The 288,358-nt window shown below is 40.8% G+C and overlaps 1 protein-coding gene across 1 annotated transcript; it reads left to right on the top strand.

Annotated features, from left to right (window-relative positions):
* The first annotated feature begins 85,633 nt into the window (after positions 1 to 85,633).
* On the top strand, positions 85,634 to 249,706 carry TACR1 (tachykinin receptor 1). Its single transcript, XM_068978051.1, has 5 exons — positions 85,634 to 86,022; positions 183,981 to 184,175; positions 236,626 to 236,776; positions 247,453 to 247,649; positions 249,415 to 249,706. The coding sequence occupies exons 1-5, from the start codon at positions 85,634 to 85,636 to the stop codon at positions 249,704 to 249,706; spliced, it is 1,224 nt and encodes a 407-aa protein (XP_068834152.1).
* Positions 249,707 to 288,358: the final 38,652 nt, after the last annotated feature.

Raw genomic sequence — 288,358 nt, 5'->3', positions numbered from 1 at the left:
CTGCATTGACAGGCCATTTCTTTACCACCGTGCTACCTAGGAAGCCCCTTTTGGGTCAGAACAAAGGCCCACCCCACTCAAACCCTGCCCTGACTGAATCCCACACCCCTACCTGAGCTCCACTCCCACCCGCCACAGACAGGGACTTTTCAGGCTGTGTATTTGTTCATTTGCTGTTGTGGTTCTGTTTTACCTTTCAGTGGTTGTTTCATTTATATTTTTAATTTTCTAATGTCTATGTTAGTTTTCCAAATTTATGTTTTTAAATTCTTTGTTATTGTTCTGCTCCTTTTTTTTTTTTTTAACAGCACCACGTGATTTGTGGGATCTTGGTTCATGGCCTAGATGTTGGGCATGAACTTCCATGGTGGGAGTGCTCAGTCCAAACCACTGCACAGAGAACCTCAGACCACAGGGAATATTAATCAGAGTGAGGTCTCCCACAGGTCCTCATTTCAGCACCAAGCCTTGGCTCCACCCAACAGCCTGTAAACTCCAGTGCTGGAAACCCACGAAAACAACCAGTAAGACAGGAACACAGTCCCACTTATCAAAAAAAAAAAAAAAAAAAAAAGAGAGAGAGACAAGGAAAAATTATGCTACAGACAAAAGAGAAAGGTAAAAATCCACAAGACCAAATAAATGAAGAGGAAATAGGCAACCTGTTTCCTGAAAAAGAATTTAGAGTAATGATAGTAAAGATGATTCAAAATCTCAGGGTTGGGAGGGGAGAAGCAATAGTTGAAGACGCTTAAGAGGTACAAACTACTAGGATAAAATAAATAAGTTACTAAGTTATAATGTACAGAACAGGAAATATAGTCAATATTTTATAATAACTGTATGAAGAATATTATTGATTCACTATGTTTATATGTGAAACTTGTACAATATTGTAAGCCAATTACATTTTAATTTAAAGAAAAAAGAAAAGAAAGAAAGATCAGGGAATAGAACCTAAATCTTACGATTCTGCTTAAAGAGAAACATTTTCTGAGCGACAAAGACGGTATCAATCCAAGTTTACTAGAAGGCTTTCTTAAGAGGCCTATGATGTTAAATCATACATAACTTGCCCTTTGAAACTCTAAGAAGAAAAGCAAAATTATGGCCAATTAAGTATTTCAAGTTTTTCTAACTCATAAATTGATTTTAGATGAAATTCATTCCACCTGTAGCTATTTGCTTATGCAGTGGAAACTCAGTACACAGTACACACATTCTCACAGCTGCATGAGAATTTGAATGGGGATGTGGGCTCATTTAACCATCTGTAATAATAAAGAAGGGTTTGGTTGTTTTGGGTACTTCGTATGTTTTGTCAACTATTGGCCATATTACAGTTTCATTTGATTTTTGGTCTTGAACTTCTTAATTACAATATTATCCCCAAAAATGATGATTTACAGCTTTGCATAAGACCTTGATTCTGTTTTGTTTAAGTAAATATTTTCAGAATACTTCTCTATCATGCATTAGAAAAGTAGGTCTGTTCCTTTTGAGATAAAGAGTGTTGTGCCAGACTGATAGGGAAGGAAACAAGAAACAGCTGGAAGCCATCTAAATTGTTAGAAAAGAGGTTAATTTTATGTAAATGTAAGTAATTAATCAGCAATCACCTCAAAAATAAATACCCTGATGTGAAGAGCTTTCTTCTGAGAGGGGAAAATTGCTCTCCTCTATTTAAAGTAGACTGTTGGACAGCATTTCATCCTCCTCCTACCCTGTTCTGATACAAAAAGAGAAGAGAAGCTGCAGGATTGGAGTTGAAGTTTGGCTAAAGCCCCAGCTAAAGAGAAAGTGAAGAGCTGTTCAGAGAGCTTAGAGCTGCGGACTAACATAGGGAAACATGTCACAACGAGTTATAGAACATCCAAAACTATTAAAAGAAGGATTCAGTATATCTGTCTTTCCCTTTGCCTGTTCAGTTCAGTCGCTCGGTCGTGTCCGACTCTTTGCAACCCCATGAATCGCAGCACGCCAGGCCTCCCTGTCCAGTGCCATCTCCTGGAGTCCACTCAGACTCACGTCCATCAAGTCAGTGATGCCATCCAGCCATCTCATCCTCGGTCGTCCCCTTGTCCTCCTGCCCCCAATCCCTCCCAGCATCAGAGTCTTTTCCAATAGGTCAGCTCTTCGCATGAGGTGCCCAAAGTACTGGAGCTTCAGCTTTAGCATCATTCCTTCCAAAGAAATCCCGGGGCTGATCTCCTTCAGAATGGACTGGTTGGATCTCCTTGCAGTCCAAGGGATTCTCAAGAGTCTTCTCCAACACCACAGTTCAAAAGCATCAATTCTTTGGCGCTCAGCCTTCTTCACAGTCCAACTCTCACATCCATACATGACCACTGGAAAAACCATAGCCTTGACTAGACGGACCTTAGTCGGCAAAGTAATGTCTCTGCTTTTGAATATGCTATCTAGGTTGGTCATAACTTTTCTTCCAAGGAGTAAATGTCTTTTAATTTCATGCCTTCAGTCACCAACTGCAGTGATTTTGGAGCCCCCAAAAATAAAGTCTGACACTGTTTCCACTGTTTCCCCATCTATTTCCCATGGAGTGATGGGACCGGATGCCATGATCTTCATTTTCTGAATGTTGAGCTTTAAGCCAACTTTTTCACTCTCCTCTCAGTTTCATCAAGAGGCTTTTTAGCCCCTCTTCACTTTCTGCCATAAGGGTGGTGTCATCTGCATATCTGAGGTTATTGATATTTCTCCCGGCAATCTTGATTCCAGCTTGTGCTTCTTCCAGCCCAGCGTTTCTCGTGATGTACTCTGCATATAAGTTAAATAAGCAGGGTGACAATATACAGCCTTGACGTACTCCTTTTCCTATTTGGAACCAGTCTGTTGTTCCATGTCCAGTTCTAACTGTTGCTTCCTGACCTGCATATAGATTTCTCAAGAGGCAGGTTAGGTGGTCTGGCATTCCCATCTCTTTCAGAATTTTCCACAGCTTATTGTGATCCACACAGTCAAAGGCTTTGGCATAGTCAATAAAGCAGAAATAGATGTTTTTCTGTAACTCTCTTGCTTTTTCCATGATCCAGTGGATGTTGGCAATTTGATCTCTGGTTCCTCTGCTTTTTCTAAAACCAGCTTGAACATCAGGAAGTTCACGGTTCACATAGTGCTGAAGCCTGGCTTGGAGAATTTTGAGCATTACTTTACTAGCATGTGAGATGAGTGCAATTGTGTGGTAGTTTGAGCATTCTTTGGCATTGCCTTTCTTTGGGATTGGAATGAAAACTGACCTTTTCCAGTCCTGTGGCCACTGCTGAGTTTTCCAAATTTGCTGGCATACTGAGTGCAGCACTTTCACAGCATCTTCTTTTAGGATTTGAAAGAGCTCAACTGGAATTCCATCACCTCCACTAGCTTTATTCATAGTGATGCTTTCTAGGGCCCACTTGACTTCACATTTCAGGTAGTCTGGCTCTAGATTAGTGATCACATCATCATGATTATGCCTGACCCAGTATTTATTTCCTTTTCATCCAAGACAGACTCTCCAACCTGTTGAGCATGAACTCTGCTGATGGTGGAGGGCAGCTGCTCCATATTTATTCTGCTAATGGGATGTGAATATGTCCTGGGAGTGGAATCTGCATACATCTCATCTTCCCATCCTCAGGAATTAAGTCACAAATGGGTTGATTTGAGCCCTCCCTGGTGGCTTTACTCTGAGAGATAAGCCTTTATTTACTGGGATTGCTGGCTGGTAGGCCACCTACACTTAGAGCTGCCATAGGTGTATTTCCTAGCATGGAAAGAGGTCCTTACAAAGAACAAAGCCAATGTATAAGAAAGAAGATTTAAAAGATGAAATGAACATGATAGGATCCTGATAACAATTTTTGTGACCCTGACATATTGCAGATGAGCTGTCCAATGTACAGACCCCACCCCTAACCTCCTTCTATTTTCTCAAACCAATCTTAGTTTCTATTACTTGTAACAACAACTGTTACAGAGTTGACTTGTCTATTGGTTGCTTTTTTTGTGCTTAATTAAAATTTTATGTAAATTTATGTGCCCATTGGGGAAGGCAATGGCAACCCACTCCAGTACTCTTGCCTGGAAAATCCCACGGACAGAGGAGCCTGGTGGGCTACAGTCCATGGGGTCGCTAAGAGTCGGACACGACTGAGTGACTTCACTTTCACTTTTCACTTTCATGCATTGGAGAAGGAAATGGCAGCCCACTCCAGTGTTCTTGCCTGGAGAATCCCAGGGACGGCGGAGCCTGGTGGGCTGCCGTCTATGCGGTCGTACAGAGTTGGACATGACTGAAGCGACTTAGCAGCAGCAGCAGGATGTGCCCATACCTATGAGAGTCTTAGAGGATAAAAAAGATATAAAGGTTAATTTTTTGTCCACAGATTTTCTCAACTCTCTTAGGTCTCTGGCTGGGTCTGAAAATTGAACTGTCAGAAACAGAGTAACAGGAAAAAAGAATGCAAATTTGTTTAATATGTTTCACATGACATAGGAGCCTTCATAAGGAAATGAAAACCTGAAGAAACAGTTAAACCTGAGAATTAATACCAGTTTGGTGAAGCTGAAACTCCAATACCTTGGCCACCTGATGCGAAGAGTTGACTCATTTGAAAAGACCCTGATGCTGGAAAGATTGAGGGCCAGAGAAGGGGATGACAGAGGATGAGATGGTTGGATGACATCACTGCCTCAATGGACATGAGTTTGGGTGCACTCCGGGAGTTGGTGATGGACAGGGAGGCCTGGCGTGCTGCAGTTCTTGGGGTCACAAAGAGTCAGACATGACTGAGCAACTGAACTGAACTGAACAGAACAGTCTATGAAAGGCCAAAGAGTAAGTAATTGTAGTAAACAGAAAGAAACTTAGCAAAGCCTATTTGTTCAGATTCCTGTAGGTATCTATTTGTCTTCAGATATGAGGATGCTCCTTTCTTCCCCATATAGGGAGAACGCCTCTCACATGAGAATTTTATGACCCATTTCAGGAATGTGTGTGTAGGGAAGGGCAGAGTAATCTTCCTGCTTCTCTTGTTTTCTCAGACTCATTTAGCTTAAAATATTCAGTATGCCAAAGTACCACATTTTGGAGTAGCATGTCATTAACATGCTACACAATTGGACAAAATAAATCAGCGTAATCAGAACAGCAAAAAGAAAAAGCATTTAAAAAAGAGTTTAAGAGACCTCAGGGACAATACCAAGCAGGCAAAAATTCTCAACATAGGGGTCCCAGAAAAAGAAGAGGGAAAAAGCAACAGAGAATCTATTAGAAAAAAAGTAGCTAAAAACTTCAATAACCTGGGGAATGAAGCAAACATACTGGTCCAGGAAGCATCAGTTCAGTTCAGTCACTCAGTCATGTCTGATTCTTTGCGACCCCACGAATCATAGCACGCAAGGCTTCCTTGTCCATCACCAAGTTCTGGAGTTCACTCAAACTCAATCCATCGAGTTGGTGATGCCATCCAGCCATCTCATCCTCTGTCATCCCCTTTTCCTCCTGCCCCCAATCCCTCCCAGCATCAGAGTCTTTTCCAATGAGTCAACTCTTCGCATGAGGTGGCCAAAGTACTGGAGTTTCAGCTTTAGCATCATTCCTTCCAAAGAAATCCCGGGGCTGATCTCCTTTAGGATGGACTGGTTGGATCTCCTTGCAGTCCAAGGGACTCTCAAGAGTCTTCTCCAACACTACAGTTCAAAAGCATCAATACTTTGGCACTCAGCTTTCTTTACAGTCCAACTCTCACATCCATACATGACCACAGGAAAAACCATAGCCTTGACTAGATGGACCTTTGGTGGCAAAGTAATGTCTCTGCTTTTGAATATGCTATCTAGATTGGTCATAACTTCCCTTCTAAGGAGTAAGCGTCTTTTAATTTCATGGCTGCAATCACCATCTGCAGTGGTTTTGGAGCCCCAAAAAATAAAGTCTGACACTGTTTCCACTGTTTCCTCATCTATTTCCCATGAAGTGATGGGACCAGATGCCATGAACTTAGTTTTCTGAATGTTGAGCTTTAAGCCAACATTTTTACTCTCCTCTTTCACTTTCATCCAGAGGCTTTTTAGTTCCTCTTCACTTTCTGCCATAAGGGTGGTGTCATCTGCATATCTGAGGTTGTTGATATTTCTCCTGGCTATCTTGATTCCAGCTTGTGCTTCTTCCAGCCCAGCGTTTGTCATGATGTACTCTGCATATAAGTTAAATAAGCAGGGTGACAATATACAGCCTTGACGTACTCCTTTTCCTATGTGGAACTAGTCTGTTGTTCCATGTCCAGTTCTAACTGTTACTTCCTGACCTGCATATAGGTTTCTCAAGAGGCAGGTCAGGTGGTCTGGCATTCCCATCTCTGAGAATCTTCCACCGTTTATTGTGACCCACACAGTCAAAGGCTTTGGCATAGTCAATAAAGCAGAAATAGATGTTTTTCTGGAACTCTCTTGCTTTTTCCATGATCCAGTGGATGTTGGCAATTTGATTTCTGGTTCCTCTGCCTTTTCTGAAACCAGCTTGAACATCAGGAAGTTCACGGTTCACATAGTGCTGAAGCCTGACTTGGAGAATTTTGAGCATTACTTTACTAGCATGTGAGATGAGTGCAATTGTGTGATAGTTTGAACATTCTTTGGCCTTGCCTTTCTTTGGGATTGGAATGAAAACTGACCTTTTCCAGTCCTGTGGCCACTGCTGAGTTTTCCAAATTTGCTGGCATATTGAATGCAGCACTTTCACAGCATCATCTTTCAGGATTTGAAAGAGCTCAACTGGAATTCCATCACCTCCACTAGCTTTGTTCATAGTGATGCTTTCTAAGGCCCACTTGACTTCACATTCCAGGATGTCTGGCTCCAGGTGAGTGATCACACCATAGTGATTATCTTGATCATGAAGATCTTTTTTAATACAGTTCTTCTGTGTATTCTTGCCACCTCTTCTTAATATCTTCTGCTTCTGTTAGGTCCATCCCATTCCTGTCCTTTATTGAGCCCATTTTTGCATGAAATGTTCCCTTGGTATCTCTAATTTTCTTGAAGAGATCTCTAGTCTTTCCCATTCTGTTCTTTTCCTCCATTTCTTTGCATTGATTGCTGAGGAAGGCTTTCTTATCTCTCCTTGCTGATATAAGCAGATGCTTATGTCTTTCCTTTGCTCCTTTGCTCTTCGCTTCTCTTCTTTTCACAGCTATTTGTAAGGCCTCCCCAGACAGCCATCTTGCTTTTTTGCATTTCATTTCCATGGGTATGGTCTTGATCCCCGTCTCCTTTACAATGTCACGAACCTCCATCCATAGTTCATCAGGCACTCTATCTATCAGATCTAGGCCCTTAAATCTATTTCTCACTTCTACTGTATAATCATAAGGGATTTGATTTAGGTCATACCTGAATGGTCTAGTGGTTTTCCCTACTTTCTTCAATTTAAGTCTGAATTTGGCAATAAGAAGTTCATGATCTGAGCCACAGTCAGCTCCCGGTCTTGTTTTTGCTGACTGTGTAGAGCTTCTCCATCTTTAGCTGCAAAGACTATAATCAATCTGATTTCAGTGTTGACCATCTGGTGATGTTCACGTGTAGAGTCTTCTCTTGTGTTGTTGGAAGAGGGTGTTTGCTATGACCAGTGCATTCTCTTGGCAAAACTCTATTAACCTTTGCCCTGCTTCATTCCGTATTCCAAGGCCAAATTTGCCTGTTACACCAGGTGTTTCTTGACTTCCTACTTTTGCATTGCAGTCCCCTATAATGAAAAAGACATCTTTTTTGGGTGTTAATTCTAAAAGGTCTTGTAGGTCTTCATAGAACCGTTCAACTTCAGCTTCTTCAGCGTTACTGGTTGGGGCATAGGCTTGGATTACCATGATATTGAATGGTTTGCCTTGGAAACAAACAGAGATCATTCTGTCATTTTTGAGATTACATCCAAGTAGTGCATAATATTAATAGGAGACTTTAAAATCCCATTTACATCAATGGACAGTACATCCAGAGAAAATCAATAAGAAAACACTGACCTTAAATGACATCTTAGATCAGATGAAATAAATAGAAAATGGGTTGGCCAAAAAGTTTGTTCAGATTTTCCCATAACATTTTATAGAAAAACCCAGAAGAATTTTTTGGCCACCCAATATAAGCAGGACATTTTATCCAAAAGCAGAAGAATGCACTATGCTTTTCAAGTGCAAATAGGACATTTTCTAGTAGGAACCACATGCTCAGCTACAAAATGACTCTATTAAATTAATATTTATAAATATATATTTATTTCTAAAAAAATAAATAAAGCATCTGCCTGGAATGCGGGAGACCCAGGTTCAATCCCTGGGTTGGGAAGATCCCCTGGAGAAGGAAATGGCAACCCACTCCAGTACTCTTGCCTGGAGAATCCCATGGAGGGAGGAGCCTGGTAGGCTACTAGTCCATGGGATCACAAAGAGTCGGACACGACTGAGTGACTTCACTCACTATATTTATTTCTAAAATATATAGTTGTGTTTCAGAAGATTTAAATCATATCGAGTATCTTTTCTGACCGCAGAAGTATAGGACTAGAGATAAGAAATAAACTGCAAAAAGCACAAACACACAGAGGCTAACCTATGTATAAGCAAGCAATGAGCCACTGATGAAACTGAGGTGGAAATCAAAAACTACCTGGAAAGGTAATACACCAAACAGGGAATATAACAATATTTTGTAATAACTTTAAATTTAGTATAATCTGTAATAATATTAAACCTCTATTTGTACATCTGAAACTAATATAACATTGTAAATCAACTATACTTCAGTGAAAAAAAAACCTGAGACAAATGAAGATGAAAACACAATAATCAAAAGTTTATGTCTGTGCACATGCATGCTCAGTTGTGTCTGACTCTTTGCGACCCCACGGACTGTAGCCCACCAGGCTCTTCTGTCCATGAAATTTTCCAGGCAACAATACTTGAGTGGGTTACCATTTTCTTCTCCAGTGACTCTTCCTGACCCAGGGATTGACCCTGCATCTCTAGCCTACATTGGCAGGTGAATTCGTTACAACTGTGCCACCTTGAGAAGCCCAGGGTTGTAACAAAAGCAGTTCCTAGAGGGAAATTATACTGATAATAGCCTACCTCAGGAAACAAGGAAAATATAAAGTAAGCTACATAAACTTATATCTAAAGGAAGTAGAAAAAGAACAAACAAGATGTAGAATTAGTACAAGGGAAAAAATAATAAAGATTGGAGCAGAAATAAATGAAGACTAAAAAAAAAGTAGAAAAGTTCAATGAAATTAAGAGCTGATTCTTTAGAAAGATAAACAAAATGGAAAACCCTTTAGCCAAACTCATCAGGAAAAAAAGAATGGGTAAATTAAATAAAATCATAAATGAAAAGAAAATTGGAACTGATAGAAGAGAAATAAAAGGATCATAAGCAATTATGGACAATATACACCAATAAAATGGACATCGTAGAAAAAATAGATCAACTCATAAAAACGTACAAACTCCCAAAAGGAAATCAAAAAGTAATACAAAATACGAACCAAACAATGACCAATAATGAAATTGAATCAATAATAAGAATCCCAACAAACACAAGTGAAGGAACAGAAAGCTTCGCAGGTGAATTCTACCAAATATTTAAAGAAGAGTTAATATTTAGCTTAATCAAACTACTCAGAAAATTGAAGAGTAAGGAACATTTCTGAGCTCATTTTGCGAGATTAACATCACCCTGATACCAAAAACAAAGTCATCACACTAAAAAGTAAATAGGCCAATGTCACTGATAAACATAGATACAAAAATTATCAATAAAATATTAGTAACTGAATTTAACAATACATTTAGAGGATTATAAATCATAATCAAGTAAGATCTATCCAAGGGATACAAGAATGGTTCAATATTCACAAATTCATGTTCATGTGCTATACCACATAAACAAATAAAGAATAAAAATCATATAATAATCTCAATGGGCTTCCTGGGTGGCTCAGTGATAAAGAATCTGCCTGCCAGTACAGGAGACATGGCTTTGGTCCCTGGGTCAGGACAATCCCCTGGAGAAGGAAATGGTAACCCATTCCAGTATTCCTGCCTGGGAAATCCCATGGACAGAGGAGCCTGCTGGGCTGAAGACCATGGGGACAAAAATGAGTCTGACATGATTTTGCAACTAAACAACAACAATATCATTTCAATAGATGCAGAAAAAGCTTTTGACAAAATTCAACATCCATTTATGATAAAAACTCTCAAGAAAGTGGGTCTAGAGAGAACAGACTTCAACATAATAAAGACTATATAAGACAATCCCATAGCTAACTTCTCAGTCAATGGTGAAAAGCTGAAGTGTTTCCCCTGAGATTAGGAATAAGACAGAGAATAACACTCTCACTTCTATTTAACATAGTATTGGAAGTCTTTGGGGGCTTCCCTGGAGGCTCAGACAGCAAAGAATCTGCCTGCAATGTAGGAGACACGGCTTTGATTCCTAGGTTGGGAAGATCCCCTGGAGAAGGAAATGGCAACTCACTCTAGTATTCTTCTCTGGGAAATCCCATGGACGGAGGAGCTTGGTGGGCTTCAGTCCATGGGGTCACAAATAGTTGGACATGCCTGGTGACTAATGCTTTCAGTTTTAATTTTTTTGGAAGTCTTTGCCACAACAATCAGACAAGAAAAAGAAATAAAAGTATCCAAATTGGAAGGGGAAAAACAAAACTGTTACTGTCTACAAACAACATAATAGTATATACAGAAACCTCACAAATTTCACAAAAATACTATTCAAACTAGTAACTGATGTTAGTGAAGTTGAAGGATGAAAGATTAATATGTAGAAATCTGTTGCATTTCTATACACTTTCTATACACTAACAATGAGCTATTATAAAGAGAATTTAATAAAACAATCCCATTTACAATCAAATCAAAAATAGTAAAATACCCAAGAATAAAACTAATTAACTAAGAGTAAAACTAAGGAAATAGCTGTACTCAGAATTCTGTAAGATGCTGATAAAAAAAATTGAAGAAGACAGAACAAATGGAAAGATACATATGCTCACGGATTGAAATAAATAATATTAAAATGACTACACTACCCAAGGCAATCTATAGCTTTAAGGCAATCCCTATCAAAATACCAGTGGACTTCGTCAAAGAACAAAGATAAATAATTATAAAATTTGCATGAAAAACAAGACCCTGAAGAGCAAAACAGTCTTGGAAAAGAAGAAAAAGCTGAAGATATCATGAACTCTGACTTCAAACTACTCTACAAAATAGTAATCAAAAGAGTGTGGTATTGGCACAAAAACAAGTGTACAGACTGATAGAACAGAATAGAGAGCTCAAATATAACTCACAGTTACATGATGAGGCAAGTATACAGCAAGGGGAAAATCTTCAGTAAATAATTGTACGGAAATCATTTGCTGAAACTGGACAGGAACATGCAAATCAAACTGGGCTGCTTTCTTACACCATAAACCAAAGTGAAATCAAAATGCTTTAAAGAACCAAGGTAAAATCCAAAATCATAAAACTCTTAGAAGGATGCCTAGGCGGTATGCTGTTTGAAACAAGTGTTAGCAATAATTTGTTGGCTATGTCTCGGCAGGCAAGGGAAGCAAAAGTAATAATCGACAATAGTGACTACATCAAACTAAAATGCTCTTGCACAGCACAGGAAACTGCCAATAAAATGAAAAGGAAGCCTACTGAATGAGAGAAAATATTTTCAAATGATACGTCTGATAAGGGATTAAGCTCCAAAATATATAGAGAAATCATACAACACAACATCATAAAAAACTGAACAACCGAATTAAAAAATGGGCAGAGGATCAAAATAGACATTTTTCTAAAGAAGACATACAGATGGCCACCAGTCACATGATAAGATGCTCAACCTCACTGATTATCAGGGAGATACAAACCAGAACCACAGTAAGATATCACCTTGCACATGTCTGAACGGCTATTATCAAAAACACAACAAATAACAAATGTTGGAGAAGATGTGGAGAAAAGGCAACCCTTGTGCATTGTTGGTGGGATTGTAAATTGGCGTAGCCACTCCGGAAAAGAGTATGAAGTTTTCCAAAAAATTAAAAATAGAACTTATATATGATTCAAATACTCCTTGTTATTGTTTAGTTGCTAAGTCATGTCCAACTCTTTTGTGACCCCATAGACAGTAGCCCACCAGACTCCTATGTCCATGGGATTTCCCAGGCAAGAATACTAGATTGGGTTGCCATTTCCTTCTCCAGGGGATCTTCCCAACCCAGGGATCAAACCTGTGTCTCCTGCATGAGCAGGCAGATTCTTGACCATTGAATCACCAGGGAAGCCAAACAATTCCACTTCAGGGCATTTTTCCAAAGAAACAAAAACACTAATACCAAAGGATGTATGCACCTCTATGTCATTGCATTCACAATAACCAAGATATGGCAGGAACCTAACTGCCTATCAACAGATGAATGGATAAAGAATATGTGAGATTATACATGGATAGATATATAAACAAGAATACTACTCATCCATAAAAAATGAATGAAATCTTGTCATTTGGAACATGGATGGACCTATAGGGTATTAGGCTAAGTGAAATAAGTCAGACAGAGAAAGACAAACACCATATGATTTCACTTATATGTGGAATGTAGAAAATAATTCAAATGAGCAAACACGGAAAAAACAGAGTTATAGACACAGATAACAGTTGTTGTTAGAGTGATGGGCAGTAGGGGGATGAATGAATTAGGTGAGCTGGATTAACAGGTGTAGACTCCCACTTCCAAAACAAGTGAGTCGTGAAGATAAAATACACAGCATTTGGAATACAGCCAACAATATTTTTGTATGGTGACATCATTTTAACTTAACCGGTTAAACTTTACAGGTTTAGACTTAACATGGTGATCATTTAGTAATGTATAGGAATATCAAATCAGTATGCTGTATACCAGAAACTAACACAGTGTTATAGGTCAATTACACTTCAAGAAACAAACTCACAGAAATGGAGATCAGACTACAGGTGGGTTGTACCGGGGTGAAGGTCGTCAAAAGGTACAAACTACCAGTTACAAGGAAAATAAGTACTGGGAATGTAATAGATAATAAAAGTAATATAGTTAGCATAGTCTTATGTTACATTAAAAGCCAAGAGAGTAAATTATGAGTTATCACATGGAAAAAATATTAAAAGTTTTTCTTTCATTTTGTGCTGATAAAGATGATAGTTCACTAAACTGATTGTGATAATCATTTCATGATAAGTCAAATCATATTCTATACATCGTAAATTTACACAGTGCTTTATGTCATTTGTATCTCTAAAATTGGTATAATATTAAAAAAAAGACAAAAAGACTTGGAGTTAAAAATATAGCAAAAACATGTAATTTTTTAAAGTTAACACTTTCCCCCCAAATTTATTTATTCCTATATTTTTAAGTTGAAATTCTAAAGCGAGAATTTAGAAATTTCACATACTTAGATTTTTCTGAAGGAAGAAAAAGCCAAGACTATCTAATAACATTTTGAAAAGGAAACTAATAAAATAATTTGTCTTACAAAATAATAAAAGTTCTTTTGAAAATAATTATTATTATGGATTTAAAAACATTTTTAATCTACAAGTAATCTATTCATACTATAGGAAAGATCATTTTTATATGAAGAAAAGGAAATTTTATAGTTTTATATTTATACTAATATAATCGCTTTAAGCGACAAGTGTTTTAGCAATTTTTAAAAAGGCCTTTACATTTTTCACATCTTATATTTGATAACAACAACATAAGCATTGTTATAAGATTTTCACACTCAGAAGCGCTTTGAAGGGCTTAGATTAAAACATGCTTATTTTTACATATATGTTTACATATATATTTTTCAAGAATCAAAGTACAAACAGAAACCACAGAATGATTTTGTTCTTTTTTTCCTGCTGAATAAAGTAATCAGTTTCCTCCAGCAATTTAAAGAAATATTGGCAATTCTTTCATGGCTAGTAAGAACTTGAAGGAGATAGATTTATGAGATGGATGCAAATTGTCACTCTTTCAATATGTCCTTAAAGTTCATTTTGCCTGCTGATAATGGTTGCACTTTCCAGAGAGTCCACTTAGAAAACTTTAAAAACTGTTTCTGCAAAAGGATGCTGTCCTATTGATGCCCCTTTGGAGATAATGCAACAAATCACTTCTTTTTACAGGGAATGATTTACCAAACAAGGCAATGAAGTATATTCAGAAGGAACTGAACTCAGCATGCCCAGTCATCACTGCTTGGCTCTGCAATTTCAAGTCTATAATTAGATATACTGTTAGGTTTTTCCAGGCTTTAATAACTTCCATTCTGTTTATGACAAAGGCGAGAGAGCCACCTCCTAGGGGAATTGCTGGCGAGCAGGGCAGGGTTGGGGGGTGGTGAGGAGAAAGGCGAGCTGATGGGGGATTGTTTTACTGGAGATGCAGTTTCCTCATTTTCAGGTTGTTCAGTATTCCAGTAGGTCAGAAAAAGCATAGGTGCATTGTCTGTGGATGTGTGTGGTGGATAGCGTAGGTGGAGAATGTGGGACAGCTTAGGGAATCACTAAGCTGAAGCACTAAACAAAGCAAACAATGGGGTGGAAGTTTTATCTAGATGCTTCTCCTTGGGGCTATGCACTTCACTGTTGTACTTTGATTCTCATGAGGTGGTTAATGAATAGCTGGGCACAAATATGTTTAGTTATGGCTATTAATAACTTGACGAACGTTTATTGAGTACCTAGTACATGTGGCGGAGAAGGCAATGGCACCTCACTCCAGTACTCTTGCCTGGAAAATCCCGTGGACGGAGGAGCCTGGTAGGCTGCAGTCCATGGGGTCGCAGAGTCAGACACGACTGAGCGACTTCACTTTCACTTTTCACTTTCATGTATTGGAGAAGGAAATGGCAACCCACTCCAGTGTTCTTGCCTGGAGAATCCCAGGGGAAGCCGGGTGGGCTGCCGTGTATGGGGTCGCACAGAGTTGGACACAACTAAGCGACTTAGCAGCAGCAGCAGCAGTACATGGGAAGTTTTGTGCCAGAAGTTTGAGGGACAAAACAACTCTTCATAATCTACTTGGAAAAAAAAAACACTGTTGAAAACAAAATCAATAGTGGTGAAGCAGGCAATGAAATCTCCTCAGGGGAGCTGACCTCTCTAGCCTCAACCAAATCTTTGTCCAAGTGTTATTTTGATGCTTTGTACACTAAAAATGTACAAAGAAATGACTTTCTTTTTTGTACAGTTGCTTTATTCACTAGACAGTGAATAGTGTCTTACATGATCCTGACACGAAGTGTGTACTCAGAAAATGGGAGTGATTGTGTCAGGTAATGAACACTGAGTAGAGCCTCCTCTATATTGGAGAAATGGTACCAATGGCTATTGGTAGAGAAGGTCAGAGAAGGGAGTCTGTGAGGGTGGCTAAGGATGCACAAGGGAGTCTTTGTATCCACTCTAGGTGAAAGGGCACTGACTAAAGGAGTGATATACGTGCAACATGCTTTCAATTGTGTGGGGTTGTTATGTTAAGCCACTTCAGTAATCTGCCAGGCTCCTCTGTCCATGGGGTTTTCCAGGCAAGAATACTGAAGTGGGTTGCCATGCCCTCCTTCAGGAGATCTTCCCAACCCAGGGAATGAACCCATGTCTCTTAACTCTCCTGCTTTGGCAGATGGATTCTTTCAGTGCCACATGGGAAGATCCCAAAAGAAGTGAAAGTGTTGGGTTCACTGAAATCTTTCCTTTCATACGTATCTCAGCTATCTGGGGGCCAATATGCTGCGTTTTTTACATCATGAGTTCCTCAGTCCTCTCCATAAGGAGTGGTTGCAGTTTGCAGGTATTGTTCTCCTTCCTGGGAGCCCTTAGGGCTCAGAAATTCACATTTGGAAGTCCAGAATCACTGATTACTGTGACATCTTTGTTTACTGATATGGCAGGAAAAACTCCATTTCTCAATACACGAGAGCCCTGTCATTTGGGAGGTTTGTACTTAACTCTTGCCTAAACCTAGAGATACGGGAAGCTATATCAGATAAAGCTTTCTGGCATTTCTTTTACATCTCCATCCCATCTTTACAATAACTAATAAAAGTTAGAAAGGAAAAAAGAGCTTAATTAAATAAGGGAAACATCAGTTTGAGTAAGAAACCAGTAATAAATACTTAAATCCTAGTCTCACCACTGCCCAAATCTCTCGTATCCTACATCTCCTCCGAGACAAAAAAAGAGATTTGGGTTCAAGGCTTTTTCTTTCTCCTCTTGCTTCTCCCTTGATTCACCTGCAGCAGAACATGCTTCAGGAAGCAGGAAATAGACCATTACGTTAACGAGTACAAGTACTTACTTAGAGATGGGAGGAACTCAGGCAAAACCTTGACACACAAATGAGAAGGCATATAGAGAATGGGGTCTAAGCTTTGGAATCTGGAATAGGGATAAAAGAAGATGAATAAAAGAATTGAGGGATTGAGAGAGAACTCCAGACCACAGTGAGAAAATTCATGGAGTTCCTGAGGTGGGCTAATAATTTGACACCCTTTCAAATGAATGTACCAGCTTTAGCTCACCCTGATGTAACCCAGTCTATCTGAACTTAACAGCTCTTGTAACATATCAGCAAATTACACTTGTTTATATTTTCAATTTCATTATATACTCAAATAACTTCCTTTTTTTTTCCTCAGTTACAATTTCAAGGAAGCCAGTGACAGCTCTTGAAACCCCCACAGAATGGTTTCAGCAAATTCCTTCAAAATTCTGCCTTTGCACCTTGATGATCATTGAAAACACTAAGCAGATAAGGTGTTTTTTGAATAAGGCGAACATTTTTGAATCACATCTTGAAATGCAAAGTCCATGTGATAGGAGGACACTCTCCAATCCCCTCAGTGCTTGTTCTTCCAGCCCTTTCTGTTTGCTCTTCTTTGCTGATTACAGCCAGTTGATTACTTATATCTCTCTTTTTGGAAGGGAAAGGGAAAGTCTCTCAGTTGGTATCTGACTCTTTGAGACCCCAGGGACTATACAGTCCATGAAACTCTCCAGGCCAGAATTCTGGAGTGGGTAGCCTTTCCCTTCTCCAGGGGATCTTCCCAACCCAGGGATCTAACCCAGGTCTCCTACACTGCAAGCAGATTCTTTACCAGCTGAACCACCAGGGAAGCCCAAGAATACTGGAGTGGGTAGGCTATCCTCTCTCCAGAGGATCTTCCTGACCCAGGAATCAAACTGGGGTCTCCTGCATTGCAGGCGGATTCTTTACCAGCTGAGCCATCAGGGAAGCCTCTCTTTTTAATCAACCCATCATGTTTGGTGATTCTTTTCAGTTTTGGTTGTTCTTTAGTTTCCAGTTCATCCTATTTTACAGAGTCTTACTTTATCACCATATTCTGTTTTTCACTGGCTCACCATTTTCAGTGCTTGGTAGTGAACAGGCACAAGTGTCTGAGTAATCATGAGTTTTTCATGAGTAATCATGAAAAACTTTAGGCATGAGAAATCATGCCTAAACTTTCAGGAAGCATACCAAACCACTTGGTATGTACAGATAGTTATTCAGTTTTTAAAACTGAAGGTGAGATAAATTTACCACTAATATTTTGTGCCCCATTTTTAATCTAAAAATAAGAAATATATTGTAAGCCATTTGCATATTAGGCCTATTATGATTTTAGTTACTACAACTTATCACTTTAACATTGGTATGAATCACTTGGTTTCAGACTTGCAGTTCACCTGAATGCTGGCTTTGCTGGTCTCTAAGTTAGTGGTGCAGCCTTAGGTTGCCCCATGCTACTCAAATGTCTGTTTTGTAGAAATAGATAAGGATAACACGAAAAAGTGCTGAAAAGAAACACTTCTCTGAAACTTTCCGTGAAGGCTTGTGGAAAGAGATTCCAATCTAGGTTTCCCTACTTGGGAATTTGAATTAATTGACATCATTATTCAGATTTGCATCAGCAATTTTTAAAAAAGATATTACCTGTCAAAGTACTCCTTAAGTTGACCAACTGTTTTATAAAAAATGTCAGTTTTAATTAAATACTTCACCAGAAAATTAGTTTCATTAAACCACCTTTGGTTGACTCCAATGGATTTTGTATAGAAATATTCACCCCTTTCAACATTTCTTATAGAAAGACTTCATGAAAATGTTTGAAAAATTTTCCTCCCTTTCAAAATCAACATCTTCTAATCTTGACCCAAATGTGACTACATTGATTCCAAATAAAGCTTAAATCTCTTGGAAATGTAAACATTTATTCTTTAACACAGTGAGGAATTATCAGCTGCTGATTCTGCACCTTTAAACTAAATTTAAGACATAAACTTTAAAGGGACCATTCACCTTTTACGCCCATACTGTCCCTATTTAGGCTGCCTAACCAATGGATTTTATAAAGAAAGAGGAGAAAGGAAAAAGAAAAGAGATTCAGCTCATCATTGAAAAGGTTTATGAGTAATGCTGGTCGACATCCTTACTTTCTGATCATGTGTTGAGCACGACTGAGCTGCACCATTGAAAATGGTAAACTATGAATGGAGATGGGGTAGGGTGGGGTTGGTGTGATTACCCTCTTGGTGTGTGCTTGTTTGGGGAACCTTTTGGTTCTTTCAGCAAAAATCCTGTTGCTGAGAAGGTGTTTACCAATGACACTGTAATGTGAATGAAGGTTGCAAAACTGGTGTTTTGGGGTCTTTGTCCAGCCCACCAGACTTGCTTGTTTGACCTTCACAGTCTTAAAAACCTGACTGCAGACTTACAGATCAGCTGATTTTATATACAAAATCTCATTTCTTGAAAAATCAAAATAAGATAAAATTTGATAAGATAGCAGTGGTCTGTATTTCCCCGAAATCTGAATTGCATAAAACTGAATAGCAGCTGTATACCCCCGTTTGTCCTAATCTCATCATTCATGGCTCTATCCTTGACACTGAGTTTCATTTTCTTTTTTTTAAATATAAATTTATTTATTTTAATTGGAGGCTAATTACTTTACAATATTGTACTGATTTTGCCATACATCAACATGAATCCACCACGGGAGTACACGTGTTCCCCATCCTGAACCCCCCTCCTACATCCCTCCCTGTACCATCCCTCTGGGTCATCCCAGTGCACCAGCCCTGAGCATCCTGTATCCTGCATTGAACCTGGACTGGTCATTTGTTTCATATGTGATATTATACATGTTTCAATGCCATTCTCCCAAATCATTCCACCCTCCCCCTCTCCCACAGAGTCCAAAAGACTGTTCTATACATCTGTGTCTCTTTTGCTGTCTCATTTTCTATTTAGCATCATGCTTACACTGCTGTTTTCCTTAGTGATAGTGAAATAAAGCTTGAAGTGGGAAGATGAATAGCAGGCTAAGAATTTTTTTTTCCACCAAGACAAACAACAAGCCATGTTTATTTGTGCAAGTGAAAAAAATATCCATATGTTTAATAAGCTAACAAGAGTCTACATCATAAGAAGACAACTCAAGTTGCCAAGCCATCATATTAATTTATATTGCCTTCATGCCCTGTATAGGCATTGCAGTTGGAACCCTGAGTTTATTACATTCTTTACATCAGTGATTTTCAACAAAGGGTGTAGAGGAATATTGGAATCACAGAATGACTTTTTCAAGTACATATCCTTCCGCATGGGCATTTCTGGGGTGTCAGTCCCTTCTGGAGGACTTATCTCATTGCAAAAGCTGTCTAGGAAATTCTGATATGATTATCTGGTGGAGAACTCCACATCTGGTGTATTGAAAGGCATCATGATGCTTTTATCATAATTTCTCTTCCCTGTCCATCCAAAAATAAAATTCTCGACAGCCCTAGTGTTCAAGCCTCAGGTCCAATGTCCTTAACAGAGCTAAAATTATGTGTATACAAGTTGAGAAACTGCCAAGAAGATGCTTCTGACTGTGAAGTTCTTGCTTAAATGGTATTTGGGGGTTAAGATTGGTGTAAAAAGTACCTGACACCTTTGAAAATGCATTAGGACAGTTAGCTCAAAGTCAGGATATCTCTAGACGGGTGGTTCACAAATTTTCAAAACTGAGGAGCTAATTAAAATACCAATGTTCAGGCCTTATGTCATTGCTTCTGCTTGGTAATTTTGTGTGGTTGTTGAGAGACAACTGACAATATCAATATCAGCCCCAATATATATAAAGAGAGCTCTGACCCACAACCACTGTAGCAACCAGTCCAGCCAAGCCAAACCATGACTTTTTTTTATGTCTGCTTCCAACTTAACAGTAACCTGAGAATGCCAAATATGCTCTCCTAAATAACCTCATAGGATGGCCCCAGTTCTAGTTAGTTGACCTCCAACTTCCCTGTGCCAACAACTTTCAAACAGCTTATAACAGAATCTTTCCCTTTTTCACTATAACCTTTTACATTGCCCTGCCTGCATTTGTGTTTCTGCCAAATGCAAGTGATGCTGTCTAACTTCTTTACTACTGTAAACTCTGAACACATAACCTTTGTTTGTTCTGAGAAATGGAATATTTCCTGCCATGTTAATAAACAATGCCAGAGTCATCAGCAATTGCAGCCACCATGGATGGTGAGCTGGTGAGCCCTGTGGAAACTTAGGAAGAAGAAAATATCTGCCATCTAGCAGCTATCAGACTGCAGTAATTCCCCATGGTGAGCCCTGAAGAAACTCAGGATGTAAAAACACAGAATACTGGCCCCAGGTAGGTGAGGTGCATATTAAGGAATTATTTCAGCGAGACCAAACTCTTGCATCTTTCCGTACATAGAAAAGCACTTGATTCCTTAACTTGAGATATCTGGTTTTCCTTTATTCACAATGATCTTTTGATGTCCAGATTACTGGTCTTTGTTGCAAAACTTCTATATAACCTTGTTCCCCAACTCATGTCCTTGGAGCAATTCTCCCAGGGTTACTTGAGATGCTGTCTCCCAGGCTCCAAGTTCTAAAAATTCCCACTGAATAAAACATAACTGTGATGCTTTTGAACTGTGGTGTTGGAAAAGACTCTTGAGAGTCCCTTGGACTGCAAGGAGATCCAACCAGTCCATCCTAAAGGAGATCAGTCCTGAGTGTTCATTGGAAGGACTGATGTTGAAGCTGAAACTCCAGTACTCTGGCCACCTGACACAAAGAGCTGACTCATTTGAATAGACCCTGATCCTGGGAAAGATTGAAGATTGAAGGCAGGAGGAGAAGGGAATGACAGAAGATGAGATGGTTGGATGGTATCATTGACTCAATGGAAATGAGTTTGAATAGACTGCGGGAGTTGGGGATGGACAGGGAGGCCTGGCATGCTCTGGTCCATGGGGTCGCAGAGTCGAACATGATTGAGCGACTGAACTGAATTGGACTGTCAACTATTAGACTGTGAATACTTTTTAAGCCCACAGTTCTCTTTATTGTCACAGGTTCCAGATAAATAACATTTCAGAATCTCTTGTATGTATGTGTGTATGGAAAGGGGGCACTGATTCTCATGTACCCCAAACCCCACTCATAGTCTCAGTTGAAACAGAATCTCTAGGAAGAGGACGGGGAAGTAAAAAAATAAAAGTAAAAACTTTTTTCATCATAAAAATCAAGGAAATTAGGGACACTGTAGACTATGCTGCTGTCCACAGGTCTGTGCCAAGTTGGTGGCATATAAAGCACCTAGAAAACTTATTCCAAACAGAAATTTCCAGGTTCCATTCTTGGAGATTCTAATGTTACAAGTCTAGGCTCCCTTAGTGATTCTGATGAATAGTGTGTTCTGGGAAGCAACACTCTACCTGTGTGATTCTCAAACCAGCAACATGCATACAAATCTCCTTGAGATTTTGCAGAAAGACAGATTCTGATTCCATAGGTCGGAAGTAGGGCTGAGATTCTGCGGATCTAACGAGCTCCCATGTGATGCTTCTGTTGCTGGCCTGCTAACTCTACACAGAGCAGTCAACGTTGGCTACACAACAGAGCCAAACAGCCTTGGGAGTGAGACTCGGGCCCCAGGCAATCCCAATGTGCAACCGAGAGTAACACTGGTTCATCTGCACATTCCTCAGCCGCATGACTGGAGCAGTGTTTTCACAGGAGTGTCAGCACAAGCAATCTGATTAGAGTTCTGTTGAAATCATCACTGACATATCACTCACATTTCAGGATGGTTTTGCAGTCCTTGCAATTGCCTGTAGGCATGAAGGTGCCTGGAAGTCCACCAAACGCACTGAGGAAAGTTTATTTCATGGAATACCTGTTGAACTACCTTGCTTTGATTTTTGAGAGACTTCCTGCTAAGGGGGAGGTATAACAGTGATTTGAAATATCCCATGTGGGATTTTGAGAGATTTCCATAAGTTAAATTTGTTTTCATCTCAGAGTTGGGTGTGATTGGGTGCTACCAACTTAGACACACACACACACACACACACAACACTGGTGATCGGATTTTTCATTTTCCTTTTCTACGGTTTCTATGCTTATAAGGATGAGGAAGATGATAGTGTGATAGTGTTGTCGATGAGAAGAACATTTGCATGGGTTATAATTATAATTTATCGTTCACCAGATGGCTTCATCCTGTTGCCAGGCATTTGATGAGCTATTTCATGAACACTGTTGCTGGGATGTATTAATGCCTGAGAGATTGCTCATTTAGTAGACAAATGTGAAGGTGCTTAACAAATCTTTGGATGCTTAGCTCGTTTTTGCTTAGAGAATCAATGAGCTCATGCATAATTAAATCTGAGAGCTACTCCAGAAGAAAAAGTACCTCATACCTAAGGATTGTGTGGGTTTCAAGCAAGCATGGATGACAAGAGAATTGAGCAAATTTGTGATAACAGTCTTGGAACCACTTTATCATGAGTTAAATGGACACAAGATTTTAAAAATCATCTATTCAAAATGCACCAGTCTCATGGCTGATAAATATTCTCACCTGTCTGTGCACTGTAATTATTCAGAGTTAAACAACCTCTGTATAATGAATGTCTGTTATTTTCAATCATATCTTGGTATATGGACAGAAGATATCTCGAAGAAATATTCAGGCATCTGAAAACTGGGTCTCATTAGAATCAACCAAGATGAGCAAAAGGCTGTGTTTAATTACTGTGATTTAGTACCCAATTCTCAGCCAGAGGCCGAGAATTTAGCAGGAACTTAGCAGGCAGAAAAATACCCAAGTGAAAAAAATCTTTATCATTGACAAATCAGTGCAGGTCTCCCTTCAAAGGATCAAGTTAGCTCTAAAATAATGATATCCAGATATCCAGTGGTGTGCCTAGTGGCCGTGAGTTGTTGTCCAAGAGTCATGGATAGTTTTATATGTATATATACACACACACACATGCATACGTATATATATAGTCAATATCTTAACAACATACCTTATTTTAACAAAATATCTTCATATATATATGATATACCATGTACCTTTATGTTAACAACAAATTTGATGTGAATTCAAAACTTTTCTGAGCAGAGAACTTTAAAAGATAAAAGGGGTAACACATAGGCTGACTTTCATATCAATGTTTAGCCAATTGTGATGTAGCAACTCCAAATCAAACAAAGGAAACAAATTTGAAATTAGTATCTTACCTTATAATGCAGTAATAGGCTAATACTCTTTCTTTCATCATTGTGTTTTAATCCCCAAGGAGAAAACTAGCAAAGGCACTAAATCTGAAGATAAATCTATATGACACAATCTGGAGAATTTCTAATGACTACCTTATCAATGGGGTTAGCTTGAGAAACACAATATTGAACTGCATATACCCAACTTTACTTTATCCCCGCCTTTATTTTATCCCCACCATCCACCCCAATGACAAACAGGGATCTCACCACTGACCACACACTAGGCATTTCTTCTAAGGGCCCAGGGTTCAGTCCCCTCCATTGCACCAGCTACAGAGCAGAATGTCTATTTCCATTCAGACCCAACTTTGAGAAAAGGTCATGGGTAAAAGAACTGACTATTCCACTTGTTTCTGGAATATGTAGTCATCTCAGAAAAGCCTGGGAACTGTGAATATTGGCATACTACATGTATAAAGATAAGAGCTACAGATTAGAGCTGACTCTCTTTCATCTCTAGAGAACTGTTATGAACCAAACTTGGGTCCACTTATCCATACGCAGTAAAGCCAATCTACTGATACTGGGTTGTGGTAAAGGAAAGTGCAGGGTTATTGTAAGGCATGATACAAGTTCAGAACAGCTAGTACTCAAAACCTAGAACTCTCTGAGGGTTTCAGCAAAGCATTTTTTAATTAATTAATTTTTAAAAATTCAAGTATAGTTCTTTTACAATGATTTGTTAGTTTCTGGTGTATAGCAAAGTGTTGCAGTTAGAGACACACACACACACACAGACTTTTTTCTTTTTCATAGTCATTACCATTATAGGATATTAGAAGATATTGAAAAAAATTCCATATGCTATATAGTAACTCCTTGTTGTTTATTAAATAGATAGTAGTATGTATCTGTCAGAGAAGGCGATGATGGCACCCCACTCCAGTCCTCTTGCCTGGAAAATCCATGGACAGAGGAGCCTGGTTGGCTGCAGTCCATGGGGTTGCTAAGAGTCGGGCACAACTGAGCAGCTGCGCTTTCACTTTTCACTTTCATGCATTGGAGAAGGAAATGGCAACCCACTCCCGTGTTCTTGCCTGGAGAATCCCAGGAACGAGCGAGCCTGGTGGTCTGCCATCTATGGGGTCGCACAGAGTGGAACACGACTGAAGCGACTTAGCAGCAGCAGCAGCAGCAAGCTCCAGTAGGCCTCGGTCACGGTCAGCAAGTGCTCATGGTCAGCTCATGGTCAGCAAGTAAGCAGTCTTTCAATACTTGGGGGTTTTAGCATCTGTAAAACAACTCAGGAAATGAGCTTCAGATACTGTTGTCTAGATACTTCAGAGAGGAGCTAAAACAGAGGATATGGGAAAGGGGTCTGTCCTAGGAAGGCTGCATAGGGTCCTTCTCAGTTACAACTTGAGAGAAGAAGGTTAATCTCAATCCAGTAGAACTCTTCAGGGACATTTCTGGCCAATCCCAAGAATTTGGGCCAGGAACTCCCTAAAACAATACCCTCTAAAATTCTGTGGGTAGTTGCTTCTTAAAGCATTAGCTAACTAATATATAATAGTAATATGATAAATTTACCAAATGGAGGCCCTAAGGAATATTCAGGTAAACAGAAGTATTTGAACCTATGGAAAGAGTAAATATTTGCAATTAGTTGTTATAGGAAGCAGAATTAAAACTTAAAAGACATTTGTTTGAGTGTTAATTGACAAACCAGTAGCTTCCAGGGCTCAGAGGTTAAACACTGTGCTCAGTCTCTTAACACTGATATCAAACAGGGCCATGTTATTTACCAAAGACATTTCAACCAATCAATGTAAGTCCTGACACACACACAAACAACAAACATGGCCTCACCAGCAAAATACCAGACAAGATGTAGTCCAGAGATTTAATTTCCACTCCCAGACTGAGGATTCAAAGTGGCTCCCAATAGCAGGCAGAATTTTCCCATCCTGCACAAACCTGAGAAGCTCACTCCAAAACAATACACAGAAAAACATATACCACAGATAAAGATGTGGCTGCACAGATAGAACAATCTGAGAAAATGTAGTTTAAAAATCCTATTTCCATTTCCAGACAAAGGTTTTCAAACAGACTGGCTCAGGGACAACTTGCAACTCTCATGTGGTACATTTTTTTAAATCAACAGGATGACCTCAGAGTTGGCTCCGAGGGAGCCTAGACTGGCTCAGTTCCTGCAAGAGAGTGAGCCCTGAGTGGCTAGCCCAGATGGAGTGGAGTCTTTCTATTCCTGTAACAAGATAGTTCTAACTCAAGGTAATAATTTAGGCTACCATACAAAGGATATCTTTCCTCACATTTAAGGATATACATTGGCCAAAGAGAATTACAATACAATCATGGGTTCATAATGAATAGGTTGGCCAGTCTGCCATAATTTTCCACAGGGTGCTGTCAGATGGAACTAAAGAAGCACTGCCCATATTCAATTGAAAAGCACTCATGTGAAGGCTGAAAACAAACCAGAACCCTTGCCAGCAGATGCCTCCTTGCCAGATGGAAGGCTTACACCAGGAAAAACAATACCAACAAAGAGCAAAAGTTAAGAACACAGGGGAGAGACAAGATGTTGGGGTGTAAGTGGACATGAATGACATCTTTCTCCAAGGATGCAACAGGAATATATCTTCAAACACAGAAGATTTCACAGAGCACCAGCTGAGAGCTGGCAGGAGTCCTTGGCCACCAGAAAGAAATATACGGATACACACAAAACTTGGTAGAATGAAGGAAGGGAAAAAGAGGAGAGTGGGTGAACTGAGCCTGCACCCAAGGGAGCTGCAGCAAGGGAGAGATCCCCAGTGGGCAATCAGCTGGGACAGAGAGAACGCATCTGAGGCTTTCAGAGGGTAAAGCAGCTGATCTGGGACAGTCTGAGTGGAGTGAGAGCCACACAGCCAACCCACGCCAAGGCCCTGCATCCCATGGACAGGGACACAAGTCCACCAGAATGTGTAGCTGGGAGCTGGAGCGTAGCGATTGGAGAGAAATCCCAGGGTGAGGACTGTTGCTGACTGCAGGGAGACAGCCCAAGGGACAAGAGGAGGGAGATAGCAGTGGGGAATGTCTTTGGAGGAAAGCCAGGCAGCCATGGAGGCAGGGTGCCACTGCTGAGTCACACGCAGAGGGTGGAGCCAGCACGATAGCCTCTCTCTCCACATGCTTGCTGCTAGCAGCTGGCTTATCGGGAAAGACCCCAGAGAGGATGGCCCACTGATTGCCTGCTGTACCGAGCAACAGAGAAGGATCAGCCAGGGAGGCCCTTTGAATGTCAGCTGCCAGAAAGATTCTACCAGCACCATATCTTCTGTACCCATGGCCGCTGGCTTCCCTGTGTACTTGGCACCACCAGGGTCCCTGTGATCCAAGCAGCTGCACCACATCCACACTCAGTCCTCACTGGGGCAGACACAAGTCCTCCAGGGCAGCCTCAAGAGCAAACTCCTATAGACGACCCACAGTGGAGGTGGGAATAAAACCACAATTGAGCTCCAGGGCTGGAGTGGCTATGGAAGAGAATCAAAAAGCTTTCCACCAGCTGTGCAAGCTAGAGATTAAATCCACATGATCAACTAGGTAGACTACCTACAAAAAGACAATGACTGTTCTCACAAAAGAAAATGCCCTAGCTCTGGCAGCTGTGGACACCGGTGGCAAGAACATGTGGAGGTCAGGCCAGGTTAGAGATTGAGCTGTCCCCACAGCAGGTCCAGAGACCAGTCCCCCCAGTATTGGAGGGCCTCCTAGTGAGGTGGAGGTGGGTTATGAACCACAAAGGGGGAAAGATGCTGACATCTGAGACCTGAGAAAAATATTATTCTTCTTATATTTTGATTTGTTCTGTAGTTTATTCTGGACTTCCTTGCTCTTTCTTGCCCTCTGTTGCTGTGGTTGTTGGTTTTATTATTATATCTATTTAAGCTTTTGAGATTTTTTTCTTATTAATCATATTTATTTCCTTTATATGCTTCTACCCCTGCATTGAGTTTTTGTAATTCTGTGGGGTTTTGGTGTTTTGGTTGTTTTCACATGTTTTGTTTTCTTATTGTTCATTGGTGGTGTAGTTATTCTTTAATATATAAAAATACTTTTTATATACCTCTATTTAAATTTGCTTTTCTATTTTTTTCTTTTTTCACCATGTTTGTTTTGTTTTCTTCCTTTGTTTCTGATTTGGCTTGCTGCTTTGCTCTTGTTTTCTGTCTTGTATTTTAGTCAGTTTTATTTTTAATTGGCTGGTATCATTTTTGCTTTCCTTTGCTCACTGAATCACTCTCCTGTACTTTGCTTTCTTTGGACTGTTTTGATTTTGTTTGTGTGTATGTATTCCTTTGTTTTTCTATTTGTCTGATTTTGCATTAACCGTTTGTCTAGGGTACATTTTTTTCTAACTTTTTTTTGCTGGTGTATGTGTTTATTTTAATCCCCTTAATTGCCATAACATCACCAGATGGTCACTACTGAAATCAGACTGATTATATTTTTTGCAGCTGAAGATGGAGAAGCTCTATACAGTCAGCAAAAACATGACCAGCAGATGACTGTGGCTCACATCATGAGATCCTTAATGCAAAATTCAGACTTTAGTTGAAGAAAATAGGGAAAACCACTAGACCATTCAAGTATGACCTAAATCAAATTCCTTACAATTATACAGTGGAAGTGACAAATAGGTTCAAAGGATTAGATCTGATATACAGAGTGTCTGAAGAACTATGGATGGAGATTCATAACATTGTACAGGAAAATTTATACAACAAACTGGAAAATTCTTAAAGAAATGAGAATATCAGACTACCTTACTTGCCTCCTGAGAAACCTGTATGCAGGTCAAAAAGCAACAGTAAGAACTGGACATAAACAATGGACTGGTTCCAAGTTGGGAAAGGAGTACATCAAGGCTATATATTGTCATCCTGCTTATTTAACTTATATGCATAGTACATCATGAGGAATGCCTGGCTGGATGAAGCACAAGCTGGAATCAAGATTGCTGGGAGAAATATCAATAACCTGAGATATGCAGATGATACCACCTTTCGGCAGAAAGTGAAGAGGAACTAAAGGACCTCTTGATGAAGGTGAAAGAGGAGAGTGAAGAAGCTGGCTTAAAACTTCATAAGGCTAAGGTCATGGCATGCGATCTCATCTTCTCAAGTGCACATAGAACATTCTCCAGGATAGATCACATCTTGCCTCAAAAATGAAGCCTTGATAAATTTAAGAAAATTGAAATCGTGTCAAGCATCTGTTTCTGACCACAACACTATGAGACTAAATATCAAGTACAGAAAAAGGCTGTAAGAACCACCAAAACCTGGACATTAAAAAATACATTTCTAAATAGCCAACAGGTTACTGAAAAAATAAGAGGGGAAATTTTTTAAAAACCTGGAAACAAATGACAACAAATACATGATGAGTCAAAACCTATTGGATGTGGCAAAACAGTTCTAAGAAGATTATAGCAATCCAAGCCCATGTCGAGAAACAAGGAAATCATTGCATAGGCAGCATAACCTTACACCTAAAGCAACTGAAAAAAGAATAAAACCCCCAAAGTTAGCAGAAGGAAAGAAATCAAAGATGAGAGTAGAAATGAAAAAGAAATAAAGGAGATTATAGCAAAGTTCAATAAAACTAAAAGCTGGTTCTTTGAGAAGATAAACAAAATCAACAAATCATTAGCCAGACTCATCAAGGAAAAAAGGGAGAAGCCTCAAACCAACAAAATTAGAAAGAAAAAGGAGAGATTACAACAGACATCTCAGAACTATGAAGGATCATGAAACTATTATGAGCAACTATATGTCAATAAAATGGACAACCTGGAGGAAAAGGACAGATTCTTAAAAAAATTCAACCTCCCAAGACTGAACCAGAGAGAAATAGAAATTATGAACAAGCCAATCACAGCACTGAAATTGAAACTGTGGTCAAAAATCTCTCAAAAAACAAAAACTCAGAGCAGATGGCTTCACAGGTGAATTCTATCAAACACATAGGGAAGAGCTAATGCCTATTCTCATCCTCTTTCAAAAAATTACAGAGGAAAGAACACTTCAACACTCATTCTATGAGGCCACCATCACCCTGATACCAAAACCAGACAAAGACATCATGAAAAAGAAAATTACAGGTCAATATCACTGATATTGGTATATTCATGCATATTTATGAAAACTAGAAAAATGGTACTGATGAACCTATTTTCAGGGCAGGAATAGAGACAGACATAGAGAAGAGATTTATGGTCATAGGGCATGGAGGGTGAGGGAGGAGAGGTTGGGACAAACTGAGAGAGCAGTGTTGAAATATATACATCATCATTTGTAAAATAGATAGCTAATGAGAAGTTGTTGCATAATGCAAGGTGCTCAACCTAGTATCCTGTGACCACCTAGACAGATGGGATGGGGTGGGAAAGGAGTTTCAAGAGGAAGGGGATATATGTATGCCTATGGCTGACCCATGTTGATGTATGCAGAAACCAACACTTAATAAATTAAAAAAAAAAAACAAAATAGGCAGCAAAAATTTCAGAGTAGCTGCTTCCAAGTTCCATTAAACCACTGAACTTCATCTAAGTGGTGCTTTACAGATCCAAGTTCCAAAATGAAGAAGCCCGAAGTGGGAAACAAACCTTCCTCGGATGGAACCAAAAGTTCTTCAGATGGACAAGATTGAAGGAGCCTGGGAGTGTACTCCAGGGGACTTATCCAGAGTCTGGCAGAGGTGTCATGACTTCAGATGCTATTTTTATTCTTCCCCCAAATAACTCCTTGGAGTAGAAAGTTCAGAATGGCTGGGGAAGGAGGAATAAGGAAGTGTCTTCAAGGCAAAAGTGGCCTTGGCAGCTGTCAGTATGGTCCTTTTTCGCTGCCTACTCCCACCTTGGAGTTCCGACTACCAGGACCAGGTATGCCCAGGGCTTGGCCTTTCCAGGCAAGGGTTCTAAGCAATCTGGCCTCTAACGAAATTCTTCTATGCTCTACTCTCAGGAGATACTGGCTTGGAGAAAACCTTGGAGTGTCTGATCTAGCCAGAGGAAACTCCTGGGGCCATCCCCAAGTCGGCCCCACATTGGGTGCCAATTCGAAGCCAACTCCAGCCTCTGTACTCTAACACTGAATTAAACCTTGGAGACAGAGTGTTGGCTGAAGTAGAAAAAAAAAATAGCTTTATTTTTTTGCTAGGCAAAGAGGGCCACAGCAGGCTAATGCTCTCAAAACTGTGTGTCCCAACTTGGAGAGTGTAGTGAGAAGTTTTATAGTAATGGCTCAAAGAGGGTGTGACCAGCTTGTAGGCATTCTCCTGATAGGTTGGTGGTGAGGAAAGTAGAAATCAGCATCATCAGCATCCACCTGGTGTGGGGTCTGTATGCTTATGGACACCATGGCATCATCAATCATTAACTTCTCACACATGGAGGAGGTTTCTGTACCTGCAAAACAACTCTGAGATATTGTGGTGTGTGTCCATTGATGAGGAACCAGGACCTTGGCCCAAGACTGCATTACTGTTTCTCTTGACTGTTTGTTTCTCCTGTGTCTGCATCCCCTCCCTTCCCTAATTAACAGCTGCTTGAATCTGCCCTTTGGAACTCAGTGAAGGTCAAGCAGCCCGAATGAAAGCTATGGCTTATAATCAAGAAATGGATGACACAGGAAGGCTTTGTGCACAGGAACCCCACAGGACCTTGTTCATTATCAACATCTGTGATTTAACACACTCTGCAAGGAGATCAAACCAGTTAATCCTAAAAGAAATTGACCCTGAATATTCACGGGAAGGACTGTTGCCAAAGCTCCAATTCTTTAGCCACCTGATGTGAAGAGATGACTTATTGGCAAAGACCCTGATACTGGGAGAGACTGAAGGCAAAAGGAGAAGGGGGCGGTAGAGGTTGAGATGGTTAGACAGTCATTGAGATGGTTAGGTAGTCACTGACTCAATAGACATGAATTTGAGCAAACTCTGGGAGATAGTGGAGGACAGAGGAGCTGGTGTGCTACAGTCCATGGAGTCACAGAGTCAGATACAACTTCAGTTCAGTCGCTCAATCGTGTCCAACTCTTTGTGACCCCATGAATCGCAGCACGCCAAGCCTCCCTGTCCGTCACCAACCCCCGGAGTTCACTCAGACTCACGTCCATCGAGTCAGTGATGCCATCCAGCCATCTCATCCTCAGTCATCCCCTTCTCCTCCTGCCCCCAATCCCTCCCACCATCAGAGTCTTTTCCAATGAGTCAACTCTTTGCATCAGGTGGCCAAAGTACTGGAGTTTCAGCTTTAGCATCATTCCTGCCAAAGAAATCCCAGGGTTGATCTCCTTCAGAATGGACTGGTTGGATCTCCTTGCAGTCCAAGGGACTCTCAAGAGTCTTCTCCAACACCACAGTTCAAAAGCATCAATTCTTCGGCACTCAGCTTTCTTCACAGTCCAACTCTCACATCCATACATGACCACAGGAAAAACCATAGCCTTGACTAGACAGACCTTAGTTGGCAAAGTAATGTCTCTGCTTTTGAATATGCTATCTAGGTTGGTCATAACCTTTCTTCCAAGGAGTAAGTGTCTTTTAATTTCATGGCTGCAGTCGCCATCTGCAGTGATTTTGGAGCCCCCCAAAATAAAGTCTGACACTGTTTCCACTGTTTCTCCATCTATTTCCCATGGACTGATGGACTGGATGCCATCATCTTCGTTTTCTGAATGTTGAGCTTTAGATACAACTTAGAGACCAAACAACAGCAAGGAACCAATGAAGCCTCTGCCTAGTGCCTGTGAGTCAACTGTCTAACCCAGGGGCTGACAGAGAGAAGACAACAGCCATCACAGAAGTCAGATGCAGCTGTGGAAAACCAGGGAGAAATCAGGATTTGAATTCAGGCTTACTTTACTCACAAGCCATTTCTGCCACACACTCTCAAAACAACACAGTACCACTTATCTGTCTTCTGGTTAAATTGATCTCCTAGGCAGAATTACAGTTCTTAGTTACTTCCCTTAATGGCTCCCTTTTCTAATTCTCGTGGGTCAGTTTGCTATGCCTATTTGAGCCTATACTCTGAAAGCCACTTTTTCCTTGGCACACATTCACTAATTAGGGCCAGTCACAATTGGCTGGTGATTGTCAGACAATTAGTAACCAATTATCATCAACTGCAGAAGCGCAGCCGGTGCAGAAGCCCGCCCAAGAGGAGCTACCCCATGTCGAACATCAGGGGCAGCGGTCGAGAGCAGCTACCCCACATCTAAGGTCAGGGGCAGTAGCTGAGAGGTGCTACCCTATGTCCAAGGTAAGGAGCAGTGGCTGTGCTTTGCTGGAGCAGCTGTGAAGAGATATGCCACGTCCAAGGTAAGAGAAACCCAAGTAAGATGCTAGGAGCTGAGAGAGGGCATCAGAGGACAGACAGACGGAAACCACAATCACAGACAACTAGCCAATCTGATCACATGGACCACAGCCTTGCCTAACTCAATGAAACTAAGCCATGCTGTGTGGGGCCACCCAAGATGGACGGGTCATGGTGGAGAGGTCTGACAGAAGGGAATGGCAAACCACTTCAGTATTCTTGCCTTGAGAACCCCATGAACAGTATGAAAAGGCGAAAAGATAGGAAACTGAAAGAGGAACTCCCCAGGTTGGTGTGTGCCCAATATGCTACAGGAGATCAGTGGAGAAATAACTCCGGAAAGAATGAATGGATGGAGCCAAAGCAAAAACAACACCCAGTTGTGGATGGGACTGGTAATAGAAGCAAGGTTTGATGTTGTAAAAAGCAATATTGCATAGGAACCTGGAATGTTATGTCCATGAATCAAGGCAAATTGGAAGTAGTCAAACAGCAGATGGCAAGAGTGAACGTCGACATTCTAGGAATCAGTGAACTAACATGGACTGGAATAGGTGGATTTAGCTCAGATGACCATTATATCTACTACTGCGGGCAGGAATCCCTCAGAAGAAATGGAGTAGCCATCATGGTCAACAAGAGTCCAAATGCAGTACTTGGATTCAATCTCAAAAACGACAGAATGATCTCTGGTCGTCTCCAAGGCAAACCATTCAATATCACGGTAATCCAAGTCTATGCCCTGACCAGTAACGCTGAAGAAGCTGAAGTCGAACAGTTCTATGAAGACCTACAAGACCTTCTAAAACTAACACCCAAAAAAGATGTCCTTTTCATTACAGGGGACTGGATTGCAAAGGTAGTAAGTCAAGAAACACCTGGAGTAATGGGCAAATTTGGCCTTGGAGTACAGAATGAAGCAGGGCAAAGGCTAATAGAGTTCAGCCAAGAGAATGCACTGCTCATAGCAAATACCCTCTTCCAACAACACAAGAGAAGACTCTACACATGGACATCACCAGATGGTCAACACTGAAATCAGATTGATTATATTCTTTACAGCCAAAGACAGAGGAACTCTATACAGTCAACAAAAACAAGACCAGGAGCTGACTGTGGCTCAGATCATGAACTCCTTATTGCCAAATTCAGATTTAAATGTAAGAAAATGACCTAAATCAAATCCCTTATGACTATACAGTGGAAGTGAGAAATAGATTTAAGGGACTAGATCTGACAGACAGTGTGCCTGATGAACTATGGATGGAGGTTTGTGACATTGTACAGGAGACAGGAATCAAGACCATCCCCAAGAAAAAGAAATTCAAAAAAGCAAAATGGCTGTCTGAGGAGGCCTTACAAATAGCTGTGAAAACAAGGGAAGCAAAAAGCAAAGGAGAAAAGGAAAGATATACCCATTTGAATGCAGAGTTCCAAAGAATAGCAAGGAGAGATAAGAAAGCCTTCCTCAGTGATCAATGCAAAGAAATAGAGGAAAAGAACAGAATGGGAAAGATGAGAGATCTCTTCAAGAAAATTAGAGATACCAAGGGAACATTTCATGCAAAGATGGGCTCAATAAAGGACAGAAACAGTATGGACCTAACAGAGCAGAAGATATTAAGAAGAGGTGGCAAGAATACACAGAAGAACTGTACAAAAAAGATCTTCATGATCCAGATAATCACAAAGGTGTGATCACTCACCTAGAGCCAGACATCCTGGAATGTGAAGTCAAGTGGGCCTTAGAAAGCATCACTATGAACAAAGCTAGTGGAGGTGATGGAATTCCAGTTGAGCTGTTTCAAATCCTGAAAGATGATGCTGTGAAAGTGCTGCACTCAATATGCCAACAAATTTGGAAAACTCAGCAGTGGCCACAGGACTGGAAAATGTCAGTTCTCATTCCAATCCCAAAGAAAGGCAATGCCAAAGAATGCACAGACTACCACACAATTGCACTCATCTCACACGCTAGTAAAGTAATGCTCAAAATTCTCCAAGCCAGGCTTCAGCAATACATGAACCGTGAACTTCCAGATGTTCAAGCTGTTTTTAGAAAACACAGAGGAACCAGAGATCAAATTGTCAACATCCTCTCGATAATCAAAAAAGCAAGAGAGTTCCAGAAAAACAACTATTTCTGCTTTGTTTACTATGCCAAAGCCTTTGATTGTGTGGATCACAATAAACTGTTGAAAATTCTGAAAGAGATGGGATTACCAGACCACCTAACCTGCCTCTTGAGAAACCTGTATGCAGGTCAGGAAGCAGCAGTTAGAACTGGACGTGGAACAACAGACTGGTTCCAAATAGGAAAAGGAGTACATCAAGGCTGTATATTGTCACCCTGCTTATTTAACTTCTATGCAGAGTACATCATGAAAAACACTGGGCTGCAGGAAGCACAAGCTGGAAACAAGATTGCTGGGAGAAATATCAATAACCTCAGATTTGCAGATGAGACCACCTTTATGGCAGAAAGTGAAGAAGAACTAAAGAGCCTCTTGATGAGAGTGAAAGAGGAGAGTGAAAAAGTTGGCTTAAAGCTCAACATTCAGAAAACGAAGATCATGGCATCTGGTCCCATCACTTCATTGGAAATAGATGGGTAAACAGTGGGAACAGTGGCTAACTTTATTTTTCTGGGCTCCAAAATCATGCAGGTGGTGATTGTAGCCATGAAATTAAAAGATACTTACTCCTTGAAAGGAAAGTTATGACCAACCTAGTCAGCATATTAGAAAGCCAAGACATTAGTTTGTTAACAAAGGTCCATCTAGTCAAGGCTATGGTTTTCCCAGTGGTCATGTATGGATGTAAGAGTTGGACTATAAAGTAAGCTGAGTGCCAAAGAATTGATGCTTTTGAACTGTGATGTTGAAGAAGACTCTTGAGAGTCCCTTGGACTGCAAGGAGATCCAACTAGTCCATCCTAAAGGAGATCAGTCCTGGGTGTTCATTCGAAAGACTGATGCTGAAGCTGAAACTCCAAGACTTTGGCCACCCGATGCGAAGTGCAGACTCATTTGAAAAGACCCTGATGCTGGCAAAGATTGAAGGCAGGAGGAGAAGGGGGGGAGGAAGATTGAAGGAGCAGAGGATGAGATGGTTGGATGGCATCACCGACTCATAGGACATGGGTTTGGTTGGACTCCGGGAGTTGGTGATGGACAGGGAGGCCTGGCATGCTGCAGTTCATGGGGCCTCAATGAGTCGAGCACGACTGAGCGACTGAACGGAACTGAACTGATCATCAACCTAATAGCAATTCATCAGATGAAGAATATTAAGGTAATATCAAGGAGAAAAAAAATGTGCCTTTGCTTTCCAGTCTTTATCACAGAAGAAACTTCAAGGAAATTTCTTTTGTGACTTTGACAAGTCACCTCAAATAGATATGATTTCAAATGATTTTCTAAGGAAACCAAATCCACTTTCAAAGGGCAAAAGATTGGCATAACTCACATAGTCCAAGGAATGAAATGCAGATTCTGAAAGTAAATCAAAGTTAGCTTAAAAATAAACTCTGAGCAATGATGATATGGTAGGAATAAATACAAAGTCTTTCAAAGTAACCATGTTAAAATGCAATGCTCTTTGGAATACAAATTTTCTGGCATGTTGTTAAAAATGTCCTTATTTTCTTATTCTTTCAGCACTTAAAAACTCTCCTTACCATTCCAATAAATATTCCTTTAAGCCTAAACTGAACAGAGTTGCCTTATGTTACTTAAAATTAAAAACCCTAATTGATACGCAGTTTTGAAACTGAAGAGTTCAAGCGACAGACCTTTAAGTGTGGCCTTAAGTGTAAAACTTGATTACTCAAAGCATGCAGTGTGACCCATTATGTTCTGTCTCAGATTCACCTAATGCGCTACAGAGAGAAAATGGTTAAACTCTTATATGTTTACTGGAATTCAGCAGTGCTTTTGTGATTCAGATCATATACCTCACATAGAGTTTCAGGGGACTTGGCAGAAAATGTTGCATTGTTAAGGGATATTGGCTACTTCTTGTGACTTCCAAAAAGGGTGCTATTCACAATTGGGTTAACAACAGGTATATCCCTGGGCTCATCAATCAGAATAGATGCTGGGTGTGGCGCTGAGTCCTTGCAGAGCTGCACATCAGCCTTTAGCTGCTGATCATGATGTCCTCTAAGAGCTCCTGGGGAGGGGCCACGGAAGGATGGAGGGTAGTGAAAGTACTAGAAAGAGGATTAAAGCTATAACTCTTAGAATGCTTTACCAATAGTTTTGGTAAACTAATTGAATTTCACTTCTGGCCTTCAAGAAGATCCTGCAAGAAAAAACTCTTGTCTAAGTTGACATGTTTGATAGGAGCAGAAAGAGATTAGAATGCAACTGAACTTTCTCTATGACCAGTAGTCCAGGATCTCTGAAGACGAGAGTTAAAACTGACAAAAAAAATCCAGCTTAGGCAAAAAGCCTATGACACTCAATTCCTAAAACATTTCCCAGGCTCCAAAATCATCAGGAAGGCGATTGTTGAAGAAGTTCCCTGAAGAGGAATCTTTCCTCCGTGTGTTTTAGTCACAGTCCTCAAAGTCAAACATACACAGGAAACTTCACCAGGATAAGAATCAGCGACCAGGCACAGGAAGAGGGGATATATTATGAACCAATATGGCACAGATCATGCCTTTTCAGTTTCCCCCTCCATAGATGGGGGCTCCTGTTAGGGTTATCCTGCTTTTCCTCCACTGTTGGTTATTCAAGTTAGAGGTGATTAAATTTATCAGTTAGCCATACAGTGGCAGACAGAAGCCATAACCAGACTATACCCATCCCCTAGAGGTCTTGGTTTTAGAGCAAAAGGAGGGTCTGTATGTGATTTGGGGTGATCTCCCTTTCAGAGGAGAGCGGTGAATGTCTATGTGATTTCACGTGAGACAGTTGTTACACTGTATTGTGAATTCTGTATTGTGAGTGTGGGAATAAAGTCCTGGGCAGCCATGAGGTAGAATGTAACAGCCTACAGTAGCTGCCTTTATCTGCCTAACAAACTGTCCTTCTGTTAAGAGCTACTGCTTCCACGGTCACCAAAGCATCCAGTGAGACAATGCCTGGCTAACCAAAGGCCTCATGGTCCAGTGAAATGATCCCTTCTGGTGAGGTCACTTAACCCAAGTAGACAAGGGGAGAAATTGGAAATAAAAACAACAACAAACAAATGGGACCTAATTAAACTTAAAAGTTTTTGCACAAAGAAGGAAACTATAAACAAGCTGAAAAGACAGCCCTCAGAATGGGAGAAAATAATAGCGAATGAAACAACTGACAAAGAATTAACCTCCAAAATATACAAGCAGCTCATGCAGCTCAATATCAGAAAAACAAACAACCCCAAAGTGGGCAAAAGACTTGAACAAATGTTTCTCCAAGGAAGACATCCAGATGGCTAACAAACACATGAAAAGATGCTCAACATCACATATTATTAGAGAATACAAATCAAAACCACACTGAGGTATCATCTCATACTGGTCAGAATGGCCATCATCAAAAAGTCTATAAACAATAAATGCTGGAGAGGGTGTGGAGAAAAGGGAGCCCTCTTACACTGTTGGTGGGGATGCAAACTGATACAACCACTATGGAGAACAGTGTGGAGATTCCTGACACAAACTAGGAAGAAAATTGCCATACAACCAGCAATCCCACTGCTGGGCATACACCCCGAGGAAACCAGAGCTGAAAGAGACGCATGTACCTCAATGTTCACTGCAGCGCTATCTACAATAGCTAGAACATGGAAGCAACCTAGATGTCCATTGGCAGATGAATGAATAAGGAAGTTGTGGTACATATACATGATGGAATACCACTCAGCTATAACAAGGAACATGTTTGAGTCAGTTCTAGTGAGGTAGATGAACCTAGAGCCTATTATACAAGTTAAGTAAGTCAGAAAGTGAAAGACAAATAGTGTATATTAACCCATATATATGGAATCTAGAAAGATGGTACCAGTGATCCTACGTACAGGGCAGAAAGGAGACCCAGACATAAAGAACAGACTTCTGGGCCCAGTGGGAGAAGGAGAGGGTAGAATGATTTGACAGAATAGTATTGAAACATGTACATTACCATGTGTAAAACAGATAACCAGTGGGAGTTTGATGAACGGATGATAACCTAGAGGGATAGGGTGGGGAGGGAGGTGTGAGGGGGATTCAGGATGGAGGGGACAGGGGTATACCTATGGCCGATTCATATTGATGTATGGCAAAAACCATTACAATATTGTAAAGTAATTATCCTCTAATTAAAATGATAAATTTTAAAAGTAAAAAGCTTATTAGAACAGAATTAATATACAATGTGTCTTGCCTTTTTGGTCTTCTGGTTAATGGTCTTTTGCCCTCAGAGCTGGGCACTCATCTCCAATAAATATCCATTTGGTCCAACTTGGTGTGTGTAATCTTCTGAATTAGGACATTGTCTTCAAGGATAGCTGCTGTCTTGAAATCCACTTGCTGTAAACTTGGAGGCAAGTTACTTCCGCTCCACAGCATCAAGAAAACACTTTGATTTTATTGAAAGTTAATTCTCTATGATTTATTATTTGCTCATAGCTTCTCATATTGGTTTCTTGACACTGCTTAACTTGAATGTTCACATGTGAAGTGGACCCCACTAGATAGCGTATAAGTTCTGAGAACCATTGGGGAGAATGTACCCACTGATGGATGCAAATTCTAACCTGGTTGCCTCTGCTCGTCCCCTCTTCCTGCTTTATAAAAGTGTCCTCTCCCTCATGGGAGATGAGAATTGCCAACTAAAAGTTGGCCTTTGCTATTTGCCTCTACAAAGATTAGGTCACCAGTCACAACAGTTGCTGATTTCAGCATACCCTGAAAGTTTAGGGTGGAGAACAGGAATGAGGCACTCTGTGCTCTGCGAAAAACTGGCAGAACAGACCTTCAGACAGTTACATATTTTCATGAGAATATCTTATAAACCCAAATTCTTGCATTTTCTCATGTATAGAAAAGTACTAAAATCATTAAAGGAGACTTCTGCTCCTTAAGACTAGCAGTAACCTTTACGAGAGGGCAGAGACTTTCTGTGAAACTCTGCTTGATTGCATGTATCACTCTTCACTAAAATCATATATCGGGTTTGCCAAAAAGTTCCTTTGGTCTGTTAAGTAACAATAAAATACACATTTTTCATCAAGAACTTTATAGGACAATGTATTTATTGCTTGGGCTTCCCTGGTAACTCAGCAGTAAAGAATCCGCCTGCAGTGCAGGAGCTACAGGAGACATGAAGTTGATCATTGGGTCAGGAAGATCCCCTGAAGGAGGGGTTGGCAACCCACTCCAGTATTCTTGCCTGGAGAATTCCATGGATAGAGGAGACTGGTGGGCTACAGTCCATGGGGTCGCAAAGAGTCAGACATGACTGAAGCGACTTGGCATGCATGCAGGCATTCATAGTTTTGTTTCACTACCTTTGCCATATTTCAGGCAATTTAAAAGTTCCATCTTCCCAAAACTTTTAATCTTTTTGAGCAAAGAACTGTTTCAGGTACCTTTTACAGTCTTCCAAAGAATTGAAATTTCTTGCATTAAGAGAATTTTGTAAAGACCAAAATAAGCAGATATCTGAAGGTGCAGTGTCTGGTGATTTCAGTGGATAAATCAGAGCTTCCCACCCAAGCTGTAACAGCTTTTGCCTGGTCATCAAAGAAACATGCAGTCTTGTGTTGTCCTGATAGGAGATTATGCATTTTCTGTTGACTAATTCCAAATGCTTTTCATGGAGTGCTGCCTTCAGTTGGTTGAACTGGGAGCAGTGCGTGTTTGAGTTAATTGTTTAGTTTTGCAGAAGGAGCTATTCATAATAGAGGATTCCCTTCTAATCCCACCATATACACAACAACACCTTCTTTGGCTAAAGACACGACTTTGGTGTGATTGGTGGCAGTTTATTTTGCTTGCGCCATGCTCTCTTCCATTCTACATTATTGTACAATATCCCGGCAACCTTGATTCCAGCTTGTGCTTCTTCCAGCCCAGCGTTTCTCATGATGTACTCTGCATAGAAGTTAAATAAGCAGGGTGACAATATACATCCTTGACGTACTCCTTTTCCTATTTGGAACCAGTCTGTTGTTCCATGTCCAGTTTTAACTGTTGCTTCCTGACCTGCATACAGATTTCTCAAGAGGCAGGTCAAGTGGTCTGGTATTCCCGTCTCTTTAAGAATTTTCCAGAGTTTGTTGTGGTCCACACAGTCTAAGGCGTTGGCATTGTCAATAAAGCAGAAGTAGATATTTTTCTGGAACTCTCTTGCTTTTTTGATGATCCAGAGGATGTTGGCAATTTGATCTCTGGTTCCTCTGCCTTTTCTAAAACCAGCTTGAACATCTGGAAGTTCACGGTTCGTGTGCTGTTGAAGCCTGGCTTGGAGAATTTTGAGCATTACTTTACTAGCGTGTGAGATGAGTGCAATTGTTCGGTAGTTTCAGCATTCTTCGGCATTGCCTTTCTTTGGTATTGGAATGAAAACTGACTTTTTCCAGTCCTGTGGCCACTACTGAGTTTTACAAATTTGCTGGCATATTGAGTGCAGCACTTTCACAGTATCAACTTTTAGGATGTGAAATAGCTCAGTTGGAAACAAAGCTACCTCCACTAGCTTTGTTCATAGTGATGCTTCCTAAGGCCCACTTGACTTCACATTCCAGCATGTCTGGCTCTAGGTGAGTGATCACACCATCTTGATTATCTGGGTCATGAAGATCTTTTTTGTACAGTTCTTCTGTGTATTCTTGCCACCTCTTCTTAATATCTTCTGCTTCTGTTAAGTACATACCATTTCTGGGCTGGATGAAGCACAAGCTGGAATCAAGATTGCTGGGAGAAATATCATAATCTCAGATATGGAGATGGCACCACCCTTACAAGTCTCTGTGTGGACGTAGTTTTAATTTCTCTTGGGTAATAACCCAGGCTGGGATCTCTCGGCCATATGGTCAGTGGTCGAGAAACAACAGTTAGAACAGAACATGGAACAACAGACTGGTTCCAAATTGGGAAAGGAGCACATCAAGGCTGTATATTGTCACCTGGCTTATTTAACTTATATGCAGAGTTCATCATGAGAAACACTGGGCTGAATGAAGCACAAGCTGAAATCAAGATTGCTGGGAGAAACATCAATAACCTCAGATATGCAGATGACACCACCCTATAGCAAAAAACGAAAAAGAACTAAAGAGCCTCTTGATGAAAGTGAAAGAGGAGAGTGAAAAAGTCAGCTTAAATCTCAACATTCAGAAAACTAAGATCATGGCATCCAATCCCATCACTTCATGGCAAATAGATGGGGAAACGATGGAAACAGTGACAGACTTTATTTTTGGGACTCCAAAATCATTGCAGATAGTGAGTGCAGCCATGATATTAAAAGATGCTTGCTCCTTGGAGAAAAAGCTATGAGCAACCTAGATAGCATATTAAAAAGCAGAGACATTACTTTGCCAATAAAGGTCCATCTATTCAAAGTTATGGGTTTTACAGTAGTCAAGTATGGATGTGAGAGTTGGACTATAAAGAAAGCTGAGTGCTGAAGAATTGATGCTTTTGAGCCATGGTCTTGGAGAAGACTCTTGAGAGTCCCTTGGACTGCAAGGAGATACAACCAGTCCATCCTAAAGGAAATCAGTCCTAAACATTCATTGGAAGGACTGATGCTGAAGCTGAAGCTCCAATACTCTGGCCACCTGATTCGAAGAACTGACTCATTTGAAAAGACCCTGATGCTGGGAAAGATTGAAGGGAGGAGGAGAAGGAGATGACAGAGGGTGAGATGGTTGGATGGCATCACCAACTCAATGGACATGAGCTTGAGTGAACAACGGGAGTTGGTGATGGACAGGGAGGCCTGGTGTATTGCAGTCCATGGGGTTGCAAAGAGTTGAACACAACTGAGAGACTGAACTGAACTGAACTGTACAGTATCCACTTTTCACTGCCCATCACAATTTGTTTTAAAACAGGACATCCTTGTTACTCAGGATGTTTTTCTTACCTTTAAGTAGAGAATTGCAAGCAGGAATACACTCAAGAGGTTTTTTTTTTTTTCCTGCTTATGTGGAACCCAAACATCAAAGTGATTAAGGAAATCAAGCTGGTACAAGTAATTTTCAACCTTTGATTTGAATATTTTGAGTATGTAGGCTATTTCCCTCATTGTATAACATTGATTGTTCTCAATTAATGTCTTGACTTGATCACTATCAACTTCAAGTGGTCTACCTACCCATGGAGTATCATCCAGTGAGAAATCCCCAGCACAAAACTTTACAAACCACTTTTGACACATTCAATCAGTCACAGCACCATCTCCATGCACTGACAAATCTTTTTTTCTTGTTCATTTCAATTGTGATTTTAACTTTTTGCAAATAATAAAGTGTAATTTGCCTAAAATTTTGCTTTTTTCCTTCCAATTTCAATATTAAAATGGCTATAAAAATTCATCAATTTTGATGTTTTTTATTGCATGTTGATAAGGCAGCTGTCACAATACAATCTAACAAAATTAATTCAAATGAAGCTAAAGACAAATAAGTGCTTGTTCAGTCATTCAGTCTTGTCTAACTCTTTGGGACCCCAGGGACTGTAGCACGCCAGGCTTCCCTGTCCTTCACAGTCTCCCAGAGCTTGGTCAAACTCTTGCGCATTGAATTGGTGATACCATCCAACAATCTTGTCCTCTGTTGACCCCTGCTCCTCCTGCCTTCAATCTTTCCCAGCCTTAGGGTCTTTTCCAATGAGTCAGCTCTTCGCAGCAGGTGGGCAAAGTATTTGAGCTTCATCTTCAGCATCTATCCCTTCAATGAATATTCAGGATTGATTTCCTTTAGGATGGACTGGTTTGATTTTCTTGAAGTCCAAGGGACTCTCAAGAGTCTTCCAACACCACAGTTCAAAAGCATCAGTTCTTTGGTGCTCAGCCTTCTTTATGGTCCAACACTCACATCCGTATATGACTACTAGAAAAAATCATAGCTTTGACTATACAGAGCTTTGTAGGCAAGGTAATGTCTTTGCTTTTTAATTTGACAAATCTAGGTTTGTCATAGCTTTTCTTCCAAGGAGCAAGTGTCTTCAATTTCATGGCTGCAATCACTATCTGCAGTGATTGTGGAGCCCAAGAAAATAAAATCTGCAACTGTTTCCATTGAAGTGAAGTGAAACTCACTCAGTCATGTCCAACTCTTTATGACCCCACGGACTGTAGCCTGCCAGGCTCCTCTGTCCATGGAATTCTCTAGTCAAGAATACTGGAGTGGGTTGTCATTCCCTTCCCCAACTGTTTCCGTTGTTTTCCCCCTATTTTCTAGGAAGTGATGGGACTGGATGCCATGATCTTAGTTTTCTGAATGTTGAGTTTTAAGCCAGCTTTTTCACTCTCCTCTTTCACCTTCATCAAGAGGTTCTTTAGCTCCTCCTCTTTGCTTTCTGCCATAAGGGTGGTGTCACTTGCATATCTGAGGTTATTGATATTTTCCCCAGCAATCGTGATTCCAGCTAGTGTTTCATCCAGACTGGCATTTCACATGACACACTCTGTATATAAATTAAATAAGCAGGGTGACAATATACAGCCTTGACATACTACTTGACCAATTTTGAACCAGTTGGCTGTTTCATGTCTGGTTCTAACTGTTGCTTCTTGTCCTGCATACAGGTTTCTAAGGAGGCAGGTAAGGTGGTCTGATATTCATATCTCTTTAAGAATTTTCCACAGCTTGTTGTGATCCACACAGTCAAATGCTTTAACATAGTCAATGAAGCAGAAGTAGACGTTTTTCTGGAATTCTCTTGCTTTTTCTATGATCCAGTGGATGCTGGCAATTTGTTCCTCTGCCTTTTCTAAATTCAGCTTGTACATCTGGAAGTTCCCAGTTCATATACTGTTGAGGCCTAGCTTGAAGGATTTTGAGCATGACTTGGCTAGCATGTGAAATGAGTGCAACTGTATGGTAGTTTGAACATTCTTTGCAATTGCCCTTCTCTGGGATTGGAATGAAAGCTGACTTTTTCCAGATCTGTGGTCACTGCTGAGTTTTCCAAATTTGCTGGCATACTGAGTGCAGCACTTTAACAGCAATATCTTCTAGGTTTTGAAATAACTCAGCTGGAATTCCATCACCTCCACTAACTCTGTAGTGATGCTTCCTAAGGCCCACTTGACTTCGCACTCCAAGATGTCTGGCTGTAGATGACTGATCACACCATTTTGATTATCCAGATCATTAAGGTCTTTTTTATCTATAGGAATGGGTGAATTTAATTCAGATGACCATTATATCTACTACTGAGGGCAAGAATCCCTTAGAAGAAGCCCTTGTAGTCAACAAAAGAGTCCAAAATGCAGTTCTTGGGTGCAATCTCAAAAATAGACAGAATGATCTTGGTCATTTCCAAGGCAAACCATTCCATATCAACATAATCCAATTCTATACCCCAATCACTAATGCTGAAGAAGCTAAAGTTGAATGGTTCTGTGGAGACCTACAAGACCTTCCAGAACTAATACCAAAAAAAGATGTCCTGTTCCTTATAGGGGACTAGAATGCAAAAGTCAGAAATCAAGAGATACCTGGAGTAACAGGCAAGTTTGGCTTTGGAGTACAAAATGAAGCAGGAAAAAAGCTAACAGTGTTTTGCCAAGAAAATGCACGGGTCATAGCAAACATCCCCTTCCAACAATGCAAGAGACAACTCTACACATGGACTTCACCAGATGGTTCATACTGAAATCAGATTGGTTATATTCTTTGTTGCTGAAGATGGAGATCTCGCTCTATACAGTCAGCAAAAATAGGGCCAGGAGCTGACTGTGGCTCTCATCATGAACTCCTCATTGCAAAATTCAGCCTTTAGTTGAAGAACGTAGAGGAAACCACTAGGCCATTCAGGTATGACTTAAATCAAATCCCTTATGATTATTCATTGGACGTGACATATAGATTCGAGGGATTAGATCTGATAGACAGAGTGCCTGAGGGACTATGAATGGAGGTTTATAACAGTGTATAGGATTTTAAGGATTGCTTAGGATTAAAAAAAATGAAGTTGTCATTAACTCCTTCTTCCACACATATATCCAAGCTATTGGTAAATTCAGTTGGTGCTTTATTCAAAATATATCCAGCATAAGACCATTTCTCCTTACCTCTATGTAGTGGCTCAAGCCACTGTCATTTGTTAGATTATGCAGTAATAATCTGCATAATCTGCATAATAATCTGCATAATGGTCTCCTTGCTCTCACTCCTCTGCACTGGTCTCCTTGCTTTCACCCTTGCCTTCCTCTCAGCCTTTCACATAACTTCTTGAGGAATTAATCTAGAAACAAAGTCTAAGTTGCTCCTCTGCTCCAAACCTTCCAGTGTCTTCTCATTTCACAGAGTAAAATCCAAGGTCCTTGCCAGGCCCCCAAAGACCAGTTTCCGGTCATGTCTGCAAGTTCATTCCCATTCCCTCCCACCTTCACTAGTTTCCTTCCCATTCCTCAGACAGTTGGCCAGGCTTTTATCTTAGGCTTTTGCACTTGCTTTTCCACCTGTTGGGAAGTTCTTCCAGCAGGTCTCAAATGGCTGACTTTTTCATTGCTTTATATAAGGACATTTTTCATCTTCTCAGGAAGAACTTTCCTAACTCCCCTGTGTGAAATAACATCCTCTCCCTGTCATCTTACTGTCTCTTTCATCTCTGCCTTATTTTTCTGCATGGCATGCTTCACTGCCTAAAATGTGAGGTTTTTGTTTACTTGGTTATTGTCTCTCTTTCCTATGCTGGAGTGAAAGCTTCACTAGAGCAGAAACTTGGTCATGTCACTGCTATATTTTCAGCCCCTGGCTCATAGGAGGTGCCCAGCAAATGTTTGCTCAATGAATGAGTAACCCTGCATTAAAGAGGACAGGTTCCTGGCCTACTGAAATACCTGGCACAGCTCTTGGTGATATCTTACTGAAAGGGACAATAGTGTGCAATCTTTATCCCTGTAGCTTGCCTTGATGGTTGTGAAATGAAGCCAAAGTATTTTCAGAGTCTAACAAATTATTCAAGTCATTGAGTCCAGAATTCAAATGCATATTTTGTTTTCCTATAACTGAACTTAATTTAGCTGTTAAGACTACATTTCCACTAATGGTTGAAAACTTAATCTTATCAATTCCAGGTAGCTCAGATAGTCTGGCTTTATGGCAATTCAAGATTTTATACCTCCTTTCATTTTTGTCCTTCTCTTTAGGACAAGATGGGGTTGGGAAGGCCAAGCTATCTTCCTGTCTTTACAAAGGGAACTTCTGCTCTGTGAGCCATCCTCTCTCCTTGTTGGCCCCGGTAAGCTTCTCTTGTCATATCCATACTCCTGCCTTGACCTCGGGCCAAAAACACCACATATGTTTCTCCTTCCTCATTCCAAGCACAGACCTCTTTGGGACACTGCCTCTCAGAACTTCCTGCAATACTTTTGCATGGCTCAGGAAGTCTAGGCTGAAAGTTATGGATGTATTCTGATTTTGTGTAGCCTATAGGTAGCTCAGATGGTAAAGCGTCTGCCTACAATGAGGGACACCCAGGTTCGATCCCTGGGTTGGGAAGATCCCCTGGAGAAGGAAATGGCAACCGACTCCAGGACTCTTGCCTGGAAAATCCCATGGATGGAGGAGCCTGGTAGGCTGCAGTCCATGGGGTCGCAAAGAGTCGGACACGGCTGAGTGATTTCACCTCACTTCATACTTTATATAATTTGGGGCTGGGGGCTTTTTAAAGAAAAAAAGCATATGAAATTTTAAAAAATGTGAATTTTTACTTAGAATGAGAAAAGAAATCACAACTTTCACATTTTGAAAAATTGAGATGCCACAAACATCTAGAAAACCTAGAAAAATACTTTTACTTAATTTACTCTTTCAGCTTAGTAGTACTTTTGTCCCATTTTTTGGCATGTTCTTCCATTACTTAAGTGAAAACAATTTTAGATTATTTTTTAATAAGTAGAATAGAAAGATAATTCAGTGTTTCCTTTAGAATGGTTGATAAAACATGTGGCTTCACATGCAAGCATGTTTTCTTGAAAGTATTAACACAAGCTGTGCCTTACTAAGAAATTCTGGTAAATTCTATTTTCTGTCTTTCTCACTTTAAAAAAGAAAGTTGAGTATGTTTCCAAGAGGAGGATATATCTATGTTAATAAGACGGCAATGAGAATCAAACTCTTGGTTTACAGTCTTACACACTGCTGTTTAGAAGAATTTCCCACAGATTAGCTTCTGGTGCCATACATTTCAGATATGGTTTCTTCTCCACTACTCGCATTTCCCGGTAGTTCTGGGCACTCTAAGGTATATTCATATTATAAAATGTTCTTTGACTCTTTGTCTTTCCTTCATGATGGCAGAGTGGATGGCAGAGTTTAAGATAATGAGTCTTCCTGGAAGCTATTTATATACTAGGATGACCATATCCAAACCCTTCCCTGAATACTGCCACTCCACCATTCAAGAGCAAGGCAGGATGAGGTTTGAGTCTCCCAGGCTATGCTCTAACAAACAAATCCCAAGGATATATCTTCTGCTCTCATATTGGCCCTAAAATAAATCTTAAGTTCCCATCACATATACAGCACCTGAAATTTGAGGTGAAGGCCTGAGTCTATTCTTGGATATCCCAGCAGCCTCAAAATTCTCATTAACTTGCCTCTAATTTTCCCTTATTGATGACTGGAACTCCTACCTTATTCAAAGAAGAAAAAAACATAGCACTACATCTTTTCTTTTTCTGACTCTGTATGTTGTATAAGTGCCACATCTTTTCCAAGTTCAGTTCTTGTTCCTTCTATACTAGACCACTTTTTTAAGAATTCAAAATAAAACCTGTTCTCTCTCAAAAACCTAGTTCTTATAATCAATAGTACTTTGACTTTCAAGACTATTCTCTTAACCAAAGATTTGAAAGTCTGTTTGAGAACCTAAAAGTTAAGAAAATGACTTTTCATTGTCATGTGTTTGCTTCCTCAGAATGCTCTTCAGAGGAAAAAAAAAGAAAGAAAGAAAACAAAAAAGCTACTTCTGAAGCCTAAAGTTATAGGACAGGAAAAAGCAATCTATCAATATCTCAACATATGTTTCTGTTCTAGAAAGTACTGATTTAGAACTCTAGGTACCAGAAAGACTAACTAGAATAATTGTGATAAATTATTATCAATGGGGGAGCTATCAGTAAGTAAACTATCAGATATCATCAGTAAGGATCTCGTTAGACCCAAATAGAAAGGGATTTAAGTGCATACGAGTTTTTGGAATGGTTTAAAAAATTAGAGATACCAAGGGAACATTTCATGCAAAGACGGGCTTGATAAATGACAGAAATGGTATGGACCTAACTGAAGCAGAAGATATTAAGAAGAGGTGGCAAGAATACACAGAAGAACTGTACAAAAAAGATCTTCACGACCCAGATAATCATGATGGTGTGATCACTTACCTAGAGCCAGACATCCTGGCATGTGAAGTCAAGTCAGCCTTAGAAAGCATCACTACAAACAAAGCTAGTGGAGGTGATGGAATTCCAGTGGAGCTATTTCAAATCCTGAAAGATGATGCTGTGAAAGTGCTGCACTCAATATGCCAATAAATTTGGAAAACTCAGCAGTGGCCACAGGACTGGAAAAGGTTAGTTTTCATTCCAGTCCCAAAGAAAGGCAATGCCGAAGAATGCTCAAACTACCACACAATTGCACTCATCTCACACACTAGTAAAGTAATGCTCAAAATTCTCCAAGCCAGGCTTCAGCAATACGTGAACCGTGAACTTCCTGATGTTCAAGCTGTTTTTTGAAAAGGCAGAGGAACCAGAGATCAAATTGCCAACATCCGCTGGATCATCGAAAAAGCAAGAGAGTTCCAGAAAAACATCTATTTCTGCTTTATTGACTATGCCAAAGCCTTTGACTGTGTGGATCACAATAAACTGTAGAAAATTCTTCAAGAGATGGGAATACCAGACCACCTGACCTGCCTCTTGAGAAATCTGTATGCAGGTCAGGAAGCAACAGTTAGAACTGGACATGGAACAACAGACTGGATCCAAATAGGAAAAGGAGTACGTCAAGGCTGTATATTGTCACCCTGCTTATTTAACTTATATGCAGAGTACATCATGAGAAATGCTGAACTGGAAGAAACACAAGCTGGAATCAAGATTGCTGGGAGAAATATCAATAACCTCAGATATGCAGATGACACCACCCTTATGGCAGAAAGTGAAGAGGAACTCAAAAGCCTCTTGATGAAAGTGAAAGAGGAGAGTGAAAAAGTTGGCTTAAAGCTCAACATTCAGAAAATGAAGATCATGGCATCTGGTCCCATCACTTCATGGGAAATAGATGAGGAAACAGTGGAAATAGTGTCAGACTTTATTTTTTTGGGCTCCAAAATCACTGCAGATGGTGATTGCAGCCATGAAATTAAAAGATGCTTACTCCTTGGAAGGAAAGTTATGACCAACCTAGATAGCATATTCAAAAGCAGAGACATTACTTTGCCAACAAAGGTCTGTCTAGTCAAGGCTATGGTTTTCCCAGTAGTCATGTATGGATGTGAGAGTTGGACTGTGAAGAAAGCTGAGTGCCGAAGAATTGATGCTTTTGAACTGTGGTGTTGGAGAAGACTCTTGAGAGTCCCTTGGACTGCAAGGAGATCCAACCAGTCCATTCTGAAGGAGATCAGCCCCGGGATTTCTTTGGAAGGAATGATGCTAAAGCTGAAACTCCAGTACTTTGGCTACCTCATGCAAAGAGTTGACTCATTGGAAAAGACTCTGATGCTAGGAGGGATTGGAGGCAGGAGGAAAAGGGGATGACCGAGGATGAGATGGCTGGATGGCATCACTGACTCTATGGATGTGAGTCTGAGTGAACTTCGGGAGATGATGATGAACAGGAAGGCCTGGCGTGCTGCGATTCATGGGGTCGCAAAGAGTTGGAGACATCTAAGCGACTGAACTGAACTGAACTGAGAAAAGCAAGTTCTAGGATAGGTCTATAGCAATGACTTTTGGAAGAAGACTGACTAAAAGATCTATACTTGTGCCATAATTAGAAATTTGGTAAGTCAGGAAGCCATCGTACCCTTTGCTGGCTCCAGAATCACACACCATTCCATCTCTAACTGAGGATCAAACAACTGCCACCAGAGGAATTGGTTCCTGGGCACTTAACATTCCAATGAGACCAACATTAGTAACATGGATGTCTCACGTGCTGCTGTCCTATTTTTCCCTCAGAACTTGATTCTAAACTCAGGTCCCACATGAATGTATAATGTCATTTTAGTGCAGAGAAATCTGGAACATGTGATTTTCAGCTTCTCAGCTTCTGTAGCAGAAAAGAGGAAAGCACATTAGGAGGAGGCTGGAAGAGATGTCAGTGTCCCAACCTGTCATCTATCTGTCAGAGCTGTGTATATTATCCCACCTGTGGGAGCTACATCTTTGCCTCATCCCTTCCATTTGGCATATAACCCTTTCTACCTTGGCCCTTCACTCAGGTAAGCCTATGTCTTTTTTCAGCTGATGGAATTTCTATAGATAGCCCTATGATTGTTCATCCTCATGAGATAGCCTTGAATGTAGATGTGTTCTTCCACTTCCAGCCAATTTGTCTTAGTTTTGGGAGTGTAACTTAGTTACAATCACATTTTTATGCTGGAAATAATCTAGCTTTACTTTCCAAATAACAAGCTTCTAAAAAACTTCATTTTGCTACCAAACATGCTGTCACAGATGGGTCCTAACATCCATGATTGAAATTCTGATTTCTTGAGGACAAAATAGGAGAGGTTCATCCTATTGGTTATTTACACTGTGAGAATCTTTCTTCAATAAACATGCATCTTGGCTATGAAATATTATGTGGGGTCATGATCATATTAAATTCTGTAAATTAAATTTCAATTGTTTATTGTAATAAATGGTGTCAGATCAAGATTAAATGAGTTTGTAGAAACAATCATCATTCAATCATAGAGGAACTGAAAGCATTTTATTTGTGACTGAGCATAAATAACATGTCTAGATTTCATTATTTAATAAAAATTGCTATAAATTAGCTTTTCTCCTAATTTAGTCTCGTTCAGGCATACTATTTAACTCCTGTTAGCTGGGAGGGATTGGGGGCAGGAGGAGAAGGGGATGACAAAGGATGAGATGGCTGGATGGCATCACGGACTCGATGGACATGAGTCTGAGTGAACTCCGGGAGTTGGTGATGGACAGGGAGACCTGGCGTGCTGCGATTCATGGGGTCGCAAAGAGTCAGACACGACTGAGCGACTGAACTGAACTGAACGGAACTGAATTCATTCCTAGAGTCAGAACAAAAAAGTAAGAAATATGTTAATCTTAATCTCATACTAATTTTAGCAAAAGTCCCTTATTCGCGTCTAGGTAGTATTTTACTTCCTTCCACTATGACAGTAAATTAAACTCAGAATGTTGGTAGGATATGCGGGAGGAGAAATGCACACAGGTTACAGCAATGCGTGTGACTACCTGGGATCTGCCAGCAACGTCCTTCGGCGCCCTCTGGGACGTGACCGTGTTTCCATCACCCTCTACCAGCTGGCACTCAATACGAGGGCCATACCCACATGAAGGACTTTCACATCCTCCTCCTGACTACAGCACACAGGGAGCCTTTGTGACTGTGCCTGGAAGCTGCACACTGCTGCCTCCTGCACTTCTCCGTTGTCCAGATCAATCTGCCGTTCTGCCCGGGGCCTTCTGACTCTAGAGAATGTGCTAGGGTGGTGTGCTTCTCAAGAGCTGCGTCAGTGTCCCTTGGAAGGAGGGAATCCCACATCCGTGTGGCTCAGGACTCTGGCCCACTTTTTTCCTTCTGGCTGGAGCGTGGCTGCTGCTGTATTTCCTACGGTGTTGCTCTCCCTGCCTGTGAACACGGACATGGAGCCGAGATGTTATTGGGTAAGGAAAGGCTGAAAGGATTTGTCTCTGTACCAGTGAGGTCGAAAATAGACAGACTCCAGGTTGGACCTTTACAATCAGGCAGCCTCCACTTCGCATGTTCTGAGGTAAGGCATAGGTGGGCTCCAGCTGAGGAATTTACAACCAGTCTGCTCTCAGAAATGGAAGTGACAACAGAAACAGGATAAATAGCCAGTCTTTGTCTCTTGTAAACACCTCAAGGGTATAACCGTGGCAAGGACACAGAGAGGCAAAAGCCCTGTCTGAGTTAAGGCAAGGGAGACTCGACACATGCGCAGAGAGGCTCCTCGGAGTCAAAAGTCAAGGGATAACTCCAGGCCATATGGAGTCTTGCTCCTCTCAGAAGCCTTTACTTCAAGATCCATCTTGGCTGGGGGCTGCATGCCTACCCCCGGCAAGAGTGCCAGGGGGGGTCAGGTGTGGAAAAAGAAACCAGACAGTTGGCCTGAAGGAAGACCGACATCTGGAACAGACTGACCTATGTAAATGACTCACCGGCCTCTTTTCTGTGCTCCTCCTCACTAGAGGGGGCGCCCACACCCTTTCTCTCTGGCTGCGCATCTCTGCCTTGCCGCTCCCTCAGCTAAACAAACTGTCTCTCTCTGTGTTGCTGTGCTATGTCTCTAATAATAAACTTAGTACCTGCACTTACAGTCTCGGGCTCTGTGATAAATGCATTTTTCACTGGGGGCAAAGGTCCAGGGAAAACAGCTTCTAGCCTCTAGCCCTTGCTGGTCTGGAGGCTAGGATTCTGGTTTTCATCCAGGCTACCCAGGTTCAATTCCTGGGCAGGGAATTAAGATCTTGCTTTATGCCACCACTCCCTGCTGCCTCGCCAAGGTCAGAGCCAGGCCATATACAAATTTGCAGCAAGGGGCAGGTAATCTGAATATTAAAAGAGTACTGTTAGTTAGGGAAACATCTCATCCTCTGTTATACCCTTTTCCTCTCACCCTCAGTCTTTCCCAGCATCAGGATCTTTTCCAGTGAGTCATTTCTTTGCATCAGGTGATCAAAGGATTGAAGCTTCAGCTTCAGCATTAGTTCTTCCAAAGAATATTCAGGGTTGATTTCCTTGAGGATTGACTGGTCTGATCTGCTGACAGGCCAGGGGATGCTCAAGAGTCTTCTCTAACAGCACAATTGGATTTCTTGCATTAAGAGATTTAGCGTTCTTCTATGTATGGGAAGATGCAAATGTCTGGGCTTACTGAAATCATTTCTTTCATAGGCATCTTGGCTATCTGAAGCCAAATCCTGCGTTTTGATTCTTCCCTTCCTAATTCCTTTTTTACTGTAAGGGGTGGCAGGTATGGCAGATGACTTCCTCTTGTGCGTCTCACATCTCCCCAGCTCCTCAGTGCTTACCACAGAGGAAGTGGTTGCTGGCTGGTGTTTGTTTTTTTTTTACCTGGGCTCATAAATTTACATTTGAAAGGCTAGAATCCCAGATGGCAGTGACATGGCTTGTTTACTAGGATAGGAGAAAGTATTTCATTTCACAGAAATATTTCATATCACACCACCTACTCCAGAATACACACGCATATACACACTCACACAGCTCCATAAGCTATGAGAATAGATAATTTTGAAATCTCGTATACCAGAGCAGAGTTACTGGGTGACAGTGGGAGCTGCTACCTCTGCACAGACAAACCTGCTATTTTTTTAAATTGAGGTATAATATTATATAAGTTACAAGTATACAATATAGTGATTCACAATTTTTAAAGGTTATACTCCATTTATAGTTATTATAAAATATTGGCTCTATCTCCTGTGTTATAAAGATATATTTATTCTTATAGCTTGTTTCATACATAATAGTTTGTACCTCATAATCTACTGCTACATTGCTCCTCCTCCATCGCCTCTTCCCCTTGGTAACCCAGCTGCTTGTTCTCTATATCTGTATGACTGTGTGTCTGTGGTTTTTTTTCCCTTAATTTTTAGTGTGTTGAATATTTTAGATTCCACACGAGTGGTATCACATAATATTCGAAACGTTGTTTTTCAAAAGTCCATTTGCTGCTTTTAGTCAACATATGCTAATATTTGCGTATGACCTCACCATTACTCTCTTACTAACTTACTTTTGCTTGGCTTTAATTTAAAGCACTGTTTTCATTTTACATGGAAAATAAACAAAAAACAAAAAACACAAAAAGGAAATAGCTCTAAATTCTTACATCTATCCCTTGAGCCCAAGATGTCACAGTTCTTTCACAGATTATTGCTTCTCCCTAAAAGAACTTTGCTGTTCACTCACTAAGACTTGTCCAACTCTTTGAGACGCCATGGACTGCAGCATTTCAGGTTTCCCTGTCCTTCACTATCTCTTGGAGTTTGCTTAAACTCATGTCTATTGAGTCAGTGATGCCATCTCATCATCTCATCCTCTGTTATACCCTTCTCCTCTTGCCGTCAATCTTTCCCAGGATCAGGGTCTTTTCCAGTGAGTCACCTCTTTGCATCAGGTGGCCAAAGGACTGAAGCTTCAGGTTCAGGATCAGTTCTTCCAAAGAATATTCAAAGTTGATTTCCATGAGGATTGACTGGTTTGATCTGCTCAGGCCAATGTTCTCTCAAGAGTCTGCTCCAGCACCACAATTTGAAAGCATCCATTTTTCAGCACTCAGCCTTCTTTATGGTTCAATTCTTACATCCATACATGACTAATGAGAAAACCATAGATTTGACAATCCAGACCTTTGTCAACAAAGTGATGTCTCTGCTTTTTAATATGCTGTCTAGGTTTGTCATAGCTTTCCTTACAAGGAGAAAGTGTCTTTTCATTTTGCTGCTGCAGTCACAATCCACAGTGATTCTGGAGCCCAAGAGAGTCAAATCTGCCACTGGTTCCACATCTTCCCCATCTATTTGCCATGAAGTGATGGAACCAGATGCCACAATCTTTGCTTTTTGAATGTTGAGCTTTAAGCCAGCTTTTCACTGTCCTCTTGCACCTTCATAAAGAGGCTCTTTATTTCCTCTTCACTTTCTGCCATTAGAGTGGTATCATCTGTATATAGGAGATTATTGATATTTCTCCCAGCAATCTTGATTCCAGGTTGTGATTCATCCAGCCTGGCATTTCACATGATGTACTCTGCATATGTATTAAATAAACATGGTGACAATATGCAGCCTCGATGTACTCCTTTCCCACTTTGGAACCAGTCCATTGCTCCATGTTTAGTTCTAACTCTCTCTCAACGTGCATACATGTTTCTCAGGAGGCAGGTAGGGTAGTCTGGTATTCCCATCTCTCTAAGAATTTTCCACAGTTTTTTGTGATCCACAGAGTTAAAGGCTTTAACCTAGTCAATGAAGTAGAAATAGATGTTTTTCTGGAATTCTCTTGCTTTTTTCTGTGATTCAGTGGATGTTGGCAATTTGATTTCTGGTTGCTCTGCCTTTTCTAAGTCCAGCTTGTACATCTGGAAGTTCTTGGTTCACATACTGCTGAAGCCTAACTTGAAGGATTTTGAGCATTACCTTGCTAGCATGTGAAATGAGTGCAACTGTGTGGTAGTTTGAACATTCTTTGGAATTGCCTTTCTTTGCTTTGGAATGAAAACTGACTTTTTTGAGTCCTGTGGCTATTGTTGAGTTCCAAATTTGCTGGCATATTGAGTGCAGTACTTTATCAGCATCATCTTTTAGGATTTGAAATACCTCAGCTGGAATTCCATCACCCCCACTAACTTTGTTTGTAGTAATGCTTCCTAAGGCCCGCTTGACTTAACAATCCAGGATGTGTAGCTGTAGGTGAATGATCACATCATGATGGTTATCCGGGTCATTAGTACCTTTTTTGTACAAATCTTCTGTGTATTTTTGCCACCACTTCTTAATCTCTTCTGCTTCTGTTAGGTCCTTGTTGTTTCTGTCTTTTATTGAGCCCATCTTTGCATGAAATGTTCCCTTGGTATCTCCAATTTTCTTGAAGAGATCTCTAGTCTTTCCCATTCGCTCGTTTTCCTCCATTTCTTTGCACTGTTCATTGAAGAAGGCCTTCTTATCTCTCCTTTTTATTCACTGGAACTCTGCATGCAGATGCGTATATCTTTCCTTTTCTCCTTTGCCTTTCATTTCTTTTCTCAGCTATTTGTAAGGCCTCTTCAGAAAACCACTTTGCCTTCTTGCATTTCTTTTTCTTTGGGGTGGTTTTGGTCACTGCCTCCTGTACAATGCTATGAACCTCTGTCCCTAGTCCTTCAGGCACTCTGTCTATCAGATGTAATGCCTGGAATCTATTTGTTACCTCCACTGCGTAATCATAAGGGATTTCATTTAGGTCATACCTGAATGGTCTAGTGGTTTTCCTTTCTTTCTTCAGTGTAAGCCTCAATTTTGCAATAAACAGCTGATGATCTGAGTCACAATCAGCTTCAGGTTTTCTTTTTGCTGACTGTATAGAGCTTCTCCATCTTTGACTGCAAAGAATGCAATCAATCTGAATTCAGTATTGACCATCTGGTGATGTCCATGTGTAGAGATATCTCTTGTGCTGTTGGAAAAGGGTGTTTGCTATGACCAGTGCGTTCTGTAGGCAAAACTCTGTTAGCCTTTGCCCTGCTTCGTATTGTATTCCAAGCCCAAACTTGCCTGTTATTCCAGGTATCCTTTGACTTCCTACTTTTGCATCACAATCCCCTATGATGAAAAGGGCATCTTTTGATTGTGTTAGTTCTTAAAGGTCTTCATAGAATTGTTCAACTTTAGCTTACATCATTACTGTGATGCTCAATGGTTCCTTTAGAAACAAACTGAGATTATTCTGTCATTTTTGAGATTGCACCCAAGTACAGCATTTTGGACTTTTTTATTGACTATGAGGGCTACTCCATTTCTTCTAAGGGATTCTTGCCCATACTGGTAGATATAATAGTCATCTGTATTAAATTCTCCCATTGCCATCCGTTTTAGTTCACTGATACCTGAAACAATGTAGAGGCTGTGTGAAAGCAGAAATAATGCTCATTGTGGATGTGTCTATTGGTGAAAGTAAAGTCAGATAAGCAGAGTAATATGTCTTTTCAAAAATTATGAAATAGTCCAGTGTGAAATGAAACATTTCTTACCATATTGGTAAACAAGGACATTATAGTCATCAGAGATTCTAGCCTTTCAAGTGTACGTTTCTGAGGCCGGGAAGTGATACCAGCTATCAGGTAGCCATCACCTGCCTTCCCAGTAAGCGCGAGGAGCGGGGGGTGGGGGGAGGGATGCAGGAAAGCACAGGAGGCAGCCATCTGCCACAACTGCCATGCTTACGGTGAATAAGGAATTAAGGATATGAACAATCAAAAAGCAGGAGTTGGCCCCAAATAGACGGCATGCCTATGAAAGAAATGATTCCAGTAAGCCCAGACACTTGTATCCTCCCATATATAGAAGTGTGTTAAATCCCTTAAGGCAAGATATCTAGTTTTCCTTAATTAACAATAATCTTTTAATATTCATATTCAGTCCAGTTTAGTCACTCAGTCGTGTCTGACTCTTTGCGACCCCATGAATTGCAGCACGCCAGGCCTCCCTGTCCATCACCATCTCCCGGAGTTACTCAGACTCACGTCCATCAAGTCAGTGATGCCATCCAGCCATCTCATTCTCTGTTGTCCCCTTCTCCTCCTGCCCCCAGTCCCTCCCAGCATCAGAGTCTTTTCCAGTGAGTCAACTCTTCGATGAGGTGGCCAAAGTACTGGAGTTTCCACTTTAGCATCATTCTTTCCAAAGAAATCCCAGGGCTGATCTCCTTCAGAATGGACTGGTTGGATCTCCTTGCAGTCCAAGGGACTCTCAAGAGTCTTCTCCAACACCACAGTTCAAAAGCATCAATTCTTTGGCGCTCAGCCTTCTTCACAGTCCAACTCTCATATCCATACATGACCACTGGGAAAACCATAGCCTTGACTAGATGGACCTTAGTCGGCAAAGTAACATCTCTGCTTTTGAATATGCTATCTAGGTTGGTCATAACTTTTCTTCCAAGGAGTAAGTGTCTTTTAATTTCATGGCTGCAGTCACCATCTGCAGTGATTTTGGAGCCCCCCAAAATAAAGTCTGACACTGTTTCCACCTGCCCCTTACTGCAAAAGTTCTGTATAGCCTGACTCCTCCCCCAGCCATTTTGGAAACAGTTCTTTCGAGGCCCTCTGAGATACTGTCTCCTAGGCTTGAAGTCCTCATGATTTCTGCTGAATAAGTCTAACCCTCAACTTTTAGGCTGTATGTATTTTTTTTAAGTTACCCTGACACACAGAGCGGTATAACAAATGGCCAAGTACCTACCATCTATCTGCCTTAAGATGTAAAATATTATCAACACATTTGAAGACTCCTGTATACTTCCTGATGAAATTTTCCTCTCCCCCACAGCTATTCTGATTTTAGTGACGCATATTTCTTAACTTTTCCTATGCATTTTGGTCTATTTATTTCTAATAATTCAGTTAAACTGAATATTCCTTGGCGCTCCTTTGCCCCAGTATCTGGTTTCAGCATGGACCTGCATAACATCAGGAAAAAGGGGGAGATATGGTCTTGATTTACAACTGAAATCCTGATGTCTAGGGTATCTCACCAGATCCTCACACCTGTCCACTTTCTAACAGGAGAACGTTGATACCTATATATCCTACCAAACCCTTGACAGTTGTCACTGTGCCCTCTGCTGGCCATGAACTTCTCTAGGACTCAGGGCTCCCTTTCAAACCTCTCTGAAAATCAAAATCTCTTTTGAGGATGCTCCAGATGCTCCGGGAGGCATCCTCTCTGATTCAACCAAAGTTTCACAAACTGTGATTTGCATTTCCATCTGAAAAACATTGGCTTTGATTTAAAAAAAAATATGCCAAAGAAACTGAGCTATTTAACTTCCATTTTTGCATGTGCATATACTTCTGTACGTACAGATTAGTCCACAGTATAAATTCCCAGATATAAAATACCAGGATTAAAGAAGATACATATTTCAAAAAATTTTGTACATATTACCAAATTACCTTCTGTAAAAATTGTGCCTATGCACACATCAATGTTTAAGGGCATCCACAGATTGATTATTTGTTTTAGGTTATTCCCTTTGCTACATATCAATTATGGAATCAAGATCACCAGGAGAAATGTCAGGATCACCAGGAGAAATATGCAGATGACACCACCCTTATGGCAGAAAGTGAAGAAGAACTAAAGAGCCTCTTGATGAAAGTGAAAGAGGAGAGTGAAAAAGTTGGCTTAAAGCTCAACATTCAGAAAACTAAGATCATAGCATCCAGTTCCATCACTTCATGGGAAATAGATAGGAAACAGTGGAAACAGTGGCTGACTTTATTTTTTGGGCTCCAAAATCACTGCAGATGGTGACTGCAGCCATGAAATTAAAAGATGCTTACTCCTTGGAAGAAAAGCTGTGATGAACCTAGACAGCTTATTAAAAAGCAGAGACATTACTTTGCCAACAAAAGTCCATCTAGTCAAAGCTATGGTTTTTCCAGTGGTCATGTATGGATGTGAGAGTTGGACTATAAAGAGAGCTGAGTGCCAAAGAACTGATGCTTTTGAACTGTGTTGTTGGAGAAGACTCTTGAGAGTTCCTTGGACTGCAAAGAGATCCAACCAGTCAATCCTAAAGAAAATCAGTCCTGAATATTCACTGGAAGGACTGATGCTGAAGCTGGAACTCCAATACTTTGGCCACCTGATATGAAGTACTGACTCATTTGAAAAGACCCTGATGCTGGGAAAGATTGAAGGCGGGAGGAGAAGGGGATGACAGAGGATGAGATGGTTGGATGGCATCACCAACTCAATGGACATGAATTTGAGTAAGCTCCAGGAGTTGATGATGGACAGGGAAGCCTGGCGTGCTGCAGTCCATGGGGTTCCAAACAGTTGGACACAACTGAGTGACTGAACTGAACTGAACAGACATCTCAATTAACTTAAATTTATTTGTTGCATTATTAAAATTATCTAACATTGGTTTACCAGATTGATTTGGTGGCATGTCAAACTATCTGGCTACTTTCTTTCATCTTATGTTTATCTTACTAATAATGTACACTATTTGCACAGAATTTTTTTCATAACTTCATGTGACCTATTGTTGTTTAGTCACTGAATTGTGTCCGAATCTTCGTGACCCCATAGACTGCAGCATTCCAGGCCTCCTGTCCCTCACCATTGCCCCAAGTTTGCCCAGGTTCATGTCCATGGTTTCAGTGATGCCATCCAGTCATCTCATCCTCTGACACCTCTTCTCCTCCTTCTGCCCTCAATCTTTTCCAGCATCAGGGACTTTTCAAATGAGCTAACTGCATCAGATGACCAAAATGCTGGAGTTTCAGCTTCAGCATCAGTCCTTCCAACAAGTATTCAGGGTTGATTTCCTTTAAGATTGACTGGCTTGATCTTACTGTCCAAGGGACTTTCAGGAGTCTTCTCCAGCACCACCATTTGAAGGCATCAATTATTCAGTGCTCTGCCTTCTTTACAGTCCAGCTCTCACAACCATACATGACCACTGGGAAGACCATAGCCTTGACTATACAGACCTTTGTCAGCAGAGTAATGTCTCTGCTTTCCAACACACTGTCTAGGCTTGTCACAGCTTTCCTGCCAAGAAGCAAACATCTTCTGATTTCATGGCTGCAGTCACCAACCATAGTGATTTTAGAGCCCAAGAAGAGGAAATCTGTCACTACTTCCACCTATTTCCTTTCTACTTGCCACGAAGTAATGAGGCCAGATGTCATGATCTTAGTTTTTTCTTTTTTAATATTCAGTTTTAAGCTGGCTCTTTCACTGTCCTCCTTCACCCTCATCAAGAGGCTCTTTAGTTCCTCTTTACTTTCTGCCAAGCGGTATCATCTGCATATCTGAGGTTTTGATATTTCTCCCACCTATCTTGATTCCAGCTTGTAACTCATCCAGCCTGGCATGTCTCATGATGTGCTCAGCATATAGGTTAAGCAAACAGGGTGAGAGCAGACAGCCCTGTCATTCTCCTTTCTCAATCTTGAACAAATCAGTTGTTCCATACAGGGTTCTAACGGTTGCTTCTTGATCGGCATTCAGGTTTCTCAGGAGACAGGTAAGATGGCCTAATATTCCCATCTCTTTAGGAGCTTTCTGCAGTTTATGATGATCCACACAATCAAAGGCTTTGGTGTAGTAGATGAAATAGAAGTAGATATTTTTCTGCAATTCCCTTGCTTTCTCTATTATCCAACAAATATTGGCAATTTGACCTCTGGTTCCTCTCACTTTTTCTAAACCCAACTTGGACATCTGGAAGTTCTTGGTTTGCATATTGCTGAAAACTAGCATGCAAGATTTTAAGCATTTCCTTACTAGCATGAGAGGTGAGTGCAGTTGTCCGGTGGCTAGCACGTGCTTTAGTACTACCCATCTTGGTAATTGGATGAGGATTGCCTTTAGCAGTCCTGTGGCTGCCGCTGGGTCTTCCAGATTTGCTGACATATTGAATGCAACACCCTGATGCCCTATACATATCATCAATTATTAAACGATCTTATGTATTCCATTTCATGTGTCTGAGCTTGAATGTGTGTGTGTGTGTGTGTGTGTGTGTGTGTGTGTATTGTAAACGTTGTTGAAGAAATGAATGACAGTGCCTAGCCAAGTTCTGAGGGTGAAGTACATTAGAAACAAACCCTACCTATAAACTTTCCAGGTAGCTCAGTGATAAAGAATCCAGCAGTCAATGAAGAAGATTTGATCCCTGAAGCAGGTTTGATCCCTGAGTCAGGAAGATCCCCTGGAGAAAGAAATGGTAGCCCACTCATGTTCTTGTCTGGGAAATCCCAGGGACAGAAGGAGATTGGTGGGCTATACAAAGAGTCTAGTGGGCTACTACAAAATCACAAAGAGTCAGACATAACTTAATGGCTAAACAAAAACATTTCAGGAGTGCTTTCTGTTATGAGAGTGGGCTGTCTCCCTTCATAATAGACTGTTTGAAAAGCCCCCTCATTTTGAATGTGATTTCCTAATCTTCATATTTTGGAGCCCTATACCAAGGTCAAACCTTGTACTGAGGTCACAGGTGTGGAATCTTGAACTGAGGTCACAGGTGTGGAACCCTGTACCTACATCACAGGACAAAAATCTCTGGAACTGACTGAGCCCAATAGCAACTGTTGGCATGAGCCTCCAGATTTAAACTGGCCAGTTAGTTCCCTAGCCCCGTCTTAGGTAAAATACCCACCCTCTAGCGTTCTAATCAGTTTCCTAATGCCACCCTTCCAGTAGGAATTTTCTCTCTTGAGCTAATAAAAATTGGTTACTAGTCCACAAATCCTGTATGTCGGTAAACAAGCAACAGTTAGAAAAGGACATGGACTAACAAACTGATCCCAAGAGTCTGCCTGCGGTGTGGGAGACCAGGGTTCGATCCCTTGGTCAGGAAGGTCCCCTGGAGAAGGAAATGGCAACCCACTCCACTATTCTTGCCCGGAAAATCCCATGGGTGGAGGAGCCTGGTAGGCTGCAGTCCATAGGGTTGCAAAGAGTCAGACACGACTGAGCGACTTCACTTTTTTTTTCCAATTGGGAAAGGAATACATCAAGGCAAGGCTGTGTATTGTCATCCTGCTAATTTAACTTAGTACATCATGCAGAGTACATCATGAGAAATGCTGGGCTGGATGAAGCACAATCTGGAATCAAGATTGCCAGGAGAAATATCAATAACCTCAGATATGCAGATGAGAGCACCTTTATGGCAGAAAGTGAAGAACTAAAGAGGCTCTTGATGAAAGTGAAAGAGGAGAGTGAAAAAGCTGGCTTAAAACTCAACATTCAAAAAAACATCATAAAGGTGATGGCATCTGGTCTCATCACTTCATGGCAAATAGATGGGGAAACAGTGACAGACTATTTTCTTGGGCTCCAGAATCACTGTAGATGGTGCTACAGCCATGAAATTAAAAGACGCTTGCTCCTTGGAAGAAAAGCTGTGACAAACCTAAACAGCATGTTAAAAAGTACAGACATTACTTTGCCAACAAAGTTCCATCGAGTCAAAGCTATGGTTTTTCCAGTAGTCATGTATGGATGTGAGAGTTGGACTATAAAGAAAGCTGAGTGCTGAAGAATGGATGCTTTTGAACTGTGGTGTTGGAGAAGACTCTTGAGAGTCCCTTGAACTTCAAGGAGACCAAACCAGGCAATCCTAAAGGAAATCAATCCTGAATATTCATTGGAAGGACTGTTGCTGAAGCTGAAGCTCCAGTACTTTGGCCACCTTATGTAAATAGCTGACTCATTGGAAAAGACCCTGATGCTGGGAAAGATTGAAGGCAGGAGGAGAAAGGGGTGACAAACGATGAGATGGTTGGATGGTATCACCGACTCAATGGACATAGGTTTGAGCAAGCTCCAGGAGACGCTGAAGGACAGGGAAGCCTGGCGTGTCACAGTCCATGGAGTCTCAAGGAGTCAGACATGACTGAGTGAATGAGCAACAACAGCTCACAAAAGATGTCAGCTCTCCCTTGAGCCAGCCCGCTGTTCTAGCAGCATCTCCCACTCCAACAAGCTTTATTCTCCTCTCATTCTGCCTCACGTCTGGAAATTATTTTCTATCCCCTGTACAGAACATGACATATATGAGTGGTTCCTCCTGCCTTGTATTCTTTCATATTCTTTAGGCTCTTTTATCTAATCAAAAGGTGAGATAAGGCTAACCACCTTCCCACTCTGCCAGCCTGAAGTTTGAGACTTTGGTGGCTGCTTAGAAAGCAGGAATGAAGACCCTGTGGGCATGGGTGTTATAACTTTCTGTGTAAAAATCACCCAGAAAGCTTGTTCAAGTTCAGACCTGTGGGCCTCCCCACTAAGGAAGCTAATTTTTTATGCTGAGAGTTGGATCCTGAAATCTGTATTTTAGAGCACAGTCAGGAGTTTTTCATATAAGTGATCTTCAGATGACACTTTGAGCAGCCCTCTCTGTAGGATCCAATTTCTCCTACTATTTGGGGATTTCAGGAGTGCCAAAGCTTGGTAGTTCAGTGTGGGTTGATTTTTCCCTTCACTAGTATCTCAGATGACTTACATTTGTTAGTTTACAAGGGTAATCTTAATCTGCAAAAGAAAATTAATCTCTGAAAGCTAATTAAGGGTGTTATATTAGATAGCATATTGAAAAGCAGAGACATTATTTTGCCAACAAAGGTCCATCTAGTCAAGGCTATGGTTTTTCCAGTAGTCATGTATGGATGCAAGAGTTGGACTGTGAAGGAGGCTGAGTGCCGAAGAATTGATGCTTTTGAACTGTGGTATTGGAGAAGACTCCTGAGAGTCCCTTGGACTGCAAGGAGATCCAACCATTCTAAAGGAGATCCTCATTCTAAAGGAGATCAGCCTTGGGTGTTCTTTGGAAGGACTGATGCTAAAGCTGAAACTCTAGTACTTTGGCCACCTCATGTGAAGAGTTTGACTCATTGGAAAAGACTCTGATGCTGGGAGGGATTGGGGGCAGGAGGAGAAGGGGACGACAGAGGCTGAGATGGCTGGATGGCATCATCGACTCGATGGACGTGTGTTTGACTGAACTCTGGGAGATGGTGTTGGACAGGGAGGCCTGGTGTGCTGCAATTCATGGGGTTACAAAGAGTCGGATACGACTGAGCAACTGAACTGAACTGAACTGAACTGAACTGAATCCTGCCTCCAGACACCAACAGCTGTAGGAATCTACTCTTCTAATTAGTGAGCTCAGGCCAGATTGCCTTTCCAGAGTGTCTGCATGGGTATTGGTTTTAAAAGCCAAAGAGGAACCTAGGGAATTTGACGTTGCAGAAGAAATTTCTAAAATACAAGATACTGATAACTAAGTCATAAGTTTGGGCTTTAATAATTGCTGTAAAGCCATGTGCCACCTTACAGAAGAACGACCATTTCAACATTCAAAGCTTGTTGGGAGAATGGGGAGGTAACAGACGGCAAAGGAACAAACCAGGGAGAGCTGCCCCAGTGCCTGTGTCTGGCACCTGGGTGGAGGATGGGGTCACCTGTGAATCTGGAGAAAGAAAAAGGGGGAGCAATCCAGAACTACAAAGCTGCTGAGGTCAAATGGTGAATCCTATAAAAGTTCTCTGATTCCTCCCAAACATCTTTTGTACCACATGGTGAATGCTTGATTAGAGTCACAAAGACAAGTGTTCTTACTTTTGCAGAGAACATGCATCGTACACAGACAGGAGTTTTGAAAGACAACACTGTTTCCATGTTTCTGGAATTAACTGATCACACTGAAACACTGTGATTTCACATAAAAATCCGGGTTTCTGGTTTTCCCTGGAAAATGGGAATGTCTGACCACATTGAACCCTGACTCTGTCTGGTAACCACAGTTGGAGCTAAGGAACCAGCTGTCTCTGACAGAAGCTTCTCCATCTGCCACATCTTCATTCCTCAGGTACTGCTTTACCTACCAGCCCCTTGGTGCTTTTGGATTTACACATAATATTTAAAAGCTGCCTTTCACATATGCTGACTTCTTCACAACTCATCCAGGGGGATATGATCTCACAGTCTTACAGTGAAGTTCCTGTCTTCTAGTCACTGTCTCTGTGGAAAAGGCCAAGGGGACCAAAGATGTTCCCAAGTCAGCCCTTGCCTGCCTAGCAGAGATGCCATCAATCCCCTCCTCTTCTGCTCTAATAATGACCTCCAGCAAGTGTGACTTCCAGCAAGAGTGACCAACATATCCTGGTTTGTTGGAGCCATTCCTCATCTGAGCACTGAAAATCCCACTTTCTGGAACTGGTTAGTGCGGGCTCATTTTAATGTGGTTAGCAGAGTGTGTGTGCATGCATATGTGTGTGAGAGAGAGAAAGAGAGAGAGAAAAGGAGTTCATAACGCCTCATGAGGTTTAAGTTCAGAACTGTGTCTGCCTCCCTGTAGGAAACAAAGGCTTTGCAGACCACAGAGTCTGTTCCTGCTGTGGCTGAGCAGACCACATTGCCCACTCCCACCACCTTCAGTTCAATGCAGAGGCATCTCATAGCTCAGAACACCATGAGGATGAAGGGTCTGTGTGGGAAACAGTTGCACTGAGAAAAATGCTTCTCATGCCTGGAGAAGTAGGAGAGGGATAACATCCACAAACAGGTATAATCATAGTACTAGTGTTGTTATGTAAGAGGCGCTGACACAAGATCAAATAAAGTGACTCTATGTGCAGCACATAGCACATTGCCTGGAATATAGTAATTACTGGTTAAATGCCAGGGAGCCTCCTCTTCTTCTCCCTGCCTCCTGTTATTGTCTATTGTTATTTTGCGGTGAGAAGATTTATAGTTTAATGATTTCTGATCTGTTGTTGCCTCCCTGCATTTCTGAATTTAACCATTTTTGTATAATTCAATCCAATTAAATATATATAAAGTGAAGGACAGGGAAGCCTGGCATGCTGCAGTCCATGGGTCACAAAGAGTCAGGCTTGACTTAGTGGCTGAACAACAGCAACAGATCATCCACGGTGGGCAGAACACTGTATGGAAGGGAGTACTAACAAGTACATAGGTAAACAATATTTTTCTTGCCTCCCGAGAGCTAACAATTTAATTTGAAAGAAGTATAATGCACACCAGTTTGTCTTGTGAAAGGATGGATGAAGAAGGGAGCCAATGACTAACCGTAAATAATCAACACTTGAAGCAGGGGAGGAGGCGCTTGCATCCTGGTGGTTTCAGGGCATCAGTATTTATGGGGGCCTGAAGGCAAGTGCCCTCCCTTTCTCAGCTGATTCCAGTGTCTTCTCTCATTATCTAAGTGGCTTCAGGCCTCAGGGGCAGCTGTTGTTCAGTCACTCAGTCGTGTCTGACTCTGTGCGACCCCATGGACTGCAGCACGCCAGGCTTCCCTGTCCTTCACCATCTCCCAGAGCTAGTTCAAACTCATATCCATTGACTTGGCAATGCCATCCAACCATCTCATCCTCTGTCATCCCCTTCTCCTCCTGCCTTCAATTTTTCACAGCATCAGGGTCTTTTCTAATGAGTTGGCTCTTGACATCAGGTGGTCAAAGTATTGGAGCATCAACTTCAGCATTAGTCCTTCCAGTGAATATTTACAGCTGATTTCCCTTAGGATTGACTGGTTGGATCTTCTAGCAGTCCAAGGGACTCTCAAGAGTCTTCTCTAACATCACAGTTCAAAAGCATCAACTCTTCAGTGCTCAGCCTTCCTCACAGTCCAACTCTTAAACCCATACATGACTACTGGAAAAACCATAGCTTTGACTAGACAGGCCTTTGCCGGCAAAGTAATGTCTCTGCTTTTTAATATGCTGTCTAGGCTGGTCATAGCTTTTCTTCCAAGGAGCAAGTGTCTTTGATCATGATTGCAGTCACCATCTGCAGTGATTTTGGAGCCCCCCCTCAAAAAGTATCTCACTGCTTCCATTTTTTCCCCATCCATTTGCCATGAAGTGAAGGAGAAAAAGAAAGATATAAGCATTTGAATGCAGAGTTCCAAAGAATAGCAAGGAGAGATAAAAAAGCCTTCTTCAGCGATCAATGCAAAGAAATAGAGAAAACAACAGAAGGGGAAAGACTAGAGATCTCTTCAAGAAAATTAGAGATACCAAGGGAACATTTCATGCAAAGATGGACTCGATAAAGGACAGAAATGGTATGGACCTAACAGAAGCAGAAGATATTAAGGAGAGGTGACAAGAATACACAGAAGAACTGTACTAAAAATATCTTCATGACCAAGATAATCACGATGGTGATTAGACATCCTGAAATGTGAAGTCAAGTGGGCCTTAGAAAGCATCACTATGAATAAAGCTAGTGGAGGTGATGGAATTCCAGTTGAGCTATTTCAAATCTTAAAAGATGATGCTGTGAAAGTGCTGCACACAACATGCCAGCAAATTTGGAAAACTCAGCAGTGGCCACAGGACTGGAAAACGTCAGTTTTCATTCCAATCCCAAAGAAAGGCAATGCCAAAGAATGCTCAAACTTCTGCACAATTGCACTCATCTCATACGCTAGTAAAATAATGCTCAAAATTCTCCAAGCCAGGCTTCAGCAATACGTGAACTGTAAACTTCCAGATGTTTAAGTTGGTTTTAGAAAAGGCAGAGGAGCCAGAGATCAAATTGCCAATATTCTCTGGATCATCAAAAAAGCAAGAGAGTTCCAGAAAAACATCTATTTCTGCTTTATTGACTATGCCAAAGCCTTGACTGTGTGGATTACAAGAAACTGTGGAAAATTCTGAAAGAGATGAGAATACCAGACCACCTAACCTGCCTCTTGAGAAACCTATATGGAGGTCAGGAAGCAACAGTTAGAACTGGACATGGAACAACAGACTGGTTCCAAATAGGAAAAGGAGTACGTCAAGGCTGCATATTGTCACCCTGCTTATTTATCTTATATCCAGAGTACATCATGAGAAACGCTGGGCTGGAAGAAGCACAAGCTGGAATCAAGATTGCCGGGAGAAATATCAATAACCTCAAATATGCAGATGACACCACCCTTATGGCAGAAAGTGAAGAGGAACTAAAAAGACTCTTGATGAAAGTAAAAGAGGAGAGAGAAAAAGTTGGGTTAAAGCTCAACATTCAGAAAATGAAGATCATGGCATCTGGTCCCATCACTTCATGGGAAATAGATGAGGAAACAGTGGAGACAGTGTCAGACTGTATTTTGGTGGGCTCCAAAATCACTGCAGATGGTGACTGCAACCATGAAATTAAAAGATGCTTACTCCTTGGAAGAAAAGTTATGACCAATCTAGATAGCATATTGAAAAACAGAGACGCTACTTTGCCAACAAAGGTCCATCTAGTCAAGGCTCTGGTTTTTCCAGTGGTCATGTATGGATGTGAGAGTTGGACTGTGGAGAAAGCTGAGCACTGAAGAATTGATGCTTTTGAAATGTGGTGTTGGGGAAGACTCTTGAGAGTCCCTTGGACTGCAAGGAGATCCAACCAGTCCATTCTGAAGGAGATCAGTCCTGGGTGTTCTTTGGAAGGAACGACGCTAAAGCTGAATCTCCTATACTTTGGCCACCTCATGCAAAGAGTTGACTCATTGGAAAAGACTCTGATGCTGGGAGGGATTGGGGGCAGGAGGAGAAGGGGACGACCGAGGATGAGATGGCTGGATGGCATCACCGACTCGATGGACCTGAGTTTGGGTAAACTCCAGGAGTTGGTGATGGACAGGGAGGGCTGGCGTGCTGCAATTCATGGGGTCGCAAAGAGTCGGACACGACTTAGCGACTGAACTGAACTGAACTGAACTGATGAGACCACATGTCATGATCTCAGTTTTTTGAATGTTAAATTTTAAGCCAGCTTTTTCACTCTCCTTTTTACCTTCATCAAGAGGTTCTTTAGTTCCTCTTCACTTTCTGCCATAGGGGTGTTGTCATTTGCATATCTGAGGTTACTGATATTTCTCCCAACAAGCTTGATTCCAACTTGTGCTTTATCCAGTCCAGCATTTCGCATGATGCAGTCTGCATATGCATTAAATAAGCAAGGTGACAGTATACAGCCTTGATGTACTCCTTTCCCAATTCGGAATCAGTCCATTGTTTGATGTCCAGTTCTAACTGTTGCTTCTTGACCTGCATACATGTTTTGCAGGAGGCATGTAAGGTGGTCTGGTATTCCCATCTCTTGGAGAATTTCCCACAGTTTGTGTGATCCACACAGTCAAAGGCTTTAGTGTAGTCAATGAAGCAGAAGTAGATGTTTTTCTGGAACTCTCTTGCTTTTGTGATGATCCAGAAAATGTTGGCAATTAGATCTCTGGCTCCTCTGCCTTTTCTAAATCCAGCTTGAACATCTGGTAGTTCTCAGTTCACATACTGTTGAAGCCTAACTTGGAGAATTTTGAGCATTATTTTGCTAGCTTGTGAAATGAGTGCAATTGTGCAGTAGTTTGAGCATTCTTTGGTATTGCCTTTCTTTGGGATTGGAATGAAAACTGACGTTTTCCAGTCCTGTGGCCACTGCTGAGTTTTCCAAATTTGCTGGCATACTAAGTGCAGTGCTTTCACAGCATCATCTTTTAGGGTCTGAGATAGCTCAACTGGAATTCCATCACTTCCACCAGATTTGTTCTTCATGATGCTTCCTAAGACCCATTTGACTTCTCACTCCAAGATGTTTGTCTCTACGTGGGTGATCACACTTTTGTGGTTATCTGGGTCATTATGATCTTTTTAATATAGTTCTGTGTATTCTTGCCACCTCTTCTTAACCTCTTCTGCTTCTGTTAGGTCCTTACTGTTTCTCTCCTTTATTGTGCTCATCTTTGCATGAAATAATCTCTTGATAACTCTAATTTTCTTGAGGAGATCTCTAGTCTTTCCCATTCCTTTGTTTTCCTCCATTTATTTGCATTGTTTACTTAGGACAGCTTTCTTATCTCCCCTTGCTATTCTTTAGAATAAAGTAAATCCTGGGACTCTGTTGGGGGTGTAACTAAGATAACAGTAGAACTGGGCAGAGCTTCCTCTGGCAGACTAGACTTTGTTGGGAGATCAGCATGAAAACTCGGAGGAAGAACTGAAACAGGAATCTGAGTACTCAGATCTGAAAATAGGGGCAGTATCTGCCCTAGGTTGGTGTGCCAGGGAGTCTCCCTGATGCTCAAAAGGTCTAGAGGAAATAGAAAGAATAAAGTAGATCTTCCTGCCCTGAAGCAGGAAATGGAAGCCATGGGCTGGGAGAATGGAAGACAGGGAGGCTCCCTGGTGGTATCACAGCAGAATTTTGATAGCTCAGTTGTGAGGGGAGGGAGGGGCTAACCCTAACCATCATCCCACAGCTTCTTTGATGACCTGGGTACCCAGTAAATGTCCAGTGTTTAAATGTTTCAACCTGAGCTCTAGTAACACAAGAAACAAAACAGCAATCTATGCAAGGGAATCTAGCAGCCAAAAAAAAAACAAAGCTAGACAATCAGAAAACAGGCTCAGGTAAGACAGCTGCTGAAGAAGTTACATAAACACTTGAATAAAACACTATAATAACAGTAAGTATCCATCAAGAGATTCAAGAAATTAAGCAAAAACATTTTGGCTAAGATATTCTGCATCTGTATTAAAAGACACAAGGGAAAGAAAATCAAGTACAAGAAATACATCTAAACACAGAGCAGATAAATAAAAAAGATGGAAACCGTGAGAAAAATTTAAAGAAACTTTCAGAATTCCTTTCAAACTTATAAAAAAACAAACCAAAACAAAACCAAATCTGCAATCCACACAGGGCTGTAATGGAAATAAAAATTCACAAAACAATCCTTACCCTTCCTTATCCTATGTGTTTTGCATTCTGACATTTTCTATATTGTTATTTTATTTTTTTAAATACTAGTTACCACCAAGAGGTGAGGCATTGTTTTTAAAACATTTGTGGAATGAATACAGGAGACATAGCACCTCAAAAATAAGAGTCCCAAAGGAGAAAAAAGAACTAACGGAGAAGAAGTAATAGTCTCCAAAAACATTAGAAGAAAACGTTCTTACTATGAAAAAAGGACTCGTTTAGTTTCCTACTGGATTTTAAATAACAGACTCATTTAGTCCCAAAACTTGCTTAAATAGAAGACTGACACAAAATACTCGGTAAAAATACAGATCACTGAGCCCAAAGCCAGACCTACCAATTAGATTTTTCAGGGGGAAAATTATAATATGTACATTTAACAAGCAATTCAAGATATTCTTATCATCTGAGAAATTTGGATAACACTTAGGCCTATTTTAAGTTTTCCAAACTCTAATGTACATATGAATTGACTACAGTCTTATTAAAATGTCTACCTAGATTTTTAGTTCTGTATTGGTACAAGAAGTTACATTTTCAGGCAACTTCTGGGTGCTGTCAGTGCTTCTGTTTTCAGGTATGATGACTAATATTTCTGGCCACAGTTAAAGATAAACTGCTCCATGTTTCATTTTTTGCTGTATAACACTGATACCAAACTGATATCATGATAAAAAAAAAAAAAAAGAAAAGAGGGGGAAAGCTATACATCAGTCTCACTTAGCAAATAGATGTAAAAATGTTAAATAAAACACCAGCAAGTTGATCGCAGCAGTATATCAAAGTGTCACGCGAGTGTATGCTCCTCGGTGTTTGTCTTGTCACAACAAAGATTTGGAGTGACGGACATTAAAGCCCTTAGCATGTCACAGCTCTCGGGTCATGGACAGACCGTGTTATAGCTCTCAGGTCTCGAACAGACAGTGTTATAGCTCTTAGACAAATCAGCATTACAGCTCAATGTTACAGCTCTATTTTATTTAGAAGATAGCAGAAAAATCCGTCTTCAAGGTGTGAGGGCAAGTCGATCCAAAGCCACGAAGAGAAGAACGCCCCAGTGCCCGGGAGACAGAGATAGAGAGCTGGCTTTGGCTCCTCTTTCTGTGTTTTTTTTTTCTCCCCCGGGCCTGTCCCATGTAAATTGGGCCAGCCAGGAGTGTTGTTTGTTTTACCTGAGGTCCTCACTCTGGTTCTCCTTTTCCCTATTCTGACTACCTAACAAAAGGAATGATATAGCTCTGGCAAAGCAAAATTTCCAAGCTGAGTTTGGAAAACTCAGCAGTGGCCACAGGACTGGAAAAGGTCAGTTTTCATTCCAATCCCAAAGAAGGGCAATGCCAAAGAATGTTCAAACTACCACACAATTATAGTCATCTCACACGCTAGTAAAGTAATGCTCAAATTTCTCCAAGCCAGGCTTCAACAGTACTGAACCGTGAACTTCCAGGTGTTCAAGCCGGATTTAGAAAAGGCAAAGGAGCCAGAGATCAAATTGCCAACATCCACTGAATCATAGGAAAAGCAAGAGAATTCCAGAAAAACATCTATTTATGCTTTATTGACCACACCAAAGCCTTTGACTGTGTAATACCAGACCACCTTATCAGCCTCCTGAGCAAACTGTATGCAAGTCAAGAAGCAACTGTTAGAACTGGACATGGAACAACAGACAGGTTCCAAACAGGAAAAGGAATACATAAAGGCTGTATATTGTCACCCTGCTTATTTAACTTAAATGCAGAGTACATCATGTGAAATGATGGGTTGGATGAAGCACATGCTGGAATCAAGATTGCTGGGAGAAATATCAATAACCTCAGATATGCAGATGACACCACCCTTATGGCAGGAAGTGAAGAGGAACTAAAGAACCTCTTGATGAAAGTGAAAGAGGAGAGTGAAAAAGCTGGCTTAAAATTCAGCATTCAAAAACTAAGGTGATGGCATCTGGTCCCATCACTCAATGGCAAATAGATGGAGATACAATGGAAGCAGTAAGATACTTTACTTTTGGGGCTCCAAAAGCACTGTAGATGGTGACTGCAGCCATGAAATTAAAAGACGCTTGCTCCTTGGAAGGAAATACCTAAACAACATATTAAAAGAAAGAGACATTACTTTAATGACAAAGGTCCGTCTAGTAAAAGCTGTGGTTTTTCCAGTAGTCATGTATGGATGTGAGAGCTGGACCATACAGAAAGCTGAGCACTGAAGAATTGATGCTTTTGAACTGTGGTGTTGGGGAAGACTCTTGAGAATCCCTTGGACTGCAAGACCAAACCAGCCAATCCTAAAGGAAATCAACCCTGAATATTCATTGGAAAGACTAATGCTGAAGCTGAAGCTCCAATACTTTGGCCACCTGATGTGAAGAAATAATTCACTGGAAAAGACCCTGATGCTGGGGAAGATTGAAGGGAGGATAAGGGGACAACAGAGGATGAGATGGTTGGATGGCATCACCGACTCAATGGACATGAGTTTGAGCAAGCTCTGGGAGTTGGTGATAGACAGGGAAGCCTGGTGTGCTGCAGTCCATGGGGTCGCAAAGAGTCAGACATGACTGAGCGACTGATCTGAACTGAACTGAAGCAGAATTCATGTCAGAAAGGTTAGGGTAGGTCAGTGTTTGGAAATCTATCCAGTTAATCCACTGCACCAAGTTAGTGGAAAAAAAAAAATTACACATTCGTTTCAACAAATCCTGAAAAGAGCATTAAAAAAAAGAAATTACAAGACATTCCAATGCAAATTTCAAGGCAAAGTAAAGTAGAATGAAGCTATTTAAACATAAAAGACTATTTGGCCAATTTAACAATAAATATCTTAAATGTTAAAATATCAAAGACATCCTAATTATCTTCAGAAACTGTATGAAAATACCTGTTATCACTGTTTTGCATTCAACTTTGTCTTGGAAGCAAAGGAAATTCAATAAGACAAGAAAAAGTTAATGATGTGATTGATTGAAAATTAAAGAAATTTAAGTGAAAAACACTGGAATGAATGAGAAATTTAGAAAGATGCCTAAGGTATATACACAGACACATACAAACAAGTACATATATGCAGAAATCAATAGCTTTTCTTTAATCTAGGGTAAAAAAGGAAAATACTTTATTTACATGGGAAAAAAGCACATGGAAATACACTTAATCAAAAGACTGGATCTATTTTAACCAAAATTATAAAACCTTTTTAAAAGGAATCAAGCAAGACTAGAAGAAATAGAAAGGCATCTCATGTTCTTCAAAGGAAAATTTTAGAATAAAAAATGTCAATGTTGTCAAAATTAAGTAAATTCAAGGCAGTTCCAGTTAGACTACCAATGCAGTTTATTTTGTTTGGAATCTTTTAAATTGGATTAAAAATACTAACATTTAAATATGATGCCCCCAGATAGATAAGAAAAGCATGAAGTGAGCACTTATGTGAACTTGCATTATTTTATTTCTGTATTAGTCAGGTTAAGCTACTATATCAGGATGAGTAACAAATTAATCCCAAACCCTGGTGGGGTTTACTGGTAACTTTTTTTTTATTGGAGTATAATTGCTTTACAATGTTGTGTTAGTTGTGCTGGTACATATATACAGTGGAATATTAGCCATAAAAGGGAACAAAGTTGGGCCATTTGTAGTGATATGGATGAACCTAGAGTCTGTCATACACAGTGAAGTAAGTCAGAAAAAGAAAAACAAATATTGTGTATTAATGCACATATATATGGAATCTAGAAAAATGGTACTGATGAACCTAGTTTCAGGGCAGGAATAGAGACACAGATGTAGAGAATGGACTTGCAAACCCTGATGGATTCTCAGGTGGCACAGAGTTAAAGAATCCACCTGCCAGTGCAGGAGACGCAGGAGACGCGGGCTCGATCCTTGGGTCAGGAAAATCCGCTGGAGACGGGAATGGTTACCAACTCCAATATTCTAGCCTAGAGAATTCCATGGACAGGGGAGCCTGGCAGGCTACAGTCCATGGGGTTCAATAGAATCAGACGCAACTGGGCACGAATACACGGTGTATTAACACAAGAATTCACTTCTTGTTTATGCTACATGTCCAGGATGATTTGGGAGGGGCCTGTGCTACACAGCAGCCCTGGAGCTCCAGGTGATCAGGACTTGCGCTCGTGTAGTTGCATCGTTTGGGACTTAGCAGGTGACATCCTATGAAGAAGCCTCTCTCTCTTACTCTCTTTTTCTTTTACTGTCCCTTAGCCCTCACACACTTCTGTTTCAGCCTGAAAGTGACACGTATCATTTCCACTAACAAGCTATTGGCTGAATTAGTCATAAAATAAAGTGATAAAGTGAAAGTTGCTCAGTTATGTCCGACTCTTTGTGACCCCATGGACTATACAGTCCATGGAATTCTGCAGGCCAGAATACTGGAGTGGGTTGCCATTCACTTCTCCAGGGGATCTTCCCCACCCAGGGATAGACCCCAGGTCACACATTGCAGGTGGAGTCCTTACCCACTGAGCCACCAGGGAAGCCTGAGTTAGTCATAAGGCTCGGCCTAATTGCAAGGGGGCTAGGAAAAGTAAATTATATGTATATGAGATATATGTATAATGTTGCTCTAGGAAAACATAAATAGATCAGTGGGAAAGACTGGAGAATATGAATATTAAATCACATAGATTCAAAAATGTATTCTGTGACAAGGATAATTATTTAATTCACCAGGAAAACGGAGCTGTGGAAATGAGCATGCAATATGAAAAAAAGTACTTTACATAACATAAAATAAGAAACTCCAGGTGAATTATAGACCTAAATGTCACCAGAAAAAATATTTGAAATATTCATGACATAAAAAGTGTTCATACATATAACATACAAAGAGCACTGAGAAAAAAAAATGACCAGAAAAAGCAATCCAACACAGAAAGGAGCAAAGGAATATGAATAGACAGTTTAGAGAAGGGAAAATCCACACAGCCAAAAAATATTAAAGAAGTCCAAATTCTCTAGTAGTCAGAAAAGTCAGTTCAGTTCAGTTCAGCCGCTCAGTCGTGTCCGACTCTTTGCGACCCCATGAATCGCAGCACGCCAGACCTCCCTGTCCATCACCATCTCCCGGAGTTCACTCAAGAGTCGTGTCCATCGAGTCAGTGATGCCATCCAGCCATCTCATCCTCAGTAGTCCCCTTCTCCTCCTGCCCCCAATCCCTCCCAGCATCAGAGTCTTTTCCAATGAGTCAACTCTTTGCATGAGGTGGCCAAAGTACTGGAGTTTCAGCTTTAGCATCATTCCTTCCAAAGAAAGTAGACACCATGTATTAACAAAGTTATCATACCCTGCATATTTTAGACTGACAAAACCCTTAATATATATTACTGTAGTTGATGTGGGAAAACAGTGATTTAGTCATTAGTGATATTAATAGTATTATACCCTTTTAGAATGCAATCTGGCAACATAAAATAGAAACACACAACACATATGCATATGTGCATATAAATATAAATACAATCCATTACCCAACAATTCTACTTGGAATTTATTCCATTGCAATAACGTATTGAACTGCAAAGACATAAAAATGTTTATTGTAGCCTTGTCTTCAGTAGCAAAAACTGGAAGCAAAGTAAATTTTCATATAATTATAACTCTGAAGCAGCTAAACAATGTTTTGAGTGAGAAAAATAAGATTCAGATAATAGTGAAAATCCTATATTTGTATATTATGGGTATTGTGGTTTGCAGGTCTGTCTATATAGTATTCAGAGAAGGCAATGGCACCCCACTCCAGTACTCTTGCCTGGAAAATCCCATGGACAGAGGAGCCTGGCAGGCTGCAGTCCATGGGGTCGCTAAGAGTCGGACACAACTGAGCGACTTCACTTTCACTTTTCACTTTCATCCATTGGAGAAGGAAATGGCAACCCACTCCAGTGTTTTCGCCTGGAGAATCCCAGGGACGGCAGAGCCTGGTGAGGTGCCATCTATGAGGTCGCACAGAGTCGGACACGACTGAAGCGACTTAGCAGCAGCAGCAGTTATATAGTATTAAAGGGCCTGGACTAATAAGAAAGAATGTATACTAGGATGTAAACAGAATTTTCTTTGAACCTGATGGGTCTGTATTGTATATCAATGAGAAAGTTGAATAGAAAAGAAAAAAACATCAACTCTTGGAGAATAAAAACATATATAGGATCTTATTGATACACTTTTGCAAAGTTACTCCCTGAATAATGGTAAACACTGAAATGCGAGAATTCAACAAAATCAGAGTTAATTAGCAGATTCCCCCAAATCATCTGATTTTAGCCTAGTATGGATCCATATAATATATGTCTGAGCATTAATGCCCTTTCTGGAGATATTTTGCTTGCTGAAGGAAAGATATACCTGAAAGGAAATATCTGAAATAGGAATTTTTCAGGAATTCTGAAGTAATCTGCAAAGGAATCTGAAAGGAAACATCAGAAAAAAAAATTCAGATATATCTGAAAGGAAAGATATACCCATTTGAATGCAGAGTTCCTCCAAAGAATAGCAAGGAGAGATAAGGAAGCCTTCCTCAGTGATCAATGCAAAGAAATAGAGGAAAACAATAGAATGGGAAAGACTAGAGATCTCCTCAAGAAAATTAGAGATACCAAAGGAATATTTCATGCAAAGATGGGCTCGATAAAGGACAGAAAATGGTATGGACCTAACAGAAGCAGAAGATATTAAGAAGAGGTGGCAAGAATACAGAGAAGAACTGGACAAAAAAGATCTTCACGACCCAGATAGTCACGATGGTGTGATCACTCACCTAGAGCCAGACATCCTGGAATGTGAAGTCAAGTGGGCCTTAGGAAGCATTGCTATGAACAAAGCTGGTGGAGGTGATGGAATTCCAGTTGAGGTATTTCAAATCCTAAAAGATGATGCTGTGAAAGTGCTGCACTCAATATGTCAGCAAATTTGGAAAACTCAGCAGTGGCCACAGGACTGGAAAATGTCAGTTTTCATTTCAATCCCCCCAAAGAGCAATGCCAAAGAATGCTAAAACTACCACACAATTACACTCATCTCACACACTAGCAAAGTAAAGCTCAAAATTGTCCAAGCTAGGTTTCAGTAGTAGGTAAACCGTGAACTCCCAGATGTTCAGGCTGGATTTAGAAAAGGCAGAGGAACCAGAGATCAAATTGCCAACATCTGCTGGATCATCGAAAAAGCAAGAGTTCCAGAAAAACATCTGCTTCTGCTTTATTGACTATGCCAAAGCCTTCAACTGTGTGGATCACAAGAAACTGTGGAAAATTCTGAAAGAGATGGGAGTACCAGATCACCTTACCTGCCTCCTGAAAAACCTGTATGCAGGTCAAGAAGTCACAATTAGAACCAGACATGGAGCAACAGACTGGTTCCAAGTAGGGAAAGGAGTACATCAAGGCTGTATATTGTCACCCTGCTTATTCAGCTTAAATGCAGAGTACATTATACGAAACGCCAGGCTGGATGAAGCACAAGCTGGAATCAAGATTTTTGGGAGAAATATCAATAACCTCAGATATGCAGATGACACGACCCTTATGGCAGAAAGCGAAGAGGAGCTGAAGAGCCTCTTGATGAAGGTGAAAGAGGAGAGTGAGAAAGTTGGCTTAAAAGTCAACATTAAAAAAACTAAGATCATGGCATCGAGTCCCATCACTTCGTGGCAGATAGTTGGGGGAAAAAATGGAAGCAGTGAGACACTTTATTTCTTGGGCTCCAAAATCACTGCAGGTGGTGACTGCAGCCATCAAATTAGAAGATCATTGCTCCTTAGAAGTGAAGCTATGACCAAGGTAGACGGAATATTCAAAAGCAAAGGCATTACTTTGCCAACAAAGGTCCATCTAGTCAAAGCTATGGGTTTTCCAGTAGTCATGTATGGATGTAAAAGTTGGACTATAAAGAAAGCTGAGCGGCAAAGAATTGATGCTTTTGAACTGTGGTGTCGGAGAAGAATTTTGAGAGTCCCTTGGACTGCAAGGAGACCAAACCAGTCCATCCTAAATAAAATCAACCCTGAATATTCATTGGAAGGACTGATGCTGAAGCTGTAACTCCAATACTTTGGCCACCAGATGAAAAGAACTGACTCATTTGAAAAGACCCTGATCCTGGGAAAGATAGAAGGCAGGAGGAGAAGGGGACGACAGGCGATGAGATGGTTGGACTGCATCACCAACTCAGTGAATGTGAGTTTGAGCAAATTGAGAGAGATAGTGAAGGACAGGGAAGCCTGACCATGGGGTCACAAAGAGTATCCTACTGAACTAAACAGGAAGGAGAGATGCAACCAGGCAGGACTAGTGCATAAAGGCTGGTCCCAGGAGAGTGCTGCCTTACTCACAGCAGAGCTTCCGCAACCATCCCAGACCACATCCTGCAGTTCCAAGTCCCTGCAGTGAAGGTGGGAGGTTGGGCAGAGAGGTAGATGGACCCTAAAAAGGCTTGCAAGGTTCAAGTGCCTGCAGAATCTCACCTCCCAAGTAGGCTGACTGAAATACTCTCGGAACTTCAGTCCATCTCAGTTTCTGCGAAATGAGTGGCACCTACTGGGGAGCCTTTTCATACTGTTTTCGTTTTTTTTTTTTTGCCTTTTCATAATGAACTCCCCAGATCGGTAGTTGCCCGATATGCTACTGGAGATCAGTACAGAAATAACTCCAGAAAGAATGAAAGGATGGATCCAAAGCAAAAACAACACCCAGTTGTGAATGTGACTGGTGACAGAAGCAAGGTCCGATGCTGTAAAGAGCAATATTGAATAGGAACCTGGAGTGTTAGGTCCATGAATCAAGGCAAACTGGAAGTGGTCAAACAGCGGAGGGCAAGAGTGAATGTCAACATTTTAGGAATCAGCGAACTAAGATAGACTGGAATGGGTGAATTTAACTCAGATGAGCATTATATCTACTACTGTGGGCAGGAATCCCTTGGAAGAAATGGAGTAGCCATCATGGTCAACAAAAGAGTCCAAAATGCAGTACTTGGATGCAATCTCAAAAACAACAGAATGATCTCTGTTCATTTCCAAGGCAAACCATTCAACATTACAGTAATCCAAGTCTATGCCCCAACCAATAATGCTGAAGAAGGTGAAGTTGAACAGTTCTATAAAGACCTACAAGACCTTTTAGAACTAACACCAAAAAAAAATGTCCTTTTCATTATAGGGGACTGGAATGCAAAAGTAGGAAGTCAAGAAATACTTGGAGTAACAGGCAAATTTGGCCTTGGAATGCGGAATGAAGCAGTGTAAAGACTAATAGAGTTTTGCCAAGAAAACGCACTGGTCATAGCAAACACCCTCTTCCAACAACACAAGAGAAGACTCTACACATGGACATCACCAGATGGTCGACACCAAAATCAGATTGATTATATTCTTTACAGCCAAAGATGGAGAAGCTCTATACAGTCAGCAAAAATAAGACCGGGAGCTGACTGTGGCTCAGATCATGAACTCCTTGTTGCCAAATTTAGATTTAAAAGGAAGAAAGTGGGGGAAACCACTAGACCATTCAGGTATGACCTAAATCAAATCCCTTATGACTATACAATGGAAGTGAGAAATGGATTTAAGGGACTAGATCTGACAGACAGAGTGCCTGATGAACTATGGATGAAGGTTTGTGACATTGTACAGGAGACAGGGATCAGGATCACCCCCATGGAAAAGAAATGCAAAAAAAAGCAAAATGGCTATCTGGGGAGGTCTTACAAATAGCTGTGAAAAGAAGAGAAGTGAAAAGCAAAGGAGAAAAGGAAAGATATAAACATCTGAATGCAGAGTTCCAAAGAATAGCAAGGAGAGATAAGAAAGCCTTCCTCAGCAATCAATGCAAAGAAATAGAGGAAAAAAATAGTATAGGAAAGACTAAAGATCTCTTCAAGAAAATTAGAGATACCAAGGGAACATTTCATGCAAAGATGGGCTCAATAAAGGACAGAAATGGTATGGACCTAACAGAAGCAGAAGATATTAAGAAGAGGTGGCAAGAATACACAGAAGAACTGTACTAAAAAGATCTTCATGATCCAGATAATCACAAAGGTGTGATCACTCACCTAGAGCCAGACATCTTGGAATGTGAAGTCAAGTGGGCCTTAGGAAGTATCACTATGAAAAAGGCTAGTGGAGGTGATGGAATTCCAGTTGAGCTATTTCAAATCCTAAAAGATGATGCTGTGAAAGTGCTGCACTCAACATGCCAGCAAATTTGGAAAACTCAGCAGTGGCCACAGGACTGGAAAAGGTCAATTTTCATTCCAATTCCAAAGAAAGGCAATGCAAAAGAATGCTCAAACTACCACACAATTGCACTCATCTCACATGCTAGTAAAGTAATGCTCAAAATTCTCCAAGCCAGGCTTCAGCAATATGTGAACTGTGAACTTCCTGATGTTCAAGCTGGTTTTAGAAAAGGCAGAGGAACCAGAGATCAAATTGCCAATATTCTCTGGATCATCAAAAAAGCAAGAGAGTTCCAGAAAAACATCTATTTCTGCTTTATTGACTATGCCAAACTCTTTGACTGTGTGGATCACAATAAACTGTGGAAAATTCTGAAAGAGATGGGAATACCAGACCACCTGACCTGCCTCTTGAGAAATCTGTATGTAGGTCAGGAAGCAACAGTTAAAACTGGACATGGAACAACAGACTGGTTCCAAATCGGAAAAGGAGTACGTCAAGGCTGCATATTGTCACCCTGCTTATTTAACTTATATACAGAGTACATCATGAGAAACGCTGGGCTGGATGAAGCACAAGCTGGAAACAAGATTGCTGGGAGAAATATCAATCACCTCAGATATGCAGATGACACCACCCTTGTGGCAGAAAGTGAAGAAGAACTAAGGAGCCTCTTGATGAAAGTGAAAGAAGAGAGTGAAAAAGTTGGCCTAAAGCTCAACATTCAGAAAACTAAGATCATGGCACCTGGTCCCATCACTTCCTGGCAAATAGATGGGAAAACTGGCTGACTTAATTTTTCTGGGCTCCAAAATCACTGCAGATGGTGATTGCAGTCATGAAATTAAAAGACGCTTACTCCTTGGAAGTACAGTTATGACCAACATAGACAGCATATTGAAAAGTAGAGACATTACTTTGCCAACAAAGGTCTGTCTAGTCAAGGCTATGATTTTTCCAGGAGTCATGTATGGATATGAGAGTTGGACTATAAAGAAAGCTGAGTGCCAATGAATTGATGCTTTTGAACTGTGGTTTCAGAGAAGACTCTTGAGAGTTGTCCGGACTGCAAGGAGATCCAACCAGTCCATCCTAAAGGAAATCAGTCCTGGGTGTTCACTGGAAGGGCTGATGTTGAAGCTGAAACCCCAATGTTTTGGCCACCTGATGCGAAGTGCTGACTCATTTGAAAAGACCCTGATCCTGGGAAAGATTGACAGCAGGAGGAGAAGGGGACAACAGAGGATGAGATGGTTGGATGGCATCACCGCCTCAATGGGCACGAGTTTGGGTGAACTCCAGGAGTTGATGATGGACAGGGAGACCTGGCGTGCTGCAAATTATGGGGTCGCAAAGAGACGGACACGACTGAGCGAGTGAACGGAACTGAACTACTGGGGAGCCCTTCCTACTGCCTCTCTGGACCCTGTTCCAGCTTGGCCATTTGGCATGGCCTTGGAGTGGGAGACAAGGTCTTAAAGCCCGCCAGGGCTGGGTATGGAGTGGGGAGCTAAGACTGGCAGACCTCTCCTCCAGTGCTTATGCAAACTTGGCAGCGGGTTGGGGAGAGGAAGACGAATCCGCGACGCTACCGGGGGATGGGCTCTGGCCCAGAGTCCCGGGAGGCTCAGAAGCAGAGGCTGCAGGTTGCCGGACCGCGAACGCGAGACAGGGGTTCCTGGCAGAGAGCCCAGAGCTGCGCGTCTGGGAGACACACTGGTTAGCAGAGAGCTCAGCCCAGTCCCCACTGCCTGCGAAGGAGCCTCATCTGGAGAGCTTAGCTGGGGCTTTTCACGGAGCAAGGGGCCAAGCTCCCAGGGGAGCTGAGGAAGATGTTCTCCAAAGCTTAGAACCCATCACTGCTTCTCAGGGATTCGGTCTACTAGTGAAAGGAACTAAGTATTTGGGGAGTGTTTCGGGCTGGAGCGAGGTGGGGAGCGCAGCGTCGGCACGTTGCCCCCACACATCGCCAACTCCAACCGCCAGAGGCAGGGGCCTCTTGCAGAGTTACGGCAGCATTCCCGCCCTCTTTGGATGTTGGGTGTCCATCCCTGCAGCTCCTTCCCAAATCCTTCTTTTCCCCTTTGGTTCATCTGTGCTTGCAGCTGCGGACCCCATCTGGCGCAGTTACTCCAAGGCGACCTAGCTAGCGCCCCCTCCAGGATTGTGTTGGGAGCACGCACGGTTTGCAGACTCCCACAGCAGGTAGCAGCAAAAGGCTTGGTGGCTGTGATGGTGCAGTGAGCCGGCTGTCAACAGATAGTGCAGCTGCGGCCCTGTGAAAGAGGGCTGGCGAGTACGCAGCCCAGGTACTGCCCCTTCTCGGTGACGTCGCTACAGCCTGTTATAAAGACCTCGGGCGCAGCCTGCCAAGGTTCTGCTAACTCCCAAGCTGAGCAGGACTTGAGCCAAGAGGCGCCTGCAAAGCTGCAGGCGGCGGCGGCGGCAGCGGCGGCGGCGGTAATGAAAGCAGAGGAAAAAATCTCCAGCTGGACCCAGGGCCCCAGAATCCCGGCCATAGACTCTGACTTTTACAGGTCGTGCTGTGACTAATACCTCGCCCCCAAGTCCTCACGCAGCATAGGGCTTTGCCTTTCTCGCTGCAGGCAGGAAGAACAGCACTTGCAAGGAGCAGCAGGTGCAGTAAGGTGGGGGGGTGTCTCCTGCTTTCTGGAACCGTGACCCGTGGAATTTCTTTCTCTGTTCCAGCTCAACGCAGGAGAAACGCTGTTTGCAGATTACAGAACTCAAGTGCTTCCTGAAGCTTAAAAGTGGAGGAATTCAAAGCCAAGGATATACAGCGCATCTAGAAGGTTTTATTTGAGCGTCAAGTCTTCTTGTAAAGAAGGGGTTCTGCCCAGAAAGAGCCTACGAGCCCTCCCGTCTGTGTTAAACAGGGCTTTTTGACCTCAGGTGCTGGCTCAGGACCCTGCTGCAAAAGGGTCTGTGTGTGTATAGAGAGGAGGGCTTAATCACTTAGCAGAAGAATGGATAACGTCCTCCCAGTGGACTCAGACCTCTTCCCAAACATCTCCACCAATATCTCGGAGCCTAACCAATTTGTGCAGCCGGCCTGGCAAATTGTCCTTTGGGCAGCTGCCTACACAGTCATCGTGGTGACCTCCGTGGTGGGCAACGTGGTGGTTATGTGGATCATCTTGGCCCACAAGAGAATGAGGACAGTTACTAATTACTTCCTGGTGAACCTGGCCTTCGCAGAGGCCTCCATGGCTGCATTCAATACAGTGGTGAACTTCACCTACGCGGTCCACAATGAGTGGTACTATGGCCTCTTCTACTGCAAATTCCACAACTTCTTCCCCATTGCTGCTGTCTTTGCCAGTATTTACTCCATGACGGCTGTGGCCTTCGATAGGTGAGCTTGACCTTTGTGGAAAAAGGGAAAAGTATCTTTAAAGGAAGATAGCATTGCTATGGAGCTTCAGGGTGGAATAGTGCATGGTTCAAGGTGGAGACTGACCACTTGTACCCCTGGATTTGTACTGACAGCTAGCCGAGTCGGTTATTGATGGGGGATTTTAATCTTATCTGATGCTTTTCTTTTCTATCTCTCTTTCCTTTTCTACTCCTTTCCATTTTTCTTTCTCCTTTCCATTACATGTACATATGTGTGTACAATCACTCAGTCGTGTCCAACTCTTTGCAACCCCATGGACTGTAGCCTGCCAGGCCCCTCTGTCCATGGGATTTTCCAGGCAAGAATACCGAAGTGGGTTGCCATTCTCTTCTCCAGGGGATCTTTCCCACATAGGGAGTGAACTTGCGTCTCCTGCATTGGCAGGTGGATTCTTTACCACTGAGCCGCCTAGAAACATCCCCCCCTTTTTTTTCTTCATTTAACTCTTTTTTTCCCCTTCTCCACTCATCTCCCTGACATTTTTCCTTTCAACTCCTGCTTTGCTTCTTTCCATGTATTCCTTCTCTCCTCTGCCTTTACAGCCTAAAGGGGATACCTAGGGTGTAGCCAAGGGTTTGGTGCCTGACTAGGGTACTGTGAATCCCTGCAGCGCTGCTCTTCTGCTGTTCAGCCTTTGGATGCTTTCCAGTTTTGAGTACATGTAGGCAAAATTCCTCATTTTCACTTTTTCCTGAAGATTCAGGGGCTTTCTGCTTCCATCTCACCCCTCTAATATTATTTGGATGTTAAGAGCATTTCATTAGAATCATAAAATGCAGAATCCTAATTAAGCTCTGTCTATCCTGCTAGGAGTTCTCATTCAGGAATGAGAGGCAGCTATGTTGTTCTTAAGGAACTCCACATATAGGGATCCAGGAGTTTTTCAAAATTTCTCTTGCCATGTAAGGTCAATGTTTTTAGTCTGTCTGTATCCATAGAGAAACATGCTTGGCAAAGGCAATCTAAGGCAATTGAGAGCTCTTTCCTGAATCCAACAGGCTGGGGTTCCTGAAGCTGATTAATAGTGAAAATGTTGGCATTTTCAAGTGGGTCCCAAGGTGGCATGATGGAAACTAATTATTAGAGCATAGCTCTGGTTGTATTGACTTTTTGTGAGTGCCCTAGGTCTCTAATGTGTATTTCTATAGGTTTACAAGTGTTAAATGTTTACCTAGGATGTGGAGGTATGTTTGAAACACCTGCCACTGTGATTTTGAAATGGGTGCTTCTGATGGCCTTGCTGAGATAAATAAATATGAGAAACCCAAAGAAGAAGCTAAGAGAAAAGATTCAAAATTTTTTCCCCAAAATTATTGAACTCTTTTGCATAAAATTTGTAATTGATTTGAGCAGATTCTATAGCCAAATCTCTTTTTAAATCAGAGAAAACTATGTTTCTTTTGCAGTGATATCCAAATGCTGATTTTTAAGTTCCCTTTATGCAACTCTTTTGTGCTTATAACATGTAATGTGTAAAATAAGTTTGGTGAGTCAATTTATATGTTAAATATAGAAGAGAAACCAATTACTCAAAGTGGTACTGAAATGAATTTTTTTTGAGAATTTCTCTCTTATGCTACTCTGGTTTTTAGGTATTTGTTTTGCTGGATATCAGGTACACCTGTAAGTCTTTCTGCAGTGACTTGCTCCTTTAACTTCTCAGTCCTCTTAAACTTAGAAAACTCACAGCATGATGTATAACTGATTTTATGTGCAGTGAAGCCTGATGCCATTTCAGCTTTACACATGCTATCTTGATTATCCCTAACTTAGAGGGAACGTTGATATTTTTACTTCACTGGGTACTTGTGAGCTCAAGGGAGACCCGGCAGTCAGTGTGAGCCCAAGCATTCAGTAGCTGATGGAGCCCCAGCAAACAGCTCTCCTGCTTGGCTTATACAGGAATGACATGTTCCATAGCACTTCTCTTTCTCTTTGCGCTTAGAAGGTGAGCGGTAGGACTCAGGGTCAAAGTCTTCACAGTGGGTTGTGAAAGGAGCCAGGTTTTGGCTGCCTCGACTCTGACATCTCAGGCTCCACTGTTTGTCTCTAGGCAAACCACACACAGGACCCTGACTCTCTGTGACACCCTCAGTAAGATCAGAAGATCTCTGGTGTCAGAGCTGAGGGAAATGACAACAAGAAATGCCACTTGTGCCTGGTATGCGGGTTATCGACGGCTGGCTCAGGGTTAGGGTTCAAGTAGAGTTAGGGATGCTGCCTCAAGGCTGTGTCTCTAGGTTCTCCAACACTCCTGCTGTTTTTCCTTGCTCAGCCTCTTGAGCACAGTGAATTAATCCCCTTAGGCCCTCCAATGAATCTAGCTCCCCTACAGGCATGGTCATCCATTCTTTCCCTAGAATGTTTTAGAAAGGAAGAGGCCTCCATATGAATGATCTCTTCTTTAACTACGCCATGGCAATGCAGACTTGGAGGAAATGTTAAATTACCTTTTTGTATGCTCCTTGAATTTTTAACAGATAATCTTTGAGTTATCTTAAAAAATGAAAACAACATGGTTTTCCTGATTGTAAAATTAAACCTCGTTCTTGAAGAACATGGACACAAAAAGACAAATCACCCACGACTCCACCATGCAAAAGTAACACCTGTTAACATTTGAATTTCTCTTTTTATGACTATTTCACTACATTATTGAAGTAAGATTCTAGGTAATTTGGTAAGTTATTTTTTTCCATTGATATTAATGGAAAACATTAATAATATTTTCTCATGTTATTAACACTCTTCAGTAACATAATGGTAGTGGCTTCCTCTTAATATTATTCCATTATATGAATATGCTATTATTACTTTAACCATCTCCCTACTGTTGAGAATCTACTAATTCTGTATGATAATTTTATTTTGTTTCCTTGATTGTTTCCGTAGGGTAGATTCCCAGAAATAAAATTACTGGGCCAAATGAAATGAAATTTTAAAGAATGCTTTTTCCTAATTTTAAAGGATTCTAAACCCTGGGCAGAGCAAGGAGCATGTCTTTTCTGTTTTGTTTACTTTATCTCCTCAGAACGAAGAAGAGTGCTTGGTACTTAACAGTCACTATATGCTTATTGATTAAATGAATGAACAAATAAAATAATACATGCTCCTATAAAAACATTTGGAAGAACATTATCAATGGCATGCTCAGGGTTTATAACTATGTTCGAGGTAGAGTTAGGAATAAGGCCTCAAGGCTGTATTTCCAAGACCTGCATTTTAAAAAGTGTAAAAAATCTACCATTCCAATACAGAAAACTAGATAAAGGTCTGGAACGCTAGCTTATACTTACTTTTTCTGTGTTACTTATGCCACATAGAGTCACTCATATTCAATATACATTTTGGATCATAATAAAAACAGTTTCAACGGTTGTTTTTTTAATGTGTGTTTTGTTTTGTTTCATTTTCCAAATCATGAAATTGTTTCCAAAATAAGATTTTTGAAGGATGCATTATATTGCATAGCTATAATCACTTATTTAATCATTCCTCTATTTTTAGATGTATATTGTTTCCATTTTTAATGATTACAGGTAACTGTGAAATTAATATCCTTGACAGAAATCTGAGAGCATCCCTTGTTCTTTTCATAGAATAAACTCCTTAAAATGGAAGAGCTGGGTCAAACTGTCTTGGTAAACTTTGCCAAATTTCCTTCTAGAAACAAAGTGTAGGCAGAGAAAAAGACTTCAGCTGCAGATTGTGGAACTGATTTGAATCTTTCCTGTAAACTTTCCATAGAGTGAAGGGAGAGAGACAGAGAAAGATAATGAGAGTCCCTTCAGAAGGAATACCCATTTACTGAAGGCAATGGCTACCTAGAATTTTTTAAGGTTGCAGAGACAAATATACGAAATAATATTAGGTTTACTAATTAAACTCCAAAAAATACCAAGGATTTTTCTTTTTAAAACTCTGTAATTTCTCCCACTCAAAACAAAATTTTAAAATTCCTTCGTATTTTAAAAACTAAAAGGTATGTGTGTGATGTTTCATGAAATCGGAAGCTGGAAGACACCGAGAGGGGCACCTTCACTCTTCAGGAGCCAGTAACGACTGGTTCCAGTTTTGTGGAGCAGCATCCAAGAAGGGGGGGGGATCCAATCCCTAAGCCCCACAAGAGGGGCAAGAGAAGTGAGTAGGAACCTGACTTGGAACCTAGCTCACAGCAGCCAGAGGCTCAGAAAAGTGCTGGTCTGATAACACTGTTTCTTTACCTGGCAGGGGCTGTTATAATTTCAGAGAATGAAAGGTAAATGTTGCTTACTTCTCAGACTGGGTCTAAATAGATATATTGTATTTGAGTGAAAGAAAACATCCAAAAGATGATGGTCTCTGGACAATATGAAATTTGTTCAGGACCAAAATATAGTTCCTCATATAGGGGTAATGACTGAAGGTAAAAGAGGGAATGAACTCTGAGAGATTACAAGAAGAACCAACACATGCATAAACAACAAAACTCTGGTTACTGATTCCCTGGTATCCATCCCACTCTGTCCCAGTCACACTCAGCTACAAGTCTAAAGAGCGTGCTTCCCAAGTCTCTGCTAGACCTGCAGTCTGTCCTTGAACCTCACCTTGTTGACAGACTTGGATCCCATTGTATATCTCAGGCCAGTCCTTCTCCATCACACCCAGAGGCAAGTCTTAGATCCCAAGACCCTTTCCTCAAATTTAGACAAATCTTGCAGTCCATGACTAAGCACCCAGGTGTCGCTGAGAATGTTCATTCACTAGAAGTTCATCCATGGTAACTGACCCTTTCTTTTCAAATCATGAATCTTGAATAAGGGTTGATACAGGCCTTCTTGAGTTTTTTACATCTTGGATGAATCATTTTGGCTGCAGGACCTTTCCTGGAGAGGTCTACTGCCCACCTACTCTGGAGTTGCCCCAACTGCCCTTGCCACATCCTCTCCCAACTCATAGGAGCCCCCAGGGTCCTGAATGGTCAAAGCCCTTGTTTTGGTGGGGGTGGGGGGGTTGAAACATATATGAGTTCAACTGGGGGAAAATAAAGAGCAATTTTCAATGTAAAAGCACATCATAGGACCACAAGACTTGACTACTATTACTGCTGTTCAATTAGAAAATAGTAGAATAAAGATTGTAAGGGAGAAACACTCACTGTTAAACTGGGCAAAGATCTCCAGTCCATCAAGGGATGGTGCCACCAGGTACATGGTTCCTGAATCAGGGCCTCATGCTTTCCTTCAAAGGGCTTATGATACATAATGATTGAAAGGTAACTATAACATAAGGTGTTATATGATAGGTTTCATAAGTATTGTACAAATTCTATAGGAGTGAAGAGGCAAGAGGTAAACTAGCAGTGATGATCAAGGACGGCTTCAAAAGGTGATAACTGATTTGGGCCTTAAAGATTGGATAAGATTTTTAAAGAAGATGTTAAAGAAAGGTGATATTCTAGGTAAAACAAACTATACAACAGCAATATGGAAGTAAAAAGTTGCAAAGTATTTGGGGAGAATGACAGGCTGACTCAATTTGAGTGAATTCACAAGAGAATCAAGAAATGGATGGAAGAGTTGGTCAGAAGAAAATGAGTATAGTTTTTGTTGGATTTTATGTGAAAATATAATGATTAGTTTGAAATGCCCAACAAGCAATTTGAGAGGTGGGGCTAGAGAATAAGAACCTGGGGAAACAAAATCTATATTTAGGAATTTTCTAAACAGATGGCTTACTGGAAAGTTGAAAGTAGAGAATATCTCTTTTACCTATATATATGTTTCCAGAAAAGAAGACAAAAATTCATGGAAATATTCTACCAGGTATTAGAAGGGAAAAAATAAGAAACAGAGAGTTAGTGGAATAATCAGAATATGTGGAATGATAAAAATTAAGAGAGATGAGTTATGATGGGTTATATTAATTATAGTGTCACTAGAATCCAAGGATGATGACATTAGTTTTGGCAATTAGAGAACATGGGTGAGCTGCTAGAGACAGTGTCAGCACAGTATGAAGAGTGTGTGTGTGGGGGGGGAGGTGGTGGATAAACTTAGATGCAGTGAGGGAAATGCCTCTTATTCATCCATTTGTCCATTCAGCAAATTTTATTGAGCACTTACTATGTACCAGATGCTAATGCACTAAAATATTGCCTTTGCCCATCTGCTCTCAATCTTCAACTATCAACAAAGTTAGAACACCATTATAATCCAGTGCAATTAGTACCACGCAGAGGGAGTTCGGAGACAAAGGAATGGTCTACCCTTGGGAATGTGGGAAAGGCTTAGAGTAAAATAAAGAAAAGGAAGAGGAGGGGAAGAGGAAACAAACAGCAAAGTACAGAGAAAACAGTGTGAAGTTTGGGTTTTTTTAAATAAACTTCAAGAGCATTGGATTAGGGGTTATCATAATGATTTATTCATGTTTGTCACCTGGGAACTAGAAAGAGGATTTTATATTAATACAATTTATAATGATACCTTATGGTGCATGTTCTCCAATATACTGTCTCATCTAAGCCTCGATACCAATGGGGATTTTGTTTCCACTTTGGATAGATTATTAAAAACAATTTCTTTTATCATCATCCTCATACTCGCCACTCCCTATCAACTTGGAGACCCATGCAATTTGCATTCATGTGCCTTAGACATCTGCCTGTATGCTCCTGCTCAAGGTGGCTTTTGAATTCTGTATAGTCTAAGGAAAGTGATATAAGGGTCCTACTGTTTCAGAGAGGATGTTAGAGCCCTTTTAACAAATTTTCACTCAAATAATAATTCAACCCCACAAACTTCTAGACAACATCATTGTAAGAAGATCAAATTCTGCTTAAATATTTTACTCAAGTTGTCTCATTTGTTAAATTCATTCCATTTTGAAGCATTATAAAATCATTCCTTTTGTTGAAGGAATAATCAGCCTGATTTGGGGCTGCCCTTACTAATGTAATGCCTCTTCCCTGTGGCCGTCTCTCTGACAGATCCATCCTGAAGCTTCTCTATTTTGGTTAACTGTCCCTAGTTCCTTCATCTTTCCATCCTCAGTCTCTACTTGCTATTCCCATTTGCTCAAGTCAAAGTCGCTCAGTCGTGTCCGACTCTTTGTGACCCCATGGACTATACAGTGCGTGGAATTCTCCAGGCCAGAATACTGGAGTGGGTAGCCTTTCCCTTCTCCAGGGGATCTTCCCAACCCAAGGATGAAACCCAGGTCTCCCGCATTGCAGGCAGATTCTTTACCGGTTGAAGCACCAGGGAAGCCCAGTGGTCCTTTTAACTGAGAGTTTAAATAATGCCCAGAACTGAGCATCACCCTATTACCATTACCTTGTCCAGATCCACCTGCTATAGGGCTGGCGTGCTTCCTCTTGACTTTGTCTTCTTAGACTTAGTTCAGGTGCTTCCTCCACTAAGAAGCTGACCTTACTCTGCAGGCCTAGTGAGGTGTCCCTCCTGTGTATTACTGTCATTCATGCAGGATATTCATATATCATTTCTGCAACTCTCTGTAACTGGTTGATCTTTCCCACACCCTCCCACCCACTAAACTGCAAGCACCATGAAAACAGAAATGCTTTATCTGGTTTTCTGCTACCTGGCACAGAATAGGAAGTTATTAAAGTGTGTATATAGTAGTTGATATGACTGTACTTCTCTTCTGCACACACCAACCAAAATCTGAAAACCAGACATCAGACAGACTTCAAAGCACACCTTGAAGCAAAAGAAAAATCAGACCAAATTTCTGTCTACCGTGATGTTTTGCTACAAAATAGAAAACTTTTGGTTTCAAACCCCTGTTCAAGAATAACTACGCGTTCTAATTCACCTGTCTCTTCCAGACTTCACTTGACTGGTCCCCACTGGATTCCCAACCCACACCCTGTCCCCAACAGGTGTTACACCCCCAGAAGAATACCTTTGGTTGAGAGAGGTGTTTATCCTTTCTCCTCTAGCGCCAATCTATCAAGGCATACTGAAAACTCTGAGTATTTCATGGACCCTTTTGTGGTCCAACTACTGCCATCCCACTGGCTTTTTCTTCAACACCCTTGCTAGCAAGAGGGTGGTTTACTTGTTTCTGCTTTACTTGTCTTTCCTGAGGCAGGACCAGCAAAATCTGTCCTCCATCCAGCCCTCCAAGCTCTATATCTACAGTATTTGTTGAACACCTAGACTGTACCATATTAAAATGCCATCAGAGACACAGGAACATTTCAGCAGAGTGGCCTGAGAAAGTCATAGACCTTGAGGACAGACTGGGAAACTGACTTACGTTAGAAACTGATTTTCCACCTTTAGAAGCTGGCTTTCCAACTTTCGGAAGGAGAACTACGAAGCTCTGTGGATAAGGAAACCCAGGGATGAAAAGATGCTTTAATAACAGCCATGTGACATAAACCTCAGTGTGAGTGTTAATGTGTGAACTGCCCGTTTAATATTTGGGACTCTCCGTGGAGTGCATTTCATGTCTTTCGCATATGAATGTCTTTCCGTAACCTTACATCTGACTTTTGATAATGGAGTTCAGTGTAGGAAAGGTTCCAACAGTGTTCTACACTTACTAGCTATGTGAATATGGGCAAGATACTTCACCTCTCTGGGCCTCAATTTTCCCACCTCATGAAAAGGACATTAATAAAAGTATTAAAGTGGAGTATTGTTGCAAGGAGAGAGGGAAAAGGAAAGGAATGGAACTGCATGAAAAGTTCCTAAGCTGCAATCTCTAATAACCCACGACACACCATTATTCTGTCACAGCATCCTCTTGGATGCTTTCTACATCAGGTATAACAGCAGCAAGATGAAACATTTATATCCTTCCCCTCTCCCCCCATAAATATAAACTATAAATTACTTCTAATTGAGTCAGCAAACCTGTTTCCAAATGCCATCCAGCATCCTTCCCATCTGTGGAGATGCACATACTCTTTACTAGAAGCCAAGTATTTGGATATTATATACAGCTGACTCTTGGACAACAGGAGTTTGAATTGCATGAGTACATTTATACCCAAATTTTTTCAATAGTAAATAATATAGTTCTACACCATCAGGGGTTGGTTGAATCCACAAATATGGAGGAATAGAGGGCAGGCTATAAATAATACTGTGGATTTTCAAGGGTTGGTGCCTCTAATCCCTGCGTTGTTCAAGAGTCAACTGTGTTACAGCCCAGAAAAAACAAATCATTTTCTTTTATACCATCTCCAAAATTACACGTCACATCCCACATCCTACATGTCCCAAAGACACCACCTTCACATTAAGCTTCATTTGTGTGTTATATGTTTGAGGGAGAACCTGGTCATAGCAAAAAACGTTAACTTGCTGCCTGTGTTTCACTGATATTCAATTTGTTAAAGTTGTGTTTCTTTTGCCTTTGAATACTTCTCAGTCTTGGAAGTTTTCTTATAAATCTAGTTTGCATGTGTTAAATATCAGCTTTCTCTTGTCCTGTGACCAATGCTCCATTTGGTGGTGTTTTTCTGTTGCTAAGTCATGTTTGACTCTCTGCGACTGCATGAACTGCAGCAAGTCAGGCTTCCCAGTCTTTCTCCTGGAGTTTGCTCAAACCCATGTCCATTGAATCAGTGACACCATCCAACCATCTCATTCTCTGTCATCCCTTCTCCTTTTGTCCCCAGTCTTTCCCAGCATTAGGGTCTTTTCCAATGAGTCAGTTCTTCATATCAGGTGGCCAAAGTATTGGAGCTTCAGCTCCAATGAATATTCTTCCAATGAATATTCAGGGCTAATTTCCTTTAGGATAGACTGGTTTAATCTCCTTGCTGTACAAGGGAGTCTCGTCTTCTCTAGTATCACAGGTGGAAAGCATCAGTTCTTCAGCACTCAGCCTTCCTTCTGGTCCACCTTTCATATCTGTACATGACAACTGGTAAAACCATAGCTTTGACTATATGGAACGTTTTTTGACAAAGTAATATCTCTGCTTTTTAATATGCTGTCTAAGTTTGCCATAGTTTTTCTTCCAAGGAGCCAGCGTCTTTTAATTTTGTGGCTGCAGTCACCATCCGCATTGATTTTGGAGGCCAAGAATGTGAAATCTGACACTGTTTCTGCTTTTTCCCAATCTATTTGCTATGAAGTGGTAGGACCAGATGCCATGGTCTTCATTTTTAACTAAATTTTAAGCCAGCTTTTCACTCTTTTCTTTCACCTTCATCAAGAGGCTCCTTAGTTCCTCTTCACTTTCTGCCATTAAAGTGGTAGTGAGGTTGTTGATATTTCTACAGGCAATCTTAATTCCAGCTGGTGAGTTTTGAGTTTTGAAAGACTTTGTCCTCCTTTTATTTCCTTCAGTTTCAGGTTTTACCTGATTGAGCTGGTCTGGCTCAGTCTCAGGTTATTTGCTGTATTTGCATTTCTGATTTACAGAGATTTGCAAGACAAAGACGAAGACAGTTGTTTTACTTCCCCCTCAGAACTGGTCTGCCACCTAAATGATATTAAAAGAATGATTTGCCCAACAATATTAAAAAAAAATTCTTTTTTATATTCATGAGAAAATTTTCAACTAAACTGCAAATCGAGGGTTCTATTTGCTACAAAGTTAGGGTTCGATTTATCATGCCTTCAAAAGTTAGCACAAGACATTCAACAAAGACCTTCTTAAGCCCAGAGCTAAAATCACTAATATTATCTTTATTAGCCCCCGAGTACGAGCTTTCAATTTTAATTTCATATTATGAGGGTTCAGGTAACACTGTTGGTTTCTTTTGGTATGTTTAATTATTGTTGTTAAGGGGCAGATTTATACGCCCTGTCTTATAATATCAGGCACGGGAAGCATTCCCCAATGAGATTCATAATATTTATCCTACATTATAATTAGGCACAAGAGATGTAACCATCTTATATAAATCCATTTAAATATACCAGTTTATATAAATTTTCATTTTATTTGTGCCAATTATTATACCTTCAACTTTTGTTTCCATTAGAATCCCATCAGCAAGTTTTTTTCCAGTCTTAAAAGATGTATGTGTTTATATATATACATATACATGTGGCATATTTTGTTGTTTACTTGCTAAGTCATGTCTGACTCTTTTGCCATCCCGTGGCCTGTAGCCTGCCAGGTTCCTCTGTTAATGGAATTCTCCAGGCAAGAATACTGAAGTGAGTAGCCATTCCCTTCTCCAGGGGATCTTCTCTACCCAGGGACTGAACGTGCATCTCCTGCATCGGCAGGCAGATTCTGCACCACTGAGCCACCAGGGAAGCCCATGGAACATGCATATCTACGTGTATATATCATGTTGGGGACTAATGGGAGGTTTCCTTGGGGTTCATTCAACTGTAGTGTTGTTGCCACCAAAACCTTGGCTTTCTCTGCCTCTAAAGTTGAATAAAAAATAGAGAGACAGAATTTGGAAGAAATAGAAAGATGACTTAAATCTTCAACCAGTAGGGGAGAGATCACAGAAGGCTAGTGCCTCAGGAACTGTGCCCTGCCTCCTCTGAGAGCTGAGAGATGGGTTATAGCCTGGGCCTCATGGTCTTAGAGTAAATGATAGGCTCAACGTAATGAAAGTCTTGCATTCTTCTTGTTTTGTTTCAGAAGTCATAGCTGGCCTCAGGGAACCCAGTAATTGAGTTTGTCTTCCTCTGGTATACTGTACTATGGCTTTCTTTCTGAAATGAAAAAAAAAGAAAGAAAACTACAAGGGAAAGCTGCCGTAAAGGTAAGCACCAGGTACAGGATGTAATTAGCATAGAGTTAAAGGGTAATAGGTGCAGGATATAACTCATGCAGAGTTAGGGAGGTGATAGGTGCTGGTAGTAGTTTATATAGTAGCAGGTTGGTTTTGAGAAAAGCAAACTTAGTTGCAGACTACAGATTGCTGCTGCTGCTGCTAAGTCGCTTCAGTCGTGTCCGACTCTGTGCGACCCCATGGACGGCAGCCCACCAGGCTCTGCTGTCCCTGGGATTCTCCAGGCAAGAACACTGGAGTGGGTTGCCATTTCTTTCTCCAATGCATGAAAGTGAAAAGTGAAAAGTGAAAGTGAAGTCACTCAGTCGTGTCTGACTCTTCACGACCCCATGGACTGCAGGCCACCAGGCTCCTCCGTCCATGGGATTTTCCAGGCAAGAGTTCTGGAGTGGGGTGCCATAGTTAAAGTAAAAACAAGAAGTGACCAGGCCTGCTTACTGTTCTCTATATCTTCTTTGTTCTCAGGAAAGGGAAAGAAACAAAAGAAAAACTCATTCCTCTTTTTTTCTATTTCACTGCAGCAAATTCCCTCTGTTAGTTTCCCTCTGTTATTTCCCCTCCATATCAATGCAGGAGGGGAAATAGGTATCATTCTTGCTTGGCTGAGGACAGAACCTGAATTTTGCTCATTTGATGATCACCAGCTCTCGGGCCCAGGGACTCATCTATCTCATACTTCAAATTTCCCTATTTGAATCCCAAGAAATCTTTATTGGGAGGACGAGGGACAATAGTCTATCTTCTGTAGCTTCTTCAGGCTGGCACATGATTCATAGACCCTACCCAGGTGGGGTCATGGAATTCTTGCCCTGTTCATTAAGGGGCTGCAGGGTGGGTTTTAGCTATTCCTACAGGATCTGTTCTGAGGAGTGGCTGTAGTGTCTGCATCATTGTTACCTTGAATTGAATCTGTTGTAGTCTGAAGGAGACAAAACTTAACAAGTGGTTTAAAAAAAGACAGAGGCCAATGATCAGTAAAAGAATTATTGCAACTAGTTAGGGGCCAGAGAAAGAGTAATAACCAAGTTACATTTGATAACAATTTTGATTATTGTCACAATAGAGTCAGTATTTGGGTTATCCTGTACAAACAAGTGGAGACATTTGGGATCAGTAGTTGGAGGAGGGACAACCAGATATTAATAGACAAAATAGATCTTATTTCTTTTTAGGAAAATAGGCCTGATTCCTAATCTAGACTTAACACTTTGAGGAGATGTAGCCAGTTGTCTAGGTTTATCTAAGTAGGTTTTAACCTTTAATGTGGCTATTGGTCACTACATATGTGTTTTTTCCTTTTTGCTAACATATGATCTAAAGCAACTTCATCATCTAAACATAAAAGATTTACATGGGAAAACCTTTCAAAGGTAAGATTGTAGTCACCAGCTGCTAGCAGACATTGCTTTGAGAATGCCTGATGGCATTCCAAGTCTGACACAGCTCGGAAAACTCAGGTTCTTAACAATACAAGGTCTTGTCTGAAATCACACCATAGTGTCACCTATTTATTTCCTTAGATGTCTGAACAACACTCTATTTTGACTTTTAATAGTAATTTTCCCCTTACTAGCCAAAGCAGCCATCACTGTTGTTGATGTTAGTATTTCTATAGGTATGAGAAGATGTAAGAACCAGAGCCCATAAAATCTTCTCTTAAAAGTATCTTTCTGAAGGCCTGTTCTACCAGTTTTTCCAGAGCATAGACGGCCTCATTCCTGATCTCCACCCGGAAATCCTTTCAAGGGGTATTCATGGTTGGTAGATGTAGTGACCATCATTTAATCTTTGTAGAGGTAGATGGTGAATGCCAGTTTCCAGTTGGAAGAGCCTCTTCTGGGTCATATATTTGACCATAGTTTGGGGAGCATTTCATGACAATTTTGTCCCATGGTACTAGGAATGCTCATTCCCAAATCTGGTGATTTCATTGACAGGACACTCAATGCTCTGTTACTGGTTTAGTCCATAAAGCAGTATTCAAAATTCTCTGGGCTGCTTGTCCTTATTAGTTTCAGGAAAATATTCATTTTTGTTGCTTCTTCCCATATCTAGAGTTACATTGTTACAATCATTGATCTCGTACAGAACTACATATCTAATCAACTGCTTCAAGTCACCTAGTTATCATTATTATCCTGCTTACACACTGGGTACTGTAAGAGACAATAATTTCATAAAATAGGCAGGATATAAGTAATGTAGCTAGTAACATTGGCAAAGTCATAGTGTAGCAGGGAAACAAAAGCATAAACAACTTGAAAATAAAGAACAAGTTAGAACAATGACTAGAATGACTAACTAATCCAGTTGCAGTAAACCATCGAGGCCATAGGAGAGCCAATTGGAGAAGCCAAATTCTGGCAGGAACAGGTAGAGAGAAAAAGATAAGTTTTTCATCTTTGTTTACAAAGGCATACTTTATCAATTTGTTGTAAGTCATAGCATAAGAGAAAAGGTTTTTATGAAAAATGAAGATTCAAGCTAGTATATTTTCCAAAGTCACAAAGTTATAAATCATATTCATCAGTTCATTCAGTTGCATGTTGATCCTGTTGATCTAGATGAAGTAATCAAGTTTTCTATTAGAATTTTGTCAGTGGTATTTGTCAGTTCAGTGGTATTTTCTAGAGACTATCAGAAACTTATATTTGCTTAGAAAGTTCTTTTTATGAGTCTTCTTGAAAATCTTCATTTTTGTAACAGCATCAGTATAAAATAATTGTCTATAAAGGACAAAACTTAAAATAGCATGGCTAGAGATTTGATGAGCAGGAAATTTGGATATTTCCATAACATGTAGCAAAGAGTGAAAAAACTGGCTTAAAACTCAATATAAACAAACAAACAAACAAAAAAACAACTAAGATCATGGCATCCAGTCCCATCACTTCATGGCAAATAGAAAGGGAAAAAAGTGGTAATAGTGACAGATTTATTTTCTTGGGTTTAAATCACTGCAGATGGTGACTGCAACCATGAAATTAAAAGAGTTTGCTGCTTGGGAGGAAAGCTACGACAAATCTAGACAGTGCATTAAAAAGCAAAGACTTCACTTTGCTGACAAATGTCTGTATAGTCAAGGCTATGGTTTTTCCAGTAGTCATGTATGGATGTGAGAGTTGGACCATAAAGAAGGCTGAGCACTGAGGAATTGGTGCTTTCAAATTGTGGTGCTGGAGAAAACTCCTGAGAGTCCCTTAAGCTTCAAGGAGATCAAACCAGTCACTGTTAAAGGAAATCAACCCTGAATATTCATTGGAAGCACTGATGTTGAAGCTAAAGCTTCAGTACTTTGGCCACCTGATGGGAAGAGCCAACTCACTGGAAAAGATCCTGATGTTGGGAAAGACTGAAGGCAAAAGGAGAAGGGAGTGGCAGAGGATGAGATGAATAGATAGCATCACTGACTCGATGGACATGAATTCGAGCAAACTCTGGGAGATAGCGGGGGACAAAGGAGTCCAGTGTGCTTCAGTTCAGAGGGTGGCAAAGAGTTGTACATGACTTAGCAACTGAATAACAGCAACAAACAACATTTTATGTTAACAACTAGAATTAGGACTGATAACATATATTATATATAAATTCTGAAATATCTATATTAATGACATTTTATCCATACACTATAGCCTAAAGTTCACCTCCAATCATTTGGCAATGTTTATGAATTTAAAATACCAAATAAACTTAAACATTCCTCTCTGAGATGTCTCAGAGATGTTTCCTTGAAGCATCCCAGAGTTAGCTGGAGGTTAAAATAGCTTTAGTTAGATTTTGATACTGCTGCTGCTGCTGGTGCTAAGTCGCTTCAGTCGTGTCCGACTCTGTGCGACCCCATAGACAGCAGCCCACCAGGCTTCCCTGTCCCTGGGATTCTCCAGACAAGAACAGTGGAGTGGGTTGCCATTTCCTTCTCCAATGCGTGAAAGTGAAAAGTGAAAGTGAAGTCGCTCAGTCGTGTCCGACTCTTCGTGACCCCATGGACTGCAGCCCACCAGGCTCCTCCGTCCATGGGATTTTTCAGGCAAGAGTACTGGAGTGAGGGTGCCATCGCCTTCTCCGGATTTTGATACTTGGGACTATCAAAAAGGTTTTAAAACAAAACAGGGTCATAGGTCACTGAAACAATACTTTTTTAACCAAAGCCACAAAATGTTTAAAAGAAAACAAATGTGAATCATTCGAGGGCACAGAAATTCACACAATATCTTATCAAAGGGGAGCACTTCTAACACATAGAAATCAAATTCCAGTCTTACATTAGCTTACTTAACAAAATCCATTAACTTAGTTAACTCTAATCTAAATTTAGTAATCCTGACCATGTATGAAACTTTTTCCTCCTCCTCATTTTCTGTATCCAGCCTGTCTCTCATTTTCCATCCAAATAAAATCAACCAGATCATTCTTTTTTCTCACTAAAATATCCATTCATTCCTCATGCCTTCTTTACTGAAAATATACACTTTCAGTAAACATTTTCAGTCTCTTACTGTACACTGCAATGTCTGTTATTCCACTAGCTTTTATTATATGTTTAAATTAGAATCTTCAACTCTTAAGACCCTAATTTTTAATCAAAGCTAAGAAGTAAGCAATTATGAACTCTTTTTTACATTTGCATTCTATAGATTGGTAAGCATAGATATCAGTGATAATTTCTTAAAACACTTGCTTTCTGATAGAGAAGAACAACTCAGGCTAACACCAAATATTTTCATTTATATTCCTAAATAGCTTAATTTCTCTGTTTAGTAATTGATATTTCAGTATCTTCTAGCCAGTTAATAAACTTCCATCGCTTAAATTAACATAACTCTAGAACCTAAGGTTACAAAGTACCTGGAAAGATCATCTTAAGCAGACATTTCTAAAATACAGTTATTTAATGGTTTACCCCAAATCTCTTATCTCATTTACATTTGAAGTTTTATCAAAGCAAGTTATTTTTCTTGCAACAGATATAATAAGGTCTTATTTATTAAATCTAGGTACAGTAAAGTAGTATACCTAATTTTGATTACTTTAAAGATGACTATATCAATTAGATTCACCAACTTAAACATTAATACCAGGTATCAAGTTAATTTTGAGAATTTCTGAGTTTACGTGAACCTGAAATTTCTTTAGGCAGGTTTCTTTACATTTAATTTGTGAGCATTTACTTTTTAATTGAAAAGAGCCTTTTATAAAATTCAGTTTTGATAATACTTTTCAAGGTAGGGTTATTGCATATGTATAATGTGTACACAGACACAAACAGGCAAAACTAGAGATCTCATGACTTCACTTAAAAAAAAAGAGTTATGAATTAGGTATTGTAAACTTGAAGAGATTCCTAGTCTTCCCCATTCTATCGTTTTCCTCTATTTCTTGCATTGTTCACTTAGGAAGTCTTTCTTATCTTTCCTTGCTATTCTTTGGAACTCTGCATTCAGATGGGTGTATCTTTCCCTTTTGCTTCTCTTCTTTTCTTAGCTCGGTGGGTAAAGAATCTGCCTGCAATTGCAGAAGACCCCGGTTCAATTTCTGGGTCAGGAAGATCCCCCGGAGAAGGGTCAGCCTATCCACTCCAATATTCTTGGGTTTCCCTTGTGACTCAGCTGGTAAAGAATCCAGCTACAATGTAGGAGACCTGGGTTCGATCCCTGTGTTGGGAAGATCCCCTGGAGAAGGGAAAGGCTCTACCCACTCTAGTATTCTGGCCTGGAGAATTCCATGGACTGTATAGTCCACGCGGTCACAAAGAGTCAGACACGACTAAGCGACTGTCACTTTTTCTTTTCTCTTCTTTTCTCAGCTATTTGTAAGGCCTCCTCAGACAACCATTTTGCCTTTTTGCATTTCTTTTTCTTGGGGATGGTTTTAATCGCCATCTCCTGTACAATATTATGAACATCTGTCCACAGTTCTTCAGGTACTTTATCAGATCTAATCCCTTGAATCTGTCATGTCTACTGTATAATTGTAAGGGATTTTACAATTATACAGTAGAAGTTTACAGACAGTTGGAATACATGAAAGTCGCTTGCTCAGATGACTAAGGCTTACTATCTGTAAGGATTGGCTCAGGGAGCATCCCAGAAGTTTGAATTTTAAACTGGTACTTTCTGTCTTTGCTTTTAGGTCTTATCTGTTTGAGCTAATTAGGCTTAATCTCAGGTCCTTGTGGCCTGTTATCACTCTGGTTTGTAGAGATTCGCAAGAGAAAGCCAGTTGCTTTTAGTTCCCCAAAGAACAGCTCTGTCACCCAAAAGATACTAAAAGATTTTATCAGTGACAAGATTTCTAATTAAACTGAAATTAATTTTGTAAGTTCTATGTTCTACAATTTTAGAGTTTACTTTGTCATGCCTTCAAAGGTTTGTATAAGGCATTCAGCAAAGACCTTCTTTGTTTACAAATTAAGCCTAGAGCACAATCACTATTTTATTTTTATTAGTCTTTGCATGTTAGGTCCTAGTTTTTACTTACTTCGTATGGTTCAGGTAACTATTGATTTCCTTTAGCATGTTTGGTTAATATTTTCTGAGACACAGATTTATATGCCTTGTTTTATTCATATGATACTATTGCAGGACCTCCTGTCATAAAACAACTCATGTAAATGGTTACCATGGCACCTGGCCAGGGTGGGCAGTCAGTGTGCTTCCCCTAACAACTCCTCCCAAGAGACTTCATACTCAAGATACTTCTTGGGAATTGGGGCAGTGGTCTCTTTCTTCTGTAACTTCTTCCTGCTGTGCATGGGCGTAGTCCTGCCTAACAGAGTAGAAGTCTCTCTTTACTTGATCTAAGTTGAGGTATTCTGTATCTGAAACCAGCCTCCACCCTTGTAGTAACAGCAATTTAGCCTGAAACTGTTGGGCCCTAACAGGGGTCAAACAGGAGACCTAACAGGATGGTCATCACTGGTTCCCAGAAAACGAAGGCAAAATTTGGGGTGAGGGCTGCAAGGTGTGTGAGTTTCTTATGATTGGTTGGTGGTGAGGCAACAGGGTGCTGCTCCAAGGATCTTGGGCTTGGCCTGAAGTTACCATCCTCCACCTGGGTGGGGGTCCTAGTCCCGCTGCTGCTTCTGCTATGTCGCTTCAGTCGTATCCAACTCTGTGCGACCCATAGATGGCAGCTCACCAGGCTCCCCCATCCCTGGGATTCTCCAGGCAAGAACACTGGAGTGGGTTGCCATTTCCTTCTCCAATGAATGAAAGTGAAAAGTGAAAGTGAAGTCACTCGGTCGTGTCCGACTCTTAGCGACCCCATGGACTGCAGCCTACCAGGCTCCTCCGTCCATGGGGTTTTCCAGACAAGAGTACTGGAGTGGGTTGCTATAGTCCTGCAGGAGAACTCAAAGATTTTGTTATATGTATTTCTTGAGAAGAAACCAAGACCCAGCCCCAAGGCTGAACCATCACGTGACTCTTCTTTTGTATGTTTCTGTATTCCTTCCCTTTCCGGATTAGCAAGTGTTTGAATTTTCCCTTTGGAACTCAGGGAAGGTCAAGGAGGCTGAATGAAGCTTATATTCTACAGACAAGAAACAGAAAGGATCTGTACTTCAAAGCCCCACAGAGTCCTGCTTAGTTTTAATTCAGGGAACCAGGCAACTATGGCTCCAGTAACTTTCTTTCAAAATGGGACATAGTGCTGCCTCAATATGGAGAACAGACACTGAATCGAAAGTATTTCTGACTCGCATACAGGGTCAGAAATACTTTCGATTCAGTGTCTGTTCTCTGGGAACACATGTACACCCGTGGTGGATTCATGTTGATGTGTGGCAAAACCAATACAATATTGTAAAGTAGAAAATAATAATAATAACTTTTTTTAAAAAAGAAAGTATTTCTGAGTTCCAAGTCCTAGATCTGAATCTTGTATGATCAAACTCTGAGTCTCTTGGTCTGCCATTTTGGTGTTAAAGAGACCCAATGAGACATAGATAGAGAGACAACTGGAATTTTAATAGACAAAATATATCTCATTTCTTTTCAGAAGAATAAGCCTGAAATCCAATCTGGACCTGGCATTTCAGGTCCAGGCAGTTGACAGCTGGGTAACCAGTTGCCTAGTTTTATAAAAAGTAAGGTTGTAGTTACTAGCTGCCAGCACAGACATTGTTTTGAGAATGTCTGGAAGCATCCAAGTTGGTATCACTCAGAAAGCTACAAGAACTAGTCTGAAATTGCATCTATAGTGTCACCTAGTTATTTTCTTGGATGTCTGAACCATAGCTACTCTATTTTGACTTTTAATTGCAATATTCTTCTTAATAGCCAAAGCAGATGTCACAGTTAACAATGTTAGTGTTTTTCTAGGTATGAAAAGATGCAAGAATTGGGACTTCTATAATTATTTCCCTCAAAATACCTATCTGAAGGCCTGTCCTGTCAGCTTTTCCCAGAGCACAGAGTGCCTCATTCCTGATTTCTGTCCTGAGCTCCTTGCAGGTGTGCTGAAGGTCAGCAACTTCAGTGGTCATGAATTTATCTTGGTAGAGGTCAGTGGCAAGTGCCAATTTCCAGTCAGCAGAGCCCCTTCTTGGTCATAAACTTGACCATGAATTTTTTTGAGGTGGCATTTCATGACTATTTCATCCCATGGAGCTGAGAATGCTCATTCTCAGGTCTGGCAAAGATTTTGCTGATAGGCCACTCAATGTGCTGTTACCGGATTAAGCATTAAAACAGTATCCAAAATTCTTTGGACCACCTGTCTCACTAGCCGCTTGGTCCAGGAAAGCATTTCCTCTTCTTCCCATATCTAGAGTTACACTGTTACCATCATCCATCTCATATGGAGCTATGTATTATTTTGTTGGAGACACAGTCATACACTTGGCAGTGTCAGAAACAGCAATCTGTGAAACAGATGAACTGCAAATAACATAGGCTAGCAGTATTAGTAGAGTCTTAAGTGACAGTTAAGCCAAAAACTTCATTAGGTGCAGTCCAGTAATATCCCAAGCCATCTGACTTAGTCTGTTCTGTACCAATACTTATATTCCAGGGCAATTATATATTGGCATTGTCTATAAGGCACATGGCCCAGTTTCCTAGTGTTGTTAGACTGATTATCTTTAGTATGATTTAATTGTTCCCAACATAGAGGAGGCTTTAAACTTAAATTACCATAACTTGGTGTTATCTACATAAATCCATCCCATAGTTGTGGCAGTTTTCTTTTTAATAGATGAGAGGTTACAGTTTTGGATTGAGACTTAGCTTGTCACTGAGTTTGAATGACCCTAAGAGAAAACTAAATCTATGCCCAGGGTCAGAGCAGGTATTATGAATTTGCCAGGTGAGAGGAATATCAATAGTAACCTGGACATAACTATACTTTTCATTTTAAAGTAAATTTCCTTAGGGCCAATCAATTAGAGCCTTTGAGCAGAGAAATTCACGAAGATAACACAGAACTAGACACAGGTAATTGGCCACAAACCCAACAATTGGTTTGATTTCTAAAACTAGCATGGGAACGTGCCTATGATAGAAAAACATTTTATTCATGTGCAATGATCCAAGAAGTCAAGAAAACATTATAAATGATCATACGAGTCATGTCAAGGATCTTGGGCAAGCTGTCTACTTCTGGTATCATCTTCTTGTCCTAGTAGAGTGCAGTTTCCTCCATTAGGGCATTGTTTTAAGGTGAATTCAGGTCGGCAGTCCTCTCTATAGATTAGTCCAGTGTAGGGGCCGTTCAGTTCAGTTCAGTTCAGTCGCTCAGTCGCATCTGACTCTTTGTGATCCCATGAATTGCAGCACACCAGGCCTCCCTGTCCATCGCCAACTCCCAGAGTTTACTCAAACTCATGTCCATTGAGTTGGTGATTCCATCCAACCATCTCATCCTCTGTCGTCCCCTTCTCCTCCTGCCTTCAGTCTTTCCCAGCATCAGAGTCTTTGCAAATAAGTCAGTTCTTCACATCAGGTGGCCAAAGTATTGGAGTTTCAGCTTCAGCATCAGTCCTTCCAATGAACACTCAAGACTGATCTCCTTTAGGATGGACTGGTTGGATCTCCTTGCTATCCAAGGGACTCTCAAAAGTCTTCTCCAACACCACAATTCAAAAGCATCAATTATTTGGCACTCAGCTTTCTTATAGTCCAACTCTCACATCCATATATGACTACTGGAAAAACCATAGCTTTGACCAGATGGACCTTTGTTGGAAAAGTAATGTCTCTGTTTTTTAATATGCTATCTAGGTTGGTCATAACTTTTCTTCCAAGGAGCAAGCATCTTTTAATTTCATGGCTGCAGGATGTGGGAATTAATCTAAGAGTCAATTTCCCTTCAATTTCACAGTGCATGAGCTAGTTAAGAGTACCTGATAAAAAGGTCTGTCTATCCAGGTTGTAGACAGGCCTTTAAATTATGTCTTTTCCCAGTCCTGGTTGCAGGTTGTGAAGCATCTGGTCTTCATTCAAAGACAGAGTACTGAGATAAGCTTCAGAAGCAAACTTAGGGTATTCTTTAAGAATTCAATTAAATTTTACATTAATATCACATAATAGCAAAGAACTACCCAGAACAGGAGTCTTAGCAGACAGACCTCCAACAACAAACTGGAATTTAATATTCATTGAAACATCTTTTTCTCCCTAAAATCACCCTCATTTTTTAATCAAATATAACCAAATTAAGACTAGTTTGCAAAATAGGTCTGGTCTCAGTAAATTTGGCTTGATAATTTATATAACCATAACTGATCATAGACTTTTTTGCTTTGCTGAAACTTTTAAAAAGTCTCAGGTTGAACTTTTAAAATAAAACCTTTCAGGGCTAGGAAAGTCACACCAAAGGCTTATCACAGATTTCATCTAACAGATCTATGAATTCCTCCCTTCTCAAGTTCTCAAAAATTCATTGAGATTTCTGTACCTGTTAATGAGATAACCTTCCTAACTTATCTGATAAAGTTACTGGAAACCTAAGAGCTTCCAATCTCTGGAGAGGTCAGGTAGAGAGGAAAAATAAATGTTTCAATTTGCTTATAAAGTATAATTTTACCAAATTACTGTCATAATTAGTTTGAGGGGAAAGTTTTCTTTACTTATGGGAAACACAGATTCAAACCCATAATTTTTCAGATAGAAACCATAAAAGTTATAAGTATATTTGCCAGTTCATTCAGTCCTTTTGCTAACCTTTGTGAAATCATCAGGTTTCCTATTAGAATACCAGGACATATCAGAATTTTAGGAACTCCATATAATTTCTAAGATATCTATACAAGTAATGTTTACCATACAATATAACCTGAGAGGATTACTCATTTGATAATATTCCTATGCAATTTAACCAACCAAGTAAACTCAGTTAGTTTAATATGTCTTTGGGATGTTTCAGGGGCCCGTGGAAGCATCCCAAAGGTAGCCAGAGGTCAAAAGAACTTCAGTAGAATTTGATTTAGGAAGTTTTGTCAAACAATCTAAGGGTTTCGAACACCCCGTCAGATTCAGCCTGCGCTGGTTCGTGTATCACTTAAGCTGCTGACATGTCACAATGGGCGTATAGACTGAGGCTCAAGGTCTAATGAAAGCTGACTCCCCATCTTGGATCTAGTTGGCTCTAACCAGTTTTCCTATGGCTGTGTCATTTCCTAACAAAATCCATTTACCCAACTAATTGGAATCCAATTTTAGAAAATACTGATCATGCATAACTCACTCATTTTAGTACTTTTTTATTTCTCATGCCTTCATTTCCTGAAAACACTTCCCTTACATTTTTTTTTCCACAGTGAGTTCCCTTTCTTGTTGACAAATTTGTAACAGAATACAGTCTTATTTGAACTCTTATAAACCTAGGTACAACAGAAGTATTACACTTTCTGATGATTTTAAAGACACGTGTATAATATTTCCTAGTTCACAGGAACCTGAAATTCATTTGGCTTAATTTGGAATTGTTTGAGTTGTAAGCACTTATTTTTCTTTAGGCCAGTTAAATAGTGTTCATTTACGAATTAATCTCAACAATATTATCTAGAGATAAAGGCATATACTGAGACACACACATATCCCATACAGCCACAAGAGATTTAGCTTCATCTTAACTTAATTATGAATCAGATATTACAATGTAAAATTTACTATTTTATAACAATTGGAATGAATACATTTTTTAAAGGCTTCTACCTTTTTTCCCTTAGTGTCAGGAGTTACAGATGGTCTAGGTAAGTGTTCCTGAGAGCCTTGTTCTCAAGGCAAGGGGAGAGAAAATTAAGTTCTACTTGGTTTTCTGACCTCAGGGTCAGAGTTCTAAAAAGCCGTTTGATCAAGCTTGCTTTTACTAATTGCATATGAAGGAAAAAAACACAGTTTTGGAACCAGTTTTGAAGACTTTTGCTTCAACTTACCTTCTCTGAGGTATAAACAAATGGTGGCAGGTCTAAACAAAATGGCAGCCACGTAAAGCAAAGTGGCCATCAGAAATCATAACACAGAACACAGAGTACAAAGCACACACGGAGACCCAGCAGTCCTAATCACGCTCTCCCTCCAATGCTAGATTATGGCCTCTCAGGAAACCTCCTATAGAGACACAGGACCTCAGATCCAAGTACTAACAGAGGAAATGAAAATATCTCAGGTCTTCAGATTTCAAAGGAGGAAAGGGAGCCAGGTTGAAAGAAAAGGGGCAGGAGGCGAGAGAGTGGGGTAAAGGGGGTGGTTTTACAGACGTCTCCTGCCATCCACACATATCCAGGAGTTACAGGATGTTACCCCGGGCCTCCATGGAACAGAAGGCTGGAACTCGGCCCCACCAGAAACCAGACCAGAACAGAGTCAGAATTCAAACCGGAAACTAGACCAGAACAGAGCTGGAATCCGAGATCTGCCAAGCAGAAATGATCAGCCTTCTATCCTCAGCTCAGGCTGAGGCCCTTCAACCAGATTCTTGCATCCAGGACTGGGCAGGGTGGCGGGGTGGGGGTGGGGGGCAGCTAGAAAAATGGGTAAGAGGAAAGAGAGAGGGAAGGGGAGAGAGTTCAGTAAAGTCTCTTGTTTCTTTAGCCAGTTGGGGCACTCTGGTCAATCATCCGCAATGGGAAGGATTTCAAGGAAAAAAGAGGCCCTGTGGCAGCTATTGGGTCTGGTCCATCAGCAGGTTAGCTGGCCCCTGAGTACCCCGAGTGGTCAGGATGTCAATTGCAGTGAAGAAGAGTCCCCACCAGAGTCACCATTTGTTGCAAGAAGGGGAATCCCTTCCAGGACCAGAGAGTAAGCTCTCGTCTAGCACTCGGAAATGAATTGTCCAAGGAGACATGAGCTGACAAGGCAAGAGATTTTATTGGAAGGGGCGTCCAGGCATAGAACAGTATGGTAAGAGAACCCAGGAGAACTGCTCTGCGATGTGGCTCGCAGGTTTTATGGTTATGGGATTAGTTTCCAGGTGGTCTTTGGCTTGTCACCCTGACTGAGAGTATTCCTGGTGGTGCACACATTGCTCAACCAAGGAGGATGCCAGCAAGGATTCTGGGAGGTGGTCAGACACGTGGTGTCTCCTTTTGACCTTTCCTAAACTCTTCTGGTTGGTGGTGGCTTATTAGTTCCGAGTTCTTTACCAGGACCTCCTGTCATAAAGTAACTCATGCAAATGGTTATTATGGTGCCTGGCCAGGGTGGGCTGTTTCAGGGTGTGTTTCCCTTAATAATACCAAGCAGGGGAAGAATATCCCTGAGAAACATGTTTATCCCATAATATAGTGAAACAAAAGAGATGTAACTATCTTTAAGTTCAGTTCAGCTCAGTTCAGTTGCTCAGTCATGTCCTACTCTTTGTGACCCCATGGATTGCAGCACGCCAGGCCTCCCTGTCCATCACCAACTCCCAGAGTTTACCCAAACTCCCATCCATTGAGTCGATGATGCCATCCAACCATCTTATCCTCTGTCCTCCCCTTCTCCTCCTGCCTTCAATCTTTCCCAGTATTGGGGTCTTTTCCAATGAGCCAGTTCTTCGAATCAGGTGGCCAAAGTATTGGAGTTTCAGCTTCAACATCAGTCCTTCCAATGAACACTCAGGACTGATCTCTTTTAGGAAGGACTGGTTGGATCTCCCTGCAGTCCAAGGGCCTCTCAAAAGTCTTCTCCAACACCACAGTTCAAAAGCATCAGTTCTCCAGTGCTCAGCTTTCTTTGTAGAAAGCTTTATAGAACTATCTTTTAAACCCCACTTAAATATACCAATTTTATATACTTCCATCTCAAATTTGTCAACTTTTTATCTTCAACATTACTTTTCATCAGGATTTAATCAATAAGCTTTGGTCTTACAGGAGGAGTTTTAGAAGCCTTTTTTAAATTTTATTTTTTGTTCCCTGTCCATATTATCTATTTGTATATAGAAGGCTCTGGGATTGAGAGTGGGCTTGAGCTGAGGAAATCAGGCCCTTTGGCCTAACTGTTGCGCCAAATAATTGTTGATCAAACACTTCAGTGTAAATTTTTTTAGCTCCTCAAATATAAATTTAAAACTGGGGTAAATAGAACAGACTTATATGGCTTTTAATGCTGGGGAATAGTAGGGGGTCCCTTTCTTCCCATTTAACCTTAGATTGTATTGTTGTTCAGTTGCTCAGTTGTGTCCAACTCTTCGAGACCCCATGGACTGCAGTGTGCCAGGCTTCCCTGTCCTTCACTATCTCCCAGAGTATGCTCAAACTGAAGTCCATTGAGTCAATGATGTTATCCAACCATCTCATCCTCTGTCATCCCCTTCTCCTCCTGACCTCAATCTTTCGCAGCATCAAGGTCTTTTCCAATGAGTCGGCTCTTCCCATCAGGTGGCCAAAAGATTGGAACTTTAACGTCAGCATCAGTCCTTCCAATGAATATTCAGGCTTGATTTCCTTTAGGGTTGACTGGTTTGGTCTCCTTGCAGTCCAAGGGTCTCTCAAGAGTCTTCTCCAACACCACAATTTGAAAGCATCAATCAGTTCTTTAGTGCTCACCCTTATTTATGGCCCAACTCTCACATCCATACGTGACTACTGGAAAAACCATAGCTCTGACTATATGGACCTTTGTCAGCAGAGTGATGTCTCTGTTTTTTTAATATACTATCTAGGTTTGTCATAGCTTTCCTTCCAAGGAGCAAGCGTCTCTTAATTTCATGGCTGCAGTCACCATCTGCAGTGATTTTGGAGCCCAAGAAAATAAAGTCTGTCACTGTTTCCATTGTTTCCCCATTTATTTGCCATGAAGTGATGGGACTAGTTGCCATGATCTTCATTTTTCAAAAGTTGAGTTTTAAGCCAGCTTTTTCACTCTTCCCTTTCACCTTCATCAAGAGGCTCTTTAGTTCCTCTTTGCTTTCTGTCATTAGTGTGGTGTCATCTGCATATCTGAGGTTATTGATATTTCTCCCAGCAATCTTGATTCCAGCATGTGATTCAACCAGTCCAGTGTTTCTCATGATGTACTCTGCATATAAATTAAATAAGCAGGGTGACAATATACAGCCTTGATGTACTCCTGTCCCAATTTTGAACCAGTTAATTGGTTGTGTTTGTGTGTGTGCTTAGTCGCTTCGTTGTGTCTGACCTGTTGTGAGCCCATGGACAGTAGCCTGCCAGGCTCCTCTGTTCATGGGATTTCCCAGGCAAAAATACTGGAGTGGGAAGCCAAGTCCTTCTCCAGGGAATCTTCCCAACCCAGGGATTGAACCTGGGCTCTTGCATTACAGATGGATTCTTTACTGTCTGAGCCGTCAGGGAAGCCCTCGTTGGTAGCATGTATGGGTTAGTTACTCAGTTGTGTCTGACTCTTTGCGATCCCACAGACTGTAGCCTGCAAGGCTCCTCTGTCCACGGAATTCTCCAGGCAAAAATACTGCAGTGGGTTGGGTTGCCATTTCCTTCTCCAGGGGATCTTCCCATCCCAAGGATCGAACCCTGGTTTCCTGCATTGGAGGCAAATTCTTTACCATCTGAGCTGTCAGGAAAGCCCTGGTAGCTCAGACAGTAGTGTAGCGTACTACATGCTGGTAGTGTAGTAACATCAAATCTTACTTTAATCACGTTAATATCCATTTTATTTATCCCATTCTAAATAATTATATATCTAAAGATTTCTTTATCCATTTGAAATAATTGCTTTATCAGCTGAGCCACAAGGGAAGCCCAAGAATACTGGGGTGGGTAGCTTATCTGTTCTCCAGCGGATATTCCCAACCCACGAATTGAACCAGGGTCTCCTGCATTGCAGGCGGATTCTTTACCAACTGAGCTATCAGGGAAGCACTCAAAGATTACTTTATCCATTTGAAATAATTCCTTTAAATTTTTTACCTTGCTGGAAATAGTAGCTAAACTTTCCAAGTTTTTTAAAAAGTTAACATTAATTATTCTAATGGTCTTATTAGCATCTGTAAAACTCTGTGAGGGGAAGAAAGACCACAAATGAAGCTTCCCAAAGTAGTATTCTTACTTGTTTTAAACAACAGACTTTGATGGGCTAATGATTAGATTTTTTTCTCACCTTTAATTTGATTTTTTTTTTTTTCTGTTACAGGTGCCAATGAAACAGTTGTTTATGATGAGTCCTCTAGATTCACTAAATTGTTAGTTTCTCAAATTTTAAAAGTATTCATCATTTTGAAATCAATTATATGTATATGTTTATCTATACTTATATGTATATACATATATATACACATATATATTATATATATATATAGATAGATAGATAGAAACCTGCAGAAGGCATGAAAACCCACTCCAGTATTCTTGCCTGGAGAATCTGATGGACAGAGGAGCCTGGTGGATTACAGTCAGACAGGACTGAAGTGACTTAGCACGTAGATAGATAGATAGTGATTCGAACCACTAAGAGGCCTCCCCATAAGAGACTGGTGAATGATATAACCTAAATCTGGAGAGTTTACTCTCAAAATATCATGGCAAAGGTCATGTTTTCAAAACACATACACATTCTTCACACATAGAATGTCCTGCTGCTGCTGCTGCTAAGTCACTTCAATCGTGTCCGACTCTGTGCGACCCCATAGATGGCAGCCCACCAGGCTCCCCAGTCCCTGGGATTCTCCAGGCAAGAACACTGGAGTGGGTTGCCATTTCCTTCTCCAATGCGTGAAAGTGAAGTCACTGAGTCGTGTCCGACTCTTAGCGACCCCATGGACTGCAGTCTAGCAGGCTCCTCCATCCATGGGATTTTCTAGGCAAGAGTACTGGAGTGGGTTTTCATTGCCTTCTCCATAGAAAATCCTAGGATCAAGTAAAACAGTTACATCTCAAAGACACAGGAAGAGAAGTGCAAGTCCCCACTCCAGAAAGCCTTTGTTTAAAGTCAGAATTCTGAACAGATATTATTATTATAAAGACAACTTTTCAACCTTCAGTTCAGTTCAGTTCAGTCACTCAGTCTTGTCCGACTCTTTGCGACCCCATGGACTGCAGCACGCCAGGCCTCCCTATCCATCATCAACTCCCAGAGTTTACTCAAACTCATGTCCATTCAGTTGATGATGCCATCCAAGCATCTCATCCTCTGTCCTCCCTTTCTCCTCCCACCTTCAATCTTTCCCAGCATCAGGGTCTTTGCAAATGAGTCAGTTCTTTGAATCAGGTGGCCAAAGTATTGGAGTTTCAGCTTCAACATCAGTCCTTCCAATAAACACTCAGGACTGATCTCCTTTAGGATGGACTGGTTGGATCTCCTTGCAGTCCAAGGGAATCTCAAGAGTCTTCTCCAACACCACAGTTCAAAAGCATCAATTCTTCAGCGCTCAGCTTTCTTTATAGTCCAACTCTCACATTCATACATGACTACTGGAAAAACCATAGCCTTAACTAGATGAACCTTTATTGGCAAAGTAATGTCTCTGCCTTTTAATATGCTGTCTAGGTTGGTCATAACTTTCCTTCCAAGGAGTAAGTGTCTTTTAATAAGGTTTTTAACATTAATTTAACTTAATTGCGTACACAATAAAAGAGCCCCCTCAGTTTTTAGGATGTGATTTCCTTCAGTTAAGTAAATAGGTCGATCAGTCAGAATTTTCCTAGGGGACTCTGAGATGGAACCTTAGAGGGAGCACTTCCCATTCTAGCCTGAGCATTTAGTGCCAGATATCTGTGCACTCAAACCAAAGTAAAAAACGAAAGCGAACAGCACCACTGGGAAGTCACTAAAAACAAAGCAAATGGCAAAGAGACGCCCAGAAATCAAAAGCAAAGGGGCAGAATGTGCCTCAAAAGGATGGCAAGAGATACCCAGAGATGAAAAAGCTAAATGACAAGAATGCCCCCAAAGGTCACTCCCAAGTCCCACTAAACCTGTGACGTTTGTCCAAAGAGGTGCTTTGCAAAAGGGATTTCCCAGAGTGGAATGCAGCCGTCTCCTAAACAGGAGACGTCAAGAGGTCTCCAAGTGCACCTTGGGAACTTGCCAAAACGGTGGCCAGTGTGTCACAATGTACCCAGCGCCTTCTCAAAAGAGTTAATGTGTGTTTGGAGTAGAGGTCCAGGTCAGAACGGACAGGGGAAGAGAAGGCGTACTCAAGGCAAGAGAAACCTTGGCAGATTCTTGGACAGCCTTCCCTCATCTTCCACCACAGCCTCCGAGTTCTGCAGCCAGGTTGGCAGGTGGAGCACGGCCCTACTGCAGGTAGTCCCTAGTGATCTGACCTCCGGAAAATCAGCCTGTTAATCAGCCTAGGTTATACTAGCACCTGCAAGATTTATTGAGGTGAAGTGGAGAGCAAAAATAAGGCTTCCTAAATCATATTTTGTTTGTTTTAAACTGAGAGTTTTTAGGTTAGCTGTTATATATGTGTATACATGTGTGTGTTTGTATATATATATTTTGCATACATATTTATCCACCTTCTAGGGCTTCCCAGGTGGCTCGTGGTAAAGAATCTGCCTGCTAATGCAGGAGACACAGGAGATGTAGGTTTGATCCTTGGGTCAGGAATATCCCCTAGAGAAGGAAATGGAAACCCACTCCAGTATTCTTGCCTGGGAAACCCCATGGACAGAGGAGCCTGATGGGCTACAATCCATGATGTCAAAAAGAGTTGGACACTACTTTGCAACTAAACAACAACAATCCATCTTCTAGGTTTTTTTCATAGGTTCTAATAAAAGTTGTTTATAATGAAAACTGTCTAAAAATTTACCAACTTAGAAGTTTCTCCAATTTGAAAGGTTCATCCTTCAGCATTCATCCTTCAGTTAAGATGAGATAAAGCTTAACAGTGATTTAAATTAGTATGACTCAAAGAGAGTCATCATGACAGAAGGCAAAAATAGAGCCTTCACAATATTTAGAAGTTTATTCCTAAAAACAGTCTAAGAAAGTGAAGGGCCTTCATTGCACAGGTGAACACAATGAAGGTTAAGATGACAAAGGCTCCCAAGAGCTGGCTCGACCAGACAAAAAGATTGTTGGGAATTCCACTCTATTTGATTGGCTGCCAAATATACACCTTTATGTACCTTCTGGATGGCAGAAACTGAGCTCTGAAAACAAAGGGGGAAAAAAGCCTATGAAGTTCAAGTAGAACATTTACACTTCAAAGACAGGGGGAGAAAACACCAGTTGCCCCTAGAAGGACTTCTTTTCCTTTAAGGTCAGAATTCCCAGTTTATCAAGCAGTGTTTTTAGCATGCATTGTGCGAAGTCACTTTAATTTTGTCCAGCTCTTTGTGACCCTGTGGACTGTAGACCACCAGGCTCGTCTGTCCATGGAATTCTCCAGGCCAGGATACTGGAGTGGGTGGACTTTCCCTTCTTCAGGGGATCTTCCCAACCCAGGGATCGAACCCAGGTCTCCTGCATTGCAGGCGGATTCTTTACCATCTGAGCCACAAGGGAAGCCCAAGAACACTGGAGTGGGTAGCCTATCCCTTCTCCAGGGGATCTTCCCAACCCAGGAATCGAACCAGGGTCTCCTGCATTGCAGGTGGATTCTTTACCCACTGAGCTATAAGGGAAGTCACAGACCTCAACAGGTCACTAAATAAACCATAATTCTCAACTTTTAGGTTGTGAATATCTTTCAGTCAATAGTTTTGGAATCAATGGCAAAAACCATAGCAGACCTCTCTCCTTCACCTGAACTCTATGAGGAACCAGGCCCTTGGTACTAGCACAAGCCTCTTGTGTCTGCTTCCTTGGAGAGTCTAGATGAATTTGTGTAATCTTTCCTGGGTCTTCGATCTTCTCCTATTGCCAGACGATTCTGATTCAGTGGTGTTTAGCTCCTTTCTCTGAAGGAGTAAGTTTTCCTTTGAACAGTTTCAAGAAGAGGTATTGGGATTATTCTCATTGGAAAGACATTGAGAAATTTTACTATGTATATACAGAATTTAGATTTGCAAATACTTGCTTAAACAGGAATTAAAGGAAATCTTGTCCTAAAAATGGCCAAATTGGGTTTCTCTTGACATATCAAAATTATTATTTTTTTTGCATAAACAGCTAAAAAACAAAAGGGCTTCCCAGGTGGCACTAGTGGTAAAAGAACAAACAAACAAAAAACCCACCTGCCAATGCAGGAGATGCCTGAGGAGGGCATACTCTAGTATGTTTATATGGTCCATGGGGTTGACTGAGCGACTTTCACTTTCATTGAGGTCTGTAGTCCAGTATACATCCTCTCAGATAACTCTGTGGAACTGTTCCAAAGGGCAAAGGGAGGAGTCGGGATATACAGGAGTTTAAACTTAAAAAGAAACACATATAGCTGAACATCAAAAGATTAATGATGATCACAAAAAGTAGACATCTCAAGTAAACTATTTTAGTGCTTTTCTATATATGGGAAGAAGCAAAAGTCTGGGGGCAATGAAATTATTTCTTTGATATGCATTTTTACTATCTAGGGCCAGTTTCTTGTTTTCCTCTATTCTGAATTTCCCACAAAATGCAACATTGGGAGTGGTTACAGGGGTTGATGCCTTGATGGTGGGGCAACATTTATTGTTTACTGAAATGACAGAAAACATTGTTTTTATCCATGCTACTGTTGACTTTAAAAATAGTCACAATCTAGAAGTTAAGATTTATGTTTTATTTGGTGGGAATTTTTAGAACTTCAAGCCCAGGAAACAAAATTTCAAGTGACCCTGAGAGAACTGTTCTGAGGAGGCAAGGAAGGAGTCAGGTTATATACAAGCTTGCAACAAGGTGCAGTTAGTCTGAACATCAAAAGATTATCAAGAATTAAGGAAAATCAGATACCTCAAGTTAAGGAATTTAGTGCTTTTTTTATGTATGGGAAGATGTAAGAGTCTAGGCTTAGGGAAACAAATTTTTTTTTTTTTTTCATGTGCATCTCAGCTATCTAGGGCCAGCATCCTGCAATTTGATTATTCATGTCCTTAGTGCTGTGCCCACCATAGAGAGTGGCAGCTGGGAGAAGACTGGGGCAGCAGCTTGGTGGCTGAAAGATAGCAGGCATTGTTCTTCCTGGGCTCAGAAATTCACATTCGGAGGGCCAGAATCCCTGATGACTGTGACAACTTTGTTTATTGTCATGGAAGTAAATATGCCATTTCACAATCCGTCTCCATGGTAAGAAATTCAAACAATATTTTGGAGACATTTCAAGACCATTTTTTTTTTGGTCCCCTGGTGCTGGGAGTCTCATCCCAGATCAGGCAAAAATTTTTGTTGATATGTCACTCCAGGTGTTAATTCCTGGATTAGGCCCATTGATAGATAATGAAAGATTCCCTGGATCCTCTATGTTCTAACCTATTATGATCCAGGAGGTATTTTCTTTGTTGCTTCTTCTCATACCTAGAATCACACTATTGGAATTATTAGTTGTATACAGAACTATATATCTGATCCATTTCTTTAAGTTGCCTAGTCACCATTTCATTTATTGGAGGCCTGGTTACACATTGTTTAACAGCCAACAAACTTATTAAATAGATATAAGTAATGGAGTTAGTAGCATTACATGACAAAGTTATATTGTAGCAGAGAGACAAAGGCATAAACAACTTGGAAACAAAGACCAAATTAAAACAACCGTCATTATAGCTAGTTGTAATCCAGTTGCAGTAAACCATCAAGTCCGTAGAAGAGCCAGCTGGAGAAGCCAAATTTTGGCAGGATCAGGTAGAGAGAAAAGACAAATGTTTCATCTTTGTTCATAAAGACATAATTTATCAACTTGTTGGAGGTCACAGCATGAGAGAAAAAATTGTAAACTAGGAAACAGTTTCAAGTTTCTAGTATGTTTTCTAAAGTCAAAATTATAAACCATATTTATCAATTCATTCAGTCCCATATAATTGATTCCAGTTGATCCGCATGAAGTAATCAGGTTTTTCATTACAGCTTGTCATTTGTTGCCCAGTTCAGTGGCCTCTGGGCTTCCCTTGGGGCTCAGCTGGTAAAGAATCGGCCTTCAGTTTTGGAGACCTGGGTTCTATCTCTGGGTTGGGAAGATCCCCTGGAGAAGGGAACAGCTGCCCGCTCCAGTATTCTGGCCTGGAGAATTCCATGGACTATAGTCCATGGGGTCACAGAGAGTCAGACACAACTGAGCGACTTTCACTTTCACTCACTCAGTGGCCTTTACTAAAAGGCTATCAGAAACTTATATCTATTTAAATGTACTTTTCTGGCTTACTTCTCTTTGTATAATAGGCTCCAGTTTCATCCACCTCATTAGAACTGATTCAAATATGTTCTTTTTAATGGCTGAGTAATACTCCATTGTGTATATGTACCACAGCTTTCTTATTCCATTCATCTGGTGATGGACATGGGACAACCCAGAGGGATGGTATGGGGAGGGAGGAGGGAGGGGGGTTCAGGATGGGGAACACATGTATACCTGTGGCAGATTCATGTTGATGTATGACAAAACCAATATAATATTGTAATTAACCTCCAATTAAAATAAATAAACTTATATTTAAAAATAAAACTACACACATTTACTAAAAAAAATAAAAGTACTTTTTATGAGTCTTCTTGAAAACTTTCATTTTTTTAAAGGCAATGTAAAATTATGATAATCTATGGAGGACAAAATTTAAAATAGCATGGTTAAAGATTTGAGTACAATGCAATTAGAAAACTTGGATATTTCTGCAACATGTAACATTTTAGTATAATCACTAGAACTATGACTGATAACACCATAAAATTAAATCAGGACATATTGGATGTTAGGGATTCCATATGAAACTTGGGGATATCAGTATTAATGACATCAATCCATACATTACAACCTAAAGTCTCCCTCTAATCATTTGCCAAAATTCCTGAATTAAAAATATCAACAAAACTTAGTTTAACATTCCCCTTTGAGATGTCTCAGGGGTGTTTCTTCTTAGCATCTGTCCCAGAGTCAGCTGGAGGCTAAAAGAGCTTAGATTTTGATATTTCAAAAGTTTGTTAGAAATATCAAAAAAGGTTTGAAAACACAACAGAATCATAGGTCACCGAAACAATACTTGTTCAACCAAAGTCACAAAACAATTAAAAGAAAACAAATACAGATCAATCACTTAAGGCCACAGAAACACACAATTTGTTACCAAAAAGAAGTTTTGTTATCAAAAACTTCTAACAGAAAGAGAAATTAAATTTCAGTCTTGCAGTAGCTTATTTAATACAATCCATTTAATTAACTTCAATCTAAATTTAGTTAATCCTGACTATATATGACATTTCTCACTCTTCAGGGTTCCTTTTACACAATCTCTCATTACTTTCCATATCCAGCCCATCACTCATTTTCTATCCAAATAAGATTAACCAGTTCATTCTTTCTTTTTCCTCAATAAAATGTAATTCCGTTTATCATATCTTCTTCTGGTCAAGATGACTTTTAGGTTTATGTGAACTGGAAAAATATTCAGTATTAAGTTGATATATAATATTAATGTTTGTTTGTTGATCTAATGTGTTAGGTCCATGAATCAAGATAAATTGGATGTGTTCAAACAGAAGATGGCGAGTGAACATTGACATTTTAGGAATCAGTGAACTAAAATGGATGGGAATGGAGGAATTTCATTAAGATGATCATTATATATTATATCTACTACTCTGGGCAAAAATTCATTAGAAAAAATGAAGTAGCCCTCATAGTTTTGCATTTCAGAAAAGAGTCCAAAATGCAATACTTGGGTGCAATCTCAAAAAGGACAGAATGATCTCAGTTTGTTTCCAAGGGAAACCATTCAATATCACAATAATCCAAGTCCATGCCCCAATCACTAATTCTGAAGATGACGTTAAGTGGTTCTATGAAGACCTACAAGACCTTCTAGAACTAACACCAAAAAAAGATATCCTTTTCATCACAGGGCACTGGAACACAAAAGTAGGAAGTCAAGAGATACCTGGAGTAACAGGCAAGTTTGGCCTTAGAGTACGAAATGAAGCAGGACAAAGGCTAACAGAGTTTTTCCAAGACAGCGCACTGGTCATAGCAAACACCCTCTTCCAACAACACAAGAGACTACTCTACACTTGGACATCCTCAGATGGTCAATATTGAAATCAGATTAATTATATTCTTTGCAGACAAAGATGGAGAAGCTCTACACAGTCAGCAAAAACAAGACCTGGAACTGACTGTGGGTCAAATAATGAGCTCCTTACTGCTAGGTCATATGGTAGTTTTAGCTGTAGTCTTTTAAGGACTGTCCATACTGCCCTCCACAGTGGCTATATCGATTTGCATTACCATCAGAAGTGCAAGTCAGTTTCCTTTTCTCCACATCCCTTCCATTACCTATCGTTTGCTTAGGTTTTTCCTGTATGTATTTATTTTGGGTTTTTCTCTGGGCTTCCTGAACATAGGTGGAGGCTTCTTTTCCCCTGTTAAGGAACTTTTCAACTGCAGTCTCTTCAAATATTTTCTCACACCCTTTCTTTTTCTCTTCTTCTTCTGGGACTCCTATAATTTGAATGTTGGTGCATTTGATATTGTCCAAGAGGTCCCTGAGACTGTCCTCACTTTTTTTCATTCTTTTTTCTTTTTTCTGCTCCTCAGCAGTTATTTCTATCTTCCAGTTCACTTATCTGTTCTTCTGCCTTAGTTTTTCTGCTGTTGATTTCTTCTAGAGTATTTTTAATTTCAGTAATTGTGCTGTTCATCACTGTTTGTTTATTCTTTATTTCTCCTAGGTCTTTGTTAAATGTTTTTATATTTTCTCCATCTGTTTTTCATATCTTGAAATTTCTTTGTTATCATTACTTTAAATTCTTTTTCAGATATGTTGCCTATTTCCTCTTCATTTATTTGGTCTTGTAGGTTTTTACATTGCTCCTTTGTCTGTAACATATTTGCTATCATTTCTTTCTTCTTTTTTTGATTTTTGTTTTTGTTTTTGTCGAGTGGGACTGTGTCCTGTCTTACTAGTAGTTTGGCCTTAGGGTTCTAGCAGTGGAGTTTCCAGGCAGTTTGGTAGAGGTGGGTCTTAGTAATGAGCATGGTCTTTTGCTATTATTAGTAGATCCAGAACTGCTGGCCACTGACCTGAATTAGTTAGTGCATGCTACACTGGGTGCCGCTACCACATTTCTGTAAAATGCTGTAATTTTTCTTAAAGATATGGCTAGACTGGGTCATGAAAACATGACTTGGGGATGACTCTGATCTTTATAAATCTGATTTTGCAAACTTTTAATTTCATGGCTATATTCCAAATCTGTAGGTATGATAAATGTCTTGCCACCATTTTCCTTTCTCAGGCCTGTAAGTTTTCTCAGAACTTTGATTAATGGCAACTCTTTGTTTCTTGGCATATACTCAAGGAATATTCATAGTTTCCAGCTTTAATAAAACTTATTTGTTGAAGTTGGAGGAGAAAAACCCCATAATTTATTAGATTTAAAAGATAACACAAAATTAATAATTATTTAGATTAAACTGAGTTCTATATTACTTCTATACTTTTATAACACAACTTCCCCATCTGAATTCTTTACTTTGATTTGTGTCTTAGCTGGTCCAACTACTTAATACTTTCAATGATGTAACTTAGGAAGGCATATTGTTGGGATCTGCTTTCTGAAACCTTACAGGTCTGCTGCTGCTGCTGCTGCTAAGTCGCTTCAGTCATGTCCGACTCTGTGCAACCCCATAGACGGCAGCCCACCAGGCTCCCCTGTCCCTGGGATTCTCCAGGCAAGAACACTGGAGTGGGTTGCCATTTCCTTCTCCAATGCATGGAAGTGAAAAGTGAAAGAATTAGTTAATAGCCAAACTGGACTAGAAATCATGTCTCCTATTCCTTGGCCTTTCCTACCAAATTAGGTGCTTTACTTATCCCTCAGGAAAATAAAAAAAAGTACCAATAAAAGTCTTTCTATCAGCTCTTTTAAAACCTGTGTGAGAAACTATGTCTAAAGCACTTAATACAACACCCTTACAGGTGCTCTCTCTCTTCTACAAATGTAGTAACCGATGCTCAGAGATTGACAACTTGCTGCAAGCCACAAAGCTGGTCACAGGCAGAGCCTGGGCTTGGACATGGGACCATCTGAATTCAGAGCAGAGGCTCAAATCTCACTGAAGAGCCAGCAAGCATCTCCAGAGCACCGGTTCCTTTTTTTAGTTCTGCCATCCTCTAGCATGTTAATTTAAGGAATACTCAGCTTTCAGGGCTCAGCTGCCAAATTAGATTCGGTTGCAAACAGTCAGCTGTCTCCCCGTGCCACAGCACATACTCAGCAGGCATTTCAACAAAAATCAGTTGGTGAAAAGACATGACAAGTACCCAAAGCTGACAAAAACAACTTTTACCCCTGCTGATAAAAACTAACAGATTCTAAGGTTAGAACTTTATTTGAAGCTTGGGATAGAGACCCACCCTAAGAACATTTCCATGTATCTATTTAAATATGTATTTTATCTTGAATAATAGCTGTGTTGATGCTGCCCCTTATAGTAATCCCTTTTATTAAGTCAGACCCTAAAAATACACAATATGCCTGCTCTACCCAGGAAAAAGGCAGAGAATAAAGGAAAGTTAGGAAACCTTGGAAATCTTTCCTTGTCCACTATCTCTAATCAACATTATGCCGATTAGGTAATTAACTGGAATAATGGTTCCCCCACAAATGCCTAGGCCTTCACCCACTTGAAGATCTCTGAGACATTAACCTGAAGTGAATTGGATCCCAAAACAGTGAGGAATACTGAAGAACCAACTTGGGTCATAGAACCTCTTATTCTCTCTGTCCTCAACTATCTCTGTGATCTTAGATAAATTCGCGTAGCTAGGCCTCCATTGTCTCATACATAAAACAAAGTTTAGACCTAACATATGTCTGTATGTCTGTCCAAGTTCTCTGAGAAACCAGTTTTGAACTACAGCTTATTTCCATGGGAACTTGGACTCAGAAAGGTCCTATTTCCCTGTCTCCAGGTAGAAACACCATAAATTGCTCCACTGTTGTTCATTCTCTCTCAATAGTAAGACAACTTTCATTCAGGCTCCTTCCCACATCTTCCTGATGATGGCCAGTAACCAGAACTGAAAGAACAGAATGAAATATTTAAATTATTCACTTCTTAAATTACTTACCTCTTCCTGAATAACACACAGTTGTATATTTTTCTGTCTCTTTTTGTTTTGGAAGGACAGTTTCCCTAGGAGCGCAGGCAGCGCATCCCTGTGCCTAGCCTCTGCCTTGGGGTTCCGACTGACGTCATTTGCCATGATCCTGGCACAGAGCTATTTGGGAGCTGCCTGGTTTACTTCTCTTCCCTTTTATGGTACATCATACGTGAACATGTGGGGAACCAGGTGAATGTAACCTTCTTCCTCAGCTCTTACCCATACCTTCTCCGAGCCCACTAAGTCAAACACTTGTCTTTGCAGGTCCTTATGCTGTCTGACTCCTCTCTGTTGGGAGTGTAAAGGAGAGAAATGTGGGTACCTATGGAGAAGGAAATGGCACCCCCACTCCAGTACTCTTGCCTGGAGAATCCCATGGACGGAGGAGCCTGGTGGGCTACAGTCCACGGGGTTGCAAAGAGTCAGACATGACTGAGCAACATCACTTTCACAATCAAGTAGCCAGGTGGCATTTACTGCCATAAATGGATGAGGAAACTACAGTGGGCAGGTGGTACAAAGGAAAATGGAAGGAAAGAGGATTTGTTCAGACTTGGTGGAGTCAGGGTCTAGTCTTCCTCCAAGTCTCAGCTACCAGTCTTTCCAAGTTAGCATCCTTCTTCATTCATTTTCCTCCTCAATAGTTTCCCAAGCCCCATCCTACCACTAGTGCAAAGTTGAACAAAATCTGGGGAGAAAATCCCTTCCAGCTTCTGTTCCAGTCACCAGTGATCCCAGGCAGTGGCTGATATGCATTGGAGAGATGAGTTCTTTGGAGAAATGGATGGAGCACTCAGTGCCCACTCCCATCCCCACAACAAGGAAAGAAAGGCATCAGCATCCCCCTGTGGACATACAAAGGTTTTCTCATTTTCTTAATCAAATGCATAGAAATGCAATGTATCCTTGCATTGTGTTATCTCTTTACTCCATTTAGGAGAAAACTAAATTTGAATGCACATAACAAAATACTATACAAAAATACAAATTGAAGCAAGGTTTGGCAATATTTCTGACAAAGATCAGTGTATTCATTTCCTAGATTTTACCACAAGCTGAGTGGCTTAAAACAACAGATACTAGTTTCTCACAGTTTGAGAGAAGCTGAAAAAAGAAGAGAAGTGAAAAGTAAAGGAGAAAAGGAAGATATAGCCATCTGAAGGCAGAGTTCCAAAGAATAGCAAGGAGAGATCAGAAAGTCTTTTCAAATGAAAATGCAAAGATATAGAGGAAAACAATAGAATGAGAAAGACTAGAGATCTCTTCAAGAAATTTAGAGATATCAAGAGACTATTTCATGCAAAGATGGGCACAATAAAGGACAGAAATGGTATGCACCTAACAGAAGCAGAAGATATTAAGAAGACGTGGCAAGAATACATAGAAGAACTATACAAAAAAGATCTTCATGACCCAGATAACCATGATGATGTGATCACTCACCTAGAGCCAGACATCCTGGAGTGTAAAGTCAACTGGGCCTTAGAAAATATCACTACGAACAAAGCTAGTGGAGGTGATGGAATTCCATCTGAGTATTTCAAATCCTAAAAGATGATGCTGTGAAAGTGCTGCACTCATTATGCCAGCAAATTTGGAAAGCTCAGCAGTGGCTGCAGGACTAGAAAAGGTCAATTTTCATTTCAATCTCAAAGAAAGGGAATGACAAAGAACGTTCAAACAAGTGCACAATTGCAGTCATTTCACAAGCTAGCAAAGAAAAGATCAAAATCTTTCAAGCTAGGCTTCAACAGTATGTGAACCAAGAACTTTCAGATGCGCAAGCTGGATTTAGAAAAGACAGAGGAACCAGAGATCAAATTACCAACTTCCACTGGATCATAGAGAAGACAAGATAATTCCAGAAAAACATCTGCTTCTGCTTTATTGACTATGTTAAAACTTTTGACTGTGTGGATCACAACACACTGTGGAAAATTCTTTAAGAGATGGGAATATCAGACCACCTTACCTCCTGTGAAACCTAACTAACTGTCAATAAACAACAGTTAGAACTGGACATAGAACAAGGGACTGGTTCCAAATTGGGAAAGGAATACATCAAGGCTGTATGTTGTCATGTTGCTTATTTAACTTATATTCAGATTACATCATGAGAAATGCTGGGCTGGATGAAGCACAAGCTGAAATCAAGATTTCCAGGAGAAATATCAATAACCTCAGATATGTAGATGACACCATCCTAATGGCAGAAAGTGAAGAGGAATTAAAGAGCCTCTTGATGAAGGTGAAAGGGAGATTGAAAAAGTTACCTTAAAACTCAACTTTCAGAAAAATTAAGATCATGGCATCTGGTCCCATCACATCATGGCAAATAGATGGGGAAACAATGGAAACTGCCAGACTTTATTTCCCTGGGCTTCAAAATTACTGCAGACTGTGACTACAGCCATGAAATTTAAAAATGTTTACTCCTTGGGAGAAAAGCTATGGCAAACCTAGATATTATATTAAAAAGGAGAGATATTACTTTGTCTACAAATGTCCATCTAGTCGAAGCCTGGCTTTTTTAGTAGTTATGTATGGCTCTGAGAGCTGGACAATATAAAAGGCTGAATGCTGAAGAACTGATGCCTTCAAACTGTGGTGCTGGAGAAGACTCTTGGATAACAAGGAGATCAAACCAGCCAATCCTAAAAGAAATCAGTCTTGAATATTCATTGGAAGGACTGATGCTGAAGTTGAAGCTCCGATACTTTGGCCACCAATGCAAAGAGCCAACTCATTAGAAAAGACCCCAATTCTCGGAAAGATTGAAGGCAGGAGAAGGGGATGACAGAGGACAAGATATTTGGATGGCATCACCAACTCGACGCATGTGAGTTTGAGAAAGCTCTGGGAGTTGGTGACGGACAGGAAAGCCTGGCGTGCTGTAGTCCATGGGGTCACAAAGAGTGGGACACAACTGTGTGACTGAACAACAACAACAACCATACGGTTCTGGGAATCAGAAGCATAAAACCAAAGTGTTAGCAGGTGCGCATTTCCAGCACACCACAGGTCTAGGAGAGAAATCCTTAACTGCCTCTGCCAGCTTCCGACGGCTCCAGGGATTTCTTGATTTGTAGACATGTAATTTCACTTTCGGCCTCCGTTGTCATATGGCCTTCCTCTCTCTGTCCATGTGCATCCTCACCCCTATCTCTTATTAGGAAATTTGTCACTGGATTTGAGGCCCATCTGGATAAATCTAGGATGCTCTCATCTTAAGATCCTCAATTCCATCTGCAAAGACTTTTTAGAAATTAGGTGACATTTGCAGTGACTGGACACCAGGGTGTGAACGTGTCTTTTGAGAGGCTACTATTCAACCCGTTACAAACAGATGGTAAGTATGTTAGGCTTTATGGGACATGAATGTCACAACTACTTTATGTCCCAGCTACTTGACTCTGCCATTGCAGCACAAAGGCAGACATAAACAGTCTATAAATAAATGTTTAGCTATAGTCCAGAAAAATTTAATTTATGAACACTGAGATTCAAATTCCACAGATTTTCATACTTTATGAAATAGTTTTCTTTTTATTGTTTATCAGCCATTAAAAAATATAAAAACTATTCTTTGTCCATAGACCATACAAAAATAGGTAGCAGGTCAGATTTGGCCCATAGTCTGTAATTTGTTGATCTTGGGTTGGAATTATAGAATATATTTCAAATCACCTTGATTTCTTTTTTGAAGGCTTCCATTAACCTTCAAATGAGGCCAACCATCTTTTCTGTATCTTCATTCTTCTAAAAGTTTCCATGTCTTTTGACACACTGTGTGGTTGCTCTCCTTTTCAAAATCCTTCCTCTAGTCACATGGATACGATAAAACATAAAAGTGGCTTCACAAGAAATATGATAATGGAGGGTAACACGGTGGTTTTTGAAGGCAGGAAGGTGATGGTCCTGACCTCGTTTATGTGTATCTGAGCTATGTGACCCCTAAGAACAGGATATGGTGACTGCTACGGAGGGAATAGAGCCTTCCTCAAATGAGTTGGCCAGATGTACCATTGTGGGTGGAAGATGAATGCAGTTAATGACATTAGAAAGAGACAGACAGAGAGGAGAAAAAGGGGGAAGAAGGGCATGTAAACAAAGGGAAAGGGAGATGGGAAAAGAAGGGAGAGATAGAAAGATAAAATGAGGTTGCTAGAGGCAGAAGAGGATCACCCTGATACCAAAACCTGACAAAGATGCCACAAAAAAAGAAAACTACAGGCCAGTATCACTGAAGAATATAGATGCAAAAATCCTTAACAAAATTCTAGCAATCAGAATCCAACAACACATAAAAAAGATCATACACCATGACCAAGTGGGCTTTATCCCAGGGATGTCAGGATTCTTCAATATCCGCAAATCAATCAATGTAATACACTACATTAACAAACAGAGGCAGAAGAGGAAGCTAAGTTCAAATGATGCTAAGGTAGCTTGAAACTTATTAGACTATCACAGGAGAGAAGGCAATTAGAAACATCTTAGCACTGAAGAGAATTAAGACATTTTAGGAGCTGAAATCTCAAGAATGAGGAGAACATCCTTAAAGGCCAAGGGCAGAACGCACAAGGACATTGGTCTGTTCCTGACTGTTTGGACATTTGTTTTCATTAGTTTTTAAATAGCAGACAAGGTGCAAAGCATCTTTCCAAAATTAACAAGTCAATTATATTTAGTAGCCCTTTCCTTTGATATGGAGAGGTAGGGTCTAGGAGGATTGTGCTTGGTATGAATTTCTGTGAGAAAGAATGGGGAGAACATAGATTTCTGGGGAAGAGGGGTGCTTCTTTAGGCTACTGTGACTGAGGTGGGAGTGGGCTGGACACGGCCTCTGAAGCCCGCAGCACAGAGTGGGCCAGAAGAGGCGGTGGGGTCGTAACAGGAGCTGAGCAGGGCTTTGGGGACAGTTTCAGGGCATTCTCTGACAGCAAGGTTGAAGGGTGGATGGACAAGGAGAGACCGATGCAGAGAACATAGGAAAATCAGAGAACATAGGACAACTAGGAGTGCTGGGGAGGAAGAAATTTTCTTCAACTCTGCTAGTTTCTCCTGGTTTGTCTAAGAGTTAAATTGATATGAGACAGATTAACAAGAGAAAATCAAAGAAAGGTTTAATAACAGGTATACATGGAAGAGATCCAGGAGAACTGAGTAACTCCCCAAAATGGCCCCAACTCTTACCTTAAATATCATCTTCAGCTAAAGATAAAAGAGGATATTGGGGGTAGGGGTTTGGGACTTCAAAGGGGAGGAAGGCCATTCATATGGAGATGTAAAAGACAGTGCATGATAAATAAAAATGTTTGCTGGGCCAGGCAGAGATAATGGGACACAGGGAAGAATTTTAACAAATGGACTTTGCTAGCTTCCTCCCTAGTTCGTTCTGTTAATATAATTATCTATTAGCTCTTTTCCTAGAACAGGTCCTCTGTCTACATTTTTTAGGCAGTTAGGAGGAAGGTCAAAATTTCTTACTGATTCTTTTGAGATGTGAATGTTTTCAGTTTGAAATAATCTGCATGTCAGAGACATTTGGGGTGGCAAGTTTTGTTTCCCTATAGTTCAGGCAGGAAACCTTAAGGGCCTGACTCACATGTGATGAAAGGGAGAAGATGGGAAACCCTTTTCAAAGAGGGAGCATGGCTAGGTGGCTAACAGGCTGGCATTTTCACTCAGCTATTCTGGCTTTGGTCCTGAATCCCCAGTGGTTTTTGCTCGACTGATTATCTCCATGGGGCCAAACTTCCAATTAGAAATCTCCCAGAGCAGCTGGCTTCAGCAATGCAGCCCCTCCCTCATGACATGCTCCGTCTGGAGAGTCTAACTACTCCCCAGTGGGCTCCTCAGAAGTGGTGTTTGTTTGGGGGTTTTCAGGAAAAATACATTCATAGTTCAGCAGCAATAGTGTGATCCTGACTGTTGGAATCCTAAGGAAAGCCAGGAGCCTGGGATGAAGGCAGTATCAGGCTCAGCATTCCTATGGGCCAAGCACTGTTTTGGGCATTTCAAGGGGCACCCAAGAGAAACAGCATTCTACACAGTCAGCTCCCAACCTCCACACTTCAATTAACCTCCATCTTTCAGTTGAACGGCAAGCTTAGCCTTTATTGAAATCATCCAGCCAGGCTAGCCCTTTACCAAGGCTCATGATGTCCTTCTATAGCAAGGACCACCCTAGCTGTTTTCTCTGCACAACACCCTGAATAAAGCTGAATAGTACTGTACACAGTCAGAAGCTTCAGTAGAAAGTTTAACGAGCCTGGATAGAGTATTTACATGATACTGATGACTTATAATCAGCATGAGAAGGATAAAGAATGTACATGGAGTCACATAGGAGATGAAACTGCCTCTGTTTTGTTCCCTGGGTTTTCCTGCCTGGATCTTCTGCCCTCATAAGTTAAAAGGATTAGAAGCCCCGTGAAAGGAAATGAAGGACGCATTAGGTGAATTTTGAAGATCTTGCTCTTGCTTCTTCCCCAGTTGTATACACCTACTCTAAGAATTAAGAGAATTGTTGTAATAGTCTTTGTTCTGATTCTACAATAAATCCTAGGTTTGTAGATACAGAGGCGATCTCAGAGCACATCCAGCCAACATTCATATTTGATAAATAGGGTCAGTGATTCTCAGAAGGGAGTAACCTGTCCTTGAGTGAGTAACCTCATTTCAACGTCAGGACTGTCTTCCTTTTGGGCAATCTTTCATAATGTCCCACTGAGGTATAGGTGATGTTAGAAGATTCCTGCCAACTTCTGCTTTCATGCCACATGAGAGTATCTCCTTAGATTCAAAGTGACTGTGACATTTGCATTATTCCCAGTCTGAATCCTACTGAACTTCTGCGTAAAACAACTGTTTCAAGAGGTTTTGGCCTCCTCTCTCTTTTTTGAGGATGGCAGACTGTGTGTTACGTAGTCTGCTCTCCTAGGGAGGATGTCACTGTCCTCTTAGAACTGGATTATACCAATGAGAAAGAGTTCAGTGATGAGGAGAGCTGCCATCTAAAGTCGTGTTTAGTGGTATTTATCAATTATACTCTATTTTCAGAATCAGAAGGAGTCAGACTTCTGACACTTCCACTCTTGGACTTTTGGCTTAACTGAGAGTCTGGATGGCCATTTCCAGGGTTTCCATAGTCCTCTGGGAGATATCAAGGGAAGATTTCAGGCAAGGATGGGCATGATAAAGGACAGAAATGGTAAGGATCTAACAGAAGCAGAAGAGATTAACAAGAGATGGCAAGAATGCACAGAAGAACTATACGAAAAATGTCTTAATGACACAGATACCCATAATGGTGTGGTCACTCACCTAGAGCCGGACACTCTGGAGCATGAAGTCAAGTGGGCCTTAGGAAGCATTACTACAATCAGAGCTAGTGGAAGTGACAGAATTCCAGCTGAACTATTTAAAATCCTAAAATACAATATCATTAAAGTGCTACACTTAATATGCCAGCAAATTTGGAAAACTCAGCAGTAGGTTAGTTTTCATTCCAATCGCAAAGAAGGGCAATGCCAAAAATTATTCAAACTATTATACAATTTTGCTCATTTCACATACTAGCAAGATTATGCTAAAAATCCTTCAAGCTAGGTTTAGCAGAATGTGAACTGAGAACTAACAGATGTACAAGCTGGGTTTATAAAAGGCAGAGGAACCAGAGATCAAATTGCCAACATTTGTTGGATCATGGAGAAAGCAAGAGAATTTCAGAAAAACATCTACTTCAGCTTCACTGACTCTAATAAAGCCTTTGACTGTGTGATCACAACAAACTGTGGAAAATTCTTCAAGAGATGGGGATACCAGATCACCTTACCTATCTCCTGAGAAACCTGTATGCAGGTCAAGAAGCAACCAGACATGGAACAACTAACTGACTGGTTCTAAACTGTAAAAGGAGTAAGACAAGGATGTATATTGTCACCCTGCTTATTTAACTTATATGCAGAGTACCTTGTGCAAAATGCTGAGCTGGATGAATCACAAGCTGGAATCAAGCTTGCTGGGAGAGAGATGAACAACTTCAGACATGCAGATGCCTAATAGCAGAAAACAAAGAGGAACTTAAGAGCCTTTTGGTGCAGGTGAAAGAGGATAGTGTAAAAGTTGGCCTGAGACACAGCATTTAAAAAACAAAGATCATGGCATCTGGTCCCATTACTCCACCCATGGGAAGGGGAAAAGAAGCAGAAGAGATTAGGAGACGGCAAGAATACACAGAAGAAATTTACAGAAAAGGTCTTAATGACCCAGCCATAACCATGATGGTTCAGTTCAGCTCAGTAGCTCAGTTTTGTCTGACTCTTTGCGACCCTATGGACTGTAGCACGCCAGGCTTCCCTGTCCATCACCAATTCCCGGAACTTACTCAATCTCATATCCATTGAGTTGGTGATGCCATCCAACAATCTCATCCTTTGTCATCCCCTTCTCCTCCTGCCTTCAATCTTCCCTAGCATCAAGGTCTTTTCCAATGAGTCAGTTCTTTACATCAAGTGGCCAAAGTATTGGAGTTTCAGCTCCAGTGTCAGTCCTTCCAATGAATATCCAGGACAGATTTCCTTTAGGATTGTCTGGTTTAATCTCCTTGCATTCCAAGGGGCTCTCAAGAATCACTCAAATAAAGAGGGAAAAGTGGAAGCAGTGACAGGTTTTATTTTCTTAGGCTCCAAAGTCATTGTGGATGGTGACTGCAGCCATGAAATTAAAAGACGCTTGCTCCTTGGAAGGAAAGCTAAGACAAACCTAGACAGTGTATTAAAAAGCAGACACATTTTGCTGACAAGAGTCTGTATAGTCAAAGCTATAGTTTTTCCAGTAGTCATGTGAGAGTTGGACCATAAAGAAGGCTGAGCACTGAATAATTAATTCTTTTGAATTGCGATGTTGGAGAAGACTCTTAAGAGTTCTTTGGACAGCAAGGAGATCCAACCAGTCCAGCCTAAAGGAAATCAGTCCTGAATATTCATTGGAAGGACAGATGCTAAAGCTGAAACTCCAATACCTTGGCCACCTGATGCTGGAAACTGATTCATTTGAAAAGATCCTGATGCTGGGAAAGATTGAAGGTGGGAAGAGAAGGGGACAGCAGAGGATGAGATGGTTGGATGGCATCACTCACTGACTCAATGGACATGAGTTTGAGTAAGCTCCGGGAGTTAGTGATGGACAGGGAAACCTGGTGTGCTGCAGTCCATGGGGTCACAAAGAGTTGGACACGACTGAGCGACTGAACTGAACTGAACTGAACTAGGAGAGTGTCAGACAGAGGAGCCTAATGTGCTGCAGTCCATGGGACTGCAGAGTTGGACAGGACTTAGCAACTGAACCACAACCACAACAACAAATAGTCAACATACATTTATTAAATTTCTTACCCCACTGTATTGCAATTCAGTGCTACCATGGTTCTTTCTTTTCTTTTTTTTTCTGACTAGACTTCAAGCTCTTTAAGAGCAACTCAGTTGTCATTCATCTCTGTGAACCTTATTCCTACAAAGTGTCTGGTATTTAATAGATGATTAATGAATACATTTTGTAGGAATGGATGAAAGAATGATGGATGTGGGACTAAGCCCATTATGTTATTACTACTTGACACTTGATTGAAATTAAGGGTTTGGAGAAATGTCAGTGTTATGAATATTTGAAATCACAATAGAGGGGAAGGACAATTGAAATGTCATCTGGTTTGGGCCATGTGCCAAACATCCTAGGAGGTGTTTGGTGGGGATGCTTTCCAACTAAGTTCTGGGAAGGAACACAGTATTTATATAAGTGCAGGCATCTGTTTACACAAAAAGAAAGTGCTCCACCACTTCACTTGACTGGAACTGGAATTCTGGTCTCCATTTGATGACTGAAACAATGCAAGGCATTGTAAAACATTTCAGATCAGTTGGTTTCCCTGGCAGCTTAGTTTGCGTCAGTGCAGAAGCACAGAGCAGATCATGTGTCTCTGTTAACAAGCCTGCAGAACCTGCCTTGGGTGGAAAAACTATAACTACAGAGGAAGTGATGGGAAATATTTTTCAGAGCCATCAGGTAACACATTTCACGTTAAAACATTGCCTGGAAGTTGGCCAGAACTAAAAATAACATCATCTGTTGTATAATGGTTTACAGTTTTAAAAATATTTCACAATCATTATCACACTTATTTTTTTTTCCTGATAACTGCTATGAACTAAACTGCTATAAACTGCTACAAACTCCACTTTATAGAACAGGAAATTGGGACTTATTAGGATTTGTTGACTTTACACAATAAATGGTAGATTCCATGTATACTAGGGACTTCCCTATAGCTCAAACGGTAAAGAATCTGCCTGCAATGCAGGAGACCCAGGCTTGATCCCTGGGTTGGGAAGACTCCCTGGAGGTGGGCATAGCAACCCACTCCAGTATTCTTGCCTGGAGAAACCCATGGACAGAGAAGTCTGGGGGGCTACAGTTCGTGGGGTCGCAAAGAGTCGGACACAACTGAGCGACTAACAGTTCACTTTACTTCCATGTATACTATCTTCTCCATGGCTATTAGCATCACAAAAAATTCAGGTATCCTTATCTCAACTTTTGTTGTTGTTGTTATTAGTCTCCAAGTTGTGCCTGACTGTTTTGCAACCCTATGAACTAGAGTTCAGGCTCCCCTGTCTATGGGATTTTCCAGGCAAGAATACTGGAGTGGGTTGCCATTTTTTTCTCCAGGGGATCTTCCTAACTTAGGGAGTGAACCCACATCTCCCACTTGACAGGAGGATTATTTGCCACTGAGCCACCAGGGAAGTCCTTATCTCAAATTTGTTGTTTTTTATATGATTTGGTCTTTGGCCCTTTTCTCTTTGCACCCCATCCTTTCCTAGATGACCTCACTGTGTTCATGGTTATAACCATTAACAGTGGTAACTCCCAAATTTCTATTGCCAGATCGCTTATCTTAATTCAAGTTATATAACCAATGTGATTTCTGCATCTCCCGACCTAGATGTGCAAATCCTGCACACTAGCTTGTTCTAACATAACAGTATTTGGTATGACTGTTGAGCAGGGTATAATGTTTCTTCACTTATTCAACTTTTTATTATTTCTTTCAGTAAAGGAATATTAAGCAGTTTTCTTCATATAGATTTTACATAACTCAATTTTCTTCAAAGCATTATATACTTTCATGACCATTGTGATATGACTTTACTTCCATATGTTTATAAATGGCTATGCTAAAATGTAAATGTGTAATTTTCACACATTTGTTTTGAAACCATCTTCTGAAATGTCAAATTAGTTTTATCTGTTTTTCAGTTGATTCTTTTTGGTTTTGTAGATACACTATTATCTGAAAATAATGATACTTTTCTCTTGCTTTACACTACTTAAGTCTCTTATTCCTTTTCTCATCTCAATTGCATTGGAATGGCACCCCACTCAAGTACTCTTGCCTGGAAAATCCCATGGATGGAGGAGCCTGGTAGGCTGCAGTCCATGGGGTCGCTAGAGTTGGACACGACTGAGTGACCTCACTTTCACTTTTCACTTTCATGCATTGGAGAAGGAAATGGCAACCCACTCCAGTGTTCTTGCCTGGAGAATCCCAGGGGCAGGGGAGCCTAGTGGGCTGCCGTCTACGGGATCGCACAGAGTCGGACATGACTGAAGTGACTTAGCAGCAGCAGCAGCAGCAGCCTAGAACAATATTACCACCAGCAACAGTCATCATTAGGTGACTTCAGTTTCTCATCATAAAACTTGATAGCTTTTCCCCACTAAATAAAATCTAGATAGATATTTTATTGATAGAATATCAATCTGTTTCCATTTTACATTAGTAAATGATGTTAATTTTTCTTATGTGCCTTTTATTATCCAAATAAAAAATATTTTTCTCCTTTGATCTAGTCATATGATAGATGATATTAATAGAATTTCTGATATTGAATTTTCTTTTTAGTAAGTTTTTTCTAGAAAAGTCCCCATTTAATTTAAAAACAAAATTTTATTTAGTTCAGGGACTACATTCTAAATTTACTAATTATTGCTTCCCCTTCTAGAATTCCTACTATACTAACCTTCTAGAATTCCTGTTATACTAAGTTTTATTTCCTAAACCCACTTCTCATATCTCTTACATTTTTATGTATTATATTTGTTTTATCTTTTACTTCTGGGTTTTGGGAAAATTTCTCAAGCTGAACTTTTGAATCACTGATGTGATTTTCTATAATGTCTAATCTGTTACTCACTACTATCACTGGTAAATAAAACTTGAAATTTAAATCTTGAATTCAGAAACATAAATGTACATTAACAAATTAAATTAGTTTAAAATTTTAAATGTTTAAAAACAATATTTCCTGACCTCTGGTCACTGCTTTTAGATGGAGTTGGTGCTTAAATCCAAGTTTATTGAGAATATGAATCAATTTTGTTTTGTTTCTTATCATAACTTTTTGGAGTAAACTTCCTTCTGAGAACATTTCTGTTCAGATGTATTTTCTTCATTCAGACTTTTGAGTCATTTCATATACCTGGTTTTTCTGTGTTTGCCCAGCTTTCCTGAGGAAGTCCTTTTATATTTGTGAGTTACAATGGTTTCTGTCAGAAATCATGGGGATACTTATTCCAATCTTAAGTTTAGAAAAAGAGAAAAGGAGAAGTCTGCAGCTTTAGTTTTGTAGGACTACAGTTGACTGTGAAGATTGGGAAAAGGTTACACCTAGAAACATCTGCACAAAAGAGAACCTCTTGTGATAAATAATTTCTTCCAGGCTATAGTGAAGTCTATGGTTATCTCAGAGCCCCACAGACTGTGCCCATAATTTTAATTATCATACCTCTCAAGGCTGAGAGAATTCTATCAGCTCCCACTGTAGTTTCTGAACATTTATGAAAACCATGCCTTTTGTCCCAGTCATGACCCCATAGAGTCCTGGGCCTGCTACTCAAAGTTAGGAACATTTGTGCCAAGTCAGAATTCCCCTAAACTGTTGAAACTAAGAAAGTAGTTACAAACAAAGGAAGTTTCATGGCCGGGAGCTTTACTGATAAGCAGATGTCTGAAACTAAAAAAGATCTAAGACCTACAGAAGTCAAAAATATTTACTGTTTAGCCTTTTTGCCCACATCTGGGTTAGCAGAAGAAGACTGAATTTAGAGAAACAGATTCAAGTTTTCACTCCAGTATGAAGTGTGAGGTATTGGCTTACCAGGTGGTGCTAGTGGTAAAGAACCTGCCTGCCAATGCAAGAGACATAGGAGACCCAGGTTCCGTCCCTGGGTTGGGAAGATTCCCTGCAGGAGGACATAGCAACCCACTCCAGTATTCTTGCCTGGAGAATCCCATGGACAGAGGCACCTGAGCGGCTACATTACATAGGGTCACAAAGAGTCAGACATGACTAAAGCGACTTAGCACGCATGCATGCACACTGAAGGGGGCAGAAATCTAACTGAGCCAAAGTTTCCTTATCTGTCAAGTGATAATACTACCAACCTCAAAGGGCTGAGTTGCATTAAGCAATAGAAAATGTATAAAGTCTCTCAGCATTTTGGAAAAACTCTGGTTCTTCTTATACTTCCTTTAATGGATAAATGTCAGGAAAGATAATCTGATGCTGGGAGGAATTGGGGGCAGGAGGAAAAGGGGACGACAGAGGATGAGATGGCTGGATGGCATCATGGACTCGATGGACGTGAGTCTGAGTGAACTCCGGGAGTTGGTGATGGACAGGGAGGCCTGGAGTGCTGTGATTCATGGGGTCACAAAGAGTCAGACACGGCCTGAGTGACTGAAATGAAATGAACTGAACTGAACTGAAGGAAAGATAAAAATCATAATTTTGAATTAGAAGTAATCTGCTTCATTCTTAAAACTCTTCAAAAATATCAATTTCTGAAACTCTTCCCAGGAATTCTGATTATGGTCTGAGTAGAGAGGATGGTGTTTATCTTCTGTTTACAGTTCCTTGGATCATTGTTGACCAGGTGGGGAAGCCAGTCAGCAAATACAAAGTTACTGCAGTCTCCAAGAAACCAAGTCCCTGGGTCAGAGGTGGTCAGAGGTGTGGAGAATGTGGATGTCCCTTCTGTTCGTCCCTCCCATTATAGTGAAAAGACAAGGTGAATGGACTTCTTAATGCCTGCAGAGGCTTCGTTCAGACCCTTACGGTCTCTACCTTCTGTAGTTCTTCTTAAAGCCCTAAACTCCAGAACCCTGAGTCCACAGGATTTGGAAGGCTGCAGTTTTATAATAGAGCATAATTCTTACCTCGTGTGTACCTGTCCTTGGAGGGCATGTAGACTAGAGGCCGAGGGTCTAAGATGAGCTCAAAGCTGTCATTCACCAAGCAGAGTTCAGTGAGCCCGAATAGACTGTTCAGGGTACAAACCTGGCCACCTCACCCCCTGACTGAAGAAAATACAATGATTTCCCATTCCCACCTGGATAGATACCTCCCCATCCTGCTCACTACTCTGGAGTTAGGCTATCTGAAGATTCAAATGTATGACTTTGGGTACATGACTTGATCTTTCTGTGACTGTTCTCTCATATGTGAAATGTAGGTCATAATAGCATTTATCGCTTCGGGTCTTTACAAAGATTAAGTGAGTTCGTATATGTAAAACCTTGAGAAAAACACCTGGTATGTGGGAGACCTGGGTTTGATCCCTGGGTTGGGAAGATCCCCTGGAGAAGGGAAAGGGTACCCACTCCAGTATTCTGGCCTGGAGAATTCCATGGGGCTGTAAAGAGTCAGACGTGACTGAGCGGCTTTCACGTGCGTAGAGTAAGAGCCCAGCGGTGTGAGCGGTAATCATTATCCTGCACCATTCTCCCTCACTCCCTACGTTCCAGTTTGTCCTCTACCAAAGCGGCTTTGAACATACAGTTCCCTCTTCCTCTCTGCGAGGAGCTGACTCATTGGAAAAGACTCTGATGCTGGGAGGGATTGGGGGCAGGAGGAGAAGGGGACGACCAAGGGTGAGATGGCTGGATGGCATCACCGACTTGATGGACGTGAGTCTGAGTGAACTCCGGGAGATGGTGATGGACAGGGAGGCCTGGCGTGCTGCGATTCATGGGGTCGCAAAGGGTCGGTCACGACCGAGCGACTGAACTGAACTTCCTATCTGGAATGACTTCACCTGTGTGTCATTCCTCCCCTACCAGATCCAACTCATTTTAAAGATTTTAGCTCAAATGCCGCTTCCTCAGAGACTCTTTCTCTGACTTCCCTGGCTATGCAAGCCATTTGTTACATGAACTTCTGGCTTTTCTTCTCCATAGAATTTAACACAATTCCAATTGGACATTTATCTGTAGGTTTAGTTGATTACCATCCATCTCTGTCATACAGCTAGAGCTCCCTGAGATCATGGGTGATAGCCCCTTCCATAGTACCTCTCTCTAATAAGCATTCAGTAATCATCTGAATAAAAGCATCCAGGCTGCCAACCAGTGACGGGTAAGGACCTCAAAAGTAGCCAGTGGGGAGAGGCAGATATCAGACCCTTTGACATTACTACAATCCTGCATGAGCTCGTTTGCCATAGTGCGTAGTCATGTAGTACAGGCCAAGGCTACATGGGATGTCTTCAGGGGATATCTTCCAGTACCCCCTGTCCCCCCTCAGTTTTGGGTCAGTGAAATGGATCAACTCTTCCTGGGTGAGAGATCATTCCAGGCCTGAAATCTATTTCTACTTGAGTAGCGACCACCTTCCTTGGGAAGAAAGCAAAAGTTCAAGGCAGGTAGCTTCAGCTGCGGGTGAAAAGCAAAGTTTGCAGCGAACTTGTTCACTTACTGCTCTACCCAAAGTAGATCTCTCTCAGGGCGTACACAGTACCTGGCATGTAGCTCAAATAAATAACTGCCAGTGCTGAAAGCTGTGACTGTGTCGTTCCCAGTCCTGTTTATTTTTTATGGGATCTTTGAACTGGGGAAGACTCTGCATGTCTCTTACAAAGCTTGGGTTTTGAAATGGGACAGAACTAATGGGCGGGGCCTTATCTTTACCATTTAGCTTCTGTGTATCTGTGAACTCCAGTTTTCTCACATACTGTCAAAGGATAATGTAATCGTAAGTACATCCATCTTTCCCGGTACTGGTGTTTGGAGCCACTGTATTCAAAGCTACTAAGTTGTCTTAGATGTGTGAATGTCCTGCAGCACTGATGAAACCCGGCATTGTATATTTAATACTTTACAGTGTTTAATGTCAAAAATCCCATTATGAACAGACACATTGAAGATCTAGTGGTATGGAGCAAGTGGATATGTACCGGAAAGACAAAGACCCCCTAACATATCAATCACTGGAAGATATTTTGAGCCAAAGTTCTCCATAAGCAACTGAATCTCTAAGGAATATTTTCCTTTTAAACCTAGAGGAGAAAGGGAATTAGAGGTAGCAACATGCGTGGCCAGTCTACCTACATAGCTAAGGTTTTGTTTATAGAAACTATTTTGTAAATACTAATTTTAAATAATGTGTAGAGATGGACTAAAATAAGCAGTTCTTCCTACTGGAAAATTTGGCCTTGCTTTTAAGCTCTGTAAAGCCCTGGGGTGAGTTGTTTGACATCCTAAGGATGTCAGAGATGAAAATTCTGGGGACACCTATTGTCTCCTCAAAACACCAAGCTGGTCCATGGGAACTGGTATCTAGGTTAAGACTTGGGCTTGCCATGTAAATATGGCAGGACAACAATCTTACCTCTTTCCAAGGATGCAGTTGTACACCCACCACTTGTAATTACTTAACTTGAGTCCAAGAGCAGTCAATGATTTTCAGCCCAGCAATGTTTCAAATTACAAACCTCTCATAGCAAAGCTGAGCTCCATCTCAGTTCTGTGTGCAGCTTCTCTGGCTCTTGCCTGAGTTCATTGCTCTCATAGGACTTTACAAAAACAACAAGAACAAATAAATGCCTAATTCCTCAGGTTGTAGAAATGTGCCATGTATTAACCAAATATGTTTCTGCTGCATAATGAGAGTCACCAAGTTTTCAACCTGCAGTGACTGGGTCCTTAATATTGGCTCTCTCTTTCTCTAATAATCAGATGTCTTATTTTAGGTTCTATTATTTACAATATCCAGGGGCTTCCTGGGTGGCTCAGTGGTAAAGAATCTTCCTGCCAATGCAGGAGCTGCAAGAGATGCAGATTCAGTTCTTGGATCAGGAAGATCCCCTAAAAGAGGCAATGGCAACCCACTCCAGTATAATTGCCAGGAAAATCCCATGGACAAAGGAAGCTGAGGAGCTACGTTCCATGGGGTCACAAACATTCAGACATTACTGAGCAGCTGACCATGCACACATGTATGTACAGTAGCCATTCATAAGTGCTAAAGTTTGTTGTCAGAATTCAAATCAGATGAGAGTAACTGAGACCTGACTGCTGTGTCTTAAACACAAAAGTTTAAAACAACCTCAGTAGGAGGCAGGTCAACATTCTAAGGATGCTGCTGCTGCTAAGTTGCCTCAGCTGGGTCCGACTCTGTGCGACCCCATGGACTGTAGCCCACCAGGCTCCTCCGTCCATGGGATTTTCCAGGCAAGAGCACTGGAGTGGGGTGCCATCGCCTTCTCCCTAAGGACACTAGAGATATACAAGTGCTAGACTTAGCTAAAGCCATGGCCAGAGTAGGACAGGTATGGTGGTTTGATGAAACCATCAGACACCTGGGCTCCTTCTATCTTTTTGCTCCCTTACACATGTCTTCCATTCTCAAGTCATCTCTTGGTCGAAAGTGAATGCTGAGATTTCAGACACTGCATCCACATTCTAAGCAGCAAAAGGGAAGAAGGAAGAAGGGAGAAAGGTGCCTCCGCATGGAATTATTATAGAAACTTCCACTTATGTCTCTTTAAAAGATGATGCTGTTAAAGTGATGCACTCAATATGCCAGCAAATTTGGAAAACTCAGCAGTGGCCACAGGACTGGAAAAGTTCAGTTTTCATTGTAATCCCAAAGAAAGGCAATGCCAAAGTATGTTCAAACTACTGTACAATTGCACTCATTTCACATACTAGCAAGGTAATGCTCAATATTCTTCAAGCTAGGCTTCAACAGTATGCGAATCGAGAACTTTCAAATGTACAAGTTGGATTTCGAAAAGGCAGAGGAATCAGAGATCAAATTGCCATCATCCAGTGGATCACATAAAAAGCAAGAGAATTCCAGAAAAAACATCTACTTCTGCTTCATTACGCTAAAGCCTTTGACTGCATAGATAACAACTGTGGGAAATTCTTAAAGAGATGGGAATACCAGACCACCTTACCTGCCTCTTGAGAAGCCTGGAATGCAGGTCAAGAAACAACAGTTAAAACCAGGCATGGAACCACAGACTGGTTCCAAACTGGGAAAGGAGTACATCAAGGCTGTATATTGTCACCCTGTTTATTTAACTTCTGTGCGGTGTGCTGCAGGCAGCACGGCAGGTAGGGATCAAAAGTGGTCGACACAGAGTTTGGGAAAAAGAAACTAGAGACAGAATTAAAGTTTTAAAGATGGGACCAGGGGGACTCACGACCTCTTGGATCAAGAGCCCTGGTCCTCGGAGCCACATCACTTTTATTCAGTGTCTTGGCAAGCAGGAAGCATCTGTTGTGCTATGGTAAAGTCAGCCTCCTGTGTCCCCAGTCACATCTCCCATTTTACTGATTACTTTAAACTATCTTTGTTATTTTCTTGTACAAGGGCTATCACCTGCCTGGAGGTCACAGACCCACATATGCCTAGGGAAAACGTCTTAGTGTGTGCACAAGCAGCGTTCTGAACTTGCGCTGATCCAGCGTTCCAAGGTCCACACTGTTTTTCCTTAGCCTAGCAGGGTATGCCGACCCCAACTAATCAACCCGGTGTACTTTTATTTGGGTTATGCTGTATTGCTATATTTTGCTTTTATCCTTTTCCCATGGTGATTTTCTCATGGCTTAGCCAGAGCAACAGGCAGCTGACTATTAACCCCAGCATAACCCACTTTTTGTTTTTGTAGCAGAAGATATGTTGATCTCGCAACTTCTTTCTTTATTACTTTTCAGAGGGCTTTTTGTGTGCATCTGAGGACTAAAGAGAAGATTATAGTGAAACAGCAAAACATAGTTAGTATTTTAATGAGACCATCTCTGACACCTTTGATCCACTCGAGAGGACTCAATGAGTTAAGGCCCTCTGTTATCCCTTGAAGTGTATCTGTACCTGGTAATAGTCTAAGAGAAGCATGCTACTTGTCAATGATTCTTGTTTGTAGCTTTTCAACATCCAGAGTAAGGCTGTCAGCCATATGGCCCTGCAAGTGCCATCTAACATTTTTCCAGGCGTGTTCAGATTGGCTAAATTTCGGGGGGGTTACACAGAAAGTAGTAATGTTACAGTCACACTTTAAATGTATTTGTAATTTAAGATTTTGTACTTCTTTTCCTAAGAGTAGCACTGCATTTTCTAAATCCACCAACCTGTTGTTAATCTCTTCCTCTATATGAGTTTGGACTCCCCAGTGATTTTTGTAAATGTCTGGAGACAGATTTTTTACCTTGATGAGGCTGTTCAGAACGCAAATGTATCCAAGTTCTGGAGGGACGAGGCAGAGAGAAAAGAAAAATATTTTAATTTTACCCATAGGCGTAAATCACGAAATTGTTTTAAGTCATCAGTGACTTGAGGAGAAGAGTTTTTTTTAATATCTGAAAACAAAGATTAGAAGCCAGTAATATGTCAGACAAAAAGTCATGCAAATTGTATCCATATTTAGCAGTTTGTTCAATCTCATGTAACCAATTCCTTTGTTCTGTGGGCCTTGTGTGATGACAAAGGACTTCAGGGAAAGTGACAGTCTCCAAGAAGCTCAAGAAATTTTTGCCAGTGTCTGTGTCTGTACGATCTATTTAGCAAAGTAGGTGCCCTGGCCACTGGAGATTGCAAAAAATGCATTTTAACCATTTTTTCCATTGCGAGCTATTAACCCTGCAGCCAGGAAAGGCTTTATCCTATCAAATAGAAGTGAGGCTTGTCAGGAAGCCAGGAAAAGCAAAGTGGCCCTCTTGGACTTCCCATAGCCCTGACTGGTTTATAGCCATTGTTTATCCATTTTAAATTTTCTGAGGAGGGGTTAATTTTGTAGAAGCAGAATGAGCTTTGTCTATGTGTGCCCTAGTTTCCATAGATCATTGTGAAATAACACTCATTTATTTTATCAAAGTAACAAAAGATTTTAAAAGCAAGTATGTATCACTTAAAGACAAATTTACATAGTCTGTTATCAAAAGCCATATTTCAAGAAAACTTCGTTTTTAACAAGAAGAGAAAACCAAATTCCAGATGGGTACCAGCTTATATTCACTGTGAAACAATAATTATTTACTTATTCAAAGTAACAATAAGACTTTAAAGGCAGTTTAATGTCTTAAGAAAATTGTACCATGCATAAAACTCTTTTTTCACTTGTCATAAACCCTTTTTTTACATTTTTTGTAGTCATCACTTCATTTATCTATTTAGAGACTATTTCAGGATGGCACCAAATATGTTTATAAACAGTCCAAAACCTCTTTAGTTTCTCTGTTAATGTTCAGTAATTAATGTTGCAAAATCTTATTTTATTTGGAAATGATCTAGCTATTTAATCAACTTTGTCATTTAGTTTAATACAATTCTAGAAATTTGTTACCCCAACCCTCAGAGATTATTTTAGATAGACTTTCCTAAAATATAATTATTTCTAATAGAGTTTATCTAAAAGTTTTCATCTCATTTATATATATAAAAAGTCACTTTCTTTGTTGACAAATTTAGTTTACCTTAAACCTAGGCACAATAAAAGTATTACACAATGTTGATGACTTAAGACAGGTTTTAATTAGATTAGCAAACAAACATTAATTTTAGATATTTAATATTGAATATTTTTCAGTCCATGTGAACCTGAATTTAAATAGTGCTCATTTATAAATTAACCTCATATTAGCCAAAAGCAAAGACACACACTGAGACACAGATAAATTTAGACAGACAGAGATCTCATAGTTTTCCACTTGAAATTTAAAATGTCTCTTTGCCCCTTCTTTCTTTTCTTGCTTTGAATTCTACCAATTTGTTCATGGCTGGAGTCCCAGAAAGAGTGGGTTATGTATCCCAAGGACATGATAAGAGTTAACTTCAGGTTTTTTCCCAGCCCTGTTTTTTGTTTCTCAGTCAGAATTGGAGCTCCAAAAAAGTATTTTAACAAGTCAACTTTTTCTTATTTGCATGTGCAAGAGGAATCGGTTTTGCAATTTCAAAAAAGATTTTAACCAGTTTTCTCCGAAGTCTAAAGAATATCATAGCCATTCAATGTCAAAAACGTCATCTCTCTTTTTTGTAGTCATAGTTTTATAACTAAATATTAAAGCAGGGAATGCTCAAATTGGCTCTAACGGCGGGGCGGGGGGGTAGTCTGACTGATAAGATGTTGTCCCCGCAGGGATTGTCTCTCTGGGGAAGTGACTTCTCTTAAAGTAAAGAAAACCTGTCCTTTAACCTCTGTTTTCTCCCAAGCTCTTATGTAGTATCACCTCACCTGTTCTATAGCCTGATCTTCCATAAGCACTTGCTCTTGGGTTCTCCCCCAATTTCCACTGTCTATTAATTGATCTAAAGAGATGGGGATCTGCCTGGCTTGGTCATGAGCCACCATAATCAAATGGGAACCCTCAGCTAGTCCTGTACTAGTCCCAAGGCAAAGGGAGAATTGACTCCATAATTCTGAACAGCTTGCTTAAGTTCCTTCAGTATTTTGAAGGGAATCTGTTTGTGCACAGCCTCATATACCCTATTAGGATTATTAGGATCTGTCCCAGGAGCTATCCATCCATGTATTGTTGTCACTGGAAATGCCATAGTCATAGCTTCCAAGTCACCTTCCTGTCGAGTCCGACAAATGCCTTTCTGCAGGGGTGACAGAACTGCTGTCTGCTCTAAGGGAGGAAAAGCCTGAGCCTCTCCAGCGGTTAAGGCAGGAGAGGGAGGAAGAGGAGGCAAAGGAAATTAGTCTTCCCCAAACAAAAGTGCAGAAGGAACTGCAGCTTTAAGAGCCTCCGGAGTTTTTTGTTTTACCCCTTGGGCTCTGCATATTCAGGTCCTCCTTCTAATGGGGTTTTACATTTACCTTTACTCCCTTTGGAGCTTTCAGGGGTCTGAAGAGGTTCCAAAATGGATTCTGTCAGTGTCCAAATTGACCAGATAGATACAGGCAAGGGCACTTCCTTGCAAAGAAGTTCTTTAATTCACTACCTACCTTCTCCCATGTTCCTAAACCTAAAGTACCGAGAGAAGGGAACCATGAGCAATATTTCTCAATGATTTGTAAAAGCTCCAATAGCCGACCCTAGCTCATTTTTGTTCCCCCTGCTTTCAAAAGCTGCCTTGAGAAGAATATATGTGGCTGGTACTGTTCTGAGTTTTCTGAATTTCCCATGCTTAACCCCTTTCCATTGCCTGAGAGAGTATTACTTACAACAAAGGGGTATTTTTAGAGGCCTCACCCCACTCTTGGAGAAGGAAATGGCAGCCCACTCCAGTGTTCTTGCCTGGAGAATCCCAGGGACGGGGGAGCCTGGTGGGCTGCTGTCTATGGGGTTGTACAGAGTCGGACACGACTGAAGCGACTTCGCAGCAGCAGCAGCAGCCCACTGTTCTCCAGGACTGTGCGTGGATATTTTACCTTTAGCTTTGCTCTCGGTGATCCTTCACTTTCAAGCCCCACGGCGGGCACCACTTGCTGCAGCCAGCACAGTAGGTAGGGATCGAAAGTGGTCAACACACAGTTTGGGGAAACTAGAGACAGAATTAAAGTTTTAAAGATGGGACTGGGGGGACTAGACCTCTTGGATCAAGAGCCCTGGTCCTCGGAGCCACATCACTTTTAATCAGTGTCTTGGCAAGCAGGAAGCATCTGTTGTGCTATGATAAAGTCAGCCTCCTGTGTCCCCAGTCACATCTCCCATTTTACTGATTACTTTAAACTACCTTTATTATTTTCTCGTACAAGGGCTATCACCTGCCTGGAGGTCACAGACCCACATATGCCTTGGGAAAACGTCTTAGTGTGTGCACAAGCAGCGGTCTGAACTTGCGCCGATCCGGTGTTCCAAGGTCCACACTATGTTTTTCCTTAGCTTAGCAGGGTACACCGACCCCAACTAATCAACCCGGTGTACTTTTATTTGGGTTACGCTGTATTGCTATATTTTGCTTTTATTTTTTTTCCCATGGTGATTTTCTCATGGCTTAGCCAGAGCAACAGGTGGCTGAGCAGAGTGCATCATGAGAAATGCTGGGCTGGATGAATCATAAACTGGAATCAAGATTGCCAGGAGAAACATCAATAACCCCAGATATGCAGATGATACCACCCTAATGACAGAAAGCAAAGAGGAACTAAAAAGCCTCTTGATGAATGTGAAAGAAGAGAGTGAAAAAGTTGGCTTAAAACTCAACATTCCAAAAACTAAGAGAATGGCATCCAATCCCATCACTCCATGGCAGATAGATGGGGAAATAGTGGAAACAGTGAAAGACTTTATTTTCTTGGGCTCCAAAATCACTGCAAACAGTGACTGCAGCCATGAAATTAAAAGACATTTACCCCTTGGAAGGAAAGCTATGTCAAACCTAGACAGTGACATCACCGTCACTGTCATCATTAAAAAGCAGGGACATCACTTGCCAACAAAGATTCATATAGTCAAAGCTTTGGTTTTTCCAGTAATCATGTACAGATTTGATAGTTGAACCATAAAGAAGACTAAGTACCAATGAATTGATGCTTTTGAACTGTGGTGCTGGAGAAGACTCTTAAGAGTCCCTTGGACAGCAAGGAGATCAAACCAGTCAATCCTAAAGGGAATCAGTCCTGAATAGTCATTGGGAGGACTGATGCTGAATCTGAAACTCCAATACTTTGGCCACCTGATGCGAAGAGCTGACTCATTGGAAAAGACCCTGATGCTGGGAAAGATTGAAAGCAGGAAGAGAAGGAAATAACAGAGGATGAGACGGTTCGATGGCATCACCGACTCAATAGACTTGAGTTTGAGCAAGCTCCAGGAGACAGTGAAGGACAGGAAAGCCTGGTGTACTGCAGTCCATGGGGTCACAAAGAGTCAGATACAACTGAGCAACTGAACAGCAACACAAAAGTCAGAACTTGGCTTACTCGAATTAGAGTTTTGTAACTGAAGAAGAAAGGGAGAATAGAGATATGAGTGAGTCATCAGCTGGCTGTTCTCCAGACAGTGATTAGCTATTAATTATATCCCAGAGGATGGTAAATTAGATATCTGATATAACAGCCACCATTCTCAGAGAATCTGAGGGAAGCACTCTTTCCCAGAGGAGAAGTGGGTGGTGGATTACCCATTAGATATCTAGGAGTAATCAATTATAAATGGATAAAGCTTGACAACAAAGACATGTTGATATTACTTGAAATCAAGCCATTATTTATCCAGGTGTTTTAATAGGCTTCTTTATCCCCTTCCTGGACCCCATCCCATCTATCCTCCACACATGATCACCAAACCTCCCTTAAAGACAAAGCCTGAGAGATGTAGGGGTAATGGAGAGAGACTTACTTGGATATGAAGAAGTAATTTTCTGCACATTACTTGATATTAGAAAATCATTTCTACATGGAATCTGTTGAATCAAACTGTCCTGCTTCATTTAAGTGAGGTACAAGCTCGATGACAGGGCTTCAGTGAAATTTCAGGAGCCACTTGTACTGTAAACCATCCAGTTCCATTTAAGATGTCAGATATGCAGATATGCAATAACCTCAGATATGCAGATGACACTACCCTTCTGGCAGAAAGTGAAGAGAAACTAAAGAGCCTCTTGATAAAAGTGAGAGTGAAAAAGCTGGCTTAAAACTCAACATTCACAAAACAAAGATCAAGCCCTCTGGCCCCGTCACTTCATGGCAAATAGATGGGGAAACAATGGAAAGAGTGTCAGACTTTATTTTCTTGGGCTCCAAAATCACTGCAGATGGTGATGGCAGCCATGAAATTAAAAGACACTTGCTCCTTGGAAGGAAAGCTATGACAAACCTAGAGAGCATATTAAAAAGCAGAGATGTTACTTTGCCGACAAAGGTCTGTCTAGTTAAAGCTATGGTTTTTCCAGGAGTCTTGTATGGATGTGAGAACTGGGCCCTATAGAAAACTGAGCACCAAAGAATTGATGCTTTTAAATTGTGGTGTTGGAGAAGACCCTTGAGAGTCCCTTGGACTGCAAGGAGATCCGATCAGTCAATCCTAAAGGAAATCAACCCTGAGTATTCATTGGAAGGACTGATGCTGAAGCTGAAGCTCCAATCCTACTACTCATTGGAAAGACCCTGATGCTGGGAAAGACTGAAGGCAGGAGGAGAAGGGAATGACAAAGGATGAGATGGTTGGATGGCAACACTGACTCGATGGACTGAGTTTGAGCAAGCTCGGGGATTTGATGATGGACAGGGAAGCTTGGCATGCTGCAGTCCATGGGGTTGCAAAGAGTTAGACATGAATGAGAGACTGAACTAAACTTGTCTTTGTTAGTTGGCTAGTCACCCAAGAGACTTGTAATCAGGCAGAATAAATAGTCAAAAAAAGAAAAGAAAGAAAAAGTTAGGAGGCAAAGCCTCAAATTTGGCTGGGTAGCCATGAAACAAAAAAAAAGGCCATTGAGGATGTTCAAACAAATGTCTTTAATTTTTTCATGACATCTGCCTTAGAAACAGAAAAGGCCCTGAAAGGTCAAGAAATAGTGGGAGCAAGAATCCTCCCACCATTTCTCTCCACAAGGGCATTGTAAATCTGGGCATAAATTATAATCTTCTCTGTTTATAATTATTACCATCAGTAAAGTTCCATTTTAATGAATTCTTTCTGCCTTCCAAATTTTTGGTCATAGAGGTTGGTACTAACGAGTCTATTGCTAGAAATCACTTCCCCAGTCTCCTAAATCTGGGCATAAGATGTAGATACCTGCATGTCTCTGTAGTGAACATTTATTGCCAAGGCTGGAACCAACTCTGCTCCACACCATTGCTTCCCCGAACCCTGGGCAGGACATGTCCTGACCTGCCTCATCCAGAGGGTGGGCTCATTGCTGTGTGGATCTGCCTTCTTCTCCCTTCATCTAAAAATGTTCATATGGCCACATATAGTGGAGAAGGGCATGAGAAAAGAGTTCTTGGGCATCAAGCTGTGTTGGTACCAAAGACTGGCTTTAGTTCTCTCCCATCTTCATGAGCTCTTCCCTTGAATTTTTTGTAATAAACTTTGACAATTTTTCAATCGTATGTAAAGTCTTACACAAAAGCAGCTTCAAGACAGCCTTCTCCCATTCCCTAAGCCTGATTTTGTCCTCTAGCCCTTCCAATATACAAATTCTGGAGCCACCACTGACTTTAAGCACAACTTGACCTCAAATTGGACCTTGATTATTAATGCTACCTCTCTGGGCCCCAGTGTCCTCATGTGTCTAGTGAAGGGACTGGACTACACAACCTGTAATCCTTCTCATCCTAACAGCCTGCCTAGTCACTGCGGTCCTGTGTGCCATCAGTATGCAAGGAACTCAACCTGATTCCAGGGTCAAGTTACTTCTCAGTTCATTTCAGTCGTTCCTTTCAGTTGCTCAGTTCAGTCATGCCCAACTCTTTGTGACCCCATGGACTGCAGCACACCAGGCTTCCCTGTCCACCACCAACTCCTGGAGCTTGCTCAAACTCATGTCCATCAAGTCAGTGATGCCATCCAACCATCTCATCCCCTGTCCCCTTCTCCTCCTGCCTTCAGTCTTTCCCAGCACCAGGGTCTTTTCTAATGGGTAGTTCTTCACAACAGGTGGTCAAAGTATTGGAGCTTCAGCATCAGTCCTTCCAATGAATATTCAGGGCTGATTTCCTTTAGGATTGATTGGTTTGTTCTCTTTGCTGTCCAAAGGACTCTCAAGAGTTTTCTCCAACACCACAGTTCAAAAGCATCAATTCTTCAGCACTTAGCCCTCTTTATGGTCCAACTCTCACATCCATACATGACTACTGGAAAAACCATAGCTTTGACTAGATGGATCTTTGTCAGTAATGTCCGTCTACTTCAAGGATAGTGAAATACCATTGACCTAACAATTTCTCCTTGAAGTCCAGGCTGAGGGGTCATTATAAATTAATGGTTAGGACCTCCTTATCTGTTGAGATCTGCTCTGCTATCATCCACCCCAGATATCTGTGATATTTCTAAAGCTCTGGATGTGACATGGCTCACCTTGACGAACTTCTTCCTGTCTTTCCTGGGCCTGAATATCTGTTTGGTAAGTATTCCCTAACAATGCTTAAATGACAATCAAAAATCCTAAATTTTTGTCTTATTTGGTTCTCACAATATTTACATGAGATGGAAAAATTAAACTGCTAGTTAGGAATTTGGCCATTTCTGTTTTATTGACTATGCCAAAGTCTTTGGCTGTGTGGATCACAATAACCTGTGGAAAATTCTGAAAGAGATGAGAATACCAGACCACCTGACCTGCCTCTTGAGAAATCTGTATGCAGGTCAGGAAGCAACAGTTCGAACTGGACATGGAACAACAGACTGGTTCCAAATAGGAAAAGGAGAATGTCAAGGCTGTATATTGTCACCCTGCTTATTTAACTTCTATGCAGAGTACATCATGAGAAACCTTGGGCTGGAAGAAGCACAAGCTGGAATCAAGATTTCCAGGAGAAATATCAGTAACCTCAGATATGCAGATGATACCACCCTTATGGCAGAAAGTGAAGAGGAACTTAAAAGCCTCTTGAAAGTGAAAGAGGATAGTGGAAAAGTTGGCTTAAAGCTCAACATTCAGAAAACTAAGATCATGGCATCTGGTCCCATCATTTCGTGGGAAATAGATAAGGAAACAGTGGAAACAGTGTCAGATTTTATTTTGGGGGGCTCCAAAATCACTGCAAATGGTGATTACAGCCATGAAATTAAAAGACGCTTACTCCTTGGAAAGAAAGTTATGACCGACCTAGATAGCATATTGAAAAGCAGAGACATTACTTTGCCAACAAAAGTCTGTCTAGTCAAGGCTATGGTTTTTCCAGTGGTCATGTATGGATATGAGAGTTGGACTGTGAAGAAAGCTGAGCACCAAAGAATTGATGCTTTTGAACTGTGGTGTTGGAGAAGACTCTTGTGGGTCCCTTGGACTGCAAGGAGACCCAACCAGTCCATTCTGAAGGAGATCAGCCCTGGGATTTCTTTGGAAGGAATGATGCTAAAGCTGAAACTCCAGTACTTTGGCCACCTCATGCGAAGAGTTGACTCATTGGAAAAGACTCTGATGCTGGGAGGGATTGGGGGCAGGAGGAGAAGGGGATGACCCAGGATGAGATGGCTGGATTGCATCACGGACTCGATGGACATGTGTTTGAATGAACTCTGGGAGTTGGTGATGGACAGGGAGGCCTGGCGTGCTGCAATTCATGGGGTTGCAAAGAGTCAGACACGACTGAGCAACTGAACTGAAGTGAACTGATTGGAGTAAGGAAATCTTGAGCGACAGTGGCTAAGAGGTCCCATAAAATGTGACAAGGATGAGGAAAGGAACACACCTCATAGGAGCTAAGAAAAGCAGCCCAGCTCCACCTCCAGGGCCAAGACTCACAGCTAAACTAGGTTCTTGGACTTTACAGAACATCTGCAAAAACTGTTCACCAATAAGGAAATGAAGACTCAAGAAGAGATGACTTTCCAGAAGCTCTCACTAGTCAGTGGCAGAGAAAGAAAAGACTACAATTCAGTGCTTTCTGACTTGTTGTCAGAGAAGTAGAGCAACGTTGTTACACTACCGTGGTAAGTGCAAATTCCACATTTCTTCTGCTGCGGGTTGTTGAATGAAGAAGTGAGCGCCAAGTCTCTTGGAGCTTGGATCTATCTGTCAAAGGAGCAACCACTGCCCTTTTGGCCCAGGGCAGAAAGGATGGCCAGAGAGATAGCTGTACAGAGGACTGCAGAGGCGCGAGGAGGCTGAGCTGTGCCCTGTCCGGTGACATGCCTGGGCCCTCTCCCAACGCCTGCCCTCCCTGCGCACTTTCTTCTTCCCTGGGGATGTGCTTTTCCTCTCTCGGGCAGTCCCGCACACGAACAGTCGATGTGTTTAGCCCTCTGACCATGCCCCCATTTGTTCCTGGTGTCCCGATAGCTCTCTCGTGAGCCTCTAACAAAGGAATGAGATCTACAAAAAGGCAGTGAGGCAGGATGCTGAATAAAGGAGGAGGACTGCCTACGCGGGGAAGGAGGGAAGTGAATCAGATTCCTCCTTCGTAGGGGAACCTGGTCTTGGTGTCCCCCTGAGAGGAGTACAGTTTATTCCAGCAAACCTTATAGGAGGTCTGATGTGCAGTTGTCTACATTTTAGTGCCCTTTTACCAGTCTGTGACAGCATGTTTCAGCAACTGTCTTGAATGCTTGAATGTCTCAGTAGAATCCACATGTGGGGACTGGGGGATGAATAATACTAATCCAGTTTTTTTTAAACTATGAAATATGATTAAAGTTGCAAATTGAGTACTTCCAAACTTGACAGCAGCTATTAAACTGATGCCGCTGCTTCACTGTCCTTTTGCTATCTGAGCATCCTTTGGGTGCCTAGTCCTGGATTCAGCCAGTCACATACGATTTACATAGTTTAAGTGTTTCATGTTCTAGGTACCCAGGGTTAAGCTAGACACTGAGCCTCTGCAAAGATATCATGCTACCTGTGGTCATGAGCCTTCCAAAGATGCTAGGGAAAAAATGAACCTGCATCATGTGCCTACTGTGCACCAGGCTCTGTCCTTTTCTTTATCACATGTTCCTTCAGTCAACCATCATTACCGGTAAATAGTATGTGGCAGGAGAAACCACTTCAAGTGAGATTAGGTAGTAGGAAAAATGAAAAGTGAAAGAAGGGGAGAGGGAAAGAGGTATGTTCTGTGCTGTGAGCCCAATGGGAGGAGGAAAGTCATTACTCTGACAACATGGGCTCTAGTGCCCAGGAATGCAGACTGAGGAAGCCCTGGATCACCAGCAGAACGGGCCAGCCACAGGATGACCTACAAACACAAGCCTAGGTAGAGTTTGCTGGGAGCCAGTGTGAGGAATCCCGCCCGTGACAAGGTCATGAGGAAGGAAGCTGACATACGCAAGGCGTGCTCAGACTTCAGGGACCCCTCTGGAAATTCCTAAGCATGTACCCCAACAAAAATCTGCCGGCTTTTGTGCTCTGCTTTTCCGCTTTTCTGATATTTTCTGGAAAAAAGTCAATTCAGGGTTTTAGTCTTCTGCATTTGAAAGGGATGTTTCAGTTAAACCCCTCTGATAGCTCTCTAGCCTGCCTAACAGGTTCCCCAGACCTCTTGCAGCTTGTGAATTGCTTACAGCCCCCCAACCGCGGGAGGCACAAAGCTTAAAATCATCTTAAAGATACAGAGCCTTTTCTAAAGAGTTAAAAATTATATTGGTAGAGGGTTTTCACTGTTGACTCAAGGATTGCTGCCAGACCTCCATATTCTTTATCTTTTAGGCACCTGAAAAGATGTTAATGTAAGCAGGACGTAGAAAAAGATACATAGTAGTTTTGATGTGAGCAACACTAGACTTGAGTTAATTGCTTCTCTTTTGCTGTAAATCACTGCACTCCCTCTACTTGTTATAAGTTGCTGTATCCTTGCTGTGTAAGAATGTAACTTTATTTAGTGCTTTCTGAGAGTGGCACCAGACCTTGGGAAGATCAACACAAATAAGTCTTGTGGTTGACAAACCCTTATCAGAAAAAAGGCTGTAAAATGTTAATTGGCCCTTTTGGCTGGAAGATGATGTAAATTACCTAAGACTTGTGTATACAATTAGGTATGCAGAGAGAAAAGCCTGGTTTTGATAAGAGTCTGGACTGCTAACGCTGCATAACTTTGTGTTACCCATTGATCTCCATGTTTTATCAAAATTATAAAAGGCCTTCTGAACAATAAAGGATGGGACCAGATTCTCGGACCAGATTCTCGGACCAGTTTCTCGGACTAGTCTCGGCCTGGTTTCTTGGGAATCTGGCTCCCCCCGTGTCTCTCTCTCTCTTTTTCTCTCCCTTTTCTTCCCTCTGCTCTTTACTTTAATTTCAGGCTGAATTTCCATCTGGGGCGCGGAGGCTCGCCAGGTCTACTTATTTGCCCCGGTTATTAAGATCCGCGCGAAAGGGAGCTTAAGGCGAAGCACCCTTAGATATTCAAGCGGGCGCCGGTGGCCCAACGTAGATGGTGCAAATTCCTTGTCTGGAATTTTATTGGTCTTCCGCGTAAACCAAGCTATTCAGCCCTCTTTCTCCACTTTATCTTCCTACTGCACTATAGTTTCTTAATCTAATCTTATATTAATAAATAAACAAGTCTTTCCACGCCAACGCCGTCCACCCTTCGAATTCCCTGGATCCACCGGGGCTGGACCCCGGCAAGAGTTTACTTTCTGGAAAGCACGTTTTCCTCTCTTGAGCTCTTACTCTGTGTTTGACAGGCCTGGTCCCAGCATCCTTCATACGTTTCCTTAGAGGGTAACATTCTCCCAGGGCACTTTCCCCAGCAGAGATTCAAAGACCATGTCCTTCTTCATCCAACTTTCTATCCTTGTTTTCCCATCAACATCTGGAAGAGGCCAAGGTCTGCATGTTTAATAGATGGAGTCATTAAATTAATTAGATGGTAGTCACTAAAGGACCATGTTTATCTAGCCAGGTGTCATGGGAACACAAAAGAAACAGACTTGTTTATTTCTGGTAAGCATTTAATAGCATGTTAGAAATTATTATAAACAAGCCATTACTTTTCAGGTCCCTAGAGCTTTGTATATTCTGAGGCTTCCTCCTAGAAAGCATAGCGTTCTCCAGAGATGTACATGACTCATCTTTCAAGGTCAAATTCAAATACCATCTCCATTAAGATATGATTTTCATGCCCAGACTGAAATGGCCTTCTGTCTATTCTATGCTTCCTATGCATCATAACTCTACTGCAGCACACAGAACCATTGTATCTTCATTATCACGGAAGTGTGTGCCTCTCCCACAAGACTCCTTCAAAAATGAATATACTGAGCTCTGATCTGACACATAGAAGAAGTAAAATAATGCTTCTTGAATAAATGAGTAAAAAATAAATTAGGAAATGTATGCATATATAGGTTTGAGTGTGCAAAGAAAGAAAGATTTCACTCGTTGACAGTGAATGTGAGAGTCCTGGATAGTGCTATGATTAAAAGCAAAGCAAACATGGTGAAGAGAAGGAAGACAAAGCTTCTGAAGCCACACAGCCAAGTTCAAACCCAGCCCCATCACTTGATGGATGAGTCACTTAAATTCTCTGAGCCTTGATTTCTTCATATGAAAAAAGGGAGTCATAACAGTAGACTATCAAAGAGATAGTAAAAGATAAAATGAGTTAATAAACAGAAAACACATACAATAAATCATGTCAGTTCCCAAGCATGTTAGTGTGTTAGCTAGATATTTGTGTTAGGAAATGGAAGTAAGGAAAAGGCTTTTCTCTTAATGTTTTCCTCTATTATTGGAATTTTCGCTTCAAATATTTAGACAAGAAAAAGAAAACTAAGACAGCAGAACTTCTGTTTCCAGCAAAATGGCAGACTAGATATTCTGATTTATGTTCTTGGAATTAACCAAAAAATTCTGCAGGAGATACCACCATCATTAAAAAAAACCCTCTCATTTTTTAAAGTTAATTTTTATTGGCATACAGAGGAGCCTGGCAGGCTAAAGTTTATGGGGTTGCAAAGAGTCAGACGCAATGTAGTGTCTAAACAGCTACATGGTTGTTTACAATACTATGTTGCATATGCTTTCTGGGTTGAAATGCTATGCTTTCTGGGTTGTTTCCTTTTTTAAAAAAATTAAAAAATAAAACCTTCTTATATGCAATAATTATCTGCTAAGAAAGTGAGGTCAAATTTAAATGAAGACAAGATTTCTAAGTATTGGATAGAGCAGCAAAGCTACCTTTGGTCTCCAGGGCATTTGACCTTGTTTGGTTTACAGGGTGTGGGGACAAGACAGGAAGCCTTGGACTTGCCCCAGGTGGATTGTCTAATAGGATACCTTATCTTAAAGTTGGGAAGCAAAGGGAAACACTCTTAAGTGTTTAAAAGAGCGAGAAATGTCTACCCTGTCAGGGACTTCAAGGAAATTTGCTCATCCCAACCTTGGTGCTCAGTCAGTAGTCCTTTATTGTGCCCATCCTTTCATGAAATGCTTCCTTGGTATCTCCACTTTTCTTGAAGAGATCACTAGTCTTTCCCATTCTATTGTTTTCCTCTGTTTCTTTGCATTATTCACTTAAGAAGGCCTTCTTATCTCTCCTTGCTATTCTCTGGAGCTCTGCATTCAGTTGGACATATCTTCCCTTTCTCCTTTGCTTTCCACTTCTCTTCTTTCCTCAGCTATTTGTAAAACTTCCTCAGACAACCACTTTCAGTTCAGTTCAGTTCAGTCACTCAGTCGTGTCCGACTCTTTGTGACCCCATGAATCGCAGCACGCCAGGCCTCCCTGTCCATCACCAACTCCCGGAGTTCACTCAGACTCACGTCCATCGAATCCGTGATGCCATCCAGCCATCTCATCCTGGGTCATCCCCTTCTCCTCCTGCCCCCAATCCCTCCCAGCATCAGAGTCTTTTCCAATGAGTCAACTCTTCGCATGAGGTGGCCAAAGTACTGGAACTTCAGCTTTAGCATCATTCCTTCCAAAGAAATCCCAGGGTTGATCTCCTTCAGAGTGGACTGGTTGGATCTCCTTGCAGTCCAAGGGACCCTCAAGAGTCTTCTCCAACACCACAGTTCAGAAGCATCAATTCTTCGGCACTCAGCCTTCTTCACAGTCCAACTCTCACATCCATACATGACTACTGGAAAAACCATAGCCTTGACTAGATGGACCTTAGTTGGCATAGTAATGTCTCTGCTTTTGAATATGCTATCTAGATTGCTCATAACTTTTCTTCCAAGGAGTAAGCGTCTTTTAATTTCATGGCTGCAGTCACCATCTGCAGTGATTTTGGAGCCCAAAAATATAAAGTCTGACACTGTTTCTACTGTTTCCCCATCTATTTCCCATGAAGTGATGGGACCAGATGCCATGATCTTTGTTTTCTGAATGTTGAGCTTTAAGCCAACTTTTTCACTCTCCTCTTTCACTTTCATCAAGAGGCTTCTTAGCCCCTCTTCACTTTCTGCCATAAGGGTGGTGTCATCTGCATATCTGAGGTTATTGATATTTCTCCCGGCAATCTTGATTCCAGCTTGTGTTTCTTCCAGTCCAGCGTTTCTCATAATGTACTCTGCATAGAAGTTAAATAAGCAGGGTGACAATATACAGCCTTGCATTTCTTTTTCTCTGATTAATTGATCATATAATTGTGAAATCAATTAGGGCTCTCTATTCTGGTCTGTCCATTAATGTTTACTTTTATGTCAGTGCCATACAGTTTTGTTTACTGTATCTTTCTAGTATAGATTGAAATCAGAGAGTATTATACCTTCAACTTTGTTCTTCTTTCTCAAGATTGTTTGGGTTACTTGGGATCTGTTGTGTTTCCACAGAAATTTGAAAATTACTTGCTCTAGTTCTATGAAAAATGCCATTTGTGTTTTGAAAGAAATTGCATTGAATTTGTAGATTTCCTTGGATAATACAATCCTTTTAACAATATTATCTTTTCCAATTTGTGAACATGGTATATTTTTCCATCTGTGTCTCCTTCAATTTACTCCAGCAGAATTTTGTAGTTTTGGGAGCAGAAACCTCCCTTGGTTAGGTTTATTCTTAGCTATTTTATTCTTTTTGATGTTATTTTAAGTAAGATTGCTTTCTTAATTTCTCTTTCTGATAGTTCATTGTTATAGAAACACAACAGATACCTGTATTAATTTGGGGCTTTCTCCTCTACTGAATTTATTTAATAATTTGAATATTTATTGATGGTGCCTTTAGGATTTTCTATATAGTATCATGCCATCAGCAAACAGTGACAACTTCATTTGTTCCTTTCCAATCTTTATTTCTTTGATTTGTTTTTCTTGTTTGATTGCTATGTCTAGGACTTACAATGCTACTTTGAATAAAGGGCAAAGTTGGACATCCTTGCCTTATTCCTGATCTCAGAGGGAATGCTTCCAGCATTTCACCATGAAGTATGATGTTAGTGGTGGGCTTGTCATATATGGCCTTTAATATACTGAGATATATTCCCTTATACACAGTTGTTGGAGTTTTTTAAAATCATAAATGGATGTTTAATTTTGCAAAAGATCTTTCTGCATCTGTGGAAATGATCTGATAATTTTTATTCTTCTTTTGTTAATACAGGTGTCACATTGACTGATTTGTTGATCTTGAATCATTTTGCATCCCTGTGATAAATTCCACTAGATCATAGTGAATGATCTTATTAATGTATTGTCCTATTAGGTTTGCTAATTTTTTGTTGGGGATTTTTCATCTATGTTCATCAGTAATATTGACCCTAAATATTATCTTCTGTGATATTTTTAGTATCATGATGATGTTAGCCTCCTATATGAATTTGGAATTGTTTCTTCCTCTTCAGAATTTTGGAATACTTTGAAAAGGATAGGTATTAACTCTTCTTTAAAGGTTCTGTAAAGTTCATATGTGAAGCCACCTGGATATGCACTTTGGTTAGTTGGGAGTTTTAAAATTTTCAAAGAACCAGATCTTAGTTTCATTGATCTTTTCTATTGTTTTTCAATCTCTATTTCATTTATTTCTGCTTTAATATTTTTTTATTTCTTCTCTCTTACCAACTTTAGATTTTGTTTATTTTCTTTTTCTAGTTCCTTTAAGTGTAAATTTTAACTCAAAATTTTTCCTGTTTCCTGACTTAGCCTTCTATATACTTCCCTTTTATAAATGATTTTGCTGTATCTCATGGATTTTGGATCTCCATATTTCCATTTTAAGTTTCTCTCCAGATATTTTTTATTTCCTCTTGGATTTCTTCATGGACCCATTGGTTATTTTCTAGCATATTGTTTAGCCTCCATGTGTTTGTGTTTTTACAGTACTGTGTTCTTGTAGTTGGTTTCTACTCTCATATCACTGTGGTCAGAAGAGGTCAGTTCAGTTCAGCTCATTCGTGTCCAACTCTTTTTGACCCCATAAATTGCAGCACGCCAGGCCTCCCTGTCCATCACCAACTCCTGGAGTTCACTCAAACACATGTCCATCGAGTCAGTGATGCCATCCAGCCATCTCATCCTCTGTCGTCCCCTTCTCCTCCTGCCCCCTATCCCTCCCAGCATCAGAGTCTTTTCCAATGAGATCAGAAGAGATGCATGATATGATTTCAATCTTTTAAAATTTATTGAGACTTGAATTGTGGCTCAGTGTGTGATTGATTTTTAGAGAATGTTCCATGTGTACTTGAAAAGAATGTGTATTCTGCTTTTGGATGGAATCTTATGTATATGTATATTTATTAGAGTCATCTGATCTAATGTATTGTTTCTCTAATGTGTTGTTGTCAGTGTTTTCTTGTTGATTTCTGTCTCAAAGATCTGTCCATTAATATAAGCAGGGTTTTAAAATTCCCTGGTATTGTTGTATTAGTATCAAAAATTTGAACCATGTATTCAGTGCTTTGATGTTCTCCGCTACACCCATTTCTTTTTTCTGGAGTTTTAACTTGTTCCATCATTTGGAACATATTTCTTTGTTGTCTTCCCTTGCCTAAGACTCTATGTTTATTTGTATATATTTGTAAGGTCAGTTACTTTTCCCAAACTTAGAGAAATGAACTTTTATAGCAGATTCCCGTGTGTCCCCGCAACATACTCCCATCTGGGTGCCAGAGCTATAATACACTGGTATGTCCTATATGTGGGCTGAATGGGCCTATCTGTTGTGATGGGACCAACCACTATGAATGCACTGTTGGCAGGGCTGTTTTCCAGCCAATCCTGTCTAATGATTAGGCTACCAGTCACTGTTGAGTGACTCCTGGTCTCAGGATGGCTGACTACCTGAGCCATCAGGACTGTCCAGTCCTGATGCTGGCCCACTATTGAATAGGACTAAGGCCTTGGCTCACCTGGGGCTGGTGCAGGCCTGCTGGGTGGTTCCGAATCCCTGAATGGCTGTGTGTCTCAGGAGGTCATGGGGCTGTTTCTAGTACACAAATGGGTGGTATAGGGCCTAGGAATGGCTGTTTATGTGGCCCAAGGTGTCCCTGGGCTGATCCCATCTTACTGGTGGGTACTGTTGGATCCTGGTATAGTTGACTGCATAGGTCTCAGGGCTGATCTTGGACTACTGGTACATGGGGCCTTGTCCCAGGGTTAACAGGCTAGAAGGAAGATGCCAAATGGTGGTAGACAGCACCAGTGTTCTTGTGGTAGAGTGAGCTCTCAAACATAGCTGCTTTGGAGACTTGCCAGCAAGAAGGTGGAGTAGAAGGATGTCAGCTCACCCCTTCTTACAAAAACACCAAAATCACAACTACTGCTAAACAACCATCATCAACAAAAAGAATGCTGGAACCCACCAAAAAGATATCTTATATCTAAAGACAAAAAAAAAAGTCACAATGGGATGGTAAGAGGGATACAACTATGATAAAAGCAAATCCCACACCTGCCAGGTAGGTGACCTATAAACTGAAAAGTAATTATGCCACAGAAGTTATCCCAGAAGAGTGAAAGTCCTGAGTCCCACATTAGGCTTCTCAGCCTAGGGATCTGGCAATGGGAGGAAGAGCTACCAGAGAACTTGGCTTTTAAGGTCAGTGGGGCTGGATTGCAAGAATGCCACAAGATTGAGGGAAAGAGAAACTGTATTCTTGGAGGGTGCACACAAGGTCTAGTGTGCACCAGGACCAGGAGAAAAAGAGTGATTGCATAAGAGACTGGGCCAGACCTACCTGCTAGGACTGGATGGTCTCCTGCAGAGGCAAGAGGTAGCTATGGCTCACTGCAGGGACAACAATAGTGGCAGCAGCAGCTGTGGTGAGTAATCATTGCCATGAGCCCTCCTAGAGACTTCCATTTCTCACTAAGACCTACCCCCATCCAATAGTCTGTAGGCACCAGTGCTGGGACACCTCAGGCCAAACAACCAACAGGGCAGGAAGACAGCCCAACTCATCAAGAGTCAGGCCACATAAAGTCTCCCCAAGCATGGCTCTGCCACTGGAGGGATAAGATCCAGCTCCACACACCAGCAGGCAGGAACCAGTCCCTCCCACTAGTAAGCCAGTGCAAGGCTCTTTGACAGCTTTATCCACCAGAGATGCCAGAAGCAAGAAAAACTATAACTTTGCAGGCTCTGTTAAGGAAATAACAATCAGAAAGATAGACAAGATGATATGGTAGAGGAATACGTCTCAGGTGAACAATGATATAAAACCATAGAACAACAACTAAGTGGAATGGAAATAGGCAATCTACTCAAAAAAGAATTCAGAGCAATGATAGTAAAGGTGATCCAAGATCTCAGGAAAAGATGGAGGCACAGTTGGAGGCGATACAAGAAATGTTAATAAAGACCTGGAAGAACTAAAGAACAAAAGAGCAGAAGTGAAAAATACAGTAATCAAAATGAAAAATACCCTAGAAAATATCAATGGCAGAGTAACTGAGGAAGAAGAGCAAATTACTGACCTGAAAAATAGAATGGTGGATGTCAATACCATGGGAAAAAGTTTGAAAAAAGATGAAAGGAAAACAATCTAAGAGACTTCTGCTGTGCTGTGCTTGGTTGTTCAGTTATGTTTGACTCTTTGTGACCCCATGGACTGCAGCCCACAAGGCTCCTCTGTCCAGGAGGATTCTCCAGGCAACAATACTAGAGTGGCTTCCATGCCCTCCTCCAGGGACTTACGGGACAACATTAAATGCACCAACATTCACATTATAGGGCTCCCAGAAGGAGAAAAGAGAGAGAAAGGACCTGAGAAGATATTTGAAGATAATAGCTGATAGTTTCCCTAACATGGGAAATAAAACAGTCATCAAAATCCAAGACGCACAGAGAGGCCCAGGCAAAATGCCCAAGGAGGAACACTCTGAGACATATAGTAATCAAACTGACAAAAATTAAAGACAAAGAAAAAAATTTAAAAGCAACAAGGGAAAATCAACAAATAAGATACAAGGGAATCCCATAAGGTTATCCCCTGCTTTATCAGGAGAAACTCTGCAGATCAGAAAGGAGGGACATAATATATTTAAACTGGTCAATGGGGGAAAAAACTACAACAGAACACTCTACCCAGGAAAGCTCTTATTTAGATTAGACAGATAAATCAAAACATTTACAGACAAGCAAAAGCTAAGAGAATTCAGCACCACCAAATGAGATTTGCAACAAATGCTAAAGGAACTTCTTTAAGCAAAATAAAAGACAACTACTAAAACCAACAAAATTATTAATAGAAAATTCAATGGTAAAGGCAAAAAAAGTAAATGTAGGAAACCATCTGCACACAAATAGGATATCAAAACCACCAATTATGACAAGACAAGCGTACAAATGCAGGATATTCAGAATGCATCCAAAAGTAAGAGGCCAGCAACTGAAAATGATCTTGTTTATATAGAGACTGTTAAATCAAATCTTCTACGGAATTGCAAGCTGAAAATCTACAACAGACAGAAGAAAGAAAAATGAGTCAAAACACATCATTAAAGTTAGTCATCAAATCACAAGAGAAGGAAACAAAAGAGGAAATGAAAAAGATCTAAACAAATTAAAAAGAAATAAGAAAATGGCAATAGGAGCATTGTTGTTGTTATTGTTCAGTCAGTAAGTTGTGGCCAGCTCTTTGTAGTCCTGTGACTGCAGCATGCCAGGCTCTTCTGTCCTGCACTATCTTCTAGAATTTGTTCAAATTCATGTATATTGAGTCTGTGGTGCTATCTAACTAGCTCAACCTCCTCTATCCCCTTCTCCTTTTGACTTCAGTTTTTCCCAGCATCTGGGAAAAATTGTGAGTTCCTCTTTGCATCAAGTGGCCAGATTCAGCTTCAGCATCAGTTCTTCCAAATGAACATTTAGAGTTGATTTCCTTTAGGATTGACTGGTCTGATCTCCTTACAGTTCAAGGAACTCTCAAGAGTCTTCTCCAACATCACAGTTCAAAAGCATCAGTTCTTCAGTGCTCAGCTTTGTGTATGGTCCTAGTCTCACATCCATACATGACTACTGGAAAAATCATAGCTTTGACTATATAAACCTTTGTCAGCAGAGCAATGTCTCTGCTTTTTAATATACTGCCTAGGTTTGTCATAGCTTTCTTTTCAAGGAGCAAGTGTCTTTATTTTCTGGGCTGTAGTCAACATCCACAGTTATTTTGGAGCCTCAGAAAGTAAAATCTATCACTGCTTCCACTTTTTCCTCTTTTATTTGCCATGAAGTGATGGGACTGGATACCATGGTCTTAGTTTTTATAATGCTGGGTTGACCAAGCTAGCTTTTTCACTCTCCTCTTTCACCCTCATCAAGAGGCTCTCTAGTTCCTCTTCTCTTTCTGCCATTAGAGTGATATCATCTGCATATCTGAGGTTGTTGATTTTTCCTGGCAATCTTGATTCCAGCTTATGATTCATCCAGCCTGGCATTTCACATGATGTACTCTGCATATAAGTTAAATAAGCAGGGTGACAATATACAGCCTTGACGGACTCCTTTCCCAATTTTGAACCAGTTCATTGTTTCATGTCAAGTTCTAAATGTTGCTTCTTAACCTGCATAAAGATTTCTCAAGAGACAGGTAAAGTGGTCTGGTACTCCTACTTCTTGAAAAATTTTCCAGTTTATTGTGATCCACACAGTCTAAGGCTTTATCAAAGTCAATAAAGCAGTTTTTCTTGAATTCCCTTGCTTTCTCCATAATCCAACAAATGTTGGCAATTCGATCTCTGATTCCTCTGCCTTTCCTAAACTCAGCCTGTACATCTGGAAGTTCTTGGTTCAAGTATCTCTGGAGCCTACCTTGAAGGATTTTGAGTATGATTTTGCTAGCATGTGAAAAGTGTGCAATTGTATGGTAGTTTGAATATTTTTTGGCGACAGGAGCATTATTGTTCAGTTGCTCAGTTGTGTCCAACTCTTTCCAACACCATGGACTGCAGCATGCCAGGCTTCCCTGTCCTTCATCATCTCCCAAACCTTGCTCAAACTTATGTCTGTTGAGTCAGTGATGCCATCCAACTGTTTCACCTTCTGTTGTCCCCTTCGCTTCCTGCCTTCAATCCTTCCAAGCACCATGGTCTTTTCCAGTGAGTTGGCTCTTCACATCAGGTGGCCAAAGTATTGGAGCTTCAGCTTCAGCATCAGTCCTTCCAATGAATATTCATGATTGATTTCCTTTAGGATTGACTGGTTTGATCTCCTTGCAGTCCAAGGGGCTCTCAAGAGTCTTCTCCAACACCACAGTTCAAAAGCATCAATTCTTTGGCTCTCAGCCTTCTTCACAGTCCAACTCTCACATTGGTACATGACTACTGCAAAAACTATAGCTTTGACTATATGGACCTTTTTTGACAAAGTCATGTCTCTGCTTTTTAATACGCTTTCTAGATTTCCCATAGCTTTTCTTCCAAGAAGCAAGGATCTTTTAATTTCATGGGTGTAGTCACCATCTGCAGTGATTTTTGGAGCCCAAGAAATTAAAGTCTGACACTGTATCCATTTTTTTTCCGTCTATTTGCCATGAAGTGATGGGATAATATGCCATGATCTTCATTTTCTGAATGTTGAGCTTTATGCCAACTTTTTCACTCTCCTCTTTCACTCTCATCAAGAGGCTTTTTAGTTCCTCTTCACTTTCTGCCATAAGGGTGGTGTCATCTGCATATCTGAGGTTATTAATATTTCTCCCGGCAATCTTGATTCCAGCTTGTGCTTCTTCCATCCCAGCATTTCCCATGATGTACTCTGCATAGAAGTTAAATAAGCAGGGTGACAATATACAGCCTTGACATTCTCCTTTTCCTATTTGGAACCAGTCTGTTGTTCCATGTCCAGTTCTAACTGTTGCTTCCTGACCTGCATATAGGTTTCTCAAGAAGCAGGTCAGGTGGTCTGGTATTCCCATCTCTTTCAGAATTTTCCACAGTTTATTGTGATCCACACAGTCAAAGGCTTTTGCATAGTCAATAAAGCAGAAATAGATGTTTCTCTGGAACTCTCTTGCTTTTTCGATGATCCAGAGGATGTTGGCAATTTGATCTCTGGTTCCTTTGCCTTTTCTAAAACCAGCTTGAACAACTGGCAGTTCACAGTTCATGTATTGCTGAAGCCTGGCTTGGAGAATTTTGAGCATTACTTTGCTAGTGTGTGAGATGACTGCAATTGTGCGGTAGTTTGAGCATTCTTTGGCATTGCCTTTCTTTGGGATTGGAATGAAAACTGACCTTTTCCAGTCCTGTGGCCACTGCTGAGTTTGCACTTTCACAGCATCATCTTCCAGGATTTGAAATAGCTCTACTGGAATTCCATCACCTCCACTAGCTTTGTTCATAGTGATGCTTCCTAAGGTCCACTTGACTTCACATTTCAGGATGTCTGGCTCTAGGTGAGTGATCATACCATCGTGGTTATTTAGGTCATGAAGCTCTTTTTTGTACAGTTCTGTGTATTCTTGCCACCTCTTCTTAATATCTTCTGCTTCTGTTAGGTCCAGACCATTTCTGTCCTTTATTGTGCCCATCTTTGCATGAAATGTTCCCTTCGTACCTCTAATTTTCTTGAAGAGATCTCTAGTCTTTCCCATTCTGTTGTTTTCCTCTATTTCTTTGCATTGATGGCTGAGGAAGGCTTTCTTATCTCTTCTTGCTATTCTTTGAAACTCTGCATTCAGATGCTTATATCTTTCCTTTTCTCCTTTGCTTTTCACTTCTCTTCTTTTTACAGCTATTTGTAAGGCCTCCCCAGACAGCCATTTTGCTTTTTTGCATTTCTTTTCCATGGGGATGGTCTTGATCTCTGTCTCCTGTACAATGTCATAAACCTCAGTTCATAGTTCATCAGGCACTCTATCTATCGGAGCTAGTCCCTTAAATCTATTTCTCACTAAAGACTGTAACAAGCAACAAAGAAGTATACTACATAATGATCATGGGATCCATCTAAGAAGAAGATATAACAATTGTAAATATTAATATATATGCACCCACCATAGAACCAGTTCAATATATAAAGCAATTACAAACAGTTGTAAATGGAGAGATTGACATTAACACAATAACAGAGTGGAAATTTAACACCCAGCTTTCATCCATGGACAAGTCATAAAGACAGAAAATCAATAAGGAAACACAGACCTTAAATGATACATTAGATTAGATAGACTTTTCCAGGTGGCACTAGTGGTGAAGAACCTGCTTGCCAATGCCTAAGACATAAGAGCTACAGGTTTGATCCCTGGGTTGGGAAGATCCTCTGGAGAAGGGCATGGCAACCCACTCCAGTATTCTTGCCTGGAGAATCCCATGGATAGAGGAGTCCAGCAGGCTACATCCAGAGGATCACAAAGAGTTGGATATGACAGAAGCAACTCAGCAAGCAAGCCGTAATTATGGAGTCTTGGATCCTAAAGCTGAAGAATATACATTTTTCTCAGTGGCACATGGAATATTCTCCAGGATTGACCACATGCTGAGCCACAAAATGAGTCTTGGTAAATTTAAGAAGATTGAAATCATATTGAGCATTTTTTCTAACCACAACTCTGTGAGATTAGAAATCAACTACAAGAAAAATGCAAACAAACAAACAAACAAAAAACCAACACAAATACGTGGTGGCCAAACAGTATGCTACGAAACAATGGATCACTAAGGAAATAAAAAAATATCTAGGGACAAAAGAAGATGAAAGGACAATAATCCAAAACCTATGGAACATGGCAAAAGCATTTCTAGGAAGGAAGCTTAGAAAACTCACAAATAAACAACCTAACCTTACACCTGAAGCAACTAGAGGAAGAACAAACAAAATCCAAAGTTAGTAGGTGGAAAGCCATTATAAAGATAAGAAATAAATAGAAACGAAGAAAACAAAAGAAAAGATCAATTTAAACTTTTGGTCAAAAGATCAAAAGCTGATGTTTTGAAAAAAAAATAAAACTGACAAATCTTTTTTTAGCTAAACTTATCAAGAAAAATCAATAAAATTAGACATGAAAAAGGAGGAAGTTACAATGGACACCACAGAAATACAAAGGATTGTAAGAGGCTAAACAACTCTACGCCAATAAAATGCATGACCTGGAAGAAATGGACAAATTCTTAGAAAGATATAATCTCCCAAGAATGAACCAGGAAGAAATAGAAAATACGAACAGGTCAATCACAAGTACTAAAATTGAAACTGTGATGCAAAAACTCCCAAGAAACAAAAGTACAGGACCAAATGGCTTGACAGGCAAATTCTATCAAGCATTAGAGATGAGTTAACATATATTCTTCTGAAACTGTTCCAAAAAACTGCAAAGGAAGAAATATTTGCAAACTCATTTTATGAGGCCCCCATTACTCTGATACCAAAATCAAAGATAACACACACAAAAAATTACAGTCCAATATCACTGATGAACATAAATGCAGGAAATCCTCAACAAAATACTAGCAATCCAAATCCAACAATACATTAAAAGAATCATACACCATAGGAGATTTATCTCAGGAATACAAGGATTTTTCAACATCTGTAAATCAATCAGCGTGATATACTACATCAAAAATTGAAGAATTTAAGCCATATGATCATCTTAATAGTTGCAAAAATCTTTTGACAAAACTCAATACCCCCTTATGATAAAAAAAAAAAAAGAAAAAAAACTTCAGAAAGAGGTCGCGGAGGGGACATACCTCAACACAATAAAGGCCATGCATGTCAAACCCCACAGCCAACATCATAATGGTGAAAAGGTGAAAGCATTTCCTCTAAGATAAGAAATGAGACAAAGATGTCCATTCTTGACAGTTTTATTCAGCATAGTTTTGGAAGTCCTAGCCAAGGCAATCAGCGAAGAAAAGGAAATGAAAGGAATGCAAATGGGAAAGGAAGATGTTAAGTGGTCACAGTTTGTAGATGCCATGATACTATACATAGAAAATCCTAAAGATGCTACCAGAAAACTAGTAGAGCTCATCAATGATTTTTGTAAAGTTGCAGGATACAAATTTAATACACAGACATTTGTTGCATATCTATACATTAACAACAAAAGATCAGAAAGAGAAGTATACCTATCTAAGAAGACCAAAGACCTGTATTCTGAAAACTATTAGATGCTGATGAAAGAAATCAGAGGTTACACAAACAGATGGAAAGATATATCATGTTCTTTGATTGGAAGAATCAATATTGTCAAAATGATTATACCACGCATAGTCATGTCCCAGCCAAAGAGGGTGGGCCGAATTGAGAGAGTAGCATTGACATATAAACATTACCATGTGTGAAATAGATAGCTAGTTGGAAGTTGCTGTATAATGCAGGGAGCTCAGCCTGGTGCTCAGTAATGACCTAGAGGGGTGTAATAAGAGGCTCAAGAAGGCAGGGATATATGTATATTAATGGCTGGTTCATGTTGTTGTACAGCAAAAACCAATACAACATTGTAAAGCAATTATCCTCCAGTTAAAATTTTTAAGAAATCTGCTGACACCAGCTATCCTGGGCCCCTTTAAAGCTTTGATTATAGAAAGTAGGATTGCTTAAAAGCCCTCATTACAAACAGCCTGGTAGATTAAAATATTAGTGTCCTTACTGACATCAGGTGGTATGTGGCTTTAACTTGTTTGATTGCTTTTTATTTTATTTTTATTTGCTTGTTTGGTTTGCTTTTAATATGGAATAAACATCATTGCTCATTTTTCTTTTTAAATGGCTGCCTTGACAGTCTATGTTTCCAACAGGAATCCCAGTTCCCTTCTGCCTCTCTGAAAGACTCCAAGATCAGAAATTGGATCTGATCCAGGTTCCTTTCAAATTACTGCTTCTGTATTTGGTCTGGGAGAGTGTGAAATTTTGCATGCACCCTTTAAGGCCAGACACAGTCTGTTTCCTCAAGCCCTCTAGCTCTCCCATATGCAAACTTGGGTAGCCTTCAAAGCCCAGTGTTTGGGGACTCACCTTCCTGGTAAAGGACCAAAATCCACATAGGGTTTGGGAGCTCTGTGTGGGGCTTGGACTCCTTACTCTTTGGGAAGAACCTCTACAATTGTGATTATCCTCCTGTTTGTTGGTTACTTCCCCAGTGTTGTGGGTCTTGACTATATCATGTCTTGCCCACCCACCACATGTCCCCTCCTTCTTTTTCAAAAAAATTAATTAATTTTAATTGGAGGCTAATTACTCTACAATATTGTAGTGGTTTTTTGCCATACATTGACATGAATCAGCCATGGGTGAATACATATTCCTCATCCTGAACACCCCCTACCTCCCTCCCCATCCCATCCCTCAGGGTTGTCCCAGGGCATCGGCTTTGAGTGCCCTGTTTCATGCATCGAACTTGGACTGGTGATCTATTTCACATATAGTAATATACATGTTATGTATTACATGTAATATGCTATTCTCTCAAATCATCCCACCCTTGCCTTCTCTCACAGAGTCCAAAAGTCTGTTCTTTATATCTGTGTCTCTTTTGATGTCTCTCATATAGAGTCATCGTTCCCATCTTTCTAAATTCCATATATATGTGTTAATATACTGTGTTCATGTTTTTCTTTCTGACTTACTTCACTCTGTATAAAAGGCTCCAGTTTCATTCACCTCATTAGAATTGATTCAAATGTGTTCTTTTTAATAGCTGAGTAACATTCCATTGTGTATATGTACCACAGATTTCTTACCCATTCATCTGCCAATAGACATCTAGGTTGCTTCCATGTCCTAGCTATTGTAAACAGTGCTGTGATGAACATTGGGGTACATATGTCTCTTTCAATTCTGGTTTCCTCGGTGTGTATGCCCAGCAGTGGGATTGCTGGGTCTTATGGCAGTTCTATTTTCAGTTTTTTTTTTAAGGAATCTCACTGTTCTCCATAGTGGCTGTACTAGTTTGCATTTCCACCAACAGTTCCCTTTTCTCTGCACCCTCTCCAGCATTTATTGTTTGTAGACTTTTTGAAAGGAGCCATTCTGACTGGCATGAGATGGTACCTCATTGTGGTTTTGATTTGTATTTCTCTGATAATGAGTGATGTTGAGCATCTTTTCATGTGTTTGTTAGCCATCTGTATGTCTTCTTTGGAGAAATGTCTGTTTAGTTCCTTGGCCCATTTTTTGATTGGGTCATTTATTTTTCTAGTATTGAGCTGCATGAGCTGCTTGTATATTTTTGAGATTAATTCTTTGTCAGTTGCTTCGTTTGCTATCATTTTCTCCCATTCTGAAGGCTGTCTTTTCACCTTGCTATAGTTTCCTTCATTGTGCAAAAGCTTCTAAGTTTAATTAGGTCCCATTTGTTTATTTTTGCTTTTATTTCCATTACTCTGGGAGGTGGGTCACAGAGGATCCTTCTGTGATTTATGTCAGAGAGTGTTTTGCCTATGTTTTCCTCTAGGAGTTTTATAGTTTCTGGTCTTACGTTTAGATCTTTAGTCCATTTTGAGTTTATTTTTGTGTGCGGTGTTAGAAAGTGTTCTAGTTTCATTCTTTTACAGGTGGTTGATCAGTTTTCCCAGCACCACTTGTTAAAGAGATTGTCTTTTCTCCGTTGTATATTCTTGCCTCCTTTGTCGAAGATAAGGTGTCCATAGGTGTGTGGATTTATCTCTGGGCTTTCTATTTTGTCCCATTGATCTATATTCCTGTCTTTGTGCCAGTACCATACCATCCTGATGGTTGTAGCTTTGTAGTAGAGCCTGAAGTCAGGCAGTTGATTCTTCCAGTTTCATTCTTCTTTCTCAAGATTGCTTTGGCTATTCAAGGTTTTTTGTATTTTCATACAAATTGTGAAATTATTTGTTCTAGTTCTCTGAAAAATACTGTTGGTAGCATGATAGGGATTGCACTGAATCTACAGATTGCTTTGGGTAGTATACTCATTTTCACTATATTGATTCTTCCAATCCATGAACATGATATATTTCTCCATCTATTAGTGTCCTCTTTTATTTCTTTCATTAGTATTTTATAGTTTTCTATACATAGGTCTTTTGTTTCTTTAGGTAGATTTATTCCTAAGTATTTTATTCTTTTTGTCATAATGGTGACTGAAATTGTTTCCTTACTCTCTCTTTCTGTTTTCTCATTGTTAGTGTATAGGAATGCAAGGGATTTCTGTGTATTAATTTTATATCCTGCAACTTTACTATATTCATTGATTAGCTCTAGTAATTTTCTGGTGGAGTCTTTAGGGTTTTCTTTGTAGAGGATCATGTCATCTGCAAACAGTGAGAGTTTTACTTCTTCCTTTCCAATCTGGATTCCTTTTATTTCTTTTTCTTCTCTGATCGCTGTGGCTAAAACTTCCAAAACTATGTTGAATAGTAGTGGTGACAGTGGGCACCCTTGTCTTGTTCCTGACTTTAGGGGAAATGCTTTCAACTTTTCACCATTGAGGATAATGTTTGATGTGGGTTTATCATATATAACTTTTATTATGTTGAAGTATGTTCCTTCTATGCTTACTTTCTGGAGGGTTTTTATCATAAATAGATGTTGAATTTTGTCAAAGGTTTTCTCTGCATCTATTGAGATAATCATATGGTTTTTATCTTTCAATTTGTTAATGTGGTATATCACATTGATTGATTTGCAAATATTGAATCCTTGCATCCCTGGGATAAAGCCCACTTGGTTATGATATATGATCTTTTTAATATGCTGTTGGATTCTGTTTGCTAGAATTTTGTTAAGGATTTTTGCATCTATGTTCATCAGTGATATTGGCCCATAGTTTTCTTTTCTTGTGGCATCTTTGTCTGGTTTTGGTATTAGGGTGATGGTGGCCTCATAGAATGAGTTTGGCAGTTTACCTTCCTTTGCAACTTTCTGGAAGAGTCTGAGTAGGATAGGTGATAGCTCTAGGAGTAAAGTTAGGTTATTTATTTGATTTTTCTCTTGTTTCTTGAGGTAAGCTTGTATTGCTATGAACCTTCCCCTTAGCTCTGCTTTTACTGAATCCCATAGGTTTTGGATTGTTGTGTTTTCATTTGTTTCTATGCATATTTTGATTTCTTTTTTTATTCTTCTGTGATTTGTTGGTTATTCAGAAGCATGTTGTTTAGCCTTCACATGTTTGTATTTTTAATAGTATTTTTTCCTCTAGTGGAAATCTAATCTTACCACATTGTGATCAGAAAAGATGCTTGAAATGATTTCAATGTTTTTGAATTTACCAGGGCTAGATTTATGGCCAAGGATGTGATCTATCTTGAAGAATATTCCGTGTGCACTTGAGAAAAAAGTGAAATTCATTGTTTTGGGGTGAAGTGTCCTACAGATATCCATTAGGTCTAACTGGTCCATTGTATCATTTAAAGTTTGTGTTTCCTTGCCAAGTTTCTGTTTGGTTAATCTATCCATAGGTGTGAGTGGAGTATTAAAGTCTCCCACTATTACTGTGTTACTGTTAATTTCCCCTTTCATATTTCTTAGCATTTGCTTTACATATTGTGGTGCTCCTATGTTGGGTACATATATATTTATAATTGTTATAGCTTCTTGGATTGATCCTTTGATCATTATGTAGTGTCCTTCTTTGTCTCTTTTCATGGCCTTTATTTCAAAGTCTATTTTATCTGATATGAGTGTTGCTACTCCCGCTTTCTTTTGGTCTCCATTTGCGTGAAATATCTTTTTCCAGCCCTTCACTTTCAGTCAGTATGTGTCCCTTGGTTTGAGGTGGGTCTCTTGTAGACAGCATGTATAGGGGTCTTGTTTTTGTATGCATTCAGCCAGTCTTTGTCATTTGGTTTTGGGCATTCAACCCATTTACTTTAAAGGTAATTATTGATAAGTATCCTGTTGCCATTTACTTTGTTGTTTTAGGTTCAAGTTTGTAAACCTTTTCTGTGTTTCCTGTCTAGAGAAGATCCTTTAGCATTTGTTGAAGAGCTAGTTTGGTGGTGCTGAATTCTCTCAGCTTTTGCTTGTCTGTAAAGCTTTTGATTTCTCCTTCATATTTGAATGAGATCCTTGCTGGGTACAGTAATCTGGGCTGTAGGTTTTTCCCTTTCATCACTTTAAGTATGTCCTGACATTCCCTTCTGGCCTGAAGAGTTTCTATTGAAAGATCAGCTGTTATCCTTATGGAGGTGCCCTTGTGTGTTATTTGTTGCTTTTCCCTTGCTGCTTTTAATATTTTCTCTTTGTGTTTGATCGTTGTTATTTTGATTAATATGTGTCTTGAGTGTTTCACCTTGTGTTTATCCTGTTTGGGACTCTCTGGGTTTCTTGGACTTGGGTGGCTATTTCCTTCCCCATTTTAGGGAAGTTTTCAACTATTATCTCCTCAAGTATTTTCTCATGTCCTTTCTTTTTGTCTTCTTCTTCTGGGACGCCTATGATTCAAATGTTGGGGCGTTTGACATTGTCCCAGAGGTCTCTGAGGTTGTCCTTGTTTCTTTTAATTCTTTTTTCTTTTCTCCTCTCTGCTTCATTTATTTCCACCATTCTATCTTCCACCTTAATTATCCTATCTTCTGCCTCAGTTATTCTATTGTTGGTTCCCTCCAGAGTGCTTTTGATCTCAGTTATTTCATTATTCATTATTGATTGACTCTTTTTTATTTCTTCTAGGTCCTTGTTAAACATTTCTTGTATCTTCTCAATCTTTGTCTCTAGTCTATTTATCTGTAACTCCATTTTAAGATGTTGGATCATCTTTACTATCATTATTCTGAATTCTTTTTTAGGAATCTCCTATTTCCTCCTCTTTGGTTTGGTTTGGTGGGCATTTATCATGTTCCTTTACCTGTTGAATATTTCTCTGCCTTATTATTTTGTTTAGATTGCTGTGTTTGGAGTGGTCTTTCTGTAGGCTGGAAGTTTGTGGTTCCTCTTTATTGTGGAGCTTGCTCCCTTTGGGTGGGGTTGGATTAGTGGCTTGTCAAGGTTTCCTGGCTAGGGGAGCTTTCGTTTGTGTTCTGGTAGGTGGAGCTGGATCTCTTCTCTCTGGAGTGCAATGAAGTGCCCAGTAGTGAGTTTTTGGGTGTCTGTGGGTTTGGCATGGCTTTGGGCAGCCTTTATTTTAATTCTTGAGGCTGTGTTCTTTTGTTGCTAGAGAATTAGTGTGGTATGTCTTGCTCTGGAACTTGTTGGCTCTTGGGTGGAGCTTGGTTTCAGTGTAGATATGGAGACTATTAATGTTCTCTGGAATCAAGAGTTTTCTGGTGTTCTCAACTTTTGGATTTAAGCCTCCTGCTTATGGCTTTCAGTCTTATTCTTACATTAGCCTCAAAACTTCTCCATCCATACAGCACAGATGATAAAACATCTAAGTTAATGGTGAAAAACTTATTCACAATGAGGGACACCCAGAGAGGTTCACAGAGTTACATGGAGAAGAGAAGAAAGAGGAAGGAAATAGAGGTGACCAGGAGGAGAAGAGGAGGAATCAAAAGGGGAGAGAGCAAGCAAGCCAGTAATCACTTCCTTATGTGCTCTCCACAGTCTGGATCCCTCAGAGATGTTCACGGAGTTACACAGAGAAGAGAAGAGGAAGGAAGGAGATAGAGGTGACCAGGAGGAGAAGAGGGTCTCTCCTGCTTCTTTATGTATTTAGTTATGAGAAATCATGCCATTATCACAGACAAATAATTCTAATTTTTGTGTGCCCATGAGAGGAGTTGAGCTCAGGGTCTTCCTACTCTGTCATCTTACAGCTATAGCTAAGTCACTTCAGTCATGTCTGACTCTGTGAGACCCCAGAGACGGCAGCCCAACAGGCTCCCCCATCCCTGGGATTCTCCAGGCAAGAACACTGGAGTGGGTTGCCATTTCCTTCTCCAATGCATGAAAGTGAAAAGTGAAAGTGAAGTCGCTCAGTCATATCCGACTCTTCACAACCCCATGGACTGCAGCCTACCAGGCTCCTCCGCCCATGGGATTTTTCCAGGCAAGGGTACCGGAGTGGGGTGCCATTGCCTTCTCCACTCTTTCATCTTAGCTTCTCCTCAAAACACTCAGGGTATTATATTTGGTTTAGACATTTGCTGCATTTTACCCATAGTTCATTTCAGGCCTTAGTCATGTGTACTTTTATGGTAGCCCTGGTTGAAACTTTATATCTGAATCATCTTTGAATTACATTGGTCCTTCTTTGATCACACCTGAAGAGGAGAGCTTGGACAAGAGTCAGCCGCATCCCCTCCTTCAGTTCACTCTAAATTGTCACAGGCTCTTGACTCCATCTTGTCTTTGAAATCTTCCCAGGCTTCCCAGGTAGCTCAGTGGTAAAGAATCCACCTGCCAATGCAAGGAATGCCAGAGACTTGGGTTCAATTCATGAGTTGGGAAGATTCCCTGGAGAAGGAACTGGCAACCCACTCCAGTATTCTTGCCTGGAAAATCCCATGGACAGAGGAGCCTGACGTGCTACAGTCCATGGGGTCTCAAGAGCTGGACATGATTAAGCATGCATGTTGCACACTTCTTGAAATTTTATGATTTTGTTCACTGCAATCTTGTCATTTGCTACTTTTTGAAATGAGTTCACTAACAATGTTACAAATCTACCTGGGCTTTGAGGCAAAAGATTCAGGCTATTTGGAGTTATGCACAGCACAGCAGTGAGAATGTGAGGGCCTCTGCCACTACCACGGTGCTTTAGTAGGTGTGTGAACTCTGGTCATCTCTATTGGCTGCTCAAAGACCTCTTCATTTATAGGTTGTGAGCTTGGTCTTAGCTAGATAGACAAAGTTTCTGGTCAAGTGATCTGGCTAAATGAGGTCCCTGAATTTTGTAATTAAAGAAATGTCCTAGAAAAAAAACCCAAACTGACAAAATATTACCGGCCTTGGGTAGAAAACTGTGTGTTCCTTACAGTGGAACGGTGCTCCTTATAATGGAATGGAGGGGACTAGGAGAAAGGATGAAGTGACCTCTTGTTTGGAGGAAGAGCCAAGAGGGGATACCATGTAGAAAGACTGAGTTTTGTACAGTTTCCAACAAAGTGGTCAATGCCAAAGTTATTTGACAAATACTCACTGAGAATTTAAGGGTTAAATGTTAAGAGTTAGGAGATTCTGAAAGAACTGGATCCAGTGAGGTCACTCCTGCAAGGATGATCTCAAATGTCTGTATGACAGAAACACATTATTCTCACGTACGTTCATACTGTGAGAAATGAAGGTATAATATGCATGTGCTTTTCCTGCTGCATGTATTATTATTCAACAACCTTTATGGAGTCCCTGCTATGTGTCAAGAAATTTGCACACTCATTTATTCAATTAAGTGTTCATTGAGTGTTTACTATATTCTAGGCACTGAGAAAGCCAAAGATATTAATATGCAACTACCTTCCTCAGAAAATGTGGAAGATAAAGAGAGAAGAGGTAGCCATGCTCTCAACTGTCACTCCTCCTGTTCATTTGAACCCAGGGAGATGCAGTCCCTTAAAAAAAAAAAAACCAAAAAACTTGTACCATCACAGGAAGAAGTGAGTGGGAATAAGGAGGGCAAGGACCAGAATTGGAGGGGATAGTGTAGAAGAAAGACTTGGTAAGACAGATCTCCTAGCAAAGGAAACCATTCTCTTTGCCAAATGACTAAGGGCTAGCATAGGAGAAAGTTATGATGATACTGCAGTTTATCAGAAGAATCCTTTCCCATAATAAGGTTGTTTCACTCTGTGATTTTTTAAGATATGCAAACTTGTATTTTGCCAGATTTAAGGGGCTAGATGGAGAGTTCTTTTTATAAGCAAAATCATGCAAACAGAAGATAGAACCTCAAGTTTTCATCTAAGAGGCCACATACAATTCAAATCAGAGCCGATGGCCCTCATGGGACTGAAACAGCCTGAAGTGGAGAACATACCCCACCTCCCACACAGCCTCTGGACAGTCTCTGACAGCCTGATGATTAATGCATAAAATGGAAAGACATTTCATTGACTGCCTTGTAGTCTCATGAGCACATTGCAGTCAATAAATATTTATTGAATGTAATTTCCTGGGGCTTGCAGCACTTACTCTGTGATAACTTGCAACTGAATAAGCAAGAATTATTCAGGGTGGTTACAAATAAATATATAAGTATATGTTAATGGATTCCAAACTACAAATGGAGTGCTAGAAAGAAAATGTGCACCCATCTAAGACAAGTCATCCAAGTAGTACTAGACTTGAGGTAATTAAGAAAGAAGTGTGTCACATAAGCCCCAGAAGTGAGAACTGAAAGAGAAAGAAGAAAGGGAAAAATAAAGGAGAGGAGAGAGATTTATAAATAGCTCTGTTTCATACAAATGAAAAAATATATGTTTGACTTTAAAAGTTAATCTTTTTTTTTCCCCCTCTGGCTATGTACAATACTTTTATCTGTCACTGAAATATCTCCTACACTTAAGAAATGGCAGAGTTAACTGAAATAGGCTTCCAAATTGCAGTTTTTGCAATAAAAATAAAATATGGCTTTCTGCCACCTATTTGGAGCTACAGCATCCATACGCTGATGCAATCCCCATTAAGCCCCAGTCACATTACATTCTGAGTGGTATATCACCAGGTTGGGCATGAGGATGAGTATTAGATTACATTTACTTATGTTTTATCATTTGTTCTGAGTTAGAAAAGGCAGAGGAACCAGAGATCAAATTGCCAACATCCACTGGATCATCGAAAAAGCAAGAGAGTTCCAGAAAAACATCTATTTATTCTTTATTGACTATGCCAAGGCCTTTGACTGTGTGGATCACAATAAACTGTGGAAAATTCTGAAAGAGATGGGAATACCAGACCACCTGACCTGCCTCTTGAGAAATCTGTATGCAGGTCAGGAAGCAACAGTAGGAACTGGACATAGAACAACAGACTGGTTCCAAATAGGAAAAGGAGTACGTCAAGGCTGTATATTGTCACCCTGCTTATTTAACTTATATGCAGAGTACATCATGAGTAATGCTGGGCTGGAAGAAGCACAAGCTAGAATCAAGATTGTCAGGAGAAATATCAACAACCTCAGATATGCAGATGACATCACCCTTATGGCAGAAAGTGAAGAGGAACTAAAAAGCCTCTTGATGAACGTGAAAAAGGAGAGTGAAAAAGTTGGCTTAAAGCTCAACATTGAGAAAACGGAGATCATGGCTTCTGGTCCCATCACATCATGGGAAATAGATGGGGAAACAGTGGAAACAGTGTCAGACTTTATTTTGGGGGGCTCCAAAATCACTGCAGATGGTGACTGCAGCCATGAAATTAAAAGACTCTTACTCCTTGGAAGAAAAGTTATGACCAGCCTAGACAGCATATTCAAAAGCAGAGACATTACGTTGCCAACAAAGGTCTGTCTAGTCAAGGCTATGGTTTTTCCAGTGGTCATGTATGGATGCGAGAGTTGAACTGTGAAGAAAGCTGAGTGCCGAAGAATTAATGCTTTTGAACTGTGGTGTTGGAGAAGACTTTTGAGAGTCTCTTGGACTGCAAGGAGATCCAACCAGACCATTCTAAAGGAAATCAGTCTTGGGTGTTCATTGGATGGACTCATGCTAAAGCTGAAACTCTAGTATTTTGGCCACCTCATGCGAAGAGTTGACTCATTGGAAAAGACTCTGATGCTGGGAGGGATTGGGGGCAGGAGGAGAAGGGGACGACATAGGATGAGATGGCTGGATGGCATCACCGAGTCAATGGACCTGAGTTTGGCTAAACTCCAGGAGTTGGTGATGGACAGGGAGGCCTGGCGTGCTGCGATTCATGGGGTTGCAAACAGTCGGACACGACTGAGCGACTGAACTGAACTGAACTGAAAAGCAAATTAAAACTTTGAATTTGAGATAACAACCAAAAGGGACAGTGTAATTACTACGTTCTCCCTTGTGCATTCTCCCTAAGCTCCTGTGAAGTCTGAGAATGCACAGCCACAGTGAACACAGGAGTCTGGGAGACGCTGGAGCTGAGACAGGCATCTTCATGGCTGCAGGTCCAGCTTTGGAGAGGAAAGATCTTTCCTCTGGAAAATGCTTCAGTAAACGATTCTGCAACAGTAATGCAAACACTCAAAAAGATACTAGCCATGACCATCCAGGTTCAGCCACTGGCCAAATTCAAAAGAAGACAACAGTAATTGCACAAATCCACCTCTGTTGGCTCTGATTCTAGGGTTGCCACAACCATTCCATGACCTAAGAGGAAACCAATACCTTATTGCTGTCAGGCAGCAAAAAAAGAGGCAGAACCAGGAGAGAATTCAAGACTTCTCAAGATTCTTTTTAGAATACCACTGCAAGGATGGAAGGTCATCAGGTTTGCAGTACACTGAACCTCCTGTGGAAGTAGCCAAACAATGTTTGATTCACTGCATGTTTGAGAGTTGTTTTTGCCCTTTTGATGCTCTGTAGGTGGCAGCTAAGTGACAGACTTTATAGCTACCAGCTCAACCAAGGAAACATCCCCAGAGATTTATAGATTATTACTCACCTCCACCACAATATCTTTTCCAAGTCTCTTTCTGATTCAACCCTCTCCCGACTTTAAGACTACCTCCCCTTAGTGTCTTTTTGTTAAGGAATAATTTTATTTTCCAAATAGGTGATAAAGTTTTCAGGGTCATGCTGACACTGTGTTTGGCAAAGGAGGGGCACAATGACTGTAATATTTAAACAAGAATAGAGACATGGGTATGAAATATATGGTGTGGGGAGTCGATAATTTTGTAATATATTTGTATGTGACATGTTGTAACTAGATTTCTTAAGGTTATCATTTTAAACTGCACACAAATATCCAATCACAGTGTTGTATACCAAGAATGAACATAGTGTTGTAGGCCAATTACACTTCAAAAACAAACAAAAACAAACTCATAGAAAAAAATGATCAGATTTATGGTTATCAGAGGTGGGGATTTGGGGGAAGGTGGAACTGGATCAGCCTAGAGATTCTAGATTCCAAACACTGTAAAAGAGAATTACATGGAGCCAGCTGGCAGCTATTCTATTTGTCTGCTCACTTCTGTCTCCATTGACTTTTCAGTCCCATGGAAGTCAGAAACACCTGCACGTCAGAGAATTAAATGCATGATTCCTAGATTTTCTTGGATACTTAAATTTAAAGGCAGTATAAGTCATAATCCAAAGGGATGGATCCATGGACTTGCAAGAAAGGAAATTGTTTTTTAGTGTAGACATTAGTTATTGGCAGGTATTAAGAGTGCAAAATAGTAACAAGGGGATGGGAAAGGATGTGAGGCATGGCTCCTCTTCTCCCTGTGAGGACTCTGTATCTAGGCCAGTGAGGTAGGAGTACTTGACAGTGGCTACTTTGAGTCAGCACCCTCTCAAGAACAAGCTTCCTGACTTCCAGGCAGGAGTCTTTACAACATGGGGGAAGGGAGCATGGGCTATGTTCCACCCCAAACTGCTTGGTTCCTGCCCACCATACACCTCAGTAGCTCAGGGTAGTAGTGTTATGGGACTGGGCTAAACCTACTCTTTAAAAGGTATTTGACTTTTTAAATGCAATAGGCACAATTGATATGATTATAACTGATATGAAATGCTGATTGGAATATTTGTTATTTCTAAGCTCTCTGCTGAATTTGAAAAGCAACACACAAATCTGGACGTGGGCACTCATTCAGAAGACACCATTCAGTGCTCAATACCAAGCAAGAGATGGAGAAATGGCTCTAGGCCTGAAGTCATCCTTCATTTTCCTTCACTCTTCCTACAAAAGGTTTCATCCACCCTGGCCTTTAATATGCAAAAGTGTGTCTGTCTCAGAAGGTGGAGAGTCTCTTTCCTTTCATGAAGCATACTTTTTTTTAACCACACTGAACTGGTGGAGTTTTCTCCAGGAACTATTGCTTTTTGTTGGCTTTAGGTCACTGCTTTCTCATTCATACACATTCACTTGCCTTCAAATTGTATGGACCTGCACAGGATTGCTAGCCTTTTAAATCGTCATACCAGGACTTTAAAAACTACTATTTCTATCACGATTATTCCTTAATCTAAAAAAGATATAGAGTTTATGTTGAATAAATTCACAAATTGTTCTTATTTTTCTGATTTTGCTGTAAGCCACCAACCTATACTGGGGCATCATGTGCCTAGCAAAAGAGTTACAAGGGTGAAAATGTCTCTCCTTGGATATTGCCAGATGGGTTCTAAAATATTAAAACACCTGGCTGATTTTTCTTACAGGTTTTTGCATTCATGTCATAAAAATCACAAAGCCTAAGGTTAGAATAGTCATAAAAATCACCAGGACTCAAAGGGTTTCTAAGGAATTTTTCACTGGGCAGGAACAATGCATAATCCCTAATGCAGATTTTGGTGCCCAAACTGGAATTTTGTCCTTGCTTCTCCATTCCAGGTACATGGCCATCATCCACCCCCTCCAGCCCAGATTGTCGGCCACAGCCACCAAGGTGGTCATCTGTGTCATCTGGATCCTGGCTCTCCTCCTGGCCTTCCCCCAGGGCTACTATTCGACCACGGAGACCATGCCCAACAGAGTGGTGTGCATGATCGAATGGCCAGAGCATCCCAACAAGATTTATGAGAAAGTGTGAGTAGAGATGGCTCCCAGTGCCTTCTTTGCCTTCTCTTATTCCTTCTTTCTTTCCATGTTCTTTTGTTGATCAGGATTTCATTTGTATCTGTAAGTATTTCTCACAACCACTCTGATTTCAGGTTGGTATCTCCATAGTTATGAGGGAACTATTATGTCCCAAATACTATTCTGGGCTTTGAATGAAAAGTTTTACAATATAAGACCTGGGTCATCTGGGTGTACTTCCGTATTCCTCCTGCCAATGAACCAAATGAATGCTAAAAAACCAGTTACTTTGCCCTGCCAATGTCTGCATTTCTTTGCCTTGAAATCTCTTCTTCACCTATAGAATGCCACTTTGCCCTCTTGCACAGCATGCCAGAGAGTGAGGGAATTAACACCAACCCTTACTCCCAGCAGTTCTCAAAAAATGACTGATAGGAGTTGGCATATGAACATGCCAGCTCCCTCACCCTTCAGGTGGGATGTCTCTGTGGGGTGTGTGTTTAATGTGTTCAGGGTTTCCTCTTACAATTAAGCTCCAAGTCACCCTGGTGATAGCTGGCTCAGTGACACAGCCTTTGATATCCACTCCCTACTGTCATTTCTCCTTCCAAATAAGTCGTTTGCACTTGAATATTTATCTCAAGATCTGTCTCTGGGGAAAACTAAACCAAAACACCTACCTTCCAGGATTTTTCAGCTGGAAAAATACCCATGCATGTGAAATGCATGGAAGGCAAGGCTAGCACATTGAGACCATATGAGTTACAGGTCCCCAACAGGCAGAACTACTTCTCTTCCAGGGACTTGACTGGTCACATTTAGGGTTTTTTGAAGCTATTCTGGCATATTTTCCAAGAGTTCTTTTCTTAGAGGCAACATTAAAATGGTCTTTTCTTTGTTTTGTTCCAAGTGAGCAGCAATATGATATTGATATTTTACCAGTTTTCTGGACTCAAAGCACATTGATAATGTGATTCCTTCTGAAAGATCTTTATAATTTTCCAATCTTGGGTTTATTAAGGGAATTGTAAAAGACCACTGGTTAGGATCCAGAAGATCTGAGTTTAATTACAAGATTGCCAGTTACTATGTGACCCTGGGCAAGATCACAGTCTCCCCTGGTTGTTAAATGGAGCATAATAAGGCACTACTTCCAGTAAACAATCATTTTGAACAGCAAACAAGATAATATATTCTCACTTTGTAAGCTATTCAGTGCCATATGAAAGATACTTTTATTGAAACAAATTCGTTAGATCGTATAATCGTTATAGACCTTTGAACTTCTTAAATGGTAAAATGAAACACTGTACCTGTTGGCCCCCTATGCTGAGGGTCCAAAAGCCTGTTGCACACAGAGTTACACTGCTGCACCTGTTCCATGGAACCCTGAACTGTGGCCTACCAGAAAGCAATATGGAAAGCTCAGACTTTGCCTTCCAGACACAGACAGTGGGATTTAAGTGATCAAGCAGTGGGAGGATTAACACTCAGCCTAGGAGATAGTGAACATTTTTCTTCCAAATGAAACTGCGAGCCTGAGCAGAGTCACAGCAGGAGAAAGAGCATAGCTTCACAAGCTGTTCAGGACCCACGAACATGTTCAAGCCAGAAGGTTCCCTCAAAGGTGGGGTGGCCCTCTGAAGTAAAGCTCTTTATATAAACTGCTTCAGAAACTGCCATCAACTTCACGAACTGGAGTTCAGTTCTTAGCTCTTGTGATCTTTTCAAAGTCTGATCACCTTTCTTCAGCTTTTTGTTTCAAATAAGCACAGTTCTTCTGTCTTCTAACAAATTCAAATTTTAACCTGGAAATAAAGGTTTTTTTCCTCATAGATGTCTATGATCTCATTCACGAAACAGTAGTGTTTAGTGTATCACCTTTAAACACTTCGCTGTTTTATGCTTACTAATGAATAGAAAGTCCCTCTGAGACTCAATGTCTTAGGCCGTCTTTTCAAGTTACCTTTCAAGAATTTAGGGTAACTGCTATTGGACTTATGGTTAGGTTTGCTGCTATTGTTTATTTTATAATTTTAACCTAAAATATGAGGCTAGATTAAGAGAATCTTAATCTAATTATATCTTATCTAATTATATCTTAATCTTAATTTTATCTATTCAAGATGAATAAAATGTTTACAGATGCAGTAACAAGTTGAAAGAGTCCATATTTGCCATGCACATATTGTCTTACAAACATAACTGTAAGCTTTCTGCCAACCTATGTTGTTTTTGTCAGTATCTGCCATAATGTATTATGATATATTTTTAGGCAACTTAAATTTTACCAGTTCTAAACTAAGCACATAGTTATATTCTTTTCTCTTCTATTAAAACTAATGATTGCAATTTCCACAATACATGATAATTCCAAATTTGAAACCTGAAGGAAACTTTGCTTTGAGACAAAGTAATAATTAGGGTAAGAGCATAGGCTCCAGTTAAATGAGGGATCAACTTCCAGCTATATCACTCTCAAACTGAGTCATAATGGTCAAGTTATTCAAGCTTCTAAGACTAATAGTATAGTCCATATAGAGGTGTTGAGAGAAGTAATTAAGATACGTGCTTAGCTGGTGCCACACACATTGCAAAGAATCTAGTGAATGTTATCTGCTGCAGTTACCATCACTTATTGATCTGAGTACATGTCATTGGCAGATGGTGGGCAGAACGGCAGCAGACCGTGTGGTGGGCAAATGTCTAGGCCCATCTTGTCTGATGAATAACTTCTGCCACATAATTATACTAAAAGAATTTGTGAAAATCTTAGTTTGCTACATTTGCCTTCTGGCAGCATGGTTAACCTCTAACCCTGATCATTTATCATTTAGACTCTTATTAATACATGGATTAAATTAAACACTTTTAAAGAAAGATAACCCAATAAAAGAATGGGCAAAAGTGTTGAACATGTGCCTCACAAAAAGAGATATCTAAATGACCAATTAATTTATGAGGAGGCACAAAACTTCATTTGTCACCAGTGAAATGCAAATTAAAACCATAATGAAACTTTCCTGCCTACTCATTAGACTCACAAATGTTCAGAAGTCTGACTAAGCTAAGCATTTAGAACTTTTGGTGAAGAACCTATTGTAGACTGCTAGAAGCATATGGCAACCCACTCCAGTATTCTTGCTTAGAGAATCCTGTGGACCGAGGAGCCTGGTAGGCTGCTGTCCATAGGGTTGCACGGAGTCGGACATGACAGAGGCGACTTAGCGTGCATGCATGCATTGGAGAAGGAAGTGGCAACCCACTCCAGTATTCTTGCCTGTTGAATCCCAGAAACGGAGGAGCCTGATGGGCTGCCAGCTATGGGGTCACACAGAGTCGGACGCAACTGAAGTGACTTAGCAGCAGCAGCATACATTGATGAAGCCACATTGGAAAACATTTTGTGGTATTTAGAAAAGAAGAAACTATTAATTCCATAAATAGGTAGCAATACTACAGCTTCAAGCAAAGAAGTAGTCACCATGAAAGTGAAGACTGTGATTACCTCTCAAGGGAAGGAAAGAAATGTGATCAAGAAGGGACACGTGGAAGTGCTTCTGAGGAAATGGCATGTTTCTTCAGTTCAGTGATAGGTAGTAGCATGAGCGTTTGCTTTAAAATTTCTCATAATAGCAGGAAGTTTGGTTTATGCACTTTTTCTGGAAGTATGTTTCATTTTTAAAAATATTTATTTATTTGGCAGCATAAATCTTTAGTTGCAGCATGCAAACTCTTAGTTGCAGCAGGTGAGATCTAGTTCCCTGACCAGGGATTGAACTTGGGCCCCCTGCATTGGGATCACAGGAGTCTTAGCCATTGGAACACAAAGGAAGTCCTATGAAATGTATGTTTCATTTTTATTTAACTTAAAATTGAATGCTATTCAAAGGCAGTCGCTTTACAAACTCTCAAGAAACTGCTTCCATGGGGATAATCCCTAAATTTCCTCCATAAGAAATTTCTTCTAAGGTGTGGGGCTTTGATGGGAGTGACAATCATAGGTACTCATCTCTGGATAAGCCAAAGTGTCAATGGGCCTACTTCATTCTCACGTTTACTTGCATTTTGCCTTGCTGACTCCTATGTTGCAGAGATTTGGAGTTTTTCCAATTGGTCTAAGGGTTTTAAGACAAATAATTGAGCTTGGAGGGATGTGACAATGTTAATAAGAGAACAAGCCCATAGGCCCTCCATAGTACTCATCCCCTGCTGCTATTATTCATAAGCACATACATCTGGATTACAAAATGTTACACATAACCTTGGTTAATCTTCCTTGGAAATCATTTAAAACTTTACGAGTAAATTAGAGAGTATGGTGAAAATTCTAACAATTTCTTTAATTACCTGTATTCCCATCATTTATAAAGGCTCAAACATTTTGATGAATTTCCATCCAGGGCATTATTGTTCTTAGTTTCTTTTGAAGTGTCTTGTGTACATACAGGTCGACACAAATATAGATTGTTGCCATTTTTGTAACACAAATTAAGCTTATCATGTATATTGTTCTGTACCCTGTTTTTTATTTAACTTAATATATCTTAGAGATCTTTTCCATAAGAGATCATAAAGAGCTTCTAAATGGCCAATATCCATTGGATCATAGGAAAAGCAAGAGAGTTCCAGAAAAACAACCACTTCTGCTTCATTGACTATGCTAAAGCCTTTGACTGTGTGGATCACAACACACTGTGGAAAATTCTTGAAGAGATGGGAATATCAGACCACCTTACCTGCTTCCTGAGAAACCTGTGTGCAGGTCAAGAAGCAATAGTTACAACAGCACAGGAACTGGCTCCAAATTGGAAAAGGGGTATGTCAAGCCTGCATATTGTCACCCTGCTTATTTACCTTATATACAAAATACATCATGTGAAATGCTGGGTTGGACGGAGCACAAGCTGGAATCAAGATTGCTGGGAAAATATCAATAACCTCAGACATGCTGATGACATCTCTTTAATGGCAGAAAGAGAAAAGTGAAAGTGAAAATGAAGTCGCTTAGTCATGTCGACTCTTTGCGACCCCGTGGACTGTAGCCTATCAAGCTCCTCCATCCATTGGATTTTCCAGGCAAGAATACCGGAATGGGTTGCCATTTCCTGGAACTAAAAGTCCTCTCAATGAAGGTAAAAGAGGAGAGTGAAAAAGCTAGTTTAAAACTCAACATTCACAAAACGAAGATCATGACATCCGGTCCCATCACTTCCTGGCAAATAGATGGGGAAACAATGGAAACAGTGATACATTTTATTTTCTTGGGATCCAAAATCACTGCAGGCAGTGCCTACAGCCATGAAAGTAAAAGATGCTTGCTTCTTGGAAGAAAAACTATGGGAAACCTAGACAGTGTATTAAAAACCAGAGACATTTTTTTTTTTGCTGACAGAGGTCCATATTGTCAAAGCTATGGTTTTTCCAGTAGTCATATATAAATATGAGAGTTGGACCATAAAGTTGGCTGAGCACCAAAGAATTGATGTTTTTGAACTGCGGTGTTGGATAAGACTCTTGAGAGCCCCTTGGACAGCAGGGAGACCAAAAAAGTCAATCCTAAAGCAAATCAATCCTGAATATTCACTGGAAAGACTGGTGCTGAAGCTGAAGCTCCAATACTTTGGCCACCTGATGCGGAGAACTGACTCATTTGAAAAGACCCTGGTGCTGGGAAAGGTTAAAGGCAGGAGGATAAGGGGATGACAGAGGATGAGATGGTTGGATGGAATGACTGACTTGATGGACATGAGTTTGAGCAAGCTCCGGGAGATGGTGAAGGATAGGGAGGCCTGGCATGCGCGATTCATGGGGTCGCAAAGAGTCAGACATGACTGAGTGACTGAACTGAACTGAAAGTTAAAAGTGCATGTTTCTTATTAGGAGTGGGGTTGAATTTTTTCATAATTTGAGTCATTTGTATATTTATCTTATAATCTGCTTAATTCATTTACCATATCATAAAAAATTTCCTATTATTTTCATATGTCATTAAACATGTTTCTACAATTTGATGTGAATATACGTGTGTGTGCATATGTAAATAATAGTTTTGTTAGCTAAACTGCTATGAAAATTGATTACTCCAGTGGCTTCTCATAGCTGACTAGTAAAATAAAACAGCAAACTTCATAAGTATGCTGCTTCTAGCTATATCCTTAGATCCCTGCAGGGACAGGTTTAATGTCCTCTGCCATCACTGTTTATATCTACAATCTGCAACTACAGAATGTTATTCAAACATTCTAACATTCATGAAAGTGAAGTCTTAGGCTTATTATTAATGCAATATTTTCATAGTTTACAATTGATTCCTGCCATAATTTTAGCAAGCTGGTAGCTGTGGCCCCTCTAGTGAAACTGTGATACTACGTAGGAACTTCTATAATGATGGAGTGATTGACTGGTGAGGAAGAAAAATTTCATGGGTAACCAAATGTGATTCTTCTTGCTGGAGAAAAAAAAAGCACAGTAGAAAGAAAAGAAAGTATAAAGATGAGATATTTGGCTTTGCAAAATGCAAATTCAGTAATTTTCAAAGTTATTTGGACCCAAGCACACTCTTGAGGATGCTATACAGGCTGTCAAGTTGCCATGGCCCTGTAGGGTTATAGGCAATACCCCTGAGGACAAGGAAGATGATTGAGGACTCTTCATCAGAGGGTCACCAACACGGCCAAGAAATATGGATGAAAAATGAGAAATATACCCCCACAGAATGAGATTTAGATAGCCTGGGGAATTTCAGCTTCCCTGAATCATTTATAATATTGGTTATATGTCATTTCCTGTTAATTAAATTTCTTAACACATAACTTTGTGGTAAAGCTTTAGCATGAAGTAAGATGTGGCTATTCTGGATTCCAAATATCGTCATTAGTTCTGAAAAGGGAAGCTGTGTCAGAAAACAGCATCACTTTAATGACTCTAATTCCCTGAAGATTTTGTGGAAATGTTTATGAATGTGGATATATTAACTCTAATATAATTCTCTATTAGAACCGATGATAACAGAAGACTGTCTTCATTTATAGTATTTGGTCTTTTGTATGACATGACTCATCAACTTACCTGACATTTTTATTTTTATACATATTCTTTACTTTCATTAACAATATTGAAAATTAAAAATCAACTAATTGATAGAGAATAAAAAGGAAAGAAAGAATACTGGAAAAAGTACCTGTGATGTTACTCCCTGACTTTCCACATTCTTCATTATTTCACAAATGTGAAATAATGTGAAAAAAAATTGTAGCTTCTTTGCCAAGCTACTCAAGTCCTCGGCCAAAAGGGTGTCAGCATGTTTGTGGTTCCAGGATTGTTTATTCTAGCTGCTATGATTAATCTCCTCCCTGACACCCACTACATTTATACAGCCCAGCATTCCTGGTGTTGTCACCAATGTTGATGGAAAGCAGTTAATTCAATAATGAATAGTGCATTGATGTTTTAGGGGGAAAGAGTTGCATGAAAACAAGCCTTTAACTCTGACTCCCAGAAAAGAACAGCTATAGAAGGAGGAGAAAGAGAAGTCTACATTAATGTAGAAACTAGAAAGGTTGTCATAAAACTGCCATATATTTCGCTGCTGGTTGAGAGTGCACAGATAGAGACAAAGAGGACGCAGCAGCCACCATGGGGCAAAACATGGCAATCCCTGATTAGGAGGAGAAAGTATACCTGAAAAAGATAGGACCACCAAATTTGGGATTCTTTTTGTGCTGTCATGATAAGTTTCCAGAGGCTGCTGAACTTACTGGGAAAGAGAAACCAAAACCAGGTCTAAATGCATATTTGAGTGTAAGATAAAATGCACTATTTTCTGCAAACCTGTAAATAATCACACTGACGCAGCTTGAGAGAAGAGGAATGAAAATACTGCTACAAAGTTACATTTACAAAAGGCAATGGAATCAAAATCCGTGCAGTTTCTTTTAAATACCTCATAAGCTCTTCATGAGTTCAGAACCATATGGACAACTTGCTAATTTCTATGATCTAAATGTAAAATGTAAGACCCCAAAATAAACATTCAGCTTAATTTCATTACAAACTATAGATATAAGATTCACACCAAAAATTCAAAATTATGTTAAACTAGCAATGTTTTATTTTTTGAGAGTGACTTTTCCAGCAAATAAGGTGAGTAAGTTATCAGGAAATTGTTATTTTATTTTATCAAATTAATTGGTCAAAGGGAAGTATTATATATTTGCCTCAATAAATGACAAAAATAAATTAGTTAAAATATAATATTTATTAAATAAAAATAGCTTATCTCAGCAATAATCCTTAAGAAAATTAAAGTGAATAACACATCTTCTTTACAACAAAAACAAAACTCAGAAAATTAGGAAATAGATATTCTGTGAAGAAAATTTAAAAATCATCTGATTTTAGACTTTTGTTCTTGTTCAGTCCCTCAGTCATGTCCTACTCTTTGAAACCCCATGGACTGCAGCACGCCAGGCTTCCCTGTCCTTCACTGTCTGCTGGAGTTTGCTCAAACTCATGTTGATTGAGTCAATGATGCCATCCAACCATCTCATCCTCTGTCACCCCCTTCTCCTCCTGTCCTCAGTCTTTCACAGCATCAGGGTCCTTTCCATTGAGTCGACTCTTCACATCAGGTGCCCAGAGTATTGGAGCTTCGGCTTCAGCATCAGTCCTTCCAATGAATATTCAGGACTGATTTCATTTAGGATGGACTGGTTGGATCTCCTTGCAGTCCAAGGGACTCTCAAGAGTCTTCTCCAACACCAAGGTTCAAAAGCATCAATTCTTCGGTGCTCAGCCTTCTTTATGGTCCAATTCTCACATCTATACATGACTACTGGAAAAACCATAGCTTTGACTACATGGATTTTTATCAGCAAAATGTCTCTGCTTCTTAATATGCTGTCTAGGTTTGTCATAGCTTTTCTTCTAAGAAGCAAACATCTTTTAATTTCATGGCTGCAGTCACCATCTGCAGTGATTTTGGAGCCCCCCAAAATAAAGTCTCTCACTGTTTCCATTGTTTCCCCATCTATCTGCCATGAAGTGATGGGACCAGATGCCTTCGTATTTTGAATGCTGAATTTTAAGCCAGCTTTTTCACTCTCCTCTTTCACCGTCATCAAGAGGTTCTTTAGTTCCTCTTCGCTTTCTGCTGTTAAGGTGGTGTCATCTGCATATCTAAGGTTATTGATTTTTCTCCCAGCAACCTTACTTCCAGCTTCTGTTTCATCCAGCCTGGCATTTCAAATGATGTACTCTGCATATAAGTTAAATACGCAGGGTGATAATATACAGCCTTGATGTACTCCTTTCCCAATTTGGAACCAGTCCCTTGTTCCATGTCTGGTTCTAACTGTTGCTTCTTGACCTATATACAGGTTTCAAGGAGGCAAGTAAGGTGGTCTGGTTGGTGACATTGGTTACTTCCATATATCTTTACAACAATCCTAAGAGGTAAAGAATACTTCTATTATTTCTGTCTAGAAGTATGAAACAATGAAACACTTATTCAGACTCACAGGTTAGTGAATAGAAGAGCCAAAATAGAAGGTCTGGTCTTTTGTCTTCTAGAGTTAAAAGTTTTCCTCCCTAAACCAAGAAATGACTCTAGACAGCCCATCATCTTTCTGAGCCAGCTAATAATGCTATGGTATGGTGGGCAATTCAATAATTTCTAAAGTTCTGAGTTAGAAATATTGTAAAGTGTAGCTGTAACTGGCCCAATGGATGAGTAATTTTGCAAATACTGAAAGTCCAAGCGAATAGCTATTCCTGCGTATATCAATGATGAGCGCTCAATGGAGACGATGATGGTGTGTGTATATGAGTGCGTTTCTATGCATGTGCTCTGTGTGCCCTTGGGGAATTTAGCTGTTTTCTCAAGATAGAGTTACTGAGTACTGCATTTTTCTTCCTCATTTCAACAAAAAGACATTCAGGGATTTAGCTATTTGAAGTATGCATTATGCTCCTATAAATATTTATGCTATTCGGTTCAGTTCAGTTCAGTCGCTCAGTCGTGTCCGACTCTTTGCGACCCCATGAATCGCAGCAGGCCAGGCCTCCTTGTCCATCACCAACTCCCGGAGTTCACTCAGGTTCACGTCCATCGAGTCAGTGATGCCATCCAGCCATCTCATCCTCGGTCGTCCCCTTTTCCTCCTGCCCCCAGTCCCTCCCAGCATCAAAGTCTTTTCCAATGAGTCAACTCTTCGCATGAGGTGGCCAAAGTACTTGAGTTTCAGCTTTACCATCATTCCTTCCAAAAAAAATCCCAGGGCTGATCTCCTTCAGAAAGGACTGGTTGGATCTCCTTGCAGTCCAAGGGACCCTCAAGTCTTCTCCAACACCACAGTTCAAAAGCATCAATTCTTCGGCGCTCAGCCTTCTTCACAGTCCAACTCTCATATCCGTACATGACTACTGGAAAACCATAGCCTTCACTAGACGGACCTTAGTCGGCAAAGTAATGTCTCTGCTTTTGAATATGCTATCTAGGTTGGTCATAACTTTTCTTCCAAAGAATAAGCATCTTTTAATTTCATGGCTGCAGTCACCATCTGCAGTGATTTTGGAGCCCGCAAAAATAAAGTCAGACACTGTTTCCACTGTTTCCCCATCTATTTCCCGTGAAGTGGTGGGACCGGATGCCATGATCTTTGTTTTCTGAATGTTGAGCTTTAAGCGAACTTTTTCACTCTCCTCTTTTACTTGCATCAAGAGGCTTTTTAGTTCCTCTTCACTTTCTGCCATAAGGGTGGTGTCATCTGTATATCTGAGATTACTGATATTTCTCCTGGCAATCTTGATTCCAGCTTGTGCTTCTACCAGCCCAGTGTTTCTCATGATGTACTCTGCATAGAAGTTAAATAAGCAGGGTGACAATATACAGCCTTAACGTACTCCTTTTCCTATTTGGAACCAGTCTGTTGTTCCACGTCCAGTTCTAACTGTACTATTGCTTCCTGACCTGCATAAAGCTATAATCCCATTTTGATTTCTAAATTCAGTAAGGATTATCTTTGTCTCAATCCTGAAAGGTGAGTAATAGGTTGAAGAGTAACTACTTTCTCTAATGCTGTGATCTGTGGACAGATCAGCTTAACTACTTCAAAACCAGCTTCTGTCACAAACATAGAAAACAAACTAATGATTACCAAAGGGGAGAGGGAAGGGAGAAAGGATAAATTAGAAGTATGGGCTTAACAGATATGAATTACTATATGTACCAACTACTATATTAAATATAATAGACAAGCAACAAGGATCTATTGTATAGTGCAGGGACTATGGCCATTATCTATGGTAATAATTTATAATGGAGCATAAAATATTCTAAAGCTACTGAATCATTATGCTCTACCCCTGAAGCTAGTATAATATCATAAATCAACACTACTTTAATAAGTAGATTGATAAATAAATAGATAATGACACCAACTTCTAACAACCTGCCCTGAACTTGGTGTTGCAATAACCTGCCTGAGGTGACACAATGGCTTAGGAAATGTAAAAGTTTTCATATTCTTTGGATATACACCCAGAAGTGGATTGCTACTTTTATTTCATTTGAGGAAGTTCCATTCTGTTTTCCATAGTGGCTGCACCAATATGCATTCCCACCAATAGTGCACAAGACTTTTTCTCCACATCCTCTCCAACACTTGCTATTTCTTGCCTTTTTGATACCAGTTATTCTAATGGGCATTAGCTGTTATCTCACTGTGGTTTTGATTTGCATTTCCCTGATGATTATTGATGTTGAACATCTTTTTATATGCCTGTTGGCCAGCTGTATGACTTCTTTGAAAAAAAAATGTCTATTTAGGTCCTCTGACCATTCTTTAATCACATTTTTTTACATTGAATTGTATGTGTTCCTTATATATTTTTGATATTAACCCCTTGATGGGTATATGATTTGCAAATATTTTATCTTGTTTGGTAAGGCAGGATTTTGATGCTTTAATACATTTGTCAGAGAATTCGTGGGCATAAGACTCAATGTTTATGCTCACTTTACATGAACATTAGAATTATTTTGCCTTATTTTCCCCATAATAATCCTGAGAATCTTCAGAATTTGTTATTAAATAGATTAAAAATATGGTAGGTAGTGTAAGAACTACAAAACAAGAAAAAAGAACTCTCACTAAGAAGCTACAGGAGACAAGTCATGGTGCTAAACGTTTTGCACACAGTATGAGTATCAGGAAAGGAACAAATGAAGCCAAAGAATATTTACGGTTTGAAAAGCATGTAGAGTTCCTATTTGCTTTTTTGATGCTCGAAGAGGACCCTCATTTCCCCTGAATACATCCCGACTAGGGCCCTGGTTGCATCTCTGTGCTCCCTCCATGATTTGGGAAGTGGCGTAGACAGTGTAATTGGAACATATTGGAGCAGAACGTAGAAAAGCAAACCAAGATGTCTTTGGACATTTTGCCTAGAAAAAGAGTCTTCATAGAGAGGAAAATAACAAAGTGGAGGCAAAGGGAAACTAAGAGAAATGGAAACCGTATTAGTTTGAATGACATTAAGTTTTTGTCAAGCTCTTATATGAGTCAGGCACTATGCTAAGCACTTCAAACGAGTAATCTCTGTTCTTTCCTCCTTGGTGGTGGTCAGAGGCCTTCCTTGGGTGATCTAAGGAGCCCTTCTCACTCCCAGTTGGGAACATTTCCCTGCTCTAATGATAGCAGTTGCACCAACAGAGCAGTGGTTCACTTGCTATCAGGAGGCCCAGGTTAAAATCCAGACTTTCCAGAAGGGGCAATGCAGTAGATGTGGGTGAGCTTTCCAATCTGAGTTGGTTGATGTCGTTTGATTATTGGAGGAAAGAGATGAACATAGAGCTGAGACCAAAAAAAAAAAGAGCACATAAAACCAAGAAAGAAAAGAGGATGGACTGTTAATGGATTATGCTCCTGGGAGCTTTTCCTGAACTCTCCATATTGTCTCCTGTGTGTGTGCTCAGTGGCTTCAGCTCTGTCTGGCTCTTTGCAACCCCATGTAGCCCACCAGGCTCCTCTGTCCATGGGGATTCTCCAGGCAAGAGTACTGGAGTGGGTTGACATACCCTCCTCCAGGGGCTCTTCCCAACCCAGCGATGGAACCCAGGTCTCCCACGTTGCAGGTGGATTCTTTACCAGTTGAGCTACCCGGGAAGCCCTGTCTCCTATATAAGTACTCCGTAATTCATTCATCCATTCTCTTAATTGTTATTACTTAGGTGGTTTCCAGTATTTTTTTACTCTGAAATTATTGTGAATGATTCCTGAGGCCCAAGTATAGATGAGTTTCTCTAGGGCATCTTAGAGTGAAACTAACTTCAGTTTGCACATGTTCAACTTTATAAGAGAATATTTATATGATAATTATTTTTCAAAGTAGGTGTACCAACCTATGTACCCACCAGCAGTACATAAAATTCCTAGTGTTCCATGTCCTTGTCAACACTTGGTATTATCAGACTTCTTTATTTTTTGCCTTCTCTATTTTTTACATTTAGTAAACATAAAATGCTATCTTGTTGTGACCTTAATTTGCATCTCCATGAGGAAGAAGACAACTGTTTCAAGAGGAGGGAGTGATTAGCTGTGTAGAATGCTGCTTCCAGCTTTAGTAGTTTAATGGGTCACCTCTCTCAAAGATGCTTACATTTTAATACAGGACAATGTTTTGACTCAAAGGAATGGATTTGAAATCATGTACAATCAGCCCTATTATAGCCCGTGAAAGAGGGGACAGCTGGGAAAAGGAACAGGCTCACAGCAACCCTAAATCTAGGGTGAACAACCATACTCATTTGTCTAGAACTGAGGGGTTTCCCTGAATGTAGGACTTTTCATTTTAAAATCAGGAAAATTCCAGGCAAGCAACACCAAGTTGGTCATCCACTTGCAGTACACATATAGATGCTCTCCAGCCTTATTAGTACTAAAGCATTCCATGCAGAAAGACTAATCCTGCACACACACACTCCAAATCAGCCTGGCCACTGTATGGCAGACAGCAGCATAGAGACTACAATTTGAAGCTACCATCTTGCCTGAAAATATTGTTTGTTATTAATGAATAAGGCGAATAAAATAATGTTATTTCTAATTTTAAAACAGAAATCTGTGGGGGAACTTTAAAGAGAAATCTGGGTCATATTGCATTTGTGTCAGTGCGTTCCTCAATAGCTATTTTTACAAAAATTCCTGTTTCCCCATACTGGGTGGAAACATTTCAAAATGATACAGGTTCCAGGGCCAGTCTACCTGGGAAAATCAGCCACATTCTGCAAAGTCATGTTACTTTTTATAAAGTTGCATTCTATAGAGTTGCGTTACATTCTATAGAATCACGAAATTTGCGTTCGGTCTCCCCAACAAGGCAGAGTATTCCTAAGAGATCCTGATGGACTGTTAACAGGACTTCAGAGTTAAGAAGCATGGAAGGGTGGCTCAGATGGTAAAGTGTCTGCCTGCAATGTGGGAGACCCAGGTTCGATCCCTGGGTCAGGAAGATCCCCTGGAGAAGGAAATGGCAACCCACTCCAGTACTCTTACCTGGAAAATCCCATGGACAGAAGAGCCTGGTAGGTTACACAGTCCATGGGGTCTCAAAAAGTCAGACATGACTGAGCTACTTCACTTTTACACAGGACTGGGGAAACAGACTCTGGGAGGGCACAAACAGAACACTGTGCACACCAGGACCCAGGAGAAAGGAGAAGTGACCCCACAAGAACCTCACCCTGACTTGCCCAGGAGTGTCCAAGTGTCTCTGGTGGAGGTGTGGGTCAGTGGTGGCCTGTTGCAGTGTGGGGGGCACTTAGTGTAGCAGTGCCTGCAGGGGACCTTTTGAAGGAGGTCACCATTATCTTCTTTACCTCCCCTGTAGTTTGGCCTCAGGTCAAATAACGGGGAGGGAACACAGCCCTGCCCTTCAAAGAAAATTGGATTAAAGATTTACTGATCATGGCCCCGCCCATGAGAACCAGACCCAGTTTCCCCCTCAGTCAGTGTCTCCCATCAGGAAGCTTCCATAAGCCTCATATCTTTCTCCATCAGAGGGCAGACAGATTGAAAACCACAGTCACAGAAAGCTAACCAATCTGATCACATGGACCACAGCCTTGTCTAACTCAGTGAAACTATGAGCTATGCCATGTAGGGCCACCCAAGACAGACAGGTCATGGTGGGAAGTTCTGACAAAACATGGTCCACTGGAGAAGGGAACGGCAAACCACTTCAGTATTCTTGCCTTGAGATCCCCATGAACAGTATGAACAGGCAAAAAGAGAGGATACTGAAAGATGAACTCCTCAGGTGGTATGTGCCCAGTATGCTACTGGAGATCAGTGGAGAAATAACTCCAGAAAGAATGAAGAGATGGAGCCAAAGCAAAAACAGCACCCAGTTGTGGATGTGACTGGTGATGGAAGTAAAGTCCAATGCTGTAAAGATCAATATAGCACAGGAACCTGGAATGTTAAGTCCATGAATCAAAGCAAATTGGAAGTGGTCAAAGAGGAGATGGCAAGAATGAACATTGACATTTTAGGAATCAGCAAACTAAAATGGACTGGAGAGGGTGAATTTAACTCAGATGACCATTATATCTATTACTGTAGGCAAGAATCCCTTAGAAGAAATGGAATCGCCATCATAGTCAACAAAAGAGTCCGAAATGCAGTACTTGGGTGCAATCTGAAAAATGACAGAATGATCTCTGTTCATTTCCAAGGCAAACCATTCAATATCACAGTAATCCAAGTCTATGCCCCAACCAGCAACACTGAAGAAGCTGAAGTTGAATGGCTCTGTGAAGACCTACAACACCTTCTAGAGCTAACATTCAAAAAAGATGTGCTTTTCATCGTAGGGGACTAGAATGCAAAAGCAGGGAGTCAGAAATACCTGGAGTAATGGGCAAATTTGGCCTTGGAGTACAGAATGAAGCAGGGCAAAGGCTAATAGAGTTTTGCCAAGAGAATGCACTTGTCATAGCAAACACCCTCTTCCAACAACACAAGAGAAGACTCTACACATGGACATCACCAGATGGTCAACACCGAAATCAGATTGATTATATTCTTTGCAGCCAAAGATGGAGAAGCTCTATACAGTCAGCAAAAACAAGACTGAGAGCTGACTGTGGCTCAGATCATGAACTCCTTATTGCCAAATTCAGATTTAAATTGAAGGAAGTGGGAAAAACCACTTGACCATTCAGGTATGATCTCAATCAAATCCCTTACAATTATACAGTGGAAGTGACAGATAGATTCAGGGGATTAGATCTGATAGACAGAGTGCCTGAAGAATGATGGATGGAGGTTCATGACATTGTACAGGAGGAAGAGATCAAGACCATTCCCAAGAAAAAGAAATCCAAAAAGGCAAAATGGTTGTCTGAGGAGGCCTTACAAACAGCTATGAAAAGAAGAGAAGTGAAAGGCAAAGGAGAAAAAGAAAGATATACCCATTGAATGCAGAGTTCCAAAGAATAGCAAGGAGAGATAAGAAAGCCCTCCTCAGCAATCAATGCAAAGAAATAGAGGAAAACAATAGAATGGGAAAGACTAGACATCTCTTCAAGAAAATTAGAGATACCAAGGGAACATTTCATGCAAAGATGGGCACAATAAAGGACAGAAATGGTATGGACCTAACAGAAGCAGAAGATATTAAGAAACGGTGGCAAGAATACACAGAAGAACTATACAAAAAAGATCTTCTCAATGCAGACAATCACGATGGCGTGATCACTCACCTAGAGCCAGACATCCTGGAATGTGAAGTCAAGTGGGCCTTAGAAAGCCTTAGGAAGCATCACTAGGAACAAAGCTAGTGGAGGTGATGGAATTACAGTTGAGCTATTTCAAATCCTAAAGGATGATGCTGTGAAAGTATTGCACTCAGCATGCCAGCAAATTTGGAAAACTCAGCAGTGGCCACAGGACTGGAAAATGTCAGTTTTCATTCCAAATCCAAAGAAAGGCAATTTCAAAGAATGCTCAGACTACCACACAACTGCACTCATTTCACACTCTAGCAAAGTAATGTTCAAAATTCTCCAAGCCAGACTTCAACAGTACATGAACCGTGAACTTCCAGATGTTTAAGGTGGATTTAGAAAAGGCAGAGGAACCAGAGATCAAATTGCCATCATCTGGTGGATCATCAAAAAAGCAAGAGTTTCAGAAAATCATCTACTTCTGCTTTATTGACTATGCCAAAGCCTTTGACTGTGTGGATCACAACAAACTGTGGAAAATTCTTCAAGAGATGGAATACCAGACCTCCTGCCTCTTGAAAAATTTGTATGCAGGTCAAGAAGCAACAGTTAGAACTGGACATGGAACAACAGACTGGTTCCAAATTGGGAAAGGAGTGCGTCAAGGCTGTATATTGTCACCCTGCTTATTTAACTTATATGCAGAGTACATCATGAGAAATGCTGGACTGGATGAAGCACAGCTGGAATAAGACTGCTGGGAGGAATATCAATAATCTCAGACATGCAGATGACACCACCCTTATGGCAGAAAACTAAGATCATAGCATCTGGTCCCATGACTTCATGGCAAATAGTTGGGTAAACAATGGAAACAGTGGCTGACTTTATTTTGGGGGGCTCCTAAATCACTGCACATGGTGATTGCAGCCATGAAATTAAAAGACACTTGCTCCTTGGAAGGAAAGTTATTGCCAACTTAGACAGCTTATTAAAAGCAGAGAAGAGTTAAGAGACTTAACAGGGTTCTTGCTAGAGGCTAGAGTTTCAGGGAACAAAAATGACAAAAGAACCCTGTTGTCAGTTTTTCTCCTTAGCAACAACACTTTATGACAGCACCTGGCAACACCTGTGTTGGTAGTTTCTTATCTTGCAAATAAGCTGGGTGCTCCTCGTGAGCTGGACTGGCATTCAGCAGAAGCACACAGGCAATAGGGGCATGGATTGTTAAAATATTTTGACACTTTCTTTCATTTAGAAGATAGTATAACACCTGGGCTTCCCAGGTGGCCCTAGTGGTAAAGAATCTGCGTGCTGATGCAGCAGACTCAGGAGATGCAGGCTCGATTCTTGGGTTGGAAAGATCCCCCGGAGGAGGAAATGGCAACCCACTCCAGTATTCTTGCCTGGAGAATCCCACGGACAGAGAAGCCTGGTGGGCTACAGTCCACAGGGTCGCAAATAATTAGAGTTACTGAAGAGACTTAACATGCATGCATGCATAACACAGTAGGTGTTTTTTCTTAAAAAAAAAAAAAAACTACTTAATAATATAAACTCTAAAATGGGTGGTTTATCTCAGACACTATACATGTCATATAATTTCAAGAACTGTTTTGGGTTTGGATAGAACACAAAAAAAGGTGAAGTTGTCCCTTATTTCAGGGTGAGTGAAAATGCCTTTGGTTCAAAGCCCTTGAGTAGGAAAGGGCCTCAAAGCTGAGCTGAGAAGAGCCTATTCTGTAAATACCTCACCCTGCCCAGCAGAAATTGTCCTCTAGGAGGGTTTGGGGACTCTTGCTTTATTTGGAAATAGATCTTTTGGAAAGAGGTGGTCATTCACATGTAAGGCTGTGAAAAAATTCTGTTAAAGGAACATGTCAGAGGATTTCTTTCTCTGTCCCATTTCCTCCATTGACTGGTCTCCAGATAGAGGAGCCTTGTGTCACCCTGGTCTACTCACAGATTGCTCCCTCCTCCCAGACCAGCCTCAGTGGGTGCTCACCTAACTCCAGACAGGGAAAGACCCATAGCACACTCTCACCTGTGAGCAAACACCATGCCTGTATCCTTTATATCCTCTAGTTTCTTTATTTCTTCTGCCTTAGTCCCACTTAATAACTGGACTCAAAACAGTTACTACCTTACCAGCCAACACCAACATCATATGTGGCCCCCTTGTCACACACCCTTCCACAGAGTAAAAGTGCAGATTCCAAGTCCTGGTGATCAGTACCAGCCAGTCATCACCCTTCTCCTCAATTCACCCTTTTTCCTCTTACAAATAAAGTTACCCTCTGAGACTTCCATGGGGGGCTTCCACAGTAAAGAGTAAAGAGGACGCTGAAGCTGTCTTTACATCAGGAGCTTGTCTGTGAAAGTGACCCTATGCAGTTCGAGAACACCTTAAGGCCTCCCAAATGTTCTAGGGGTAAAGAATCTGCCTGCCAATGCAGGAGACACAAGAGATGCCAGTTTGATCCCTAGGTCGGGAAGTTCCCCTGGAGTAGGAAATAGTAACTCACTCCAATATCCTTGCCTGGAAAATTATATAGACAAAGGACCCTGGCAGGCTACAGTCCATGCAATCCAAAGAGTCAGACACAACTGAGGAAATGAGAACACACACAAAACCTTAATCAGGGTGATCACAAAGGCGGGACTGGACTGTGATTGTGAGTAAATGGAAATGAAATCACTCTGCCTGTAGCTTGTCTGGAGTGTGACTGCAGGCAAAGAAAGGGAATGATTGCCCAGATTCCCAGGTGTTTCAAAAAACCAGGTCTGTGTACCTGTGAGTAGTGAGGTTTATTTTCATACGTTGTTGTCATGCAGTGGCTAAGTCACGTCTGACTCTTTGGGACGGCACAGACTGTACCACACCAGGCTCCTCTGTCCTCCACTATCTCCCAGTTTGCTCAAATTCATGTCCATTGAGTCAGTGATGCTATCTTATCATCTCATCCTCTGCCACACCCTTCTTTTGTCTTGAATCTCTCCCAGCATCAGGGTCTTTTCCAATGAGTCAGCTCTTTCCATCAGGTGGCCAAAGTATTGGAGCTTCAGCTTCAGCATCAGTCCTTCCAATGAATATTCAAGGCTGATTTCCTTTAGGATTGACTAGTTTGATCTCTTTGCAATCCAAGGAACTCTCAAGGGTCTTCTCCAGCACCACAGCTCGAAAGCATTAATTCTTTGGCGCTCAGCCTTCTTTATGATCCAACTCTCACATCCATATATGACTACTGGAAAAACATAGCTTTGACTATACGGATCTTTGTCAGCAAAATGATGTCTCTGCTTTTTTTAAAAAATTTATTTATTTTAATTGGAGGATAATTACTTTACAACATTGTGATGGTTTTTGCCATATATCAACATGAATCAGCGTGTCTCTGCTTTTAAATACTCTGCCAAGGTTTGTCATAATGTTCATTCCAAGCAGCAAGGGTCTTTTAATTTCATGGCTGCAATCACAGTCCACTGATTTTGCAGCTCAAGAGAATAAAATCTGGCACTGCTTCCACCTTTTCCCCTTCTATTTGCCATGAAGTGATGGGAACAGATGCCATTATCTTAATTGTTTTAATGTTGAGCTTCAAGCCAACTTTTCACTCTCCTCTTTCATCTTCACCAAGAGTCTCTCCTCTTCACATTCTGCCCTTAGAATGTGAAGAGGACCTTCACATGTAGATTCCAAGCCCTGGTGGAATCAATTCTTTGGCCATCAGCCTTCTTCATGAAGGTTGAAAAGTGAAAGTGAAGTCGCTCAGTCGTGTCCGACTCTTTGCGAGCCCATGGACTGTAGCCCACCAAGCTCCTCCGTCCATGGGATTCTCCAGGCAAGAATACTGGAGTGGGTTGCCATTTCCTTCTCCAGGTGATCTTCCCGACCCAGGGATCGAACCCAGGTCTCCTGCATTGCAGGCAGATGCTTTAACCTCTGAGCCACCAGGGTTGTTGATATTTCTCCAGGCAATCTTGATTCCAGCTTGTGATTCATCCATCCTGGCATTTCACGTGAGGTAATCAGCATAAAGGGCTTCCCCGGTGGCTCAGTGTTAAAGAATCCCCCTGCCAGTGCAGGAGATGCTGGTTTGATCTCTGAGTCAGGAAAATCCCCTAGAGTAGGAAACAGCAAGCAACTCCTGTATTCGAAAGTATTCTACCCAGTAAAATTCCATTGACAGAGGATCCTGGCAGGCTGCAGTCCATGGGGTCACAAAGAGTGGGACATGACTGAGTACACAGACACACACTCTGCATATAAGTTAAATAAGGGTGACAATTTATAGCCTTATTGTATGCCTTTCCCAATTTGGAACCAGTCATTATTCCATGTATGGTTCTAAATGGTGCTTCTAGACCCACATACAGGTTTCTCAAGAGACAGGTAAGATGGTCTGGTGTTCCCATCTCTTTAAGAATTTTCCAATTTGTTGTGATCCACACAAAGGCTTTAGCATAGTCAATGAAGTAGAAGTAGATGTTTTTCTGGAATTCTCTTGTTTTTTCTATGATCCAATCAGTTCAGTCAGTTCAGTCACTCAGTCATGTCTGACTCTTTGCGACCCCATGAATCGCAGCACGCCAGGACTCCCTGTCCATCACCAACTCCTGGAGTTTACACCAACTCATGTCTATTGAGTCGGTGATGCCATCCAGCCATCTCATCCTCTATCGTCTCCTTCTCCTCTGCCCCCAATCCCTCCCAGCATCAGAGTCTTTTCCAATGAGTCAACTCTTCACTTGAGGTGGCTGAAATATTGGAGTTTCAGCTTCAGCATCAGTCCTTCCAATGAACACCCAGGACCTATCTCCTTTAGGATGGACTGGTTGGATCTCCTTGCAGTCCAAGGGACTCTCAAGAGTCTTCTCCAACACCACACTTCAAAAGCATCAATTCTTCAGCACTCAGCTATCCTCACAGTCCAACTCTCACATCCATACATGACCACTGGAAAAACCATAGCTTGTACTAGATGGACCTTTGTTGCCAAAGTAATATCTCTGCTTTTCAATATGCTATCTAGGTTGGTCATATCTAGATGGTTGATACTTATCTAGGAGTAAGTATCTTTTAATTTCATGGCTGCAATCACCATCTGCAGTGATATTGGAGCCCAAAAAAATAAAGTCTGACACTGTTTCCACCGTTTCCCCATCTATTTCCCATGAAGTGATGGGACTGGATGCCAAGATCTTCGTTTTCTGAATGTTGAGTTTTAAGCCAACTTTTTCACTCTCCTCTTTCACTTTCATCAAGAGGCTTTTTAGTGCCTCTTCACTTTCTGCCATAAGAGTGGTGTCATCTGCATATCTGAGGTTATTGATATTTCTCCCGACAATCTTGATTCCAGCTTGTGTTTCTTCCAGTCCAGCGTTTCTCATGATGTACTCTGCATATAAGTTAAATAAGCAGGGGGACAATATACAGCCTTGACGTACTCCTTTTCCATTTGGAACCAGTCTGTTGTTCCATGTCCAGTTCTAACTGTTGCTTCCTGACCTGCATATAGGTTTCTCAAGAGACAGGTTAGGTGGTCTGGTATTCCCATCTGTTTCAGAATTTTCCACGGTTTATTGTGATCCACACAGTCGAAGGCTTTGGCATAGTCAATAAAGAAGAAATAAATGTTTTCTGGAACTCTCTTGCTTTTTCCATGATCCAGCGGATGTTGGCAACTTGATCTCTGGTTCCTCTGCCTTTTCTAAAACAAGCTTGAACATCAGGAAGTTCACAGTTCACATATTGCTGAGGCCTGGCTTGGAGAATTTTGAGCATTACTTTACTAGCATGTGAGATGAGTGCAATTGTGTGGTAGTTTGAGCATTCTTTGGCATTGCCTTTCTTTGGGATTGGAATGAAAACTGACTTTTTCCAGTCCTGTGGCCACTGCTGAGTTTTCCAAATTTGCTGGCATACTGAGTGCAGCACTTTCACAGCATCATCTTTCAGGATTTGAAAGAGCTCAACTGGAATGCCATCACCTCCACTAGCTTTGTTCATAGTGATGCTTTCTAAGGCCCACTTAACTTCACATTCCAAGATGTCTGGCTCTAGGTGAGTGATCACACCATCGTGATTATCTGGGTCATGAAGATCTTTTTTGTACAGGTCTTCTGTGTATTCTTGCCACCTCTTCTTAATATCTTCTGCTTCTGTTAGGTCCATACCATTTCTGTCCTTTATTGAGCCCATCTTTGCATGAAGTGTTCCCTTGGTATCTCTAATTTTCTTGAAGAGATCTCTCATCTTTCCCATTCTGTTCTTTTCCTCTATTTCTTTGCATTGATCACTGAGGAAGGCTTTCTTATCTTTCCTTCCTATTCTTTGGAACTCTGCATTCAGATGCTTATGTCTTTCTTTTTTCCTTGCTTTTCACTTCTCTTCTTTTCACAGCTATTTGTAAGGTCTTCCCAGACAGCCATTTTGTTTTTTTGCATTTCTTTTCCATGGGGATGGTCTTGATCCCTGCCCCCTGTACAATGTCATGAACCTCCATCCATAATCCATCCGGCACTCTGTCTATCAGATCTAGTCCCTTAAATCTATTTCTCACTTCCACTGTATAATCATAAGGGATTTGATTTAGGTCATACCTGAATGGTCTAGTGGTTTTCCCAACTTTCTTCAATTTAAGTCTGAATTTGGTAATAAGGAGTTCATGATCTGAGCCACAGTCAGCTCCCGGTCTTGTTTTTGCTGACTGTGTAGAGCTTCTCCATCTTTGGCTATAAAGAATATAATCAATCTGATTTTGGCATTGACCATCTGGTCATGTCCATGTGTAGAGTCTTCTCTTGTGTTGTTGGAAGAGGGTGTTTGCTATGACCAGTGTGTTCTCTTGGAAAAATTCTATTAGCCTTTGCCCTGCTTCATTCCATACTCCAAGGCCAAATTTGCCTGTTACCCCAGGTGTTTCTTGGCTTCCTACTTTTGCATTCCAGTCCCCTATAATGAAAAGGACATCATTTTTGGGTGTTAGTTCTAAAAGGTCTTGTAGGTCTTCATAGAACCATTCAACTTCAGCTTCTTCAGCATTACTGGTTGGGACATAGTCTTGGATTACCATGATACTGAATGGTTTGCCTTGGAAACGAACAGAGATCATTCTGTCACTTTTGAGTTTGCATCCAAGTACTGCATTTTGGACTCTTTTGTTGACCATGATGGCTATTCCATTTCTTCTGAGGGATTCCTGCCCACAGTAATAGATATAATGGTCATCTGAGTTAAATTCACCCATTCCAGTCCATTTTAGTTCGCTGATTCCTAGAATGTCGACTTTCACTCTTACCATTCCTGTTTGACCACTTCCAATTTGCCTTGATTCATGGACCTGACATTCCAGGTTCCTATGCAATATTGCCCTTTACAGCATCGGACCTTGCTTCTATCACCAGTCACATCCACAACTGGGTGCTGTTTTTGCTTTGGCTCCATCCCTTCATTCTTTCTGGAGTTATTTCTTCACTGATCTCCAGTAGCATATTGGGCACCTCTACCTACCCAGGGAGTTCCCCTTTCAGTATCCTATCATTTTGACTTTTCATACTGTTCATGGGGTTATCAAGGCAAGAATACTGAAGTGGTTTGCCATTCCCTTCTCCAGTGGACCACATTCTGTCATACTTCTCCATCATAACCCATCCGTCCTGGGTGGCCTCACACGGCATGGCTTATGATCCAATGGACGTTGACAATTTGATTTCTGTTTCCTCTGCTTCTTTGAAACCCAGCCTGTACATATGGAAGTTCTCAATTCATGTATTGCTGAAGCCTAGCTTTCAGGATTTTGAGTATTACCTTAATAGCATGTGGGACTTCCCTGGTGGCTCAGATGGTAAAGCGTCTGCCTACATTGCGGGAGACCCATGTTTGATCCCTGGGTCAGGAATATCCCCTGGAGAAGGAAAAGGCAACCCACTCCAGTACTCTTGACTGGAAAATCCCATGGACAGAGGATCCTGGTAGGCTACAGTCTATCGGGTTGCAAAGAGTCAGACATGACTGAGTGACTTCCCTTTCACTTTCACTTTAATAGCATTGAAATGAGCACAATTGTGTGGTAGTTTGAACATTCTTTGGCATTGCCCTTCTTTGGAATTAGAATGAAAACTGACCTTTTCCAGTCCCATGGCCATTGCTGAGTTTTCCAAATTTGCTGACATATTAATGAGCACAGCACTTTCACAGCATCATCTTTCAGGACTTCAAATAGCTCAGGAAAACTTCATCACCTCCACGAGTTTTGCTAGTAGTAATGCTTCCCAAGGCCCACTAGACTTCACATTCCAGGATGTCCAGCTCTAGGTGAGTGACCAAAGCCTTGTGGTTATCTGGGTCATTGAGACTCTTTTTGTATAGTTTTTCTCTATGTTCTTGCCACACCTTCTTAGTCTCTTCTGCTTCTGTTTAGGTCCTTATTGTTTCTGTCCTTTATCATGCCTGCCTTTGCATGAAATGTTCCCTTGATATCTCAAATTTTCTTGAAAGTCATCTTTAGTCTTTCCCATTCTATTGTTTTCCTCTATTTCTTTTCATTGTTCATTTAAGAAGGCCTTCTTATCTGTCCTTGCTATTCTCTGGAATTCTTCATTTAAACGTTTGCTTTTTATGCTTAAATTATGCCCACTCTTCTTTTCTGTTAGTAAAATATTCTTTGCCAAATGTACCATATATGATAAGTGAAGTGACTCAGTCTTGTCCAACTCTGCGACCCCATGGACTGTAGCCTACCAGGCTCCTCTGTCCATGGGATTTTCCAGGCAAGAGTACTGGAGTGGGTTGCCATTTCCTTCTCGAGATCACAGAGATGTTAGGTGACTTAATTTCAAAGTCTGAAAGCTACTATGTGAAAGAGGCAAAAGTTAAACCCAAATCAGTATATAAATCTTTATGACTTATTTCTTACAACTCTATTTGCTTTCCAAAGGAGTTATACTGACTTAAAATGATACCAGAACCAAAGATAGCCCTCCTTCATTTTTTTGGTAAGAGAACTGGGTAGTTTTAATACCCAACAGGGACTACCATGCCAGGAACCAAATTCCTATATTAAACCAATACCCATTTTCATATACCCAATCTAACAGTCTATACCAAACTCTCCTTACCAGTTAGACTTTGTGTAGTCAGTGGAAGAGCAGAAATATTTTATTCAACCTCTACAATATTTTTAACTATTTGGACTATACAAGTTGCCCTCTAAGTTTCAAAATCTATGAATAATCATCTTTCTACAAAATTTCCCAGATTTATGTTGGTTTACTTGGAAGTACTAAATCTTTGAATTTTACTGTAAAACGAAGATTCCAAAACAAGTAGTATTCAATTTGCTGAAAGCACTGTAACAAAGAATTAAAGACTAAAATTAAAAAAAAAAAAAAACTTTAAATTCTATGTACTATGTAGTTACGTTAATATTAGAATATGAGAAAATGGTAAAAGCTATCACTTTAAGAGAACTTACTCCAAAAGTACTGTGCCAAATACTTTATAAATGCTTCATTTTGTATAAATGCTTCATTTTGTATCTTCCAAAGTGTTAACTCTATTTTACAAGCAAAGTGACAATGGTAAGAAAGCTCAAGTAACTTGACCAAAGTAATACAGATGGAAAGTGGTAGCTGCTGCTGCAGTTTGTACAATTCCAAAGCTTTTACCTCTTATTGGCACAGTTTACTGCCCCCTAATTCCTATCTGGTAAACATATCTTTGTCCACAATTCTAAAACCATTATTGAAACACATACAAAATTATTTAAACCTATTATTAACTATATCCATTAATTTGTCATAGCTTCTAAAGTAAAATAATTAAAAAGTGCCTAAAGAATTATCATTAGAAAAATTCAAGTAAGGCAACAGATTTTCATGACGTCCTGAGAGGTCAAGAACAGATAATTCACACAACAAAGTCTCTATCACTGCTTGGGAGTTACTGTTCTTAAATTGATGTAAAGATAGTAAGACCAGGATACCATCTTAAGTATTTAAGACAATTTAAATACTGTAAACCCACCAGCCTAAAGGCTGAACCAAAGAACCCATTTTCAAAATCATGTTACCATCAATATTTACTAAGTGAATTCTGAATATTATTATTATAGTCTGCTCTTTAAAGTCTTATTATCAAATAACAGAAAAGATGTAACCATAACTTGGACAATTTAAACTTCTGAAAGGCTATTACTTCCCCAGTTCCAATGTTTCAAAGTTCTTCATAAAAGAATAGTATCTGAAAACTAAGATGAGTAACATCCCCCAAACAGGAAATCTTCAGTCTATCAGAGTCTGAACCTAAACACGTAACTTTTTAATGTACAAGATGCAGTTTAAAATAACATGTTAGTTGTTCCTGTTGTTTATCAAACATATTCATTAGACTGATTAAAAGGGCAATACAAAAATCATTGTCTACAACATGCCAAATAATAGATGAAGTCTTACCTCCATTGCTAAAACTGCCGTCTGTTGGTCATAGTGATTCAGAAGACTGGGCGTGAAGGTAGTGTTTTAAGGCAAATCCTGGCACATCCTCAGGGTAATAGGCTCAAAGAAAACAAACTGTGCCCACCTATACGGCCCACAAACATAGTCAAGGGCCACAGACCAAAGACAATTCAACTCATAGCCATGCTTTCTCGATGGGATGGGATTCAGATGATCAGGCCTACTCAATATGTATTTTAGATCTCTGTACACCTGCAGGTCTCAGCTTGAAAGTACTTCTTCTAACTTACTGTTAAGTTCTTCAAACAGAATTACTCTTTGCACCATCAGAGGTTTGTTAGCTTGGTCTCACAAAAGGCATTTGTTTTTGGTTTCTCAGTATGGGAAAAAGACATCATCTTGCCTATTCTTTTCATTTTATTACATCGGGTACCATGAGGCCAACGTGTCAAGTTGATCAACCACATTCCCAAACAACAGATTCCATCTTAGGAGAAGAGCTATTTCTTCCTTCGACTGAAATATCTCACACCTCGGGGCCGGGCTCCCGGGAGGCTGCAGTGCCGGCCCGGGGCGGCCTCAGGTCCCTCAGGTAAACGCAGCCAGCGAGGACCGCCAGCGGGCACCTCGGGCTACAGATGGCTAACAAACACATGAAAAGATGCTCAGCATCGCTTATTATTAGAGAAATGCAAATCAAAACCACCATAAGATATCACCTCACACCAGTCAGAATGGCCATCATCAAAAAGTCTACAAACAATAAATGCTGGAAAGAGTGTGTAGAAAAGGGAATGCTCTGCACTATTGGTGGGAATGTAAATTGATACAGCCACTATGGAAGATGGTAGGGAGATTCCTTTTTAAAAACCTATGAATAAAGCCACCATATGACCCAGCAATCCCACTCCCAGGCATATATCCTGAGGAAACCAAAACTGAAAAAGACACATGTTCATTGTTCATTGCAGCACTATTTACAATAGCTAGAACATGAAGCAACCTAGGTGTCCATCAACAGATGAATGGATAAAGAAGTTGTGGTACATATACACAATGGAGTATTACTCAACCATTAAAAGGAATGCATTTGAGTCAGTTCTAATGAGGTGGATGAACCTAGAACCTATTATACAGAGTGAAGCAAGTCAGAAAGGAAAGATAAGTATCATATTCTAACGCATATATACGGAATCTAGAAAAATGGTGCGGAAGAATTTACTTACAGGGCAGCAGTGGAGAAACAGACATAGAGAACAGACTTGTTGACATGGGGAAACAGGAAGAGAGGGTGAGATGTATGGAAAGAGTAACATGGAAACTTACATTACCACATGTAAAATAGATAGCCAACGGGAATTTGCTGTATGGCTAAGGAAACTCAAACAGGGGCTCTGTATCAACCCAGAGGGGTGGGAAGGGGAGGGAGATGGGAGGGAAGTTCAAAAGGGAGGGGATATATGTACACCTATGGCTGATTCATGTTGAGGTTTTATAGAAAACAACAAAATTCTGTAAAGCAATTATCCTTCAATGAAAAATTAATTAATTAAAAAAATACACATATACTTTGCCAAATGTAGTGACAATGACAATTAGCAGTAGTTTAGTTTAGTTTAATTTAGCTTAGGTTAATTTTCAACATCCTTACTTGACACAGTAAGACACTGAAAAAAAAAAACCTATATCAGTTCTCAAATTTTATTTAAAATTTTTCCATGAAATATGGAAGTCATATAGATCTTGAGATTTTAGGCAAAGGAGTCCTAAAGTTAGCCTCACTGTGCTAAGCCACCTTTAGGACACTAATTGTGTGCTACACACTAGTGAAGGGCAGGTATCCCCTCAGGAACAGGTGTGTCCATCCCCCTGACAAATAGATCCTACTGTGGAAGGGGGTGCATTGGCCTTTTCAGCTCTAGAATCTGATGTCAGGGAGGCCCTGGATTGAGCCAGCCAATCTTCCTGGTGCTGAATCTGTTTAATGATCTATTGCTTTTTGATCCTCCAGTACTCTTGCCTGGAAAATCCCATGGACAGAGGAGCCTGGTGGGCTGCAGTCCATGGGGTTGAGAAGAGTTGGACAGGACTGAGCGACTTCACTTTCACTTTTCACTTTCATGCATTGGAGAAGGAAATGGCAACCCACTCCAGTGTTCTTGCCTGGAGAATCTCAGGGACGGGGGAGCCTGGTGGGCTGCCATCTATGGGGTCGCACAGAGTTGGACATGACTGAAGTGACAGCAGCAGCAGCAGCAGCCTTTGGATTAGATCAGCCCCAATACCCAGTTTATTTAATGGTTATATTTCCCCCGAAAATGGTTTATGAATCAGATTCCTGAGAGGGTGGTTAGTATGTGCATACCTGTGAAGCTATGTGTGCCGACAAAAGGAGAGTTCTGGAGCTCAGAGACTGAGGCCAGCCCCTACACTGGCCTTTTCCAAATTTATTAAGGAAAATGCCCTTGGGAGTTTTTTGGTGCCTGGCCAGACAGCCTGAGACACATTTGTGTACCACAGAAACACACTTTCTTCCAAAATGCAGCAAAGTGCACTAGAGAGTCTGTCTCTAAGGAGGAATTTGGGTAACTGCCCTAAACTAGATGCCACTGAGGATTTAAACTATTTAAAACTGGTGAATTTGGGTTCCCTCTCAGTATTGTCTTTTCACATGTAGGAGTCACCTGCCTCAGCATCACTGAGGGACTTACTAAAATTCATGTTCCAAGGCTTTCCCTCAGAATTTCTAGGGTAGGGCAAAGAAATGAGCATTTTTAAAGCTGACTCACTGATTTCTTTTTTCTTTTTTTACACATTCTGAGACTATCTGCCATGAAGATGGAAGAGACGGGGTTAAATATGATGGGAATATCTCCTGTGTTTCTGCTTCTAACCCAGGAAATCGCCTCCTTATCTTTAGAAACATTTTTGTTGCTATTGTCAGGGTGGCACCAAAACAATTTTTCAGCAAACAAAACAGGTTTTCACTAGCGAATTGTACTCAGAGAGAGTGTGAAATAAACAGGGGTTACCTTAATTTGGGCTGCTGTAACAAATTACCATAGGCTAGGTGGCTTAAAAACATTTCTTTCTCACAGTTTTGAAGGCTGAAGTCTCCAAGATCAAGGTGCTAGCCCATTCTGTTCCTGTGAGAACTTTCCTCCTGGTTTGTGGAGGGACACCTTCTTGCTGTATCCTTCATGGCAGACAGAGATCATTTCTGTCTTGTTTTGAGAGCACTATTCTCATCATGAAGGCTCCACCCTCATGACCCAGTTACCTCCCAAAGACTCCTGTCTTCTAAAACCAGCCCACTGAGGGTTAGAGTTTCAACAGTCCTTTGGGGGAACACAAACATTCAGTTCATAACGGAGGTCTTTCCTGGGAGTCATAGTGAAGAGCAAAGGGGTCTCGAGGTCAAACCCTTGCTTGTCCCCTTCCCACTCCTGATTTTCTTGTCCTAGGGAGAGGGGAAAGCAAGGAGTGACCTGTGCTACCCATGGTTTCCCCAGGTGGACGCTGGTACCCTCAGGGCTCCACTTTTCAGACAAATTCAGCACAAAACAAGCACAGCTCATGTGACTGAGTGGACCAGGAGGGGTTAGATAAATAGTGTCACAATGATGAAGGATATGTGATTTGACAGAAATGAGGATGCTAAAGAATCTTAACCTTTCAAGGTTTCACTTATCCCTCCTATCTGTGGTACCCTGGGGCTTCTTGACACACTATTTCTATAGTATGAAAGTACAACAATAGAGTGGAAAATAAACACCTGAATTAAAACCCTAGCTCAAACCACGTTAGTCAAGGAATATATTTGAATCTCAAATTAAATTGCAAAATTGGGGTGATAAAGCCCAATCTTAACAGAATTGTTTAAACAGAGTAACATATGGTAATTTTTTGGACTGCAGTTGGTGCTAAATCAAGGTAGCTCAATCCAATGTATTCACCCAGCCCTTGTTCCCAAGGTTTCCTGTGGTTTCCATGGCCATCCCCAGCCTCAACTCTCCCACCTTATATTTTCTCCTGATATTTTCTCCCCTCTGAAGTCCAGCTCTGGAAGGAATTCTAGGAAACCAGGATAATTGTGGTCAAATTAATTTATGCTGCTTGTTTTAGCACTTATCTTACTGATGTCATCACCAGCTTTCCTGTGGCCAGTCTTCTCAGATCTCTAATTCTGCCCCACCTCCATCCTTGACTCAGTAGATGGCTCATGTCAACCACACTGAGAAAACGGAAGCTGAACCTTCCTTCTTCTCTCTCTCCCTCTGCAATTGAGCCCTGTTTCTGCTCCTTCTGATCTCTTCCTAGCTAACCTCTTCGTCATATTGCCATTGACTCCAGTCATTCACCCACAGCTCCATGCAGTGCTCACCCCTAAAAATTGGCCTTCTGGCTGCCTCCCCACCTTCTCCTTCTCATCACAAACATCTGTACTTTGCTTGTTACAGTTATTTTTTTCACTGACATATTTCTTTGTTCTTGCCTTCTGGCTTTGTCCCCAACATGACACTGAAATTGCTCATTACTGACCTCATCATTGTCAAATCCAGAACTCTTCCAATGTTGTAAGAGCATAATAGAAAGTAAAGTAAAGGAAGACAGAAAATACCATTTCCTGAGCAGCCACTATTTTCTAAACACTAATCTGGGGACTAGTTGGTTGGTAAGACTAGTTAGTTGGTTTAAAGTTTTAAATGTTGTGGTAAGAAGTCCATGCTTAATCTGGTAGGCAATTGGAAGCCTAAACAGGGAGATCATTTGTATCAGAGATCACAGCTAAGTAGCAGAAAACTTAATCCATGGCTGATAATATAAGGAGAAGAAAGATATCCATGGTCCCTGCTTTCATGGAGCTTATGGATAACTTGGAAGACAAAGCTAAGGTGACTAAAATGAAGAACCGTATGAGGCATCAAGTAATCGAAAACTAGGAAGATGTTCAAACCAGTCAATCATAAAGGAAATCAGTCTTGAACATTCATTGAAAGGACTGATGCTGAAGCTGAAGCTCCAATACTTTGGCCATCTGATGCGAAGAACTAATTCATTTGAAAAGACCCTGATGCTGGGAAAGATCGAAGGCAGGAGGAAAAGGGGATGACAGAGGATGAGATGGTTGGATGGCATTATCGACTCAGTGGACTCGAGTTTGAGCAAGCTTGGGGAGATGGTGATGGACAGGGAAGTCTGGGGTGCTGAAGCCCATGGGGTGGCAAAGAGTTGGACATGACTGAATGACTGAACAAAACTAAGTAGACCTTAACTGGTACAGGAGATTAAAGGGACAGGAGGGATTACGAGGACTAGACTGGTCTAGAGAAGCTCCTAGTACCAGGAGATGGACTTTGAAGAAGGGTAGGTGTTGGATTGGTGCCAGAAGAAGGGAGAGAATCACAACAGCATTAATAATACAAGTGAAGGCACAGTATTAGTCTTACTTCTGTAATCGTAGCTCAGCCCCTTCTCTAGGCAGTACAGTGACGCAGAGTAGGCAGAGTTTAAGAGGCCAGGTAATAAATATTTTAGGCTTTGTAGTCCCCATGGTCTCTGTCACAGCTATTCCCCTCAGCAGAAGGGGGAAGCAGCTACTAACTACATTCTCTTTGGCCAATTTAAGGAGGTATGATAATCTTCAACACTCCCTCATTAAAAGTGTCTGTCCTCTCACATATGACTCACAACAGGCTTTAAACTGAGTATTGTAGTCTCCTTGATAATTTCTTGTGAACACATAAATTGCATTGCTCAATTTGTTAATGAAAACTATAGACTAGCAGCCTGTGTAGGTCATGTCATAATGGTCTATTCTCTATGCTGAGAAATCCTGGTTGAGGTACAAAAAGTAAAGCATTTGTCTTTCCCATATATTTCAGCCAACTGAGAGTCTTTGGGTTCAGGGTTCAAGATAGGGAAAAGCTGTGGAAATACAAAAATGAATCCAGAAGTAAGCTGGAAAACAAGGTTTGACCACATTCTAAGTCACCGATGTAGGCACAATTAAATTCTGTGCCTGATGTTTTAAGCTATGCTACTTTTCAGTGAATTACCTGTATTATAAAATGCTGTGGAAATTTTTGTACTTAACATATGAGCTTACTCTTGAAAACTGTGTTTTCCCTGCTGTAAGAGAAAAGTATCCATTTTTCTTCAGAGCTTATTTAAACAGAAATGATAGAAATGTAAAGGGCTGAAATAAGGACAGATCTGTTTTCCATTCCCATTTCAACCCTGAGTGACTTGAACAAAGCAATTACCTTCCCTGTACTTTAATTTTTCAATTTAAAGTGGGGTTAGCAATATCTGCCCCTTACCTCAAGTCCACTGGAAGAAATGAGATGAAGTCAAATCCACTTTTCAGAAACACCTTTACAATGAAACTACAGCACATAGAAAATGTGAAGTTTCTACACCTTCTGCAAGCCAATGACTGTTTACATTGTTCCACACTTGATAAACTAAAGTTCATTAGACTTTATCACAAGAAAAGAAAAATGGCCACTACCGGACCGGACCATTTGTTAGTGGTTACTATGCCAAGATTTTCTTTGTAGAGAGGAAATACTATCAGGACAGAGTCAGGAAAGGGGGCACTCAGCATGAGGGCCATGAGTCTGGGCACTTCATCCGAACTTGAGGACATGGTGGTTATTAGTCACCGAATATTGTGACTAGGATTACTTTGGTTATTTTAAATGCTTTTCAGATGCCAGAGACTAGAGTACAAAAACACCCACATTTATAAGCAACTTACTTTATAAAGAAATGTTTACTAACACCCGTAAGCATCAATCAAAGTAATTTTAAACAGTGCCCCACAAAAATAGCAGTATTTTAAATGCTCAACAGAATGGTGAAGTACAAGCTTCATTTCTGCTGCATGTAGAGTCCCGCTTGACTCAGTGTTCATCACAAGCTCTAGCAGCCACGACAGAAACTCATCCCAGATCTGTCCCTGATTGTTTATACAGCAAGGAATAGTCCACTGCAGTGATAGTTAGTTGAGCCAACCTCGAGGTGACCAAAACATGTAGAATTAAGAACTATCTAGAGAGGTTGAAGGTGGGTAAGTTATACAAACAAAACATTTACTAATGTCCACTGATACTCAGAAAAAGCAAATCATAGATAAAATGCAATCTTGTTCTTGATGGGATTATAATTATCCGAGGAAGTTTGCAAAGCCCATTGCCACGGTGGTACAGACTGCACCAAGGTAAACACCAGAAGATGACATCATGACATGGTAAGGAACTGGGAGGTGGGTGTGCAGTGTACAATTAATTCAAACACATAAAAATGCATGTTGTTTTATTAATGAGTTATTGAAATACTACTTGCCTAAATGAAATACTGAATGTTCCAGGTCCCAGCTGCATTTTGGGGCTACCTGGTGGTGATATCTATTCAGATGTCAATTATCTGTGCCCTGTGACTGAGGCCTTAAAAATAGCTGAGAAAAGAAGAGAAACCAAAGGGAAAGGAGAAAAAGAAAGATACACCATTGAATGCAGAGTTCTAGAGAATAGCAAGGAGAGATAAGAAAGCCTTCCTCAGTGATCAATGCAGAAATAGAGGAAAACAACAGAATGGGAAAGACTAGAGGTCTCTTCAAGAAAATTAGAGATACCAGGGGAATATTTCATGCAAAGATGGACACAATAAAAGACATAAATGATATGGACCTAACAGAAGCAGAAGATATTAAGAAGAGGTGGCAAGAATACACAGAAGAACTGTACAAAAAAGAACTTCATGACCCAGGTAACCATGATGGCATGATGACTCACCTAGAGCCACACATCCTGGAATGCGAAGTCAAGTGGGCCTTAGAAAGCCTTAGGAATCATCACGAGGAACAAAGCTAGTGGCGGTGATGGAATTACAGTTGAGCTATTTCAAATCCTAAAGGATGATGCTTTGAAAGTATTGTACTCAATATGTCAGCAAATTTGGAAAACTTAGCAGTGGCCACAGGACTGGAAAAGGTCAGTTTTCATTCCAATCCCAAAGAAAGGCAATGCCAAAGAATGCTCTGACTACCACACAACTGCACTCATCTCACACACTAGCAAAGTAATGTTCAAAATTCTCCAAGCCAGACTTCAACAGTACATGAACCGTGAACTTCCAGATGTTTAAGGTGGATTTAGAAAAGGCAGAGGAGCCAGAGATCTAATTGCCACCGTCTGTTGGATCATCAAAAAAGCAAAAGAGTTCCAGAAAAACATCTATTTCTGCTTTATTGACTATGCCAAAGCCTTTGACTGTGTGGATCACAACAAACTGTGAAAAATTCTTCAAGAGATGGGGATACCAGACCACCTGACCCGCCTCTTGAGAAATCTGTATGCAGGTCAAGAAGCAACAGTTAGAACTGGACATGGAACAACAGACTGGTTCCAAATCAGGAAAGGAGTACATCCAGGCTGTATATTGTCACCCTGCTTATTTAACTTATATGCAGAGTACATCATGCAAAATGCCAGGTTGGATGAAGCACAAGCTGGAATTAAGATTGCTGGGAGAAATATCAATAACCTCAGATATTCAGATGACACCACACTTAGGGCAGAAAGCAGAGAAGAACTGAAGAGTATCTTGATAAAAGTGAAAGAGGAGAGTGAAAAAGTCTTAAAGTCTTACATTCAGAAAACTAAGATCATAGCATCTGGTCCCATCACTTTGTAGCAAATAGTTGGGGAAACAATGGAAACAGTGACAAACTTTATTTTGGGGGCTCCAAAATCACTGCAGATGGTGATGGCAGCCATGAAATTAAAAGACACTTGCTCCTTGGAAGAAAAGTTATGACCAACCTAGATAGCATATTAAAAAGCAGAGACATTACTTTGCCAACAAAGATCCATCTAGTCAAAGCTATGGTTTTTCCAGTAGTCATGTATGGATGTGAGAGTTGGACTATAAAGAAAGCTGAGCAGCAAAGAATTGATGCTTTTGAACTGTGGTGCTGGAGAAGACTTTTGAGAGTCCCTTGGACTGCAAGGAGATCCAACCAGTCCATCCTAAAGGAAATCAGTCCTGAATATTCATTAGAAGGACTGATGCTGAAGCTGAAACTCCAATACTTTGGCCACCTGATGGGAAGAACTGACTCATTGGGAAAGACCCTGATGCTGGGAAAGATTGAAGGCAGGAGGAGAAGGGAATGACAGAGGATGAGATGGTTGGATGGCATCACTGACGTTTGAGTAAGCTCCAGGAGTTGGTAATGGATAGGGAAGCCTGGTATGCTGCCATCCATGGGGTCACAAAGAGTCAGACATGACTGAGCAACTGAACTGAACTGAACTGTGGCTGAATGGGATTTCCAGAACTACCATAGAAATTCAAGGAATATCTATCTATGTGATCTGATGTTACTGAGTTAGAGTTCACTCTATTCGCCACATGACAGGACAATAATCTGAGAGATGAGGTGTTGAGGTGGAATATGAATATGAATTTATTTGGAAACCCAGCAGATTGAGAAGATGGCAGACTAGTATCTCAAAATAACTGTCTCATTGGGGTCTGAATGCCAGATTCTTTTATAGAGCAGAGAGGGAAAGGTGGTGAGGAAAGAACTCTTGCAAATATCTCCTGGAATGTCCAGCCTCAGGGAGGGAATATGTTGATTCCTCCTTTCCTACAGCCATTCATGGGTGGACAGGGTCCTGAACTTTGGTTTAATATTCAGGTAGAGGGGCAGGTTTCCCAGAGACAGGCCATTATGTATGATTATAATAACAAAAGCAATGGAAAGCAAAGGTTAAACTCAATGAAATGGATCCAATATGGAGTCAAAATTGACTCTTCTCTGTAACAATGTCATCTGCCAGACTGGGAATTGGACCAGGGAGCATAGTACAGATTCAGGAAATCTGTCTCTGTCTCCCTGCTTCCTGAGGCAGAGACTTCATCTCCACCACATCTTCTACCCCAAACAAGGTAGTGGGAACTTTGTGGCCAGCACCATCTCTGGCCAGCCCTCTTGGCTTCACTCTGGAAACCAATTCTCTTCATTTGTTTCCTCAAAGTCCCACTGACATGGAGTTGTCGGGTGAGGCATATTTTACTGAAGATTTGGGGAGTGGTTAGAGAAATCAGAGATTTATAGCATAGGACAGGATTGTACTCTCTTGAATTTACTCCCAGATACCAGTGTTCCTGCAATATATAGAGCAATCCTTGCCAAAGTAAATTTCTTGCTAGCTGTGTCCTTTTGCAAGGCCCTGCTGCCAACCAAGGGGTCTCAATCTCTCTCTCTCTCGCTCTCATTTCCCTCTCCTTGTTACCTGTATTCTTGACATTCTTCTACCACACAGACACCAATTTGCAGTTTTCATCCCATCTCAACTTGGCCTATCTTTTCTTATCACAAAACATGTTGATATCCCCAGCCAAACCAACCACCGTCTAATTTGTTCTCCTCTCTTGGATATACGAAGCATATAGAAGATTTGTAACTTATGGTTTCTTTTTATTTAACATATCCACTAAATAAAGGGCTTCTCTGGTGTCTCACACAGTCAAGAATCTGCCTGTCATGAAGGAGGCCTGGGTACAATCCCTGGGTCAGGAAGATCCCCTGGAGAAGGGGATGGCACCCATCCCAGTGTTCTTGCCTGGAGAATTTCAAGGACAGAGAAGCCTTGCAGGGTTCAGTCCATAGAATTGCACACAGTCAGACACAGCTGAGTGACTAACACACACACACACACACACACACACACACACACACACACTAAGTAAAATTTTCAGGTGGGATTATTAGCTACCTGCCTCCACCCAAATCCCTGCCCTGACCCTAAGAAGACAGGAAAGAGGAGGGGTAGAGTAAGTGAGTTTCTTTCTGCTGGAGTCTAATGCTTAAGGATTTCTTTTCAGAGCATTTCCAAACCTGGAGCCATTCCTGGCAGCACATCTTTTCTCTTTGCCTGAAAGAGCTGACCAAGAAAAGAATCTGAAACAAGGACATAAGAGAGTGAGCAGATCAATAGCAGCTGCTAAACTTCACCATGAGAAGCAGTGTTGAGATGGGCCAGGCGACTCAACCATCCAATATCTTCTGGGAAGCTGCAGGCCTGGCTACAGATAACTGAAACCATCCCCTGATGCTCTTTTCAGAAGTGTGTATTATAATAGACATCCTTTATTTTCTGGAACTAAGTAAAATAATAAGAGATTTGCACTGCCATGACATTAAAAACATAATACATACTACAAAGCCACAAAAATTGAGATTGTGTGGAGCTGATACCATAAAGGAGGGATAGGTCCAGGAAACAGAGCAAAAGCCCAGAAATAGAGCTATATGAGTGTATAGACATATGTGCAATTTTAAAGCATCAGGGAGAGGATGGAATATCTAATAGTGGTGCTTGGGAAACTATAAACAATTGTTGGAGAAAGAAATATGGAGCCTTTTCTCGTAATATCAAAGTATATCCTTGATAGCCTAATCAGTTAAATGCAAATAAATAAATAAACCAGGAGAAAGCATAAGTGAGTGTTTTCATGATTTTTATGTGGAAGAGACATTTTAAGCATAATTTGACAGAATCCATAGAGCATTCTTAGAAAATAGTAAAGGTAATATGAACACCTCAATGTAAAATTGAGTAAATTAAGCAGGTGATCAATTCACAAAAGAAATGACAATGACTAAATAGAAAAATTATAATATTTCAATTTACTATGAATCAAGAACATTAAAGTAAGTAAAGTAAGGAATCACGTATAAACTATTATGTTGTCAAAGACAAAAAGACTTACTAACACCCAGTACAGGCATGAAGAGGAAAAAGAAATCTCATAAATTGTTGCTGGTTGTATAAATTGGCATATATTTTCTGAAGAGTATAAATATACATCAAATCCTTAAAAACACTGTAACTTAATCCTGACTAATTCTTGGGAAATAAGAAATAGAGCAAAGACATTTATCTGAAGGTGTTAATTATAGTATCAGGTATATATCAAGACATTACAAATGACTCAAATGTTCAAGTTAGAATACTGGTTAAATGACCACGTACCTTCATGAAAATCGCTTCATGAATCATAGCTTTCTCATGGCAAAGGGGCTTGTGTAACTCAATGAAGCTATGAGCCATGGCTTTCAGGGCAAGCCAAGATGGACAGGGTATAGTGGGGAGGTCTGACCACATGCGGTCTACTAGAGGAGAGAATGGCAGCGGACTCGCCTTGAGAACCTCAGGAACAGTTTGAAAAGAAGATATGAAACCAGAAGACATGCCCCCTGGGTCAGAAGTTGTGCAATATGCTACTAGGAAAGAGTGGAGAAATAGCTTTGGCTGGACCAAAGCAGAAATGATGCACAGTTGCTGACTTGTCTGGTGGTGAAAGCAAAGTTCAATGCTGTAAAGAACAATATTGGAATTAGAATATTAGGTCCATGAATCAAGGTAAATTGGATGTGGTCAAGCAGGAGATGGAAAGAGAAGACATCAACAATTTGAAATCAGTGAACTAAAATGGATAGGAATGGGTGTATCTACTACTGAGGGCAAGAATCCCTTAGAAGGGGTAGCCCTCATAGTCAACAAGAGTCTGAAATGCAGTACTTGGGTATAATCACAAAAACAACAGAATGATCTTGGTTCATTTCCAAGGCAAACCATTCAATATCATACTAATCCAAGTCTATGCCCCAGGCACTAATGCTGAAGAAGCTAAAGTTGACCAGTCCCATGAAGACCAATTCAGACTAAAGCAAAAAAAGTCCTTTTCATCATAGGAGATTGGAATGCAAGCATAGGAAGGCAAGAGATCAAGAGATACACGGAATAACAAGCAAGTTTGGCCTTGGAGTACAAAATGAAGCAGAGCAAAGGCGAACAAAGTTTTGCAAAGAGAACACACTGATCATAGCAAACACCCTCTACCAACAACACAAGAGATGTCGCTACTACACATGGATATCACCAGATGGTCAGTACTGAAATCAGGTTAATTATACTCTTTACAGCTGCATATGGAGAAGTTCTATACAGTCAACAAAAATAAGACCTGGAGCAGACTGTGGCTCCGATCACGAGCTCCTTATTGCAAAACTCAGGCTTAAATTGAAGAAAGTCAGGAAAATCACTAGCCCATTCAGGTATAACCTAAATCAAATCCTTTATGAATATACAGTGGAAGTGATGAATAGATTGAAGGGATTAGATCTGAGAGATAGAGTGCCTGAAAAACTATGGACACAAGTTTGTAACATTGTACAGGAGGCAGTGACCGAAACCAACCCAAAGAAAAAGAAACAAAAGAAGGCAAAGTGATTGAGGATAACTTACAAATAGCTAAGAAGAGAAGCAAAAGGCAAGGGAGAAAGGGAAAGATACACCAAACTGAATGCACAGTTTCAAAGAATAGCAAGAAGAGATAGAAACCCGTCTTAAGTGAACAATACAAAGAAATGAAGGAAAACAATAGAATGGAAAAGACTAGAGATCTCTTCAAATTGGAGGAATCAAGAGAAAATTTCATGCAAGGATGGGCACACTAAGGGACAGAAATGGTAAGGACCTAATAGAAGCAGAAGAGATTGAGAATAAGTGGTAAGAATACACAAAATATATACAAAATATACAAAAAAAGTCTGACCAGAAAACCAAGATGCTATAGTCACTCACCTAAAACCAGATATCCTGAAGTGTGAAGTCAAGTGGGCCTTAGGAAACATTACTATGAACAAAGTTAGTGGAGAAGATGAAATTCCAACTGAGCTATTTAAAATTGTAAAAGATGATGCTGTTAAAGTGCTACACTAAATATGTTAGCAAATTTGGAAAACTCCTCAGTGGCCACAAGCCTGTAAAAAGTCAGTTTTCATTCCAATCCCAAAGAAAGGCAATGCCAAAGAATGTTCAAACTACTGTACACTTTTGCTTATTTCACATGCTTGTAAAATTATGTTCAAAATCCTTCAAACTGGGTTTCAGTTGTATGTGAACCTAGAACTTCCAGATGTACAAGCTGGGTTTAGAAAAGGCAGAGGAACCAGACATCAAATTGCCAACATCTGTTAGATCATAGACAAAGCAAGGGAATACCAGGAAAACATCTATTTCTGCTTCATTGACTGTGCTAAAGATTTTGACTCTGTGGATTTCAACAAACTCAACATTCAAAAAACTAAGATCATGGCATCCAGTCCCATCACTTCATGGCAAATAGATGGGGAAACAATGGAAACAGTGACAGACTTTATTTTCTTGGGCCCCAAAATCATTGCAGATGATGGCTGCAGCCATGAAATTAAAAGAGGCTTGCTCCTTGAAAGGAAAACTACGACCAACCAAGACAGTGTATTAAAAAGTAGAGATATCACTTTGCTAACAAAAGTCTGTCTAGTCAAAGCTATGGTTTTTCCAGTAGTCATGTATGGATATGAGACTTGGACAATAAAGAAGGCTGAGCCCAATGAGTTGCTGTTTTGAATTGTGGTGCTGGAGAAGACTCTTGAGAGTTCCTTGGACTCAAGGAGATCAAGCCAGTCAATTCAAAGGAAAATCAACCCTGAATATTCCTTGGAAGGACTGATGCTAAAGCTGAAGCTCCAATACTTTGGCCATCCATAGGAAGAGCTGACTCGTTGGAAAAGACCTTGATGCTGGGAAAGATTGAGGGCAGGAGGAGAAGGGGGAGACAGAGGATAAGGACCTAATAGAAGAAGAAGAGATTGATGGTTGGATGGCATCACTGACTCAATGGACATGAGTTTGAAAAAACTCTGAGAGATACTGAAAGACAAGGGAGCCTGGCTGGCTGCAATCAGTGGAGTCACAAAGAGTCAGACATTGCTTAGCAACTGAACAACAGACATGGTTCTTAGATAGGGGAGGGAGATCAAGATTGCATAGCAGAGCTTACTTCCCCCACAAACAGATCAAAAATAACATCTTCATATGGAGCAATCTTCACTTAAAACTAACTGGAAAGCGGCAGAAGAAGTCATGTGTAACCAAAGCTATAAGGAAGATCAACAAAGAACTGAGTAGGAAAGGAAGAAAATTAACCAGGTCAGTCCCCATGGGAGGAGAATCAGAGAAAAAGAGCAATTACACAGAGATCCTTCCTGGGAAGTGAGCAGTTTGAGTCACATACTAGCCATCCCAACTCTGGGTTCCAACGCCAGGAAGATGAGCCCCCTTGGTTGGTTGGAGGGCTGATGGGCAGCTCCAGAAGGGCAGAATAAAGCCAAGACTCTGCTCATGAGGCATGCATAATGATTTACTTGCCCCTGAAGTAGGGCAGAGGGGACAAATGGAAACTGCACCCATGACTGACTGGTTTCCTGCAACTTCCTGACTTGCCACCCAGCCTGAACTGAGTGAGCATCCCAACACCACTTGCCTGGCATCACAGCTCCACACTGGAGCAAGGACTGGTACAACCAGCCAAAAAGCTGGACTGTGAGATCTGAAGTAGCTCAAACCCCAAGTGGTGTCTCAGCAGGGAAAGGGCAGCCATTATTTGCAATTGTACAGGCAACACACCAGAGGCAGTCTGGATCTCTGACAGTAGCCAAACGGCCACAACTCAGCCCCAAACCTTGCTAACCACCCGCAAGAGCCCTTCTTGCTCCGGCACAGCTGGGTGCAGGAGCTGGGAAGGAGAAGAGCACACACTTAAAGGAAACAGAGCCAGTTCAGACCCAAAGTTCAGGACTTCTCCTCCAGCGACTTGAGGTATGGCCCAGAAATGAGGGGCATCAACATCCATTAAGCATAGGGGAAGCCCTGCCTCACACTTGACTCTGGCCCTAGTCTCCCAAGCTCCAGCTCCATTTCCTTTTAAGGTGATAGCTGCTCGCACACCCTGAGGAAGATGTGACTTGAGTTCACATCAAAGTCAGCTCTCTGACCAAAGCCACAGATGCTCCTTACCTTGGACCAGTGGTTCTTAAACCAGCCTCAGAATCATATAGAAGGCTTATGCAAATATGGAGGGCTGGGCCCCACCCAGTTTCCAACTTAGCGAGACTGAGAATCTGCATTTATAACAAGTTCCAAGGTGATAACTGCTATTGGTTCTGTTTCAGACTTTGAAAAACACTGTCTTAGATAAGTCTTTCTCAAGCTCAGAATCACATGAGAATAATTGGGGGAGATTTTAAAATAATCAGTGTCCAGAGATACTCATGTAATTGGTTGTGAGTATGGAAGCACAAAACCGCAGTTTAGTAAGCTATTCTGGAATATGGCTAGCATTGAGAACTGCCTTTTCAGATGCAAGGCCCACAAGCCTGTTGGAACTACATTACTGTTTGTAATAGTTTCATTTATTTATTTTTGGCTGTGCTGGGTCTTCCCTGTTGCACAGCAGGCTTTTCTCTAGTTGCGGTGAGTGGGGCCTACTCCTACTCCCTAGTTGCAGCGCTCAGGCTTCTCATGTGGTGGCTTCTCTTGTTGGGAATCACAGGCTCTAGGGCTGCAGGCTTTAATAGCTCTAGCACATGAGCGTAGTGGTTGTAGCTCCTGGGCTCTAGAGCATGGGCTCAATAGTTGCAGCATACATGCTTAGTTGTTCTGCAGCATGTGGGTGGAATCTTTCTCGATTGGTGATCAAATCCATGTCTCCTGCGTCGGAGATTCTTCACCACTGAGCCACCAGGGTAGTCCCTGGAACTACATCGTTGTTTGAGATTTAATGACATCACTAAAGTGTGTATTAACCATATTTTCTAGTTTCTGTATCTGATACTTTGGTATCTTGGGTCTTGATGCTCTAAGAGGGACTGCCTATCCAGGGCTAGATAACTCCTAGGGATAACTCCTGCTAGTGTGCTTTCATATGTAAACTAAACAACCCAAAGCCCCTACCCATCACCTATCTGCTTTTTCGGGGCTCTTATACTGCAAGACACTTATCCTCTGCCCTAATCACCCCAGGGCCACATCTGATATCTATGGGCAGTCCCTACACTGGGGCCCACTGAAACAATTCAAACGAGACCATCCTAAGCCTGTTTATCTTGCTTCACTGATTCTTCCCTCAAAAAACATAGTAGAAGACTTTCCTACATTTTCTCCATGCTCCATGCCTATGCCCGTCTGTGAGACGGCATGCCCCTTTCTCTTGGGAAGTATGACTAATAAACTATCTTTTCAATGGAAAACTTATCTTGATCTGTTAGTGACAGCATTTCTTAGGCAGGTGGATAAGGAGTCCATGGACCCAGCCATGTAGTCATCCATGTCCTGGAATTTATGGCCATTTGGAATTTATGGCCATTCACCCACATCAGAAATGGGACCTAGGGAGCTGGTTAATTGATAACGTCAGAGCCATAGGAACAGGTTCCTTGGCGTTGTCAGGAGACCGGCCTTTGCTACAAGATCTAAGAGAAATAAACTGACCTAATCCTATGCCAAAGCTATTTTTAGTAACAGGTCAAAAGGTACCTATAATGAGATATCTTAAAAGCTGTATGTGGCTCTTCCTAACCCTTCTGGTATCTGTGCCAGAAGCTGTCCCTATTACTTCCTGACTTAATAAAGTTGTTACACTGCTGCAAAGACATGAGCGACCGTGTTCCTTTGGTCCTGAAGTGAATACTTTCCTTTGAAGACTATGAAATCATAGCTGACTTCGAACGTCACAGAACATAGGCCTCACTACACCTGAATTTAAAAAAGTAAAATCTATATTTTAAAAAACAACGTGCTCTTTGGAAAATCACAGATCAGACCATTAGGAAAATGGTAAGCTGAATCAGTCAATCTAGTTTATCAGTCTCTTTTTTAAGAAGGAAAAGTTATTTTGTTATTCATTTGTGAGCAATAAAAAGTATAGATTTAATTTCAACTAAAAAGAATTATAGACAGGTTCATACTCAAACATGGATAATTAATAACTTAATTATTATTAAATTATTCTTAATAATAAGATCCAGCAATTTCATTTCTAGATATATACTCAAAATTGAATGCAGGGCCTCAAACAAATACTTGTACACTAAAGAGTACAAAGTTCATAGCAGCATTATTCACAATAGCCAAAAGGTGGAAACAACTCAGATGCCCCTCATTAGATGAATGGATATTCAAAATGTTATAAATATATATATATATGGAATATTATTTAGCCTTAAAAAAGAATGAAGTTCTGATACATGCTATAACATGGATGAACCTTGCAAACATAGTGCTAAATGAATAAACCAGACACAAAAGGACAAATATTGCATGATTCCACTTATCAAAAATACTTAGAACAGACAAATTCAAAGAGAAAATATATCTCAGACAAACCCCTTTCACATAGAAACTGCAAATGTTCAATCCAATATCCAAGTTTAAATGAATGTAGGCCAAATAATTGAAATTTAATCATTAAAAAACATGGAAATAAACATTTCTTCCATCTTGACATCTTCTTGGAGAAGTTTTACCATATTCTTGCAGTTCATTGGAAATAAACTTACATTTTAATATTTTGCCAAAATCACTATTTTAGAGAATTGATCAATAGAATCTAGTATAAACTTATTTTTGTACAGCTTCATGGGGGATTTTTTGGCTCTCAAATCTGATAGTCAGCTTTCAGAATTAATATCGGCCTTGGAAGAAGAGCTCAGGGTTCAGGGATGCACCAAAGTGAGCCAGAGAAAAAATCAAGAGTGACTACAATAGTCTGTGACAGAAGGGACTGCTTGGTTCCCACATGATGAAAGATATGAGAGTTATGTATTGAATTTTTGTGTTTTTTTATTTGGTCTTTTTAAAAGATTGTAGCACAGTTGATTAATAATATTATATACTTTAGTGCAGCTGCTGCTGCTTTTGCTAAGTCACTTCAGTCGTGTCCAACTCTGTGCGACCCCATAGAGGGCAGCCCACCAGGCTCCTCTGTCCCTGGGATTCTCCAGGCACGAACACTGGAGTGGGTTGCCATTTCCTTTTCCAATGCATGAAAGTGAAAAGGGAAAGTCGCTCAGTCATGTCCGACTCTTAGCTACCCCATGGACTGTAGCCTACCAGGCTCCTCTGTCCATGGGATTTTCCAGGCAAGAGTATTGGAGTAAGTTGCCATTTCCTTCTCCATAGTGCAGCATAGTGATTCACAATTTTAGAAGTTATACTCCATTTATAGTTATTATATAATATTGGCTATATCCCTATACTTTGCAATATATCCTTGTAGCTTATTTATTTTATATATAGTAATTTGTACCTCTTAATCCTATACTTCTATCTTGCCCCTCCACCCTTGCCTCTCACCACTGGTAAGCACTAGGTTGTTGCTATACCTATGAGTATTTTCTTTGTTGTTACATTTATTAATTTGTTTTATTTTTTAGATTCCATGTATAAGGGATAACATACAGTATTTTTCTTTCTGTCTGACTTATTTCACTAAGTACCCTCCAAGTCCACCCACGTTGTTGCAAGTGGCAAAATTTAATTCTTTCTATGGCTGAGTAGTATTTCATATTTATATACCACATCTTCTTTATTCATTCATCTGTCGATGAATACTTAGGTTGTTTCCACAGCTTGGCTATGGCCAAGAATGCTGCCGTGAACATTGGGATGCATGTATTCTTTTGAATTAGTTTTTTTTCTTTTTTTTTGGACATAGCAGGAGTAAAATTGCTAGGTCATATATTAGTTCTACTTTTAGTTTTTTGAGGAACCTCCTTTCTGTTTTCCATAGTGGCTTCACTGATTTACATTCCTACCAGCATTGTAGGAGCATTCCCTTTTCTCCCCATCCTCACCAACATTTGTTATCTGTAGTTTTTTGATGATTTTTGTTTAGTTACTCAGTCATGTCCGACTCTTTGCAACCCCATGGACTGCAGCACTCCATGCTTCCCTGTCCTTCACCATCTCCTGGAATTTGCTCAAACTCATGTCCATTGAGTCAGTGATACCATCCGACCATCTCATCCTCTGTCATCCCCTTCTCCTCCTGCCTTCAATCTTTCCCAGCACCAAGGTCTTTTCCAATGAGTCAGCTCCTCACATCAGGTAGCCAAAGTATTGGAGCTTCAGCAACAGTCCCTCCATTGAATATTCAGGACTGATTTCCTTTAGGATTGACTGGTTTGATCTCCTAGAAGTCCAAGGGACTCTCAAGAGTCTTCTCCAGCACCACAGTTCAAAAGCATCAGTTCTTCGGTGTTCAGCTTTCTTTATAGTCCAACTCTCACATCCATACATGACTACTGGGAAAACCATAGCTTTGACTAGATGGACCTTTGTTGGCAAAGTAATGTCTCTGCTTTTTAATATACTGTATAGGTTTGTCATAGCCTTTCTTCTAAGGAGCAAGTGTCTTTTAATTTCGTGGCTGCAGTCACCATCTGCAGTGATTTTGGAACCCAAGAAAATAAAGTCTCTCACTGTTTCCATTGTTTCCCCATCTATTTGCCATGAAGTGATGGGAACAGATGCCATGATCTTAGTTTCTTAAATGTTGAGTTTTAAGCCACCACTTTCACTCTCTTCTTAAATGCTGTTTACTTCCTCTTTGATGATACCCATTCTGATAGTGGTGAGGTGATATCTCACTATGGTTTTGACGTGTTTTTCTGATGATTGGTGATGTTAAGCATGTTTTCATGGGCCTGTTAGCTATCTATGTCTTCCTTGAAATATGTCTATTCAGGTCTTCTTCTGTCTAATTTTTAATTGGGTTATTTCTTGATATTGAGTTGTGTGAACTGTTCATGTATTTTGAATATTGAACCATTATCAGTTATACCATTTATAAATATTTTCCCCCATTCAGCAGTTTGTATTTTCATTTTGTCCATGGTTCTGTCAGGGGACTGTGTCATTTCCTCGGTTTTGTCCCATCACAACAAAAATTTGAAGAGACGGACGTTAAAGCCCTTGGCGTGTCATAGCTCTTGGACAGAACGTGTCACAGCTCTTGGACAGATCAGTGTTATGGCTCTCAGAAAGATCTGTACAGAGTGTTACAGCTCCGTGTACAGCTCAGTTTTATTTAGAAAATAAAGGAAAATACATCCTTGAGGCATGAGGGCATGCCAACCCAAAAGATGCAAAGAGGAGAGAGAGAGTGCACGAGAGAGAGACCCCCAGGCTTTTGGCTCCTCTTTTCTATGTTCTCGCCTCCCCCGGGCCTGCCGTGTGGAAACTGGGCTAGCCGGAGTGCTGCTTGTTCTACCTGAGGTCCTCACTCCGGTCCCCAGAACTTCCTTTGTTCTATTTTCGTGGGCTTTTCCCTTCCTTGTTTTTAGCCACTGCCATTCTGGACTCCTTTTTCGTATTCTAACTACCTAACAGTTCCTTTCACAATACAGAAACTTTTAAGTTTAATTAGATCCTGTTTGTTTATTTAATTGTTTGTTTTTCTTCTTTTTTTTCCATTTGTTTATTTTTGTTTTAATTTCTTTTGTCTTGTTTTCCCATCAATTTGCCATGAAGTGATGGGACTAGATGCCATGATCTTAGTGTTTTGAATGTTGAGTTTTAAGCCAGCTTTTTCACTCTCCTCTTTCACCTTCATCAAGAGGCTCTTTAGTTCCTCTTCACTTTCTGCCATTAGGGTGGTGTCATCTGCATATCTGAGCTTGTTGATATTTCTCCCGGCAATCTTGATTCCACCTTGTGATTCATTCAGCCTCTTAAATGTATATTGTAAAACCTGAGGTAAATAGGATGGACTTGTTTGGCTTTTAATGTTGGGAACCAGCAGGTGTCCCTTTGGGACCATTTAGCTTTAGGTAGTGTAGTAATATCAAATCTTGTTTTAATCACATTTTATTGGTCCCATTTTAAGTAATCATCCAAATATTTCTTTATTCATTTGAGATAACACCTTAAAGAAATTCTAACTTGTTGGGAATTATAGTCAGACTTTCCTTACAGGTTTTTCATGCTTATATTATAATTATTTTAATACTCTTTTTAGACATTGTAAAACCCATTGAGAAGAAGCACAGACCACAAATGAAGCTTCTCAGGCCAGTTTTTTTTTAACTTGTTTTAAATAAACTAGGGAAGTCCTTAGTTTAATTATTAGCTACATAATTTCACCTTTAGTTTGAGTTTTGTTTACAGGCACCAGCGAGACCACTGGCTATGATGAGCATGCTTGAGATTGACCAGTTAGTTTTTCCAATTTTAAATGATCCATCACTTGGCCACCAAAAAAATATATCTCAATAGAAATTCAAACCATTAAGATGCAAAAGACCTCCCCATAAGAGAATGGCAGAGGATGTAACCTAAACCCAGACAATTTTACTCTCAAGACCAAATTTTCTAAATCACAAACAAACAAATCAAACAAGCACAGAACAACCAGGAAAGATCGGGTAGACCACTTACATCTTAAAGACATAGAGAAATGCAAGTTTCCCTCTAGAAAGTCTTTGTTTAAAGTCTGAAAATATATTTTTTTTACTAGCCAGCTTTTCACCTTAATGAAACTTAATTGCATAGGCAATGAAAAAGCCCCCTCAATTTCCATGGTGAGATTTCCTCCAATTTCCAATCAAGTAAACACATGTAAGTTTTGCATGGATATTGGTGATTTCTCATTCCTTTTTACTTTGAAACCTTTATTTTCCATTTGGAAGTTAGTTTGTTGAGATAAAATTGCATGTGATGGGCCAGTGTGTGCTTTTGGGGAGCTTAAGTTCTCTGGTTTTGCCCCAGAGTTGTTTAAGCCCCATCTTATGTGTCTCGGGTTTCCCAGTCGAGTATTAGACTTCCATGGATGCTCAGATTGTGGGATAGCCAGTTCTTGTGTGTGTCCCCTGTTGAGCAGTTTGTTAATTACATGAGTGGGTTTTCCTGTAGGAACAAGCTGCATGGCATGAGGTCTTGCTTCCACCACTCCTGCAAATTTCTCAGTTATCTGAGAAAGCCGTTGCCAGCCAGGAAGAGAGTCCATTTTGGAGCTCAGAAGCTCTCAGAAGATTTCCTTTTTATTTTGACAAACTCTATTAAGGTAGCCAAGTCAAGGAAAAACAACAAGCCAGTCTTCCCCTCTAATAACTCAGTCCCACCTTACTCATGTTTGAGCAGTCTTCTCAGTCTCTAAACTGAGGCTAACCACTCAGTATCCAAAATGAGTCTTCCCAAGGCTTTAACACTGAGGATCCCCTGCTTGAGCAGAATCTTCCCAGTGCCTTAACACTGAGGATATCCTACTCAGCACCTAAATTGAGAAAACTCTTCCCAGTACTTTGAGGATGTCCCACCCAGTGTCTAAACTGAGAAACCCAGGTACCTCTTCTTGAAACCAAGTTTCAAAGATAACATTTTCCCCCTAGTAAAACTTAAAATCATCAACCAATACAGGAGATCTGAGATCCAGGAAGATTCACTCAAATCTGTCTGGATTTCAAGGAGGCGGCGGATGGGCACAAGAGACCTCTGCTGGTACCAAGGCTCCAGATTCTTGTAGAGTTCAGGTCGAGGATAGGAATCCATTCTGGATCCCTTTGTTGGTCGCCAAAACTGTCCATTTAAAAAATATCACAACCTAGAAGTTGCAAGTTATGTTTTATTTGATGGGAATTTTTAGGACTTCAGGTCCAGGAGACAGAATCTCAAGTAACCCTGAGAGAACTGCTCTCAGGAGGCAGGAGGAGGAGTCGAGTTATATAGAAATTTGCAACAAGGGGCAAGTAGTCTGAACATCAAAAGATTATTGTTCATTAAAGAAAACCAGATATCTCAAGTAATTTAGTGCTTTTTTATATGTGAGCAGATACAAGAGCCTGGGCTCACTAAAGTCATTTCTTTCATATGTATCTCAGCTATCTGGGGCCAGTTTCTAATGCTTTTCACACACACACACACCCCAGCTTCTCAGTGCTTACCATGGGGAGTGGCTGAGGCTGTTGAATAGTAGATATTGTTCTTTCTGGGTGCCCTCTAGGCTCAGAAATTCACATTTGGAGGGATGGAATTGCTGATGACTGGGACATACTTGTTTGTATGTATGAGAAATACTCCATTTCTCACTACCTTTGTTTTGAGGGTTAAAGAAAATATTGCCAGTAAAGTCCTTGGCATCGTGTTCTTCACTAAATAAAATCTAACTTCCAGTTCTGCTATTAACACTATCATTAATGTAATTATTAACACAGTGACCTAGAGTAAACCTTCCCAAATATTAGCTGTTCTCATATTATTATATTCAAAATTCTGAGCTTTTGCATTACACGCATATCAGAGGGAAAGCCCTATAACTAGCCACACCTTCCAAGGACCCTCTGAGAAAAAATATTCTTTCTCAAAATTCAAATAACTTATTTAAATGTCCAACTTACAATGACCCTCACTTTAAACAGAATAGAACAAGTTGTGTCATTGTAGGAAACCTCAGAATCTGTGGGCTAACACTGCAAAGGTTTGTTTCTTGTTCATGTTCTAGTCAGACTCAAATCCTTTGGTAACTGTCTTTCAAGCAGTAACTCAGAGACCCAGACAGCTTCCGTCAAGAGATACATATTTAAGAACTATGCTTAGAAGTAGCTTAAACTTTGTAGCTCTCACCTACTGATCCTAATTCTGGGATAAGTTTTGTCTCTCTCCAGGATAATTATACTTACATCTGTGAATCCATTTGTCATTTAGAATAGCTTGGCTGGCTCAGTGGTAAAGAATTCACTTGCCAATGCACGACACACGAGTTTGATCTTTGGGTCAGGAAGATCCAGTTGGAGAAGGTAATGGCAATTTACTCCAGTATTCTTGCCTGGGAAATCCCATGGACAGAGGAGCCTGGCTGGCTACAGTCCATGGAATTGCAAAAGATTAAGACATAAGTTAGCAACTAAACAAATCTTATTAACCATCACAATTGTTCTCATCTGAAAGTACTAGTTGTTCTATTGATGTATGTCCCTGCATCAAAACTAAACCTAAGTTTAAATCTGACAAGTACTATTGAGGTACAATCATCTTCTTTATTCTAGAAAATATACTCCTATTAATTCAGCCCAAGTTTGCATTTTCCTTTGGAGGGAACAATAAGCAATACTGAACTAAAATTGCCATAAATGTTCAACAAATTCAGTTCCCTTTCATTATGTTTATTCTTTTCATTCTGAACAGGAATCTCCATTATGGAAAAGCCCACAAGAAAAACATGTCAAAAAGATTTGCTTTCTCTACTTTATCCACTAATAGATCACCTTCTTATTCATGCAAGTAACTAGTCTGAGACAGGTAGCTGTCAAGGCTGACAAGTAACCAGCCCTGTTACTTCTTGAACTGACTACTCTCACTCACCTTCTTGCAGGTACCACATCTGCGTGACTGTGCTGATCTACTTCCTCCCCCTGCTGGTGATAGGTTATGCTTACACTGTGGTGGGCATCACACTGTGGGCCAGTGAGATCCCTGGGGACTCCTCTGACCGCTACCACGAGCAAGTCTCAGCCAAGCGCAAGGTGAGCAAACAGCTAGCAGCACTTACCCCACCCTGGCACAGCCTGGTAAGCATGTGAGCCCCAGAGCCTCAGGAGTCCTGGAGGCAGTCCCTGGGTCCCAAGAACTGTAGAAAGGAGGGGAAGGAAGGGGAGGGGAGGAAGAAGTCTGCCTTCAACGTGTTGTAACCTAAGGCCTGCCTTTTCAGGCATAAGCCCCCACATTCTCACCCTAAAACTAACAGAAAACTGTCAGTTCATTAAAACACAAGCACATAGATTTACCTACAGAAGCATGAAGAGCTATTCAGTTCTCTTTAGTTATTACAATTTGACAAAATAATTTCATTCAAACATGAAAAAGCACTAAAAGAAACAAAACTATGGTGATGGAGAACAAACTGGGAATTTCTAGGATTAGTACTAGCGGAAGAATCTGCCTACAAAGGGATTGCATGAGTGAATTTCCTTGCGATAACGGAGCAGTTCCGTATCCTGATTACTGTGGATTTTTCACTTATCTCTGCATATGATAAAATTTCATAGAACTATACACCAAAAAAGTACATGTAAAAGCTGGCAAATTCCAAATACAGCCTGTAGTTAATAGTATCATACTATCATCGGTTTCTTGATTTTGATGGTGTGGCATAGCTGTGTAAGATGGTATCACTGGGAGAAGCTTTGTGATGGGTACCTGACAATTCTCTGTCCGATTTTTGCAACTTCTTAGGAATCTTAAATTGTTTGAAAATTAAAAGTCAAAAAATATATTGAGTATTACCATGAAAAGGCTCACTCCTTTCTAGGTCCTCTGTCTACTGAGTTCCCAAATGTTTATGCACGTATGCGCACACACACACACACACACACACACCATGGTAACCACCGTTATTTGTTATTAATCCTTTCAGATATTGTAATGTATTTATAAGCCAAATAAACATATATTCTTTTCTTTTTTACATAAATAGCAAATATGCACTTTTCTTCCCCTCATTCTTAAATTTAACAGTATCCACAAAATCTTCAAAACTCAATATAGAAACAGCTTTCTCATTCTTTTTTTCCCCTCTTTTGGTACCGCTTTGCATAGTATTTCATTGTGCAGATGGTAGATAGCTTTTTTTTTAATTGAAATATAGTCGACTTACAATAGTATTTAGTTTCAGGTGTATTGCATAATGATTGGATGTTTGCATCCATTATCACTGCAATAATTCCAGTAACCATCTGGCCCTACACAAAGCTATTAAAATACTATGGGCCATATTCCTTAAGTAGCTTATTATATCCCCATGACTTACTTGAGGTCTGTACCCCTTGCTCCCCTTCACCCATTTCAACCCCCTGTCCGTCCCCCTTCTTTCTGGCAACCACTCTTATTCACTACATCTGTGAACCTGCTTTTGTTTTGTTTGTTTCTTTGTTTTGCTTTTAGAGTTCACATATAAGTGAAGTCATATGGTATTTGATTTACTCTTGGAATAATACCCTCTGGATATATCCATGTTGTCCCAAATGACAAGTTTTTATTTTTAACGATTGGGTAATATTCTATTGTATGTATATGCATTTTTATACCCATTCCTCTATCAGGGGACACTTAGGTTGCATTCATATCTTCGCCGTTGTAATGTTGCTATAAACATCAGGGTGCATGAATCTTTTCAGTGTCTGTTGCCTTTGGATAAATACCCAGGAGTGGAGTTGCAGGATCCTATGGTGTTTTATTTTCAATTCATTGAGGAATCTTCATACTGTTTTCCAGCGCGGCTGCACCAGCTTCCGTTTCCACTAACAATTTCTCCTCGCCAGCACTTAGTTGCTGTCTTTGTGATACAGCCTTACAGTACATGTGAGCGATATCTCATTGTGGTTTGGTTTGCAGTTCCCTATTGGTTAGTGATGTTGGGAAGCTTTGTGACGGGTGCCTGACAATTCTCTGTCTGATTTTTGCAACTTCTTAGGAGTCTTAAATTATTTGAAAATTAAAAGTCAAAAAATATATTGAGTATTACCATTTGGCCACCTGTATATCTTCTTGGGAAAAAAAAAATCTATACAAGTCCCTGCTTATTTTTTAATGCAGTTGTATGGTTTTCTTGATGTTGAGCTTTATGAATTCTTGGCATATTTTGGATATTAATCTCCTAACAGATATATTGTTTGTAAATATCTTCTTCAGTTCATTAGGCTGCCTTTTTGCTTTGTTTGTGGTTTCCCTCACTGTGCAAAAGCTTTTCATTTTGATGTAGTCCCACTTGCTTATTTTTGCTTTTGTTTCCCTTGCCTGAGGAGACAAATAAAAAACCAGCTAAGCCCAGTGTCAAAAAGGGAGGTGCTTATGGTTTCTTCTAGAAGTTTTATGGTTTTGGGTCTTTCATTTAAGTTTTTCATTCACTTTGATTTTATGTCCAATCACTATGTGACAATGTGATCCAGTTTGATTATTTTGTATGCAGCAGTAGACTTTCCCAACATATTTTGTTGAACAGGCTTTCTTTCCCCCCTTGTAGATTCTTGCCTCTGTTGTCATAGATTAATTGACCATATGAGTGTGGGTTTATTTCTGGGATCTCTATTCTGCTCTATTGAGTTCTGTGTCTGCTTTGGGCCAGTACCATACTGTTTTGATTACTATAGATTTTAGCATAGCTTTTTGAAATTAGGAGCATAATACCCTTAGCTTTGTTCTTCTTTCTCAAGATTGTTATGTCTATTTGGAGTCTTCTGTGTGGCCATATAAATTTTAGAATTACTAGTTCTAGTTCTGTGAGATTGTCTTTGATATTTTGATAAATTACATTGAGTCTGTTTGTTGCCTTGAGTAGTATGGTCATTTTAACAATATTAATTCTTCCAGTCTGTAAGCATGCTATATATTGGTCTATATTGATTTTTGTTTGTGTCTTCTTCAATGTATTTTATCAGTGTTTTCTAGTTTCCCATGTACAATTCTTCTAGATCCCTGGTTCAGTTTATCCTTAAATATTTAAGTCTTTTTGATGCAATTGTAAATGGGACTCTTTTCTTAATTTCTCCTCTGATAGTTCATTAGCAGTATATAGAAATGCAACAAACTGGTGTGTGTTCTTTGTCTACCTCTATTTAACTTTACACTTCTATTCTTTTGTTCTTTTCTTTCTTTTTCTCACCATATGGTTAGTTTGTCTTGTTTTCATTGTTTTATTCCCCAGCTGGGAACTTGTTTTAGTTTTATTTTCCAGTTTGTGCTTTAGTTGGCTTTCTTCTTAACTGGTGGATATAATTTTTGGTTTCCTTTGTTCAACAGGTCTATCTATTGTACTTTTTTTTTTTTTTTTTTTACTGTTTTGGATTTGTTTATGGGTGTATATGTATGTGTGTATATTGTATTATTTTAGTTATTATTTGCTTAATTTTGTCATTGCTATTGGTCTGGGGTGCATCTTTTGTTTCTCATTTTTGTATATTCATTTTAATCCCATTTAATGTCATACCAAACCACCTCTGGAATCTCTGTTCCCTGGAGAATCTCCAAACCCTGAGCCTTTGGAGTGGGAGCACTGACTCCAAGACACTAGACTACCAGAGAACTCCTAACCCTAGGGAGTATCAAATAGTGAGAAATACCACAAAACAACCACTTGTATACCAGCATCGCCCAACTACCTGTAGCACATTGCGCAAGATGTCTCATCCAAACAACAAACAAAAATACAAACCCAATCTTCAGCAGACAGAATTACCACCTCACTCAGCCCTGCCCATCAGAATGATAAAAAAAAAAAAAAACTCACCCCCTTCTAAAAGAATGCAAGCACAAGTCACACTCTACATGAAATTTACACAAACCCCTGGACCAACTTTACAAGGGTAGAAACCAAAGGAAGCAAGAATTCAGCCTCAAAACCTGGGAAAAGGAGATCTCAAACACAATAAGTTAAAAAAAAGAAAAGAAAAGGCAGAGAAATACTGCACAAATGAAGGAACAACCTAGAAACACAGAAGTCCAAATAAATGAAGAGGAAATAGGCAAACGACCAGAAAAGAATTCAGAATAATGATAGAAAAGATGAACCAAAAGCTCAAAAATAGAACGTAGAGGATGCAAGAACAATTAACAAAGATATAGAAGAAATAAAGAATAAACATACGGAGACAAACAACACAATTACTGGAATTAAAAATACTCTAGAAGGAATCAATAGCAGAATATCTGAGGCAGAAGAATGGATAAGTGAACTGGAAGATAGAATATAGTGTAAAATAACTGCTGAAGAGCAGAATACAGGAAAAAGAATGAAAAGAACTAAGGATAGTCTCAGAGACCTCTGGGACAATATTAAATGCACCAACATTCGAAGAAAAAGGAGAGAAAAGAAAGAGTATGAGAAAATTTTTGAAGAGATTAGAGTTGAAAATTTCCCCAGCATGGGAAAGGAAATAGTCAGTCAAGTCCAAGAAGCACAGAGTCCCATACAGGATAAACCCAAAGAGAAACATGCCAAGACATATACTAATCAATCTAACAAAGATAAGAATATTAAAAGCAGCAAGGGAAAAGCAACAAGTAACATACAAAGGAAACTCCATACATTTAACAGCTAATCTTTCAGAAGAAACTCTGCAGGCCAGAATGGAATGACATGATATATTTAAAATACTGAAAGTGAAAAATCTACAACCAAAATTACGCTAAGCAAAGATCTCATTCAAAATTGATGGAGAAATCAAAAGGTTTACAGATAAGCAAAAGTTAAGAGAATTTACTACCGCCAAATCAGCTTTACAACAAATGTCAAAGGGACTTATACAGTCAGGAAATACAAGAGAAGAAAAAGATCTAAAAAAACAAACCCCAAGCAATTAAGAAAATGGCAATTTGTTGTTCAGTTGCTCAGCCAAGTCCAACTCTGTAATCCCATGGACTGCAGCATACCAGGCTTCCCTGTCCTTCATCATTTCCCAGAATTTGCTGAGAGTTGTGTCCATTGAGTCAGTGATGCCATCCAACCATCTCACTCTCTGTTGTCCCCTTCTCCTTCTGCCTTCAATTCTTCCCAGCATCAGGGTCTTTTCCAATGAGTTGGCTCTTCACATCAGGTGGCCAAAGTATTGCAGTTTCAGCTTTAGCATCAGTCCTTCCAATGAATATTCAAGATTGATCTCCTTTAAGATTGATTGGTTTGATCTCCTAGCAGTCCAAGGGACTCTCAAGAGTCTTCTCCAACACCACAGATAAAAGCATCTATTCTTCAGTGCTCAGCCTTCTTTATGGTCCAACTCTCACATCCATACATGACTACTGAAAAAGTCATAGCTTTGACTTTATGGACCTGATGGCAAAGTAGCATCTCTGCTTTTTAATATGCTGTCTAGGTTTGTCATAGCTTTTCTCCCAAAGACCAAGTGTCTTTCAATTTCATGGTTGCAATCACCATCTGCAGTGACAAAAACAAACCCCAAACAATTCAGAAAATGGCAATAGGAACATATGTATCAATAATTACTTTAAATGTCAATTGATTAACTGTTCCAGCCAAAAGACACAGACTGGATGAATGGATACAAAAAAGAGACCCATATATATGTTGTCTACAAGCAACCCACTTCAGACCTAAAGATACACGTAGCCTGAAAGTGAGAGGATGGAAAAATATATTCCTTGCAAATGGAAATCAAAAGAAAGCTGGAGTAACAACCATCACATAAGACAAAATAGACATTAAAATAAAGAATATTATAAGAGATAAGAAAGAACACTACATAAAGATCTGAATATATTTAGTGCACTCCCTATGAAACTACCAAGGGTATTTTTCACAGAACTAGAAAAATAATTAAGCAATCTATATGGAAACACCAAAGAGCCCAAATAGCCAAAGCAGTCTTGAGAAAGAAGAATGGAGCTGGAGGAATCAACTTTCCTGACTTCAGATTATACTACAGAGCTACAGTCCTCAAGACACTATGGTACTGGCACAAAAACAGAAATATAGACCAAAGGAACAAGATAGAGAGCCCTGAGATAAATCCATGCACCTATGGGTACCTTATTTTTGACAAAGGAGGCAAGAATATACAATGGGGCAAAGATAACCTCTTCAATAAGTGGTGCTGTGAAAACTGGATAGCTATATGTAAAAGAATGAAATTAGAACACTTCCTAACACCATACACAAAGATAAACTCAAAATGGATTAAAGACCTAAATGTAAGACCAGAAACTATAAAACTCTTAGAGGAAAACATAGGCAGAACACTCAATGACATAAACCAAAGCAAAATCCTTTATGACCCATCTCCTAGGGTAATGGAAATAAAAGCAAAAATAAACAAAGCCTAATTAGGCTTAAAAGCTTTTGCACAGCGAAGGAAACTATAAACAAGGTGAAAAGGCAACCCTCAGAATGGGAGAAAATAATAGCAAATGAAACGACTGACAATGGATTATTCTCCAAAATATACAAGCAGCTCATACAAGTCAGTACCAGAAAAACAAACAACCCAATCAAAACAAGGGGAAAAGACCTAAACAGAAATTTCTCCAAAGAAGACATACAAATGGCTAACAAACACATGAAAAGATGCTCAACATCACACATTATTAGGGAACTGCATATCAAAACTACAATGAGATATAACCTCACTCCAGTCAGAATGGCCATCATCAGAAAGTCTACAAACAATAAATGCTGGAGAGGGTGTGGAAAGAAAGGAACCCTCTTGCACTGTAGACTGATAGAGCCACTATAGAAAACAGTATGGAGATTCCTTTAAAACACTAGAAATGAAACCTATGACTCAGCAATCCTAGGCATATACCCTGAGGAAACCAAAACCGAAAAAGATACATGAACCCCAATGCTCATTGCAGCACTATTTACAATAGCTAGAACATGGAAGCAACCTAGATGTCCATCAACAGATGAATGGATAAAGAAGTTATATTAAGTTGTACCACAACTTTTATATATATATATATAATATAATATTACTCAGCCATAAAAAAGAACTCATTTAAGTCAGTTCTAATAGGTAGATGAAACTAGACCCTACTTATACACAGGGAAGTAAGTAAGAAAGAGAAAGATAAATATTGTACACTGACACATATATATGGAATCTAAAAGGATAGTATTGATGAATTTATATGCAGGGCAGCAGTGGAGAGACAGACATAGAGAACAGACTTATGGACACAGTGTGGGGGGGCATGGAAGGAGAGAGTGAGATGCATGGAGAGAGTAGCATGGAAATACATATGCTAACATATGTAAAATAGATAGCCAATGGGAATTTGCTGAATGACTCAGGGAACTCAAACAGGGGCTGCATAACAACCTAGAGGGGTTGAATGGGGAGAGAGATGGGAGGGAGGTTCAAGAGAGAGGGGATATATGGATAACTATGGCTGATTCATGTTGATATTTGGCAGAAAGCAACAATTCTGTAAAGCAATTATCCTTCAATTAAAAAATAAATTTAAAAAATATCACACACACACACACAGAAAGACCTAAATGTTAGACTGGGCACTATATAAAACTCCTAGAGGAAAACACAGGCAGAACACTCTCTGATATAAATCACAGTAATATCTTTTTCAATCCATCTCCCAAAATAATGGAAATAAAAACAAAAATAAACAAATGGGACTAACTTAAATTCAAACGCTTTTGCACAGCAAAGGAAACAATAAGCAAAAAAAAAAAAAAAAAAAAGACAAACCACAAATTAGGAGAAAGTATTTGCCAGTGATGTGACCAACAAGGGATTAGTCTCCAAAATTTACAAACAACTCATAATGCTTAACAGCATCAAAACAAGCAACCCAATCAAAAAATGGACAGAAGACCTGAATAGACATTTCTCCAAACAAGACACATAGATGGCCAAGAGACATATGAAAAGATGTTCAACATTGCTAAGTATTAGAGAATTGTAAATCAAAACTACAATGAGATATCACTTCACACCAGCAAGAATGGCTATCATGAAAAAAAATCCACAAACAATAAATGCTGGAGAGAGTGTGGAGAGAAAGGAACCCTCCTACACTGTTGTTTTGAAAATAAATTGGTACAGCCACTATGGAGAACAGTATGGAATTTCTCTGGTTCAGTTCAGTTCAGTTTAGTTGTTCAGTCATGTCTGACTCTTTGTAACCCCGTGGACTGCAGCACACCAGGCCTCCCTGTCCATCACCAACTGCTGGAGTTTACCCAAACTCATGTCCATTTAGTCAGTGATGCCATCCAACCATCTCACTCTCTGTCGTCCCCTTCTCCTCTTGCCTTCAATCTCTCCCAACATCAGGATCTTTTCAAATGAGTCAGCTCTTCACATCAGGTGGCTAAAGTCTTGGAGTTTCAGTTTCAGCATCAGTCCTTCCAATGAATATTCAGTTCCTTTAGGATTGATTGGTTTGATCTCCTAGCAGTCCAAGGGACTCTCAAGAGTCTTCTCCAACACCACAGTTCAAAAGCATCAATTCTTCGGCACTCAGCCTTCTTCACAGTCCAACTCTCACATCCATACATGACTACTGGAAAAACCATAGCCTTGACTAGATGGACCTTTGTTGGCAAAGTAATGTCTGTTTTTTAATATGCCGTCTAGGTTGGTCATAACTTTCCTGCCAAGGAGTAAGTGCCTTTTAATTTCATGGCTGCAGTCACCATCTGCAGTGATTTTGGAGCCCTCCCAAAAATAAAGTCTGACACTGTTTCCACTGTTTCCCCATCTATTTGCCATGAAGTGATGGGACCATATGCTATGATCTTTTTTTGAATGTTGATTTCTTGGTGCTTATTTCTATGTATCACGTGAGTTGATTACAAGTTCTGACCTTGGAGAAGTGGCTTTATGTTGGAGCTGTGCGGTGGGATCCAGCAGCACACTCTTGTCTGGTCAGCAGAGCTATATGCTCTAAGGGTGCCCCCTATGTGTGCTGCGTGTGCCCTTCTGTTGTGGTGGATCTGACTACTGTGAGCATGCTTGTAGGTGAGGCTCCCAGCCCAGTTCACTGCCAGACCTGCCTTGTGTGGTGACTGTTGGCCACTAGTGCACAGGGGTAGGTTCTAGGGCCTGTGGCTATGGGTCAATGAGGGCTCTGGGGCTGATACCAGCCCACTGGTGTGCGGGTAAGCTCCCAGATCTAATAGGCTAAAAGGAGAACTCCAAAATGACATTTGCCAAAACCAATGTCCTCAAGGTAGAATGAACTCCATAAAATGGCTGCCACCAGTACTTTCATCCCTGGAGGTGGTCCCAATTGCCTCCTGCCTCTCCAGGAGACTCTTCAGCAGGTAGGTCTGACTCGGACTCTCTTAGGAACAGAATCTCTGTTTCGTACAATCTTCTCGCACTCCTGTGTAGAAGCCCTGGTGGCTTTCAAAGACAGAGTCTTGGGTGTTGTCTTCCCAGTTCAGGACTCACTAGGAACCCAGCATGGGGCTCAGGCCTCCTTTTCCTCGGGGAGGAACTGTGCAATTGTGATTATCCTTCCATTTGTGGTCTACCTTCCCAAGGGTATGGATCTTTATTACATTGCATCTCTATTCCTCCCACCCATCTCATTGTGATTCCTTCTTCATATCTTCAGCTGCAGAAAATCTTTTCTGCTAGTCTTCAGCTTTTCCTGTATATGCTGCTGCTAAGTCACTTCAGTCGTGTCCGACTCTGTGCGACCCCATAGACGGCAGCCCACCAGGCTCCACCATCCCTGGGATTCTCCAGGCAAGAACATTGGAGTGGGTTGCCATTTCCTTCTCCAATGCATGAAAGTGAAAGTGAAAGTGAAGTCGCTCAGTCGTGTCCAACTCTTAGCGACCCCATGGACTGCAGCCTACCAGGCTCCTCCATCCATGGGATTTTCCAGGCAAGAGTACTGGAGTGGGGTGCCATCTCCTTCTCCATTTCCCATATGTAGTTTCTTTGTAACTAGTTGTAATTCTGGTGTGCCCATGCGAGGAGATGAACTCACTGCCTTCCTATTCTACTATATTGGCCACACATCTTCTAGCTCATTCTTTCTCTCAAGATGTCTTAGGAATAAAAAGGAATGGGTTATATCACCCTATATTCATAAAGCCATTTTATGAATATTCCCTTGAAACATCTGACATCCCTTGCTGCAGCTATCCAGATCCTACCCATTCTTTTCCCTCCCCCAGAGTCTTCAAGTCTAGCAGCCTACTCTGACTCATGGCCCTTTTCCTTCTGCTGCTTTCTCCCCATTCCTGGATCTTTTCCTCTTGAACAGCCTTTGCTCATTAATCTTTGCTCATTAATCTGGTCTCCCTTGGCTTCTCCAGCCATTGCCCAGAAGTATGATATGATATTCTCAAACATGAATGCACATGAGAATAATCAGAAAGGCTTCTCAAACACTGAATTCTGAGTCCCACATTCAAAGTTTCTGATTCAGTTAGATTGGAATGCAGTCTAAGAATCTGCATTCCTGACAACTTCTCAGGTGATATTTATGTTCCTGGTCCTGGGGCCACTCTCTGGGAATCACTGATATAACCAAAGTCCTTTGGTACCACATATAAATGGTCCTTCCTCCACCTTGAAAGGTGTTATTATATCAATAGTTACTTTGTATCACATATCACACTGTGCACAGTAAGTGGGCAGGATAAGAGAGAAAATAACCATTATAAAGGGAAGGTGTGCTGCCAGTCTTACCTGTCTCACTCTCTCGCCAGGTGGTTAAGATGATGATCGTTGTTGTATGCACCTTTGCCATCTGCTGGTTGCCCTTCCACATCTTCTTCCTCCTGCCTTACATCAACCCTGATCTCTATCTGGAGAAGTTTATTCAGCAGGTTTACCTGGCCATCATGTGGCTGGCCATGAGCTCTACCATGTACAACCCCATCATCTACTGCTGTCTCAATGACAGGTAAGACCCTCATCCCCCATACTCTCTCGAGGACAAGAACCTAATAATCGCTCTGTTGAATCCCTGCTGACTGACCCATGGGATAATTAGTTTTCTATAGTCTGCACCACTCACTCCTCTCTCACAGCCGGCTCTGCTCAATTAGGTCGGCTGCTTGGGGACTACAAAGACAAATGGTCTTGTCACCATGCAGGAACAGGAGCCATGAGTAGACCTTTTTTCCTTTCCAAGAGGAGCCAGAAACACATACCCATATTCAAAATCTTCAGACTTTTAAACACTGGTTACTAAGTTAGTATTGGAGGGTCGGGTGCAGGGCAGATAAAAACTCTCTGTGATTAATACACATAAATCAGGCTGCCAGCTGGATCAAGTTCATGATTTTGTTCAGTCTGCTCTAAGGATCTCATGCACAGAGAGTTGTGCATGCAGAAAGAGGCAGAGAATCAGAGAGAGAAAGGGTCAGAGAATGAATGAGTCAGACAGTGAGAGACAACAAGAGAGAGAGATTGATGCCACGCGAATGTTATCCACCACATGGCATTTTTTTCCCTTCTCTGGACTCTCATTTTCCTCTGCCCATCCCATCTGGGCAGGGACTTCCCTGGCAGTCCAGTGGTTAAGACCTCACTTTCCAATGCAGCGGGGGTGGGGTGGGTTCAATTCCAGGTCGGGGAGCTCAGATCCTACATACCTTGCAGCCGGAAAACCAAAACACAAAACAAAATCAATATTGTAACAAATTCAATAGACTTCAAAAATTGCCCCCATCAAAAAAAAAAAAAATCTTAAAAATTTTTTGTTTAGGTAGCTTTGTCCAGTTTCTTCCAGCACTTCTAGCAGGACAGGGTAAGCAAAAAGAAGTCAGAGCCTCAAAGGCCTGATTCTGCCTTTGTTTGGCCACAGGGCCCAGGAGAGCCTCCCCTGAAGTGGAAGCCAACTTCAGACAAATAAGAAAAGAAAGAACCCTCAGGAATGGTGATTAGCGATAAGGAATCCACCACAGTGGGCAGAGTCTCCAAAAGGGAGCTGGGAAGCTATGATGGCAGTTCAGTCATCTGGAGCACCCCCTCAGCCTCTGTGTGAAGAAGGGAGACAGGAGAAGGAGGGAGGAGGGATAAAAGATTAGTCACATTTATGGCCAACAGTTATCAGCCTATAAGGAGCCTTCCATGAATGAGACACTCAGGGGCTATGGCTTTGAAGACAGATATTCCCTGGGACTTTTCCAAATAGTCTTTGTTTAACTCACAGATGTCCCTTTCTTCTAAGAGCCTCACAACCTGCCTAAACATTTCTAGGTTAAATCTCTCAGCACATCTTTTAAGTAAAAGCTGATTCTCCTTGCTTAAAACACAGGGAAACTGAGGCACATTGAAGGGACACGACTGGTAGAAAGTCAGTGGGCTACTTAGGGGAAAGGACTGGGTCTTGACACTGTATTTTACATATAATGAACACTTGGTGAATGTTTTTACTGATGCTGAACTGAACCAGAGCCGGTGGAGGCAGCATATTTCAACTGCCACCCTCAGTACAGACTTGCATTTCACATGAACTTGGGTTCTAATCCTGGAGTTGACCTTGATGACTGACCTTTGAATCTTTTGCCCTTAGCATCTCCAGTTATCAGTTAATTAAAAAAAATAAGAAGACAGAGTCTCATTTGGGTATACCCTCATATTAAACAGCTTCTGCAATGGTGGGAACACCCCTGAGAGCAGGCCATACTCAAGCGTTACTTGTCCATTCACTCTCTTTCCAGGTTCCGTCTGGGCTTCAAGCATGCCTTTCGGTGCTGCCCTTTCATCAGTACTGGTGACCATGAAGGGTTCGAAATGAAATCCACTAGGTACCTCCAGACCCAAGGCAGCATCTATAAAGTCAGCCGCCTGGAGACCACTGTCTCCACAGTGGTGGGGGCTCATGACGAAGACCTGGAGGAAGGCCCCAAGGCCGTGCCCTCATCCCTGGACCAGATCTCCAATGACCCCTCTCACAGCGACTCTAAGACCACGATGGAGAGCTTCAGCTTCTACTCCAACATGCTCTCCTAGAGCACTGGGCTTTCAGCAGGCACGGCCAACTCTATCTTTGTCTTGCTTCCTTTCATGCATGGATAAATCTTCGGTATAAAATCCATAAGAAACACCCTTGGGGCTTGTGAAACGCTGAGAATAATTTGAGGAAAACATTCCATTCTAGAGTTAAAAACCTACATTCTTCTATATCTTTGTCACACACACGCTGCGTGACCCAAAAAAATCATTGACTTCTCTGAGCCTGTACAATGAGAAGATTAAACTTGATTTTCTCTACAATCCATTCCAAGATTCTAGAATTAATTTCAGTTGCATGTGCTCATTTCAGGGTGATTCCTGCAGTGCAGAAACAAATCAAACTGATCTGAAGTAAGACCCTGTCTTACTTCAATAGAGGTGTTCTCAGTCTTGCTTGTTTTCCTTTAGCTGCTGGCTCACACTGCATCAGCCTCTGCTTGATAATGTAAATGAAAGGAGAAACCAGCTAAAATCTGAATGAAAGATTTAACCTTCTCTTCTAAGCACCAATGAAAATAAGGTATACTTCTGAAGCCCCTTTTGGCATCTCAGTAAATCAATGTGTCATGGGATTGAGAGTTTCAAATTCATCTGTATTATGTCCCCACTGACTATCCTGAGCCACCAATGCAAGTAGAATATGTCCACTGATACTAGTTAATGTCCGTTATGAACCAAGACTCAGGAGAAGTGTGCAACACTTAATCTGATCTTCTCTTTCCTTATTGTAAAACTAAGAGGCTGAATGACATCATCTAAGTGTCCCTTCAAATTTTAACATTCATCGGTTCAATGATTGTATGTGTTTTTTGTTTGTTTAACCAATAACTGAATAATAGGAGCAGTAAGTCTAGTGACTTAATGCCCAGCTCTTAGAGATGTAGCAACTGCTAAGACCATGTATCAATATCCACATATGACATTCTCTGATTTGCCCTAGAACTGTGAATACTTTCCTTCTCCTGAAAGATTTTTGCCTTTGACAGAGCAGAGGACTTTGTATCAAAACTTGCATCTCTCTATCAGGCCTTAGCAGGATAGGTCTCAGAGCTAGAAAATGCCACTCGGAAAGACAAACACGTGGGCTCCCTGCTCTGGCCTTTTGGTTATCTTAGGGCAGGGGCACTCCTGCAGATTTTTCTTTATACTAGCATTAGGCATGTGCTCAGATGCTCAATGTGTGCCCTGCAACCACATTTGGGGGAAGAGGCCACCTTACATCTGCTCTTTAGACTCTGAATCTCCCTCTCCTGCCACTGGCTTTGCTGGCCTCCTGCCTAAAAGAGGTAGAATGATCAATAAACCCTAAAGAAGAAGAGTCAGTCAACAAAGAGTTGTGAACTAAGAGCACTTCATGTCCTAACACAGTTTTGGGGTTACAGCGGGTGAGCATGCAATTTCTGTCTGTCTCCAGATCTGTGCTTTGTCCAGATGTGGCTGAAAGCAGAGACAACATGTAACTATATAAATGCCTTCCTCATGGTTTGAAGGATGCATTTACAAGTCCTGCGTCCATTGTGTTGAAGGAGAACAGTGGTGCACATCAGGTTTACAGCCTTTACCAGCTGTGCTGGCCCTCACCCTGCTAGGGCATTGGCAGGCCGGGAAGAAGCTGTAAAGCAATAGTAGAAGCCAGAAGGACCTGACAGCCACGTTCGCCAAAGCAGAACGAGAAGGATTAAACTAAGGAAACCAGCTCAGTGTAAACACATGGATAGAATACTTAATTTAGGGGCAACAAAAGTCAGTGCCCAAAACATTTTAGTCATACTTCTAACAAAGAATCAGGCCATGTATGGATTATTCACATCAGACGGATGTAAAGAACTGGCATGATTGTGAGAAGTACCCAAGAAGAAAATGTTAAGGAGTAGGGGGACTTTCTCTCTACGGAAGAGGTTAGAGTTGAATTTAACAAGGACTATTGAACACTTGATCTGGACTTGGCCCTGAGCTGGGGACACACAGCTTCTTCTGTTCTTGAGAAAGCCTATCAGACAGGCCATTGCTAACTCACCAGTCTTAGTTGGTGTAGGCTGCCCAGCAGGCATGGAGGCAGTTGAGAAGCAGAGTCTCCACAGGCTTCTGAAGACCCACACTCAACATGCGTAATGGGGTCAAAGTCCAAGACCTTAAGGTAGCCTTTTGCAATGGAAGTTCTTTGAGACAATTCCAAAGAGAGCATCAGCCAGGCTAGAGGAACTGAAGGGATGTGGTTGGACAGCATCATCACTGCACATGGTAGGAGTGGGCAGTGTCAAATGTGGCAGAACGTTTCCTCTGAGAGAGAGCCATCAAGCCTTCCACTGACCCACCCTCCAACACCCATTTAACTGATAAAAGTGCTGCCTTCTCCCATGTGTGAGAAACACCATGATTTGTACTGTGCGTGGGTCTCACTCTTATAGAAATGCGTCACCCTGTGTTTATCTCCTAAGTGTTTCTCCTTGATATTCTGTTCAGTAGTGATAAAATAGAAAGCATCATTGGGCCATCTTTGTTATGTTACTTCCAAAATGTGGGATCTGGTTGCTGTCAGTGAGCTATTTATACTGTGCCAATTTCTCCTTGTTCTTTCACAGACAGAAATTGATGCATATCATAGACACACAGTAGGACCATAGCAACTGAGAGATGGGGAGGAAGACTAAATGGGAAGAACTAAAGGACAAGAGTTCTTATCTTCCTCACCTCCCACTAAAGCGCTAAGACGTAGTGGAATTTCCTTTTTCTCAGAAAGACTAGGTGGAACCCTGGGAAAAGGGGGCTTGGGAGCTAAACTTATTGACCTGGCTTTCAGGAAGAATCATGTAAGCAAAGACAGGTAGTTCTTAAGGTTTCTATACTTTCCAACCTGGGATCCTGGAAAAATCTCCATACAGAAATAAAGTATGTTTTTGACTACTTCTTGCCTCTGTCTCATCTCTAGGAAAACTAAGCACATTATAAGATACTGAATGGGGTGGTCCTATGAACCCTAGCAAATTGCACAGACAAAAGAATGGAGCCCAATGCCCAGCAAACTCCTACCTTTATGATAAAATGGGTTGGCAAGGTGTGAGAACAATTTCCGGTAGGAATCTGGGAAGGTAGTATGGGATTGTGTGAAGTGACCAGCAGAGTCGCCTATGAGTAGAATTGCGTCAGTTCAGGTCCTCCCAGAAGCAGACACGAGGACAGAGTTAGAAGTGCAAGAGACTTGTTGAGGGAACACTCGGGAAAGATAAGGGGTGAGGAGGGCGGGTTGGGGAGGCCTTGAGACTCTGTGGAAATCTGATGCCTGTGAAAAAGGTGGGGGGAGATTGAGCAGGAGGAGCTTCCATATGAGGTACAGCCCAGGGAAAGTCTCAGCTGGCCCACCAGCTTGCATGCAAAGGGTGCCCCACACTAGCAGAAATGGCCAGGCCTCGTACCCCCAACAGACTTTTACTGACTAGGAGCTATCTAGGGAGAGAGTGGTCTGGGCTTGAACACTATGGTGGGTCCTGAAGGTACTGCAGCCAGAGGCAGGCAGCTGACTACACTCCCACGGCCAGCTCTCTCCTGAGGGGAAATCTGTGCCGTCACTCCCACAGCCACCACCAGAGCTTTGGTCCAGCCCCCTGTGTTTGAAAACATGTCAGGAAGCCCTTGGCAATATTAGAAATGTCAGTGGTTAATCTCTGTGAGCCCTGGAAACCTGGAAGAGAGCCCAGGAAGGGGCCACGCTGTACTGCCTCATCCCTCAGGCATGCCCCCTCAAAAGAGTGATGAGCAGCTGGTGGAAGATGTGCAATGAGACTGTAGGGCTTTAAAAGAGTGAATTTTGAGAAAGAATCTAGGTAGCTATGCAACATGGTGAGTATCAGAAACAAATAAATAATAAGGATGTTTATGTTAAAACTAAGATGACTTAAATTGAGGTGCCTGGATAAGCTTCAAGGAATTCACAAATTCCCTTCAAGTTCCCCACAAATCATGTGTAAAACATTTGTGTGTGTGTGTGTGTGTGTGTGTGTGTGTGTATAATAAAGGGTGCAAACCCTGAATCATCTCAGAAGAAATCATTCTCCCTCTTCTCTCCAGAGAAAGAGAGAAAATAAACTGTTTACCAGAGAGGGGACAAGAGCCCCGAGGCCTTCAGAACACAGTGAGGTAAATGGGCCCTGGGAGAACCAGAATGGCTGCCAGGAAACTTGAAACAACTTTGGAACAAAACCATAATTCACTTCAGGCACCCAGATGAGTTAAAGTTGTAGAACATCTTTAAAGATGTTTGTGACAGTAAAAGCACCCAATTCAGGATTAAGGGCTGGGCTTACACTTCATTGAAGAGATGAATATTTGTTAGCTGAAGAAATTACTAACCTTAGTTATAGGTCGAGAAATAATATCAGCTGTGGAGTATGGACATTCTTGCAGAAATTCAAAGACATTTTAATTTAGTCCTGTGTAGGCACATGGTCTCATACACCATGAAGGTGACTTAAGAGCCATTCTGGCTTTGGTAATTCTCCCTGCATAGCTGCATCAGATCCTTTTCATGAGTAAATGGATCTTCCCAGCTCTGAAACCCAAGAAGGGGTTTCAGGCAAGTCCTCAAACAGAGGCAGGCAAGGTGGAGACACATCAAGAATGTTCTTCTCCATCTTCAAAGGTGAAGGGAAGGGGCTTCCCTGCTGGCTCCACAGAAAAGAATCCACCTGAGAATGCAAGAGACATAGGTTTGATCCCTGGTCTAGGAAGATCCCACATGCTGCAACAAGAGAAGCTACCACAATAAGAAGCCTGCGCACCTCAGCTAGAGAGCAGCCCAAGAAGCAGCCAAGACCCCGCACAGACAAAAATAAATTAAAAAGTGAAGGGAGACTCTGACCGCAGAAACTGCTTTCCTGAATCCCACAGGCAATGCTCTGAAATGGCCTCAGTTGTCTGTATCTAGTTAGGAAAACAGGGAGGAAGAGGAATGAGGCCATGTACGTGCGTGCTAAGTTGCTTTGTGTGCTAAGTTGCTTCATTCATGTGCGACTCTTTGAGAGTCTATGGACTGTAGCCCACCAGGCTCTTCTGTCCATGGGATTCTCCAAGCAAGAATATTGGAGTGGGTTGCCATGTCCTCCTCCAGGAGATCTTCCCAACCCAGGGATCTAACCCATGTCTCTTAAGTCTCCTGCACTGGCAGATGGATTCTTTACCACTAGCACCACCTGGGATTCAACATAAAGTGATTGTGATCTTTGGTTCTTTCTCAAGCAGCGCAGTAAGGAAAAAAGGCTGCTAATTAGAAATGTGACCTACTGCATCAACAACAGCAATGACATGAGCCCCACTGTGGTTGCTGCCCTGAGCCTGCCATTCTCTGCTGGCGTGTTAGCAGCATCTATTCCACTAGCTTCAGAGGTTTCCACACCGACAGATTCTAACCCAAGTCCTCTGCATTCTGTGCATGCGTCCTTTGTCTCTTTCCTCTTCTTTTTATGTCCAGTTTCCTTTTGTTCTCCATTCTTTATTCCAACATTATTTTTATCTCTAGAAACTCTCTCCTCCTAACACAATCTCTAAATTTTAATCCCACTACTTTGGATGCTTTCTTAGTACACACTTTAATAAAGAGAGTGGGGGCGTAATAGTGAAACCCCAGCATCCCTAACAAATTTCCTTTCCCATCTCAAGTTCCCTCTTGCTGCCTCATGTACCTGCTCACTCACTTTTTTCTTTAATCCCCTTCCCAACCTCACCACCCACTCACCCATTTTCCAAAACTAAGAGGGCTTTCAGAGCAGGGCTCCTGAGTTAGTGCTAAAAGCTCAGAAGAAACAGCTGAAGCAAGAAATCCAGACACTAGATTGGGCTGAGAGAATAGCAAGCTCCAGAGGGACGCCAGGGTCCAGTACTGTCATCTCCTAACCATGCCAATATATGAATTTAAAGAACAATGTTAGCACATGAAGAGGCCATGGGACAGAGTGGAGGAAGTAAGGTAAGGCAGTGCGTGCTCGCTGCTCACAAAGCTCTTTCTGGATTTGGTTGTACTCCTCTGCCCATTTCCTCATTGAAAAGGGACTCACTGACCCATGCCCATTGCCCTCTTGTTCTACCACCTGGAGAAGTACCTGTTTTGGCAGGAGTGTCCTGTGGGACAGTAACTATGCGTCAAAGATGGCAGCCACCTGGGCTGGTCCAGACAGTCAAAAAAACAGATTCTCTTATGGATGATTATGAACATGATTCCGTGTTGACCCCAAGAATTTGGGGACAAGCCAAACACTATCTCACGAAGAGAGGCAGAACTTTTCTGCCAATTTTATACCTATAAGAATTTGACAGCTGATGGGGGAAGGATGAGAGGAAGGAATAGTCAGGAGTTTGGGATGGACACGTACACACTGTTGTATTTAAAATGAATAGCCAATAAGGTCTATTGTTTAGAACATGGAATTTTGCTCAAATGTTATGTGGCAGCCTGGATGGGAGAGGCATTTAGGGGAGAATGGATACATGTGCACATATGGCTGAGTCCCTTTGCTGTTCACCTGAAACTATCACAACATTGTTAATCAACTATACCACTATACAAAATAAAAAGTTTTTTAAAAAAGGATTTGATAGCTGATGATTCAACTTCATCCACTGGAGATTTGTCATGATATGTCAGGCACTCTGTGGGGGAGGGGAGGGTTGGAAATGTAAATTTCAATAGCACATGGTGTCCGCCCTCAATAAATTCACAGTCCAGAGGGGTAGACAGATGTTCATCATAGTCCAGGGGGAGGAATGTAAAAACAGATGCTAGAAAGAATTCTTGATGTCTCACCACACAAAATGTTGTAAAAAAGATAACAATATCTTAAGTCCCATGCTTTCCTCAATGGCAATGCGCATACAGTCACTCACAGAAATGTTTTCCCATCTCATCGATTTATTTCTGCAAACTTCTAAGTTTTCTCATATCAGATGGACACACTTGCTTTAACCCTCTTTCAATTGTTGATTTTTCAATTGGGTTATTGTTGACTTTAAATCCTCCCAAATCAAAAGACAGCCCCTTAACAGTCCCAGGAGAATCTGACCACCGCTGCCTCTACTTTCGCCCTTCTCCAGGTTCCACCTTTGGGCCACAGAAGTGGTCTTGGGTGCTCTCTGAAGGACTCTATTAAAATATACAGGTTATGGACTCAAATGAAAAAAGTATCCAACACTAAACCCAGATGCCCTCTACCAGCGGGTGGGGACATCACTTTAAAGTATCCCAGGAGCCAGTGCCAAGAACATGACTTTCCTAGGCCTAGGTGTTGCTTGGGTTATAGACTTGAAGAAAAAAAGACACACATTAGCAGATGCCAGTCCAGAAACGGGGAGTTCTCATGCAACTGTACTCATCATGCATGCAACCGCTTCTGCTTCTGTTCCCACCAGAAGAACTCCTGATCTGATGAGGCTCCCCACTGACGCCTCACATCACTATCCTTCTGTCCTCGCTGATTTGAAGATCCCACCTCACTAACTATGACAGGCATTCTGCCAGCTCCTGAATATCTCTGCACTGATCCTAATATTCCACTCAGAGTTCTCACAATGGGAGTAGAGAGCTATGCCCACTACCAGGGGTAAGCAGAGTGGGGGACATGGCCAGTGAGCTGCAATTTCACTCACACCTGACCTTGATGGCACAGGTTCCTGTTGCTTGCTGGAGTCAGTTCTCTTGAAAAAATGATTCAGTGATGCTCCTTTTTCATCACAAATGACACAGTAACACTGGATTACATTCTGAACAGCTGCTGCAACTTTCAAGTGCCATTCTACATCTGGATCCTGTGCCTCACAAACTAACAGTGCCTCCTCAGATAAAGAAATCTCCTTGCCATTTCCTGCATTGTGAATCTCTTCGTTGCTTCCGTCATTTCTTTCTCTGTCTTCATCCTTTCTTGGTACTTGGCATGTCTGAGCAGTACCAGCTACATCACCTCTCGTTCTTATACTTGCTTCTGGACATCCTGGGCCTGAAATAAAGATACTGAACTACTGTGCTCTACACAGCACTGTACAGCAGTATGCAAAAGCATAACCACTTGTAGAGGACGCATGCATATGACAATGTACATCAGACATGCTAACTAACTTATATGATTGGACAAGCAAGTGTACCTCTGAAAGATGTACAAAGTGTGCATCTTTGAAAGTTTGCACCTTGAAGGTTCTTATGTAGGGGACTTAATGTACCTTTTTCCATCCCCTCACTTTCAGTTTGTATGTGTCCCTAGGACTGAAGTGGGTTTCTTGTAGACACAATATCTACAGGACTTGTCTTCTATCCAGTCAGCCAGTCTTTGTCTTTTGGTTGGAGCATTTAATCCATTTCTTAATCCATTTAAGGTAACTAATGGTACCCCACTCCAGTACTCTTGCCTGGAAAATCCCATGGATGGAGGAGCCTGGTAAGCTGCAGTCCATGGGGTCCCTAGGAGTTGGACACGACTGAGCGACTTCACTTTCACTTTTCACTTTCTTGCATTGGAGAAGGAAATGGCAACCCACTCCAGTTTCTTGCCTGGAGAATCCCAGGGACAGGGGAGCCTGGTGGGCTGCCATCTCTGGGGTCGCACAGAGTCGGACACGACTGAAGCAACTTAGCAGCAGCAGCAGCATTATGTTCTTACTGCTATTTTCTTAATTGTTTTGGGTTTGTTTTCATAGGTCTTTTTTCTCTCCTTCCTCTCTTGTTCTCTCCACTTGAGGTGAGATGACCATCTTTATTTATTTATTTATTTACTTACTTTACAATATTGTATTGGTTTTGCCATACATCAACATGAATCCGCCACAGGTATACACATGTTCCCTATCCTGAACCCCCCTCCCTCCTCCCTCACTGTACCATCCCTCTGGGTCATCTCAGTGCACCAGCCCCAAGCATCCAGTATCATGCATTGAACCTGGACTGGCGACTTGTTTCATATATGATGTTATACATGTTTCAATGCCATTTTCCCAAATCATCCTACCCTCGCCCTCTCCCACAGAGTCCAAAAGACTGTTCTTTACATCTATGTCTCTTTTGCTGTCTCACATACAGGGTTATCGTTACCATCTTTCTAAACTCCATATATATGTGCGTTAGTATACTGTATTGGTGTTTTTCTTTCTGACTTACTTCACTCTGTATAATCGGCTCCAGTTGCATCCACCTCATTAGAACTGATTCAAATGTATTCTTTTTAATGGCTGAGTAATACTCCATTGTGTATATGTACCACAGCTTTCTTATCCATTCATCTGCTGATGGACATCTAGGTTGCTTCCATGTCCTGGCTATAATAAACAGTGCTGCGATGAACATTGGGGTACACGTGTCTCTTTCAATTCTGGTTTCCTCGGTGTGTATGCCCAGCAGTGGGATTGCTGGGTCATAAGGCAGTTCTAGTTCCAGTTTTTTAAGGACTCTCCACACTGTTCTCCATAGTGGCTGTACTAGTTTGCATTCCCACCAACAGTGTAAGAGGGTTCCCTTTTCTCCACACCCTCTCCAGCACTTATTGCTTGTAGACTTTTGGATCGCAGCCATTCTGACTGACGTGAAATGGTCCCTCATTGAGATGACCATCTTTAGTGTTGCGTTTGGGCTGCTTTTGGGGATTTGCTATTTTCATAAGGTTTTGCTATAGCAGTCTATACATTACAAAATTATTTTAAGTTGCTGGTCTCTTTCCCCTCTAGAGAAGTTCATTTAGCATTTGCTGAAAAGTGGCCTACTGGTGCTAAATTCTCTTAGGTATTGTGTGTCTGTAAACCTTTTGATTTCTCTGTTAAATCTGAATGAGAGCCTTGGTGGGTAGAGTAATCTTGGTTGTAGGTTCTTCCCTTCCATCACTTTGAATATATCATGCCACTCCCAACCTGCCTGCAGAGTCTGAGCTGAGAAATCAGTTGATAATTTTACGGGAGTTCCATTATATATTGTCACTTTCTCCTGGTTACTTTTAATATTTTATCATGGTCTTTAATTTTTGTCAGTTTGATTACTATGTGTCTCAGCATGTTTCTTCTTGGGTTTATCCTGTCTGGTACTCTCTGTGCTTCCTGGACTTTGATGAATGTTTCTTTTCCAATATTAGGGAAGTCTTCAGCAATTATCTCTTCAAATATTTTCTCAGATCCTATTTCTCTTTTCCTTATGGGAACCCTATTTTGTGAATGTTGGTGTGTTTAATGTCATCTAAGAGTTCTCTAAAGGTTTCTTCATTTCTTATTTCTCTTTTCCTTATTCTGTTCTGTGGCAGTGATTTCTACTGCTCTGTCTCTTGGGTCATTTATTCATTTTTATCCCTCAGTTATTCTGCTAATGATTCCTTCTAGTGCATTTTTCATTTACTTTTTACTGTATTGTTCATCTCTGTTTGTTTATTCTTATTTCTCCTAAGTCTTTGTTAAACATTTTTTGCATTTTCTCAATCTTACCTCCATTTTTTTCCCAAGATCTTGGGTCACCTTCACTGTAATAATTCTAAATTCTTTTTCCAATAAATTGCCTAAAATCACTCCACGTAGTTCTTTTTGGGTGTACTCTTGATCCTCCATCTGGGATATATTACTCAGCTGTTTCAGTCTGTCTAACTTTCTATGAGTGTGGTTTCCATTCCACAGGATTCAGGAATGTTGTTCTTCTTGCTTCTGTTCAAATCTGTGTTTCTTCTTTTATAATTCCTTCCATTGTTTTCTACATGGAGATCCCTTACCTGTTCAGGGATTAAATACATATTCATTTGTTTTCACCAAATTTATGAAAGGATTTATATGCACTTTTAAGTGACATTCTCAGTACTTTTGTTATTGTTCAGTCAGTAAGTCATGTTCAGCTCTCTACCACCACATGGACTGCAGTACATCAGGCTCCATTGTCCTCTACTGTCTTACAGAGTTTGCTCAAACTCATGTCCATTGATTCAGTGATGCTGTCTAGTCACCTAATCCTCTGCCACCCTCTTCTCATTCTGTCTTCAACCTTTTCTAGCATTGGGGTCATTTCCAATGAATCAGCTTTTCACATCAGATGACCAAAGTATTGGAGCTTCAGCTTCAGTATCACTCCTTCCAATGAATATTCAGGGTTAATTTCCTTTAGGATTGACTAGTTTGATCTTTCAGTCTAAGATACTCTCAAGAGTCTTCTCTAGCAACACAATTTAAAAGCATCAATTCTTCGGTACTCAGTCTTATTTATGGTCTAACTCACATGTCAATACATGACTGTTGGAAAAGCCATAGCTTTGACTATACAGATCTTTGTTGGCAAAGGCTTTAGCATAATCAATGAAGCAGAAACAGATGTTTTTATGGAACTCCCTGGCTTTCTCCATGATCCAATGAATGTTGGCAATTTGATCTCTGGTTCCTCTGCCTCTTTGAAACCCAGCTTGTACATCTGGAAGTTCTAGATTCATGTACTGCTGAAGTCTAGCTTGAAGGATTTTGAGCATAATTTTGCTAGCATGTAAAAAGAGCACAGTTGTTCAGTAGTTTGAACATTCTTTGGTATTGCCCTAGTAATGCTCAAAATTCTCCAAGCCAGACTTCAGCAATACATGAACAGTGAACTCCCTGATGTTCAAGCTGATTTTAGAAAAGGCAGAGGAACCAGAGATCAAATTGCCAACATCCGCTGGATCACGGAAAAAGCAAGAGAGTTCCAGAAAAACATCGATTTATGCTTTATTGACTATGCCAAAGCCTTTGACTGTGTGGATCACAATAAACTGTGGAAAATTCTGAAAGAGATGGGAATACCAGACCACCTAACCTGCCTCTTGAGAAATCTGTATGCAGGTCAGGAAGCAACAGTTCGAACTGGACATGGAACAACAGACTGGTTCCAAATAGGAAAAGGAGTACATCAAGGCTGTATATTGTCACCCTGCTTATTTAACTTATATGCAGAGTACATCATGAGAAACGCTGGACTGGAAGAAACACAAGCTGGAATCAAGATTACCAGAAGAAATATCAATAACCTCAGATATGCAGATGACACCACCCTTATGGCAGAAAGTGAAGAGGAACTAAAAAGCCTCTTGATAAAAGTGAAAGTGGAGAGTGAAAAAGTTGGGTTAAAGCTCAACATTCAGAAAATGAAGATCATGGCATCTGGTCCCATCACTTCATGGGAAATAGATGGGGAAACAGTGGAAACAGTGCCAGACTTTATTTTGGGGGCCTCCAAAATCACTGCAGATGGTGACTGCAGCCATGAAATTAAAAGATGCTTACTCCTTGGAAGAAAAGTTATGACCAACCTAGATAGCATGTTCAAAAACAGAGACATTACTTTGCTGACTAAGGTCCATCTAGTCAAGGCTATGGTTTTTCCTGTGGTCATGTATGGATGTGAGAGTTGGACTGTGAAGAAGGCTGAGCGCCAAAGAATTGATGTGTTTGAACTGTGGTGTTGGAGAAGACTCTTGAGAGTCCCTTGGACTGCAAGGAGATCCAACCAGTCCATTCTGAAGGAGATCAGCCCTGGGATTTCTTTGGAAGGAATGATGCTAAAGCTGAAGCTCCAGTACTTTGGCCACCTTATGTGAGGAATTGACTCATTGGAAAAGACTCTGATGGTGGGAGAGATTGGGGGCAGGCGGAGAAGGGGACAACCCAGGATGAGATGGCTGGATGGCATCACGGACTCGATGGACGTGAGTCTGAGTGAACTCTGGGAGATGGTGATGGACAGGGAGGCCTGACGTGCTGCTATTCATGGGGTCACAAAGAGTCGGATATGACTGAGCGACTGAACTGAACTGAACTACTTTGGGATTGGAATGAAAATGTAACTTTTCCAGTCCTGTGACCACTGTTGAGTTTTCCAAATTTGCTAACATATTAACTGCAGCACCTTAACAGAATCATCTTTTAGGATTTGAAACAGCTCAGCTGGAATTCCATCACCTCCATAGCTTTGTTCGTAGAAATGCTTCCTAAGGCCCACTTGACTAGACACGCTCCGGGATGTCTGGCTCTAGGTAAGTGACCACACCATCATAGTTATTCAGACCATTAAGACCTCTTTTGTATAGTTCTTCTGTCTGTTCTTGTCACCTCTTCTTTATCTCTTCTACTTCTTTTAGATCCTTACCATTTCTGTCCATTATTGTGCCCATCCTTGCCTAAAATGTCCCCTTGGTATCTCCAGTTTTCTTGAAAGGATCGCTAGTCTCTCCCATTCTATTGTTTTACTCTATTTCTTTACTTTGTTCATTAAAGAAGGCCTTCTTATCTCTCCTTGCTATTCTCTGGAACTCTGCATTCAGTTGAATATATCTTTCCCTTTCTCCCTTGCCTTTTGCTTCTTTTCTTTCCTCATCTATTTGTAAAAGGAGGTTCTAAGATTTTCACTTTTGAAAATAAGCAATGTTTCAACATCAGTTATTAAATAATTCATCTCTTTCTTATTGATTTTTGATGCTTCACTAACTATATTTTAATCTATTTTATGTTCTAGAATATGAATGTCTATATTTTGAATCAGTACCATGAAATTAAACTCTAAAGTTTTAATATTTTTATATATTATTTATATATTTAGTAAGATAAGTCCTTCTCATATAACTTATTTTCTAAATATTTCTTTTCTCTATTTACTCATTTAATTTTTCTTAATTTGTCTATTTCATTGAATTAGGGTTGACTTACAATGTTTCAGGTGCATCACAAGGTGATTCAGGTATACATATATACATATATTATTTTTCAGACTATTTTCCATTATAGCTTATTGCAGGGTACTGACTATAGATCACTGTGATATACAGTAAGCCTTTGTTGCTTGTTGCATATTTTTAATTAGAAATCTAGTCTTCTATTCATACTAAGACAAACAAATGGAATCAAAATGTCATAAATTTTGCAGTTAGGCAAAAATTCATGCTTTCTAAAATAAGTATATTATACATACTATTTATATGTGTGTATACAAAAGCTTTTCTACTACACTTGATAAAGATTTGAGAAAGAACATCAAAAATAGAAGAAATGGAGAAACTGGAAAACATAAGCTAGATGAGGTGGGAGCACTGAATATGAAATAGAAAACAGACCAATCACAAACATGGAAATCAAAACTGTAATAAAAAATCCTCCAACAAACAAAAGCCCAGGACAACATAGCTTCACAGGTGAATTTTACCAATAATTTAGAGACGAGCTAACCCCTGTCTTACTCAAACTCTTCCAGAAAACTGCAGAGGAAGGAAAACTCCCAAACTCATTCCATAAGGCCACCATCACCCTGATTCCAAAACCAAGATGCCACAAAAAAAGGAAAACTACAGACCAAATATCACTGATGAACATACATGCAGAAATCCTCAACAAAATTCTAGCAAACATAATCTAACAACATATTAAAAAGATCATACATCATGATCACTTGGGCTTTATTCCAGGAATGCAAGGATTCTTCAGTATTCACAAATCAGTCAATCTGATACACCATATTAACAAATCAAAAGATTTAAAACATACAATTATTTCAATAGATGCAGAGAAAGCCTTTGGCAAAATTCAATACCCGTTTATGATAAAAACTTCCCAGAAAGTAGGCATAGAAGGAACATACCTAAACATAATAAAAAGCTATATATGACAAACCCACAGCATACATTTCCTCAATGGCAAAAAATTGAAAACATTTTCTCTAAAATCAGGAACAAGGCAAAGGTGCCCACTCTCACCACTATTATTCAACATAGTTTTGGAAGTCCTAGTTATGGCAATCAGAGAAGAAAAAGAAATGAAAGGAATCCAGATTGGAAAAGAAGAAGTAAAACTCCACTGTTTACAGATGACATGATACTCTGCATAGAAAACCCTAAAGATGCCACCAGAAAATTACTAGAGTTAATCAATGAAGATAGTAAAATCACAGGATACAAAATCAATACACAGAAATCCTTTGCATTCCTATACACTAACAATGTAAAACCAGAAAGAGAAATTAAGAAAACAATCCCATTCACCATTGCAATGAAAAGAATAAAATGCTTAGAAGTAAATTTACCTAAAAAAATAAAATACCTGTGTACAGAAAACTATAAAACACTGAGAAAAGAAATCAAAGATGACACAAATAGATGGAGAAATATATCATGTTCATGGGTTGGAAGAATCAATATAGTGAAAATAACTATACTACCCAAAGCAGTCTATATATTCAATGCAATCCCTATGAAACTACCAAAGGGATTTTTTTTACAGAACTAGAGCAAACAATTAAGCAATTTGTATGGAAACACAAAAGACCCCAAATAACTAAAGCAATCTTGAGAAAGAAGAACAGAACTGGAGGAATCAACTTTCCTGATTTCAGACTGTACTACAAACCTATAGTCATCAAGACAGTATGGTATTGACACAAAGACAGAAATATAGGTCAATGGAACAAAATAGAAAACCCAGAGATAAATCCCCACACCTTATGGACAGCTTATCTTTGACAAAGGAGGCAAAAATACACAATGGAGAAAAGACAGTCTCTTCAACCAGTGGTGCTGGGAAAACTGGTCAACTATATGTAAAAGATTGAAACTAGAACACTTGCTAGTTTATACATACACAAAAAGAAACTCAAAATAGATTGAATATCAAAACATAAGACCAGAAACTACAAAACTTTTAGAGGAAAACAGGAAGAACATTCTCTGATATATTCACAGCAAGATCCTCCATGATCCACCTCCTGGAGTAATGGAAACAAAGAAAAAAAATAAATAAAATGGACCTAAGTACAAAAATAAACAAATAGGACCTAAGTAAACCTAAAAGCTTTTGCATAACGAAGGAAACTATAAGCAAGGTGAAAAGACAGCTCTCAGAATGGGACAAAGTAAAAGCAAATGAAACAACTGACAAAGAATTAATCTCCAAAATATACAAAGATCCTACATGCAGGGTAGCAAAGGAGATGCAGATGTAAAGAATAGACATTTGGACTCAGTGGGAGAAGGTGAAGGTGGGATGATTTGAGAGAATAGCATTGAAACAGATATATTAACATTTGTAAAATAGAAGACAAGTGCAAGTTCTATGCATGAAGCAGGACACTCAAAGCCGGTGCTCTGGGACAACCCAGAGGGATAGGGTGGGGAGGGAGGTGGTTGGAGGGATACAGGATGGAGGGATACATGCATACCTGTGGCCAATTCATATTAATGTATGACCTAAACCATCACAATATTGTAAAGTAATTATCCTCCAATCAAAAGAAATTGATTTTTAAAAATAAAATATAAGTTAAAAAAATAAAAGGATTACATACAATTTTGAGGGCTCAAGCAGAGTGATGTGGTAAGCAAAATCATGTACATGCACAGGTTTTCATCCACCAGACAGTTTATGTCTTTTGGTTGCTGCTTTTACTCTATTTACATTTAAGGTAATTATTGATATGTATGATCCTTCTGGAGAAGGAAATGGCAACCCACTCCAGTACCTCTTGCCTGGAAAATCCCATGGATGCCGGGAGCCACCACAGGAGATCCCACCCATGAAAAGGTCATGTGGAAGAGAACTGTTAAGCAAGGCTTCAGAACTCAACGGGCTCCCTAGGCTTTCTTGAGCATCTACCCAAAAACCAGAATCTGTCTGTTTTACTATTTCATGACTTTCACCAACTCCTCTGATATTTGTGTGTGTTAGTCACTCAGTCGTGCCTGACTCTTTGCAACCCCATGGACTGCAATCCACCAGGTTCCTCTGTCCATGAGATTTTCCAGGCAAGGATACTGGAGTGGGTTGCCATTTCTTTCTCCAGGGGATCTTCCCAACCCAGGGATCGAACCTGGGTCTCCTGCACTGCAGGCAAATTCTTTACCAACTGAGCTACAAGGGAAGCCCCAGGGGGCTATTCCTGACCACCTTTCTCTGGAGAAAATTAACTTAGGGCTATAGCTAATAAGTCTCCTGGACATTAGAGAAATATCTCAAATCAAACCCCTCTGTTAGCATTCTAGCTTGCTTGGCAGGTATATCCAGACTCTTGCAGCTACGCATGTGATTATTTACAGCCTCCCAACTGTGAGAGGCACGAGAACCCTAAAACATAGAGCCTTTTAAAGAGATAAAAGTTATTAGAGTAGTGCTGGTATAGGATTTCATTATTGGGCCAATGCTTGTTGCTAAGTTCCCATATCTCTTATCCACTGTGCACCTGGGAGTGCATTAGTTAACATAGTTGGAAAGTAAGAAAAACAAGTGTAGCCTTGAAATTAACCACATCAGAATTTTGAGCTAATTGGTTTGCTCTGTGAGAAAAGTAACTTGTTTAATATTTTTTGAGGCTGACATAGATTAGAAATATAAGAAAAAACATTTCAAGGGAAAATAAGTTTTTTGGTAGAATAGCCTTTATCAAAAGAGGGTCATAAAATGTTCACAGGCCTCCAAGGCCAGAAGATACTGTACACAACATTGTCTATGGGAAAGGTTTGCAGAAAAATCCTGGTTTCGATAAAGACAAAACAGATGCAATGTTTGGGCTGACTCTGTATGACTTTGCATCTTTCATTTCCCTCTATGTATAAGACAAGGTATAAAAGTACCTTTAAAAATAAAGCTATTGGGCCTTGCTCACCAAAACAGCTTGGTCTCCCCGTGTCAATCATTCTCTCTCTCCCTCTCCCTATTTTTTCTGGGCTGATCCCTTGCAGCATAGAGGCTCCCTGCATTCACTTATCTGCCCAGGTTTCTAAGACCTGAACGGGAAGACGTTCTGCGTCTTCACTCCCTTGGGAGACCGGGAAGGTACCTGTGGCCTCTGTGAACAGGGCGAACTTCTTGTCTCGAAGTTTTATTGGCTTTCTATGTAGACCAAGGAAGATCAGCCTCTTTCCTCCTCTATTTTTTTATATACAATATTCTTTCCTTATCTCTATCTAAATCATCCGCCAACGCTGTTTTTCCTTCAGGTTTCCCTGGATCCTGCGGGGGCTGGACCCCGGCAGATTGAAGGGCCTGGCAGGCTACAGTCAGTGGGGTCGAAAGAGTCGGACACAACTGAGTGACTACACCTTACCTTATGATCCTGTTAGTATTTTGTTCATTGTTTTGAGTTTATTTTTTGTAGATTTTTTCCTTCTCTTGTATTTCCTGCCTACAGAAGTTCCTTTAGCATTCATTGTAAAGCTGGCTTGGTAGTGCTAAATTCTCTTAACTTTCACTTGTTTGGAAAGCTTTTGATTTCTCCATCAAATCTGAATGAGAGCCATGCTGGGTAGAGATTTCTCAGTCCTAGGTTCTTCCTTTCTGTCACTTAAATATATCACGCCTTTGCCTTCTGCCCTGTAGAGTTTAGGTTGAGAAATCAGCAGATAGCCAGATGAGAGTTCCCTTGTATGTTATTTGTCACTTTTCCCTTGTTGCTTTCAATATTTTATCTTTGCCTTTAATTATTGTCAGTTTGATTACTATGTGTCTCAGCAGGTTCATCCTTGGGTTTATTCTGCCTGGGACTCTGTGCTTCCTGGACTTGGTTGACTATTTCCTTTCCCAAATTCAGTTCAGCTCAGTCGCTCAGTCATGTCCGACTCTTTGTGACCCCATGAATTGCAGCATGCCAGGCCTCCCTGTCCATCACCAACTCCCAGAGTTCACTCAGACTCAGGTCCATCAAGTCCGTGATGCCATCCAGCCATCTCATCCTCGGTCGTCCCCTTCTTCTCCTGCCCCCAATCCATCCCAGCATCAGAGTCTTTTCCAATGCGTCAACTCTTCGCATGAGGTGGCCAAAGTACTGGAGTTTCAGCCTTAGCATCATTCCTTCCAAAGAAATCCCAGGGTTGATCTCCTTCAGAATGGACTGGTTGGATCTCCTTGCAGTCCAAGGGACTCTCAAGAGTCTTCTCCAACATCACAGTTCAAAAGCATCAATTCTTCGGCGCTCAGCTTTCCTCACAGTCCAACTCTCACATCCATACATGACCATAGGAACAACCATAGCCTTGACTAGATGGACCTTAGTCAGCAAAGTAATGTCTCTGCTTTTGAACATGCTATCTAGGTTGGTCATAACTTTTCTTCCAAGGAGTAAGCGTCTTTTAATTTCATGGCTGCAATCACCATCTGCAGTGATTTTGGAGCCCCCAAAAAATAAAGTCTGACACTGTTTCCACTGTTTCCCCATCTATTTCCCATGAAGTGATGGGACCAGATGCCATGATCTTCATTTTCTGAATGTTGAGCTTTAACCCAACTTTTTCACTCTCCACTTTCACTTTCATCAAGAGGCTTTTTAGCCCCTCTTCACTTTCTGCCATAAGGGTGGTGTCTTCTGCATATCTGAGGTTACTGATATTTCTCCCGGCAATCTTGATTCCAGCTTGTGTTTCTTCCAGTCCAGCGTTTCTCATGATGTACTCTGCATATAAGTTAAATAAGCAGGGTGACAATATGCAGCCTTGACGTACTCCTTTTCCTATTTGGAACCAGTCTGTTGTTCCATGTCCAGTTTGAACTGTTGCTTCCTGACCTGCATATAGGTTTATCAAGAGGCAGGTCAGGTGGTCTGGTATTCCCGTCTCTTTCAGAATTTTCCATAGCTTATTGTGATCCACACAGTCAAAGGCTTTGGCATAGTTAATAAAGCAGAAGTAGATGTTTTTCTGGAACTCTCTTGCTTTTTCCATGACCCAGCAGATGTTGGCAATTTGATCTCTGGTTCCACTGCCTTTTCTAAAACCAGCTTGAACATCAGGGAGTTCACTGTTCACATATTGCTGAAGTCTGGCTTGGAGAATTTTGAGCATTGCTTTACTAGCATGTGAGATGAGTGCAATTGTGTGGTAGTTTGAGCATTCTTTGGCATTGCCTTTCTTTGGGATTGGAATGAAAACTGACCTTTTCCAGTCCTGTGGCCACTGCTGAGTTTTCCAAATTTGCTGGCATGTTGTGTGCAGCACTTTCACAGCATCATCTTTCAGGATTTGAAAGAGCTCAACTGGAATTCCATCACCTCCACTAGCTTTATTCATAGTGATGCTTGCTAAGGCCCACTTGACTTCACATTCCAGGATGTCTGGCTCTAGGTGAGTGATCACACCATCGTGATTATCTGGGTCATGAAGATCTTTTTTGTAGAGTTCTTCTGTGTATTCTTGCCACCTCTTCTTAATATCTTCTACTTCTGTTAGGTCCAGACCATTTCTGTCCTTTACCGAGCCCATCTTTGCATGAAATGTTCCCTCGGTATCTCTAATTTTCTTGAAGAGATCTCTAGTCTTTCCCATTCTGTTCTTTTCCTCCATTTCTTTGCATTGATCGCTGAAGAAGGCTTTCTTATCTCTTCTTGCTATTCTTTGGAACTCTGCATTCAGATGCTTATATCTTTCCTTTTCTCCTTTGCTTTTCACCTCTCTTATTTTCACAGCTATCTGTAAGGCCTCCCCAGACAGCCATTTTGCTTTTTTGCATTTCTTTTCCATGGGGATTGTCTTGATCCCTGTGTCCTGTACAGTGTCATGAACCTCATTCCATAGTTCATCAGGCACTCTGTCTAGGCCCTTAAATCTATTTCTCACTTCCACTGTATAATCATAAGGGATTTGATTTAGGTCATACTTGAATGGTCTAGCGGTTTTCCCTACTTTCTTCAATTAAGTCCTAATTTGGTAATAAGGAGTTCATGATCTGAGCCACAGTCAGCTCCCGGTCTTGTTTTTGCTGACTGTGTAGAGCTTCTCCATCTTTGGCTGCAAAGAATATAATCAATCTGATTTTGGCATTGACCATCTGGTGATGTCCAGGTGTAGAGTCTTCTCTTGTGTTGTTGGAAGAGGGTGTTTGCTATGACCAGTACATTTTCTTGGCAAAACTCTATTAGCTTTTGCCCTGCTTCATTCTGTATTCCAAGGCCAAATTTGCCTGTTACCCCAGGTGTTTCTTGGCTTCCTACTTTTGCATTCCAGTCCCCTATAAAGAAAATGACATCTTTTGGGGGTGTTAGTTCTAAAAGGTCTTGTAGGTCTTCATAGAACCGTTCAACTTCAGCTTCTTCAGCGTTACTGGTTGGGGCACAGACTTGGATTACTGTGATATTGAATGGTTTGCCTTGGAAATGAAAAGAGGTCATTCCGTCGTTTTTGAGATTGTATCCAAGTACTGCATTTTGGACTCTTTTGTTGACCATGATGGCTACTCCATTTCTTCTGAGGGATTCCTGCCCGCAGTAGTAGATATAATGGTCATCTGAGTTAAATTCACCCATTCCAGTCCATTTTAGTTCGCTGATTCCTAGAATGTTGACGTTCACTCTTGTCATCTCTTGTTTGACCACTTCCAATTTGCCTTGATTCATGGACCTGACATTCCAGGTTCCTACGTAATATTGCTCTTTACAGCATCAGACCTTGCTTCTATCACCAGTCAGTCACATCCACAGCTGGGTATTGTTTTTGCTTTGGCTCCATCCCTTCATTCTTTCTGGAGTTATTTCTCCACTTATCTCCAGTAGCGTGTTGGGCACCTAATGACCTGGGGAGTTCCTCTTTCAGTATCCTATCATTTTGCCTTTTCATACTGTTCATGGGGTTCTCAAGGCAAGAATACTGAAGTGGTTTGCCATTCCCTTCTCCAATGGACCACATTCTGTCAGACCTCCCACCATGACCCGCCCATCTTGGGTTGCCCAGTGTGCACGGCTTAGTTAGACAAGGCTGTGGTCCTAGTGTGATTAGACTGGGTTTCTCTTACTGTGGGTGTAGGGTATCTCTTCACAGCTGCACCAGCAAAGCGCAGGCGCTGCTCCTTACCTTGGACGATGGGTATCTCCTTACCATGGCCCTTCCTGACCTTCAACGTGGGATAGCTCCTCTAGGTCCTCCTGTGCCCATGCAGCCACCACTCCTGGGACGTGGGTGGGGTTGATCCTCCCGGCCCATATTAGGGAAAGTGAAAGTGAAAGTTGCTCAGCCATGTCTGACTCTTTGCAACCCCATGGACTATACAGTCCATGGTATTCTTTAGGCCAGAATACTGGAGTGGGTAGCCATTCCTTTTTGCAGGGGATCTTCCCAACCCAGGGATCGAACCCAGGTCTCTCACATTGCAGGCAGATTCTTTGCCAGCTGAGCCACAGGGGTAGATTCCCTCACTTCCACATTAGGGAAGTTCTCAGCTATAATCTATTCATATATTTTCTTCGGTCCTTTTCTTTTTTCTCCTGCTGGGACCCCCATAATGGGAATGTTGATTTGTTTAATATTGTCCCAGAAATCTCTCAGGCTTTCTTCATTTCTTTTCATTCTCTTTTCTATATTCTGTTCAGCAGCAGTGATTTCCACCATTCTGTCCTCCAGGTCACTTATCCATTCTTCTGCCTCAGTTATTCTGCTACTGATTCCTTCCAGTGTATTATTCATCTCTGTTTGTTTGTTATTTAGTTCCTCTAGGTCTTTGGTAAACATTTCTTGCATCTTCTTCATTGTTTTCTCCAGATCCTGGATCATCTTCACCATCATTCTGAATTCTTTTTCTGGAAGTTTGCCTATCTCCTCTTCATTTAGCTGTTTTTCTACGGTTTTATCTTGTCCCTTCATATGGGACTTAATTTTCTGCTTTTTCATCTTGACTAGCTTTCTGTAAGGTGGTTTTTGTTCTAGCCACTGTGGGATTGTGGTTCTTCTTGCTTCTTCTGTCTGCCCTCTGATGGAGGAGGCTAAGAGGCTTGTGTAAGCTTCCTGATGGGATGGAATGGAGGTGGGAAAAACTGAGTCTCTCTCACCTCCTGGTGTACAGGGCCTTACTCAGTAAAGTTTTAATCTGATTATCTACTGATGGGTGGGATTGCACTCCCTCCCTGTTAGTTGCTTGGTCTGAGGTGACGCAGCCCTGGGTCTATGAGCTCTGTCAGGTTAATGGTGACCTCCGAGAGGGTTTATGTCAAGGGGGACCTTCCAGGACGGCTGCTGCCAGTGCCCTGTCCCTGTGGTCAACCCATGCCAACCCATGCCTCCACAGGAGACCCTCCCACACCAGCTGGTAGTTTTGGTTCGGTCTCCTGAGTGGTTTGCTCAGCCTTCCTCTGGGTCTTACTGTGCACAAGATTTTGTTTGTGCCCTCCAAGACTGGAGTCTCTGTTACCCCCAGTCTTGTGGAAGTTCTATAATCAGATCTGCTGACCTTCAAGTTCAGATTCCCTGGGGATTCCCAGTGCCTTTATAGGATCCCAGGCTGTGAGGCCTGACATGGGTTTCAGAATCTTCACAACAGTGGGAGAACTTCTTCGGTATTATTGTTCTCCAGTCTGTGGGTCACCCACCCAGCAGATATGGGATTTGATTTTTCATGATTGCACTCCTCCTACTGTCTCACTGCAACCTCTTCTTTGTCTTCAGACGTGGTATATCTTTTTCTGGTGGGTTCCAGCATTCTCCTGTTGATGGTTGTTCAACAGCTAGTTGTGATTTTGGTGCTCTTGCAGGAGGAGGTGAGTGCACATCTTTCTACTCTGCCATCTTGAACCAGAAACTACTCATTTAATTTGTATTGCTGTATTTTTTTCTCATTGCAATAGTAATAATAATACTTATATACTTTTATTTTAAAATGCAGTATGAAATTTAAAAAATTATGTTATGTTTATAATTTTTGTTTTAAATTTCTTTTACTATTCTAATTATGTGTATATTATACTCATAGATTAATTTCAGAAATTAACATCTTCACAATCTTAAAAATGTCCCTCATTTGTTCATTAATTTTCTTCAGGAACACTTTCTGATTTTCTTCATATAGAAGCAGTATATTATTAATTTCGTTCCTAGGCAATGGCACCCCACTCCAGTACTCTTGCCTGGAAAATCCCCTGGATGAAGGAGCCTGGTAGGCTGCAATCCATGGGGTCGCTTCACTTTCACTTTTCACTTTCATGCATTGGAGAAGGAAATGGCTACCCACTCTAGTGTTCTTGCCTGGAGAATCCCAGGGATGGGGGAGCCTGATGGGCTGCCGTCTATGGGGTCACACAGGGTCGGACACAACTGAAGCGACTTAGCAGCAGTAGCAGCTGCAGGCATTTTATATTTTTATAGTATTTAAATATGATAAACTTCATATTCCATTTTTAACTAGTTTTGCTGATATTTTGTAAAGTTATTAACATTGTAGCTTGTCATACAGTTTTTCAACTGGGATTTTCTTAAATTTTCTAGAGAAACAAACTCTCATATCATCTAAAAATAATTATTTTGTAAATAAATGAATAGCTCTACCTTTTGACTTTCTTTTTCGTTCTTGTTCATTAAATCCCCTACAACAGTGTTGTCCAACCTATGGTCTGAAGGACCCTAGCGACCCATGAATTTGGAAAATGCTGGGTACTTCATTTTCCCCCTTACAGGTTCACAACTTACCTTTCAGTGTTGAGGGTAGGCCCAGTCTCAGATATCTCCACCCCACAAGCATGTATCCTCCTAATCTTTCCTACCTAGAAATTCTACAGTTACCACTTCTTGTAATACCTGTATTTAAAAAATGAAGTTAGGGTAATTCTAGACAACAATTTCTGAACAATGTTGAAAAAGCATCTTCAATTATTAAATGTTATATCATAACAGTTAACTCTGCTTATTTATGTTCTCTTTATTTCTTGAATAGACTTTCCAGAGGTTTATACAACTGATTTTTAAAAAGAATCTTATGTTTGCTTTATCAATTCTATATCTCTGTGGGTTTTAATTAATTAATTTCTGCCATTATCTTTTTCCATGTTTTCCTCTTGCTTTCCTTGAATGACTTTGCCATCATTTTTTTCTAATTCAGGTCCTTAGTTCATTTATTTTCATATTTTTAACTACTTATCAAAATGTATGGATATTTTAACCAAATGTTAAGTAAAGGGATGGGGAAGGGGAAATAAAGGAGTGGGAGGAGGGGGAGATAAACTGGTTAAATTTCAAGCTTATTGTTCCTTTCATAGACTGCAATATACTAATTAAACTTTATATCTGAAAGCTACTTTAGATAAAGAATAAAAACTGATGGCTTCTGGAAACAACTTTGGAAAAATAGTAGGTATGAAGAACTCAAACATTCTTTCAGCTATGGCCAAATCAAAGTTATTTGACAGGTGAAGAACTCAGCTGAAATGAATACATCATTTTCAAGGGCTCTTCTGGAAATAAAAAGTGGCATTATATTCAGCTCAAATTTGTCTTATGATTTTAGAGGCTGTCTTCATTTGGGTTCCTCCAAAAGCAAATACTGAGGCAAAAATTTTCAATTAAGTGATTTATTTTGGAAGCCATCCCCAGAAACAGCTCTAGGGGAGTGGGGAGTGAGCCAAGGAAGGAAAGAAGATAATAAAGGACGTGTTGTCATGCAAGTTCCTACTATGGGCCACTGGAGCTTGATTCTGCTCCAGAGCCCTGGGGGTCAGTGTGTAGCTTGTGTGTCAGAACTCTCACCCCAGAAGTGAGGGAGCTGAGGTAGTTATCTGTACACCAACCATCAGTTGGCAGAAAGCTGCTAGACATAAGGACCACTACTGGCCTGCAGTTTGCACAAGAAAAGCCTGCAGAAAAGGATATTTGGATGCTGGCAGCAGAAACCAGACCACAAGCATTACATGAAAAAGGTGAGGGGATGTGATGGGGGTAGAGAGTGAGGGTATAAGGACTGTCTTGACAGCTGTCATAGGGGCATTGGATTTCTTTCCAATCGACAAACCATAAATTTCTCACTCAGGCTTGAGAATCAGTGTCTGGAGTTACTTTGGGGCAACCCAATCCAAGTACTCTTGCCTGGAGAATCCCAAGGACAGAGGAGCCTGGTAGGCTGCAGTCCATTGGGTCGCTAAGAGTCGGACATGACTGGGTGACTTCACTTTCACTTTTCACTTTCCTGCATTGGAGAAGGACATGGCAGCCCACTCCAGTGTTCTTGCCTGGAGAATCCCAGGGACGGGGGAGCCTGGTGGGCTGCCGTCTATGGGGTCACACAGAGTCAGACACGACTGAAGTGACTTAGCAGCAGCAGCAATTTGTTTTTTGGGAGACGTGAAACTTTAAAAGGGGTTTGTTTATAGTCCAAGTGAGACTATGACCTACTATAGTCTCAATATCAGAGAAGCATTATCTGGAAATGCAACCAAGAAAGTACAAAGACTGAGACCACGGATGCTGTCCAGAAGCGGAAAAGCTGCATGGGAGCCAGGGTCACTCTTCAAAGTTAGGACACACAGAGATCTCTCTGAAGTTATTGCTAAAGTGATTCAAACTTCAGGGGACTGAGGTTGTCAAAGAAGTTTAAAAAGCAAAGGACTTAAATTGCACCTTCATGACAATTTTATTGTCTTAATAATTAACTTTACTATTCTAGGGACTCCTAATATTTAAAGACATTGTTCAGAGAAGGCAATGGCACCCCACTCCAGTACTCTTGCCTGGAGAATCCCATGGACAAAGGAGCCTGGTGGGCTGCAGTCCCTGGGGTCGCTAAGAGTCGGACACGACAGAAGCGACTTAGCAGCAAACCATTGTTAAGAAAAAAAATCACCTCTCTGAGCTCTAGTTCAATCTAAAGGGTCTTAAGTCAATTTCACCTCTGAATAGGGAAGGAAACAAAAACTGCTACACCCAGGGAGTAGTGGTAACAACTGATTAAATGTATGGAAGCCTTTTGATTAGCATTTGCTAATAAAAGCAAGTAGTTCTCATAAGAATTTACTCAGCTTAATTAATGTGGCAATCCATTCTCCAAAGCACAATGCAAATGCAGTATAAACAAGAGGGATCTGACCCTATTTTTCTTGCCAATTTCCCAAGAGCGGAGAATAATAAAATCTAGCTTCCAACTAGCTCTTTCAGATTGATGAATTTACTCTCCAAAGTGATATTTTGAAAACTAAAATGTGTTCCCATCAATACAACGCCCTTTTAATAAATATAGCTCTCTTCCATTCATCAGCTGAATTTTATAAGCTACTTACTACAGTCACAGTAGAATAGTAACCAATAATACTGGCCTTTATGTATCAATACTTTGCCTGTGAAACTCTGAGTAGGTACTATTAAGATGCTTTTCCTCTGCAGAAAATATTTTACCTAGGTCATCATCAGCTGTTTGATTTTTTGAGGAGTGGCTTTCTCAACTAAATCCCTTACACACTAATTTGCAATTCTTCCTTTTCCTCGTCATTTCTGATGACAAGTAACTGTGTTCCCACATAACTCCTTCCTGATTTCAGCTTGAATTTAGAGAGCACAGGGACATCGTGCAGGCTCAGTTTCTGTGTCACTCCAGTCTGCCCATGTACCTTGCTTCCTGGATCTAGAGACAGCTTGTGATTGTGGAGCCAGTCACTGCTGCTGCTACCACTGGTGCAGATCAAGAAGCCCCCCACTCAGCACAGACAAAGAGAGACTGCTGTCCCTAAAAACCAGACAACTACTTGGAGAGGCCAGGTGACAGAAGCTAAAAGCACGGTGGAGTTACACCGCATAGGGTGACTGACCAGTGGAAGACAGAGTGGACCTGGTCAGTCCATTGGACCTGAGAGACAGCTGGACCTGGGAGAGAACTCCTTTCCTCTTTTTCACACATATGGACTATTTGGAAACCCTGAAGATATCCTATGAAACCAATCAATTAGATGTGCATGTTGGACCCTGAGACTAGCTAAGTAATCATTTTTCTCTCTTTTTAATATGTGATATGTGCGTGCTTAGTTGCTCAGTCATGTCTGACTCTGCAACCCCATGGACTATAGCCCACCAGGCTCCTCTGTCCATGGTGATTCTCCACGCAAGAATACTGGAGTGGGTTGCCATCACCTCCTCCAGGGGATCTTCCTGACCCAGGGATTGTGTCTCCTGCATTGCTGGTGGATTCTTTACCATTATATTTATATATATATATATATGTGTGTGTGTGGAACATAAAATTTACTATGTCCACTATATTTAAGTGTGCAGTACAGTAGTGTTAACTATATACACATTGTTATACAACAGAGCACTAGAACTTTTTCATCTTGCAAACTGACACTCTCTACCCTTTCCGCCATCTCCCTAGCCCTGGCCACCACTATTTCTGTGTGTGCTTGTTAGTTGCTCAGTCATGTGCACCTCTTTGCAACCCCATGAATGCTAGCCTGCCAGGCTCCTCTGCCCATGGAATTCTCCAGGCAAGAATACTGGAGTGGGTTGCCATTCCCTTCTCCAAGGCATCTTCCCGACCCAGGGATCAAACCTGGGTCTCCCACACTGCAGGCAGATTCTTACCATCTGAACCACTTGGGAAGCCCCCACTGTTTCTAAGAGTGACAATTTTAGATACCTCATGTAAGTGGAATCATGCAGTGTTGAACAATAATCAGTATTGAGGCTGCAAAGAACAAAGAGCTTTATTTGGCATTCCTCAGAACTGCCCATTCCAGTGTTCTTGCCTGGAGAATCCCATGGACAGAGGGGCCTAGTGGGCTGCAGTCTATGGGGCTGCAAAGAGTCAGACACAACTGAGCAAGTAACACTCACACACAGAATTGCAATAAGGAGGCACAGATTCCAGTAAAACCACGTGTTCTGAGGAAGACAAAGAATCAGGGGCTTATAGAGACAAAAGCCACAAGGTAGTTAATAGTTTTCTGAAGAGAACAGTGATCGACTCCGAGGCAAGTCAGGAAATATTTATCCTTAAGGAATCACAATTTATTTTAGGGTAAGTGTCCAACAGGCATCTTGAGTTTCTGGTGGATGTTCTGGATGCCTACATTAAGACAATAAGAGGTTAAAAGGTCATATTCCACCCAGGCAGAGACATGCTTCCTCAGTGGCCTCTTGCCTCCATTTTAGGGAGCTCTCTTAGCAATACAGAATCCATTTTTATTTTCCTTTCACAGTGGTAGACTTTTTTCACTCAGCATAATGTCCTTACAGTTCATCTACACTACAGCATAGGATAGGATTTCCTCTTTTTAAGGCTGCATGATAGCCCATTATATGTATGTATCATAGTTTCTTTATCCATCATGTCCATAGACATTAGTTACTTCCATCTCTTGGATATTGTGAATGCTGCTGCAATGAACATAGGTGTGCCAATAGCTGTTGAAGACCCTGTTTCAATTATCTGGGGACTATACCCACACCTCCTTGTATCTGAGTTGCCTCCTTCCCTGCTTCACTCCCTGTTTTCCTCACTCCTGGTTCTCTGGGTTTGCCCAGTGGTGTGCTAGTGAATGTTCAACAATGGCTTTCCTAGGATAGTCCCAAGGTAAGCTTGTATGCCATTTTCATTTAGAATAAATAGGATGAAAGTGAAACTACAAAGAATAACAAGTCAAGCCCTCATTTGTACCATTTACCTATTGCTAGGGCTTCCCAGGTGGCTCCAGTGGTAAAGAACCTGCCGGTCAATGTAGAAGACACAAGAGATACAGGTTCCATTCCTGGGTCGGGAAGATCCTCTGGAGAAGGAAATGGCAACCCACCCCAGGACTCTTGCCTGGAGAATCCCATGGACAGAGGAGCCTGGTGGGCGATAGTCCATAGGGTTGCAAAAAGTTGGACGTGGCTAAGGCGACTTCCCACACCTATTGTTCAGTTGTTCAGTCAACAAGTCTGTGGTGTAAATACTCCCACCCTGGCTGCTTTCAAGCTGCTAACATACTGTTACTGCAAGTGGAGTTGGAAAGAGATGTCTGGGAAGAACTATTATTTGTTATTTCTACCACATTCAAAACACAAATAATAACCTCAAGACCATAGATGGTAGGAAAATATAATCAAATAATCAAGAAGTAATGTTTGGGTATTTATTACCTTTGTTTTTCATGTAATTTCTTTCATTGGTTTAATTTGGTTCATTTGTTTAATTTATGGCAGCATTTTACAAAAACACCTGAAAATTAAACAAGTAGCTCTTGAGAGACTGAGTCCCCATGGCTCAGTGGTAAAGAATCTGCCTTGCAATGCAGGAGATGTGGCAGGAGCCACAGGTTTGACCCCTGGGTTGGGAAGATCCCCTGGAGAAGGAAATGGCAACCCACTCCCATATTCTTTCTTGCCTGGAGAATCCCATGGACAGAGGAACCTGGTGGGCTACAGTCCCTGGGGTCGCAAAAGAGTCAAACATGACTGAGCAACTGAAAAACAACAGTTCCTGTGAGACTCCAACATACCACTGGTTTGCACTCTGAAACAAGGTATAAGGCCATAAACTTTACCCTTGAGCTCTGCTTTCTACAAAGAGTAGACTATGAAAGACCCCTGCAAAACGACTCTGAAGTGTTCTACTGTTTCTTATTAGTTTTACCTTACCCGTTTATCTTCCTCATAAAAGGGAAAAAGAGACAGGATGGAAGAAGGGAGGTAGGAAAGGAGGGAGGGAGGGAGAAGGCAGCACGCAATAGGAGCCGAAGAGCTGGAGACCGCCTTAAGCATTTGGTTTCTCATAAAGCCCTGGAGCCTTTACGTCGTTCCAAGGCAGAGAAGGCATGAAGAAAAAGCTGTAATGTTGATGAGGTTCAGTTTCCTTCTCATCCTGCAGTATGGGCACCCAGACTCACATTGACTTTTATTTAAATTCACATGGTTGTGCCTTTGTTCAGAGTACAGCCCCCTCCAAGTCTACCCTCTTTCTATCACTTAACAATTGTGTAATAAACAAGAGGAGCGTTGTCAGAAGAGCATAAAGGAAGGATGTAAAAAATAGGAATCCCATGTCCCCTTCCATTTGGAAGTGTTGATCCTTGGAATACCCTCTCATGAACAGATCTTCTCCACTGCAGGTCTTACTGACTCCTTGCAACCTGTACCTCATACATGAATAATTGAAGATTCTTCACTATCACTCTTTAATCATAAAATATCACAGATAAGGAACAATTTCATAAGGGCCAAATATTTCATAGAGAAAAGATAAAAGAAAATTCTATTCTTACAAATGTCCCAAGTCACAGACCATATTTCCTCAATAAATAAGGAGATGTAAGGTGTTACAAGCTGCTAGGTGCTACAAGCTACAGGCCACTGCCCAGGTGGCACCAGTGGTAAAGAACCCGCCTGCCAATGCAGGAGACATAAGAGACGCGGGTTTGATCCCTGGGTCAGGAAGGTCCCCTGGAGGAGGCCATGGCAGCCCATTCCAGTATTCTCACTTGGAGAATCCCAAGAACAGAAGAGCCTGACAGGCTACAGTCCTTAAAGTCACCAAGAGTCGGATATGACTGAGCAGCTGAGCATGCACAGGCTGCTAAGGTACTGTCCTGAATCCTGACCAAGGGAAATCTCTGAAAATCCCTGCTCCTTATTCTGAGTGATTGATTACAAGTCAACCCAATCCCATCGAAGTGCCCCCTTCTAAGTCCTCCCCAAACATATCCTTTGCTTGCTTTTCTATTGGGGATAATTATCTTTTGCTTCTGAAGAAATTAAGATATTATAAGAACTAACTTGTTTTCTAACATATATGTTGTAAATGCTTTCTTAACTTGTCCTTTGGCTTGTAATTCATTCATAAACGGGCATGTAGCCATATCTATCAATATTTTGTAACCACTTTCTTAAGGCACCCCTTGTTTTCCCATTATTTCCTTCAACCATGCCCCTCCCCATTTCTTAACTGCATGGCTAACCATGGCTGTAGAAGCCTTTAGAGCAGCAGCTGTTTAAATACCAGTGTCAACACGAGGTTAGTGTAGGTTCTCCAGAGAGCCCTGAAGGACATCACCACTTGGTACCCTGATGAGGGAGATCTGATCTCTTCCTTCCTGTTTCATCTCCCACCACCAGGGATAGCTCCCACCACCAAGATACCATGGCATCTTGCTACTGAAACACCTGTTATAATAATAGCAGTATCTTAGGTACAGTACTTGCTAGATAATGCGAGACCAGATAATGTCCATGAAGTTGCCTTGACCAATGAAAAATTCACAAATCTTTCCTATGGGGATTTCAAAATATGTTCACAAACTCTTTGGTACTCCTTAGATAACGTGGAGCCTGATTCTTCTCCCCTTGTGTATGAAATTGATTTAGTGACTCACTTCTAACTAACAGAATAAATAAAGTGCTGTGTCACTTCTAAAATCAGGTCACAAAAGAGACTGTGGCTTGGGCAATCTCTTGGGTTGCTTCTTATGGAGGGAGGTAGCCACCATGTTGAGAGGACACTCAAGAGCCTATGGAGAGATTCGTGTGGTAAAGAAGTGAATTTTCCTACCACGATCCTGTGAGAAGCTGGGGCCTTTTGCCACAACCAGGTGAGTGAGCCGTCTTGAAGGTCAATCTTCCAGCTCCAGTCAAGACTTCAGATAACTGCAACCTCTGCCAACATCCCGACTGCAACTACAGGAAAGATCCTAAGCCAAAATCATCTGGTTTGGCTGCTCCTGAATTTCTGACTAAATTAAATTTGCTGGTATTGTAATTAAGGCTTCTGCATCTATATCCACATGGCGCTGCTGCTCCTTCTGCAGATCCCCATGCGGTCCACATGCTCTGAGAGCTGCCTACCCCTGCGGTCTCCAGACCCCCACTGCTTGCCCGAGCTTCCACTTGCTGACTGCCCTCTCTCACATCTGCATCTGAGAGGGTAGCAGCTCCAGACCAGCTTCGGACCGGACAAAGCAGCAAACTTTTATACTGTCTTTTGGGCTGAATCACATTATCTTTAACGAGGTCCGAAGTCCTTCCAAGTTTACCCTTTCTTGTGTCCTCCTCCTTGATCTTAAGGTACCCTATAGTTTCCTTATAGTGACTATTATAGCATAGCTAGTAATTCTTACATTAAACTTCTATTTAGCCCACTGTATAGTTTATATCACCTGATTGGACCCAGAATGCTACAACCAAAAAGAACTTCACTAACATCTGTTCCTTGGAGCTCAAGACAGCTAGAGACTCTGGTCACACCTGAGAGTGAGGTCAGGAAGAAAATCCACTCTTGCCTGCAGCAATGGATCCTCAAGCCACCCTTCTCAGACTGTAATACTATTCTTTTTAAAGACTCACTAGAAATTGATAATAAATTATTGTTTACATTGAGGCTTTCCCTTTAGTGATGTGTACATATCTTAAAGTAGGTCTACTATAAAATATACACTAAACTCTTCTTAAAAACATAATCACTGAGTAAAAAAAGACACATGCTCCCCAACATTCATAGCAGCACTACTTACAATTGTCAGGATATGGAAAAAACCCAAGATGCTTCATTCAGCAAGTAAATAGCCAGTCTCTATCTTCTTTAAGATAAAGATGTGCTAATTATCAGTTCATCAAGAAAACACTGTGAACCGACAAGCATAGTCATCTTTTTAAAAGCATATCTTTCTCTGTTCACTGTACTAGACTCTATTTGGCAGTAAGGAGTGAAAGAAACATGCTGTCTTTCTTGGGTAAAAGCTCTTGAGCACCCCCAAAGAGGTCCTTCACAGTAACAATAATCATTTCAGTGAGTACGTCTCAGGCTAAGAAACCTGGGACTGCCAGCACATCAGATGAACATTTTTCTCAGAAGCAAACTCTCATTAACCGAGCCGGGTGTCTGATGTGCAGACATGTCTCCATGTATGCTGTTTCCCTTGTGTGGTTTGGCAGAGCCCTCATTTCTTATTCAGAACTTTATTATCATAGGTGCATGCATGCACGCTGAGCCATGTTCAAAATAGAAAGGGCGTCAGTGCTCGGTAAACATTACTGGAGTTGACAAAAGCGGTAGTAGCAATGCCCAATATTAATTCAATACTGTGTGCCCAGCATGGTACTTTATGGCATTAAAGTGAGGGCTTTATAGCATTAGCTCATCATGACCCTCACTATAACTTTATGGAGTAGTGATGATGCTCGTTATCACCAAGGCTTAGAAATGTTAATGTGCCCACAGTCCTAGAGTTAAGATTACCAAAATGAGATGCTGTGGCTGAGACTTCTCGATATCCACCAATGTCTGCCATCACTTGAGCATAACAATAAGGCTGCACATGGCCCTCTAGATAGAAATAATTTCTTCTCTGTCTTTATACCTAGATGTGGCTGGTTGACTAAGAATGGATAAATGAAATTTGAACTGAAGTAATATATACACCTTTGGAGTCCTCTTCAGCCTAAAAGATGAGACCTTTATCCTACTAACACTCTCTTTCCCTTCCCGAACAGGAACTGGACTTGGAGACCACCCAGCTTTGATCTAGAGTCACTCTGTCAAATAAAGTAACCAGTAGACATCTATGACTATTTAAATTTAAATTAAGTAAAGTCAAAAATTTAGTTCCTCAGCCACATTTCAACTGCTAGCCACATGTGGCTGTTGATTGTCATATTGTACACCACACATGTAGCACGTTCCCATCATCATGGAAAGTTCTACTGGGCAGTAATACACAGTCAGTAACCACAAAGAAATAAGATGGCAGGATCTTGGATTCCAAGTGACCCCCTAGAACAGAGCTGCCATGCTAGTCTACACCAGTTGAATTGTTACATGGAGGAGAAATAAACTCCTGCTTGACTTAAGCTAGTATATTTGGGGGCATATTTGTTACAGCAAATCAGCTTTTCCCCTAATACAGAAAATTAAGAGTGTCACTGCCAGGTAATCCAGCACAACAACCAGTGAGTGATGGGTCTTTCTTACTTGCCCCATGGTTTCTAATGCCTGGGGCTTCCCTGATAGCTCAGTTGGTAAAGAATCCACCTGCAATGCAGGAGGCCCCTGTTCAATTCTTGGGTCAGGAAGATCCACTGGAGAAGGGATAGGCTACCCACTCCAGTATTCTTGGGCTTCCCTTGTGGCTCGGCTGGTAAAGAATCCACCCGCAACGCAGGATACCTGGGTTTGATCCCTGGGTTGGGAAGATCCCCTGGAGAAGGGAACAGCTGCCCACTCCAGTATCCTAGCCTGGAGAATTCCAAGGACTATACAGTCCATGGGGTCACAAACAGTCAGACAAGACTGAGACTTTCACTTTCACTTTTTCACTTTTCCACTGCTAGAGACTGGACATTTGTGTTTGGATCATCTTGGATCTGGTTCATGATGCCCCACATCCTTGACCTGTGCAAATCACCTTCTCCTCACTCTACAGCGTCTCTCTCTCCCTCTACCTGTTGGATGTTGTCACCATCTGATACATTGAAACACTGAATATTTATGAGCTCTATAAATATGGGCATAATGCAGCCTGTGGATTGTTCCAAATATGACCCAAACACCTCAGTTCTCTCCTGCATCATTTCCTTCCTATAGGAAGTTTACTTCTAATGTCTGTGTGTTCTGGTTGTGTGCAATTTTCGAATACATCAGTAATCTACAATGTGGAGTAACTCTTTCAGGGAGTATTGTTGTTCAGTCACTCGGTCATGTCCGACTCTTTGCAACCCCATTGACTGCAGCATGCCAGGCCCCCCTGTCCTTCACCATCTCCCAGAGCTTGCTTAAACTCACATCCATCAAGTCAGTGATTCCATCCAAGCATCTCATCCTGTCGTCCCCTTCTCTTCCTGCTTTCAATCTTTCCCAGCATCAGGGTCTTTTCCAGGGATTACTCTTCACATCAGATGGCCAAAATATTGGAGCTTCAGTTTCAGTCCTTCCAATGAATATTCAGGGTTGATTTCCTTTAGGATTGACTGGTTTGATCTCCTTGCTATCCAGGGACTCTCAAGAGTCTTCTCCAGCACCACAATTCAAAGGCATTTCAAAGTTCTTCAGTGCTCAGCCTTTTTATTGTCCAACTCTCACAGTTTATTGTGATCTATACAGTCAAAGGCTTTAGTGAAGTCAATGAAGCAGAAGTAGATGTTGTTCTGGAATTCTCTAGTATTTCAAGGAGTGAAATACTCCCTATGCATAAGGCCACCACATCCTCTTGTTTCCCTATAATGATGCAACGGACAGACAACTCATATAGCTGGAAATGGCCCTATTCATTCATAAAGAGAAATCACTGTCAGAGTGAATGGAAACAGACCAAATTCCCATGATTAGCGCCTTTTCTCCCTGGGGCAGAGCTACCTGGGAAGCCAAGTCAGCAAAAAATCAGTGCTTGGGGAATGTGGGCTCAGAACAAATGGAGATCAAAATACAATTCCAGTGGCTGAAGGCACCCAAATAGGAAAGGCTATCATGTCTGGTCAATGGGACCACAACACTCAGAGGCACTGGCTCAAGCCACCCTACCTAGTGGAGGATGGGCCCCACCAACAGGGACTCCTTCCTCACTCTCATGACTTAACAGTGCTCCCCTCCAACTGATACATTCTTCTAGATATATTTGATCTGGTCTAGTTGAATCTGGGAGCAACTCAGCCTCTGAACTCAGCTTGACTTTGAGTTTCTGCTTGTCAAAAGCAATCTTCCTATCCCATATTTCCAAATTCGTGAGAAAAATACACCATAGCTCATATACTGAAGCATATTATTATAAGCAAAGGGCTTTCTTTGATGACAGGATTCTGATAAGATCCTCACACTTGTTTCCTCTCAACTGTATGAAATCTTAATAACAGGAACAACACATTTCTGAGGTTCAGATAGCCTGCAGAGAAAGAGAAGTAAGAACTCTGGATAGTGTACTCAATTTATTGCTTGAAGAGAGTTCAGAACGCTTCTGGGCAAGAATATAGAAAAAGTATGATTGTCATTTCTGAGAAAACGCAAGGGAAATTCCTAAAATTGCCACAGCTTTAAACCTGACTTGGCAGAAGAAAGCATGTCCACCAAGAGATGGTATAAAGGGGGGCTGCCTTCACCAAAGGCTTGGGGAGCCAGTCTCCCTCTGCTGGTTATGGCCCAGGAAGGTAGGACCCTCTAAGTTCATAGGCCACCTCCCAGATTTATGCCAGCATTTCAGGACCACTTACCATGACAATGGCTGCTTTATTAATGATCAATCAGTTCAATAGACATGATGACGGACCCATGCCCTGCCCTTAGGATTTATATTTTCCTGTAGACCAGAAGTCTGTGAATCAGTGCCAGCGAAAAAAAATTACCTGGGGAATTTGTTTTTCAAAAAGAGAGGTTCTTGGAGCTCCAACATTGAGATTCTGATTCATTAGGTCCAGGGGGGATATGATCCAGAAACCAATACTTTTAACAAAGGCCACAGATGAATTTGATACACAGTCAGTTTATGGAACTAACACGCAGATCAGTAATTTCCAAACTTCTGTATTCCAAATCAGAAATTTCCAAATTTCTGTATTTCTTGAATTTCCATCAAGAAATACAGAGCAGGGGCTGTTCACTCTTGTGAGACACTTAAGGATACAGCCTTGGTTATGTTTAAGTCTTTTCATACCAGCACTAACTATACCCATAAACTCCAATTGAGAAAATACAGTGAACATGAAAATGGTCTTACCTAGGAAGAATCTTAAATTGACTCTAATAAATTTATTTTAGAGTCAACTGTTATTAGAAACAAGTCATTTGTGAATGATCTATCAACACATCTATATCATAATTGAGAACAGCTGTTTCACAGTGGGGTTTGAAGACATAGTATCAGTCACCTCTTCTGGAGGCAAGAAAGTTTCCAGAGTAGAAATCCTTAAGGGCTGGGAGATGACTGTCTTTGACTTGAGGTGGGTAGTTTATCTTAGTTTCTTCTGGTTGGAATAGAACTCTCCTTTCTCATACTCACAACTTTTGAGTCTCCATGAATACATTACTGAAATACTCATTTGGATAAGAAAAATGTACTCTCGAGTAGTTCTCCTTCCATGTTCCCATGTCCTGCAGGATCAGAATGGACCTATTCATCTCAGCATCTGTGCTACACAAAAAAGTGTTTGGTGGATTGTACCTTTGGTTCGCTTCTAGCTCTTCCATTTTCACTCAGCCTTTCATGGTATTGTAATGGTCTTTCTTTTCCCAACATTTTATTTTGAAATTTTTTAAAAAGAAAAGTCAACTCACCACTCAGATTCTATAATTGCTAACATCTGTTTTATCACATATTTCTTCATCTATCCCTCTTATCTCTGACACATTTCAAAGTAGATTATAAATACCATTACATATTGCCTCTAAACACTTCAGTATGCCCATCATTAACTAGAATACAAAATTTGCTAATGGGCTTTTTTAAGGTAAAATTTACATACAATGAACTGCAATAAAGTTAAGTGTACCATTTACTGAATTTGACAAACACAAGCCTCCATATGACCCACACCTCTAAGGAGATAAAAAACACGGGGCTACCCTGGTAGCTTGGCTGGTAAAGAATCCGCCTGCAATGTGGGAGACCTGGGTTTGATCCCTGGGTTGGGAAGATCCCCTGGAGAAGGGAACGGTTACCCACTGCAGTATTCTGGTCTAGAGAATTCCAAGGACTGTATAGTCCATGGGGTTGCAAAGAGTCAGACACAACTGAGTGACTTTCACTTCACTTCTTCCCAGGCAATTCCCACCTCCATCCCTAAGAGACAATAATGTTCTAATTTTTTTCTGCCATAGTGAATGTTTGCTGATCTAGAGCTCTATATAAGTGGAATTATATAGTATTACTCTTTTGTGTAACACAGATAGACAAAATATAATCTGGCTTCCAGAAAATTGGGATATTTTATCACTCTTGGGAAATTTTAGGCAACACTGGGACAAACAATCTCAAGCCCAGATCAGAGATTTTAGTGGCTAGTCCCAACCCAATATCAAAAAAGCTCCTAGTTCTGATCC

The sequence above is a fragment of the Capricornis sumatraensis genome, chromosome 1 (assembly GCF_032405125.1).
Source record: "Capricornis sumatraensis isolate serow.1 chromosome 1, serow.2, whole genome shotgun sequence".
In the NCBI taxonomy this organism is placed as follows: Eukaryota; Metazoa; Chordata; class Mammalia; order Artiodactyla; family Bovidae; genus Capricornis; species Capricornis sumatraensis.
Note: the sequence above shows the minus strand (reverse complement) of the source record. Positions and strands in the feature narration are given on the sequence as shown.

Coding starts and splice junctions, on each gene's coding strand:
- TACR1 (XM_068978051.1), top strand. CDS start 85,634: ATGGATAACGTCCTCCCAGTGGACTCAGACCTCTTCCCAAACATCTCC. Junction 236,777..247,452: donor AAGTCTCAGCCAAGCGCAAG/GTGAGCAAACAG, acceptor CTCTCTCGCCAG/GTGGTTAAGATGATGATCGT. Junction 247,650..249,414: donor TACTGCTGTCTCAATGACAG/GTAAGACCCTCA, acceptor CTCTCTTTCCAG/GTTCCGTCTGGGCTTCAAGC.